The 210109-nt window shown below is 39.7% G+C and overlaps 8 protein-coding genes and 2 long non-coding RNA genes across 17 annotated transcripts; 6 read left to right on the top strand and 4 right to left on the bottom strand.

Annotated features, from left to right (window-relative positions):
• Window positions 1-862: 862 nt before the first annotated feature.
• aspa (aspartoacylase) lies at window positions 863-11445 on the bottom strand. Its single transcript, XM_044139729.1, has 6 exons — window positions 10300-11445; window positions 7066-7261; window positions 4516-4609; window positions 3774-3881; window positions 2323-2432; window positions 863-1923 (listed from the first exon to the last, which is right to left on the bottom strand). The coding sequence occupies exons 1-6, from the start codon at window positions 10557-10559 to the stop codon at window positions 1732-1734; spliced, it is 960 nt and encodes a 319-aa protein (XP_043995664.1). The 5' UTR covers window positions 10560-11445; the 3' UTR covers window positions 863-1731.
• Window positions 11446-11596: 151 nt separating this feature from the next.
• On the bottom strand, window positions 11597-15460 carry LOC122844367 (eukaryotic translation initiation factor 5B-like). Its single transcript, XM_044139727.1, has 5 exons — window positions 15273-15460; window positions 14927-15182; window positions 14713-14840; window positions 13976-14015; window positions 11597-13889 (listed from the first exon to the last, which is right to left on the bottom strand). The coding sequence occupies exons 1-5, from the start codon at window positions 15446-15448 to the stop codon at window positions 11844-11846; spliced, it is 2646 nt and encodes an 881-aa protein (XP_043995662.1). The 5' UTR covers window positions 15449-15460; the 3' UTR covers window positions 11597-11843.
• On the top strand, window positions 15435-20725 carry lg15h11orf54 (linkage group 15 C11orf54 homolog). The gene is made up of 9 exons (XM_044139728.1): window positions 15435-15563; window positions 17393-17504; window positions 17596-17694; window positions 17793-17866; window positions 18170-18271; window positions 18360-18536; window positions 18759-18908; window positions 19908-20024; window positions 20109-20725. Exons 2-9 carry the CDS (start codon window positions 17438-17440, stop codon window positions 20280-20282), a joined length of 960 nt encoding a protein of 319 aa, XP_043995663.1. The 5' UTR covers window positions 15435-15563; window positions 17393-17437; the 3' UTR covers window positions 20283-20725.
• Window positions 20726-22246: 1521 nt separating this feature from the next.
• Window positions 22247-35527, top strand: akap10 (A kinase (PRKA) anchor protein 10). 2 transcript variants are annotated; one of them, XM_044139718.1, is made up of 15 exons: window positions 22247-22535; window positions 24728-24775; window positions 25478-25663; window positions 28458-28928; window positions 29491-29589; window positions 29696-29780; window positions 29891-30014; window positions 30298-30434; window positions 30853-30997; window positions 32231-32416; window positions 32547-32653; window positions 33416-33498; window positions 34087-34139; window positions 34312-34404; window positions 34491-35527. In XM_044139718.1, exons 1-15 carry the CDS (start codon window positions 22514-22516, stop codon window positions 34494-34496), a joined length of 1845 nt encoding a protein of 614 aa, XP_043995653.1. In that variant the 5' UTR covers window positions 22247-22513; the 3' UTR covers window positions 34497-35527. The 2 variants fall into 2 exon arrangements, with proteins under 2 accessions (XP_043995653.1, XP_043995652.1); XM_044139717.1 differs by having other exon boundaries at window positions 22249-22535; window positions 32544-32653.
• Window positions 35528-36023: 496 nt separating this feature from the next.
• On the top strand, window positions 36024-163452 carry LOC122844364 (transmembrane protein 211). Of its 3 annotated transcripts, XM_044139720.1 has the most exons (4): window positions 36024-36363; window positions 37181-37679; window positions 77249-77387; window positions 161237-163403. In XM_044139720.1, the coding sequence occupies exons 2-4, from the start codon at window positions 37320-37322 to the stop codon at window positions 161461-161463; spliced, it is 726 nt and encodes a 241-aa protein (XP_043995655.1). In that variant the 5' UTR covers window positions 36024-36363; window positions 37181-37319; the 3' UTR covers window positions 161464-163403. The 3 variants fall into 3 exon arrangements, with proteins under 3 accessions (XP_043995655.1, XP_043995654.1, XP_043995656.1); XM_044139719.1 differs by lacking the exon at window positions 36024-36363 and having other exon boundaries at window positions 36703-37679; window positions 161237-163452; XM_044139721.1 differs by lacking the exons at window positions 36024-36363; window positions 161237-163403 and adding an exon at window positions 125602-125724 and having other exon boundaries at window positions 36703-37679.
• Window positions 127463-128936, top strand: LOC122844365. The gene is made up of 3 exons (XR_006372874.1): window positions 127463-127730; window positions 128241-128341; window positions 128451-128936. It is a non-coding gene; the product is annotated as an uncharacterized LOC122844365 (long non-coding RNA).
• A 12-nt stretch (window positions 163453-163464) lies between the features above and the next one.
• LOC122844362 (spermatogenesis-associated protein 22) lies at window positions 163465-166765 on the bottom strand. Of its 4 annotated transcripts, none has more exons than XM_044139713.1 (8): window positions 166681-166765; window positions 166290-166370; window positions 165837-165974; window positions 165525-165708; window positions 164798-165173; window positions 164592-164715; window positions 164404-164501; window positions 163465-164215 (listed from the first exon to the last, which is right to left on the bottom strand). In XM_044139713.1, exons 2-8 carry the CDS (start codon window positions 166327-166329, stop codon window positions 164024-164026), a joined length of 1152 nt encoding a protein of 383 aa, XP_043995648.1. In that variant the 5' UTR covers window positions 166330-166370; window positions 166681-166765; the 3' UTR covers window positions 163465-164023. The 4 variants fall into 4 exon arrangements, with proteins under 4 accessions (XP_043995648.1, XP_043995651.1, XP_043995649.1 ...); XM_044139716.1 differs by having other exon boundaries at window positions 163465-164209; XM_044139714.1 differs by having other exon boundaries at window positions 166739-166757.
• A 1339-nt stretch (window positions 166766-168104) lies between these two features.
• Window positions 168105-179007, top strand: stip1 (stress-induced phosphoprotein 1). Its single transcript, XM_044139663.1, has 14 exons — window positions 168105-168254; window positions 171828-172037; window positions 172124-172265; window positions 173080-173221; window positions 173350-173512; window positions 173598-173724; window positions 173927-174029; window positions 174671-174791; window positions 174894-174990; window positions 175633-175757; window positions 175843-175879; window positions 175969-176072; window positions 177104-177276; window positions 177359-179007. Exons 1-14 carry the CDS (start codon window positions 168147-168149, stop codon window positions 177429-177431), a joined length of 1725 nt encoding a protein of 574 aa, XP_043995598.1. The 5' UTR covers window positions 168105-168146; the 3' UTR covers window positions 177432-179007.
• Window positions 179008-179549: 542 nt separating this feature from the next.
• rps6ka4 (ribosomal protein S6 kinase, polypeptide 4) lies at window positions 179550-195895 on the top strand. Of its 2 annotated transcripts, XM_044139655.1 has the most exons (19): window positions 179570-179919; window positions 180499-180560; window positions 182266-182337; window positions 183485-183552; window positions 184096-184246; window positions 184428-184543; window positions 187176-187283; window positions 187369-187449; window positions 187988-188091; window positions 188271-188421; window positions 188608-188769; window positions 188893-189018; window positions 189874-190007; window positions 190134-190227; window positions 191280-191450; window positions 192397-192588; window positions 192679-192838; window positions 192946-193109; window positions 193990-195895. In XM_044139655.1, the coding sequence occupies exons 3-19, from the start codon at window positions 182298-182300 to the stop codon at window positions 194197-194199; spliced, it is 2232 nt and encodes a 743-aa protein (XP_043995590.1). In that variant the 5' UTR covers window positions 179570-179919; window positions 180499-180560; window positions 182266-182297; the 3' UTR covers window positions 194200-195895. The 2 variants fall into 2 exon arrangements, with proteins under 2 accessions (XP_043995589.1, XP_043995590.1); XM_044139654.1 differs by having other exon boundaries at window positions 179550-180560.
• Window positions 194574-197434, bottom strand: LOC122844361. Its single transcript, XR_006372873.1, has 2 exons — window positions 197058-197434; window positions 194574-196909 (listed from the first exon to the last, which is right to left on the bottom strand). It is a non-coding gene; the product is annotated as an uncharacterized LOC122844361 (long non-coding RNA).
• Between the last annotated feature and the right edge of the window lie 12675 nt (window positions 197435-210109).

Here is a 210109-nt window from a genome sequence, read left to right as displayed (position 1 = left end):
AAGTAAAAATAATACACCCGACCCACATAAGGATGACTTACTCGGCCGTCGCAGGTTTGAGTCCCAGCCTTGTGACCTTTGCTGCATGTCTTCCCTCTCTCTCTTTATACCTACTTTAATGTCTTTGCACTTTGAAATAAAGGCCAATAGAGTAAAAAAAAAAAACAAACCTTAAAATAGATAAATAAATCAGTAAAAACTTTGAAAATCAGTCTTTTATTTATTTAGACTTATTTGATTTTTCTAGAATGATGTTCTGGAATAAATGGCAGCACATTGGAGTTGTTACTTTAGTTCTGATTTTTATTTTTATTTTCCAAATCTTGTCGTCATGGTTTTTTGTTTTGGGCTTTGCTTTTCTGGAGAATTATTCACTCTAATTTTGCATGTCGTTCAGCTCGAAGAATTTTTACTTTTTTTTTCTTACTTCCGGATAGCGGCTATAACGTATATCCACGGCAACAATGTGTTTTTACAACCAAGAGCTGATTGGCACCCAAACGACCCAAATTCTCTCTTTCATCGATTATGATGAAAATTTCGTGAAAAACAGTATGTAATATATCTATGTATAAAATCACAGCATAAATTGGCTTCCACTTTCGTAAATAATGACAGTGAGAAATCTGATGGGTTTTCTTTAAATACTTGAAAATGTATTTTCCTCTCCCTCGTGCCTGCACCAGCTTTTGGCTCAAGTTGCACCCGTAAGATAATGTCCATCTACCAATGCTTCAGATTACTCCATCAAACTGCTACAGAGTGCAGCGTCATTGGATTTTAAACTGTGGTTGCATGTCGCCCTCTTGTGGTGGGAGGTGATATCTTCCCACTGCTCTTCAAAGAAAAACAAACGCCTACACGCTGATGTAATACATTTATTGAAAGGATAATTGTCACAGTACTTTACTGTTTAATATAAATGGTGCTCAGAGGAATATTGCTGATTGAAAAACGACCTACACTAAGACGACGGCATTACACAAAGACGCACAAGACATTAAAAACGTCAGACTTCTAGAAAATACTTAAAATCAAACATACATAAATAGACATATCAAAAAATACATGTTAATGTAATTACAAAACACGTCTCACACTATCAATGGAGCGTAAAAGGAAGAGCTCATGTACCATCTCTCAAAATAACCTCTTTTGGATTGACATGTTTTACACAAAGTCTTCTCTAAATTTGCTGTGTTGAGTTTCTCTGGAAACCCCCCAAATAAGGCAACAATAGGGCAGCACCACAGATGCAATACTGGAGTTAAAGGTAGGTAGAATCAAAGGCCACACATAGCTCACCCCGATAGATCTTACATACACGTTTCCAGCAGGAGACAACAGTTCTGGGTCAGAGGTCGAAGGTGTTGATCTTCCATGGCCTTCCTGAGCAGCAGTAGGAAACTCAAAGAGTGTGTTTGGAATGTTTAATGAGCCAACAGTAATGAGGCCTGGCCTTTAAAACACTTATAAAAGTTCAGTTCATTTAATGTAAATAAATGGACAGTATCATAAATACTTAGCTTAATAGGTGAATTTTTGCATAGTTAATTGATTTTTCTTATATTAAAAAGATGAAAATGGAATCAGAATGTTATTTTGCACAGAGCGTTTTGATTTGCAACCTGTGCAAAATCTACTTACATATCTCTGCAGGGTTTTGATGTTTTATTGGGATTTTTTTTTTTGTTGCTGTTTTTTTTTTTTTCTGCCTTTCCGGAGAACACTTCATGCTTTCCTGATGGCACTCGCAGCCAAGGTTTCTCGCCTGGTGGTCACAAACGCCTGTTGTTTCTCGTAGTAGGCTGCCTCATTAATAAAAGTGGGATAAACGGTGCTGGAGCCTTGGTAGTGGATGGACTTCCCGTCAAACGTTTGGAACATTGGGTCGCCAGGGTTCAGCGGCTCCCAGTCACAGTCCTGAAACAACAACAAACAACGGCCGTTGGGGAAGTAATTTGACTTTCACATCAACTAAAAGTTTAATTTCCTCCTTCCAAATAACATATCAGAAATCAATCCCAATGAACTTGAAGGGAGCTATACAGAGAATATCAAAGTATTCACCTGTCGGATGATGACGAATTTGGCCAGTCACTATAAAAGGGGTGAATATCTATGCAGTTACTTATTTTATGTTACACGTTTTTATTCAGTTGTCGTTATTTTTGAAGAAATTTGGGTTTTTTTTTGATAATTTTGTCAAGAAGGGGACATTTTGTTGATTGTGATTAATTTGTAGAAGCAATAAAAATAGTATATTATCCAAGAAAATTAATACTTTTTACAGGCACAGTATATTTGCCTTCACCCTTTTACCTGCAGGTTGGGGTGAACCATGGCAATAATGTTCCCGTTGGCATCCCTGGGGTAGTCCATCCTCTCCAAGACCCGGAAGACTTCCACCGTACATGGAGGAAACTCCATTCCTAGCCGACACACAGGAGACACACTCTGTGTTTAGGACAGAATCTGACATATGAATGGGTCTGACTCTAACTTAAGACACAGCATCTTGAGCTAGGAAGAAAAAACGTAATGTCGACTAAAGTGTTCTTTCTGGTTGATCTTCAGTCAAATCTCAATGTATTTTCTTGGACCAACACAACGTAGCACAGAACTGTAAATTAGAGGAAATCTCTTCTTTTTTCCCCTCATTCTGCACACAAATCTTCATAATATGTCGCTGAATTATTTTGCAGACAGCTATAAACTTTATCGAAATTCTGTCCTTCTTTTGAAGAAAAATAAGTCAAAGGAAAAACCACAAAACACCGGAAGGTCAAGAGTTTGACGATGTGGCAAACTCAAACAAAAAAAGTATCGGTATCAGTACCGGTATTGGGTGTATTAATTTAGTATCAAATCAACACCAAAACATGCAGTATTGCATACCTCAGGTTTGCAGTTGAGAAATACTATCCAGCCAACTTTCAGATGCTGGATTGAACAAGTTCCTTATTCTATAATCAACTCCTGCTTTAAACGTCTCTACAGCGTTTTCTCTGACCCATCTGCTTTATTCCTAGGCTTTCCTGACGATGTTTGTTCTCCAACGAATCTCAGAGGCCTTCACAGAACAGCTGTTAGTAATACATTTCAATCATTGCCAAAGGAACCACGAGTGCCCGGTGTCCTCATGGAGTAAAGTGCCCTTTTCAGCTGTGATGGAAGGATTTCTTAAAACCAAATCGGTCGTTTCATCGAGGCGTTCGGCTTCAATGCTCAGGAACATCGATTCATCACTATGCTGGGGCATTCATTAGCGCCGGTGTGGTCCCGCGACAGAAGGTTACTGCAACATTGGCAGCCGCGCTCTCACGACACGGAAAGCAACTGGCTCCCAACAAGAGGGCCCGTTCCAACAGCAGGACAGTCAGGGGAGACAAACAGGCTGCAACTGGGACTTGGCACAGGCAGCTGGGCTTATGTAAAGGGAAGGAAAGCACAGTGTTCAGTGGCTTCAAGCGGGATGAGAGAGCAGAGCGGCGGATTGACGAGCCAGATCAGAAGAAATGTAGAGATGAGTCAGCTTCATGGACATTTATTTTATTACAAAATGTTTCTTTTTCTAGAACATGGCAGACGATTTATCACTGAGTCATTGAAAGGCAAGTTTTTATTATTATTATTATTTTTAAATAGACCGTATGACAACTTATGTTTACATAAGCTTCTGTTTTAGCCCAACAGTCACAGTTTAGTAAACGCAAAGTCTTACGTCATCATCAGAGTTTCGCAGCAAAACAGAGCGGCTTCAAAAGCTCTACCTTCGTTAAAGAGAGAGATGAAGTCCAGGGCATGTTTGAGGATGACCCTCATAGCTTCAAAGATGTTACTTCTTAAAACCCCTTGAGGCTGAGGACCCACTTCCATTCCTGCAACGAAACAATCCAAAAGGTTGACGTTATGAAGAATCATCAGATGCCTCATACAGGAGCAGGTAGCAGATGGCAGAGACACCTATTTGCATAAAGCAGAGGGAATTTATCTCCCATGAACAGTTATTCACTGCGATAATGACCGTCGGTAATTTGGGGATTTATTGGAATCATTCTTTTTTCAGGTGGAATTATTATACAAACCAATTTAAAGAATTTTTCAAAACAAGAATTGGGCGCACAATGACCCTATAGGTAAAAATCTAACATACAGCCTCAAAAGTATCTGTGTACCTCCCAATAATTAGCTAAATGCTTTTTTTTTTTTTTTTTACCAAGTTGAAAAGAAACTATGTGGTTTAACAAAAAAGACCTGGTGTTATTCTGCCTTAAAGTTTGACAACTTTTCACATCAAAAATCATTAAAAAGCTCTAAATTCTTACAATGTCGACCAAAGATGATGAATATACGTACAAATGAATGTCAGACTGGAAGTACGTAATCTTTACATTGACAAATAAATCACTTCAAAAGTTTCAGTTATTTCACTGCTCTTTGATACTAACCTTGATTCTACATTGTAAACTATTTGAAAGAGCAGAGAAAATCCCTGGAGAGTCAGAGACTCACCAACAGGGTGCTTGGCCACAGAGCGAGAGGTGGAATATTTCAGCAGAGGGTGTTCATTCAGGAGAACAAGACAACTAGCAGGAGCGAAGGCTTTCTGTGAAAACAAAAACCAACAAGAACGTCATATAAAAAGAAAAAGAAGCTTTTATGACAAAGACTTATGCAACACAGTCAAATGCTTTAGGTTTCTGCTCGACAAAGTGGAAAATTACATCAGAACCAATTCCTCTAGGAACAAACATGACACAAACAGTGCTGTGAAACAGTGTTGTGCTCTCATTTTGGGTTTTCATTAGTTAGCTAGCAAGCGTGCCTGTATTTTGACATATCAGCTAGCTAGCTGATAGCTAGTGTCTGTATAGTTAGTGAGCGATACAGACAGCTAGCTAGCAAACAAGCTAGCTAGCTGTATAGCTCACTAACAAATGTATTGATTCTTATTTTTTTAGTTTAATCAAATGTAACTCAAATAAAAACTACAAACTATTTATTTTTAGCCATTCAGGTCTACGTAAACAGCAGAGTTCATGGTTCCCTTAATTACTGCAAGTTGTTCAAATCCTCGAGTAGCAATGCAGCGCCAGACTAGCACATCCAAAAAGTTTTGGAATAAAAAAATATATATTTATTTATGTATTTTTAGGTGGTTTTGGAAACTGACGGGAAAATGATTTCAACGTTGTACACGTCTGGCAGGAATCAAGGTGTGGATAGTAAAACTGAACTGCGAAGATTGTTTTTAATCAGAGATTAGTGTAAGAAAATCTTCTGTAATAACTCTCCCAAGAGCATGCAGAGAAACATTCACATAGATTCTTAGTGACCATGTTGCCCATCTGCTTAAATTATCCTTAGAGGAGTCAAACAACACTACAAGAAAATGTCCGCCGTTCTCAAACCAGCGGCGTGGATTTAACTGAGCACATCAGGCAGGAGGTAAATATAGAAAGGCTTTGCAGCATGGCCATGCATAAGCTGCAAAAAGCCTTTAAGAATGCACATCAAAATAAGTACAAGGATTTTGGGTGTATTTTATGTACTCTGATTTTAGTGGTAACTACTTTGGATTCATGCAACAAAATTTTCTGTGTATATAAACAGCCGATTCAGCCTTTTTAATTATATTTTAGATTTTTCTTGCTTGTCTCAGCAATGTTTCTCCTGCATCAAAAGGAACTGCTGGTTTGTTTGTTTTTTAGGATTTTTCAAAGATAGCAGAATGAATTCTAAATGTTACCCGATTACTGAAAATTTAAGGAATAAAATATTCCTTCCTGTGAAATACTGAGAGTTAGAACACTCAGATTCCTTAGTTTTATAACAAAACTTTGTTGCAATAATTAATGCTTCTAAAATTGCTATTTTGTAGCTCTCTGGTGATATGTCTTCATTCCTTTTTATGTTGTTTAAAAGAGCCCTGCTTTTTTCATTAGAACAACTAAGCTAATAAATAATGTCTCCCCTAGCAACGTCATGGTTAAAAGACTTTATTACATGCAGAACAAGCACCAAGCAGGTCTAATTGTTTTTGTTTTTTTGTTTTTTTTTAAAAACAATCTTTTTTTTCTCAGGCTAGTACAAGCACATACCGGCCAAAGTTGATTAGTTTTACTTGGTTAATCCTTCACGTAGCCTTTCCTCCCCAACACGGTAAAGCTAAGCAGGTCATTTTATTGGTAACGTATTCTAACCGGATCTGATTATAGACCACAAATCTTAGTAAATCACTGACTGGAAATGTAGAGAGAACCAGCAACTCCTTGTCTTCATAGTTCTCTTTTTTTTTTCTTACACAATTTAGTCCAAAATAAAAAACGTTTTCCAAATACACAACTCACAGGAGGAATCATCTCTGTGTTAAAATGTACTCTGTACCCATTAATTTAATTGTATTTTATTAGGATTTAATGCGATAGGCCAACACAAACAATTGAACGGTGAAAGAAACAAGAAAAGCGATTTTCTACATTTTTCACAAATATCCCAAAAAATGTAGAATGCTATTATATTTAGCTCCCTTAACACTTATAATAAAAAAAATTAAAAAAAACACGCTGCTAACAACCGTAACCCTGAAGCTCTGCTGCCATCTCAGATTTTTGCAGCCTCTAATCTACTCCTGTTATCCTTTTTGGACTTAATATGTCCAGCAGCATGATGCCGATACCATAATGATGCTTCACCACACCGTTGTGCTTAATGTTTGGTTTTCTATCGCAGGTGGCTTTTGCATGCAGGTCAGAAACTTTTGATTTTGGTCTCGTGTAACCAGAGTACCTTCCTCCACATATATGTGTCGTCTTCTGCGTGATTTGTTTTGCAAGCTGCAAATTGGGATTACTTTGGCTTTCTTTCAGCAGTTCTTTTATTTCTGACACTTCATGAGGATTCTTCTATCTGAGCTTTATTATATAAAACCCCCCATGTACAGCTTTGTGGCAGTAACAAAAATGTGGAAAAATAATTTTGTAAGAAACTATATGCCTGGTAGGCCTTTCTTCAAACTAACATCCTAAAGGTCGACTTAAAACTGCTGAGAGAGACCATCACCTTTATGTAATTCATCATCTGCAGATTGAAGGCGTCTTTGGAGCTCTCCAGGATCAGAGTGCAGCCCATGTTGGACGTGGTGTTGTGGAGGTCGAAGATCACGTCGTAGGCTTCGGCGCTTCCTTTGGGTCCGAACATCCTGTTGATCTCCTGGGCCCTCTGCACCTCGTAGGGCAGCTCGTCGCCTCCTGTTGCGCTGTACGACACAAACGGTGTCAAGTGTTTAGGGCTTCAAACATGTAGGAACAGCAACAGGTTTGACGGGCAATTTGTTTAAAACAAGATGTCTGCACTGCGCAGCTGTGGCTTGTGTGTACACACAGGGATCTCGCTTGTGAAAAATCAGTTGTGGATCCATCGGGGTGGAAGAGTAAAGGCTCATTTTCATGGTCTTGTGTGTTTGGACCAAAATATCTGTGAGTTTGTTTTCAGGTTAAACTCCCACCGAAAGTGCTTCTCTCTCAACTTCAATCGGCTCGTTCTAATGCATTTCAAAAACAACCACTGGTCTGGAAAACTCTAAACCACAGGAGTTCTTCTATTATTTATTTATTATTTTTTATTTTTTTTTAAGAAAAAGCTCCTCTGCAGTCCGCAGTCTCTCACTCACATCGCATATGGCCGTAGGACGCCGTTTTCTCCAAACATCAGCACGCTGTGGAGAAATGTGGACTCCAGCACATATGGGTTCACAGCTGAGAGACGTGCAGGTGCTGAGTTTGAGGAAAAGTAGAGCTGTCAGAGAAATTTTTTCTAATGAGCTGTTTTTAGAAGAGCTTCAAAGAGCTTCATCTCCTTCAGAGGGGACAAACAGGGTGGCAGCTGCACAGTTTTAAAATTAACCATTGTATCGCTCACATAATTTGAGGATAAATGACCGTTATAGGAAAAGACAGAAAAAAAAAAAACTTAGACAAGACATGATGTGGAAAGATTTGCTCGGATATTTTTGTGAACCTAACCCGTAAAAATGTAATCCTCAAACTGATCAATGTTTTACTTTTTCTAGTATTTATCCAATATTTAAATAGCTAGAAACTCCAGCCAAACTTTAAAACTACATGGAAGTCTATGTATTAATTGTTACTATATCGACAACGTGTTGATTATCTAAGCAAATCCATGTACAAATTCTGCATATTTCGTTTTACTGAGATGCATGTTACATCATATAAATTAGTTGTTTCTAAAGTATGAAAATAATGTCTCCCGCGAGTCTGAGATTTGTTTTTATGACACACAAGACAGATTATAGTCATGTGTGTTTAAGGAGTGAACATTGTAGATCCATGTGTGTGTCCAAAGTTTCACTGGAATGCCTAAGCTTCAAATATGTACCAAAGGTTAGTGGCCAGGGTAAACACAGTGCTGTGAATAAGTCCTTCTCCTGGTTTTGCTCATTGAAATGTGTCAAATCCGACAAATTTTAACGTGAAATAAGGGAAAATATAGACATGAACAACAACAAAGACCAATTTTCAAATTAAGAGTCTGTTAAGGAAACAAAGCCATCCAATCCAATCTAGTACTTTTGCAAAAAAAAAAAAAAATCATAAATTGTCTCCTCTAACAACATGAAGTAGGCCAAAAATATTCAAAACAAAGTGTCAAGTTCAAAAGACATATAAGGATGGATAAAGTCATTTAAATTCATCAATCTGGAAACAGCTGCAAAACTGTACCTAAAATTGTTTATTTCTGAGACTTTTAGCTGAATATTCTGCTGATTTAACTTTTTGGAAGGTGTGTTTCATGTAAAGCTAACCTGTAATGTCAGAAAAAGAACCACACTGACAGTAGTGATGGTAGTTTATGGCCTATAGTTGCTTTGCTTCTTTATACCCTTTGAATGTTACCGTGACTGATCATGTCAAACATGGTAGTGGTAGTATGAGGATCTGGGGTTGCTTTGTTACGCGAGGGCCTTACTTTTCTAAATTGATAAAAATTCACTCCCAGAAAACCATTAAGTAGAACATCTAGTAATTAGTTTCCCAAGCACACTCGGGTTGTACAGCAGGAGAATCATCCATAACACATCAACAAGTCTGCTTCTGAATGGTTACAAAAGGCAAAATCGTGAACATTTTAAAGTGACCTAGTCAAAGTCTGGATATGAACCCCTATTAGAAGCTGTAGTGTGGGCTTAAACAGGCCGTTGATACTGGAAAACCCTCCGTGATGTAAAAGTCAGATATACAAACACTTGGAGGCAGCTGATGAAGGGAGAACCTTTCACCAAGCACCTTGCTATACCACAAAAACAAAAGATTACAAAGTAATTTTTTTTTACTACAATTATCTTATTCCATTTAAAATAAGGATAATTATATTGATCTGGAAAATTACTACATGGTATTTTTCGTTGTTATAAGTGAAAAAAATCTGCCAGTGGAACTACTACATTTGGAACAATGTTCAAGAACTACTGACTTAAATCAAGCTAGTAGCTGCATCTGGCTGAAAAGTTACTTGTAAGTTAGTTTGTGTTATTTTAAGTCTAGTGAGATATTTCCACCGGAAATTAGACCCAAAAAATGTGTTTTTGCAACGTACAACACAGCAGAATAGATGGGATGGCTGCGGCCAGTCGGTGTGACAAACCAGGTGCTTTTTTTTCTTTTTTTGAGTCACTCAACTCTGTTTTTTTTTTTCATCCAAAACTAAGCGGCTCGCTCGTGCACGGAGCCTGCACGAGCGTTTGCGTAATACCCCGTTCTCCTTCTGAAATCAGAACAACAGAAAGTGACAGCTCAAATGGTTCGGTATCATTGCGCAGCTCGGTCACGTTCCGCTCACGTTGCTCCTGCAGGGTGTCTGGAAGTCAACTGCTGCCTGGCCAAGGAGGAGAGAGACGCGGGAGGAGGGGACACGCCGCTCCGCTGTTATTGGCTACTGGACACAAACACCAACCTATGATACCAACATGCTGATGCTGATCCACGTGACGTGACAGAGAAAGGACTATAGGTACAAGACTTGGGTGACCTTTGTAATATACAGTGAAAGTTATGTTACAATGTGCGTCCTAGCCCCGCGCGCGCCTGTTTTGTACATCGTTGTCATTCATACAACACTTCATGTTGCGTAAGTGCGTTCAAATATCTCGTAAAACAGAATAAAACCAAGTCTAAACCGCTACTGGAGTCATTGGTGCATTTTGTGGATCTCTAACACAAAGTTTCAACAGCAGAATCCCGTGCAGACCCATCATCCGACCCAGTGTTTGTTTACCTGAGGTTCTCCTGAGTAAAGGCTCGGTTCAGGTCCGTGTCCACGTATCGAACACACTTCTCCACAGCCTTCGGGTTCGTGATGAAGGGCTTGATCTCCAGTCCCTTTCTTTGGATCTCAGCGCTGTTCTGCGTCCACAGGTTAACAAGTGTCACGCCGGACATTTCGTTCCCGTGAGTCCCTCCGAAGATCGCCACTCTCCTGGCCGCGTCAAACCGCGCCGTGTTGTTGTTGTTGTTGCTGCTGCTGCCATTGGACATGACTAGAAGGTGGGAGCCGCTGCCGAGCGGTGTGTGGATGCCGCTGACGCGCTGGTCTCTCCGTGGTTGGAAAGTTTCCAACCGGAGGCTCGCACAGACTAGCCGTTTTAAATCCTCTGTTGGGGCTGCGTGTTGACGTAAAGGAGCGTGCTCGGCCAGCGACCTCTTCAGTCAGCTGTTACTGTGTGGAGAATCGCGGCCCGGGCCACACCCACTCATGTTGCCATCCCAAACACAATTTTTCTAAGCTAAACACACAGAAAAAGCTAAATGAAAATTATTAGACAAACAGATAGATAAAATTGAAACGGGGAAAGGAAAATGGCACCATGCATAGCAGGATTTACCAGAATAAGGGTTTCTATCCTGGAGATGTTTTGGTGCCTTATACCAAAAAAATAAATAAATACAATTAAAAAATATGTTGCAAATTACAAAACATTAATAGTTAGGGCTGCATATTTGCAAGCACAAATCTTTTTGACTCAATGCTGGTCCCAAAGAAAAGTATAATTTTCACATTTCTTTGTGCTGTTGAAATTAATACAAATTACTACAAACAGTAGCTTAATAAAACCACCACATGTGAAATGAGCCCACCACTTAGATATGAGGTGCAATTTTTTGTAAAATATTAACAGCATATTTTTTTGTGTCCCCCCCCAAAAAAAACTCAGGGAAGTTGGCCGTTTCTAAAGTCTGAACCAGGCACGTTTTAAGTTTCTAATTAGCTCATTTACAACTTTTGTGTCATTACCTTTCAAAATGGGAATCACATTACCATTAGTTACCATTAGTAACTAACAGTTAGTTACTATCCACTGCGAAGCAAATCTTGTATCAAGGCCTGAAAATTCAATAAGACAGGAAGAAGCAAAAACCAAAGAGAACATAAAAAGTGAGCTTATAACTTTAAAGTGCGACAAAGACCTTAAAAATTGGAGATATATCTCGTGACCTGATGAAGTTCGGATTGAAGTGTTTGTCCATAATGACTTATGTTAGAAGGAAAAAAAAAAGGGAGAAGTCTCCAAGCCTGACATTTTTTTCTTTTATTTGAATGTATAGTTTTTGTAAATATTCTTGAAGTTTTTGTACATTATGTCTCAATTTAAAAATTATTCAGAACTGTTCAGGTGTAAAAGTGCTTTGATACAAAATTAAATATAGAAAATAAACTTAATTCAGAACCCAAAAGGTTTTAAATTTCAACACTGTCACCCTAAAACAGTGGATAGTTCATAATAAAAGTAAATAAACCTTATGACATCGTGATCTATCTGCTCAGTTGTTTAAGTCTGAAAGAAAGTCTTTATCTGGATTATGAAGTCTTCTTTTTGCATTACGCTTTCTTTTCCTCTCCACACAGCGAGAGGAAGACGTCTCCAGTTCTGCTGGAAATGTTTTAGATGACGTTGCGTTAAACTTACAACCAGCCCCAGGATTTGTTCTGTCCTCCTCATCCGGATCCTCCTGTCTGCTTTTCTTCTTCTTCTTCTTCTTCTTCACAACCACCGCCTCTTCGGTTTGAGATTGCTCAATGCTCTCCAAACTTTTTGTGAGCCTTTCAGTTCTCTTGCGTTTCTCTTTACTCTTGACCAGCGCTTCAGATGTTTCCTCCAGCTCCCTTTCCTCACTCTCGGGGACAGTTGCTGACCTCTTCTTTTTCTTCTTGCCATCTTTTGATTCTTGCAAATGTTCAGAAACGTCTGCTGATTCCACGGCTAACTCGCCAGCGCTGACCTCAGGCTTTTCAGGACAGCCCTCATGAGCAGATGGAGACTGTTCCTCATCATCAGCAGAAAGGACGGAAGAAGTCCTTTTCTTTTTCTTTTTCTTTTTGCGCACAAGCTCCGAATAGTCACCAGATGCCAACATGTCCTCTGAGTTACTTTCGCTGATATCGCCCTTCTTTTTCTTCTTCTTCTTGGTTTTCGGTTCAATATCTTGCCTGTCTTTTGGAGTTTTCTCTACACTTTCATCTTCTTCCGCAAGTCCAACTTGGTCAGACACATGTTTCTTTTTCTTCTTTTTATAAACAAAGTCTGTATTTTCTGGCACGGTCGAGGCATCGTTTGATAAGTCCACATCTGTCTGATTGTCATCAGGCGACTGGTTCTTTTTCTTTTTGTGCTTTTTTCTTTTAAACCCATTGGACTCTAGCATTTCCTGAAAAACTTCACCATTAGTTGAATGATCTGTTGCCTGTGGTTGTTCTGTTGATGTTTGATTCAGATCTGAAGAGTATTTTTTCTTTTTCTTCCTTTTATAAACAAAGTCTGTATTTTCTGGCACTGTCGGAACATCGTTTGATAAGTCCACATCTGTCTGATTGTCATCAGGCGACTGGTTCTTTTTCTTTTTGTGTTTTTTTCTTTTAAACCCATTGGACTCCAGCATTTCCTGTAAAACTTCACCATTACTTGAATGATCTATTGCCTGTGGTTGTTCTGTTCCTGTTTGATTCAGATCTGAAGAGTATTTTTTATTTTTCTTCCTTTTCTTTGGGACATGTACGTCATTCGTCACAGTCTCTGCAGCTTTGTTGGTCTTTAAAGAGTCTGTATCAACATTTTCAGTTTCACACACCACAACAAAATCCTCCTCCTTCTGTTGGTCTGATTTTTCATCCGCCTCCTGTCCGAGATATTGGTTTTCAAGTTTCTTCTTCTTCTTTTTCTTCTTCTCCATACAAGGAGCTTCCACTGTCTCAGTGATAATCAGGTTTGCAGAGGGAGCAGTCTGATGACCCCCGACTCCCTCTAGAGTCTGATCTTTTCCTTCTTCTACACATTTGTCATCTTCTCTGTCCTTTTTTTCTTTCTTCCTCTTCTTTACCTTGATTGTTCTACACTCTATATCATCATCTCGTACACCGGTTTGTTCATCTGCCCCAGTATGAGGGCCCGTTGCTTCTCTATCGCTCTGCTCTGCACTCAGACCCCGGCATGTGGCGACGCTTTCGTTACCAAGCATCCGTTCATTCTCTTCAGGAATAAGACCACTTGGTCTACTTTCTTTTCCTCGAGATCTGCTCTTCCTTCCCATTTCAGTTTCAGCAGGGAGGTTTCCAGACGTTGACACTCGTTCATCGACCGACTTCGTCTCTTCCGGGATTTCATCTGACTCCTTTGTTTTTGAAGAGGACAGTCCCCTCAACGAGGATATCCGCATTGATCTTCTGCGGGTAATCATTCCCACTCCTCCCTGTGGCTCGCCTGCAGCATTGTCCTGCTCTTCATTGTGTTGCGTTTCTTCACTGGATCTCTTTCTGGGATTGCACCAAGGTTGGGAGTTCTTTGTTTTCGACACCACAAAGAGCTTCTTTTCCTGTGAGTTGACAAAAATTGTATGTTCTCAGGAAGAACTTTAACAAGCTTTCTTTTTTCTTCCTTAGAAGCTAGCAGCACACTCACCACCACTCGGATCTCTTTTTCTGTAGTTTCGTCTTCCTCTCTGAAACAGAAGTGTGGGGCAACATTATCCTCTTTACCACTGCTCTACAGCCAGAATGAAAGTATAGCACCATTGCACAACTGCTTCTAAATTAAGAAACATTATTTAATTTCTAGCATGACTTTCAGACATAATAATGATATTGATAATACTGATCTGGTGATCAACATTCGAGAGAAATTTATGGCTTGGATATAACTTCTACCAAGACGATATACTTTCTTGGTTGACGTACATCCAAATCTGCTCTCTTTATATCCAGGTCATCAGAACATAATAAAAGAGTGTTTCACCAACATTTGAATAGAAAAAAAAAAACTATCCTCAAAACACTGGATGATCTTTGACTTTTTAAAAATATTAAAATAATATTATTTTTTGCCAATTAAGATCTTAAGAGGGGTTAAGGTAATTACCTTTTACCTGAACAGAACTGCACCTGATCTGTTCAGCAAAATTTCATGGGTTAAATATATTTATATGCAAGCCCTTTTTAATGTTTTTAAGGAACTTTGCAAAAACAAGTCTTACGGGATTAACCTCATTCATCTGCCTTTGATTAACAGCAGCACTATTATTCAAAGGTATGTCTAAACTCCTCACTCGTATAGAAGGTAAAGTGTTTTCTATGCCTCTTCAACAAAATTTTGTTGGAGAGTTTTAAGTGTATGTACATGTTTTGGTTAAACAAACTTACTCTGACAAAGGAGATATGGCCTCTCCGTCCTGGTCCACAGTTGGTAAAGACAGCAGCAGATCTTCCCCTGTTTGATAGCTGTCCCAAAGCTGCTCCGTATATCTGAAGTAACCTCCCATGGCGTAATACTGCAATCAAAATGCATGTGCACTTTCTTTTTTTAAGTCTTCAACATAAGGAAAAGGGCATTTAAGTTTTCTTTTTGTGGTCGTACATGAAGTTTTCTGTTCTGATAAGATGGTAACCTCGTCACCCTTCTCTCCTTGAGGAAATGAAAGGTGAACTTCGGTGTTGTGCAGCTTTTCTTCTGCTGCTGCTCTCCGTCTTCTGGATGTTCCTCCTCAGAGGTGGATGCGTCATATTCATCTTCTGGTGAATCTCTGTGGGCCCTGAAGTTTGACCTCCGGTTTGAGCGCCTCCGTCGTTGAGGTGCACATTTCTGAGTGATGAACAAGCTGTCCTCTGAATCACTATAAACACACAAACACTTTCAATAAGGTACATCAGACAATAAGGTACATCAGACTCACTCCGGCAACTCCGGCAATTTTAGTTTTTACCTGTTTGTATCCTGTCCACTGTGCCGCTCCAGAGAAGACATCAAATGATTTGATATCTCCTTCGCGTCATCAGGAGGAGAGTTTACCAACATTATGTCACCTGGCTGAGCTGCCACATCAGTTTCTGGGAAGTTATCTGGGAGAACACAAGAGGAAGAAGGAACTGCTTCTGACATCGTGATAGCAGTAACTTAGAGAGGAATCACGAACACCGCAGATGCAGACGGGAAAACACCCTGAACGAAGCATTTGGTTTGTCTGAAGAAGACAAACAGCGGCACCAAAACAGCGGTGAGTGGAAGACGCGTGTACGGATAAACCCGGGAAGTGTTTAAGCATTAGCATCGTGACGAACTTAGCGTCGCCTGAGCGTCCGGGTCAGGCGTTAACTTCGCCGCCATATTGTGAGTGGCAGTTTTGACTCCTCACACTCGAAAGCTAAAAAAATTATATGGGAAGCGCGAACACGTTGGGAGCAAAGCAGAGGGGAGTAAAGTACCAAAAACACGTGCTCAAGTAAGAGCACTGCTTTGACATATTTTTACTCAAGCAAAAGTAAAAAGTCCAAGACATTACTCTAGTAAGAGTAAAAATGCTATTGATTAAAAAAAAAAAAAAAAATTTAAAGTTGCTCAAGTAATAACTTAATAATGAGTTGTTTTTTAGTATAGAAATCTGGGCAGATTTTGGCATTTTAAAGACTGAAATGAAATCCTTAATACAAATGAATATATGTTGTATACATTGTATTTATTTTACCACCAAATAGCACAGCAGGAGGTTAAGCAGAAAGAAATCTATGTTGCTTTGTATGTTCTGTAGGCATGTGTCTGTATCTGCATTAAATAAAATATTTCTGCTCTTCATTCACTGGAGTTAGTCACATCCAGAAATATTACTCAAGACTATTTTGATATTCTGAGTATCAATACTTTAAAAATAATATATTAAAAGCAAGACTGCATTGTAAAACTGTTCCTAAAAGTACAGTTTATCCAAAAAGTGACTCAAGAACTTTAGTATGTTTGCTTGATTATTTTGTCTTGGCAATTAATCTAAAAATATTTGTAGGACTGAATCAAGCAGATGGAATGGAATGGATATACATTCTGCTGGAATTGAAGGCTTAAGATGTGAATTTACATCTTACATTTACAATATTGTCAATATTCTAAATATGTTTCCTAAAAAATGCACTACCGCTGTATCTTGGTCACCTCTTTACATGGTTACGTTAATAATAATAATAATAATAATAATAATAATAATAATAATAATAATAATAATAATAATAATAATAATAAAAGTAATAGTTGTTGTTTATATTATCTCTTATGGGGAAAAAAACCAACATTTAAGGCTTCACATTCACAATTTCTTTTTGAGACAAATCAACTTTAGTGCATCTAAGTGACTTTGTAGAAAGTACTTTACTAATCCAAGAAGTCTGTTGTAGAGATTTCTACGATCAATATTTCGCCAGTTCGCTACATGTGTAGTTAATATGTTTCCTAAATATTATACATTTCGTATCTTAGTGAATGCTGTGTTAGAACTAATAACTAACAATAATAATAATAATAATAATAATAATAATAATAATAATAATAATAATAATAATAATAATAATAATAATAATAATAATAATAATAATAAAAGTAATAGTTGTTGTTTATATTATCTCTTATGGGAAAAAACAACAACATTTAAGGCTTCACATTCACAATTTCTTTTTGAGACAAATCAACTTTAGTGCATCTAAGTGACTTTGTAGAAAGTACTTTACTAATCCAAGAAGTCTGTTGTAGAGATTTCTACGATCAATATTTCGCCAGTTCGCTACATGTTAACATTTGAAATATTATACATTTCGTTCTTAGTGAATGCTGTTGTTAGAACTAAAACTAACATATATAGCTGCATATACAATGATATATCTGATAAATGCTTGTTGTTATTCAAGACAAATTTTCCAATATTATTTGTTTGAAATAAAACAAACAAACAAACAAAAAATCTTAGTTTTCCCAGTTGTAAACCGGAAATGAGGAGGAATCTTCTCGCCTGTGTTTTCTCTTTGGTTGGACTTTAACCCTAACTGTTCCTGCTTGTCTCCGCAGAGCTAACAGCCCCAGAACTGATTCACTGTCACCGTGGAAGAAGTTATGGCAGACATCAGCAAAACAGAGAAAGTCCAGCTGCACGCCCCGGCCCTCGAAGAGCTGCGAGGAGGTAGGGACCACTAGAGAAAGAGAGACAAAGTTCCCCATGCATGTTTATAAAATTGGGTTTTCAGTTTGACAGCGCTGCTTGCTGGTTACAGTGTTGCAGGCTGGGCTGGAAGCCAATTTTGCAGAAGTTCAAGTGAGCGTTGTGGAATGTCCAGATCTCACCAAGGAGCCTTTCCTTTTTCCTGTCAAAGGTATTTCATAGATCAAAATTCAGGAATAAAAATTCTTGAATAATGCTGTCCTGGAGTATTTGTTACATTTCTTTGCCTTTTCTGTTCATGTCCTGAAGGTCTGTGTGGTAAACCTCGCATTACTGATGTTGGAGGTGTACCATATCTGATCCCTTTGCCTCAAACACATAAGGTTTTTTATTTTATCTTTATTTTTTATGCATAGCTTGCAGATTTTGCATAGAATAGAATAGAATAGAAGTACTTTATTCATCCCAGCAGGGAAATTACTTCGCAGTTGCAGCATAGAGACAAAACACAGTAACAACTAGTTGTAGATAAATAAAATAAAATATAAAATGCTATAAATTGTAAAATTGTAAAGTGCTGTAAAAAATAAAATGCAACTTAAGAGCAGTCCTTGCAGAGATACAAAAAAAAAATGCTGTCCATTTTAATAAAGAGTTTTTCACTCTTTGTCCTTATGTTATGTTAGGAATACAATATGAACGTAATATCCAAGGAGCTGGAGCTACCGGGAGCTTTTATCCTTGGAGCAGGAGCCGCCCCTTCCAGAATTACTGGGATGAACGCTGAGGTAAATTATTATATGCAAGAAATTTACATTTAAAAAAATAAAAAATAAAAAAATCAATAGTTAATAAAACGAACACTGTGTCCTACAGCTCATGCCTCTTGTTCTCACTGAGGCTGAAGGAAGACCAGCTGTCAACGGGAGCTACTTCTCCTCCATCAATCCAGCTGATGGTCAGTGTTTGCAAGAAAAGTACAGTGACAAATTCTCTGACTGCAACTTTGGACTCCTGGGGAATCTATATGCCTGCGAGGGGAAGCCTGGAAAGGTATCAGTGTCAAAGTGGATGTGAATCTTGCAAGAAATGAGTGAAGGCAGATATTTTAAAATCAATGGAAGGTAATGAGTAATTTTGGGGGGACGATTAACCCAACTCTGTTATTAACTGCATGCACTTTTGCCCCATCACAAGTGTGCTCTCAAACATTAACTGAAGGTCAAGGAGCTGATGAAGCTGATCGTTCCCCTCTGCCTGCGTGCGTCTCTCCAGGTCATAGAGGTGCGAGCCAAACGGAGGACAGGAAGTAACAGTCTGGTAACAGCACTGAGGAAGACTCTGGAAGCGCAGTATCCAGAAAAGAGCCTGGCTCTGGGAGGCACCTTCGTCATCCAGAAAGGGAAGGCTAAAATCCACATCATGGTAAATACTGGATTAGGCTGAGATTCTGATAACATTGAGAAAAAAAGTTTAACCTGATCTAATTGTTTTTGATTCAAAGCTGATTGCCAAAATGTTCGTGGCAACACCAATTCTAAAAGAGTTGGTCTAGATGCGCCTGGGAAGTTGTTATTGTTGGTATTACCTGTTGTGCTAAAAATCTGAACTATTCTATTATTTTTATGTGTCCTTCTCTCAGCCAGCTGACCTGTAGTGCGCAGTAACAAAGGGATCCTCTTTATGTCCTTAAGAACCAAGTCTTTTGTTAGTCTACTAGCCTTCCATAGCCATCAAATTATATCTTAATTCAGCAAAAAATATGTAATTATAGGTGTAATTATTATTCTAAACATGGTGTTAACTGACGAGAGGATAGCCAAAAGAGGGTTTATTTATGTTGCTTGTAAACAATTCAGACTCGCTGTAATACAGACCACTACAAGAGATCTTCTCTGCAACAACCATCACAATCTACAAGAGCGCTTTTGAAGAACCTGAGTTAATAACATTTAATTTACCTTTGGGATCAATCAAGTATTTTTGAATTATAAGGAAAACAATGTGATGTCACAATAGTGCAGTGTCACTACACTACCTCTATTTAGGCTCGTCATGTTGATCAAACTTTGTCACAGCCGCTGAGCAGCCGTTCGAGACACGTTCAGTTTTGTTTGAGTCACTACTCTGTTGAATACTGACACTGAGCAAGAGTGAGATATTCACAGCATTTACAAGAAAAAGTGATATATCTAAGAATCCAAAGAAGAGAGAAGAATGCAGTCCATTGAAATGGAAACATCGGACAACGTTGTTGAAAGGGAAGTGGACCCACCTAGAGTCAGGTGCAATAAGAAGAGAAAGGTGCCATTCAACATTTGTTATGCGCAGAATAAACATTGTCTTGCTGATGATGGTTCACTGGTCTCTGAAACCAGGCCTGACGATTCACTGATTTATTTCTGTGCTTTGGATCATCGATAGCCGAGGGAGTTCTCAGCCTGCCCTCTCAACACCGACGACGAAGTCAACCGCTGGCTGAAGCACTTTGAGGTCAGCGCTCCGCTCATCTGCCAGTCTGTGCTCGTATCCAGAGACCCTGTGAGTAAAGCAAGCAGCTCAGTAAAGATGCTGAAGAACAGATTGTGGCGTTTGCAGTCACTTTCTTTTGTCCTGGGTTTCCAGGGCTTGGATTTGCGTGTGGAGCACACCCATGGCTTCAGCCACCACGGAGAAGGTGGTCACTACTATATCGACACCACGCCCGACACCGTGGAGTACCTGGGCTACTTCCTCCCCGCAGAGTTCGTCTATCGCATTGACAGACCCAAAGACACACACACTGTTGGTCGAGATTGAAAAGAACCTTCATAAACAGTGATGACAATGGAGGTTTGGCTGTATAAGTACATCGTACTGATAGTACGCAATTTATATGTCCATCCTAATCATTTCTGATTTTAAATCAAGTCTGCTGTTGACGAACAATTGTCAAAGGAAGTTATTTGTAGTGTACTGACATTGTCTCTGTGAAAAAAGTGCTTCGAGGACCTTGATGCTTCAATCGTAATATGATTTAAAAAGTATGAATGATGTCTCATTCAGATTCACCAACATCTGGGGAAAATTCTTTGATCATGGGATACAAGTATTTCAAATTTTAAAATACTGTCTAAATGAATAATGCAGTAAATTCTAGAAGGTGAATTATCCTGAAAGAAGATGATCTCAGTTTGTATTTTATCATTGCTCAGCTACATTTTCAGTATGTAATGACATAATAAACTCGCATCCCTTTTACAGCTAAGTCTCTGAACTCCTGTCACCCGTCTAACAGAAAAACTTTTCATTTGCCAGTTTGTCATCTCTCCTACTCGGCTAACTTATTGTACAGAATGCGACTGTGACCAGATTGTCCAGAACCAGATAATCTCTCGGCATCGCTACGTAAACAGCTTGTTCCGAACGGCTTGTTTCTCTTACCATCTATTCAGAATGGGAACGTCAAGAGGACATGACATTTGAGTCAGGCTGATGGGTGTTGATCTTTAAAAGACAAGAAATTGTAGGGAGAAAATAAAAATTCAGCACCACGTGACAACAAGGTCCTGAACAATGTGGCAAGAAATCTTCACTTGTATGGAGTGAGTGAGTAAATAGGTATGTGTTAGATGTGTATGTGCAATAGGAAAGACAGAACATGTGTGTGTGTGTAGGTCTTCAGCTAGAGCTGAAGTTACAATGTCAAATCTGTCAATGTGGACAAGCTCTACGAGCGCAGGACACTGAAAAGAAACTGAAGAGTCAAATGTTGTTTCTATATAGTTTTTAAGACAAGAAACCAACTCATTTACTGTGCAGACTAAAATGTCTATTTGCAAAATATTCTCGTCCCAACTGTTCTCAAAATCTGTAAAGAGAAAATAATTCTGTTGCTCTTGGCCCAGATGATATACCTTTCCTTATTTCTAAGCTGTCTGTAGATCTGCAGGTGACTGCAGCTGGGATTTTAAAGAAATCCCGAACTTCATGAATTGACCACAAGGAGCAAGACCTTGTCACCATGATTCCCTACAAAGAATGTTGTAATTTGCCTATTGAGAAATCGAGAAATAGTTCCTCAATTGATGCAAACTGTGCCTCATTAAATGTGACTCAGATGTGCAGAAAATATTTCCTGTTATTTTGGAGCTCACAGTATGTTGCTTTACATGACCGCAGAAAGAAACACCATTCAGTCTAAGCTGTAGGGTTCCACTCAGAACTGCAGTATTATATTTGATTTAGATGAGCTGTTACCTTGTTGACGTTTTCACACTCTGAGTTAGGACATCAATTCCTCTGGAAATTCAAACTGCTCCATTTTAGCCTTTTTGTAAATCTTACATTTGTGATTTCCACTTTTATTTTATTTACTTGTACGTTAAATTTTTTAGTATATGGAAGTGAACACTTGGCATCATTGTAAATAGTCTTCATGGTAAAACATGACGGCGATAGCTGTGGGATGTTTTCCAGCTGGTACAAGGAAGCTTGTCAGAGGTGATGGGAAGATGGGTAGTGTGAAATAAATGTTAAAGGCTAAAAATGACAAACATTGATTATATTAAGCCATATACCTGATAGAATGTCCTAGTCAAAGCCAAGACCTCCTGTAAAATCCAAAAGAACGAGGAAAAAACTCTATTTTTTTAAAGCTGGTGGAGCTAAAATATGTATCTGTTGAAAAAGAAAATCTAAATATACTGCTAAATATATATTGTGTGTTTACATTTGAAACTTCTAACGTTAATACACTGCGGACAAACAGCACCATCTTGCGACCAGAGCGGGCAAGTACTTCATTTCCCACAATGCTGCACCCAGAAGCAGCCCGGAAGTTAGTCGTTTATTGACAATATGGCCACCGAGCTCGGCTTGGATTTGGGGATAATTTTGATTTGACAGCGCAGACCGGAGGAGATTCCGAAATAAAACCGACTTCCGCCTCAGGAGTGTACGGAGCCGATGCGTTTGAATGAAGGGATTCGTGGCACGTCCCTGGGACGGTGATAGTGAGCAGAGGAAGCGTCCAGAGTGCGAAACCCGTCATGTCGTTTTTTAAGAGGAAAGGTGAGGAAGAAGCTCAAACTGCTGATCTGCAGCGTTAGCCACGGCTATCGGGGAAGAGTCCCGCCGAAGACGGAGAAGCCCACACGGCAACACGACAGAGATGTGATTTAAAAACAGCGGGGTTTAAAACGGACAGAGACGCCGGGGTGGTGGTGGTGTTCTCCTGCCGCCGCTAACCTGCTGCAGTGGCGCGGTTAGCTTAGCGCTGGCCTCTTTAAGCTAACCAAACCTGTTGTTGGTCTGGTTGGCACTAAAGCTGCCTCGTGCTGTCTGCTCGAAACTACTCGCGAGCTGCATCGCTGTATGGAGCCTCCTTCTGCATTACTTCTGGCTCGTATAGCTGTCGTTATCTGCACGGTAGTCATATGTGGAAATGGATGTAGCATGCTAACTTTAGTTTCATTCAGTCTCGTTGAGCTGAGTGAGCACAGACTTGTCACCTGTCATAAAGTAATAAGGCGTGACTGCAGATGTTGCACACATTGGAGCACTTTGTAGTAAATCATGTTTTGTTTATAACGAGAGGAGCCTGACATGTCTTCTATGCAATACACTCTTGAACAACACCAGGGTTTAGAAATGGCTGACCACTTTTCAAATTTTAATCTGTCTGACGTTAGTAGTTGCATAATATCAAATATTTCTATAATACAGGTAAACATCTCCCAGATTACCTTCAGTAACTGAATGTATTACAGAGCATCTCTGTTAGATCACTGTGGTTTCAGCTCGTTGTTGCTAACTATGCAGTCTTTCTCAGCACGCCATCAAATTGCAGTGATTTCATGTTTCTTTAGAAAACCAGCCCAGTTAATACATCTTTTTTATCCTAACGAGTGAGACAAGTGGCTTTTATCCCTTCTTATTGGTTGCATCAGAGTTGCTGACGCTGCTTGTTTGCAAAAAAAAAAAGAGGAAGTCTTGAAAAGACAGTGGATGCTCTGAGCAGTGATGGTAATCAGTCCTAACAGGAAGCTAGTGGCTCCGCTTGTTGGGAGGTCCAAGTGGGCATACAGGTTTTTTGTTTTGTTTTTTTAAATAAAAGGAAGTTTTTTGTTTTTTTTAAAAAGTCATTTCAGACATTTTACTTCCGGGGTCTCCAAGTCTCCATGGGCTGGTCTGGTGGATGTTGTCTATGTTCCAATATTTCTTATATATCCTGACTCGGCTACAATCTGCAGCAAACTCATGTCCTGCTCCAGCTGATAACGGGAAGCAATTGCTGAAGCGCTAGACCAAGGGATCTGGAGCTCCAGTCCTCGAGTGTAACTGTTCTGCAACTGTTGGATGCATCTCTGCTCCAACACACCCGAATCAAAAGGCTGAAATTCCTCCTTTTCATGTCAGCAAGTTTTGCAAAGGTGTGGTCATTAACCATTTGTGCATTTGTAGAACGGTGGCACTCAAGGAGTGCCAGACCCATTTTATAGGCTATGGTGGGGTGAACCGATTGATGGGCTCAGATATTTTTAATTTTGGGCGATCGGCCGATACCTACAAAAAGTTTTTTTCTGCTTCAAAAACGTAGCTCCTTAACGTCATAAAATGATCGACTAGGGATTCGGCTGCCTTCTGTTCACTCATCCCCCATGCACACAGACACCAGGTCATTTCACATTTTACATTCAGAAGTCTTGCAGTCTCTCTTTCTCTTTCAGTGTCAATATATAGAAACCCAGATTTGTTTAGATCCACACAAAATAATCTGGATGGAGGGTTTAACAAGTTGGGAGCAAGGGATTGTTTGAAGAATGCCATGCAAATCTAATTAAGAGTCACTGTTAACTAGGGAACGGGAGACTTAAAAACACTGACAGGAATTGATGTTTAGTCAGGGATTCTCACGCTGATCATTCAAAAACACCTGGCCCTATGTAAGTAGTTTTGAGCACAGTTTGCTTGGGTTGATGAATATTTTAGTTCTTTAGAGCTGAAAGGCCTTTAGGGGCCAATGCTGCATAAGTTCCCATGTCGTGCATGATCATTTTTTATTTCTTTTGCAGTATCCAGCATATCAGATTCCCGACCGTGTCATCAAGTAACTAGATATTGTTTTTCTACGTCGCGGCAGCCCCCCCCCGTCTCCCTTCACCGTGGATCTCCGTTCTGTCCAGCTGCTCTCACCTTGTATCATGATCCCGAGTGTTTACACCTTCAGTTACACGTCGCCTGTTTTATCCTTTTCTCTACAGCCAAAAGCAAGGAACCCGAGAGAGTAACGGATGCTAAAGTTAACAAAGGTGAGTTGGTCTTTACCTCCGGCGTTGTAAAGTATCACAGAAGGGGGTTTAAATTGGAAAGTGTGTCGTGAGAAGCTTGTGGAGGTGAACATTAGTCGTTTCAACCCTATTCAGGAGGATAATGGATCAGTTTGCATCCAAAGATATTCATGTTAGAATGGTCCAGAAGTGAGAAAACCTTGTATCCACTTTAGCTCTGTGCTACTCTGTGTTGGTCTGCCACATGAAATTTGCAGAAGTTACATTGAAGCTTGTGTTTGTGAGATAACAACATTCAAGGGGAATGAACGCTTTTACAAAACAACTGAATTGTTTGTTAGCCTTGGGAGGGGTTTTAAAAAAATGAGTTTTTATCTAAGCATGGAAGACAACCTTGGATTTTTACAGATGTGATTTAAGAGAGTTTTTGTTTTTGTAGGCTTAGGTTTGCTTTAGTTATTCTAAACAGAGTTAATGTATCATTAGGATCCAAGCTCTTGCTATCAGTGAAACACAAAGCAGTCAGTCAAACACTGCACAGTTTGTCCTCTCAGGCTTCTTTTTATGGCCTGCGCACACTAAGAGCTCTTTCAAAAACGCCCACAATCAAAGGCTTTGTCCTCCACGTCACACTGACGTCACCTGGTCAGGTCACTTAGAAAACATCGCTGTAATTTTTCAGCTTGTATTTCATTTTTTATTCTTCTTATTTTTTTGACCCAGTTCCAGTCAGCCCCCACTCTCCATCACACGGACTGAAGAACCACAATGCCGTCCTGGACGCCGCCGGGCCGAGCCACGTGGCCATCAGTGCCATATCAGCCAACATGGACTCCTTCGCCCGGGGCCGCACTGCCATCCTCAAGAAGCAGCCGAGCCACATGGAGGCAGCGCACTTCGGAGACCTCGGTACGCAGCAAGCCTCTCTGTGTTTCCGTCACGCTTGAGATGACAGCAGATGGATGAACAAGGAGAGGGAGAGATGTGTGGCAGGCAAAGAAAGCCAAAAAAAAAAAAATAAGAAGAAATGTTTCAGTTTAGCAGAATGACAAAATGGTAAAGTTGTTTTTGTTTACAGAAGGGTTCTACGCTGTCCAGAAAACTCTGGCCTTTTATTGAAGTATATGTAGTGAGTATGGGAACAGGGAGGATGTGCATTGTGGGAAAATATTATATAACGCATTTCTCTGGCCTGTGGTTTTAAAGTTCCGTCCGTCCATCTGTCCGTCCAGAAAATATTTAGGAACGTTGCCTACAATTTAAACAAGGACATATGTCTAGCCAAATAACGGCCACTAAAATCTGAGGAAAATTATCTTAAAGATTGCTTCAGAAATCTTTCCCAAGCGAGAATCCAGTTAATCTCCGTGGAGGCAGGCAGTTCTCAGGCGATGTCCTTTAGCCCGTTTCTCGTCACGACGGCAGCATCTTAAACATCCTGCTGCGTCGCTCAGCTGTCACCATTCCTCTATGTTTCTGCCCGAGGCGCTCGTACGTGGAAGCACGCACACTCATTCTGACAACTGTCAGGTAAACTTTAGCCCTGACGCACAGTGGAGCAACTTCTCCACCTTTTTTTTTTTTTTTTCTTTTTGGAAAGAAAAACAAACTATAATTAGGTGGCTCTATGTCACCTTCTGGGACAGTTGCAGTAAGCAGCTGTGTGCCTGACAGAAGCGGCAGACGGGAACTGCACTAGCTAGTCCAGGTGACTCAAAGGTGGAGGAACCTGTGCTGCAGCCTGGCGCGCTCTGTTGTCACCAGGTTGTGGTTGTAACAAAGGGAAGAAAGGATGTGAGGAAAGGTGGAGGCGACTGCTTTGGTTATTTCATTCTTAGGTTGCAGCCGGTTGTAAAAGTTCAAACTTGACAGACGGGATTCTAAACAACACTGTGTGGTTTTCTTTGCCTCATTGTTGTAATTAAAACAGCGTTTTACCGAATTAGCATGTTAGATGCTATATCATAAAGAGCTTTTTGTTATATAGGGGTATGGATTGGAAGCAAAAGAATATTTAGAAATAAAAAAGTTGAGGAGTTAAAATTTTTTAACAGCTTTCAGAAGCAGCAGACATGAGGGACGATCCTCCAAGAATTTAATTTAAGATTCAAGGCAGCACAGACGGTGGGGGGGAGGGTAGCATTAGTTAATAGGATTTAGTCAAAGTCATTCTGTCTCCTGTTCAGATGAATAGTAAAATTGTGTTTTTTGGGGGGATTTTCTATGTTTGGGGTCCCATGTGACTAGGCCTTCCTAAAATTGATTTTGTGTGATTTCTATCCACTGTATAAGCCATGAACTTGCTGATTCTTGACGGTGTTGAGAGAAGATTTTATTTATTTTATTAATTTTTTTGGTGTGAAATCGCAAAGTCTTAGGCCACCTACTGGCCCACTGGTGAACTCCTCCCTCTGAATATTCAACTTAAAAACTGGTGTGACCTCAGAGGCTGGGATCAATAACGCAGCGTGATGTGGAAATGTAGACGCACCAATCAGAGTTTTGTCGATATCTTGAAGACGATACCAATTTTAGTGGATTCAGACTTCCCTTTAACAATATGACAATATATTAAAAGGAGCATTCAAAATGATTACTTCTACCAATCCCACCTTCGTAGATTATTCAGGACTTATTACAGGAACATAGGAGACACAGGGAGGTTAGCATGGCTCACAGTATCCATGTGGTGGTGAAGGTCAGGACTTTACTTGGGGTCACCAGTCAACTTACTTCAAAAATGAGCAGAATAACAAAAAAGGTCATGGTATTTTTGAATTGAATTGGTAAAGTATATTTTAGGGATGCACTGCTATGAAAATTTGGGCCAATATATCGATATCCGATATTATAATTGCCATTAAGGCAGATGACACGTTTACTGATAATGTGTATATTATTTGTTTATATTTCACTCCCTTTCAACATCTTGGGGGGGAAAAAAAGAACATGCTGAGGACTTCACCACTTCTTCTTTGCTTCAATTAAGCTACCCACAATCCTTTGCTGCATTACTGTCATTGTCACATGACCAACATCCTCCAGAATGTCTGACTGTTGTGTCAGTAAATAATGACACTTCATCACAACAGTCAAACATTCATGAAGACTCCTTCATGTTCATAACAGGTGTTATGTCGGTGTTATGCACAACCCTTCAAATTAAGAGTTACTGAATATTCTTTTGGAAGTATTTTCAATCAGTATTGATCATGTGTCTTTCCCAATATATTTTGTTGTTTTATTTATTATTCCTAATATATTTATACCATAAATCTTAGAAGATAAAAGAAGGGCTCTGCTTCAACTTCCATTGTTTTTATCCTCAGCTTGAATGAAGGCGCCTTGACATGTCATAGACAACAGCATTTTTATTTTTTATTTATTTATTTTTTCCCCACCAGGGGATCCTTTTTGTGGGCTCTAGTTTCCCTTTTTTCATAGTAGGCTGACAGGAAGGGAGGAGGAGAGGGGGAAAGACATGCGGCAAATGTCGTCGGGTCCGGGAATCGAACCCGCGACGGCCGCGTCGAGGACAGAGGGCCTCCAAACGTGGGGCGCGCTAACCTCTACGCCACCGGAGCACGCCCCACAACAGCATTTTTTTAAAGAGTTTTTAAAGACTTTGTTGTTAAACAGCTCACTGATACCGAACAGGAGTTTAAAGCGATGTTCCTAAACTAAGTGAACTTGTTCGTTCCAGGGCATTCCAGCGTGAATTATCAGCCCCAGGAGACGCGCTCTCGGATGTCCAAGACAGTGGACCAGGTCCTCAGAGACAATGTGGCAATGCCCCACTTCCTGCACTGCATGGAGCAGCGGGGCGCCGACCACCTCGTCCGGTTCTGGCTCGAGGCCGAGAGCTTCCGCTCGGCCTGCTGGTCGCGAGTCCGAGCGCAAAACCTCAACTCCGTCAAACACAGCTCGCTGGCCGAGCCGGTCCCCGTCTCTCCAGACGGACCAGAGCTCGATCAGAGCGTGTTCACTGACCTTGCCCTCCACAACAGCCGTGGGAACCCATCGCCGCTGTCCACCCGGAGGGACTCGTTGAGCGGGGAAGGCAAGCCGTCTTGGGCGGAGACCCCCAGCAGACAGCCGCCTTCCAGGGCAGGGACTCCCTCTAAGAGCCACCCCAACAATACTCTGCGAGACTTCTCAGACACACTCATGAAACGTGAGTCCACTTAAAAAAAATAACAGTTTGCACTGGTAGTTGTTCAATTGATTAGCCTGTTTGTGGAAGTGGCTGATTTTTAGGCGATTAATCGATTAATTGGATAAAGAAGTTGGCACATTCTGCAGATTTTCATACAATATTAGAAGTACATTAAAAGATGCAATAAATACTTCTAATCTCTTTTTAAAGAAGAAAATCTTTTTAATAAATTTGAACCGGGTGAAGCAAAAGCTATTCCACTTTTGACTTAATTACCGCTATGATTATGTTGGAAATTTTTTCCAGCAAATTTGTCTCTTTTTTTTTTTTTTTTTTTTGAGTCTGTATAATCCAGTTAACGATCAGTCGATTTCTAAATGAATTGCTGACTATTTCAATAATCAATTAATCATAATCAATTGGATGAATGACAATTATATGCAATTAATTGAATTAATCACAATTAACCACGATTAATCACGATCATACGATTAATCATGTCAGCCCTACCCAGTGAAATAAATGGACGTTTGGGTTTGCAATGTGGCAGATGATGAGCTGCGGGTTTCTGCGTTTGCAGGTATAGAAAAGGATGCTGTTACCATCTTCACCAAATACATTTCTCCAGATGCTGCAAGGCCCATCCCCATCACGGAGCAGATCAGAAACGATATAGTCGGTAAGAAGAATGACAGACGCAGAGCGTCCGTGGCTCTCGATGAAACCTCTGGTTGAAGCCATAAAAGTGTGAAAGAAAAAAATTCCCCTGTTTTTCTTCCACTCAGCTAAGATTTGCGGAGAGGACGGCATGGTGGACCCAAACTGCTTCGTCATTGCGCAGTCGGTTGTCCTCTCCATACTGGAACAACAGTGAGTTCCTCTCTCCTCTTCTCCCACACTTTTCACTGTGAGGTTGGTTTTTTTTTGTGACATCCTCGGTAACGGATGTCTCCGCCTCCCTCGTGGCCTTTGATTTCCAGGCACTTTACCGAATTCCTGCGGAGCCACCATTTCTGTAAATACCAGATTGAAGTTTTGACGAGTGGCTCCGTGTTCCTGGCTGACATCTTGTTCTGTGAGTCAGCGCTCTTCTATTTCTCAGAGGTGAGTAGGCCCAGTTTTCTCACCTTTTTTTCCCCCACAGAGTCTGCGCCTCCCGTTGACTCCATATTTAGCAGCGGTCCTCAAAAGCACAGAGGCTGAGCGACGATAATAAATCTCTCACACACACACACACACACACAGACAGACAAAAACAAGTGGGAAAGACATAAAGAAACAAGGATTTCTGCTCCTGCTGTGTACTAACCTGCTATCAGAGCGATACTGCAGAGATGCCCTGTGTGTTTTGGACTTGTTCATGAGCTCCATGTTCTCTCATTGACAGTACATGGAGAAGGAAGAGGCGATGAATATACTACAGTTCTGGCTGGCTGCGGATAACTTCCAGAACCAGCTGGCTGCTAAAAAAGGCCAGTATGACGGCCAGGAGGCTCAAAACGACGCCATGATCCTCTATGATAAGTACGAACTATTGGTGCTTCTAAAACCCTAAAAAACTTCGAGTGTGTTTTTTCTGAGAGAAAAGCACAATGTCATTTATATATAGATATAAATCTATATAGATTTATATCTATATAGATTTATGTAAAGGACACATTCAAAGTATCAAACCTGCTAAAATACATTATATTTGCAGATGTAAAATTGCATGTCATTTGACATATCTGACATAAATTTATAATAATAATAATAATTGATGTCAAATCCCTCATATATTTCACAGTTGTAGCAATCAATCTGTCCCTATTAAACATGCGCTTATGCTAAGTGTTTTTATTTTTTTATTTGGCTTGAGTAACGGCTTCAAGTTTAGTGTCTTGATCTGAGCACAGTTGTTCATGCTGGTTTCTTTTTTTCTTTTTCTTTTTTTTTTGTCCAGGTATTTCTCACTCCAGGCTACCAATCCTCTGGGCTTCGGCGACTCGGTACGGATGGAGATCGAGTCGAACATCTGCCGGGAGGGAGGCCCGCTCCCCGACTGTTTCACCACTCCTCTCAGACAGGCCTGGACGACCATGGAGAAGGTCAGAGTCTCTGATGTGGACGCGCTCGGGGCGTCAGGAAAAAAAAAAGAAAAAAAGTTAGGCGACCCAAATTTTCTGCTTCTCGCAGCAAAGCGCTGTCAGTAAAGGCAGTGCTAACTTGTACATGACTAATTAACAATTTAGTAAACTTAATTTTTTTTAATTGTACAAGGCAGAAGTGTTTAAAGTGCTTCACTGAGCAAAAACTTAAAGTTAAAAACATCTTAAGAAAAAGGAAACGATGGAATTAGAGATAATCTCAATTATTCATGCAAATATTTTAGAGCTAAATGTCTTATAAAGACCGAGTATTTCATTTCGCTGAAGCCATTTTTCTGATTACGAATTATATCTGACATGAACTTAACTTCAACTTTGACTTTAAGATGCTGGAGGCTTGTAGCTTTAGTTACTGTGAAATTTAAATGAAGCCATAACCGATGATTAAAAATAAAACTTGTGTGGTTCCTGACAGTTTCAGTTTTAAGCTTTTAATTAGAACCTGGTTTGAAATTAGGGGTATAATTTAATAAGCTTTGTCGTCTTCTTTTTTTGTAAACTGGATTGGAGGTTTTATTTTTCTGTTTAATTATTATTATGATCATTTGCTTTGCAAAGCCCAAAGTGCAGATTAAAGAGAATAAATAAAACATTTAAAACATATAAGCTTAAACATAGACGATAAAAAGACGTTTCAGCTGACACTGGGTCAAAAACTATTGAAGACAGGTGTATTTTTTAAGAAACTGGGAGAAAAGACGTTTCTTTGATATTTAAATGCAACAAGTTCCAAAGTTTGGCAGCCACAACAGAAAGATTTTGATCTCGTTTCAGTTTTCGATGAGTTTCTACAACCAATTAATTTGCTGACGTATTCTTCCACTTGAGGTTTTTTTTTTCTTTCTCTCTTTTGTTTTTGTTTTTTGAGGTAATCTTGGCCCTGTTCTGGGTCAAACTCTGCTTGAAAGTTCTCCACAAAGTTGTGCTGGTAACTTGACAGGATGTAAAAGTGGTGTAAATATTTCTTACAATATTTACACCATTTATTTCTGTTTCCTCATTTTAGTATCTAAAATAATCTGTTCATCTGCAGGTTTTGTCTCACGTCACTGACAAATCAGGCAGTTCTAACAGAGACGCCTGATCCTCTCCGCATGAGGGTTGAAATCTTAGAAGACGGTGAGCTACGAAGGCTTGTCACTAATGGTACTCATCCTGTTTTGGAACGTTCAGGTGTATTTGCCCGGCTTCCTGTCCAGCAACATTTACTACAAATACCTGAGCGACCTCATCAACTCGGTGCGGGGCGACGAGTTCGTGAACGTGAACGTGAGCGGTCAAGGTCAAGGTCAAGGTCAGGGCGTGCCGGCAGACGGCGACCGCTCCGGCTCGAACGCCGGCGAGAGCTCCCAGGTCCAGGTGAGCTGAGCACGGCTGACATTTTCAGCCGTCCTCCTGGGTCACAATAATGACGACGAGGTCGCGATCGTTCCGCTGGTCTTTGTCACATCCGTGAAGATGAATCCCTGTTGTACCCTCGTTGCAGCAGGGAGCCAAGAAAGCGGCCATCAAGATTTTGAAGAACTTCGACGAGGCGATCACCGTGGACGTGGCCAGCCTGGATCCGGAGATGCTCTACCAGCGGCCGTACGCTGGGTGAGTTCCCCCATAAAACGAAACTTTCCTACTCCGTCTCTGAAGTGAATAATTAATGGTGTTGAGGATTGTTTTCACTACTGATCCAAAGTCCTGCCACTGATAGTAATGGTTCTGATGTGTTCTTTGTTTGTCAAAACGATACCAAATATGACTTTACAAGATGTTCAACATACCTGATTTTAATTTTTGTAATTTTTTGTGTTGGCGTTTTCATAAAATTGCTACTTTATTCTGGCAATACTTCAACTTTATTCTGCTATTACTTTGACTCTATTCTTGTACAATGATTTAAAAAAAAAATAAATAAAATGATGACTTTTATTTTTGTAATTGGGAAAAAAATGTCGGTCGGGTCTGGGAATTGAACCTGCGACGGCCGCGTCGAGGACTCAAGGCCTCCAAATGTGGGTTGCGCTGTCCACCACGCCACCACAGCACGCCCCAGAGTTCACATGAATTTAAAGTTCAAATAAACAGAAGCTGTGAAACACGTTTGTGAACAAGATGGCCGCCCTGGGCATGCTGACATCACTCTGAACTGTTGAAGCTCACAGCATGCATTGGTGGGAAAAAAAAAAATCCTCCTTAAACCTCCATAAACCAAAAATGAATTAATCGATAAAATCAATCTTATGCACAGCTCTACTGTTAGGTATGGGCTTAACACACACACACACACACACGCACACATGAGTGTGTGCGTTCAGGCCCCCTTTATCCCCTTTGCTCTTCATCGCCTCCTGTCTTCTGCGTTCTCAGAAAGATGACTTTCGGAAAGGTGAACGAGTTGGGTCAGTTCATCAGAGAGGCCGAGCCAGAACCCGACGTGAAGAAATCAAAAGGTAAGACCCTCAAACGTCCTTCCTGCCCCCCTCGTCTTTCGTTCGGTGGAGACCTTCTTCTCTGTAGCGATTATATATGTGTATAAAAACTTTTATCTCCCCGCAGCTCAAAGCCCCATGAACTACTTAAGAGATTTTCTGGAGTCGAAAAAATTAGTTTTCTGGTCTTAAAGTCAAACAAAAGCCTTTAAGTCCAAGAATAGAGATTCTCGAAGTTTGGCATACGTGTGAAATTAAAATATTTTGACTTTGACTTGACTTTGGCCTCGCATTGTTGTGATTTAGATAAAAATAGCAAACCTCGCTGAAGTCCATACCTGATTAACCTTTTGAATATTTGTGGCAGAAATCTGCTGCTGACTTCCGCTCTCTATCCAATGAGATGAAGCTTTGGCATTTTTTCTTCTTTTTTTGCGAAGAAGAAAGAGCAAATGATTCTGTTTCTTGCTGATAGAGGCATTTATACTGTAGAAGCTTAGAAATGATGACAAGACATTAACTATAAATCCAAAACGTCCCGCTTTTGAAATATTCATGTCATAAAAGCAAGTCTCGTAGGTAATAAATGGCTTTCTTTTCCCTGTCAAGGTTCCATGTTTTCTCAAGCAATGAAGAAATGGGTCCAGGGCAACTCAGACGAGGTGAGATAAAAATAAAAAAAAGCTGTTAAAGTATCATCAATGATTCATGTAGCCTTGGTACATTGCTCTTCCACATATTTTGTTTCTATTATTTATTTATCTATTTTTTTTTTTTTTTTTGCTTGTGGCATTTATTTTTACAATTCTTTTTTTTTTTTTGTCCTTTTTGAAGGCCCAGGAGGAAATGGCGTGGAAGATCGCCAAGATGATTGTCAACGACGTCGTTCACCAGTCGAACCACGACAGCCCCGGCAAATCCACCAAGGTACAGAAGCCGCCACAGGATTCTTGTATGTGTGTGTGGGATGGAAACAGATCTTTCGCTAAGTGTTTTCTTCTGTCTGTGTGCAGCTATGACCCCACTGAGGAACCAAAGGACAGTAACGCCCTGCGGACTCCGACTATGTCTATCGGCTGGATTTACGCCGCAGTGAACTGCTTTACCTCCCCTCAAAACAAGAACAAAGAATTTTATCGCCTCCACATTTACCTTATGCTTGTGTGTGTGGGTGTTAGTTCGGGCGAGTGTTACCGCATGGACCGAGACAAAACTTGAAGTACTTCAATCTTCTATCTCCAAAACACTATGAAGGTGCACACGAGGGCGCTCGCATTATTAAGACACTCCTGTAGGAAAACATTCAGCACGTGTCCAGAAGGAAGCAGCAGCATTTTGATACTACGGTTTATTGCTTATCTCGGACCTATGGAGGATTCTACTAGGACTTCATTAAATTCACTCCCACACAGACCCTTTTTTTTAATTTTTTATTTTTTATAAGCATTCCTTGTTTTTTATGTGAGTTTCTCTTTCCTGGGTCTACCGCTTAGAGCCAATCAGCAAGTTTTCGAGTCGTAGTCACAGAAGGAGCGTGGAGTTGTTTACTAATTTAAGCAGTCCCGCCCCGTCCCTTTGCGTACTGTAGAGCATCTCGCGATGTGACTGTCAATCAGGCAGGTGAAGAGCGAATCCAGTGCTTGGACTGAACATCTAGACACCTTTATGGAACGATAGAATAATACTCCAGCTATGTCAGAAGACTCCAAACTCCACGTCCTTAAGGTTCTATACATATATAAATATATAGATATAAATTCTGGTTTATCCCTTATATGAATATTTGTCTTTTTTTTATTGTGATCTTAGTTTTTATAAATATATAAGCATTGCTGACACAAAACTCAGTAATGGATTGACTGCTAAACTGGAAGGTGTGCTCAGTTAATTTTATTTTATTTTTTATTTCTTTTGAGCCTTACCTAGATGTGGAAAGGAACCAGAAAAAAAAAACTCTTGGTACCATGTACCACTGTTTTTGACATGTATGTGTACTTGATCTATAATATATTTAAAATGTGTTTGATTCAAATACAATTATTATAAAACATGTGGTTTTTTTCCCTTCCCCTGTTTCATTCTCTGAATTGGTTAGTCAGATGTGCTCTTTTTAACAGAATGCTTAGGGTAAATTTTTTTTAGCATTTTTAAATTAGGTTTTTAAAAGCAAAAGTAAAACAGTGGTTTATCATGTCTGACCACATGGGGGCAGTGTTGGCTGCACTGTCATGGGGTAAAGCGGGGGAAGATGCATTATTTTACTTCTGTGGCTTTTTAAATATTGGGTCCAGGAAAACCTATGGATTGTAAAGGTAAGTTTATTTATGTAGCATAAGTCATACAAAAGAAAAAGTACAAGTATTAAAATTTTGGAGAAAAAAAGATGCTAAATTACAGATATTAAAGGTGTAAACAACTTAAATTGTTTAAAGAAGTTTCCTTTATCAGCTCAAGAAATTGCAGTACAGAAATGTTAAACCTATGGTAAATAAGAAAAAAAATTCTTATTTATGTTTAGCGTTAAGGTTTTGGTTTATACTTCAGGGTTTCACAGATGTTTCATAATTCATACCAAATTGGTCAATTGTGTATTTTGGTCTCGCGTCATTGAAAGCGGCTCCATCTGGACCGGGGTTTGACTCCAGTATTACAGACTATTCCAAAGTATTTGTATATCTGTTATTTTCCCCATCTTTATTTTCCATATATATTTTTCACTTGTATCTCCTTCAATGATTACTAATTTGCAACCACCTATCAGCTGTACTGCAAGTTGAATCCATCATTTAGCTAACTGCTAAGATGTGGGCTCAACAAATCTATTTCATGATCATTTTCAGTAGAAGCAAAACATCACCAGACCTAGAAACTCAACGGGATGCATCAGTGAGATTGTTTCATTTTTTAAAAAATACAACTTTAATGGATCGTTGAAAATGAGATATGGGTATTCAAGCTAAGAAGCAACTTTAATATTTTACTACATTTTCCCAAAAGTCATGCAGTGTGAACTCTCAGATATGGAACTTTTCAGCTACAACCATGCAGAATTTAAGAAAACACCTATGAGGGAGAAACTTTTACAAATAGCCTATGCTAATGAAGAGGAAGAAAATCACTAACGAGCTGCTTTACGCCTCATTTAATCTCACAAGAGGCTTGTGTATTCTAGTTTGGTTTTCGAAAGGAAAGATTTTATCTTGATTAATTTACAATTAAACAGCAGTACAACAGTGACACGTTTGTGATTTTACGGAAAGACCTAGCCTGTAGCGTTAAAGCTGGATTTCCTGGACCTCGCGCCACCTTAGCGATTAGATTTTACTTTGAAGGTCCGAGGCGGAAGCTTCTCCTTTACCAAACGTCAACTTAGCGTTGTTGAGACTCGACTGAGGCGAGTAGTGCGAGCAAAGTAAGGCGCTGCCGGTCCTGAGGCGGAGGCAGCATCCCGCGGGTAGACGGGGGAAGAGTCCACCTGTGTTTTCAGGTGTTTTCCTGCTTCCCGTCGCTCCTCCACTCCCACTCCTCCGCTTCCAGTTGTTTTTTTTTTTTTTTGGTTGTTGTCTGTGAAAACATTTATAGAGTGTCACATTTCGCATTGTGGTAGCCCGAGCGAGCGGAACACCTGACTTTTCCTGCATCTTCAGCTTCCACCAGCTTTTTTTATTTATTTATTTTTTTTTGGGGGTTTTGTTTTCTACAGACCTGATGTCCTGGGGACCCGCGGAGCTGCAGCCGCTGATGCCCACCACTGACCGTATCCCTGCTTGTTGCTCATGTAGTGCTGGACAGAGGGAGGAGGACAAGTTGAAGTCTCGCTCCTGAAAGGCGGCGAGCTCCAAATGCATTGGCTCCTGGGCCGGGAGAAGAAAGAAGACGAAGCCGGGTTCGGGATCGGTCTGGGTCTGTCCTCGGGTTCTCTGCCCCAAGCCGCCGCCACCATGTTCAGCTGCGTGGGCTGCTTCTGGGTGCTCCTGTCCTCCGCCCTGGTGGCCGTCTGCAGCTTCAGCTTCATATCCCCCGCCTGGATTGTTAAGGAGCAGCTGAGGAGCGGTCACCAGCATCATCAGCACCACGGCGCCAAAGACTCGGTGAGCTTCGGCTTGCTGTGGCACTGCTCCGAGTCTCTGGATCACATGTACCGGTGCTACACCTTCGGGGGACTGGGCAAATTTGCAGAGATCCCCTCCAGCTCCTGGCAGGTAACAAGGCATTGCACAGCCTAACATGTGGTTGGAGGAGAGGTGGGTATGGCGCGGCAGCATGCATCCATGGACAGGTGCGCAGTAGCTGTGTACGCATAGGATTCTGTCCAAACCCAGTTTTACACCTTCTGATCAAGAGAAGTGTGAAAAAAAAACCCCAAACCAAACCATCTTAAAGTACCGATTTTTATTGGTTTATCAATATTTATTGAATCTCCTGGTTAGGATGTGTAAAAAGCCTTAACTCCTTTTTCTACCAAGGCTAAAAGAAAAAATTGCATCAACATAAAATCACGCTGAAAAATGTAGCAGAACAACATGATTTAGATGCCTCATTTTCTTTTAGCCTCTGTTCAAAAATGGGAAAGACAAGAAAACATGCCATTCAACTGAGTGAGAGGCCAATGTTAAATTTCAAAAGTCAGAAAAAGGTTTCGAGAAGATAGCTGCTCACCTAAAATCTGCAATAAGGAGGCTTTCTAGGAGAGGACCTCTGGTTATCTCGCCATCAAATTCAGGGAAGTAAAAGAAAATGTCCGAAGCTCAACTTGAGTGGCTATCACGTTTCCACGACAACCATTAGATGCTATTTGCTACGCAATTGTTTCAGAAACATGCAAGGAGATTAAAAAACAGGGGAAAAAAAGAAAAAGAAAAAAAAAGCACTTTCTGTCCTACCATCACAAACAGAAACATACGGAAGTTGCCTCACTTGACAGAGATGTTAATTGGAATAACTTGGTCAGATTGAAATAGGATTAGAGCGTTTTAGCAGCAGACGTGGTGGATCTGGAATACGTGGAGGTGCTGTGAACTCCTGGTAACCTGTGACGGTGCGTGGCATCATAAACCTTTTGCAAAATAGTAGAAGGCTCTAGTTAAAAACATGATGCTGTCTGCAAGAAAAGTAAGAATTGATTGTTCTTTTTTTACTTTTTAAAAAAATTTTTTAGCACGATGATTCAAAACATATGATGGGATGGCCGAAGATGACTCTTCCTGTTTGCGCCACCCCAGCAAATTATTTGAGTGAAAGTGTCAAGTCAGGTTTGCTTGCATACCATCCTAGCAACAAGGCAGCTCAAAGCGCTTTGAGTAACCAATTATGAAATAAGCAGTAAAGATTACATTTAGTCAAACTTGTCAAGTAAATGTACGTCAAATATATTGATCAATGTTCCAATTACTTCAAATCAAATGGAGGTTTTTAGCCTTGATTTAAAGAAACTCGGCTTTTCAGCGTCTTTGCTGTTTTCTGGAAGTTTGTTCCAGATTAGCAGAGCATAGAAACTGAATGTTGCCAGAAGTGCTGTCCTATAGGTGAATTTTTTTATTTTTTATTTTTTACATGGATGTTTTCCAAACTAAATCATTTTTGATGTGATATTATGCTCTTCCAAAGAAAAAAAAAAAAAGCATATGAATGAATTTAAATCAGTTAATTGAATAAATTCTTTAGGGCTTTTTTTGCACATCTTTATCCAAATTTCCCCATGTGTGCCAGACTAAACCAAGCATCTCATAAAGCTGTGGGCTTCTCCTCCAAAGTGTTTTGTAAAGGAAAAAATTGTGAAATTTAGGATAATATTTTGCCTTTCAGTCAGGCAATGCATTGATCAGGAAGAGGGTCTCCGGCACGGCACGCCTGGAAACAAACATCAAAGCTGGGATGCAGGCAACAAGTTGGCAGGCGGCTCTCTGATTCAGCTGCTCTCCCACCAGCAAGGATTTCAAAATTCCTCTCCCGCAAATTCCGGTAAAGAGTGTCCGAGCGGATTTAAACAGCTGTGCAGCTTTACCGCACGTCAGCTAGCGTCCTCGCAGACAGGACGGCTGGGGGACGAACAGCAGCATCTGATCTTGGTTAGTTGAAACATGTCTGCGTGTGTTAGGTGGAGTGTGAAACCTTTACAGAGCACAAACACTGAGCCCTGACAGTGGGCTTGCATTTCGGAGGCAAGTTTCAGGATAATGTCATTAGTTACTCGAGGCTGTTTTTCCTCCACCTCCCCCCTCAGCTCCCTGTGCTGAGCACACCCACCACTTCTGGAGTTGTAATTTATGTATGAAGGCAAATTAGCATTTGAAAGGGAAATATTAATACGTCCTGTTTGTGCAGTTGTAGTTCAAACATGTCAGGGTACAAATGGACAAATTTAATTCCTCGGTTTTCTCTTAAAGGAAAGTCGGAGTGAGGAGCGAGGTCAGGTGCTCAGCTGGCCGTGACGCTCCCACTGCTTCGGCACTTCGTTTTAACTTTGCTAAGAATGAGACGGGCTTCGGTAAGATTCTCACGGTGCGATAACCTCGAGTGGAAATAACACGGATTACACTGTTAAAACAAAGATTAACCATGACTGTATTTTCAACCGTAGCAAACAATGAATTGCTGAATTGGTCTTCTCTGTAAGTAGAACAGGTATATGCAGTAACAAGTAGGGGAGGGGCAAAGCATCAATATTCTCTACTAAACATAGCCGGAGAACACTGAAAAGGAGTTTTATTAGTGGTGAGACTAATAAATTAATTACACTGTCTATAATTAATTAATTGTATTTTATTCTAAAACTATATTTTGTGAGAATATTCAGTTCAAAACTTCTTTCAGCACAACTTCCACGCAGCTGTGTCCCATCATGTTATCTTTTGAAGCAAAAACTCCCTGTAGGCAGGAAAATGTTGTTTTTTCATCCGTTGATGTTTTTGTGGATGTTGCTTATGCGTCAGATTTACAGGCGTATCGGAAACACTATACAAAGATTCCAGCCTGGGACTTTTGTATGTTTAAAAAAAACAACAAAAAGCTAATTGGATCGAAACATTAACACATTAAAATATGTCCTCAGTTAATCGTAATGAACGTATTCAAGTCCCGTTTCTCATTTTTATTAGCTTGAAACTCTCTTTTTAAAACTTTGATGTCAGAAATCTGCTATTAGAACTTCCAACAAACTCACAGAAATCACATTTCAAAAGTTTACGGTCATTTCTTTGACTTTGCGGTACTAGGATCCCATGTCATTATCACCACACCACCATGCTTTAGAGTTGCTATGGTTTTGACTGTTCGCTGATGACACTTTGATATATATATATATATATATATATATATATATTTATCCAAAAGTAGCATGATTTTGGTTCAACATTGCAACTTTGCCCAATTTTGCAGAATGTTTATGTTTACTATCGAGATCTAATATTGCAAATTGAATCTGTCCTGACATTATAGAAAAGAAGCTTCCAGCTTCAGAAAAGTACATTTGATCTTTTTTTTCCCCTGATTGTACCAAAACCAAGCCTTTAAAATGTGTTAGTTGATTTTTAATCACGCATGCAGGGATGTTTATTCTTAACCTTTCTCCTAACTCATCAAGAATCCATCTACCTGTTACTTCTCAGGGATTTTCATGTTCTGACTCATCCGAACTTCCAACCATGCTTGAATTTAGTTCAGTGTAACACATTTGGCTAAAATCGAGGGTGATTTAATTATTCAGCCAGCGTGAATAATTTCCATTTAATCCAGATTGTGTTATTCCGTGCCCCTCCCTGTTCTGAGCGGGCGTGAGGTTGATGGAGCTGCTTTCCTGCACGGAGCGACTCGCGTCCATTACGGCGCGGGATCCCAATCCCACCGCCATCAATAAAGGTGAAGGGGCCATTAAGTTTTCATCAGAAACACTTTATTACTCCACCGCTCCTCGCTGACGGGTTTGTCCAGGCCTTCTGTTTCCAACTTGTCAACAAACCGTGGTCCGAAGCACACAAAAAAAAGAAGAAAAAAAGGGCAAGACAGCTCGTGCACAGAAACACCAACTACTGGGTTCTGCACGTGTTTGTGCTGACGAAGGCAGACAGCTGTCAGTTTGAGGGCTGTTGTCTTTATGAGGACAGTCTGAAAAGTCAGACCAGGACGGTGGATGGAGGACTGAGGCTCCCTGGGAGGCTGGCCTACTTGTGCTCTGCTGTCTTTCTGTTGTTGTTCCATGTTGTCAAAAGATTTCTGTTTTTTCTTTTTTTCCTCTGGAAAGCTCTGCTGGGTTTCTGTGCCGCTAGCATTCTGGAGTGCAGGGCAGAAGGGCAGAGACGGGCTGGCAGGGGCCTACTGTCTCCCGTGAAACGTGACATGTGTCGCGCTCACATTGTTATTTTCCAGAAAGTTGTGGAGAAGTTTAAAGCAATAAGGTTTTGGAGAGCAGAGCAGCACACAACTGCGCACTCGCCAAGCCACACTTATCCATCTTTGTTCGCTCTACTGCGGCTCTTCAAAGCCAAATGAGACATGTTTTTGATAGTAAAAACAATAATAAAAGTTGATTTTTATAAAATATTTCCATAGATTACCTACAACAGAATGTCACCAATGCTGCAAGGCTTAGAAGTCATTTCATGCCTTATTGTTAACTCCAAAATATGTGGTTTATATTTTTAAGTGAGCTGGAAATCTCTCGTGTAAAACTGGAGAAATTTCTTTTAGCACTTTTAGTTATAGTGCCGAACTCAGAATATCCAAAATCGGCTTTACACAGCATGTAGATCGGAAATTTGTCACAACAAAACCGTGATTGGTGCATCTCTTTTAAACTAAAACAGCTAAAGAAGCTAACCATATTTAGCCTCTTTTAGTTTCCTCTGCGGTGTTCGATCATCGATGTCCTATCAGAGCAAACTGTAAGTATTCCAGTAGATACTATGTAATATGTATATGTGGCCTTGGAGACGTGGGTGTTTGCTTAAAGTGTGTGTGCCGCCAGGGCGGCTGGCAGGTGGGGGCGTGTCACCTGGAGGAGGTGCGGCTGGGTGCGGCGTGGCGGAGAACGAGCGAACCTGCCGGCAGACATTTTCACCTTAACCCGTTAACAGTTTACGCGCCTCAGCTGCTTCACGAAGCAGGATTGGTTTGGCCTCTACAGCTGCCAGCCCACACTCCAATGTGAGTCCAAGGGTCGGCTTGTCGTGGCGACGAGTGGTGGCCTTCCTCCAACAGCACCCACTGGGACGTGTTCCGAGTCCAACCCCGTCTTTTGCCTGCCCGCGAAGAAGAAAAAAACAAAACAAAACGCAGCACGCCAAAGCCGAGCTCCTGGGCTGTGGAGGAAAACGTTATCTTGCTTCCTCTGAAATCCTTCACGAGGCAGAGCCGGCGGCCTGTGTTGTCTTCCCCGCATGGCAGGAAGATGAATTGTAGACGTTACTGGAGATGTTTCGCCGCGCCTAATTGCCAGCTACCTATGAAGAACACTTACTGGTGCATAAACCATGCTAGACGCTCATTTCATCACTCGGTGAGCCAGAACTACTTTTAAGTAGGCAGATAACTCATTTAATGAAATTCACTTCAGAGTCCTTTGTCTGGAAGCAGCACAGTCTTTGTGTTTGGCCTGATTCATTAAATCAATATGTAGAGAGTATTACACTTTAAGAAATGTTTGGAGGGAGCTGCATTCATCTGGTTTTATTACCCAACTTTTATTTACCGTCTTTAATGACTTTGTTTTGGATTAAATGGAGATGCTACATGGTCTGTTATTCGTGTTCCTGCTGGCTGTTTGCATGCAGACAGTTGGATGAGGTTAAAGTGAGTTTCAGAGATGTGCCTATTCTAGTTATCTACTTTAAATGCATCTACAAGATTTTCTACTCATTTTTTAAACTGTATTTATGAATATTTTTGCTGTCTTCAAGATAATGGAAATGTTTCATGGTCCTAAAGTGCTTTGGAAGCGCTATACCAATATGGTATTTAACAGAAGCTAAGGCTAACGTGCTAAATTCATCATGTTGAAACTCACTGGGGCCCAATAAGGCGCCAAGTCATAATTACATCACCGCCAACATAGTCACATTTGTTCAAACTGCATAGTTGTGTGTCAGGAAGTGATTGTTTGGAACAGACCTTTCAGTCATGGTTTCAGTTTTATAGTTGTTGAATATTACTAACTCTGTTGCTAATTTCACCTAATTGACCATAGTAGGGCTTCTGTCTGGGTACAGAATAAGCGCCATTTGCTTCACCGCATTTTTGGTGGAGAATGCGAAGATAAAAATAGGAATTGCTTGGAATTGAAGAATTCCTAACAATCGATAAGCAAACCTTCAACTCTTTATTCCACAGGAAGTTTACTTAACAACCAAATAAATTAACGCTTTAGAATCCATCCAGAAAAGTTAATGAGATGATGAATGGCTAAGAGAGCACTAAACGTTTTCAAAGTTAGCAAAAACGCTAAAGCTATAAATTAAAATTTAGCTCCACTATTAGCACATTAGCAGTTTGATGAAAATGTGCCAACCACTTTTCTACAAAATATTTTCCCAAAAGTGATTCTTTTTTTTCCCATTTTTATCCAATCTCTTTCCCGCTAATTAATTATGACTCCAACCTTAACTAAAATCAGTGTGTATTTGTACAAGCAATTGTAATGTGTCCTATAACAGAGATACACTAATAGTTTTTAAGTTGAAATTTAGTACTTGGAAAGCCTTAGAGAATTGTAGTTGTTGAACAGCAGTGTTATATTTTCACTCTACAGTCAAACAACTGTTACCCTGGCTAAATGTAAGTTATTAATTCAGGGTGTTTGCTCATCCTTACAAAGTCTTAAATTCATGTATCAAATTTATTAGAACCAATGCATGTTGGTCTTAAATACTTTAATAACAATTCTTACATTTTGTCTTGGCAGGATTATTCAGTCATGTTCTATGTTTTATGTTCTATGTAGCTTATTGTTTTTGTGGACAAACTTTTGGGTTATGCAGATTGATTATGTTCTGACTCTAGGCAGTTCAGGCTACCGCTAATTAGCTGGTAATAAACCCATGCTAGCTAGCATGCTAGCTTGTTTGTGTCTCTGATTGTGTAAATCATTGACGCTGCATACATTCTGTGCAAAATATTGTACTCTACCATAGAAAACATGCAATTTTCTCTTGTACATTTCTGTCGGGATACAGATCTTAGATGTCATCTCTCGGAGGACCGTGATCTTAAAGTTTTAAATTTGAGTTGCTGAAATCAGCACGAACTCTAACCGTACCGATTCAAGCGTAAAAAAAGAAGCTACTTCTCTGAAATTGTATCTTTTTCCCCAAAAGTTTGGAAATAAAGAAATATGTGGGTTTTAAATGCAGGCAAATAAATGCATCGGCGGTGGGGTAAAAACATCTGTATTTATCAACGATTCAAAGATGTACAGATCTGGGATTTGGACTAATTACACCCGCCCAAACCCTGAGCTATATGCAGCTCTAAAATGGTCTTGAATTGGTAATGTAAATGATTTCCTGCAGTTGTGGTTTTATGTGTTTGTAACGCTCTACAAATCGCTTTTAAGAAAGTCCTAATCATTCCCTCTACCTCTGCATAAGCTCTCTGAAGGCATTTGAAAACTGCTATAAGTTTCCACATTTACACAACTGCGTACATTTTTCCACCGAAACGTAATCTAAATTCAGAAAAAGCCTGTTTTGTAATTGGATCTTTTGTTATGTTGTTCACACTGTTTTGGCTGAAGCAGACTGCAGGGTCAGAGAGGGGACGCTCCAGCTCGTTTGCTGCCTAATAACAGGATGATGAACAAGGTCTGGCCTTTATCTCTCTGAGCTTCATCGGAGAAAAATGAAGGGCCTGTTCTCTGAGTGTGCCTCCCGTTGGAGGGGGTGGGCTACACGATCTAATGCCGTACATGTCACACACGCAAACACACCACAGGGACGAAGGGCAACCTGGGATGCTTTCAGACAAGCATGTGAACAAGCAGAAAGCTTTGAAATCTCTGCGGACTCCAGTTTGCTCCTCACGCCTGCTGCAGCGAAGCATCTCTCCGCCTCCTTTACCTCATGAGCCTCTTCTGCTGTAATGCTAATGGGAATCCTCTGTGGTGAAACCCATTTGTGTGGAAGTGTGTCGAGCTGTTATGAATGATGTTATGGAGTCTAATGTTCCCCTCCTGGGGGAGGCCGCCGCTGTCCGGCTTGCATGAGAGACACAAAGCTGACCTGTCTGGCTGCTTTCTCCCCCGACAATCTCATTCTGTGCAGATGCTTTCTACCAAAGCATGTTTTTTATTTGTGTTTTTTTACACGCATCTGGTATAGGTGTTCACACCCCTGTACTTTTGTCGCATTGAAACCTCGATCTTTGATGCATTTTATTGCGGCTTCATGCAATAGACTAACAGAAGGCAGTGGATAATGGTGAAGTAAAAGGTTTCCACGTGTAAATATCTGAAAAGTGTGGCACGTACATTTGGACCGTTTTCACGAGAGAAAAATAGATAACCGGAGCAAATCTACTGTGTTGAAATTTGAGCTTTTCTAAAGTTCAGAACACAGAAATGTATTGCTTAATGCTCTCAGTTGTTTTGTTGTGCTTATCAGTTCACTACTGTAAGCAAAACACCTCCTATTATTTTGACGGTCTTGTCAAGAATAAGCAGACACTCGGCTACAATGTTGAGAGTCCAAGATATTTGAGTAGTGAGACAGAAGTTAAAAAGGCAGAGCATTTCGAACATCGTAAACCTGCAGTGAAAATGACTTTACACAGCATTAGCTGTTGGCAACTGGGGTGGAAATACATCCATGTTGTTTCCTTGTGTATGCAGTGAGCAAAAAATATCTTCTAAAAGGACTTTTTGGTTGTTATAATAGCACATAATGTTATGTTCTCCTAACTTGTTGTTTTTGTAGACTTTTGTTATGCATACTGAACATCTGGAAAAATCTCTTCCCTTACATTTGTACTTTCCAACATTTGTTATGATGAGCACCCGTGGCAACAAGGTGTAGTAGCTGATTAGCGTCTCAAAACCTAGCAAAAATGCTACAACCATGACTCCAAATCCCAGAGGCGTTGAAAAGGAGGCTTGGTGGATGTAGATCTCTTCCATCAATCATAATTCTTGTCTTTCTAACCACAGGGCCAGACAGAGATGACATCAGCTACAACACTATGTTCAAAACAAAACTTGGAGTTGGTTTTAATTATAGTTTCATCATAAGCTGTAGTTTCATACAAACTGGAAGGTTTTTTGATAATCTTTTTTTAAATTTTTTTTAATTGTAATTTAATTTTTACCTGCCTGTTGAAGTTTCAAACTAGCTGGCAGATTGAAGAGAAGATGGCTGAAGATAAATAGAGACATTTCTTGGAAGAAAAGCTTTTAGTGGCTACTAAAAATATTAAACATGCAGTCAGAAAAACAACGAGCAAAGCGAGCATCGTTTTACTTCCCATTCATAATTACACGCAAGTTTCGAAGGGTTTTACCAACAAAGTACCAATAAAATACATGGAATTTGGATGTAATGTGGAAAAATTGGAGAAAGGTTTAAGGTGTGCAGCCTTTGTGTGAAATTACTCAAAGTAAAGTGCGAATGCATTCTGCTTTTACTGGGCGGGGAAGATAAAAGGATGATAGACATTGATGTGATGAACAGTGTCTGCTTTGATGCCGTAATTATGGGTTCAGGGAGAGACGGCTGAGTGACGCCAGGGAGCAAAGAGAAACACAAAAAAAGAGACCTGGTGAGTTATTTCCATGGCATTCTTTCCGTTGTCACCCAGCTGATCCCAAAGCAACTCAGTATCCACTTAAACCCCCATCGCCACACACACACACACACACCCACACATACACACACACACAAAGGGAGCCATCATCCGTTTTATTTTCATATTCCATTAATAAGCTGCCGGTCCTTTCAGCCGGTCACTATTGGAGACGCTCCACCTGTAACATTCTGCCGTCCTCCAGCTGAAAGAGGCAGAATGAAGCTGCAGGGGTCAGAGGTCGCGTTTTACAGGCTTCCTGTGGAGCAACCTGTTTGTCCAGTGTCCAGTTCGCCGCACCCGGCTGCTGCTTTATGATGCAAACCCACCTGGAGGCCTGAGGCGGGGGACCACATATAAATTATCGGTGTTGGTGTTTATGGTTGTTCGTTCACCTTGACTTGCGCCAGGTATGAAAATAGTTGTAAAAAAAAAAAAAAAAAAAGGGCGGAGATGTTGGAGCCAGACAGAGAGATGGATGTTTGGTCCACTGACGGCAAGTCTTGCATGAAATATGCTGCTAACTTATTATCATACAGAGCATGTTTATTCCCAGACCGCTGCTGTGTTTGTGTGTGTGAGAGAGAGACAAAATAATGGTAGGTGTAATGTGGGTATAGAAAAAGCATGAATGAGCGGAGCGTTCATATTTGCCTTATGAATGTCATTTTAATGCACTCGTGAGGCGGTCCCTCTGAGCTTTGAGCGAAAATTCATTCTAAACTCCCGCCACGTTTATGGTGATAGAATACAAATAGAACGCAATATGTTTTAGAAACGATAATGGTTGAGAGCTAGGGCGCATAATGATGTGCAGATACATCAAGCTGTTATTTATCTATTCTATCAAACTGAGCAGACATCGTTGTCAGCCGCTGATAAGGGTTGTGTATTTAATCTGTTTCTGATCTGCTTGTGTACTGTTGAAGGCAGTGCCTACGTTTAACAGTTAAGTAGTTGAGAGAATCAAGAGTTTAAATCTTATTTTCTTATTAATTGCGCTATAAAAGAACAACAATGCCGCCAAGTCCCAGTTGTTATGCTTACCAGGAAAAAATATTTTTAAAAAGCTTGAGAATGAACTGAAAAATGTAGGAAAAGCGAGCATTCAGTAGAGGGAAAAAAAACAACACAAAAACGTGTCGTCACTTTTTTAACGACTCCTCCAATCTCAACAGTACTTATGAAACAAAAGTAGCTGAAGATGTTTTTTTTTTAATATTGATTTTATTTTTTGTAAGCTGAGAAATTTTACACTACTAAATTCAAACTGTCTGACACAGATGCTCATTTCAGTTTACCATTCTTCAAGATGGGAATGACGGGAGAACATTCAAGTAAAACCGATGTGTGTTATTTCACAAAATTAGTGCACTCTAGGGCAGTCTAGCTTCATATGTATATATATATATATATATATATATATATATATATATATATATATATATATATATATATATATATATATATATATATATATATATATATTAGCTCTTCTCTGTTAGTTGTAATCTAAATTTGAATTCAAACGGCATACTGTAGCTCATATGGGATTTCATTTTCTATCTCGGTGTCCTTGAACGCAGCAGCTGAGCAGAATATATTCTACACTTGACTCAGAAAACCTTTAGTTCCCTGGAAGTTAATTTTTATCCTGAGAGGCGACTGACTGGATAGAATGACATTCATTTAAAGGGCTTTAGAAACTGTTTGGTTGTAACATTGAGAACGGTGGATTTGCAGATTAAATACCTAAATGGGCCTCAGTTTGTAACAGTAATATCCCTGTAATGTATTTTGCACAAGGAAACACTGGGGCAAAATTAAAGCTGTTCTGTTTTGCCATGTATGCTGCAGCAGTAAAAAAAATTAGTATTGCATCGGGTCTACTTTTGCATAAATTCAGCCCTGTCATGCTTTAATGAGTATGTGTTTAACATTTCACCAGATCTGCTTGATTATTGAAATAATTACTATTGTTTAGGTCAGCTAGGAAGTCATGTTTAAGTGAAACAACTACTAATTGAGTTTGGAATAAACAATGTTCGTTATCTATTGCATTGGAAGAACTGTGATTTCAGCATAACACTTTCTTGTCCAAGCTCTCCTTAAAATAACCGACAAAGTATTTATTGAAATGTAGAATGTTTATACAAGTAAAATCAGCAATGTAGTTCATGTCTAATATTAATGCAATTGTAGCACAAAGAGAGGGAGTAAGGGAGCATGGGTTGAGCTGGGTCAGAGGTCAGCGCCACATATGGGAGGGAAAGTGCAGGTGCAGCTGAGTAGCTGTCCAGATGACGGATAGAACAGGTGGCTGAGGCGGAGACGAGGATGAGGAGTAGAGGGTCAAAACTCGTTGATCTGCATTTTACACCCATCTCTGTGAGGCAGAGAGAAAATCAGTCTGGCAGAGGAGGAGAAGGATTTATGATCTCATCAGCCTTGAAAGATGGACTCACCCTGAAGTGTATGATCGCTTTATGTCTCCCTTATTTGGTATTCTCTAGGTAAAGCACTTTAATGTGCACCTTCAAAGCCACCAGTGGACAGAGATCTGATTATGCTCTAAAAGCAGAGCAGAAATGGCTTTTTTTTTTAATACATCTATTTTTATTTTTTGTAGTAACGACTGAACTCCCAGCTGCTGGGAGCGTTTATCTCTCCTATGAATTATGCTTTTTGCTTTGGTGATTTTTAAGAGCGTCTGATCTGCGGTTCACAGGTGTTGTCTGACGGATCGCAGAAGCGGGAAGACGGGCTGCTGCCTCTTTGCCGGGGTTCGTGCTGAGTCAGTGGCCCGCCGTCCATTTGTTAAACGGCCTGTCGCTTCCACTGCCTCCGCTGTGGATCCCACAGGCGCTTTATGTATTGATTTAACAGGGAGGCTTTCTCCATTTTTTACCATAAATGATGGCTCAGTTGTCTTGATACACACTGTAGACAGCGGTTGTCGCACCTTATCAGTAGTCAAAACAAAAGGCTCGCAGCAAAAATAGATCTAGGAGGGGGAAAAAAAAAAAAAAGAAAGAGTCCAGTGATCTATCCTCATTTTGAAAAGGTGACGTCCAGCAGAGCGGAAAAGTTTTAAAAACGGGAGAAGATTTGAGTTTAACTTGGTCGACGACACTGTCTTGTTCCCCCTCGCTGTGTCGCGATTTAGTTTTACCGCTCCACTTTTTCTATCTGCTCCCTGCAACATCAGACACATGAAGCTCCTGGGATCGAGCCACATTCCCAAACATAACATCAGAGCTGAAGGCAGAGCGAGGTGTGCAGCCTCAGAAACCAGAGTCCCATGTGGGTTTAGACTGGTTTAGTGCTGCGCAAGTGGAAATGTTGCATTCTTTTTGCTTAGTAACATCTCGCTTTTCAAAAAATATGCAAGAAATCAAAGATGAGTTTGTGGTTTGGAAATGACCTGCCTTCTTTTTTTTTAATTTCCAAAGAATTTTGGGGGTGATATTTAGCTTGCTGAGGCCTTTTTTTTTTAACTTAAAAATTGGTGAAAGGGTTCACATCATTTGAACCTTTTCGCACTTTGTCATATTACAACTTAAAACCCTTGAATTGTTTTAGTGTGAAGTAGTGTGTAATGTGAAGTGAAGGATAATGACACAGTTAAATAAACAAAACAAAAAATCTGAAAAGTGTGGCGTGCCTGATAGTCGCATATCATTGTGATTTCAGCGGAAAGTCTTGTTTCTGTAAATAAAAATAATGATTAAATAAAGGTTACATTTTTTATTTTGAAAGAAGTGACTTTGAAATGGGTTGCTATACATTTTATTTAGGGGTGTCTTATTGAAAAGGGTTGAATATTTATAAACATGACATTTCTAAAAACCTTTGAAAGTCCTATAATTTCCCTCTCATTTCTGCACTGCAGTGAAGTCTTTTAGATAAAATTCCAGTAAAACACAGTGAAGTTTGGAATTGTAATGCAAGAAAAATCTACAGAAATGAAGACGGTGTGAATTGTTTTGCAAAAGACTTGGAAGCCTTCAAAAATGAATTCATTTCACATGTGGCCAGATTCTGTAACGTAGTTATGCGACACTACAATCTTATGGGTGTGAATAGCTAACAAAACCGAACTTAACATCTGGCATAATGAACTCCTCAGCACTCGGGAAACTTTTTACGACCTTTCAGAGCTTCATCCGCTCGTTAGGCCTCATCATAATCATTGTTAGCAAAGGTTAATTTGTGCAAAGTTTTATTAATATTCCTTCTGACAATCACCATCCATTAGCTCCTCTGAAGCAGCTGATTAGCCCGCTGAAAATGAAAATAATTGATTTCCACAGGGAAGGAAAAGGCTCTAAGAAATTAGTGAAGTGTTTTCAGGTAGTTGTGTCCTCAGTGTTTCATGCTCAGAAATGGCAGTTATTAAGGTAACGCTGAGCTCTGGGGAATTAAAGAAACCTTTATGGGATTACAAAAAACAAGGCAAAGTCATGTAAAAAAAGAAAAAGGGTTTTCAGACTCCAGGGAGACGAAGCTCTGCAGCGCTGTCACACCTGCAGACATTAAAGCTTCATCTTGGAGTCACAACGACATCGAGCTTAATCAGTTAATCCGAGAATATCCTGTTGAAGTTCGTACTGAGACGTGACATTGTTAAATTCACCAATGGTGAACTGAAGAAAACAACCATAATCTCCAACTCTAAAGCATAAGGATGGATGAGGTTTTTTTTTTCTTCTCAGAAGTAGGGTTGTGGCCCATAGCACTACTATAATGTTGCTTGGAGAGAGAAGATGGGATACAATGAATCAAAACAAATTCTGGAAGCAAATGCAACACCAGAGCTGAATGAGTACATACTGAGGCATGCAAAAACACACAATACAGAGGTCTGCCTCCACTGTGTCTGGATTCAGAGGCACTTAACAAATGAAAGATTAACTTGACCATGCTTTTCACATATTTTCACATACAGTATCTACATGTGTCAAACTCCAGAGCTTTTTATGTGGTTGTCTAGATTCCAGACTAAACACCAAGTGAGCTTAAATATTATGTTATAAATCAAATCAATGCGGTTGTCGTGTGCGAGAAAAGTCCAAACCTTGTTAAAAAGAGAGAACAAAACACAGCTTTATTACATCTGGCCAGATGGAGAACCCAGAGAGATCTGAGATCTGACTAGACAAAGGAATCACTTCTCTATATATACTGTTTAATGCCCTTCGTACACAGACAGGGTGTCATCGCTGATATTCTAAAAAAGCTTATCAGATTAATACACATAGTGAGAAAAATGCAACCTTTAGTTAAAAACCAGTTTCAGGCAGAATATTCTGTGCCTAATAATAATCACTCGGCCGTTGGGTCTGGTCTGTCACTCTGGAGGTATGACAATTATTTACTTATCACACTGGAGCAAAGTTGTGAAGGCTAGAAGAGAAACAATGACTCTGTAAGTCTGAGCAAAATATAATAAACTGATTAAACATTTTAATATTAAATAAACTTCTAATAAAAGTAAGCATACTGTGAATAATTATTTTATTCCACACGGTTTTTATTTGTTTATTGCCAAATTCTACCAGTCAGTCCCTCCAGTTTCTTGAGAAATGCTGTGGAAATTCACGCAAAATCACCAAGTCCCCCCCACTTTTTTTGGGTTGGTAATTGGGAGTTCATTGCAGAATTTTCTCCGAAATTGTCAAAGACTTTCTTACTCGTACTAAACAGCTCCCTCAGCCTTAGTTGATGTCAGATTATAGCCCACGATCTATACAGTGAGTAATAAAAAGTCGCATTTACCGTTACAAATAAGTGCAAATATTTTCAAATTATTACCACAAACACAAAATCCTGGAGGGACTAAAGAGTTGTTCCAGCCATCCATCCATCTTCTTCCGCTTATCCGGGGTCGGGTCGCAGGGGTAGCAGCGTCAGAAGGGAGGCCCAGACTTCCCTCTCCCCAGCCACTTCCACCAGCTCCTCCGGAGGAATCCCAAGGCGTTCCCAGGCCAGCCGAGAGAAAATAGTCCCTCCAGCGTGTCCTGGGTCTTCCCCGGGGTCTCCTCCCGGTGGGACGTTCAATAATGTTATTTAATTTGAAGGATTTATTGATATTTTAACAGTTTGTGAGCAAATTTTATCAACACATTCTGGCACAACCTGTAAGAGCACTCATGATTTTGATTTGGCCCACAATGAATTTGACTTCCCTGATCTACAATAAAACATTTGCTGATATAGATATTTTCTGACACAGAGAGGTAACTTATTTGGGTTTGTGTTTTTCTTGGTGTTGTAAACTAATATTAAAAACATTGTATTTAATGTGGGCCCCGACCTCTGGTTTCTTACTTCTCATTAATAAGATGGTTACATTGTAGGCATCAAAATAATCTATTCTCAACACACTCCAGACAATCTACAACAATTTACTTCCTCAAGGAAGAGGTTTTACCATCAAACAAATAATGAACATAATTTATACATTTTTAAATTTTTTAATAAAAAAAATTGAAGCATAAAACTTGAAATTAAGATTCATAAATGCAAGGCTTTTGAAATGAGACTGCATTTGCAAATTGTGTTGGTTTAGCTGTACATTGAAACCAGTCTCCAAAGGAGGAAACAGCTCCCTAATAAAAAGTTAATTTCTTGTTCTGCAGCAATACGTAGAGAGAGACTGTACTAATGTGCAGCTCCACAGTGGGAACTAAATGAGGAGAAAATGCGGGTAATGCTGCTCCCTGTAGGGTATCGCTCAGAGAACTCACAAAACAAACAGATGCTTAATAAAGACATTTGGATGCACATTCGTTTATACATCAGAAAAAGTCAAGAAGTTTCATCTTAAATTGGTAGTTTTATGTAAAACTGTCTTTTTTTTAGCTTTATATCCTGTTGTAATTGTATTCCCTCATCAGCAACATACCTGGAGTGTTGCTTTGATTCTTTAATGCGTGTTTGAGAGAAGTCCTTTAATCTCCCATGGCAACCAGTCTGTCCACAGAGCTGCAGTTCCCAGTGGACTCCCCACTCAGCTCCTCTAGACTAGCAGCAGCAATTAGCAAACATCGGGTGGACTTGTGCGTCAAATTTCCAAGTCAAATTTTCCTTAAAGTTGTGTTTTATATCTAATGCATTTTTATGATTATCTGAAAGTAACGCACTATGTGCCTGGAAAATGCAGGCTGTCATTCCTTTCCCAGCTCCTTTGAAACTGTTACCATTTGGTGCTTCTTACTGGGATTGCGACACATTATAATAATGGTAATTGGATGGATAGATGGATGTGGATGTATGGACCGATAAACGTTGATCAAAGGGCAGCTGATGGATGGAGAAAATTCAAATGCACTGGTGGATGGATGGACAGATTAAGCAGGAGAAGAGGGGCAAAGAGACAAAAGAGTAGAAGGATGGATGATGCACAAATAGATGGATTTATGGATGGACAGAGAGATTGGTGAATGTTGGACAGTCAAATTGTTACAGGGACAGAGAGATGAATTGATCCACTGACAGATTGATGAGCGGATGATGGACTTGGATGTACGAATGGTCAGATTGATGGTTAGATAGACAGATGAATGGCTGAATTTAGACCAATGTTTTTTGGGTTGTTTTTTAACCCAGCTCCTCAGATTCCTCTGTCCTACATGTTTTAGATCCATCTCTTCTCTAGAGCACCTGATTCAAAGCCTGTTAATCACCAAGTTGTTTAGGTCAGGTGTGTGGCGGAAGGGAAAGGCATAAAATGGGAACATTGTGTTGCTATCTGTGTCTAAGTAAGCGGGGCGCTCTAAGAAGTGCCGTCCCTTTAAAAACCCCCCAAAAAACTCACGTTCTCAAACTGAAATCAAAAGTGAGAGTATCATAATTGAGTGGACAGGTTGGAGCCTAATAAATAGTTCAGTCAAGTTGCAAATCTTTAATATTTGAAGTTGGTTCACCTTCAGACCTAACATGCTTCGCACTTTGATTAATTAGTGTCTCACTCTGTAACTGTCACCAGGCAAAAAGAAGAAGCCGCTTTTTGCTGTGTTGCATCATTCTGTTCCAACACCCCTATAGGGCAGACGCCACACTCCTTAACATGCAGCAGATGCTCTTCCTGCCACGCGGATGATGCATTATATACTGACGCAACCGCGATCCAGACCTGGCAACCGGCTGTTTATTACCCTCTTGATTTGTGTGAAAAAGACGGTTCCTGATTTATTCATCCAGAGATAAAACATTAGCAGTACGATTTGACTCTGAAATAAAACAAGCTAATTTGTTTGCTGTGCCGCCGCCATCGACAACGCTCATTGTTTTCGGGGGGTCAGAGAATTTGCTGTAATCCGAGAGCAACCTGAACCGGGTCGGACCCGCCGATGAAAGCAAGCAGAGTGGTGGACGGAGATATGGTAGCAATTCCAGTTGCTACAGTACAGTGTGTATGAATTATGAATTTGGCACTAGGGAACAGCGGTAGTGCAGATCATGCATAAATGCAAAAGCAAGCCGAGCTTCTGAGAGTTTTTTTTTTTTTTGAGGGTGTTAGAGGTTCGCTGAAGAACGACCTCCTCTTGAGCCGGCACCCTTTCCCTAAGCTACTTTTGTAGCAGACGAAGAAAGCTCATTCCAGTACAGAAATATCTCTCTAGCAGAAGTTAGTCATCTGCAATCTGACATTTTATATTAAGAGAAGCGTTTTCAGGGTGAAGGATTGGTACTGTACAGAACTTTTTCGCAATTTGTCACATTACAGCTACAAATGTCAAAGTAATTCATTGAACTTATGTGAGAAACTGAAACATGGCGGTGTGTATTTGTTAAGATGCTATTGTGTGACAGATGCTTTTGCCCAGTTCAGTTTCGGTCAAGATTTGATGTATCAAGTCATGCACAGGATTCTCGGTTGGGTTTTGGACTTTGAGTCATTCAGAGAACATGCTTTGATCCACTGCAGCTCTGGCTCACTCACTTTTCTGGACCTAATATTTTGTGTATCCAGGCTTTCCCCCAGAAAACGTGCTAAACGTAGCGGTAGCAGTTGGCAGGAAATTTAAAACATCGCTAGGTAACTGTGTTGTAAAGACATTATGAACAAAACCCAAACTCCAACTATAAAGTCTTAAAAATTACAAACGCAAAAGAAAATACATTTGAAATATATTTTTTGCATATCAGTTGTTTTCGTCCTTATGAAATGTCCAATTTTTTAAATTCTTTATTTGTGACTTGTAATAAATAAACAAACCAGGCTTAGCCTGGCGGAGGCACAAGTAAAGCCTGGAGGGCTGCCAGGCTTATAATTTGCTGAGGGAAACCCTTGCATTTTTTATTATTATTATTATTATTATTATTATTATTTTATTTTTAGTTGTGTTTTTGTAAAAGAAAAAAACAAATTGTAAAGCGTTCATTGATTTCGTACTTCATGTTTGTTTATTATGAAATCCCAATAAAATAGATTAAGGTTTGAACTTGCAGCATCATGTTTTGAATGAAACTTTTTATTGTTCTGTGTAATAACTGCAAACAAATTTGAGATAAGGAAATTTTGAAAACTATTGTAAATCTTTGCTCTGAAAGGCGAGCTGGTTTAAACTTTCTCAGTGTCAGCTTTATTTTGTAATCACTTCTATTAAATTATGTTATTGTTCTTGATGTGCACTTTGGTGCAACATGTTTGTTTTAAAATGACATAGAAATAAAGTCGACATTGACAAACTAAATCATTAATAGCAGCTTCTTTTATTAAAAAAAAATCTGAAGCATGCCTGAAATCATTTCCACTATTTCAGACTATGAAATAGTGTTATGTCTGATCCATAACACTGTAATTCAGTGTATGATTCGGCTAAAATTATCCCGACAGTTAATTCGATTACTTCAGCGATGTGGGAAAATTAATGCCGAGATCATGGATCAAAGTAAGCATAAGTTGATTTGCTCTTGTTTTGCAGTTGTAGCGACAAAATTATAGTCACTTTATTTACCTTGACGCTCCATTCACACACTTGTTTAGTTCCTGACTATTAATCTTTTTGGATTCTTTTTTTTTTCCTTTACTGTCATTCCTTTCCCAGTTTGATCTTTCGAAATGTTACTTCAGTTGCTTCTTGGCTGTCTTTAGTTTTTCTGAAAGTTAAGTAATTAAAAATAATTGATTTCCTGACACACTACTACATACAAAAGTAATTCCTCCAGAGGTAATTCACAGTTGAAAAAAGTCAGACTTAAAGTAATTGTTTTTATGTGCACATTGTTTAAATCCTTAGTGGGAATGAAAATAAATTAGCAGGGTTACGAACTGTGACTCTGGTGTCTTAACTCTCAGTTAGAAACTGTGAAGAGACGAGGCTGGGAAGTTTAAATGAGTTTCCTCTGAAGGGTTTCTGAGTTCACAATGAGGAGTGCCAGTATTGATCAGTTGTGTCAGAAAAAAGCCAATTGAAGTTGTTTGGACCTTTAATATATCGCAAGAGTGGAAAGTCTCCCACTGGGAGGACCCAGGACCTGGTTCTATGTGCTATAGGAACCAATTCAAACAGATTCAGAGGTCCAGCTACTTTAAGAATTAAACTGACAGTCAAAGAGTCCAAAACCAAGTTGGAAACAGACATCAGACCAAAACGCGAATATAAGCAAAAGGGTAACAGGAGGATCTGACAAAGGACTGAAATTGAAGGGGAGAATGATTATGAGGCAGTGGTAGTCTAGTATGCAGCAGGAAGTAGAAACATCCCCAGATATTCATACTAATACTTGATCAAATTGTTACTGAACTCAAAACAAAATGTACTGCAGAACAGACTGTTATCTGGGACAGAAACTTGGAGATGAACCAATCAGAGATGCTGTGGTGTTGATTGGTTATGTGAAGCCCTGACCTTCTCATTTTAGCCAATTCACATTATTCTGTAAAACCTATATATATAAAAAAAAGAAAAATAAATCTTTTATAAACTGAAAATTAAACTTAACAAAAATGTTTACAATAAAATAATATAGCTGAAGTATGTTGTCTAATCTGATGTGTCAGAAAATTAAATAGTTAGTTAATTCATTCATTCAGGTTAACTGCACAGGAGCCTTTCAAAGACCAAACTTAAATTTTTTTTAAGAGCAGAGGTGATGTCACACTGTGTGAGAGATATCACCAACAATCCATGTTGCACATCTATTCAGTTACACATAGTACTTCAATATTTTTTTTAAACGAAGACAGAGTTGAGTTTTTAAACTAATAATGCTTTAGCAGTTAGTGTGTTTAATGTATTCTCTGTGGACTAAGTGTAAATCTATCTGTAAGACTTCAATAAGACGATAAAAAAAACATATTTACTGTAAAATACTTAGTTTCTTATCTAAAACAAAAATTTTGGATGGGTGGATGGATTGTTTTTGAGCTATTTGAACAACCCACTCTATTGTTTTTCTTTATAATTGACATTTTTTGTTGCATTTTTTTTCTTTTTTTAGAAAACTCATCAGACAGAACACACGCCACTTCTAATTTCCAGCACACAGCACGAGCGTGTGTGCTTCCACGGTTGTGTCTGAACTTATTTTTACTGCCATGAGTAGGTGGGTTGATAAAGAGCTACGAAACGGGGAAGACGTACACAGATGGAGCCTTACTGCATGTGGGCTGTGGTGTTGTTATGGCAGTGTGAGAAAGTTCAGCGTTTCTTTAAAGGCTCCTAAGGAGCCCTCCTCTCTCCTCCCCTTCTCTCTCAGATCTGCTCTGCGTTTATTATCCTATCCTCTCATCATTTTGCTGCTCTTGTCACCAACAGTTGTCTCTTTTATGTAAAATGATCAACCATAATGTCTGGATGGGGATTGGGGTCTCTACGCAGCCGTTACGCTCCGTTGTTTATTTAGATGTCAAACGCAAGTTTATTTCTGCCAAATGAATTGCGATCGTTCTTTTCCCGCTGATTTGAGTTGCGAAACTTAACAGCCTCGCTCTCTATCTCTTTTTTTTTTTTTTTTTTTTTTTTTTTTGTTCTTATCAGAAGCTTCTCCCAAAATCGAGACAAATTCAATGGCTGGGATCTTTTGTGGCGACTCCGAGGGAGGGAGGGGGAAGGAACACAAAAGTATCAGTTGCACTAGCTCTGTAATTCAATTGCAGCTCTCACAAAGAGGAGGGAAAAAAAGGAGGTGAATTTTGCCCAGGGATCATCTCTCCCCACCACCACCATCATCATCATCATCTGAATCAGAACCTCTGGCCTGGTTCTGAGGATGTCATCATTAAGCTGCATTTCAAGCCAGCTATTTGATCCTCGTTTCTTTATCTGATCTTCCTTTGTGATCTATTTTTTAGAACAGCCCTATAAAATAGTTAGATGGAGTTTCATACTCTTTTAATCTAACCTGAAACAACCCTTCCGCCTCCTCTGGAGGAGCCCATCATCTCACAGTTATCTGAGATTAGAAGGAGATCAGAGGAGTAGAAGGAGAGAGAAGGCCTTGGCTAATGCTGTTTGCTGTTGGACGCGTTGCTCCCCAGGCGGCTGATGACTCTTAGTGCGGATTCACACCAACCCTGTTCAGTCCACTTTAATCGTATTCTAGTTCGTTTGCCTAGAAAGTCTGATTCGTTTGGGGAGTTGTGAATGAACTCAGTTAAACTCTGATCCACCGACACAGCTAGGTTTCGGTTTGGCTGAAGTGAACTCTGGCAAAATTGGATGCAAGAGGATCGGAAGCTACTCCAAAAGCAGGAAACGAACTGTAAAGCAGGGCATTCTGGGTAAATACGACCAAAACAAACGCACAAGTCTAGGCCTAGCGACAGAAATGGCTCATGGTCTTCTACCAAAGACAAAAGAGAAATCCTGTAACCGCTAAAATCTGAAACCACTCCATTTTCGTTTACATTGTCCGTTATGGTGTTGACGCATCGTGGTTGTGATGAACAACTTAGGAATAAAACAGAAGAAAAAAATAAAGAATTACATAAGCTAACCAGAGCAGCCTAGCCCTTTTAGCAAAGGAAGAGAAAGGAAGACGTTATGGGGTCCTCAGAAGTTCTGATGCCCCCAATAATGCCTGATTTTTTTTTTTTTACATTCTTTTTATGTCTGACGGTGTTGACAGAAACTTGGGACAAATTTCAATGGAGTTGGAAAATATATATAAAATCATTTTTAATTCAGTTTATTGATACTTTTATAATGATTTATTTGAATATTTATACTTAAATGTCATAATATATTATCTTAGTATTCCTTTATTTGTTTTAAGCCATTATAATGTATTGAGTTTTGCTCCAGGACAAGGGATTTTAAATACACCCTCCACCTACTACAATGTTTTTATAAAATATATCCAGTAAACACCAGGAAAACGGTCACATGGCCCAGGTTAGTTTAGTCAGATATTTTAAAAATTATATCTTGTGTATATTTCATTCAAATTTTGTGCTTTATCCATAGGACCTGTTTTGTCCCTCTTCTCAAGAATTACTGATGTTATAACTTTGGTTCCCAATCGAACCGAGTCTACCGGACTATCGGGTGTGAAATCATCCCTAATGAAGGTTTCGGAGGCTCACACTGGCACCAGGACGAATGAACGACTGGGAATGAGATATGGCTTCTCTGAGTGTTTGGCTTTTGTTGAGGAGGAGCAGATATGTGAGATGCATGTGTGCATGCTGCTCTGATCTCCTCTCGGAGGGGAAACGGTGGGCAGACTCCACTCAGCACTACCAGATGGACACTTGATCACTCGTCATACAGTTTTGGATGAACCTATTAAGGCAGCCTGCAGCTCTCATCATCATTCCTGTCATCATTACTGAATCACAAACTGACCCTTCATGATGATGTGATGTGTTGGGGCTTCTCCCTGAACTACAGCGATTTTAAAAAAACAAAAACAAAACAAAACTCAATTTTAGTCTCATAAAGGATCTACAGAGTCAATATTTCCAAAATATAACTTTCAGAATAGATATTAGAGGAACTGATGGGAAAGAGCTTTATCCCCACTTAGAGAAAAATGTAGATTTTTTGAAGCGATATTCTGTGAGGTTGTGATCATTGATAGCTCCTTTATCTGCAGTAGAAAGATGTCATGTCATAATGTGTTTGTAGAAAAGATAAGAAATCATCACAGGGGTGAAAGTCCAACATCTGTAGAGGCGTGAATCTCTCGTTAGCTGCTTAATGCAGCTCAGCCTGAATAGGGTTATATTTGTGGAAGACAACACCGTTTACTGTAAGTTTATTTCAATAACTCACACAAGAATAAACAATTAATTCAGTTCCTAAGTGAAACTCATATCTTAGTTTCGGTATGCAAAGTCCTGTTGGGAAATAAAATCTGCATCTCTGCTACACTAACTTTAGACTTGATGAAACAGCGGCGGATAAAATGGTTCCCTAAATCATTGATAAGGCTGCGGTCACACCGCAGCCTGAAGTGACCCAATTTAGATTTTTTATTTTTTGCCTTACTGCGACGTGTATCTGATCTTTTCATGACAGTCTGAACAACACAGGTTGGATGTTTTCCAATGTGATTTTCATGACAGTCTGAACAACACAGGTTGGATGTTTTCCAATGTGATTCAGGTCAGTTGAATGTCCGATACGTACCAAATCTTTTCAAATGTGACCTAACGTCCAGGTTGAGTTCATCCGACCTGAACGTCGCTGATACTCGGTGACGTTTTGCGTCCTGATACTCGCAAGCGGGAAGAAAAACAACAATCCTCTAATGAGGATGAAGTTGCTAGTACGGTGGCTGCAGTCGGGCAACAACTTCAAATGTGTAAACTCTGCTCCACCCTTAGCATTCATGTTTGTTTCTGCAAACACTGAGCACTACGTCTCTTTTATTGCTGTTGGCAAAACACTAAGTGTGACGTTATTGCGCTTTTTCAGGTCATTTTCCCTACACACTAGAGAATATATACAGGTCTCATATATTTGGAGGTATGAACAACCAAGGCAAAATAATTTGATTTGACAAAAAATTGGAATTGGGTCGCTTCAGGCTGCAGTGTGAACGCAGCCTGAATGTTACAGCATCTTGCCTCGTCTACCTTGAATTCTGTGTCGCTTCACCAAGAATTTTGGACCTTCATTTCTAAATTAAAATAAAACATTTAATTTAATCTATAAAGAAGACTTGGGACCACTGAAGAAGAGTTTAATCCCCCTTAGCTCACTTACGATTCTCTAGCAGTGGTATAACACATGAAATGCCACAGTTGCAGTCGATGCTTTAGTTGCTTCTGTGTGGTGGCTCTTGAAGTTCTGAGTCCAGCCTCAGTCCCCCAAACTCTTGAATGGTCTTCGCTTCACAAACCTGTTAGAGCTGTGGTCATCATTGCTGCTTGTGTGCTTTCTTTCTTCTACAGTTTTTCCTTTCAATCAACTTTCCATTAGACACAGCACTCTGTGCATAGCTGCTTTCTTTGGCAATGACCTTTTGTGGCTCCCCCTCCTTGGCAGTAGCAGTGCTGAATATAACATTTCTGTATGATACAATCTTTTTTTTTTTTATCACATGCAATATTCTACTTTTGAACAAAACTGTATTTTTAGTTTTAATGAGCGGTTTTACTTTTTAAAACTGCCTGGCAGATAAAAAAAAAGAAACATCACTACAATTACAAGAGTCATCTCTGTCTTTTTCTCATGCGGAACAACTGTTTGGACCTTTTCTGATAAATAGTGACAACTGCGTTGCTTGCTGCACAACGCCACCTGCTATGAAACAAAAAAAAAACAACTTACACCATTGAAACCTTGTTACGAAAATGATCTCAATGAATAGTTTCTACAAACAATCATTTCAATGAGTCTGCTTCATATTTGCTTCACAGATGTAAGCAAACGTGCTCATCTGCTGCTGGGGTGTATTTTATTTTAAACAGCCACGTTACAGTGGGGCGCATTTGCATAACGCCTCCCTCTTGACACGTTTGATGCATCTAAAACTGACCAATGGGAGCAGACCGAGCTTCATCGGGGCGTCGGACAAATGCCAGAGAAATAAAGTGGAATGTGACAAGAGAGATGCTGTGACGTGGTAAAAACATTTTGTTCCTCAAATATAAAAGTGATTGTAATTTGATACAAGTATCCACATTAATACTCAATCTAAGTGTGATTTAAGCTCACTGTACATTTAGCTGTTCTGCAAAGGTATCAGAGCCGAGTGAAGTTGGTTCAAATTAAACAAAATTGGTGTCAAATACAAAATTTTGATTTGCGCCTCTATCATTTTAAAAATATTTATAAATGTTTCCAGAGGTCACCAAAGGTAAACCAGGCCCCCTCCAACCAACATTTACAAAATCATATGAAACATGGTATCAATCATCTGCGCCATATTTGTGCTGGTTTGTGCAGCACAAATGTTTTTAAGATGGTTTCCAAAACTTATATGGATTAATTTAGCTGTGTTTGTGCTGCTGGTTTGTGCAGCCACAGTTCAGTTGGTTGGCACAAAATGTATTTGATTTTGTAAATGTGGACTGGCTGGTTGACCTTTGATGACTTCTGTTTTTAAAATGATAGCGGCACAAACAAAAGTGTTTGCAGCACTGACGCAGCACAAGCGTTCGACACCAAATCCATTTGGTTTGAGGATTTAGACCATGATGTGAAAAAGTTCAAAACAAGGTTGCAACAATCATCTGTCTAGAATTCTGGCCTTCATGGAAGAGTGGCAGGAAGCAGTAACAGAAAGATATAAATGTCCTTTTTGGAGTTTTGTGGCTGGAGTTTTTCATCCACTCCATATCAGTCTGAAAATTGGACCTCCCTGGTGAACGGTGGTGGTGGCAGCATCATGCTACAGGGAAGCTTTTCCTTAGCATGGACGGCCAAATCAGACAGATTTTGTAACAAGACGTGAAAATCTGGTAAAGAGACACAGTAAAGACCTGCAGTAACTGCAGCAGGTGAATGTGTAAGTATCGACTTAGAGACTTTGAAAACAAATGCATGCCACACTTTTTAGAAGTTTTATTTGTAAGAGAACATGAAGACCACATATTTTGTTCCAGTTCACTACACATTTATGCTCTACTTTGTGTTGGTTTGTTATGAAAATCCCAGTAAAATACTTTGTATGTTTGTAGTGTAACGTTACAGATTATGGAAAGGTTTTACTCAGTCTGGCCTCTGACCAAAAACAGAAAAAAAGATCTCAATAGATGGGGATTTTTTTTTTTTCTCTGAGCATCGCCTAAAATAGAGATTCTCCTTCGAGTCCTAATCTCCTCTTCCTCTCCTCTTCCTCATGAGTCACTGTCTATCCACACTTTACCTGAGGGTTTTTTTTTCATGCAGCCGACCGTCCTCCGGGATCACACCAGCACACATCTGCTTCTCCATCCCGCATCGCAGCCCATCTGAAACTAAAGCTGCGGTTTATGTTTTTCTCCGGCAGTTTGGGGAAGCGGAGCCCTACTGAAGTTTTTTTTTGTTTTGTTTTTTTGGCAAGCTTCAAGTTTACCTCAGGCAGTTTATATTCGCGGGCCGTTGTTCGTGGCATGGGCTGATTTACAGTCGAACTCTGTGGGTCTTTTTATAAAGGTAAATAAAAGAGAAAAAGCAGGGATATGGTGTGTGCTGAGCAGATGTCTCGCATGGATTTTTCTCCAAGTGTTTTTGCCCCATTTTCTGGGCTGTTTGTGTGAAAACATTTCGGCTGCAATTTTTCACCTTTACGCGTGATGGATGAGAATCCTGCAGGACGCGGTGCATCTGTGCATCCTTTCTGCCTCCTTGTTACCCAAGTCGCCTGCATTGTGCCCTGAAGAGGAGGAGAGGACACGAACAAACTCGTAAATAGTTGGTCCTGATTAAAGCTGTTGCGCATTCAGGCTCTCTGGTGGCTTTCAGGACTTGTTGAGAGGGACAGGTCACAGTGCACCTTTGGCTCATTTATAAAGCAAACAACTATTTGGGTTTATGAATCACCCCGGAGCCCAGAGGTGAGGTCCTGCCGGTCTCCAGGTGGTGGAGCAGGTGCTGGTTAGTGACCTGGCAGTGAGGCAGCTGCACCTGAAACCGGGCCAGAGGCACTGCAGCACTGTGAACCGGATCGGATTGATCGCCTGAAACTGTGCAGAGCTCCCGGCCTCTACGATAATAATAATAACTTTCTTCACGGTGCACTTTCAAACAAAGTGGTTAACAATTACAAGGAGATTGAAAAATGCAACAACAATTAAACGGAGCAGTTTAACAACAGATAAAACGCAGTAGAAAAGCAGCAATAGGCATAAAATCAAAGCCACATATGACAAAGTGAAGAGGTAGGACTTTAACTTAGATTTAAAATTCTTCACACAACATTCGGTAAAACATTATTTGACGGGTTGTGAATAAGACTGTCATGACACCGTCATCAACATGACATAACACCTGACATGAACATGAGTGAGTCTTCATGAATATTTATGACTGTTGTCATAAAGTGTCATTCGGTAAATTATGATCTGACATAAATTTGTTATAAAAGTATTACTGATTAAACTTTAGCTTGAATAACATGAAGCTACAGTTTAATCAGTAACACTTTTATGACAAATTTATGTCTGATCATAATTTCTTTATTAATGTCAAGTTGTCATAACGAAGACATTTTGAATAATGCCCACTTTGTATAAAAAGTATCATGAAGGACACTTTATGACACCAGTCATAAATATTCATGAAGACTCACTCATGTTTATGACGGTGTTATGACAGTCTTATTCACAACCCGTCAAATAAAATGTTACCCAACATTCCTGCTTGAGCTCCTTTGGTTGTTCTCCAAAGATGATAATTAATTTATTTCAGACATTCCACCAAGAAAAAAAAAAAAAGCAAAACAAAGGTAATACTTACCATTTTAGATGCCGCACATGCTCAGTTACTCACAAATATAAAAATTATTTGTTGAGTTTATCTGAAAAGGGGTATGAAGAAGTTGAACTTATTTAATCATGCCCCTCTTCCATCCTGCAGAGAGCATGACATAAATGATGATGATAATAATAATAATAATAATAATAATAATAATAATAATAATAATAATCCAAATGTAAAAAATACTTTGATGGGGCAAAAGCTCTCCAACAGGTTTTCCTGTTGGCTTTAAGAATGCTTAGGAGTTCGGAGCCTGAGAAGAAGCGTAATGAGTGCAGAAGATCAGAACGGTATGAAGCAGCAAGACCTTGACGTCTGCTGACAAGGCAACCAGTGAAGGGATGATATTACAGGAGCAATATGTGCATATTGTTTTTCGTTGGTAACCAAGAAAGAACAGCATTGCAGTAACCCATATGTGAGGCCACAAACGTATGAATAAGGCCCTCTGCGTTTTTACACGATAAAACTTGGCGATCTTATGGTAAGAGGAAGTCCTAGTTACCGCTTTTAAATGAGCTTCAGAAGAGAGTACAGGCCCAAGTTCTTTACCTTGTCCTTAAATTTTATTACATAGACGTCAATTTTCAGGGTTAAATTTACTAATATTCTCCAGGCCTTCACAGAACATCTGGGATTGAACTATGCTGAGATAGTTGACACCATTTGGTGAAAGCACTTGGTTTTATTTAGGGGTATTATTGTATAGGGAGGTAAATATAACACGTCTGTCTTTCCACTACAGCTCGTGATAAAATGTGAACAACCTAAAGGGGTGTGAATACTTTTGTGAGGCGCTACGAAGTCGACCAGACTGCAGTTTGAGCCAGAACCGAAGTGACGGGTTGGTGTTATGTTACTCCGGTCTGAGAAAACTTCCCGTTCTGAATTACGATCCAAATCAAACATTCCCCATCGTCACGCTAGGGAACGGTCCAAACAAAGTGAAGTATGAAAGCGTTCAGCTGTTGAATGGCATGTGAAGTATCCGACTCCGAGTCCGGTTTGTTTTCCAACCTGATACCAAAGACTCAGCGCCACATTAAAGCATTGCTTTGCAGCAGGGAGTTTTCTCCGTGGCTCCATGCTAAAAACAACACTGGTAGCGTTATAGCAGTGAGTTCAGAGTGCTGATCAGCAGAAGATTCGCAGAAGCTTTTTGTTTTTATAGAATAAGTAGAGACACTGTTCCAAGCTCTGCAGACTTTGTGTGGGATGGAGGAAGCATTTAGGTGTAAGAGTGACACGAGAGGCTAAAACAGCCACCGTGAGTGAACTTTGTGATTAAAGTTAGATTCAAACCACAGCTTGGCTTTTAAACATAGCAGAAATATGTTTTGTTTCTTTTAATTTTTTTTTTTATGGTCAGAAAAATGGTGCAGAGACTCATAAATCAGCCACCTGGAGCACATGTTTTTGCATTATTTAAGCACTACATTGTTAATTATTAATTTCAGTGTTGTGCTTTGATAAAATTCCTCACATCTCTAGAGCACTGCATCTCGACTTTAAAGCTGCCATGCGCAATTAGAAAATCAAGTGGAGTCTGATGCAAAGTTTTGCAAAGTTCCAGCAGGATGCTGCTTCAAGCGGCTCTTTCAGCTCAGAGGGGAGTGGAAATCGCAAAGTTCATGCATGCAATCAGTGAACTTATTCGTGTAAGAACGCGCAAACAGCTTGTCTAACTTTTAATAAGTAGAAATGTAATTTTGAATATTTATTTGTTGCACATATGCTGGGAAAAGATAATTAGGGTTTGGGCTTGTTTATATTTTCTGTGTTTCTTACTTTCTATTCTTTGATTAGATCAGCTTTGTTTCTGTTTCACCTTAGTCCAGTCCTTCAGTTACTTTAGTTTTATTATACTCCTTATGTGTTGTTATTTGTTAATGCCAGATTTATTCTCCTAGTTACCCAGTTTGTCCCCTGTACCATTTTCTTTCTCTCCCCTCTCACTTTCAACCCGTTTCTAACCAGCCATCTGTTATCTCTTATTTAAATAAGAGTCATTCTCAGTCACTCCTTGCTGGTTCCTCCTGCTTAAACCCATTGCTTCCCCGTTCACTCTGCTGGCTCTTTGTTTCCTGGTTCCCTGTGATTTTTGTGAGGTTTTTGTTTATCCTCTTTATTTAACTTTCTCTCCCATTGCCTCTCTGCACATGTGTCCACTTCAACACACCATGGCAATTAGAAAACTAAAACTTTAACACCTAATTTACCTGATTTCTTTGTCACAACTATAGTGAACAGAATTCAAAATATGTATGATATATTTCTAACCTGACAGAGTTATTTATGTTAGGAACATATATATATATTTACATATATTTTTAGCTGTGTTTATCATCACTGATGTTACCTTGGTTTGCGTCACTAACTCCAGACTTTGGTTTGCAGTCAGCCCCACCTCGACGTTGGCTGGCAATATTTTGAAATCCAGAAAGCTCATTTACAGACAGAAATTCAAAGCTCGTTGCAGAAAAGTGCCAAGCCTTCCAGTCAACTACTGAAGTCTCACTCTGTTTAAAAGCTTTAATGAACAGCAAACATTCCTCATTAGAGAGTAGTCCGGTTTTTAATAGCTTTTCACATATTTAGGGCTGCTTCGGGCTTTACGTTTAAACACCTCACTCATACTGAAAGTTGTTAGCTTTGAGTCTTCTTCCTTCACACTGAGAGTAGTCGTTAACAAAACCTGTAAACACTAAGGCTTTGTGCGAAGAAAGCCTTAGTGCTTTTCAACTGGATTTGATAATAAAAGGAGTCACTATCCTGGGATGTTTCGAGAAGTGTGAACCTTCTTTGACCTCTGATTTAAAGTTTTGGTTTTGTTTGGCTTGGGAAGCCAACAAACTCAAACTATAATTCCACAATCAGGAATTATAGGGCCTTACAAAAACTTGTCCTAAACAAAATACAATGACATCAAATTTTATGAAATCCTGCCATTGCGTACACAAAAGTTCTTGAGGACTTTGTTTTTATTTTATATCCATAACTCATCAAAGCCACTTAAGAGAGTTGTTCACTTACCTAAAAATGATCATATTCTTGAGGTTTTTTGCTGGCCGCCCACCAAAAATAATAAATTTTCTGGTCAACAGCCAACATTTCAGTGCCTCCGTATTTAAATCTGACGAATATCAACCTCACTCTTTGAGCGGCCATTATGCTGCCTCACCTCCAAGTGCTTTCTGTGACGGAAAACCACAATTTTCTTTGTTACTTTGGTGATAAATGTTACAGGCTGAAGAACTCGGGTTTGTTGACCTCTTGACCTTCCTACCCTTCTTGGTTGAATGAACACACTGAATGATAAGCTGAGAAACGCAGTAATCCTTTAATCCTCAGCGTATCAATTATGTTTCCGAAATTGTAACGACTGTTTAAGCTCTCCGCTAGCTAGCTCGCGTAAAGCAGGAAGATAACAGGCTAAATTTGAACTACTAAAAACGATGTTCAACAAGAGCAAAAATGCTTCTAGGTCGACATTTTCTATCAGACTCACACAAGTAGACATGCACAAAAGAAATCCTTTCAGCGCGTACATGTGTTTGCATGCTAACATTAGCAGTGGCTCGTTGAGCAAGTGTGGCAATGTCCTACTAAGTGCTCCTGAATGTCAATTCCTATCTGCAGCCTGTCCCTGAGGCATAAATGGACACTCCATCCACTTGTCAGGTGATAAATCTGCTCTCCGCTCCTCTCATTTGTCTCCTCTCCATCTCGCATTCAGCCGGTACGCACACACACGGCTCCGTCAGCCATTCAAAGGGCCTTCACACACGTAGACGCACTTCTCCAAATGAGGCTCCGTCTCCCAGTCACCTCCCCGCGAAGATCAATGAGGATGATGATGCATAATTCAGGTCATTAATTTAGAGACCTGAGCGGTCTCGCTTTCATGTATTAGCGCTTTGAGTGAAAGGGTTGGATAAAGTTACATAACATCGGAATAAAGTGGAGAAAAGTGCGGATAAAATTGGCAGTCTGATGAAATCTTGACTGATTTCCTTAGCGTGCTTGCGTGTGTGTGTGTGTTATGGCTGGAGAAGAAATGTTCTGGGAAGTAGCTGTGTTTCTAATGGGCTCCTGCGGGCAGAGTGTGTGAAGGCGGGTTACTTTTAAGATCTCGCGCTTCTGAATGCTGATGAGTGATGTGGGTTGCCGAGGCGCAGAGGGAGAGACAGCAGCCGGGTGCAGATGTCATACCTGAACATGTTTGCCACAGGTCCGTCCCACCCTTCTGCTCGCTCTCTTTCACACACACACACACACACACACACACACACGAAAACAGCCGTCCGGCAATATGGCAAACTCATCACGTCTGCTTATCAGCGCATCTGCAGGGCTCTCGTTTCACCTCTTGTCCTCCATAAAAAGCGAGTCGTTCAATTGTAAAGTGGAGGAGTTATAGTGAAGGGCTGGCGCTGAGCATTAAAGCTCTCCTCTCTCCGCCTGGCACTTTGGAAAAAGCAGAAACCATTTTCCACAGCCGAGTGCCGGAGCATTTAGTCTTTCAGGCCAGGCTTAGAGGGGAAAGTGTGTTTAATGAGACATGCCTTGCTATCTCCATCTTGTAACTCCCAATTGAGGAGACAATGAAATTTCATTGGCCTGTACAATGTAATCCCTGACTTCCTTAGTGTAATTGGAAATCAAACAATCCCTTTCAGAGTGTCCCTTTTGTTGCTCAAAGCAGCTGAATGGACGTTTTATACACAAGATCTGAAGCATTCAGATCCTGTTGGATCTGTAGTTACTGTTATCGTGCCTGGAAAGAAAAAAAGAAAAAAAAGAAATCAGTTTTAAGGGGTTTATTGCACTGAAAAAGTCATTAAAAATGTACACTGTAAAAATCTTGTAGACCTAACTGTGAGGTATTTCTGACTGAACTTCCAGAAGCATTTTAACAAGCCACTCTGATGGATTTAATTGTACAGACTTGATATTGGTCGTATTAAATTGGGAATACTACACCATGTTTACACACCTGAACTGATCTACAGTAGAGTTCAGCAAGTTAGTCTATTTTTATTATTTATTTCCATACATGCAAATGCGTCAGGAACGCCCATCATATTCAGAATCCAAACATAAAGAAATATTATCCCTCTGTAGAAAGTGAATTTACTCTATGAATATAAGAGTAAAAATCCATTTAACTGTGCAGGCCACTCTGTAATATTAATCTTGTTGGTCTGTAACCAAGAAGCTTGTCACTACAGAGAGAGATATTGATATTGGGGACTCTTATTCTGAGGTAATAAAGGAAGAAGTTATTGACTCACCCCAGTTTGTTGAATAATAAAGACTGTTGCCACAGTTATGAAATCATTAAAGAATCCTCCAAAACTTTTCAGTCATTTACGTGACAGCGGTTTGGATACCCATGTTAATGATTGGTAATCGAGCTTCACCATATGGAGAATCACAGTCATCATCACAATATTGCAAAGCACTGCTTAGTAATAGTTGGCAGAATCGAATGTATTGACTCATTCATGCCAGTAATGTATTTGGCCTACTGGATGGGCTTTACACTGACCTTGATTTATATTTGTGGCCAGGATGCTAAAGCTAATAGAAAAATTGTGATAAAAGGAAAGAAAGAGAATCTGGAAAATGTGACTAGACTAATCAGTGTTGTCACCACGTTTTTGCACAAGTATTACAGTTATCTTTTCCTGAAATCATTAAATCTTAATTTGTAAGAACAATAAGCATACAGTGCACAAACGGCTAATAGCTAGCTGCTAACAGCTTTAATTAAATCTCTAATGTTTTAGCTCTGGACTGCATTTGACTGTCTAGTTAAAGATCTGAAATCTGAAGTGGATTGTGTTCTTGGGAAACTGAGAAACGTGGATGTAAGTTTTCCCATAAATGTTGTGAAAACCTCGTCTCATGAACCCAATGTTGCGTCTCTCATGAGCTGGATGTATCGTCACACCCCTGCTATTCATTTTTTTTTTTAGTACCGCCTGTGGAATAATGGCTCACAGAGGACTACTAAAATGTTCAAATAAAAAGTTCCAACATCCAGTCCATTCTCGTCATCATTTATAAAAAGCTTTTATGCACGTCTCTTAAACACAACAGGAATTCAGTCACTTTGAATCAAGTGGGAACATTTTGAGTTTTCTGCTCGGATGATTCTGGAAATCACTTCGTTTTGAGACTTTGGTCCATCAATCTAATGTTTGTGTCGTTAACTTGTGAAGCTGTTTTGGTCGGCCCAATGGGATAAACAGGAACTTGGTATTAAAATGGGTTTGATAACAAATAGTAAATTTATTGGGTAAACATGTAAAGTGGTGGCCTCTGAAACAGTCTTTCAGATTCAACATTTTAAAGTTATTTTTGTTATCGGAGACCTAGCAGACTCCTCAGCTGGAATTAATGACACCAAATTAAAAACACCGCTCTCTGTTTTGATGTCCTTTACATGTTGTACAGTACTGACTAGCTCAGGTACAATAATGGTAATAAAAAAACAATAGCATGTATTTGACTGAATCTCTCTCTAAAGACGTTTGAAGAGCTTGAAATAACTGCTTCTATGATGCAGCTTTCAATCATATTACAATCTATAAATTTGCTTTACTTCTCTTCCATTATCATATTAGGTGACGTGAATAAGCGCTTTCTCATTTTGTTTACCGTCTCCTCGTTCGCTTAATGATAAACTCGCCACTGAACAGCTGAGCATGCAGCAGTTATCTTCTTAGACTGTTAATCACAACCTTGCAATGAAATAAACCTTCACCAATCCAGTGGATGATAAGTAATTTGGCTATATTTATATTTTTATATTATTACAAGGTCCTAAATGACAGGTACTGTAAGTTACTCTCAGAGGACTGATTTTCAATGTAGGTTTTCAGACTAAGACATGATGGATTTCCCCCCGTTTCTCCACTCTTCTCTTTTGCTCTGGCCGTTGCAGTGGCTCAGCCAGTTATTCACATGTAATTACAATCTATTTAGAAAAAGACCAGTGCTGTTAGGAGCCCATTTTCTACTAAATTAACTTGGGCTCAGAACAACAAGTGCATCGGAGTGGGGGAGGAAGGGAGCTCCTAAATGCTGCTGTCTGGGTCTGATAAAGTTGAAGTCGTTATGATTATCTGGATTTTTTCCCCCGCCTTATCCGCCCAATCACACTCAGTCACAGTTTTGGAAATTGATGGATTGGGGCCTTATTAATTAAAATTCTTGCAGTTTGTTTTTTTTCTTTGTGTGTGTGTGTGTGTGTGTTGTTGTTTTTGTTAAAGTAGCTGTTCGTTGTGCTCTGATGGTCTTTATTAGTCTTGGGTTGTTTTTTAAATGGCACGGAAAATGTCAAGTGTATAAATCTGTTACTGGGAGTAGATAATTAAGTGGGTGAAAAATGGAGAAGATAAACAAACAACATATTTATATTCCTCTAAAAATGTTCAGAACTGTTTAAAATGCTGTGTTTCTGTGCTAAAAGTTGCACTCGAACTCAATTCAGCCAACTACATCACATTTTCCCATAAGTTGCACCGTATATAATGAAGGATGACTGTCTTCCTCTCTCAACCTTTGCTCTGCTCTATGAGACATGATGTGCCTCTAATGTGTTACTGCGAATTGCGAACAGCAGGGTGGGAGGTAGCTGTACTCTTTGAGCCCACGAGGCATGCAAAGATCAAGCAGTGGAGAGAAAGGAGACATTCCTCTGCATACATGAATATCATTTTAGCAAAACTGAACAAAACCTCAGAGATTTACGGCTAATCTCCATCTTTAGGTGGCTCTACTTTGTCTTCCTGTTGTCAAACGTACAAACAAGCTAAAAATAGCTGGATGGTGTTTAGAATACCGTCTTAAAGTAGTTATGTTTAGTATTTACTTCTTAAATAACTTCACTTCCTGTTTTTGAAGAGCGAGACGTTAGCGCTGATTGCTAATGGAGGTTTGTTTCCAGTTCTCTGTCACTGTCAGTATTGCTTCTGGCAGCATATAAACAGACAGTATTTCTGACTTTTCTACACTGCAGTCTCACAAAACCATGAATGTGAATAGCTGCAAACCCTACATTAAATTTATATGAAGCCACTGGGTGAAGAAGGCTCAAAGTTAGCGAGTTTTAGTGTGCTGTTAAAGTCAAGAGGAAGCACAGAGATGAAAAATGACGATGTTTATTTAGAAGGAACTGTACTTACAGCATCACGTTTGTTGTTCATTAGCGCTGAGTGTGAGAGATGTGAACAACATTAAGGCTTTTTACAGCAAAATTGATGTTTTATCCTTTTTAGCGTTCAGCCGCTGTCTGATGTGGATATATGAAAATGTTGAGAGATATTTAGACATCTTAGTTGTCAGATAACGATCCGCATTTTCTTGGAATAGACATGGAAAAATCTATTTTGATCATGCTAGGAATGCTACCAGCTAATCCACGATGCTAAACTCCATCATCATTTTGTCTTTGGTTTAAAATATTAGTAAAACTGAGTTTTGCACAGACTGCTTATGTGGTTTGATGTTTCCTCTGGTCCCTGTTCAAATAAATAATTATTTTTAATGGGGTTTTTTATATTATGATGTTGATCTTCAAGGGGAAATAGAATTGGATAGAAAAGTTTTTTACTAAACATATTTTAAAATGTGGAATTTGGAAATCTCCCAAAAATGTTTAAGATTTACATCTTTACAAATTTGTTTACACCATTTAAAAAAAAAAAAATGTTTTAATAATATAATTTGTCTTTACAGCAAGAACATGACTCTTATTTTTCTTTTATGAGGAATAAATTACCTACATTAAGGTCTGTTCACTTTTATTACTGAGAATTATGACAATATTTTTTAAGATGTAGCGGCTGTAAAACAGTGGAGCGCAAATGTTTTGCCATTAAGCCAAAATTCTCAAGTTGAAATAATTTTCAGACGTTGCAGAATATACTCTTTTCTAAAAATGCTATTTTTAAAAATTATTTTATTCAAACAAACAAAATAGCTAGTTCTATAAATTATTTAAGATGTAAAGCATCAAAAGGATCAGACATCTTTCTATAGATGATTGCTCACTTTCATTTTATTGATTGTGGTTGATTTGCAAAAGCAATAAAAAGGGATAAACATCCAAAATGTTGAATACTTTTTATAGGTACTGTCTTTGTTCTCGAACTTTACTGTCAGAACTCAATTGGTAGTAGAGCATTTCAGTTTGTGAAATCGACTTTCAGGAAATCCTAGCCTGCGTTTGATGGTGACAACCTCGTATTATGTATCCGAGTCTGAACTGATGCTTGACAGGTACTTTCTGCTCTGCATAAAGCTTCTAAAAGCCCAATATGTTACAAAGTTCCCTTTAAAATCACATGTTGTTTGGATGTTCTCACAAAACCTTTCAAACTTGTTCAGCGTCATCTGTGTGAAGGGTCTCTCTGTTCAGCTAATTTTCCAAATGGGCTGAGCAGAGAAGTTCGTCTCATATCTGCGTGTGTTTTATCCGTGTTCTCAGGAAGCTCAAAGAAAACCTGACGCTCTGCTGATGGAGGGACAAGAAGTAATCACCGGGCTTTGTAATGAAGGCATAAAATAGAAATTAAATTAAACCTTTATTGGTTCTCGAAATGATATGCAATAAAACGACTTGCTGAGTATCTCTCTTTCCGCTTGCTGTCCTCTCTTACTTAATTGTTCCGGTCAAGGTGCCCCGGGGCAAGGCACTCCGCTCCTCGCTGTCAGTGAGCTCCTGTGCAGCGCGGGTGTGCGCTCTGTTTACGTGTTTGGGATGATGAACGCACCTATTTATCAACCTGTAACAAATGAAGGTCAAAAACGTAATCATCATCGTTGCTGCCAGCATCCCACCAGTTCTTTATTTTCATATTTCCGTCTTTCTCCCAGCCACCCAGAGCAAGCTAATTAAATCTGCAAGCCGAGGAAATCGCTCAGCTTCCCTCCCGTCCCTCCGTTCACGTCAGTCAGATCACAGACACACGTAATGACTCGTGTTTTAGGCCTGTTATTCCCCTGTGCATGTTAGACATTTCCCTCCAATCGCCCCCACCGGTGTTGCTTTGCTAATCACCTGTTTTCATACAATGTTATGATTTTTTATTTTATTTTTTTTATTTTGTATTTTTTTTCCCCACCAGGGGGTCTTTTGTGGGCTCTAGTGTCCCTTATTTGAAAGTAGGCTGACAGGAAGGGGTTAGACATACGTGCAAAAGTCACAAACTGTATTGTGTTTTACGAGGATTTGATGTGGTAAATTAACACGAAGTAGTGCGTGATTGTAAAATGTATGGAATAGGACATAAAATGGAGGTGTGATGTTTCAATGTTCGTTTATCTAATTAGACTCATTAAAATCCAGCTCCCTTTGTTAATACAACTAAATAAATGAGCTATCCTAAAGCAGCTAAGAGACCAGGGGTTCACAGCTGCTGGTGAGAGAATCTGTCTGTGTTTACCCTGAATGCACCAACTGTGAAACACGGTGGTGGCAGCATCATACTGTTGTACTCTGGACGAACAGGGAAGCTGGTCAGGGTTGCTAGGGAGGAGGATGAAGCCTGTTGGAGGATGTAAACAACTTGAGACTGAGGTCAAAGGTCGCTGGACTCTTTTGTCGATCTTTTGTTGGACGATAGTATCGAGAAACTCGATACTATCGTCCAAGTATCGACTTTCAGTATGTTAATGTTTGCAGTTGCGATGTGAATAAAGGTGTGTGAATACTTTGATGTACTGCCAAAAAATAAAATCTTACCAAATATTTATTTCTAGAGCAAATATCTTTGTACACTTTAAAAAACACAAAACTAACTTGAAGCTAACCTTTCAGCAATATATGCAATAATAATTCCTTAATATTGGTGAAAAAGTGCTAGTTATTAATCCTCCAGTGGAACTTGTGCATTTTTACTGAAATTAAGGAATTGCTAACTTAAAATAAACCCACCTACTTTGCTGAAAACTTACTTGTAAGTTTGTTTTGTCTTATTTCAGGTGTACTAGAAACTAGATAAAAGTACTTGTAAAGACTTTGTGTTTTTGCAGTGTGAGGCCCTGTAAGTATATTCCAGTGGGGAAATAGGGAAACATGTGGTGGGATTTCCTCTCTCTCTGACATGAAGTCGTCTCGTTGTGTCCCTCAGACCAGCGCGGTGCTGTGTGCAGGAGGCTGCGCCCTGCTGGCGGTCAGCTCCCTGCTGGCCATCATCACCATCTTCCTGCCCGGCGGAGGCTGCGAGCGGAGGATCTGCACCCTGGCCGGATACATGCAGATGGCATCAGGTAAGCAAAGACACGCACATATGTCCACCCTCTGCTGAAATACACAACTTGGTTCTGGTCCCCAGATGATGATGACAAATGTTTCAACTCCATGTTTGTTTTAAAATGAATGTTGTTGTTTCCCCCCCCCCCCCCAGCATCCCTTGTTAGATGTGCGCCGTGACAATCGCCGATAGTGCTGCCTATTACCAGAGTGATTAAATAAAAATATATATGTATAAAAAGAGCTGACTTTTGTTTCTAGTCAGTCAAAAAAACAAATAAAAAAACAAAAGAATGGAGTTGAGGACATCTGCTGCTAGGCAACCAGAGTCTGCATGACTTGGGCGAGCCAGACAGAGGAGGGAGCGGGGAGATTTAGAGGCTGCTGCATGAAGACAATTACCCCTCCTTAACACAGGTCATTTGTTCAATGCTACATGTGACTTTTCGGGCTGACATTTTCACTCCTAACAGCGCAGTGGGCCCGTGAATGTAGCACGGTCTCTTCAGGTGTTGAGCGATAAGAAAAACGACACAAAAAGTGTTTGTGCGTAGGGTTTGGTGAAGTTTTCATCGTTTTTCTCCTTCTAAGTGCCGAGTCACCTCTCATCTATCTCCTCTGTGTTAATTAGAAGCACCAATAATTGTTTCTTTTCTTTTTGTTTTTTGTTTTTTTTATTCCGCCCCCACTCCTGTTTACATAACCTCTGTCCTTGTGAGTATCGAGCAGGTAATTGGAATCTCAGCATGAGGCATTTTCCTCGCCATGATTAGCGTCTGAATTCATTGGCGAGGTTAAATCCTTATTGACAGGAGTGGAGCTCTTGCAGCCTCCGGTTAATGGTTTGACGACGGGCTCTTTGCTCACAGGCAGACGCCACAATCAGATCAATGCTGCTTTGGAAAAATGGGAACATATCGGTGGCAAAGCGAGGAAACTGAGTCTTTTTCTCTCTGCGTGTGTGTGCGCGGGTGTGTGTGTGTGTGTGTAGTCCCAATATGACGTGGTGCGAGGATCCGGGCTTTTGTTCCATTTCCAGGTCGACTCTTGTCTAGATAGGCGGAGGGTTAAAAGGGAGCCGGCAAAACCCTCTTGAGGAGGGCAGATCAGAAGAGTGTTTGTTTTCCCAGCTCTGCGGCTGCAGGCGTGTGTGTGTGTGTGTGTGTGTGTGTGTGTTGAGAGAGTGCTACCAAGGTGAGCTGATAAACTGTAACAAGGAGATTAAAAACAATGGTTTTCTTTGTGGTGTGTGTATCATCAGCGGGACTTCTGCTGGGGTGTGTGTGTTTTTCTGGCAGATTGGGAGAAACGAACTGCTTGTCAGCTTTTCTTCTAAGTCTCGCAGTGACGCCTTTTTTTTTTGATCCTCGTGTTCATTACAGCAGATCTTTGACAGGCAGAGGAGATATCTGTCTGCTTATGACTGAGTGTGCATTGTGCTTCTCACCTGTGGGGGAGGGAAGTTGATGAGTAATTAAATAATATGCGCTGTTTGTTTGTCTTTGAAGGAGTGTTTGCTATGTTGCTGGAGTTCAGTCAGAGTCAGGGGGTCGGGGAAGGATTCCTCCTCATCCCACCTGTGGTAGTACACAGTAGCTATTTTCACTTCTGTTTCTACTTCAAAACTTTAGTATTTGTGTTTTTTTTTTTTTGTTTTTTTTGTTTTTTTTTTTACTTTTTGAGGGTCGGACCTGGTTGAGCTCTGTAGTAGTGCTGATACACTCGCTTGTGTAAATTTTTTGCTTTTACTAAAAATGTCAAAAATTCCGTTTTCCCTTGCTGTGTCAGTTCCATCTTCTCTACTAAAACGATGTACGACTCAAAACATCACAGAATTCAATGATTTTTGGGCTGATTGATCTAAAAACATGATATTTTTGTTAATATTGCAATTATATTTGTTGCAAAAAATAAAAAATAAAAATCCTCCTTCATCTTATCATCTGTGATTCAAGCTGTCTCTGAGACATTAAGCATCCCGGGTGAAGCTATTACATTACACTGGATTCAGTGTGAGCTCACAATACTTGGTATATAGTGACTGCATTTAAGCCTGTCACAGTAAGCAATAAATCAATTAATCGCATGATAAATTAAAACGAGCTCGATAACTTCCATTTGCATGATTGTTTTTCTCGTGTCTCTCATAAGGCTCATGCGTCTCAGCCAGTCCTTTTTCTGAAGGAAAATTTTGCTTACAGACTTCAAGTGTCCATTTTGTTTTTTTGGATTTTGGATATTTAAAGTGTCTTTCAGTCACAGTGTTTAATGCTCTTTAGAAATGAAAGTGTATTGAACTTTGGGAGGCCGTACTTGCATTATTATACCATATAAAGCGTCGGTTTGTTAAAATGGTTTTAAAACAGCAATATTATTTTTTATCGCAATCATTTCCGAAAGAATATATCGTCCAACTGATTTAGCCTTTGCTGTATATTCACAAAGCATTGTGCAGGTTGAGTGACTATTTGGTCAGCTGACATACTTTGATAATATCTTGATGTTTATTATAATACACCATCATCATCAGAGTGCAGAGCTCTCAATTCTTGTCGTTATGGAGATTTCTAGCTTTGTCACCTGGATTTCAAACTATGGCTCAGTCATCTTAATGATTTTGTAACAATTTAGTGGTTTTAAGAACCTCAAAAGCCCTTCAGTTTTAAAGTTGTGCGTAGTGGGCTGCATAAATGCCCCCATATAGATAAATACCCACATGCAGTGCTGCATGCGAAACACATTTCTTTCAGAGTAAAACAGCCCAGCTCCCTTATTTCTGAGAGCTCAGGTCTCTTGGGTGGAGTCCAAAATTAGACATAAACTCCATCCAGCGGTTGAGCTGCTGCACCACCTAATGAATGCTGCCACCATCAATGTTTCATGCGCCGAGCCAAAGTAGGCCCACGTTTGTGTGTGTTATGGCAAGAAGCTCTTTCTCCCCCATCATGCATATTTTACTGATCTCTGCTTTTTGACGGTCAGGGCCCTTCACATTGGCTGGAGGCTGCGTTTTTTTGGAATTTTCTTTGTTTTGCTTTTCTCCTAAAACTCGTTGAGCAGATTTTATTTACAATGCAGTGAAGAAGTCCGGGGCACAGAAACTTTGTTTAAAATTGTCTCGGTAACACCCACTGAGCCAGTGAGATGCAGAAGTAGCTGAGCACAGCTTTTCTGGTCCATCATGCTGCTGCACTCGGGCAGATTCTGGGAGAACAGTTATCTGTTCAGGGCTGAATACATGACACACTCGGCTGAGTGTACAAGCACTGAGTGCTCACACAAGCCTGATCTCAGCTGTTTTCCTGCAGGGTTATAGCCGTATTACCATAACGGGAACATTTAGATTATGATTTTGCATTGAGCATTGTAAAGGTTCTATCTCAATGCCTTGGGTTTCCTCCTCTTTATTGATCTGACTACAGGTGAGTACATAGTTACCCGGCTCCAAAAATATACTGTTGTTGAAATATTTCTTTGGGAGATTCATGAGCTGAGCACTTGAAAAGAATTTCCCTCAGGCTTGTTTCTTTTATTCTGTAAAAAAAAAAAAAAAACATGAAGCACAGTTTCCTTTTTCCCCTCCATATTCATGCAGTCGAGAATGTGTTGTGTAGCTCCATTAAAGTAGGAACAGCAGCGGCTTGTGGTTCATTATTGCTCAGAGAGATGAAAGGAAAGAAATGGCACTCGAGACTTAAATGAGAAACCGCGACTAAAATCACAGCGCTCTAACTAGCGACACTCGCTGGCGTTTAATTCCTGAGAAAACGGTTAACACTTCTGGTCAGGAGGAAATATGTGTGTTGTTGCAGCAGTCAGCGCAGTAACACGTTTTACGTCGTTCCATGTAGGTCAGCAAGTAACATGAAGAAAAAGAGCTTTCATTTTTAATTGTTGGTGTTTCTTTTTTATTTTACTGTTATGTGACAGCATGTGGCTACATAAAGCTGCTGCACTCTTTCTTATCTTGCCATGTATTTTTGTGGATCTAACATGATTGTAAACATGATACAAGTTTATTTAGTCAAACATAAAGTCTTTTCACATCTATTAAGCATCTGATCTTTATAAAGCCTGTTTTGCATAGTGTATGTGTATTTGGATTAGTGGTGTAAACATTACTCTTGCTGCCATGTTTCAACTCCATGAGTGTAAAACCTTAAATGTTTAGTGTCTTATACATAGGCTGAGTGAGTGGTCAAATAGTTATGAGCTGAATTATTTAGATAAAAAGGTTGGACAGGGGCGTGCTGTGGCGGCGTAGGGGATAGCGCGACCCACATTTGGAGACCTTCAGTCCTCGACGTGGCCGTCGCGGGTTCGATTTCCGGACCCGACGACATTTGCCGCATGTCTTCCCCCCTCTCACTCCCCCTTTCCTGTCAGCCTACTGTCATATAAGGGATGCTAGAGCCCACAAAAGACCCCCTGGAGGGAAAAAAAAAAAGAAAAGGTTGGACAGCCCTCCCATTGTAGCCACTTTAAGCATTTGCCATGCAGAAGTGAGTGAATCAGAGAATATTTAGTCATGTCCCAAAACATCAATGGCAGCCTGGCTTAGGTGTGAAGCATTGTACCTGCTGGAAAGTTATTCATATAATGTTGTTTCTGTTTGCTATTGAAATGCAAGTCAGATATTTTATCTTTATTTTTCGCTTTGTAAGAAATGAAATCGTCAAGGAAATGAACAATTCACGTGAATATTGTGTAAGTAATGATTTTCAGAGCCATAACATTGTTCTAGAAGTTAGATATTTTTTCCAGAAATTTGTTTTCTTACTCACCTTTACGACTGGGCTGATTTATAATTTGTGAATAAAAAATGCTCTTCTTGGTTTTCTCCCCCTCTTTTAATTTCCATCATTCTCCAGCAGTCTCAGGACGTATTTCCATCATGTGACACTCGGTGGTGAAAATCACTACTCCGCTGTTAAGTACAGATATTACAGGGCTTTACTGGGTTTGACACGCTGGCTGAAATTGCCTTCCAGTCATTGAATTCTGCAGTCGCAGCAGAGTGAATGAAAGAGGACCCTGGAAAGAGAGGTCGTCATGTGGACCAACATCTGGCTGAGCGAGATTTCTTATTTTTATCTTCGTCATCGTCGAGGACCCCTGCGTTTTTACCTCCTGGGGAAAGGAAAGGCGAGATGGTTTGTGTTCTCTGTTCTGCCTGTACAAACTCCCACATTAAGTTTCATTGTGCTGATGCTGAGGAAGCCCTGCCTGCTGTGTCAGCGCTCCCTTGAGCAAAGCTGCTATGCAGATGTCCTACGAAGCATGGCGATGCAAATAGGAAGTTGCTTTGATCAAAGCACTTGCTGAGTTACACGGGGGCTGCTGTCGCCGCCGGAGCCCATATGGTACCTGTACAGCATGTCAGTCATCTCTCTGATACAGCTGAATACATTTTCTATATCAGGCTGGATTAGTGAGGCAGACTCTATTAACAGAATCTGCTCCTCTGACAATTAATTTGCACTTAGAGAGTTTCTCTTTCATCTCTTTGTTGGAGAAAAAGATGATTGGATTGTCCCTTGTGTCACAGTTAGTATTCTGAAAGTTCCTGAAATAAAGGAGAACTTTTATTAATAGTAGAAACTTACTTATTGGAAACTTAATTTTATTTCAGAGCTATTTCTTATTTTGAAGTGTTGATTTTATTTTCCACCCTATTTTATTTTGAAGTGCTGATTTTATTTTCCACCCTATTTTATTTTGAAGTGCTGATTTTATTTTCCACCCTATTTTATTTTGAAATGTTGATTTTATTTTTCCACCCTTTTTAATTTTGAAGTGTTTATTTTATTTTCCACCCTATTTTATTTTGAAGTGTTGATTTTATTTTCCACCCTATTTTATTTTGAAGTGTTGATTTTATTTTCCACCCTATTTTATTTTGAAGTGTTGATTTTATTTTCCACCCTATTTTATTTTGAAGTGCTGATTTTATTTTCCACCCTATTTTATTTTGAAGTGTTGATTTTATTGTCCACCCTATTTTATTTTGAAGTGTTGATTTTATTTTCCACCCTATTTTATTTTGAAGTGTTGATTTTATTGTCCACCCTATTTTATTTTGAAGTGCTGATTTTATTGTCCACCCTATTTTATTTTGAAGTGCTGATTTTATTGTCCACCCTATTTTATTTTGAAGTGCTGATTTTATTGTCCACCCTATTTTATTTTGAAGTGTTGATTTTATTTTTCTGTTTTCACATTGAAAAGTTTCATGACTAAGTGCTGATTTTATTTTCCACCTATTTTATTTTGAAGTGCTGATTTTTATTTTCCACTATTTTATTTTGAAATGTTGATTTTATTTTTCCACCCTTTTTAATTTTGAAGTGTTTATTTTATTTTCCACCCTATTTTATTTTGAAGTGTTGATTTTATTTTCCACCCTATTTTATTTTGAAGTGTTGATTTTATTTTCCACCCTATTTTATTTTGAAGTGTTGATTTTATTTTATTCTGTTTTAATTTTGAAGTGTTGATTTGTATTTTCCATATTCTATCATAACCTGTTGAAGTGCTGATTTTATTTTCCACCTTTAATTTATTTGTTAATGTTGCTTTTTATTTTTCCACCCTTTTTAATTTTGAAGTGTTTATTTTAAGAGAAGATTAACTTAGAAAGAAGTGTTGATTTTATTTTCACCTGAGCATTTTATGATTTGACGTGTTGATTTTATTTTCCACCCTATTTTATTTTGAAGTGTTGATTTTATTTTCCACCCTTTTTAATTTTGAAGTGTTGATTTTATTTTCCACCCTTTTTAATTTTGAAGTGTTGATTTCTGTTCTGCCCTATTTTAGCCTGTTCCTTTTATTGTCCATCTATTATGCTGTTTGAAGTGTTGATTTTAAATTGACCCAATTCTCTGATTTTGAAGTGTTGATTTTATTGTCCAAACTTTTTATTTTTCAAGTGCTGATTTTATTGTCTTCAATCAGAACCTCTGAACTCTTGTTGTTTGTTTTGTTTTTTATTTTGAAGTGCTGATTTTATTGTCCACCTATTTTATTTTGAAGTGTTGATTTTATTTTCCAACTCTCAAATATACTTTATTTTGAAGTGCTGTGAATATTTTCCACTCTATTTTATTTTGAATGTTGATTTTATTTTCCAGTCAATTTTGAAGTGTTGATTTTATTTTCCACCCTATTTTATTTTGAAGTGCTGATTTTATTTTCCACTTTTTATGTGAAGTGTTGATTTTATTGTCCACCTATTTTATTTTTGAAATGCTGATTTTAGCCACCCTATTTTATTTTGTAAGTGCTGATTTTATTTTCCAATATTTTATTTTGAAGTGCTGATTGTTTTTTCCTTACTGCTATTTTATTTTGATTGGCTGATTTTATTTTCCACACACACACACACACACATGCATTTTATTTTACACACTATTTTATTTTGTTGTGCTTATTTTATTTTCCACCCTATTTTATTTTGAAATGTTGATTTTATTTTTCCACCCTTTTTAATTTTGAAGTGTTTATTTTATTTTCCACCCTATTTTATTTTGAAGTGTTGATTTTATTTTTGAAAAAGCATTTATTTTGAAAAATTGTTGATTTTATTTTCTCTTTTTTTTTTTTGAAGTGTTGATTTTATTTTCCACCCTTTTTAATTTTGAAGTGTTGATTTTGCTTATGAATCAAAGCTGATTTTATTTTGAAGTGCTGATTTTATTTTCCATTGGTCTGATTTTATTTTGAAATTTTGATTATATTTTTCCACCCATTTTAATTTTGAAGTGTTTATTTTATTTTTCCAAAACCACATTAAGTGTTGATTTTATTTTCCACCCAGGGTTTTATTTTGAAGTGTTGATTTTATTTTCCAGTTCATATTTTATTTTGAAGTGTTGATTTTATTTTCCACCCTTTTTAATTTTGAAGAGGTTTTAATTATCTTTAATGTCCTCTTTTTAATTTTGAAGTGTTGATTTTATTTTCCACCCAATTATCATTTTATTTTGAAGTGTTGATTTTATTGTACACATATGTTTATTTTGAAGTGTTGATTTTATCTAGACCCTGAGGTCTTACTCCATTCTTCTTTCTAAAGTGTTGATTTTATTGTCCATCATTTTATTTTGAAGTGCTGATTTTATTGTACATTTTGAATTTTGAAGATGAATATATTGTCCACAGTATTTTAGTATTCAAAGTGCTGATTTTATTGTCCACATTTTATTTTGAAGTGTTGATTTTATTTTCCTCCCTATTTTATTTTGAAGTGTTGATTTTATTTTCCACCCTATTTTATTTTGAAGTGTTGATTTTATTTTCCTAATGGACATTTTTATATTTGGTGTTGAGCTATTTTATACGTTTTTTTTAGAGTGCTGATTTTATTTTCCATTCCTCTTTATTTTGAAATGTTGATTTTATTTTTCCAAAGAATTCATTAGATGGGGTTTATTTTATTTTCCACCTGATATTTATTTTGAAGTGTTGATTTTAGGTTTTCACTATTTTATTTTGACTTGATGTTTTATAGTTGCAATTTTATTTTTGAAGTGTTGATTTTATTGTCCAAGCTATTTTATTTTGAAGTGCTGATTTTATTGTCCAATTTTTTATTTTGAAGTGCTGATTTTATTGTCCACAGTCCTATTTTATTTTGAATTTGATTTTATTGTCCATAAATTTTATTTTGAAGTGTTGATGGTCATGTCCACCCTATTTTATTTTGCAGTTGAGCCAGTCACTTTCCGTTTTTGGCTGAAGGACTGAATGAATGCTTAGTTCACCCAACCCTGCTTTAAAGTTTTCTACTACTTTGATTTTACCTGTCTTTTCTGTGTTTCCATTGAAAAGTTTTTCTCTCAAAGCGTCTAATACAAACCTCAGAGTCCTTCATGGAGCAGCTGGATTTATACTGAGAGTAAATTAAACACCACTTTGCTTTTATTAGGCAACTTCTGAAAGCTAAGTGGTAGCACCTTGAACCAAGTAAAAGAGGCTGGAAACAAATGCACATCCCATTTGTTAGACCTTTATTTAAAGCTAAGCACTGTTTAATGTTGGTCCATTACAAACCCAAATAAAATTCACTGAAGTTTGTGGCTGTAAAGTGACAAAATCAAGTGTCAAGGCTTTCACCTAAAACTCTCTTTTTCCCGTTACGCCCTTCTGAACTATCTCACAATGGCAAGATACAAATGATATGCTAACAGTAGAAAATATGTAAAAAGAACCAGAAAGATAAGAAAGGGAGTCTTTCTCCCTCCTGTGGTTTATCCCTGACGGACCTCTTCGGTCCTCTCGCCTCGATCAGATACAGGAGAACCGTTGCAGGGTCCAAAAATCATGAGTGTCTGTTTCTTATTCCTCTGCCGTCTCCCTTTCCTTCCCGCTCCTCCGTCATTCTGCCACATAAGTTCCAGCAAATACACACAATCACACAGCGACACACACACACACACACGCACACAGGCAAACACACTCAAAGAGCTGGTGGCTATGCATATTACATGAGTCCTCCACCTCTTGAAGGGCTTTCTGCTTTTTTTTTATTTTTCATTTTGCAACTCGCAGCCAAAATGATGAGGTGGAAGCCAGATTCTGCACTTCAGGCAGCTTCCCTTGTTTCACCACAGGAACTAAAGATGTTACAACATAGTATATCCAGTGTTGTATAAAGATGGTAAAGAACTAAAATCTGACAAATGATAAGCAAAGGATTCACGACAAAACGTTAGCTTTCATGAGTTCTGTTGCACGTTGCTAAGCTTTTTTTTTTATAGCTAAATGGAGTGAAATAACGTAGGATAATTTTTAGCTATGCAGACGATGTTATAATGTTATATCTGTTTGTTGTGATGAGTTAAAAGCAGCTTTAGTTGCTGCCATAACATATCTGATGGTTAGCATTGCTGTTTAAAAGTTCACTTATCAATTTTTCCTCAACTGTTGTTGTATCAGACCCACTTTGATTTAATTTAATTCAGTTTCTTTATTTAGATTCATGCCTTCTGAAGGTACTTCACTAAACAGAGTGTGTGAATACACAGAAATATACAGTCAATTCAGTCTATTCAAATCAAATCAGAAATTCAAATCAAATTAAAATTACATACATTCCAATTCAATCATAGTTATTTGGGGCAAAAAGGTGCACAGAAATGACAGCTAGGTTCGATACCTTGGTTTTAAACATTAGATGGGTTTTGGTATGTTATAGTCACCAAAATAAACAACTCTGTGTTTTTTGTTGGTTTGTTTTTCAACCTTTTGAACAAGAAAAGTTTAAATACTTTGACAGTAATCAGATGTTTTAAACATATTCTAAAGTTTAAAAATGTATCCAGTACAGATCTAACTGGAGATTTGTTTACAAGTTGTACCTGAACGCACCATATAAGCATTCAGGTAGAGAGTCACATAATAGTTTTATCTTCTGACTGGCAGTTTGGCCAACATAAGGCCAGAGTAATGCTGCTCCAGTGGGTGGATGTGTGTGTAGACGTGTTTCAGGAATTCCCATCAGTCCGTGTTTGATGAGAACAATGAGCCAGGATGACTCATTGTTGTGTCTGACGCTGTTGGTCCTGCACACGTTTCTTTTCTGCTCTGCCGTTTTATCCCCTTCCCTCTCATGCAGTGATTGATCTTCTCCTCGGTGTGCAGCGATGAGTGAGAACTTGTGCCACTTTGTTGTGTGTGTTGTTTTTTTTCGTTTGTGCCATCTGTGTCGTTAACAGTTTGTTTTTTGTAGTCGGTATACAGAAAGTTGAGAATCCCTGTACCTGTCACACCCACTCTATGATTGATTAGCCGGTTGGGCTCTGTTGCCTTTACGTTCCACGTGTTTATGACACTCATTTGCATGAGATAAATAAATCCTTTTGCTAAGTGAATTGGGAAAGTTGTGGCTCATTGTGTCATAAAAACACTATTGTGAACTCATCTGCATAGCTGATACATACATAGTTATTAAAAGTTGGTTTTAAACAAAATGTCTAATGCCTGACTGTGAATTACTTGTCAAATAGGAGTAATTCTGCTCCCGACCAGAAAGTAAAAATAGAATGTGTCAAGGAGTAGCGTTGGGCAACAGTGGAAATACTTTCTTAACCATTTAAACTGGCTCCCAGTTAGTTTTAACAGCTGAAGAAAATATTTTTTAGGTTCCGTCCTACCAAAATATAATGAAAACGTCTGTTGTTCCAGTTCACACACATTTATTATGTACAAGATTAATGCAGATTACTGATCTACTGTACATTAATCTTTTTTTTTCCCACTATTAAATGACTGTTTGTTGTTTATACACTTACACTGTTATTTGGTTAGATATCCATTGCAGGGTCAGAGTAGTTTTGTAACTACTCTGACATTTATTTATTTTTTTTTAGCTGTAGCAAAGTTCCTTTAGTTGGTTTCCTTCCTTCATGTTTTAAACAAACCAAGTTACTACTGGTCCATCCGTCCATCCATCCATTTTCTGTCCCTAATGGGGTCGGGAGGGTTGCTGGTCTTTAGAGGACTAATGTCTCAGCCAGATCTAGAGAAACTCATCCATGCGTTTATCTTCAGCCACATTTATTATTGTAACGGCGTCTTCACAGGCCTGTCCAACAAATCAATCAAACAGCTGCAGCTGATCCAGAATGCTGCTGCTCGTGTTCTCACTAAAACCAGGAAGATAGAGCACATAACACCAGTTTTAAAGTCTCTCCACTGGCTCCCTGTTGCTCGAAGAATAGACTTTAAAATACTGTTGTTAGTTTATAAATCACTGAATGGTTTAGCACCACAATACATTAAAGATTTGCTGTTGTATCAACTTTCCAGAACTCTCAGGTCTTCTGGTTCTGGTCTGCTCTGCACCCCCAGAACCAGAACCAAATGAGGAGAAGCGGCATTTAGCATCTATGCACCAAAAATCTGGAACAAACTTCCAGAAAACTGTAAAACAGCTGAAACACTGACTTCCTTTAAATCTCAACTAAAAACCCACTTGTTTAGAGTCGTATTTGAAACGTAATTAATTGCAAATTTATTGACGGAATCTGACTATGTTCTGTTTTTGTTATTGATTCTATGTTGCATTGTGATTTTGTGTTTGATTTGATGTAAAGCACTTTGAGATGCCTTGCTGCTGAAATGTGCTATACAAATAAAGTTTGATTGATTGATTGATTGATATCTCCAGCTACGTTCCGGGCGAGAGGCGGGTTCACCCTGGACAGGTCGGCAGTCTGTCGCAGTGCTACTGGTCCAGTAGCTTAATATTTCCGATCTCTTTTCCGATACTAGTTCTGATGCGTTTTTCCTGCTGGAACTTTCACCTGTGTTCAAGTTGCTACCAGCTGTTGATTTAAAGTTGATGAATTTACAGGGAGCCTTCCTTTTTCATTGTTTTGTCCACTTTCTGGATTGCACGATTGCACTATCGGTGAAATAGTTGCTTCTCATAATGTTACCAACAACTTGTTCGACAGTTCATGCGCTATTCTTAGTTTGGTTGAAAAACTTCACCTCCACTCCTCCAAACACACTTCATTGTGGTGAAGAACTTTGGGCTTTGTCTTGTGTTGTAAGAAAACGTATTTCCAGAAAGCATTTGGCCTAATCAAAGGGTTTTTACGGCAGAATTTGTAAAACAGACTGTCACAATAACAAATTTTGCTGGACGACTAATTGTCGTAAAAGTTATTGCAATATACGATAAAATAGTTTTTCTTGACCATTTTCAAGTCATATACTGATAATGCTAATGGAATAAGAAAGCAAGTAGATCCTCACAGAGTTCAATAAACCTGAAATTCTAATGAACGTTTAACATTGGAACTTGGAGACATTTTCAATATCCAAAATAAATAAACTAAACAACCAGTAAAATTGACCTTGAAGTTTCTGTAAACAAACCTGCCCTTCACAAAATAGCCTGGTTGAGACCAAAGAACCAGACTGAAGCTTTTCGTCATCCAGTCTTCAGAGAGAGAGAGAGAAACAATCATGAGAAGGAAAAATTATTGACCTAATCTGAATTTATCATGCGATTAATTGATTTATTGCTTATTGCGACAGGACTACAGAATGGAAAATGCTACATTTTTACAGATTTACCAGCAACATAACTATTTCTCTTTTTAATGTGTGTTACATTTTTATACTTGCATCAGGTTTACTGACAATATCCCAGGTGAACCTTTGTATGTGAGTGTTCGATTAATTTAGTCCAAATCAGTTGATGACTTTCCCCGGTGATTTGGTTTCTTTATACACAGAGAAAACTCCAAGCGAACCAATACTACAAACTACGTGAGGACTCTGCCTGGTCAGGTGTGTCCAAGGAGGAAATGCCAGATGTAAAAACCGGAAGCAGGCGCTCTGTTCAGAAATATGCTGTTTGCAAAAGGCTAATTATCCGAGAAGCACAGAGATAAAGTTCGAGAAGGTGTCTTGTACATTGGATTTGGGCGTTACGCTTTACGGAAAAGATGCACCGGCATTGTTTATTAGCTTGTTTACCCTGAAGGCATCCCACAATGCAATGCAAACCTGGCTGCGGGAAGGTGTTTAGCTCATATGGTGTGAATGTAGCTGTGTCACATTCACACCATAAATGATCCACACTAGAGTTCATTTGGAACAGGACCAGCTCCTCCAAACGGTACGGTTGCTTTTTTCTCCTAGACGTATAAATGATTTATAACGGTTTATATTTATTATAATGGTTTTAAATTCCACGAGTAAAGAAAGTGCATGGGTTCATTATTACAAACTGACCACTATTCACTTCTGCATAGCTCATATCTTCACAAGCAGAAATGGCCTCAAGTAAAATAATATTTCCTTTTTTTGGGGGGGGCGTGGTGAAAATTTCAGGATTTACTCCTTCACTGAACGTACAAACAAATACAGAACAAAACAGAAAAGTTGTGTTTTGAGTTGAACTTCTGCTCATCCAGCAAGGCTGCTCAGATGAAAATAACAAAGAAGTGCAGTGATCCAGAACAGGACTGGGCTTTTTCAGGAGACCAGAGTGAAAGTAGAGAGAGCAGCAAAGGGAATATTGTCTCACATGTACATCAGTGGCAGCAGGACATCTGGGAGCTGAATGTACATCAGGGGAAGTGCAGCAGCAAAGGAGGTCAATGTTTGTTTTTATGTCTTTGACTGTGTCTCTGACAGGACGATGCTCAACCACAGCCGCATTGCAAAAGTATTCACTTTTTTAAAACTTTTCCACATTTTGCCACACTGCAGCAGCACAATTGACAGCATCTTTGGGGGATTTTGTGCGATACACCAACATGGTACGGTGAACAATAGTGAAGTGGTAGGAAAGGGATTCATGCTCTTCTTCTTATTTTTCATACCAGTGAAGAGTACAAGCAGAGATTTTGCTGAATAAACAGTGTCACGAAGACAAAGGAGCACAGCAGACAGATCAGGGAGAAAGTTGTAGAGAAGTTTAATGTAGGGTTATGAAACAATATTGTGAGCTTCGAACGTTTCACAGAGCTCTTTTCAATCCATTATCCAAAACTGGAGTATGACACAACTGCAAAACTACCACAACACTGATGTCTACCTGAACCAACAAGTGAGCTAACCATGGTGTCTCTGGATGAGCTGAGGTGGAAGAATTTATTGACAGGATAACTATTGATTGCAAGAAAGAAAGAAAACCATAAGAATCCCTCTTCATGTTTGCTGCAAAGCATGCAGAGAACACAGTGAACCTTTGGAGTTTTGAAATGTCCTTTGTTTTACATGTATGCTAGACCATAATCCAACTGAGAATATGTGGCAAGAGTCAAGTTAATTTGCATACCACATTTCGGCGACAAGGCAGTTTAAAGTTCTCCATGTGCTAAAAACAAAACTTAGCAACCATTTATGCTGAGAACTGCAGATGAGAAACAACATTTGGTTAAATTCCACCATCAAAGTCAAGTTTTACTAGTCAGCTGCAACTCTAAACAAATGCGGTTTTAGCCTTCCTTTCAAAGGAATCAGTGTTTCAGCAGTTTTGGAGTTTTCTGGAAGTTTGTTACAGATTAGTGGAGCATAAAAACTGAATGCTGATTCTCCGTGTTTGGCTGTGGGAATGTAGAGCGGGTCAAAACCAGGATACCGGATCTAAAAAACTGATACAACAATAACAACAACAACAACGTGTCTCTAATGTACTAAGTTGTTGAGTGGCTTATAAAGTAACAAAAGTATTTTTAAAACCTATTAAGCTAAGGGGAACCAGTCAGATTGACCTTGAAGAGGATAGGGGGGAAAAATGTTGAGTCTCTAGATTTTTTGAAGCTGATAGAAACACTATCAGACTGCTTTGAACTGCTTTGTGCTGTTGAGATATTATGTTCAGACACAGCTTCTGTACATCTGTGCTAATCTTTAGCTCAAACCAGTTGCTCCTTGGGTGTTGAGCCGGGAAAGAGACTGTAATGTTGCACCTGTGATTTATGTTTTTTGGAGCACACAGCTGCTTGCGCCGCCTTCTGATGCTTGCCATGTGAAAGCAAGTTACACCTGCTTGTCCGCGCAGCCTGGAGTCTACATTAAATTACACCAGTGCGGTCCTGGAGTCACATTCGAACAAACCACTTTGTCTCTGCCAAGAAGACGATGCCGACAGGTGCATCCCTTGAAACGCACACACCGAAAGCGGTGATGGAAAAGTCTGCCGTGTATGTCTGTCGTAAATCCCCCCGAGCCCGACGTACAGTACACTCAGCTTCAGGCTTCCTTAAGTCGGCCACACGTTTTTCTTTTCTTTCTTTGCCTGCAAGCACATGTGCTCATACAGACATGCACTCATCCCTGTCTGACTCTTTGGGGGGAAGACAATATGATTGGAGCTTCGTGCTCAGAGGTTATTTGAAAGCTGCTGCAATATATGAAGGCAGCTCTCATAAAGCCACCAGAAAGAACACAGCTCACTTATGAATGAGGTTTTTTTTTGTTGTTGTTTTTTTACTACACAGTGGTAAAACATTTTGCACTCATGCATTCCCTTTTCCATCCACACTTTTTATTGATTTTGTTTCTTAACGGAATATTAAAATAATCATTAGCATTAGGAGCAGAGGTGGGGTCATGCTGCTATATGAGAGAGATGTTTCTATAAAACAGGCTTTAAATAATATCTTAAAACAAATATAGAGTGCTAATGTATTTAACACTATATTTCAGTTCTGATTTTGGTTTCATGCAATAATGATAAGAACATCATCAGAAAACGCTCCTGTTTTTCTATTTGTTTTTTTTTCTTTTTTTTTCTTTGCAATATGCTTTTATTTTGTAATGTCCACCAAATTTTGACCAGTATCCAGTAGCTCAGCACGAAACACCGCGCTATGGACCGCGTTGCTTCATTCCTGGAATCAGTCAAAACTGCAAAGGTGATAAATGACAAAAGGAGAAAATGACCAGCAAATGCAAGAAACTCCTTGTTTATAGAGACAGATGCTTAAAACACATGCTACTTATTATTAGTTCTGTAACTGAGCAGCTCTGGTGCATATTATGATTGTCTTTGCTTTTCGCCTTTAATAGCACCACATTGGCTTAATAACCCCCCCGCCCCCACCCCCGCTCCAACTATAACCATAACTTGATCATACATCTTGTGTATACAACCAGATACAGTCATACTCAGCAGATCAGTTCAAGGACACTTTACTTTTTCCTTTTCAAAATTCAGCAAACATTACAAGTAAGATCAAAAGAAATATCCTCTGGATCTACTGATTATACAACAAACACAATTGCAGATAAGAACAAAAAATGACTTCTTGCACTTCAGGAAAAAGATCCAATTGTTGAGATATTATGCATTTAAGAGGAAAAAAGATTCAAAAAATAACAAATACATCAATAATAAAATAAAATAATATATTGCACTAACAAGAAAAATAAACATGAATAAAATTCTCTGTATTATTGCAATGTTTGTTGCATGCTCATGTGTGTCTGTCTTTATCAACTGGCAAAAAGTGTTATTTAAATGCACCAAACACATGCCTCCGTCTGTCAGCCGAGGTAACGGCTTTTCGTCCTTTTCGTTTTTGGTGGCGACATGGTCTCTGAGACTCATAATAAATGTCAAACTCAGAAGGAGACGCGTTCACTTTCAGCACCATGGACCAAGCTTCCGTTCCGCGTGTGGCCAGCTGGCCGCCGCCTGTTGCAGCCAATCAAAGAACGTAGACCCACGTTCTTTGAGCCAATAGCGGCATGGGTCGTCATAGTTCATGACAGCGAATTTTAAAATGAATGCCACCACTGCGTAGTATATTGAAATATTAAACTAATCAATGTAGATTTTCGTTTATTTATTTTGTTTTTGTTAAAAAATACATATGTTTTTTTTTTTTTTATTAATATGGCAAAAATTGGTCGGGACTATTTTATATCCCTTGAATATTGGTCGGGACATGTCACGACCGTCCATACCCAAACCTACGCCCATGCCCCTACACAGCACGCCCAAAAGATTGGATTTTGAATGTGTATTCAGGGAGATTAGTGAAGAGTTTTGGCAGCATTAATTAGTAGCATTAGTAGTAAACAAAGTGAGAAACCAGAACTAGAACACTTTTTTTTTTAAGTTATCAGTTGTATATTCTTTTGGCTCGTTACAGACGGACCCCACGCACTGGCACCAAATTTTGGACTGTTATACATTCACTCAGCCTCCCACATATGTTTTATTGATTTCTATTAATTACTTTTTACAACGAAATGCATGTGATGTGTTTTTATGACTCTTGATGCAGGGGAAGATGTTTAAAAAGGAAAATAACAAAAAGCAGATAAGGCCTTTTAGTCGAGAACAATCTTTTGTCGTCTTATTTTGCAAAAGATTAAAATAACTTGTGTTTGTCTTTTTGTTGCTCCCTTCCTGAACTTTCAGTTGACCTCACATGAAGAAGACGTATTACAGCTTTTGATATATGGGTTTGCTCCATAATAGATTACACTTACACACACGCCAGCTCTGCACTTCCACCCGTTTCTCCGTCTAATTGATATGTCCTGTGTGCGTTGAGTACACTCACACTGATTGGTCCGCTGATGGGATGGATGCTCCGCAGTTTATGCCCTAATCTGTTACAGAGAAGACATCCTCGCTGGCGACACAGGTGAACGGAGAAATAAAAGAGAGAGATGTGCTTCTCCTCCTCACTCCCCCCGTCCCAACACATCCCTCACCTGGCTCGCCTCCTTGTGATTACAGTTAAAGGAGGGCACCTCACCAGAGCAGGCGGGCGGCGGGGGAAGACGGATGGGCCGAGCAAGCGGGCCGGGACAGAGCAGATTAAAGCCCGGTCTCATTCGCCAGCCTCCCTCCTTCATCTCACTTCTTTCAGCATGTGACTGCGGGGTCAGAATGAGGCTGCCGCCGGCGCCGCCGCGCAGGGAGTCTTGCATGAATAAGATGTGATTGTCTTCACAGCTGGATTCTGCGTCCAGAACCTTTTATCGGGCGAGGGTTACCGTTTCACTGTCTGCACTGGTCACAGGGAAAGGGGGGTGTCCATAACATCCTTAAAAAGTCCTAAATTCATTAATCTAAAATTAAGTCCTTAAAGTATCTTAAATAATTTTTTTTTAAAGTAAGTTGGCCTTTGATATGTTAATTACCGTATTTTTCGGACTATAAACCGCTACTTTTTCCCCAGATTTTTCACATTGAGGTTTGTAGTCCAGTGCGGCTCTTCTGTGGATTTTTCTTCAACCACCAGGGGGCTCTTTAGCGGGAAGTGAATCACTGGAAGTCAAAATTGGAAATCAAAGAAGAAAGTGCTGATTTTCATTTAGAACAAGCACATGCAAGCAGAAGGCACGACGGAGAAATGTTTTCAAACTCATATGATGCAGCTTTCAAGTTGAAGGCTATCTATCTGATAGTCGCTGCACGTAAGCTCGGCGTGAACGAATCCATGGTCCGGCGTTGGAGACGCAGGGATGCGTCCTTAATAGCAGATTTATTAAACCGAGAGCGGCGGAAATACCAGCAGCGTATAGCCCGGTGTTGCTTATAAATGTACGTTTCCAGTTGAAAAAAATAAAACAAAATTAACGTTGTAGGTGCGGCTTATAGTGAAGTGTGCTCTATAGTCTGGAAAATACGGTACATGTTTGCAGGACGATTTAATCATGTACATTGTATGTTTTTATTTTTTTCTTGCGGGTCTCACTCAGATGTCTTCACTGCGTTCTCCAGCTGATTTAGGCTACCGCCAACTAGCTGCTAATTTAGCCTTGCATTCTAGGTAGCTAGCCATTTTTCATCTATCATGGATAAGTGTAAATTTATCGCCAGCTGGATGAACGATGTTCCTACATTTCCGAGGAGATACAAGTATTAAATTCAATGTATAATGATCTTAAAAAGCTCTTCGATATGAGTAGGTGAAACCTGTAGGAACTCTGATAAAACAAGTTTAGCATCAGGATGCCGACTGAGTTGATGTGTTGCCTTCTCTAGAGATAAAAGTGCTTTTTAACCTCAATGCCAAAAATGAAAATGGTTGAAAAAGAGCCTTTGAAACCTTTTTGACCATTTGTTTAGTCAAAAAAGCCATTTTTAAAATCCTAACTGATTGATAAAATCAGTAAAACGGGTGACTCATCCACAGGAATGAATACTTTTCATACTCACTGCTCCACATGGCCCTGAAACCCTGATGGATTCTCTGTATAAGGGACATTTGTTTGCATTTTAATGATGTAAATAGATATTTGACACTATATGAACAGTTCTGAAATTCCTAATAAATGTAAACATGCAGATCTAGTTTTTCTTTTCAACATGCATTGATGTTGTTTCAGCTCTAGAAAACTGTAATAACTCATTAACACACCAAACTTACCATGACGATTAATAAATGCTCTTTATTAATCATCTGAATGTTCTTTCCGACGTTGAGTGAGTTTAATTGTTTTACAGCGTAATACTAAACTATTAACAGTAAATCTTTTAAGCTTCCTGTAAATAGCTGTTTGCCCTAATAGCTGTGCTCATATTGCGACCAACGTATTCATGATTTACGTCTCGATTCATCGGCGTTTGCGTTTTAGTGCTGACTCCAGCAAACACTGTCACTGCAAGCAGAACATACTGCCACAAGCACAGTAATAAGCCTTAATTTGTTTTCAAACACGTTTTCTTTTTAAGAGGGCGAGTGTGTAATAAGAATGATAATGGTTCTTGTTTCTTTTTTGCAATGAGGTGTTTGCTGGAAGCTCGGAAAGTGTGTTAATCACAGTTCTCGTTGTGGAGACCGGCCAGCCTAAGCTCATAATCCGCTCAGCTATTTTCACTATTATCCCTTCTCACTGACAGGCAGATACAAACAACCGCAGCAGGGGCTAATGCTACATCAGCGGGGCACAATCGCCCGTCCAAGGATGAGATGCTCACCATCTGCTGTGTTTACACTTTCAGACTTTCAGTCGGTACTCCTCTGACAGCCTTTGATGCTTTAATGATTTCTCTTGTCTCCCGGCTCTCTTGGTTTGTCCCACCGCTGTTTACTCAGGAGTTCACTGCGTTTCTTTCATCGTCGCTGGATTCCTCGCCGGCTCTCAATTTCTGACCAAAGTATCTCAGAAAGACACGGAGTATGGGAAGAAAAGCAGTTTTGAGAAATTAGGGATGCTCAACAGTGATTGATTTGGATTTTTATTTTTGTTTTTAGAAATCTTTTGTTGAAAGACTTGAAATGAACTATACCCTTGCAAAAACATATAATAATAATTATAGTGAATCTGTTGAAATTTGATGTGGTAGACTATCAGAGAATAGCACGTAGCTGCTAAGCTGTGTGTTGTATTTTTTTGTGGTACTATTGTGATAACAATACCAACTTACTGTATTGTTAGCATCATATCTGTGACTGCTTGACTTCTCATTTATAACTCTACAAATTTTACTCTTGAGACACATTCCCATTCGTAATGCAACTCTTTGACACCAGTCACGTAAAGAGATGTGATTTTTATCACCAAACTGCTCACAGTAACTATAAATTTATTGACATGTAATTATACTGTCATTGAATATACAGTGGGGAACGAACAGCCTCGACAGTATGGACAGTTTGGGGGGATTTAAGCGTCATTATTTGGAATTTAAAGCAACAATGATGAATCAGCATTCTTATCATGATAAATGATAAACTATACGGTAAATTCCCACCCCTAGTTAACGGATATTTACGTACATTTGTAATCCATTATATTGGTGAAGAACAACAACTTTCAAGTCTTTCGACCCGATCCCCAATTGGATTTAGGCCGCAACTTTGACTGGGCCATTTTAATACATGAATATCTTTTAATCGAAACCATTTTATTGTAACTGGGACTAAGTTTAGAAAAGTTTTCCTACTATAAAGTTGGTCTCCATCCTAGTTTCAATATTTTGTTGTCTTCACCATCAAGTCTGACCCGGTTTCCTGCCGAGATAAAGGGATGTTCTCACTGCATGATGCTGCCGCCGCTGTGTTTTACTGTTGCTATCTCCACATAGCTGCATCCAGCACTGAAACTTCCCATTTGGTCTCATCTGACTGGTGCACCTTTTCCACATGTTTGCTCTGCCTCCTATAGCTTATGGCAAACTGTCATCGTCTCACAGTTTTCTTCTTTGCAAGCCTCTTTAGAAGACAAACTGACAGAAGTGGGTACTTCGGTATTGCTTTCAAAATGTGCTTTATCTTTAGACGACCTCAGCAGTTGTGATCCGGTATTCTATAAAAAACATTTGTGGAAAAGTATGAGTTGTGGAGATGGACCCCAAATTGCTGCCATTTCTTTATGTCACAGAAGCTATTTACTCCTGTGAGCAAAGCTTCTCAGCCATGTGTGGGACACAAAGCATCTTGTGTGTGTGCAGAAAAATGAGAAAGAAAGACAAAAAAAGAACCAAATGAAACCAGACAGTATGAGAGAAAAGAAGGTGAGTGTAACATTTCTGAGCTGTAACCAGACACTCGGATTACGTTCAGCATGAGAGTCGGGAGCAGGGTGTCACTGCTCCCCCGAGCCTCACTCTGTCACCACATAGTCACACGCACACACCCACACACACACGTCTGTGCTGGACTGAACCCTGCAGAGAGATTTTCTACTCACAGGGTTTTTTTTCTCTTGTAATTTTCATGTCACAATTCCAGGATTTGAGATTAAGATTTTTTTTTTTTGCCAATTTTAAAAAATGGATGGACAGATAATGAGATTGGGTTGAAGTCTCAACCTACAAACATTTTCCCCTTGTGTTTGTTTTTCTCTTTATTCTGAAAATGTACACTCAGACTTTTCTACACTTTTCTATACTTTAAGTTACCCTGACCTTAAGGAAACATCCAATCTGTTTTTGGCGAACAATCAATTCCTTTTCCTCCTTGACGTTAGCTTTCCTTTCAGCTATCATCAAACATTTATGCTGAATATGGTGATAGTCTGAAAAACAAGAAGCGCTTTGGCCGCAGCAGTGCCATTTGTTGTCCCCAGAGAAAGCGATGGTGACATCACTAAAATGTCCAACTAGCAAACAGAGCCTGAACGCTACACGACTGCACCAGACCCGCACTTTATAAAATGGAAACTTCGCTGAAGTTTATTAAGTATCGTGCATGAGAGATGGTTTCCTTACTTCCTGGTTATATGCATTGTGAACAACCTAAACACACACTGAAAATTGAAAGAATTTTTTTTGTCAATACAAATGCTTTATTTGTTATAATATTTCTAATGACATACTGCTAACATAGTTTATTTCCTAGCTCTGGATGGTAAAAGCTTCTGTAGTTTATGCTATAAGTCCAAATTCTTTTCATGATAAGAAATTATTCACGTTAAAGACATGGGGCGTGCTGGGCTGGCGTGGGGGATAGCGCAACCCACATTTGGAGGCCTTCAGTCCTCGATGCGGCCGTCGCGGGTTCGATTCCCAGACCTGGCAACATTTGCCACATGTCTTGCCCCTTCTCTCCTTCCCCCTTTTCCTGTCAGCCTACTGTCATATAAGGGACACTAGAGCCCACAAAAGACCTCCTGATGGGGGAAAATAAATAAAAAAGACATTATCCATCTCTAATGCAGTATAAACATGTTATCCAGAGTCAATTGTTTGCCAATAAATCTCTGTTAGACATTATGAAGGTGGTTGTCTTTAATCGTTGTTTAATCAGATGAAAAATAAAACTCCCCTCTGGTCACAGATCATATTTCACTCAGTACTTGGCCGAAGAAAACCCAAATTCTGTTGCTTTTAATTCAACAGTTTTTGAAGTGAAGAAAATTCAAATGTTATACTGTTTCCTACATCATGTTTCATACTATATTGAGCAAGATAACATGGCTCTGTGGATATGCAATAAGCATGTTTGCTTTTTATAATCCATGAACGTTCAGCATTTAAATTAACTAGCATACCGGCTACCACCATTTTATAGTTTTTTCAAAAGAAATCAGAGTCGGCAGGTCAAACCTTCACAGAAACTACCGGAGGAAAACAAAATTAAGTTGCAGTAAAAATTGCTTCTTTTTTTTTAATCTGCTCTTCATGTTTTAGTAAAATATTCCATGTTTTATGATTTTCGTGATTTTTAAATTTCCAAAGAGGAAGGAAAAAAAAAATTTAAATAGAATAATCAAGAACGCCCCGCGAGCTTTTCAAGATAAAAGAAGAAGCTTTGGTGATTCCTGGAGGGAGAAAGAAATGAAGACTCATATCGGGAGTTATTTTATTAATAAAGCACATGAATAATACAAGGATGAAAGAGAGAATGCAAAATAAAATAGATTGAAATCTAGGGCACCGATGTGATAGACTTAAAATGTGGCACCAGAATATCTAAGAAGAAACTTGAGTGGAATTGGACAAATTTACAGGTTTGATATAGAAATTATAAATATATATATCCTGAGGTGTCAGGGTTTTTATTTTAACACGGGAGCAAAGAGCTTTAACGGGAAACCAAAGTAACGCAGAGAGGTTCTAATATCTCCATCATCTCTGCTTTGTCTTTTCTAGTCGGGCGGTTTAACGCAGTCTGAGCACGCAGAGGCCACAGGAAGTGGACGACCCCCATGAGGGGTCACCGCGACAATCGGCTCTTTTTATGACCGCAAAGAGAAAGCAGCGTCCGTCTAACCCTGAGAGAAATATTGTCTGAAATGAGGAAAAAAAGAAGTGTGACTGCTGCTGAGTGCGATGCTGCACTTTGAGGGGGTTTTTTTGTTCTGGAGCAGAATTACAGCCTGTCAGGCTCTGAGTGGAGAAAGGCCTTCAAGCAGGAGAGAGGGGGGAGCGACTGACGGGCTCTTTGTCAGAGGACCTGATTGTTGTGTGTGCCCTGACTTTTTTTTTTTTTTACAACACCCCCACTCTGTGGACTCTCTGCTAGGAAAATAACAAAAAAAAAAAATAGAAAGAGAGAGAAGAGACCACACGCTTTCCTTGACAGCAGCAGCGCGCATGAAATTATCACAACAATGCTTTACCCCGTTCCTCCGAGAGAGGAAATTACATCCATCTGCGACTCTTTTCCTCTCGTCCTCTTTTCCTTCAACTTCACTTTGTTTCCGTCTCCCTGCGTCTCTTTTCTTTTGCGACTTCTCCTCCGTCACCGCTTCAACTGCAAAGACTCTTCCCTTTGCTCGCATTGTTCTTGACTGCAAATATTTTACCAGTACGTACGCGCAGTGTGAGGAGTGCCATTAATCTCCTTTTTCCCGTGAGGATTGTGTTGTTTGTGTGAGTAATGAGCTCTGGATGTCCATGCTGTGTCTCAGTTGTCCCTAATTGGCGCAGCATGACTCTATTAGAGGGATCCACAGTAATTAACGTCTTCTGTAGTTTAGGAATCTAACCTTGACGCGTCACAGGCTTGACATCTTTTGAGAAGCTTTGCTTTACTCTGTAATTTTTCATTTCCGTCTCCAAGTCGTTTCTCCTCCCTTTTTTTCCATAATGGATGATTGTAGTTGCGTCAGGGTTGATTCAACTCCAAGATTTTCACTGTTTTTTTGTTTGTTTTGTTTTAAGTTGGAATTGACAAAAGTAACGTCTGACTTGGGAGAGTAAAAAAAAAAAAAGAGACATTTGGATTTTTTTTTTTTTTTCAAAAAAAGAAAGAAAAGTAGCATGTTTAGAGCCTGTAAGTTGAATTATTTATTACTGTCGCTGCCTATGATCAGAAGAATCATGAGACCATTTGGAGCGTTCGTTTCTTATTTTTTTCTCACCTTGAACATGTTCCTGTTCCATCGCTGGGCCAGAATGGAGCCACGCCGCCATGCGCGCATCATCACCAACTCACCTGACATGCAAAGCTCCATCAACAAGACTAATTCTGACATTCGAACTGAAGATTGCATTCGGATGTGTTTTATATCAGATCCGAATGCAGCAAAAGAAACTACCTCTGAATACAGAGTGTCAACTTTTCAGGCAGTAGTCTGGGCCAAAACACGTTGTAGTCGCCGGCTTCGTCCAGTTTTTACTGCTGTGGCCAGAAGAGCCAGATGACGAGACTTTTGAACAGGCGCGATAAAGTATCCAGGCCCCAGCAGGATGTTCTCACTGGGAGCTTTCGTTGGCAATTTATCGTTTTGTTCGTCCAGAATCAAATGAAATCGATAGTTTCCATCTTTTGCTAGACATCGAGGAAACTTGGTGTGACAGAAGAGCATCCTTCTCCTTTCCGTGATGTAATAATTTTTGCTTTGCTGGAGAGAGTGAAACTCACACAGACATTTGTTTGTATCTTCCTACATGTATTTAGTTTCATATTTTGGCTTCAGCAAATAGACTCATCAGGTGTCAGAAGGCTCTAGTTCAGGGGTGGGCACTCCTGGTCCTGGAGGGCCGGCGTCCTGCACCTCTTAGAGTCTCCCTGGTCCAACACGCCTGAATCCAACAGCTGAAACACCTCCTAAGTGCAGTCAGGTTCTCCAGAGTTCTGCTAATGACCTCATTATTTGACTCAGGTGTGTTGAAGTAGAGACACATCTAAAAGTTGCAGGACACCGGCCCTCCAGGACCAGGAGTGCCCACCTCTGTCGAGTGTCCTGCATTTAGTTCTCTCCCTGGTTTAACGCACCTGGATCAAATGACGGCTCGTTAGGAGGCCTAAGAAGAACGCTGGACGTGTTGAAAAGGTTGATGGTGCCACCGGAGAGAAACAATGCAACGGCGGATGCCTATCCAGGACTGACTTTGGGCACCCCTGATCTAGTGTCTGCAGCTGCTCTGCTGAATTACCAAATCCTCTGGCTGACTCAGAATCAGAGGTAAAGTTGTCCATTTTTTTTCTAGACTTTTCCTTTTTTTTCCCCAGAAACAGAAGAGCATCCTTCTCCTTTCCGTGATGTAATAATTTTTGCTTTGCTGGAGAGAGTGAAACTCACACAGACATTTGTTTGTATCTTCCTACATGTATTTAGTTTCATATTTTGGCTTCAGCAAATAGACTCATCAGGTGTCAGAAGGCTCTAGTTCAGGGGTGGGCACTCCTGGTCCTGGAGGGCCGGCGTCCTGCACCTCTTAGAGTCTCCCTGGTCCAACACGCCTGAATCCAACAGCTGAATCTCCTCCTAAGTGCAGTCAGGTTCTCCAGAGTCCTGCTAATGACCTCATTATTTGACTCAGGTGTGTGGAAGTAGAGATGGATCTAAAAGTTGCAGGACACCGGCCCTCCAGGACCAGGAGTGCCCACCCCTGTTCTGGGCTCTCGAGGGCCGGTGTCCTGCATGTTTTAGTTCTCTCCCTGGTTTAACGCACCTGGATCAAATGACGGCTCGTTAGGAGGCCTAAGAAGAACACTGACGTGTTGAAAAGGTTGATGGTGCCACCGGGGAGAGAACTAAACAATGCAGGATGCCGGCCCTCGAGAGCCTAGAACAGGACTGACTTTGGGCACCCCGATCTAGTGTCTGCAGCTGCTCTCTGCTGAATTACCAAATCCTCTGGCTGACTCGAACCACAGGTAAAGTTGTCCTTTTTTTTTTCTTCTTTTCCTTTTCTTTTTTCCCCAGTTCCTTCGTTCTCATAAAACACTCTCGGTCTGGCTGCGGACGGACACGGCGTACATCTCGCACCCCTGCTCCCCCTGGAGCAGAGACCTTACTCTTGTCCCAAATCAAATGTTTTGTCACTTTTCTAGCCTGGATAAAATGACAGAAAAAGAAAAATCACCCTGAAGAATAAATAACTTTATGATATTGAGAAAATTGTGGGTGTGGGGGAAGAATAGACCAGAACTTGACTGAGATCTCATGCAAAATTAGACCAGAAATGACAAAAGAGCAAACACAAATTATTATGCATTTCAGTCTTAACAAGTGATCAAATTTGTTTTGATTGTTGACCGCGCTCCTTCTGCTGCTCTCTGTGGTTCTGTTTGGACTCTTTCTCAGATCAGAGCTAGGCTGCAGCTCATGTCTCACTAAAATACCAACAAGAAAAATAAAGTGCTTCTATTCTTGAGAAGTGCTTTTTTTTTGTCTCCTAACTTTAGAGAGACAAATATGTAGACAATTAGATAAACCATGTGAGGCTGACAGAACTGCGCTGCCATTCTCAAGATTTCAACAGAAAGACAGAAAGACGTGGATTCAGAGCTCAACAACAAGACTGACCATCAATTAATCACAGCTAATTTTGACTTTTTGCTGCTTGCAAGTAACTTTGTTCAACGTAGCAAGGCTGCAGTGTGTGATCATAAAACGTATTTGTAGATTATAACATAATTGCACAGTTTGAAGATCTCAGGAAAATCAACTGCATGATTTTTGTTCCTCTGACAGATGTCTTATCTAAAGGTATAGTGCGAACATTTTACAAGATCTAGGTCGATGCGGTGCACTGTAGTGATATTACACGTCACCTGAAATACACACAGCTTTAGCGTTTGCTTTGAATGATTTAGTCAACTCGACACAGGCAGCCAACAGGTTTCAGTGCTTTGTTGAAGTGCAAGGATGCTTAGGGCTAACTATACGTAGATAAAACTTAAAGTATGGTTGGTAAATGTCAATATAAACTTAGCATTTAGTTTGAACATCATAGCCAGATCACATGACACACACAGACAAGAGGGCTGCCGCAGCCAAGGTCATCTCTCTTTTCTTTAACATCTTTGCAAAAGAGGAAGAAATATTGAGATTTGTTAAAGAGAGAGAGAGAGTGCATTTTCAAGCTGTGGGGACAACAGCTGAAGTTAAATTTACACTCAGTCTAACTTTGATATTTCCTGTTTTTTAATCTTTTGAGATTATTTTGGCTTCTTGCTGCCCTACAACCCTGATATATATATATATATATATATATATATATATATATATATATAGCCTCTCTTCTGATGGGACGGAGCGTTTTTAATCGGGTAACGATGTCTAACATCACCGGCAAAATCTGTTTCGATATTTCCTTCAAATGTATCCCAAACACGCATTAATACATAGAGTTCAAACGGCTGTTTCTGTTTGCATATCTGTGTTTGTTTACGTCTCTTCCTCCTCCGATAATCCCGATCGCAGACTTACTGTCACAGTCACGGCAGATGTATCTGAAATCTGAACCTCCCTGCTGCCCACACAGGCCTGGGCAGGGAGATACGGAGGGATCGGCACTAACCAAATGGAGGGGAACAAAGACTTTCAGACAAGTGGCTGCAGGATGGAGAGAGGAAGAAAAAGACAAGTGCGCGTTAGATTTTCCTCCGCTGCTGGATAGTTTTATTGTTATTTCTTCGTCCAGGTGAAGAGACCTGGATGGACCAGGGATAATCCCTCTGAACTCACAGATAATCAAAGCTCTCTGCTGGTCCGCACTCTGACGTATTTGACCAAAAAGCTTCATTTCACTTTGATTTAGAGCTTCGCCTCATTTTTATTGGCACGTTCCTGTTCAGTCAGTGAGTTCTTCGGAGAGTATGAGGAATCCTTCATCAGCGCTTCCACAAGACAGTGCATTTGTGTAAATATAATGGTTCCATAAAGTATTCAAACCCCTGAAAACTAAATCACTTTAGTCACGTTACAACTGCAAACTTTTGTAGACATTTTTTTCTTAAAGTAGATGGAAGATAACAAGTATTTTTCCAAATGTTTTACAAAAACAAAAATATGGAAAGTGTGGCAATTTTTATTTTTTTTTATTCGTCCCCACCCTTGAATTAATATTTTGCAGAACCAACCATCTCTATCTGCAAGCATTTTGGGCCATTTCTCTGCCTGATTTGCACATCAGACATTTTTGCCCGTTCTTTTGTATTAGATGGCTTCAAAAAGACTTGAATTTTGGTGTCAATTGCCACAGATTTCTAACTTTAATTTAGGTTTGGACTTTGAATGGGCCGTTCTAATACATGTATATTGTTGGATGTAAGTTGTTCTGGCTGCAGGTTTAGAGTTGTTGTGCTAGAAGAATTGGTGCCATCCGTTTTTGGCCTTTCGAAAAGCTGGTTTTATGAATATGAGTGCACGCCGCACTTTTCAGATTTGTATGTGAAAATATGCAATATAATTTTACTCCCTCCCCATATTTGTGAAGAACTTTGTGTAGGTATGTCACATCCATATGAAGAAACTTGCGTTCATAATTGTAACGTGAAAATATTCATCGTGATGTTTGTCTGATCTTTCTCTATTTTTGAATAGCTTGTTAAGAAAAGTCTTTCTGAACATGTGAAGGTTTTGTTGTGTTACTACAGTGAGCCTGAACTGGACTACGCTGCTCACAGCGTGTGTTAACTCAAACACACCAAAGTCATTTTATGCCACTAACGTCTTTATTTACTCTCAATCTGATCTTCAGCTCTTCATCTATTAGTTTGGGTAGTTCAGTTCACATCATCCTGTGAGAGCGGGACATTTCTAACTTCCACCAGAAACATCTAAAGGAGTAAAAGCTTTTCTATGAGTTAGAGATTAAGTTTTAAGAACAGCGTCTTTGCATCGGGGTCTTATTGAACGTTTAATCCCAAACATACCTGGCAAGAGATAAATTGATCAAAGACTTTACCCGAACCACAGACTGACATTTTGAGGATTATCAAGAGAAAGTGGTGATAAATGACTGTCACTGTTGTTGTGTATTTTTCTTTGCCCACGCGACATGACAAATTAACACATTAGGCAGCAGCCAGACTCCCGAATTTGATTTCCTTACCTTAATTAGACTGTTTTGAATAGGAAATTCAAAAACATAAAAACCGAGTTCAGAAAAGACATTTCACCTCTTTTGCAAACTCAACAGCTCTATCAGCAATTTCTTTAAATGATTCTAACTGAATTAACTTTGTATTATATTTATAATTTTTTTAACTGATCAAAGTGTCAAAGAACCTGTTATTAGAAATCAACCTCCTGTTTGGTTGGATTAAAAAACCAAAATGACACCAAGTCCTCATTCTCTCTGTTTTAACAAATGTTACAGTTGGTTATTCATAAAAAAACTACAATAAAAGCACAAATGTTTAAATTTGATCATGACTTTGTTTAAGCATTTTGATCAAATGACACACGTGTGATAAATAAGTTCATAATCTAAATAAATACACAGCAAAAAGGAAACTATTCCCACATGAACTTTTGTTAACCTCAGCAGATACCAGACACACTCTTTCGCCCACATCCGTGTTTCGCCTTGGAGACGTGCATACAAAAAACATTCACCTGATCGAACAGCGATGACTGCTCCCCCCCCGTCATGCATAGTCAAAGCTCGTTACGCTCGCCGCTTGTCAGTGGGAGGGCCGTAAACGAGCCGGAGAGCCGTCCTCTGTTCGCGTTCGTGTGATAGAAATTCCCATTGTTTCATCATCGCTCGACAGCAGAGGGTCTATAAAGCGATGATGGACACACAAATATCCTCCATTTGGCCCCAAGAGTTGGCCGCACACAATCCATCAACTAAAAGCTCGAAATGCACAAACACACTCAGAGGCACAGAAATATCATGCTTCTTGTGGCCATTTAGTGATCACTTCTGTAATGATGGCCCTGCTTCCCCCCACCAACTCAGCGTGGCGTAGCCTAGTCTTCAAAAACATCCTATTTACTCCATGCCATTTACAGATCAATCCATCAAACCCACACACACACACACACGCACACGCCCACACACACACACACACTAGTTTTATGTGAACAAGACACGGCCAAAGAGATGTATGGGCATAATGAAAAGAAATAGCACCTTCTTAATTATAATATTTTAGATATTTAGGGCTATTAAATGTTGCATGAACCAGTTTTAGATTATTTATCTGTCATACAGATGACTTGAGAAACGAATTTATGACACTATTATGTACAGAGGAGTTCACGGTCGGGTCAGTCCCGGCCAAAAGCGTTTTTTTTTTTTGACTGTCTGTAAAACACACCAAATGATCACTCCTCCAGCGCTCTGCTTGACAGTCGATGCGATGTATTTTTCATCAGATACCTCCACACTGTCCACAGTGTTTCTCAGGAAACGAGGATGTTTGTTCAAATACAGAATGTACAAACTTATAACTGAGCAGCCATGTTGTTTTTAGAAGGAAGATGTTTTGTTCTGGTCAGGAGGTTTTCTTTATTTTGATTAAATAAAGTTGGCAGCATCCATGAACTAATTACCTTCTTCATCCCAGTGTAGAGCAGGATATGCTTTATTTGGATGGTAAATGGACCACATTTATTTACAGTTCACAGCAGCTCTATGTAAGTAACTCTTTACCCATTTGCTCACACATTGATTTGCCAACTGGTATGCCACTTAAGGCAAGGTAAGGTAATTTTATTTATGCAGCACATTCTCAGTTACAAGGCATTTCAAAGTGATTTACATGAGTTAGAAGGAAATACAAGCAAAACAACAAACCAAAGGAAAGACAAAATGGTAAAAGTATAAAACTCTGTGTTGGTTCCCCACATTTAATAAGAATAAGTAGTCCATAATTTATAAACTCAGAGGGGTTTCTCTGGATGCCTGTTCTGATAAAACTACACGTTGGTTCCAGTTGTTCTGGGTTGAGTTCTGGATTTGTGCAATTTAACGTTAGATGTTGGTTCTCCTTGTTTGATTCTTCTTCTCAACATGAAGAAGAATCATGTACCAACTTAGTAGATGGCACACTCTAAGTTTGTTCTAGATCTGTAAACCAACAGGCGTTTCTCTCTTTCCTGCTCCGATATTAAACGTATAAAGCTAAATGTTGGTCTAAAGCAGTGGTCCCCAACCACCGGGCTGCGGACCAATTGGTACCACTTTGTATTTCTTTTAATGTGCAAGTCGTTGACCTTCTTAATTACATATATAGACAAGTAAACCATTCTGTGAAAAAGAACACAAAGTCCCAAGAACTACTTCCTCCTGTCAAAATAAGAGTCTCAATCATAGATCCATGTTGTGAACCTTATCTGTGGTTGATGACAGTGACCTAAACTTACCAGTCAAAGTCACATTGGACGTGAACATTGCTTAATATTGTAGGTGTACAGCAAAAAACATTACGATTCCACTCCTGTAGTCCTGCCACCCAACTTCATAAACTATCTAGTCTTGAATCGGCATTCCCGGTGGCTGCAATCTGTCATTCCCCTCACATTGTCTGTCTCCCATCCTATTCTTCTGCTTTTTTCTCCTTCTCTGCTGCTGTCTCCAGACTAACTGGTGGTGTAGACTGAACAAATGTGGGAGGTTGTGTGAAAGGAGGAGGATTACCCTCGTGATAACTAAAGGACTCCACTGTGGCCGGAGTTTCAACCTCACAGAGACAAAAAAAAAAAAAAAAGGAAAGACGGGGAAAGTCGAATCGAAGCTTCTCTTCTGGCTCCTGGAGATGTTTTTACGTTCAAGTTGTTAAGGTCAACATCGCACTCCGGTGTGGGTGAGAGAGTATCTGTGCGTGATTGGTGGCGATTGTAGTGAAGAGGAAGGAGTGTGTGTTTGTGTTAGTTTTTTTTTTTTTTTTGTGTTAACACAAAGGCTTTCTCCGAGTTCCCGGCCTAATCTCTGTAAGCCTTTATGAAAACATACTTCTGCTTCTGATCAAGAGGCGACAGTCGCAGCTTGCAGGAAGCTACAAAAAGCAATCTTCTAAACATCGATGCGCCACACACCAAATAACATCCTCGACTCCTGGAAGCAGAGGGAAAGGGCTTGAAAGCAGATGTGTACCTTAGCGCGCGTGTGTGTTTGTGTGTGTGTGTTTGGGGGTGTACTGACAAAAGGGATAGGGAACATCTGGATGCTTGTGATAGCTCTGCTCACATGCGTTACGGGCCAAATTAATCAAACCTGTTGGGTTGGCGGCGACCGTCGAGCGTTGATGTGCGTGTGTACATGGCGTCTATTAGGAGTCGATCCGCGTCGTGGACAACATAACACCGGCGTATAGTCATTCAGGGGCGAGAGAGAGAGAGCAGCGAAGTGAAACTATAAATCAGTGAGCTGACATCTGCAGGTTGACTGGCCTTTATATTAGAGCTGAGGCTGGTTAGCAGAAAGAGAAAAAAACGCCATCATGTTGTAACCTCAAACATTTTTTTTTCCTTGAAAGATATGTTAAAAAAAATGCCAACTACTTTGTTCTGCTGTTATTTTGACTTGTAGGGGGATCTGCTGTAGGCCAACGCTGCAGTTGTTCACGGTTTTAGTCAGTGACTCAAAGGGGCAAGTTGGCTGTTGATTTTTAAGCACAATAGCAACTTACAGTTACACAAAGCGTCAATTTAGTCACTTTTGTTCTAGATCAACATATATTCAAAAATCTATAGGAGAATGAAATTAAATTATTCCCTTTATAGAAGTTTACCAGGTGAGTAACTCCAGATTTTTCTGTAATGTTGCAACAGCAAAACCCTCTCAAAAACGCGTAAGTGCTACAGTTTGCGGATCTGCACAGGGAATGTTGAACTTTGACTGTCATGAACCTCAAGTTAGAGTTACGAGTGAAAACCATAATTCTCATTGTTTTCACATGCGAATTATTCCCAGCCTAATCATTTCTTTCAGTTATATTGCTTGAGACATGCATATTTAAACCCACACCTTCTGCAAATGTTTCCAAGTGAAGCAGTCTGCTAAAGTGCTAGCCTAACGTTAGCATGTTTACCCTCTCTTTTATTATGCCTCACTAATAATTTATTTATTGAGATACTTCAGTGGTGTTCCTGTTAATCGTGTGCTGACATAACAGTCGGAAAACATTGTCTTCCTGCTTCTTAAATGCCGTGTTTTGCTTTGAACGTTATAAAATGTAAGGATCGGTGTTTCAGCTGCTCTCTAAGCAGATCTCTCCCACTGTGGTTATATTTGTGAAAATGTGAAAAGCACTTTAATGGTTAGACCCAGACTCACAAAATTAATAAAATAATGTGTACAGTTTTGCACACACACAAAAAAAGATAAATAATACAAACTTAACACAAAGCAGTGTGGGGGTTTGGTTAGCATTGCCACTGTGGCTGTTAAAACCCAAAGAAAAAATCTTTTGTGTGTGTAACTATGAAGCCCTGGGGATCCTGGTGTAAATCTCTGATGTAGAGAAACTATAAAAGTGATTAAGCCAGAGGTGTTTTCTCGCCTCTCCCTCTTCTCTTTTGGCCGTAATGGATTTGAGAATGCTGAATGAGTCGGCCACCATCGCTTGTTTCCCAACTTGGCTTTTAGGGTCGATAAGAATTAGCATTCTCCTTTTGAAGAAACTGATTTGCCGTCCACTGTTCCAGATTCAGGTTCCACTCATAACTAGTGAGAAAAAAACCCCCAAACAAAGTTCGTCACAGTTTTTACTTTCATTTTTTTGTGGTAATGAATCTGGCTCCAGATAAGTTATCTAACATCTTTTGTGTATGGTTGATTGATGCGGAGGATGTCAGATGCTTTCCCCCCCTCCACTGGGAAACACTCCAGTACAGGGAGAACATGACTTTTTCTGCTGTTCTGTCCAATGTTAATGTTATTTCTCTACATCAGCTGCAATTTTCTCCCGAGCCTGCCAGTTATCGACAGATGAATACATCAAAGTAACTGTTAAGGTGTGCAAAGGCAAGGGGCTAATGCTATGGTCAACGTAGCATCAGGGGGGAAAAGGACTCAAATCTAAGGCAGATATGAGGGGTGTTTACTTGTACACCTTAATCCTTAAAAAATAATGTCTTCTTGTTGAGTTTGACAGAAGGTAAAGTCGTTTTATTTAGACTTTTTTTTTTTTATTGTCGCAAAGAAAACCACCATTTCTTTTCCTTATTCCAGAACAGTGGACTGTCTCTTATGAAAATCGAGACGAGTCGCACCGATCTGCCCCAGAAGATCGATAAGTGTTTCTCATGTCGACAGCTCCCATCAGACAAATGGTGCGTTTATTGTCATTATTTATCTGTCCGCGTTGCAGCCGCCACTCCCTCACATTCTCTCACTCTCCGTGTCTGTCGATTACCGTAGGCAGAAGTGACGTCTGTGAAATTAAATTAAGTGCCATCCCTCCCCTCCATCCACCTACTTCCCCCCCTCTGACATGGAGCGGTTTTAATGATCACGAAGCTGGGAAGCATTCCAAATGGCAAACAATTTAATTGAGAAAAATGAAACGGACAGCGGATACGTTCATTTGTCTAAATAGAGGTGCTCTGGGTTGCGGAGGGGTAGCCGTGTCTTCATTTTTTTTTTTTTTTTACCCCCACCTCTCCTTTAAACTAAGTTACTCGAAAGAGAATGTGAGAAAATTTCATTATGTGAGGTCTGAGATGAATCAACATGAAGAATTTCTTGGCTCACCTTAATTGTGTTTTGCTGAGCGGAAACTCAGACATTTGTACTTGTCAAATCGTGCGGTGTGAGGCGGTGAGGCAGACACTGAGGACCCAGGTTAGTGTGCGAAAATGATGATTTTAATGAAGATTCCAGGCATACAAAGTCCAAAATCCAGGCAGCACAGCTGAGGGGAAGACAAAAGGATCAACACTGGTAGCACTGGTAAACGACTGGACAGCGCAGAGAGACTGGATACGACACAGAAACACAGGTGACATTAAATACACAGGAGGTAATCAGGGAACGAGACACACCTGGGAACAATCAAGGGGAAGACAGGACAACACGGAGACTCCGAAGACACAGAAACTTAAAATAAACACACAGAAAAACTCAAATCATGACAGTACTGCTGGGTGTTTGTATTGGAGTCAACAAGGTTTGGTGGAATTCAACAGAAAATATTCCAGAAAACTGCATTTCAGTTAGATAATATGATTTTTAATATGTGGCAAAAATGACTGTATGGTTGGGCATAATCCAGTCTAAACAGTTTCCTGAAACCAGTCAGAACCAGTTAAAAATACCCTGAGACTTGGTCTGATATTTTCTTAAAATCTATGAATATATGGTATATATTCAGAAGTGCAGTGAAACATCAACATTTCATCAGTACCATACGGTCTACAGGGAGATAACAGATGCTGACAGCGACTGTTTTTCCTGACAGGTGTATATATTTTAAACTAATCACGGTTTCTGCTGGACAGCCTCATTACTTCACTCCAACACTGAGACGACTGGCTCAGATAACGTCATAAACCCAGCATAACTTGTTTCTACAGATGTTTCATTTAGAAAGAAAAATCTTTAGATTTCACAAGCTAATTTGTTGGCTACCGCCTTAGCAGCAGCTCATGCAGCCTCTACTCCAAGTCATCTGTTTTCTTCTGCACATCATACAAGATTATCCTCAACACTGTTAAAACCTAAACAAACGATATGCTTCCTGAAGTCACAAAGTAAATGGTTTTCTAGGAGCAGCATTGGACTTAGCTTTTGTCTAGCTAAATACATCTGTAGTGCAGTCTCAGATTCTTCCAAATGCTTCTTCTTTTTCTGTTTTCTCTTAGCAGTTCTTCATTTTAATCACGATAAAGTTAGGAAAATTGAGATAGAGATGAATAAAATATCCTGAAATAGCCTTTTAAACTTTGTTACTACACTGTTGATCACAAATGGAACATCATATTTGTATCTTCTATCTTATCGCCATCACTGGTCGCTATGGAGAACTGCAGGCTGAAATTTGCTGAAGTTTCTCTTCAGGGTGTTTTTCTAATGTGACTCAGTTGCTTTTTTGATAGTTTTTTATATTTCACAATATTGGGGTTTTAAACGTCATTAATTAAAATTTATCACTGTCATCATAAATCTGAATTCTTATCAAGATGCATATGGTGAAAATAAACATACCGTCCTGGTGATACCAGCTTGTTTGATTATTTATTTATTTATTTTTTTACGTTCTTCGTGAGAGTTGACTCAACTGAGTCCTGAACTGGTAACGAACGTCTCATTAGGGAACATGATCAGCTGAATCATGTTTTGGAGACGAGCCTGTAGCCTGGCCTGAGCAGCCTGGACGCTGCTCTTCATCTCTGTCTCATACTCAGGATCTCTCTGGTCGCTGCTGCAGGCAGGGGTTAATGCGACTGGCCCCTCCTCACCCCCATCCTCTGTTGGCTCCAGTCCTCCATCTCCACACCCCAAGCCAAGCCCAACACATCACTCCCAGTTCACCCAGTGTAATCTGTGATTATGTGTCATGCAGGAGGCCATCCATTCCAGATTAATTTATTCATCTTCCACTGCTGGGAGACTGATGGTGCAATATATCCGAGGGAACGAGTGCAGCGGAGGTGAAAGATCATCCGTTTCAAATCCTTCGCTCTGTCTGAAGGGGTGAATATGGGCTCGTTTCACCTCTCCTCGCCTTTTTTCTTCGTGGCCACTGCCTACCAGGTTGTCTGTGTAATACAACTAATCTGCTAATTAAAGACAAAGTCAAAGGATATCAGGATCACTGGTTTATATCTTCTCCTGAGATTTAATTGTGCCTTGCTGACTTGATGGTTAATGTGTCTCCAGCAGGAAATGAGAGTGTGTCAAAAAGTCTTAATCTGAGTGAGTCTGCAGCTCGCCCGCCTCCGCCGCCTTTTTCTCGGCATTAAAGACATGCCCTGAGGTTTAGAAAATATGGCCCTTTGATCAGCTCAGTGAGAACATAAGCAGCCCCTTCACGTTTTAGCGTGAACGTTTCCAGATTTGAAGGAGGAAAGGTAAGCATATCCAAATGTGAACCGGATCGGACCAAAAATGTCAGGCAGAAATCAGCACAGCATGTAAAGCTCCTGCATCAGCGTGTTATAACAACAGGGCTAAACGACGAGCCGCCGTATTTGAATGCCGCTTCGTTGCCCGACCCAGCATGATTGTCCACTGGATTTGAAATTGAATTAGTTTGGTTTCTGGGAGGGACGAGTTCGAATCCCAATGTTTTTTTTTTATTTTTATTGGAGCTTAATGTAATAAACCATGTGACAGAATGCTCTATGCATCTTTCACATGAGAACATTGAACGCTTTTCGATTGACGTCTCAGTGGTGAGAAACTAGCTGAAAGTCAACAAAGCAGCTGGTCATTATTAGAAAACTGATGAAACTGCTTTCTCAGTCATTTTGCTGATTAGCCGTCAAGAGGAAGGAGATTGGTGATGTCAGGTTTAAACCATCCCACCGTAGCCGAGTGTCGATTGTTGTTGTTCTGCTGGAAGCTGAACCTGCAGCCTTCAGCTCTCACCAGTCTCTGATGAAGAAAAGCATGTACACAGCATGAAGCTGCTACCACTACATGTCACGGTGGGGATGATGTGTAACGTTTGTTTTCCATCTAATTACCACTTTTTGAACAAAGGCTTAATATTACTTCTTTTTTTTTTTTTTTTACCACCTAACTGGAGAATCTTTAAAATGTGTTTTGGATTGTTGCGAACTCTAGACCAGACTTCTTAACCAACTTGCACTGTCAGAATATGGAGGGATGACTGGCTTACCTCCACTTTTTTTATGTTGTTTGGAGAATGCTGAATTTCCAAGGCAAGGCTCTCTGCCTCGTTCTGTTGTGTCTATATCCAGTGTGCTATAAAGGCGAAGCAGATCTCCAACACAGCGATGGCTCATTATAGAGTTCTCCGAAAGCTGCAGAAGTGTTTGACATGAAACTCACTGTGCAGCTGAAGTGTGTGTGTGTGTGTGTGTGTGTGTGTGTGTGTGTGTGTGTGTGTCTTTTACAGTAAAAACCTTGCAGGGAACATGTCTGTTTCAGGCACGTAGGAACCGCTCGCTCTCCATTCTGACGCTCGAAATGAAGGTGTCAAGTCTGCAAGACGAGCAGCGGTGAGGCAGAGAGGTGGTGGGAGGCAGGGAAGACTTTTCTGGTTGCCCTCTGGCTTCCTGTTTGATGGAGATCCCAAGATAGAGCTGGGATTGGTGGGTGGAGGGAGGTCTGGCCCCGTAGCTGAGGTTTATGTAGGAAGAGGAGGTATTTACTGTGAATGTGTTAACAACTTTATAACTTAATTTTTATGAAAGTGGCTGCTGGAAAATGATTTTTTTTTTCTTGTTTGTTTGTTTTGAGGGGTTTGGATAACGAGGTTTTTTTTTCTCACATGCTGACTTTTGCAGTAGGTGTATGTATATCAAGGGCCAAACAAAATAATGGTCACGAGCTAAAAAAAAATAATGTTTTGTTATATTCATGTTTAAATAAATGTAGTCACTAAGTAAAACTCATACAGTAAAAAAAAAAAAAATTATTAATATGTAAATGGGTCACAACTCAAATTTAAAATTAAAATCTGATTTAAATTGAATGTCAAATTATATATATTTAAATATATATTTAATGTTTTTTTATATAATTATTTAATATGTCCTATGTTACATTTAACAAATAACTTTATCTGTCTCTGTGGCTCACCAAATAGACCGTAGCGTCTCATTGGTTAATCAACACTTTGAATGTTAGCTCCGCCCACCCACTTTGTTGGTAAGGCTTAAAACAAATAAATGCTTGAATAATGTACTACTTAAATACTTAAAATTGCGTTAAAAAGTTGTAAATTTGACTTGCTGAACCCTTCAGATGAACGCGATAACTTCAAGTGTCTACTACAAAAAAAAATGTACTCAAGGATAAAGCGGACTTGTGGGGGTTCATAATCCTCTTCCGGATATGTTGCCTGATATCTCTTGAAGGAAGCAGAGTGTTTGATACATGCATTATTCCTCAAGGACAAAAACTTCTTGTTTTATGTATTATGTGAGGCAGATGCCTGAGAGATACCATCCATTTTCTAACACCTTTGTCCCTAGTGGGGTCAGTAGGTGCTGGTGCCAATCTCCTGCTATTGGTCCAGGCGAGAGGCGGGGTTCACCCTGGACAGGTCGCCTGTCTGTCGCAGGGCAACATAGAGACATACAGGACACACAACCATTCACACACACACTCACACCTAGGGAGAATTTAGAGAGACCAATTAACCTGACAGTCATGTTTTTGGACTGTGGGAGGAAGCCGGAGAACCCACCATGCACAGGGAGAACATGCAAACTCCATGCAGAAAGACCCCGGGCCGGGAATCGAACCCAGGACCTTCTTGCTGCAAGGCAACAGCTCTACCAACTGCTCCACTGTGCTGCCTGAGAGATACATTAATTGAATATGAGAAGCTCATTGAAAGTCAAATCAAACTATCAGTCCCTCCTGAACCCTCTCTCCCTCATCAGTCCCTCTCCAGGCTGCTGCCGCCTCCTCTCCTGCTCTGTCCTCTCCAGATGTGCCACATTAATTCCACATCTGCTGTCCCCCATTAACGTTCACCATCACAGCTTGCGCCGCCTCGTCTCCAGCTTTTCCCTGCCACCCCGTCCCGGCTCCGCTTCCTGGTGAAGACTGTAACAGCGGTGGTGTGAGGAGAAGAGTTCGGCAGATTTACTCATTCAGGCGTCATCGGAGGTAGCTCTTATGCTTATCGGGGACTCCTGCAGACATATGGGGAGGGGGAGGAGGAAGAGGGAGAGAGTCATCGTCATCGGGCGCCCGGCCGCCACCGCCATTTAAAACCTCCCCGGCTGAGAAGATTTTAATAATCCCCCCTCCACAGCGGGCTGCTTTTCCGACACATTGGCCAGAGCGGTGGAGGCTGATGGACCGTATCTGTCCTTCTCTCCAGGCTCACCCTTCACCCTGACGGCCCCCTCCCCTCACTTGTCATTTAAAACATACCGGGGACATTATGTTGCTAATGGCTATCCCTGCAGCATATCTCCAAATTGCAGAGGCACACATATTAAATAAAGAAATCAAAACGAACAACAACATCCAATGCTCATATTTTTTTAAAACTCTTATTTGTTTGCACGTTAATTATTAATTTGTTTACTTAACAGCTCTGGCTCCATTCTAATTACAGCCTGATGGTTAATGTATAAGCTGTTTTCTTATGGGCTCATTAAAGCCTTGGTAATTATTAAGGCATTAGAATGATTTGTGTTGGACTTTATCCATTTATGAGCCGATTGGTTGGATTGGTTTCTGTCTCTCCGGTTTCTGCTTGTTTCAAACAGAAGAAAGTACCTGAGCATAGTGTGTACTAGTGTGATGTACCACTCCTCTTCTGGTCTCTTTCCATTGAGGTTAATCAAAGAAGAGCCCTGATTATCATACACCTTCAGTGTGCACTTTGGCCACTCTGTTTCTTTATAAAGTCGACTATTTTTATTTGTTATTTATTCAGGAATTCTGAGCATAAAAAGCTTTTCGCAGTAGGTATGGGTCAGGGTGAGATGTTCACCATGTGATAACCTCGAGTTAAAAAGCCGCAGTTTCACAGTATTAACACAATTTTAAAGCAGAAATGCACAAGATAATCTGTTCGCTTATGTTCGAAGCAGAAAAACAGCATGATGTCCTACCACAACAATAAAACATGCTGATTCATAAACCTGATGTTATCAGCAGCTGTTCACATGATAAATCATGAAAAACCGCGGTAGCGACAGATGTAGACACTTATGTCATATATCTTCATATTTCAGCCACTGGCCCCCAGCCGTCTGCATCATGTTCACTTTGTTGGGATTTTTGACGGGGTTCAGCTTTCAGAGAGGGGAAAGTTACACTTCAATATCATTTTCCACTTGTAAACGAGCACTCTACTTCATTACAGTAAGAGTTGAAAATGATGATTCACAGAGGTACGTGGTTGGAAAGAGGAACAATATTTGCATAGCTGGAGCACTCACTCTGTGTTGTAAATAGCTAAAATATCATCATGGTTTAGATATTTAACTGATATTTTCACTTCCTCCGTTTAGTTTAGAAACAGCGATTGATGGTCTCCTGCTGTATCGAGCTTTAGCATTAGCTTTAGCTAAAGCTGACAGGGATCCACGATTAGCTGGAACAATGGGCTGTACATGAGAAACATTTATTACAGATGGAAAAACAATGCAGCAAAAATATAAATTTCAATAAGATGTTGTCACAGAGATGTCGCCATGTTGTTTACGCTGCAATGCGTTCTGGGTAGAAGACACATGCTACAGCCGGAACAGTAATTGTTGCGCACTAACATTCAGCCTTTTCAATTTGAGGCGAAGTGCATTGAAATGGAAGGCAAAGCAGAAATGACGAGTGGCTAGGATGACATGTAGGACCAAACGGACCAGAAGGAGAGGAGAAAGCTGTTTTTTTTTTTTTTTTTGTAGTTATTGCTCTGAGATGTTATGCTGCAAAGAGGTCCAGTTTATAACTCAGTTTACGATTAGCATCGTGACATTGTTTTACAAAGACCTAAAGATGCTTCATTGGGCGTGCCGCGGTGGCGTAGGGGATAGCGTGACCCGTGTTTGGAAGCCTTGAGTCCATGACGCGGACATCGCAGGTTTGACTCCCTGACCTGGCAACCTTTGCCGCATGTCTTCCCCTCTCTCCTTCCCCCTTTCCTGTCAGCCTACTTTCGTATAAGAGACACTAGAGCCCACAAAAAGACCCCCTGGAGTGGAGAAAAAGGATATAAAATTAAAAAATGATGCTTCATTGTCACTTTAAACATCTGTTCATTGTCCTCCAATTTGTTTTCATTCCACGCTATAGATCCTGCTAATAGCCCTGTCACAATAAACAATAAATCAATTAATCACATGATAAATTTAAGCAAACTCAATAATTTCCATTTGAATGATTTATTTTTCTCTTTCTTTCTCGCTTTCCACCAAAAACAAAAGTCTTCAGTTTGTTGCTTTGGTTTCAATTAGCCCGTTTTTGAAGGACGGTTTTGTTAACAGAGCCTTTATTATAAATTTTATATGTTATTTCTGTTGTTTTATTTATTTATTTTGGATGTTTAAAATGCCTTCCAGTGTTAAACGTTCATTAGACTTTAAAGTTCATTGACCGCAGAGAATGAGTTCTTGCGTTATTGTTATGCCATTACCATTATATTACTGGGAAACAGTCTCAAACAACAATATTATCGTTTATCACAATAACTTCTGAGGACAATTTATCGTCCAGCAAAATTTGTTATTGTGACAGGCCTACCTGCTAAGCTTGTGCTAACACTGTTAGCTTCAGCCAACAATGTTAGCTCTAGCTAATATAACGAACAGCAGATCACAAGTCCACTATGGTTTTTGTTTTGTGGCTTAGTCCGCCTCCATAATCTTGACGTCTTGTGTGTTTGAACGGGTTCAAGTCCTCTACTACAACATACCCGCGTCATCGGACCAGCATGAATTGCACAGGTGAAAAAGTGACAGCTTCCATATGGGGAAAAATACGTCACAGATGTACGATTTTTGAAGACTTTATGAGCTTTAACGTATCACAACCAACAACTTTTAGGTTAACAGGAACATGACAACATATTTAGGTCAACATGTTCAACTGGTCGTGGAAGGCTCCCTTTTAAAAGTCCACCTTTTTAGAGGCCTGCGCATCTGTGATCCAATTTGTCGGAGTGCATGTCAGTTCTGGTGGTGGTCCGCTTTGAACAATGAAACAGACTGAGAGGAAAATCAAATTAATTAGAGAAAAGTCGTTTTACCGTTCAAACTCTAGCTTTTGTAAAGTTTTTCGCATTTATATAATAAAAACTGAAGAAGCAAAAAAATAATAATTGTAACTTCATGCATAATAATTGCATAATAAAAATATTGTGGCAGCAACTTTGAAATTTGCTGAATTGCACGTTTCTTTTCCAAGGACAGGTCCAGTTACTGCTAATGGCTGCCAGTTATATCTCTCCTCTTCCTTGCTCAGGATCTTTGCTCCTGAAGGGTGGCTGCAAAGCTCATACGCTGCAGACGCGGCATGTGTGTGCTCTCCTGCATCCAGACAACGCTCAGGCGTAAATCAGAGTTAGAGTCTTGGACGTGGCGCATACAGAACCAGAGGGACCCATTGTATGTGAAGCTGTAGTCCAGCCCTGACTGCCTCAGATAACAGAATTACTGCAAATTGAACTGCTGTTTTTTTTGGGGGGGGTTTTATATTTCGTGCTGCTACTTTTTATTCTATGAATCACTCCCATCGAACCCGCCACCTGTGCCACCTCCTCTACAGCTTTCTTTTGAGCTACGGCGCTCCCTCTCGAGACACACGGAAAACACAGACGCATCTTGGAACGGCTGATAAAGAGAAAAGACAAAGCGGCTGAGAGAGGAATCTGAAACTGGTGTGTATGACGGGGGATACGGATAAAATCATGACAAAGGGAAGGAATCAAGGCGGGAAATGCACTCAGGGGGGCACTCTGCACTTTCAACAACTTCCTTAATTGGGAAATATAATATTGAGCGCGAATAGAGGTGGATCAAATGTGGGAGATAATAGCTTTATCTACAGCCACCACAGAATTATGGATTCAACTGCTGGAGACCTTTTCAGCCTACCTGGAGTGAGAAAACAAGTTCAGAAGAGAAGAGGAAAGGCCCCAGGCCATGGTTTGCACAATGGAATTAAACAGAATTGTATGGAACATTCCTGCATTATTAAAGCCCCCCCATTAAGGGCAGAAAAGGAAGAATGTCGATTAGCATAGAAGTGGATTCAGGCCCCGGAGGGACAGACGGAACCGATGGCAGAGATTCATCAAACCAAACGCTGATTTCAGGCGTTTATTGTTAAATGATGGGTTTCATAAATTAGTGAGTGCATGTGTAGTTAAACAAGTTTCCAGCTAAGGACCTTTGTCACCCTGCATTGTCCCTTACTTCCAGTAAGTCAGACAGAAATTGGAAAAACTGAGCGTTCATCCTTTGGCTCCCCTCGTGAGTAATGTAAAAACGAGCTAAAAGGTGCAAATTAAGATTTATGTTCATCCGTAACCAACTGCTCAGAGAGATTTAAATTTTGTTTTAAATGTTTTGCAAAGTGTCTTTTACAATGAACAGCTAAACCAGTAGAATTATTGGTAGAGTCCTTATAAAGCATGCAGAATTTGCATTGTGCCATCCTGACTTTGCTTCCTGTACTCCGTGGTTGGGAGGTGAGTTGGGAGGGAGGGCTATGCTTTTAAAACTCAACGTGGGATTGTGAGGAAGTTGTACCAATGGAAAAATTCTGCTGCTTAGGAACTGTTGAACACCCAAATAACTGATTTAGAGAGTTTATCACCAAAAAATAAGTTGATTTGAGGATGAGTTTAAAGACTCTCCAAACTGGTTAGGTGTTGTGCAGCTAAAGACGGAATGTTTCCCAGATTTTGCTATATTTTATTTGTCAGACGCTTTCAGGTTTGTTCTCAGGACTCTCGGCATGAGTTGGAAATATGCCTTTTGAGTTCCTTTGACACAAAGTGGATTTCTTTTCTTTGAAAGCAACAGTGACCATAACCTTGAATGTTTCTATCGTGTGCACACGGTTTTTACAGCGGACCCTTGGAAAGGTGCTATTAAATACGATTGCCCTCTCGCAACCAGCTATTTGAATTTCTCTTTTGCCTCAAAGGGAAATGTGATTTCAGTGCAAGTTGTGAAATTACACAGGAGCTTGTGGGATTTTTTTTTTTTATCCTTTTTTTTAATTATTATTATTTTTTTTTAGAACAGCCAAACACGAAGCGCTGTTTTTCTCAGATTTCTTTAAGGCAAGCTGACCAGCATGGCATACGTCCCAAAGGGGCTCCTTCTGCGGCTTTATGTGTTTCTATTTTCATCCTTTACCCTCTTCTACCTTCTTGTTTTCTTGCTCTGCTACATTCCAACCAATTTCAGCTTCTTCTTTTTTTTTTTTCTCCCATCGTAGTTACACGTGTTGTGGTCTTTCTTATTTCCTTTTCTGTCCCAGAAGCATGTTAATATTCACTTCCACACCATCAACTACTCAGAGCTGTGTCCCGGGGGACGCTGGGCAGAAGGGCCTGAGCAGCTTTTAAAGAGCCAACTGATTTGGGATTGGCGACCGGTTCCCAGCTATACCCAAGGCTGAGCGCGCAGACACTTGAACGTACACGGAAAATTCATGTGCACACGCTCGACACGCGTGCACCGGCTGAGAAGAAGGGAATTGATTGTGGTGGCAGCCTCCTGCTCTCCAACAAACCTGTCTCATTTACGGAGGGAGGCCTCTGGCTGCCTGCCCTCCCAGGGGCGTCTTCAATATCTCTTATGGATGGGTGTGGAGCCCTCCACCGTGTGCCAGTCAATTTTAATTATATAGACCTGCCTCCATCCCGCGCTGAAGGAATGCCGGCTTTGTGCGTTCCACTGACATACTGATGAGAATCGAGTCAGTAATTTTTCTCGGAAAACGAAGGCCGATCAGAATAGTTGCTGCAAAAATGTTTGGGACGTTAAAACTTGTGACTTCATCTCCTTTTCAGTTGATGCACAAAACACTTTTTTTTATTTTTTATTTTTTTATTTTATGCAAAGTTTTTGGAAAGCGTTCTATATATGTTAATATCTATCCCTTCTCTAAGGTGCAAACAGAAACCTGGTGTAAAAAGGAAAGCAGAAAAATAAAATAAAAAACACATCCAAACTATTTGGACTATTCCCATCTTCTCCTTACACAAACAAACGTGAACATGCAGTTCATAAATTGATTTTCAACCAGTTTCTGTACCAAAGAGTTAAGAATGTGTAAACATGTTTTCACTGGGGCTCTTTAAAGGGGCAGTAATATAGAAAATTAACTTTACTTGCTTTATATCATATTATAATTTTATTCCCTCATCAAAGACATACCTGGAGTGTTGCCTTGATTCTTTCATGCATGTTTGAGAAATCCTTGCTCAGCTGTTTTCAAGCTTCCCAGTTTCCGCCTCCTTCCCCGACACCTCCCCCAATCAGCTCCTTCAGACTAGCCAGCAGCAATTAGCAAACACCTGGTGGAACTGCACAACTGCCAAGCTCATTATACGAGCTGCTTCTCACGGCAACGCTGTTAAAAACGTTGTTAAAGGACTAATAGAGGAGCCATGTTGTGATGACTTTCTGTTGGCGGAGTGTTGGGAAGAGCAGGACTTTCTTAAAGAGACAGAGGCCTGATTTCAATTCCTCAAATTAGGAAGTCAAATTTCTTTTAAGCCATATTTGATATATGCAGCACTTTTATAACAACTGAAGGTAACATAGTTACTTGATTATGCTTGAAGATGTACATATGTTTCATTTTAAATTAACATTTGTGATCACTAAAACTATATACAAAATAGGTTGTAGGCTATTTACTGATTTACTGCAAAGAAATTCAGGTAACGCAAAATAAAATAATTCCTCCAGGTGCCCTAGGAAATCCGTACAAAAAGACATTTTTACGAACACAAACTTTGCCTTTTCTCTTTTGGATCGCCTTTTTTAGGTTGGTAAGTGGCAGAAACTTTGAAACTTTCTCATCCTGCTTCGTCTAGTCTTTCCTTTCCCCGTGTCCTCCCAGAGAACGGCACATCTCTCCTCTGCCATATGGGCTTAAATCCGATAATACTGCAAGCTTAAAGAGGTGCGTTTGCCCGCAGCCTCGGCTCCTCGTTCGCACAAAAATTACACGCATTAGCAGCTGTGGGACAAAGCGAGGCTTTAGAGTGTGTGTGGGGCTGGGGTTGGAGAAAGTGGTGCTGCTTTGCATAGTAATAGTCTGATGGTGTGTGTGGATGAAGTCATGGGTCTGGCTGGCCATCAAATACGGCGCTGAATGAGCTGGAGGCCGGACCCGCCCGCTCCACGGCTAATTGTGTTACCGAGAGAAAGCCCGGGCCGCTTCGTTCTCAGCCTTTGAGTTCTCAGCCTTTCATGGCGAGGTTAGAGTGGTTCCCGGTCTGTGAATGGACCCGTCCAGAAGCGGAGAATGGCTGAAAGACAAAAGAACGAGAGGCGGAATGCGATTATTGGATTGGACTTCTCTTTTTTCTCCCCAAGGAGTAAACTGTGTTGGCAATCAACGGCGGAAAGACGATGCGTTTGTGGAATGGACACAGTCCCAGATGAATGGAGGGGACATTCGCAGAAAGAAACAGGTGGAACAGTGTTGAGGACGGCTCAGCGGTGACACACTCAGAACTTTTCTTTAATTACTCTGCATCAATTCACACTCACTGCCATGCCCTTATGAACGGATTTGGCCACTTGGGACCACCTGTTGTCAAACATTGGGCGATTCTACAGACCAGTTGGACTCCTACTACTGTACGCACCCATTCTTTGTGATATAAGTCTGTGTTTTTTTGAAACTATGAAAATACGCAGAAGAAACAAATTTATACAGCTTTGCAAAAGAACACAAATATTTTCAAATTTTTATCACCACAACCTTTAATTTTGTTCGCTTTATAGGATAGAAAATCTCACAGTAGAGCAAAGTTGTGACTCGAAATGCTTCCCCTTTTGCTCCATCCATTTTCTGTCCAGCTTCCCCACAGCATTATGCTGCCACTACCATGTTCTCCAGCGTGTTGATGGAATAGAAGCTCAATGAAAAGAGTAGAGCTGAGTAGGATAGGACTGGCACTTATTGTTTGTATGTAACTTTTATTTGAGCTGACCAATTAAAAATGTCTTTTTCAAGAGAGAACGGGAGCTGCAGCACACCAACAACTGAAAAACAAAATTGCAGTTATCAAATCAAAGTCAGCTTTATTAGCAGGAAATGATTGTGTTCGCAAGGAGAAATATACAAAATGAGAAAAACTGTGCAATATTTGAAGATGCTTTTGATTAATGTTCTTCTTGATCTGCTTGTTCATGTTCCTTCATAATAAAACCAGCGTATTGATGCTATTATTTAGTAATTTGGTGACTTTTGAAGGAAATCGGAAACGACACATCATTCAAGTTTTTAATTTGTAAAAGCATCAAATATTTTCTTTTCAAATTGCAATCGTGCATTATGTTGTGTTGGTCTATCACATAAAATCCTAATAAAATATATTAAAGCATTGTATCCACGTGTGTCTGAGTTTCCCAGTGAACAAGAATACTCTTCACGCCCTCACCTCGAGTAGAGCGACATTCAACCGCAGTCGTCCTTGAACCTTGCTATTTATTTGTTTTTCATAACCTTAAAGAGCACACTCTCCTCCTCCAAGCCTCACTTTATCATCTCCATCCATCTCTGCTGGCTGACAGCCACGGCCTGCAAAAAGACGTAATCGGATTTCTGTGGCATTAAACAGCAAATAGCTTCTGTCAGTGGACAACTTGCTGGTAACCAGGTTTGGACGGGAACGCGGCATTTGTCAAGTGTCACGGCTGAGGCACAAACACCTGATGGGAAGAGCGGGTCGGGAAGTACGGCACGCTGGCCGTGTCCGCTCTGAGGAGTCAACACTGGAGGAAGCTGAGCTGCCTCATTAGCAACCACAAGATTCAGTGTAGTCTGTTGGGATTTTATGTGACCCACCAACACAAAATAATTTTAGAATTTTGAAGGGGACATTTTTTAATAGCATTATTTACTTAAGGGCCCATGTCACAATGTTTCTCCTTGTGACATGGGCTCTATCCAGCTGCTGTTGTCATGTCCTTTCCTCTGAGGAAATTAGTTAAATCTACTAATATAGGCCTCAGATGAGTGCTTTAAGATTATTATTTTTGGCTGTTTTTGAGACTCTTATTTTGAAGTAATAAAGCAAAATGTTGCATGTACTTAAAATGTAAGGACTCTTAATGAAGTCATTAGTGTTGTACGATTACAGACTAGACGTTGTGTCTTATATTTCTAAGATTCCCACCCAGGATACACCGGATACACCAGACTTCATACCGGACTTCATACCGGACTTCATACCGGACTTCATACCGGACTTCATACCGGACTTCATACCGGACTTCATACCGGACTTCATACCGGACTTCATACCGGACTTCATACCGGACTTCATACTGCCCTGTTGTTGTGCTGACAGAGTTAGCTAACAAAAAATGTTGTTGTGCTTGTTGACGTCAGTTTCAGAAATATTGAGGAAGTCTTAACCAGTTTTAAATTTGTAATCTGGCGACATTTTGACCAGCAGGTTGAACAAAATGGTGATGGACAAGATATGAGTAAGGTAACCGAGTAGCTGTTAGCTGCTAACAATGCTAAAGTTAGCATCTGCCTTGTAGCGTCTTATTGACGCTAAACTAAAGAGGCTATTTTACTGTTTTTACTGAGGGCTGTTTTATTATGTCGTTAGCTCTAAAGACTGTCTAAAACTCAGTTTTTAATAAATGAAATTTACATATTAATTTTGACTTTTAGTTTGAAAACACAAACAGTGAGCAGATTCTATGCTTTTCTAATAACAAGATCCCTTTAAGATTAGATAGTCTAATACATAAACTTGTCAAGCTTCTGGAATATTTTACACTGATTCCCGATTAATTATCACATATTACATCTGCAAAAACTTTGCTCCATTTGTAAACTAAACTACAAAAAATGGCGTATAAAATTTTTTTTTCCTTCAAAAATATTGCAAAAATCTCTTCATCAACATTCTCAAGTCAGATGAACAAAATTCTTACGCACCTTGAAGTTATCTAATTAGTAGATCCTCCTGTGTGTAATTTAATCCTAGTATAATTGCAGCTGTTGTGCGAAGGCCTCTGAGATTTTAAAGAGCGTTAATGAGAAAACAGCATCAGTCACAACAAGGAGAAAACTTTTCCAAAGCATCACGTAAGTTACAGACGTTTCACAAGCGGAAATAACAATTTCAAATGACTTACAGACTTGGAGTGGTGCTTTTGAAACAGGAAATGTTGCTATTTACTCGTTTCTGTTGCAGTCGTTTCATCGTCGACTGACTGACAGCGTGTCAGCGGCGTGTTATTCCCTGTAAGCCCTGGCATCTGCTGTACGGAGGGACAGGAGGACGTGGGTCCTCGTGTAGATCTCCATCATCAGCCTTCGCCTCTCCTGCCTGCCAGGTGGCGCCTGTTCAGCTGGCGATATTCATTTCAGATCTCTGCATTGTTTGTTCGGAGAAATGAGAAATATGTATCAGGCTCTGGAGATGTCTCATTCATCATTAGCTCCATCTGTGCGAGCGCATCTCCTCCGCAGACGGGTAGATACGTCTGTGGCTGACTCCCTCATCAGAAAGGGTCGCTCTGGATGGGACAGATATTTGTTCTCCTGTAATTGCACTCTGTCTCACTGGTGATACACGCATCAGATAATAAAGGGCGTAAATCTCCTTAAATGAGGGCCTTGCCTTTTTCATGTCTTGTGCAAACTTATTTGTTGCCATTAAAGAGGACAGATTATTTTATTTGTATTTGCCTGTGTTTCTATGGAGCAGAGATTGGTAATCATTTGAGATGTGTGTGTGTGTGGGGGTGAGGGGTACATACGGCGCCTCATCAATCAAGCAGTGTTCGTTAAAGGTTACGTCGCTACGTCTGAAAGAATGTACTCAGCCTTGGCGCGGGGAAATAAAAAAGTAATTATCCTTTATCATCAGCTAGAGGAGACTTGACATAATTAGTTTTTCTTTTGTTTGAATTTGATTTGGGCTTCCTGTCCTTGGGGATTAAATACTACCGCTGACCTCTCCTCCTCACCAGGGATCAGGCCCCAGAGTCAGCCACTGCTTAGTCCTCCTGCTCCTCTATTGATCAGCCATAATCATCCATGTTCCGCCTTCGTTCATGCTATTTATCTCCAAATTCAGCTGGTTGTCATAATGGGTCTACGTGTGTTAAGTTGACGCATAATGGCTCCGTAGTCGTGGTAATGTGTTTAAGGGCCAGCAGGGGAAAAGAATCTCCCCCTCCGGCATCACTAAAGTATCACACTGTACATTAATAAAGCCGTGTTATTATTCGCAAAGCCCCGTTGCCAATAGTTTCACAATAATTGAATAGCAGGAATCCATTTGGGCATCTGATGCGTGCTGCTCCTGAGAGAACGAGTCCTGAAACTCACTGAAAGTCTTCTATTACAATGGAAATGTGTGGTTTTTTCGGGGGTTTTTATACATATGGACTCCATTCAGGACATTCACTTTGTTTACATTTTCAAAGGGGATGAAGAATTGATCACATATTCCTCCAGTACAGTAATGTTCATTTGATAAACTCTGCCATGAGAGAATTAGGAAGTTTTTTTTGTTTGTGCTACTTCTTGCAGATCATGTAAATATATAAAAAGTATTGTCGTAGGTGTGTTGGTTAGTGCAGTTATGTCTTCCTTCTTCATTAAAAAAAATATGCAAAATAAATTTTTTTTGTAGCAATCTTTATGCAAATATACAGATGATGTGACGTCTTGACATCTAAAAAAATGCTCTCTTCTGAAATGATTCAAATCTGGAAAAGCTTCAAGTAAAAAAAGAAAAGTAGATCTTCCTTTAAATGGGACAGTATCATTTAGGACCAACTGCACTCGATTCATTTGTGGCCAGCTCTATAAAAGCAGACGCTTTTGGCTTTTGTTTCTCCTCTGGATCATGCAGACCATGCAGTGAAGGTTAAATGTTTCTTTTGTACTTATTTGAAAGTTCATGACAGTACAATAAAAAAAAAAGATTGAACAAAGATTGCGTGGGGGAATAGTTCAGCCCAAAAAGTAACACCTGTAACAGTATTTCGTGGACAGAGGGGAGCAAAGTAGAGAAGTCTGACTATAGCCCAGACTTCTATGTTTGATAGGAACCACATTCAGCACGGTGGTGGCGGTGTGGTGCTTTGGCCTTGTTGTGCACCCAGATTTCGAAATGTGGGTCTATCTGTTCAGCAGCTAACCCAAAAAAGCAAAGAGGAGTTCAAAACGTCTCACCCAAGACATAAAAAGTGATGAAGTTTGAAGTCACTGCTGCTCAGTGGGGTTTGAAATGTGCACTTATTTCCTGAAATCTAAAGTTTTCATATTGGTTTTTGTCTTAGTCTAAGGCAATATCTGAAATCTTTTCTGTTTTGTTTTGTTTTGTTTTTGGGCAACTGATACTATAATTTATGAATGACCTTCAAAAGGGCACATTAAAAAACATTAGTCATATGTCAGAAAATCATTCTTTACAATTAGACCGTTCACTCACATTTGATTTTACGACATCTGGACTTTTCATTTCTTTCTCTTAGGAGCTCTAGTAAATATTATATTGCTTCTCAGCCCTCAGAGCAAGCTGCAGACATTTTGAATTAGCAGAGAACAAAGACGAGGTGGCTCTCCATCCCACCATCACGACGCTCCTAATTACCTGCCAACTCGCCGAGTCTTGCGGACTTCATGCTGGGCAGCGAAGAAGAAAGAGACAAAGACTGAAGAGAGGAAGAACTGTGCAAAAGGGGGCAGACAGGAAAACTGTGACGGAGGTAGGGAGGGTGGTTATAAGAGAAAGAGAGAGTGAAAGCCAAGCAAAAATCCATATACATGATTTATACCAATGCGACTGTGCGCGGTAGGCAGGAGTTATCTTTTATTTATGAGGGCATCAGCGGCAAAGCGCCCAGATGTTAAGCTGTGCGGGGATCTCATCTAGCCAGAGTCGCTCTATGGCAATAAAGCTTGAAGGTGGGCTGTTTGAAGCTGGGGAGGGCCGGAGGACGAAAAAACAAAACTACTTTTCTTCTTGTTTGGTATAACACTCAAGGTTGGATAGTTGTTGCTTTACAACTTTCTAAATTTGCGACACTTTGTTAAATTGGATCTAAAACTGGGAGAGAAAAAAAGAGCAAAGGTCAATCAAGTCGTTCGTGAACGTGGCTCTTCATTTCTACGTCGTTCGTCTGAGGAAGTCGGGGCACTTGTTGTTTTTGCCTTTGTCCGCAGCTCATCAAACAGCCGCTGATGATTCATTATGGAAATGAAGCCCTCGTCGGCAGCCTCCGCAAATCAGATGCGAGCTCTCCCCACTCCGAGCGCCACCGTGATCGTTATCATCATCACCGTCGTCGTCATCAATCCAGCCTCTCTCGCCGACGCCGCCTGGATATGAAAATGGCTGCTAATAGCACTAATAAAGGCGGGGTGCTAATGTTGTGCAGCCCACAGGGGCAGCGGATCGCGCTCGCTCGGATGCAGGCCCTGTCATAACACGGCAATATTTGTGACAAATGCCCAACAGCCCCTGGGCTCCGAGCGCAGGCGGATTGGTGATCTGTAGCATGGAGGTAAAGGTTACAGTGTGAGCAGGTCACCAGTAGCCTCCAGCTACTCGGAGCAGCCAGGCGGATTAGCTCAACGTTGGCCTCCATCCACGTTCGGCTACTCTGGTTGGCTGGTTGACCGTATTTCAAGCGTCAGATCAGTAAACATGTTTATTTAGCAAAGCGCTGTGCAGATTTTCTGTTCATCAAACACATGTTCATGTCAGAGGAGGAAAATCTGACCGAATACGGAACATATTCTAGATGGTTACCATGATGGGTACGTTTTATGTCATCAAAACGTTTTGATGAGGCTTTAGATGTGCTGGGTTCCGAGTTCGTGATGTGTGCTTGGATATTTTCGGATATTTTTTACATTTTAGTTTCAAAGCCTGAAAAATGGCTTAGTGATCCGTTTCTCTTGTTCCAGGCTTGATGTATTGCTCTTTCAGATCTTTTCGCCCACTTCCTGTTGTCACACTGCTTCCATTAAAGTGAATTCTTGATTGTACGCTCTTGCAGTCCACTCTGCATCCCCAGATGCAGAGCCACGTGCTCAGAAGCAGCATTCAGCTTCTATGCACCAAAAAACTTCCAGAAAACTGTAAAACTGCTGAAACACTGAGTTCCTTTAAAATCAAGGCTAAAAACCCACCTGTTTAGAGTTGCCTTTGACTTTTAACAATTGGAACATTGATTAATATATTTTATTATTAATATATTTGGAACCTCAAAACATTGTCCTGAGCCGTATGCAACGAAATTTCGTTATGTATACACACTGTGCATACAAAATGACAATAAAGTCTGTCTAAGTCTTATGTATATCTGCCTGATGATTTTGATTTTACAAAATGTAAATGTTTGTAATTAGTTTGTGTATCATGTTTTTATGTGGCAAAGCACTTTGAAGTGCCTTTTTACTGAAATGTGCTATACAAATAAACTTGACTTGCAGCAGTCAGGTGTTGGTTTTGCCAGTGAAATTTCCCTCAGCTATCCAAAACAATTAATTTATCATTTAAAAAGGGAGAGCGGTTACTTTTTTCCACAAATAATCGTGCCTTATGGATAAGCTCTTTTTCTTGGAATAAGTGAAATCATCTTCATTTTGAATGTTGTATCTCCCTTAAATCAAACTTCAGTTTTCTCAAATTAACAAGCAGTTTAAGGATTAAAATGACATTTCAGGATTTCTGAAGGGAGGTTCTGATAAATCTCAAAAGCAGTTTATCTCCTACCTACAGTAGATAGCTGTCTCTGTGTCTTTATTCAGTACAAATCCAAATTAAATGGGAAAACATCCTGAAGATAAGATTGTTAGCTTCTAAACCATCAGTATTGGTTTATTTAACCAATGACTGTTCAAAAGGGAAATGGAGGTCGTAGGTTGCGCACTACAAACAATCTTCCTCAGTGAAACACAACAGAACTTGTCAAACATTTTCAGTCAGAGTGGTTGTTTGGTGGGAAAGACATGTGGTGTAAAATGCAGACATGTGTTTAAGAGAACACTTTATTTATCCTTACTTTGCCTTAGTTTTCTATGAGATGTTTCGAATGGAGATGTTTGTACCATTCGTAGTACATGTTTCTTTCAGGAACATCACTGGTGTTCCTCTCTTCCCTTTCAGCATCTTCTCCAACAGCCACCCATCCGAGCGTGATGGTTTATGGCACATTAATAATTTTGCTCAATGAAAAGTTAGGATTGGAGTTCTTTGAGGAGTCTGAGCCGCTGTCAGACCCGCCGCTAGCTTCAGCCTTACTGAAGAGGAAGATCCCAAGAGAGTTATCTACTGTCGACAAGATATTACCTGATTTGAACCTCTAAGATAACCCCAAAAAAATTGAGAAGTCTTTTCTTAATAAAAATCAAAGTATGACCTGCAAAAGTACCTTAAAGAGAACTGTGGACACTGATTTTTTTGAGTGGTTTTTCAGAAAAATTAAGTCAGAAACTGTGTGATGGTGCTCCCCCCCACCACCTCTGCTCCATTATCTCAATTGCAGCACTCGGTTGCAGTAAATGGACAGTATTAACACGGCGTTTCTTGGCTACGGCAGCAGGTGATTATGTTATAAAATGCTTTCAGCTCAGTGCTCAGCTGCGGCATCTTAATAGCTGCGTCCTTATTAGCAATTACTGGAAATGAAAAAGGAACTGGCCAGAATGCTCCATCCGGCCAGTTTGAGATTTCAAGTGTTGTCGCCTACCTTCGAAAGCAAGTCCCAGTAATTCCCAGCTTCCTGTTCGGGTATCCAGGGGCATCTGGTGGGGCATGCTTACTGACAACAACAACAGAAAAAAAACATCTAGCTCTTGTATCACCTCTGCTCTGTGTCCCATTAAACAAAGATGATAAATCCGCAACACCTGGGATGTGGATATATGACATGTTTTTGTTTATCTTCTGCCGTGGGACTTTATTTAATATCAGGAACTGCGATACTGAGCTGTAGAGCTCAAATTACAGGATTGTACAAATCTCGCCTGCAAGTGACAGGAGTATTTCAGCAGCATAGTCGCCATAAGATATTAGTTTGTCCAGCCCATCCAACAAACGGATTTTGCTGGCAAAAAAAAAAAATGCTATATTGTGTAGCTGACAGTCACAAAAAGGTGTGACTGTCACCTTTTTGCACTAATGGTAAAACTTACTAAATTAATCTAGAGTTAATCCCTTGTTTAGGAGGCCTGTTAGCTTCATTGCACATCAACCTTTATAGTTTTATAACAATGTGTCACCTAGGACAAGGTTTAGCATAATGATGATAAAACTAACTTGAGGACACCTTGTGGGTCAGAATATGTCCTTTTAATTGCAGCATATCTGCAGTCAATTACCATTCATGTGTCGTAATCGATGCTTGATTCTGCATGATCCCATCTCCAGTTTGAAAAAGCTAAAATGACAACCTGTCTGACCCCAGAATACACATGCTACTGCCACAGCTTATCTGGTGTAGCTGAAAGTGAATCTTCACAAACATCAAGAGTGGGAACACATTTTTGCTGCGACTCACGTTCTGTGATGTTCATGCAGTATTTAGGATGTGTCCATGTCATGGTTTGTTTGGCTAAAGGATGTTAGAGTGTTGTTTTTTCTAGCGTGTTATAAAAATGCGGCCACATAAAAGATTTAAACACGTTGCGCGGCTTCTTCGGTGCCACTGCGACAGAGTCAAGAACTACTTCTTATGATGATTCTTCCAAATAAGAAAGCAGGATCAAACTAGAAAGTTGAATTTTGGGAGTCTCTAGCAATAACTTATGCTAAAATTAGCCAGACAAGTGACATATGAAAGCAAATGGATGGATGTCTGTTGGTGGAAATGCGTGGTTTCTTTCTACTGTCGCAGCGTGCTTGAACAGGGTAGGAACAGCTACAGACTCAACAACTTAATGCAATTAAACAAACAGATCACTTTCTACTAGTGGGAATCAGTGAAATTAACTGCACAGTGGATCTTCACATGTGAGGACTTTTATGTAGAATATAACTACAAATTATCGGTGTAAAATTGACTTTTTTTGCAGATTTCATTTAACATGCAGCTCTAGAAAAAAATTAAGAGCTCACTGCAATGAACCCCTTTGAAAACCTCCTGATTATCCCACCAAATGTCGATTTCTGAACTCTTCCTGAGTTAAAACGTTAGTATTGTTGTTTCTAAATGAACATGAACTTGTTTTCTTTGCATTGTTTGAGGTCTGAAAGCACTGCGTCTTTTTCTTTATTTTGACTCTTTCAAATTTTCTGCAAATAAATGCATTTTATTTATTTTTTTTGCTTGGAATTTCAGAGACACGTTGTCAGTAGTTCATAGAATAAAAGAACAATGCTCATTTTACTCAAACATTTACCTATAAATGGTAAAATCAGAGAAACTGATCATTTTTAGTGGTTTCTTAATTGTACTTCAAAAACTGGAATACTGAAGTGCAATGCTAGTTGACACGTTATTGACAGCCAATTGCAAACCAGTTAGTCCAGAAGTGATAGGCATTTTTCTTGACGGCGACTTACGCACCTTCAAACTACAGTAATGTTCTCCCCCCCCCAAGACCGGAGTAAAGGGAAACCATGAATACTGGCTTTTGCAGTAGTGCTATGACAGTTTACACAGTGTATAATGATGCATATTGAGGCGTATTTGGTGATCGAACAATTGAAATTGTCAGTTATAAATGTTTTTAGAGGAGGTCTCTAGTATTCACTGATATCAGCATTTGCAGGCGATTGTGGTCGCTAACCCCTACTAATACCGGACGTCCACTTATTATAATTTGGATTGGATGTGACTGTATGCGACTACATCTGAATCCAACTATATGATCAGACCTTATAGAATAATCTAGATTGGTAACTGGTAGTGTTTCTTTCCAGGGATGGCTAGACTGTGCCATGGCTGCCAACTGACTCAGACTCTGTTGGTTGTTTTCGTGGACTGGAAGGATCTCAAGGTGAAGTTATGGAGACAAGCACGTCTCACTTGGGAACCACTTTGTTTTGTGTAGATGATGGGGTTCTGTTGGCATTTAAGAGCCACAACCTTGAGTGCACTGGAGTGGTTTACAGCTCAGTGGGAAGCAGAGGAGGGTCAGCTCCTCTAAGGCTCCAGAAAGACCGGAAAAGGGTGGAGTGCTCCCTCTGGGCTGCGGATCAGTCTCTGCCTGAAATAGTGGTGTATGCCAGCGTGTTATTTTACAAGTGGTGTTGGGCTGGAGCAAGAGAAAGACTGGGGTCTCATATACGGCAGTGCTGGTGGTGTTTGGTCTTTCATTATGAAGAAAGAGCTCATCCAAAAAAATTACTCATTTGACTTACTGCATGTTCTGCCTACATCCCAATCCTTACCTTTGGTCATGAAATAAGTATCAAAGAACAAGAATATAAGAAGTTGAAGAAAATATCTTCCTTGTAGTGACTGGACTCGCCATTAAGGCCCCAACATGCTTCAGTATTAATATTTCTCTAGTAGTCCACTTCCACTATCTGGATTTTTTATCCGTAGGAGACATGAATGGATTTTGAGAAACGTTTAACTGATGCGTTGAGAAATTATGCACATATGCACGATTCTTCATTACATAACTACTATATTAATAAGACTGGCAAAATAGTTTGTATCTCCTGGATGGAAATTGTAACGTTGTTGTTCACGGAGAAAAGTCTTTCCATAGCCGCTTTGTAAAGGCAAAACAGAGGATTCACGAACGGTGGGGGAATCCAGGATGGTTGGGACGTGACGTATACTGAAAGAGGAAAGGGATGCAAGAATATGAACGATCCGTAACCACTTTGGATGAAATATGTCGGTGAAGTTCTGTCTTCAGGCATGGGAAATCCTCCCTTAGAAAGGTGTGCCCCTCTAACGGGACAACGTGGCAGATCCTAATCCTGGTAGAGGGACTTTATATTTATTTTGTCTCAGGAAGACCTTAGGATCTCCCTGTGTAAGGTTTTGGCTGACACTGTGGAGAGGCGGATGTGGATGGATGCATAATGGATTCTATGCAAGTTGACATTAATTTCACTAATTTGAACAGAAAAATATGAAATTGACTTTACCAAAACAGTTCAACGTATAAAAAAAGTGACCTTCTTTAGATGTGTATCTGCTCTTTGTTAATTTCCACTGAAATTGGAAATGCTGCCTTTGTTGCATCCCCAGACAACTCATCAGATTGTGAGGCAGCTTCTCCCTGTAGGACCCTGATTAACATAATGTTCCTGGGTTTAGCCCCCCCATCCTAAAGGCCAATGGGGTCTCCATTTCACCACTTCAATAATGGAGTTCCTCTGAGACTCTGTAGGCGTCGATGTTTAGGCTTCTTTGTGTTGAGCCATTAGAATATTGTCAGGAACTTTGACATATGGGCTCATTTGTTTTGGAGCGCTGGTGTGTGTGTGGGTGTGTGTGTGTGCGTGCGTGTGTGTGTGTGTTTGTGCCCCAACAAATGTAACGCAGGTATAACTTATCAACAGTTAATGGGGGTTTCAGTAGGAGCTCGTGTTGTTGACAGTTTACTGTAGCCGCCTACCTTAGGGGGGAAATACTAAAGAGTGGTGCACTAATGGTCGTCACGGTGACACAAATCTAAGAAAAAGCTGCATACACAAATAATACCCACTCGCAAGAAAATCCCAAAAGATCTATACATATGCTTCTTAATCTAAGCAAAACAGAGGCAAATTCTGACACGAGACGGAGAAATACCTCTGTCCTGACAGTCAGACTACCGACACTGATTACCAAAGTACACCCAGGGATGCTGCTTAACCACTAGAGTAACAAGGGTGAGGAAACTTCTCACCGTAGCAGGAGGTCTTAATTTAATTTGCCAGTGTTTGCTTCAAGATAAGACAAGGTCATTTGCATTGCCTGTTTTAAAGCCGCTGCCGCTCAGCCCAGCAGATGAGAGGAGGTGTACACACATACACGCGGCTGAGCAAATCACCAAAGCTTTGGCTTAAATTGTTTTGTTCTTGTGACTGCTAGAGGTTCTCTGTGTCTACATCTTTGTCTGCCTCATTATGCAGATACACAAGGTTACAGTGGCTGCCTGCTGGGTGTCGGCATGCATTAGCTGCACTACTCCGCTATCTCTCCTCAAGCTCTCTCCACGTGAGCATGTGTTTGGCGGACAGGACTATTAAAAGTCAAGGTGTGCCTTCAACCGAGCTGTCCGTCAATGTGATTGGTTGGCCCCTTGCGATCGATGGGCCCTGGCCTACGGGCCAGCCACCTAAATCCATACAGACAGCTGGAAAAGATGAGATGGCATTGGGAATGCCGGCTGCGAGAGGACTGTCAGCCACACACATGCAAAAACACACCCCACACCAACCTCTGCTCCTTGTTTAAATGCCCCCGCTGTTTAAGACCCCATCGATCAGTTAGTGAGCTTGTGGCGTTTTGACTTAAAGTGTGCATGGATAATGGGCCTGGCAGGCAGCGTGCGAGATGGCGGGACGGCAGCCCAAAGGAGCAGACAGAGGAAGGGAGCGGGGTCATCAATATGGGAGCGTGTCGTCACGCTGTGACACTGCCAACAGACTGCAGCTGGATTGAGGAGCATCTGGAACAATCCGCCCATCATCGTTCATTGGACTCGTGGTTTTGCTCGTTCCGGAGCGGCCATGGCAGATGATGCGTGTCAGTACAACTTGGCATGTCGTGTGTGTGTGGACAGGTGATGTGAGTAATCGAGGCACACATACAAAATTTGGTTTTGGCTTTCACAGGAGAGGCTGGTTGTATTTACTTAGCAAGAAAGTGCAACAGAGGACTCATGGTTGATGGACTGAACATGAAGATTATATGGTAATCTGGGGCCTGAAGAGGTTCTCCACAAGGACCATGAAATCACTACATCCCCCCAAAAACACTTGTGACAAGAATTCAGGCCTCATCAATGCTGATTGATTAACATGAGTCTGTTAATCAACACTTTATTTGTGAAACTATTCCGCTCCAAATGGAGTCTCTCTAAATTCTCCATAGGTGTGAGTGTGTGTGTGAATGGTTGTGTGTCCCTTCTGTCTCTGTGTTGCCCTGCGACAGACTGGCGACCTGTCCAGGGTGAACCCCGCCTCTCACCCTGAACGTTAGCTGCAGATTGGCACCAGCACCGCCCAACCCCATTAGGGACGAAGGGTGAACAGAAAATGAATGGATGAAAAAAAAAATTTCATCACTATGGAGGATTTTTGCTTCACTGTCCTTAGTGTTTCATTTCACTAAGAAACAAAACATTTATTATTTAAAAGTGTTTTATTTCAGCAGCACTAGAGCATCTCAGTCTGATTTAAATCCAGACTTTGGCTAGGACATTTCAGACATCATCATTCTGTTTGTGAATGATGACGTTTCTGTCCTTTTTCACTTGAAACTCTCCTACAAATGTCACTTCAGCCCATTCTATTTCTTATTGAATTATGAGCACATATCTTAACTGAGGCACATGAGTCTTGCAGTACAAACAATAGTCAGTCTTTAATCACACCAGCTGAACATGTAACAAATGCTGCCATTTTGCTCCTCAGTTCAACTGAGTCTACCAGACTATCGGGTGTGAAAATCCAGACGTGAGTCGGTGGGTAAAGTGTGACTGAGCTCAAACAGAAGGACCAAGCCAGACAACGTTTGCTCAGTCAGTCACATCCCCTCTACAGATGGTTTTCTTGGTGATGTATTGTTTGCACATTTATCACCCTCTGCTGTCCCGTTCCCCGAGTGCCTGTCTGCATATTCAGTCCGCTGTCGCTGTTCAATCAATGCCGGCTCTGACGGGGTCTTCTCTCCGATCCATCAGTCCTCCAACACCTTTGTCTGTCCCTGGAAAATCAGAGCCTCATTACGGCCCAGACACACGCGATCTAGTTTTCAAACTCGATAAACTAATCAGACGCTCACTACAAGCCAAATGGACATCAATGCACCACAAACGCAAAATGTCAGAGCTAATGAATGTAAATGCATTCAGCGTAAATGTGCACACACTCAAAGTTGGGAGTGTGGCGGCGTACAGTTGAGCGCCGAAGTGCGCATCAACCAGACAGTCTTTTTCGCTGAAAGGTGACACATCAGAAAGCAAACGTCTAACCTTCCGGTGAATCTGACAAGAAGGAATAAAACGAAGCCCTTCTTTTTGGTAGACGGTATAATTTTGCCTCGGTATATTAGTGTTGTCTTTTCTCATTATACACATTCTCGTCTGCACATACACAGTCTCATCGCATCGCCTCTCATTAGCCAAGACGGGCACCAAATTGAGCTGCTTAATTCTCCCAAAATAGAGAGAGAAGAAGATTGCTAATGGCAGGGAACATTATCCACATTAACACTGAGCGCATACACACACCTACACACCCACACACACACACACACACACACACGCACACGCACACACGTTTAAGTGGGATTGCATGTCTGTGCGTACAGCTAAAGCTCTTCTTTTTTTTTTTTTGGCTTACAGAAAGTTGATGAGCAAAATGTGGACAACATATGGCTGCTCTCTTGTAAACAACAGCCAGTCTCTTTCTAATTAACCCCCTAAATGAGAAGAACAGGAGGTCACATTTTGTGTGGGTGTGCTTGGTGGGCGTTATGAAAGAAAAACCTTAACGCCCTCTGGTAGCTAAGGCCTGACCTGTGGATCTGATAGGCTGACCGCGCTTCCTGTGCTGAGGATCCTTTGAACTACAGTCGTATCGTTTGAGTAATGGTCGCATAGCCGCTTTTCAGCAAACACTAGTGGGTAATTAGGCATTTCATAGCTGAAGCTGTAGAGTTGTTCTCATTACATGCTACTCAGTAGCGTGCTGTAGCATCTGACTGAAGACAGGATGAGGGTCTACTTTGGTTTTCAGTGTCTGATGGTGGACTTTCTCCCATTTTGTCACATTATAATTAAAAGTCTTTGGATTTTGTTGGATTTTATGTGACAGAAATGGTCACAGGTCAGATTTTTTTATGCACAGAAATGGTAGCATGGAAGGACAATGAGTCAAATACGTCATGAAACCTGTTTTTTTCCTCCAGTGTTTGGATCTGGACTTTGGCTAGGCCACCCTAACACATCAGCGTATGTCTAAAGCTGTTGTCCGGCTGGAAAGTGAACTTCCCTCCCAGTCTCGAGTCTTTCTAGTCTCTAGCAAGTCTTCTTCCTGGATTGTCTTGTGTTTAACTTCATCCATCTACCTATCAAATCAGACCAATTTGTTTGTCTCATCTGAAGGAAGCCATCTCTAGAGCTGCCAGTACCATGTTCCAGAATGTGGTTGGTACATTCAGGGTCTTTCAACCAGCGTAGAAGAAAACCTTCTTTTAAATATTTTCTCTGTCCCTTGGCATTAGGCAAACTACGGACAGCCCTTATTATGCCTTCCTTTCAAAAGTGACTTTTTATTCGGATTACTCTTTCATAAAGAACAGATTAGTGTTTGTGACTAATAGCTTTCCACTCAAAAGAGAGTCCCTTTACAGCTCCACAGCTTCTCTGATGAAGTTCTGAAATGTGGAGTTCAATGTCAAGTTCAAGGTGTACGAATAATTTGCAACGATTTGAATGTTTCTAAAAGGGCTAATGAGAAACATTAGCCTGTTGTGGGTATAATAACAGCCATGGTTAGTTGGCTGTCAAAGCATTTCATGACAGAGGCGCCTATCGATACTTCTGTCATCCTGAGTCCTCATTTGGTCATTAAAGCGCTGTCTGTCAAGCAAACTCAAAATTAGGCTATTTCATTTAAGCTCATAGTAAGTGTGTGTGTGTGTTGGCGTGTACTTGTATATATTGCATACGGAGGACCACTTCTAACCCTGAAACTGTTGTTTTAAGATATGAATTGAGTTTAAGTTAGGTTTAGGGTTAAGATACAGGAATTAATGACAAATGAATGGAAGTCAATGCAAAGTCCTTGTAAAGATAGGAAGATGTACTATGTGTGTGTGTTGGTGTGTGTGTCTGTGTCAGAGAGATTGGACAGGCTGTGAGGTTCGGTCCTGTTGCTAAGTGATAAAACCATTAACAGTTCAGCTCCTGACGATGTTACCCAGCCTGTCCTGCATAATGAAGAAATAATAATTACTCAGGGAACACGAGGGACCACAGAACACTGTTTGTGTCAGCTGTGTGTGTATGTGTGTGTGTGTGTACCTGGAAGGTGGAGAGGTTGGTGCAGTGGGTGTGGTGTTGCGTGAGCTAACCTGCAATAATAAAAGCCCAGCATAAGTTGCTGTTTTGTCCTGGGGTCACGGCTCAGGCAGAAAGGGGTTTTCTGCTAGATGTTTTTGGTCTGAGGTAGCGTTCGAACACGAGGAAGTAATAAGTGCTGGTTTGAGATCGTAATAAAAAGGACACTACCGTGTTATTGAAGCATGACTCGTCAGTTGTGGACTTGGCTTTGTTTCCTGCCTTTTCATCTCCCTGAAGACAACAGGAATATTTCATAATGGCTGGAAAGCAGAAAGCTTAAATGATAAGCTCAGAGTTTGGCATGAAGATACGGGATGCTGAAATGATAAAATGTGGAACGTCGCTTTAATGGGCACAAAGTGAGGACGCAGCTTAAAAGCAGGCCGAGTCATCATAAAAGTAATGATAATAACAAAAAGCAGGGTCACTAGAACTGGCTGTGGAATGTGCTTTTTGTCAATAAATTCCTTTACATTGATGGAAATGTAAAATATATTGCAAGGCATATAAAATAAAACATCCAAACATTGACTTGATTTTCTTGTAGCTTTGTTTCTGTTATTTTAAAGCAGAGTAGGAAAATCATGGAGTTGACATTTTAAACAGTGTTTAGCATCTAATGATAGCATTCAGTGCTAACATTAGATGCTAACATTATTAAAGCTGCGTTTTCTTTGTGCATAAATTAGAGAAAGCTCATACTTACCTAAACTCTGAGATGTCCAAGTCCCCCATGCTTCATGATAACAGCTTTTAGAGCGGTCTCCGGTCCGCTTGGCAAATCTGCATATGCATCCGAACTCCACGACGGTTGACTTTATCCAAAACAAGACCTAGGTTCTTAGGCGGACCAGAGTTCTCTTTTTTGGTCCACATCAGAGTTCGATTACATGTTCACACTCGCAAACGAGCTAGAGTTTGATGAAAGCAGACTAAAGAGGACTGGTGACTCTTCCTGGAAAGAAAAACCTGATATGTTAACAACAACAAGAAAAGAGTAATCCAAAGTCAGACTTGGAGAATATCTGCAGTCGTGTTGAGAGTTTGAAAATCTCTTTTCACACCCAGGCTTGATGTACTTGCACTTAGCAAACTCTCTTCCAGGCTGCTGCTCGCGCCGTTTACGTGTCTGACCTCCCTGTGCGATGAGTTACTGCGCTCCTCTAGATAAATTGTTCAGCAGTCTGGCCTGAACAAACTGCAAACTGACGTGTTTCCAAGTTGCTTGTGAGCTGGCGTTCAGTTTCATCCAGACGTTTGTTCTTCTCTGATGGAAACATTCGGTATCCAGCAATCAAATAAAAAGGATGTGAAAAACAACAATGTTGCTTCGTTGGGCGTATCCGTTAGCATGTCTGCAGTGCCCTGCCTCACCTACTTCAGTCCAGCCGTCGAATTGGTTTCAAGGTTTCAAACAATCAGTGAGTGTGATTAAACCTCAGAGTCTAGCCTGGACGATCAAAGGTCGCCCATTGACCCCTGACCCTGACCTCCTCCATGTGCATGTGAATGATAGAAAGAGAGATGAAGCTTTAAATAAAAGAGATTGAGGGTGACTGCTGTTACCAGGACACTGTTCCTAAGAAGGGTCAAATGTCACAGCCACTCATGTGCCCCTGCCGGTGTGTGTGAGGCTCTAGAAAAAAACACACTCGTCTGTAACCAGGGAAATGCTCTCACCACATTAGCACCCATCTCCCTTTGCGTCTCGAGTGGTCTTCTTGATTACCTCTCCGTTCATCCTCGTTACCTAACCCTTCATTTACAGTTCTGAAAGCATGTGATCGATTGGAGGCGAGACACCAGCCATTTGTCTGCATCGAGAGGCTCAGGATGGATTTTACTTTTCTTTTTTTTTGGATTAGCTCCTCAGATTAAAGTAAGGATCGTGGATGATTAAAGAACAGTAAGTTTCCTTTTACTCTTGCAAACAAATTTTTAGAAGTAAATACAGACGAGGTGGTGCTGAGGTTCCAGTTAAACCATTGGCAGATAGTTGGGGGGCTGGCATGTTCCCACCGTAGTGTCTCTGTTTGTCTGAAGTAAGGAGGAAAGGGGCACCTTATAGATACAGACATGCAAAAGCAAGGAATTGGATTAAAGGGGCAGTGACTTTTTGAGCTTTATATCATGTTATGTTTTTCTCTCAACATTTCAGCGTTGAGAGAAAGTGATGTGCAAAACCGGTAAAAAAATATACCCTAAAAGACCTGCAGCTATATTTTCCAAAAATAATTGTTGTTCAAAGTATTGACTCAGGGGGCTGATTAGACATTTTAGATTTACATTTATTCTTCCACTTTACACTGCAATTATGCGCAACGTGCTGTACATTAATACAACTATAAAACCCACTTAAGTTCATAGCTGTAAAGTGACAAAAGGTATAGAAAGTTCAAGTTACCACATAGATATAAAATGATCCAGGTTTGTTTTGTGAAAAATACTGAGCCATGCAGGTTAAGCGTTTGATCGGATGAGGTTAATATCAACTCTTTCATGGCGCTCGCAGTAAACAAACAAGTTTCTCCATCTCCACCGGGTTCATCTCTGAGTTTGGCAATAAAGCTTTCGTAGAACCAGCATCAGTGTGCTCTTCAGATGTAAGGCCATGCATGTCTGAAGGGAGGCTAAGTATAGTGTTGAAGTAGTTCTCTTTCAAAAGCTCTTACCTGGAAAACTAGTTATTTGAAACGTCAAAGGCCGGCGGAGGCCGAAGCAAAAAAGAAAGAAAGAAAAAAAACAACCTCAATATGAAACAAGGTGAGTGGAGATCAGCTTGGTGCAGAAGTGCAGCATACATTTATTCCCCTTTTCAAATTAAGCAATTCGGCCAACGCTGCTGAGAGCAAAGAGATGATTACATGAAGTTTTACCTTTTAATCACTTATGGCTTGTAGTCCACGTCCCAAAAAAAACACAAAAAATTAAATCTACAAGTAATTCTTATTGGGTAAATCTTGTGAAATAAGACAAATCTCATTTTGAATTTGTTCAAATGTGAAAAGTTCGATTCTATTCGAAGTCCTGCTCTGCTCAGAAGGATACCTTCACTCACCACCAGCATTTATACAGTATATGTGGATAAACCTCCTCTGTTATTTGAATGAACGTAACAATCTTACGTGCTTTTTATGGCTGTCAACAAGCTTCTGGCATAACTCTGGCTGAATATTTTAAATATTTGTTGGCTGTTTTCACGTGTAAACGTAGCATTTACATTTATCCAATTTGATTAGATTTAATTCCATTCCAGCATCAATGATAAGTGGATGTTTAGATTTTTTTATTTTATTTTTTTACCTTTTTGGAGTTTTTTCTAAAGTTTTTTTTTCTTATTTCTTTTATGTTATCTTTAACCTATCAGAAAGTAAAAAGAAAACGTAGGAAAAAGTAAAGTCAGATTGTCGGGGGCAACATGTACATAAGCCTGTTCAAATCTCTTGTAGGGAATGAATACGTTTTTGTTGTCACGTCTTCGGATTTCTATTGAAAATCCCTGATAGGTGAAGCTGAGCAGTGTGACAAAACCCTGAAACACATGCTAAGTCTGCTCAACTGGAAACTCACAACAGAGACGTTCTATGTCTGATAAGACGCGTTCAACCAAGGATGAGTTTGATGGGAGTGTGCCGACAAGCGTACACATGCTCTTAGACAAAGAAAGCTGCAACCCAGGGGCAGTTTAAGAAGCTCTCTGCTGGAACGTGAGTGTATGAAAGCGTCCAATCTTCAGCTCAGCTGCTCCCGTTTGACACTTCGGTCGTGTACAGTAGGGAATCCTACTGTACACACACCCACACACACACACACCTGTGCGCTCCACATTCTCCCTGTTGGTGTGCGGTGGAGACAACTGAACATAATAGCTCCTGGTTCTCTTTAATGCAAGTGGGTCAGAGAGTGATTGTGGGACAGAGGTTCATTACAGCAGCCCAGCAGGTCCTCATGTCCTCTGTTAGGATTCATTATGTTCCAGCAATGCATCACATGCGCCTGCACTCCACACGAACCGCCCTGTTTACTATTAGGCTCAATGCCAAAACGTGCACTTTCTCCTTTATTTGGTCACACGGCAACCACTAGATGAATTTTACTGGGGTTTTACCAACACAAAGAACCTCATAAATGGTGTAAGAAACTCGTAAGACTTCCTGTTTCAAGCCTTTCTTAGCCTTTATGCACAATTTTATGAAAACAAATACTCAGCCCTCTTTGAGCACACCGTCCCAAGAGAAAGCAGATCAGTAGAGAAACTAGAGAGAAGAGAGCTAAATAAATCAAAGCAAAATGACAAAGAAAAAACCGGTTAGAAGCTGCAAAATGGTTTAGAACCGAGAACGGCCCAGTCAAAGCCCAGGCTTAAAGTCTATTGAGAATTGTAGGTAAGATTTGGAAACTGATTTGCAGATGCTCTCCTCCCAGTTTGACTCAGCAGAAAGGTATTTTCCGAACAATATAGAAGAATATTTTTTTTTGTAATATAACAGAAGTCCAGGATGTATGAGGAAGTTCTGTAAGACGCTGCGGTAATCCCGCATTCTGGCGTGACGGCACGAGACAAGAAGCCCTCTGTGCTGCAAATCCTCACCTTTCTTGTTTGAGAAGAAAAGAAATCCAGCCCCGGTTTTATTCGTGAACAAGAAGATGGTTGTTTGTGAAAGTAGTTAGCGCTTCCCTACAAAAATAAGGTACAAATTTGACATTTTCCTAAAGGTGAACGCCGTTGTTCTGTTTTGTTTTTTTTTTCCCCCACCAGGGGTCTTTTGTGGGCTCTAGTGTCCCTTATTTAAAAGTAGGCTGACAGGAAGGGGGAAGACATGCAGCAAACGTCGGCCGGGTCCGGGAATCGAACCCGCAACCACCTCGCCGAGGACTGAAGGCCTCCAAATGTGGGTCGCGCTATCCCCTACGCCACCTCAGCACGCCCGTTCTGGGGTGTTTTTAGAAGAATTTTCAAACAGCAGTGGACGATGTCCAGAAAATTTCACTCAGCAGGTCCGCGCACACTACTGAGTCTAGAGCCAATAATGGATTGTGCTTTTTACTGTGCAGCTGCAATTCGTTCCCGCAGCCGGCTTACCACCTGCGAGAGAGACAAAGCAGAAATGAAAGGTTGAATTTATTGCTGCTCTTAGATGATTCTACTGAATGAAAAGCTCTGCGAAGCAGCGTTTAATCCTCTTCGAAATCAAATTTTGTTCAAGTTGAATGTATATAAAATTTTTGGACTTTTTAAAATCTCTGCGCACCCTCTCCCACCGTTCTGCGCGCACACAGGCAAACCCAAAAGTCCAATTTTTATCCACACACGTTCTCTCAGTGATTAATAGCAGATATTTTCTGCTTACTGCGCTGCGCCTGTGCAGGTGCAGAGCTCACGCTTTCCTTTTGTCTACAGCATCCTTGTGCACATCACATTCATACAGCTCCAACTTCTTTATTTCATCACTTTAGAAAAGCCACGCTGCCAAGGCAACACTTAAAAAAAAAAAAAAAGTGAGTGTGGATGCAAAATTCATTTTAAACAACAGTGAAGGTGAATGCATGCGGAGGAGCTTTTCCACATTTTCCTCCTGGAGTTACAGGGCCGTCTGTGTTCGGAGTGATTTCTGCAAAGCCAATTTAAATCACGTTCTTTAATTTGAAAAATGTGGAGCTGTCGCACGGGAATTAAGAGGTTTGTTTAGTTTTTTTTAAAACCGCCCCGTCAAACAGATTTCTAGTTTCTGCACTTGGGGTGTTTGGTACTGGGTTGTGATTTTTACATCCATATGTTGTGAAATGACTGGATTATGTTTATTCAGTGAAACCGCCTACGTCTTCTTTTTATCCATGCGCTAACAAAAGTGTGTCTCTGCCACACTGTGTATAACAACAGCAGTCTGAGACAGCATGCACTTTGAATAGGCCATTTTTTAGGTAAACAAATCATAGCAACCAAAAGTATCTGACTGCTGGAGAGACAATAATGATGGACTCTATTCAGTGCCGAAATGATCAAATAAACCATTTTTACCATAAATCCAGCCAATTTAAATTTTTCATAGTAGTTTCGTTTTGCTTTTTTAAAGATTTTGCTTGAAGTAATTGTATCACTTTGTATTTGTTTGATGTCTCTTTAATGTTAATTGTTTTTATCTAAAGTTACAAGTTGGTGTTTTTCACCTTTTTGTTATAGTTTTTGCAACTCTTTGTTCTGCCATTGTAGTTTTGCTACATGTTGTGTTACACTTGTTTTGTATTTGCTCTTTGGTCGTTCTTATAAATCGTTTTGTTGCTGTTTTGCATCCTGACATGTGGTGCTCATTTTCCCTGTAGCCCAGTTTTTACTTATGTAATTTTTATCTTTTTGGTCGATAACCATTGTGTTCTACTTAAGTAGCCATTTCATTCTGACCATTCCTCTATTCATACTTCCCAACAATTGAAAGTAATCCTCCATAGTCTTCTAAATACAAATGAATTGCATGAATTTAAGCTCCTCAGGGCTCATCTGTTTGTTTTTGGAGGATTTGTTTAGTCACCTTGCAATCATTTTCTCTCCTTATGGATTTTTGTGGTATTATTTTTCTATTTGTTGTAACTTTAGCTACTTTTGTTAGGCTCTGTGTCATTTCACCTCGTCGTCAACTCGCACCTCCATTTCATCCCAATGCGTTATCGTTTTTCTCTCTCATCCCTTCAATTTGTACCTCTACCCAGAGCATTCTGCATGCTCGTTTACCTAAGCCACTGTTGATCAAAATGATTATCTGAAAACTTTGTATTGCACAACATATTTCTTATGACCAGTGGTCAAACCGAAATAAGTCATAGCTCCTGCTAGTAGATATTATTTATTGTAGCTACAGAATAATATTTCAGTTCTGCTTTTTGTATTTGGAAAGGTTGTTAAATTAGCCACAATGTCAAGAAAGCAGTTTCCATTTTTGTTAGATTTATTTGTTTCTTCATGATGTCATATGTTGCTCCTGACCAGAATGTTAAATATCACTTTGACGGATCCCTTTTGCTGCCATTTTATGTTACCTTTTTGCTTAGATGGCTGTGATCTGACAGCTTTGTGCCGCTTGGGTCTTCAGTATGCGGGGATTTACTTTCATCTGTTGTTGTTTCGTGCTGCTTTTATGAGTCTTGGTTGTTTTGTGTTTCAAATGATCCTCTTTATGGTCTGCTGTGGGTCAAGCAAAGTCCAACTCAATTGAATTAAATCATGAAATCGCATTCAGTGTGGCATGTCCTGCTTTACCTTTCGTTGTGCCATCATGGTGCAGAGATGTGATTTGGTTTTGCACCGCTCTGCTGGATTTACGACCCGTCCGCCAGAGTCACCGAGCTGCTCTGCATTTTACTGCTGACATTTGCTTCCGGGCCTGAGGCAGCTGCTGAACCCAGGAGATGGTTAAGGGCTCGGACTCGGGGGCAAGAGTTGTCAGCGCGATGATGGGGGGTTAATGTCAGACACATGGCTGTACACCACACACACACCCACACACACATCCACAGCCATCTACCCACAGGTTTCACCAGTTAAACCTTGATTATTTTCTATGCTTTTTCAGTCATGCATCTTCACTTCAGATTTGATCGATGTCTTCAATCCTGCCACGGCTTTCTGTTTCTGTAATATTAATATTTATTTTCCAGTTCGTAAACACCTGAGGTACTTTGTCTGCTGTCCTAATTTAATTTGCGAGGTGGAGATTAGGTTGGGTTAGGCTGTAAGCCGACAGCCTCGGGCGCTCGGAGGGTTGCATCCTCGCAGAAAGGAAAGTGGAGGACAAGCACATTTTCTGAAGTGTAAATTAATTTGCTATACAACCAAATAGATCGGGACATGAAAGTGGAAGTAATTAGGATGATAGATTGGATCCAGCATGTTAGGTTCATGTATGATTGCTCCGGTACGCTGAGGATCCACGTTGACCGACTTAAATAAGAGTTGAGATGGCTGAGCATGCACAGGGAGCGGCGATGCACTCTTAAGGGTCTTTGTTTAGAGGCTGCAAAAACTCATACTCTGCTCTACATTAGTGGGTTTTAGGGATGTAAACAATTAATCAACTTGTGCTTAGTTGTAGATTAATGGTTTGTTAGATTAAAATTAGTTCCAATCAATTAAATAACGTCCGCTTATTTAATTGCGGACGTTATTCCGTTATCGATAACGGAATAACATTCATATTAGTGTTGTAGTTTGACCACCATCCAGCAGAGGGCACCACTGGTCGTCCTCAGGAGTCAGATACAGAAACAAGAATCGCAGAAGTATATTACAAAAAGAAGAATAAAGTCATATTACTACAAGGATAAAGTCACAAAATAGCAAGAAAATTCACAATGTTATGACTTTATTGTATTATTTAAATGTTATCATTTTAATTATTATGACTTTAGTTTCATTTTTTGGTGTTTTCTTAGTATGGCAATAATATTCATTTACGTTATGGAAATATGTTTATGCCTCTTAACTGTTAGTCGACTGATATGACCAATAACCTGCAATCTTAGTGGATTTTATTCTTTTATTTCCTCCCATAGCAGAAATATTGTAGCAATATCATATAATAGAAATATCATATGATAAAGACTGATAAGATCAATAACTTGCAACCATTTTGGATTCTTATTCATTTATGTCTTCTTACAGCAGAAATTAAATGTCGCATTTGACTTTTGTATTTAAAATGATGTCTTTATTAAATTACAAGCTGCTCAGGGTGTACGTCTCTTATGCGTTTACTATTCTGCATCTCCTCTTCTGTCTGCAGCTTTGTTTTGTGGCCGCAGAGTCATTTAACCTCACTCCATCACGGGAGATGCTCGCCTCCAATGCGAAAAGCTTGCCGGAGCTAAAAGCCATCAAGATTTTAGGACACTAAATAGAACATTTCCATCCCTAAACATATTGTTGTCGGACGGCAGGCCTCCGAATGAGCGGGCCCTGAATGACTCGATGATAAAGAGGCCCATTACTGAGCTCTGATTGACCAGTACACAGCCAGGCCGGTTCGCTCCAAAGATAGCAAGAGCTATTTTATTGGCCCACTAATCTCTCCCAACTCTCTATATTTTATTTCCTCACCGGCATCGTCTCTCTGCGCCGCTCTCTCCCTCCTTATCTCTTTTTGTGAATCTCTCAAGGTCAACAGGTCCTTGCCTCCGCAGACAGTTTTCAACAATTTCCACTGAAATTGCTTTAATCTCCTCTTTAACGAGTCATTCTCAAGTGGACGCTAATAAGTAAAACCCTCGGGGCTTCTAACATGCCGCCCTGACGTGCGAAACGAACCGACTGTTTTTATTTCTAAATGCAAGATGGACTGAGTAAATAGATTTTAATTTGCTTAAAGGACTAAAATGCTTTATATAAGATTGGTCTGTTGTCGTTTTTAGACAATTTATTTATTATTTTTAAAATTTTTACGAATGTCTCCAATTAGAGTTCATCTAGAGCTCATTGACGTCTAAGAAGGAGAAATGGAGGCATTTAAACTCACCATTTTAAACAATTAGATAATAACAAGTTAATCAGGTGAAACACCACATTGTGAATCAATATGAGGCCTTCAAACTGCAGAACACTGTTTCTACTGTGAAGATCGGTGGTGGCAGTATCATGGTGAAGGGTTATTTCATTGCTAGACGCACCAGTGCTTGAAGCCACACTCTGTGATTGTCGGCCATCTTTGCCCAAATCTTCTGTTGTAAAAGAAAATCTCTGTTTATGAGCTTCAGTCAGTGTCATGTGGTCATAATGTAAATTATGTCTGTTTACTGATTGACTTGTATGATTATTGGAAGTGTCTGGTGTTACGGAGCTGCAGCAGCAAGTCGTGTCGTCTGGCATCTCCCATCAAATGTGATTCTTGAAATCGTATACCGTGTGCCGGATTTAAACAAAAATTATGGAATAATAATGAAATTGTACCGTTTCCAAAGTCTGCAGCTTCAGCTGACAAGTAAAATACAAAGTCTAAATAGTTTTAAAGGCTCCAGCTGGACAATGGACCCAAACATGAGTAAAAACTAACATTTAGTAAGGTCATGCCACAAAGCAAAGCCCTGATTTAAACCCTTTCCAAATTGTGGGTATTCGCCCACGAATGGCTGAACTCCATGAATACTTCAGACCCCTTGAAAAACATGTCAGTGCCTTTTTTAATAGTTCAAAATCCAAATATATCAAGACAGCAGAAGCGAATATCTACCATCTTCTTTTTCTTTGCTCTGTGGAGAACAGCCGGTCAGTGCCAAGGAAAATGAATGGAGCTCCTGGATTGGCTACTAATGGCGCATCAAGTAACATTACTCCTAGAAATGTCAGCTCCCCAAGCTACGTTTTCTTTCAAGTATTTTAGATATGCTTCATGAAAAATCTGCAAAAAGATGATGATTTAGTCCTTGGAATGGATAACTCGAGCAACCAATGAACTTCTAGGTTTTTCAAGGCTTCTAGACTTTCCAAGACCCAAGAAAACGACCTCTTATTCTGTTGTTTTTGATAAGGGACATTTATCTGAATATGATTGGGGCTCGTCTAGTTGAGTCTGAATGTATAATTCTGACCACATGTGGATTAGAGAAAAAATGTGCAACAATTTTTTTTACTTTGAATTATTAAAGTCACTTGTTAAAATCAGAATCTTAATAATTTCATCCTGGAAAAACAAAACTGTCTAAAAATGGAATTAAATAGCAAAATTATTGCAAGATGATCATTGTAAGTGTGTTAACCTGTACTTTGCTTGAAGGATACAAATGAGTGAATTTGGTATATTTTATTACAAAAGTACCCAATGCCTTCATTTACAAACTGTCTTTCCTTCCTGGACCTCAACATATGCTATGCCGTCGTGCCTTACTTGCTGCTTGACGCGAGAGCACCTTAAGCCAAATGTTTCCAGATATGTAGGTTGTTTCTGGAACGTCATTAGCATAATTTCCCAGAGGCACATCGAGCTCAATTATCAACATGCCTGTGTGCAGACTGGAGCACGGCTCATCGCATTGGGATGGAGTCCCCGCCATTTGTGTCCATGCTCCGCCAGCTCCCAGCTGACGGCCCAAAGAGATTCATCGCCACCAAAGTTGGGCACTCCCGAAAACTTTCATCCTCCTCACCGCAATTCCTCACTGCGAGTTCATCGAAGGGGTCAAGATAAACCCGCCGCACGTTCAGCTATGTAGACTGCGGTGGGCCATCTGTCGTTGTCTGTGTGTGGCGCCGTGTGTTGCTTCGGCTCATTTTCCTTGCGAAGATGATCGTTTTTATCATCTTCGCAGAGAAGACTCACATTTGTTGCTTATCCTTAATGCCCTGTCACCACCTCTGCTTCCTTCTCCATGCTATCTAACTGGAAGTTGGCTGGAAAGTCAAAGGCTGGCACGATGCATTGTAGAGCTCCGTTTCCATTTTCCTGTAGGTTGAGAGGAAAATGGAAACACTCCTTTCCATTTTTCAGGGCGGCCAGGGAAAAGATAGTCTCCCAGAGGACCGTCGTTGTAATTTGCTGTCCTTTGTTTTGCTTTTATTGTGGGAACAGTGAGACATCTCCAGCGAATATACTCGGTAACTAATTAAGGCCTTTTGGGACTATAGTTGAAACCAGATATTTACATAAAGTGTATAAGAAGACATGTGACCTATTTCTGTCTGACATTGAATCAGACAAAACCCTTTCTTTATTCGGGACAGTTAAGTTCATTTCTAAATATTAAATACCAGAATACAGAAAGAGAAATGTCGGATTACTTTATGAATTGACATAGTTAGCTAAAAGTACAACGATTCCAAGCAATTTGGTAAAGATGATGTTGTAGCTTAGTATGCGTCTTCCACATCTGTGGATATATTTTAAGGCAACATCTCCAACGCACCAATGGAAATCAGGAATTTCCTATACAAAACTAAAAGATTTTGAAACTGGTGAGATAGTGCCTTTATCCACAAGAGAAAGCTGCATATTTCTCTATAAGAGGACATCGTTATAGAATGGTGTGACAATTTTGAAGGTGTGTGTATCTGGGTCACAGTCTGAGTTTATTACCCCCAGGCTGTTGTCGTAAATCACCTCTAAACTTGCATCACCATGCTTGGACCAATCTGGGATATTATTATCTACATTTGGGGCCGCAAAGTCCACCTGTTCTGTCCCTGGTAAGTGCTGACTCATGTCAAAAGAGAAGTGACGAGAGAATGAAGAAGAGCAAGATGGAGACTGTACATGAGCAGCGGTTCTGAGCTGTAGCTTCAGACCTGCATGTGTAATTAGGCTGCATTTCTCTACCGCCTTACGCTTCCTGCCAAACACACACGAGAAAAATGCTTTGTCTGGAAAAATCAATACTTATTAGCATCATTTAGTTGTTTTTGTGTATCTGAAGAGGGAGTACAGTGAATAATAATGTGGTTTTTCTTCTCTCTGCCGGTTTGTGTCGATGTCTCTGCAATGTGAGATAATGTGACATCAAATACTTTTCCGGTTTAGGTAAGGCCACAGTCAAACGTTTGTTCTCTTTCATGTGTCTTTGAAGTGAACAGCACCTGAAGATGTTTCTGTTTGAGCGGCCGCCAGATAAGAAGATTGTTTTTGCTGCTCTCTATATAGATACAAGAGATTCTGTACATGATTCACCGAGTGTTTTTGTTGTTTGATAATCATCATCTGAGCGGAGCTGGACTCCATCTGACCATTTCAGGATCAAACCTATCTGTGCCTTGCAAAAACATTAATATCACATTGTATTTTGCCATTTTTTTGGTGAAAATACCAAAACAAAGTGGTACGTATTAAGTGGAAGGACAATGTCAATGCCTTTATATATATATATATATATATATATATATATATATATATATATATATATATATATATATATATATATATATATATATATATATATATATATATATATATATATATATATATATATATATATATATAAAAGTTTGCTGAAAAGTGTGGCATGATTTTGTGTTTAGTCCTGCTTCAGATAAAACCTGACAATCTTTTCTGTCCTTGGTGAAAAGAGTGCATTGCACCATGTTTTATGCTGTTGATTGTGTTTTCAGGATAATATAGTGTTTGTTTTCTGTCACAGTGTATAGCAAAACACTCAGTTTTGGTCCAGCCTCACTGGACAACCTTTCTTCCAAGTAACTGCTTAAAACTGCTGTAGGTTGTTTATAAAAAAACAGGACTAACAGTTGACAGAAAAGAGTCACAACGGGTGGATGTAGATTTCAGACCAGATTTAAAAAGTCCAACCCACATCTAATCTCTGCTTGCATGTTACTAGCTGTGCAAAATTTTATTTTGGGATATCAGAGTTTATATAAAAATAGTGAAAACAGGAGCACTTCCATTCATTTTATCATTATCTGCTACTTTGTGTTGGTGTATGACATAATACAATATGAAACATTTTCACCTGTTTTGAAAGCCCTCTGCTCTCTGTGTGCTTTTTTTCCTCCAAAAGGAGAAAACTAACAGACAAAAACAGCTGTCTGATTTAAAAATATCCTGCTTTCGCTGTAGGAAAGTCACCAAACATATTCTGAGCACAATTCAACCGTCCCTATCGCTAAAGGGGCCGGTAACGATGGCAGCAGAGGAGCCACAGACTTTGATCCAAAGCAGAATCTGAGTCGCTGAATGGATCTTTGATGCTCGCACAATAGATTCCTATTCACCAAATAAAACTGAAGATGACTGAAGGTATGAGATTGCGCTATATTGGATTTCAGATATTTTTGACAGTAGCAGATCACAGATTTTTACGGCCGAACTCGCGAAAATGCAGCATGTGAGTACCCCTGTGATCGTTTTAGTTTTTGTAATAAACTGAACCAGTGATTTCTGTGCGAGAGGTCTGGGATGAAAGTGACTTGCTGTCACGCTTGGATGCCAGGTTATCACACACCTTCCTGCTCCACAATCCCATTCAATCTCTTTCTTTCATTTTCACTACTGCGAACCTATTTTACCATGTCGGCGAGCTGCTTTCCATTTCTTGCTACACCACTGAGAACAAGATTCAAGGTTAATTCGGCTCATTAAGCTGGTAAAAGTGACTCTTTGTAAAGTAGTTCTGTGTTTCTTGTTCTGTTTTACTTGATTTTGCTTTCCTTTTGTGCTGTCTTTGTATGGGAAACGCCCATAAAACCATATTTACCCAAGGAGGAGAAGCAATAAAAAATTCCTCTCCAGCCTTTGAGGTACATGTGAAAAAAAGGCAAGAAACTATTAAATCCATGGCTCTTAAATGTAGCAGGGGGAAGTTGAGCCACACATATTTTAAATTTTTTGTATTACTCTAGCTTTATTTGTCAACTCTTTTTTTATGTTAAATGGGTGGAGCTAGCTGAGTTAGCATTTTGAAACGGGGTCTAAAGTTAGCGTGCTATATCCATTCCAAAACCAGTTTGGGAATCATTGACCAACTGGAACGTCCAAACCATTATCAAGTGTAGCAGATAATGTTAGTTCAGCTGAAGACCCTCAGAATGATGCTACCACCAACATGCTGGACGGTTGGTAGAATCTCTTTGGATTTAAAATCCTTAAGCCTTCCTTTTTATCCCCAAACAGCTCAATCTTTCTCTTGTTTGACCATGAGACTTTTCTCCAGTAGGTCTTTGCAATCGCACTCTGTCACTGGGAGTGAAGCAGATCTTCACTGACACTGGGCATGCAAGGATAGTCCCCAAAATTTAAATCCTGTTGAAGTCGAGACTATTTAAAAAAAGAAACTATTACACTTTTTTGTCAATTCTAAAGCCAGTTTTGATGCCTGCTTGAGATCATGATGTGCCAACATTTCAAACATCTAGCTGAAGTGAAGGTAAAGAATTTGGAAATTGTCCAATTATATAACCTTTTTCATAAACTTTATCTAATGCGACCAGTAGTACTGGTGGTAAAAGTGGCCTAGCCCATGATACAGCCACCACAGTGCTTAGCAGTTTCTAAGGCATTCTTTTCTTCTGAAAATACTTCCTATTGTTATGGCCAAAAGCTAAATTTTACGCATGTGTTGTTCTTTAAAAGTGTGCACATTTCTCTTTTATCTGATGTTGAGAGTCCACCCTGATTTAAAAAAAAATGGTTTAAATTCATATAAACCCCCAAATTTATGTGTGCTTCTGATTGGAACTGTCTCTAGCTATCAATAGAGGAAATGCATCTTAAAAAAATCATGTCTTACCTGAAACCTTCATGGTTCCCCATTTAACTTTGAAACTTCTACATTTCACAGTCCCACATTTGGGTTTAAATGAGCAACTTTTCTCGTCTGTTTGATGATAAGTTGTTGAGTTTTTCTGAGCCTCGTAACGACGTGAATTTTCCTTTCCCCTGCTAAAGTTAGTCATCTACTTCCTGTGACTAACATAAGCCCAGTCAGTCCTTTGTGGTGTCAGCCAACGATGCCAGCAGACTCTGAGGTTTGTTATTCATTTTGCCATGTTAAATAGAAGCCCTGGTGGGACGAGCAATGAGCCTGTTCAGGCTTCAGACCCCCTGCGTGGCGTCTTCGTGTCAAGTCAGCCTCTTCAAGCGCGCTGGCCGTTCTTCTTAAGATTAGGCCACTGGGCCATGTAAGATCTTTTAGAAATTAGGCTTGTACGCCCAGCGGTGGCAGCTACGCAGATGCTTCAGTTTCCCTGGCCTTAATTGAAGGACTGTCACAAAATACATGTCACACTGTTCTGCATTATCCATTCGCTTTAGGATAAATTCAGGCTGTCAACCAGTTTGCTTCATTTAATATCAGTCAAAGCAATTTTAGGGAGTTCATTGCTGATTAACTTAATTTGTTTGATTTGTAGTGGTTTTAAGCCATACTTTCTTGTTAAAGGCTTGCAGAGATACTTTCAACCTTCAGAATTTTTTTTTTTTTTTTATCTGATCAAGACAATGACTTGAACTCCGTCCAGGTCTGCTTGATAAGATCTGATCATGACTCTGCTTGGCTGCTGCCTCTTTGAGACAGCCATTGTGATTTCAATCCTCTGTTGATTTTTCTTACACTCCTGATTTTTTTGTTACACAATACAGATAAAACATGGAGAGGTGTGGAGACAGCAGTGAGATACTGGTTTTGATTGATACACCGAGCTAAAAGGAAAAATTCTAAAACAAGGAACCATGGACCGCACACTGTGCTACTTCTTGTACTTCCTTTGTTTTCAAAAGAAATGTTGTTTATTATTTTTCATGACTACTAGCAATATAATGACAATATACTTATGTGCATGTTGTACTTTCAGATTCTGCAGAAACATTTTTACTAAATGTTAGACAGTTAAGCATAAGGTTTATTGAGAAACAATGAGTCAAAAATTCGAGAAAATGTGTTTCATGTGCGAGTCGGCCATATTGGATTTTGAGAAACCCCAAACCTTCTTCAGATTCCAATTTGTAGGGTTTTGTTTGCATAATTACACCTCGTCATTCAACCAACCAGGTAGTGACAATGGATTTTTTTATTTTTTGTTACATTTTTATGACTTGACGCTACAAATGAAAAAGTCCTAATTGTTGTACTAATGTTTTAAAATGTACACGAGTGCAGTGGTGCTTGAAAAACAATATCTACCGAGCTGCTACCCTTTAAAAAATACAACTAAAAGAAACTCTGTTTTTGAGACATATTGCAACAGACTGAAAGCTCACCCAACAGATAACTTTTCTTAATCAATTTATACCACTTTTGTGCTTCCCCGCATTTTTCTCCAGCTATGGTTCTCAAAGCTTCTGGAGTGTACCTTGAACATCACCTCTAGCTGTTTACTGTCCTCAGCAACCATTGATTCAGTCTTCATACATCTATGCTCTTACAGCTATTGCATGAATACAGTCTCCCAGAGCTTAAACCTGCTACCTTTGAACGAAATAACTGACAAAATCATTATAGAGTGATGAAAGAAATCTTTGTGGAATTTCTTTTTAAGTTCATCACTATCATAAGTTCACGGTTTTTCAGTAACATTAGCTCTTCAGTTCTGAAAGCACTTAGAAATGTAATGGAAACCCAGCCAGTTCTCAGGATAACTAAGAGCATCCATGACAGTCTTTAGCGCAGTCAATAAATGTTTGGCAGCTTGGAGCAGGAGACTTGGCACGGTTTGTAAAACGTGAGCTGCTCTCAGGCTCTGCGGGTGCAGATGATAATGTCTGAGGAAGCGGATAACGGTACTGGTCAAAAACGCTTCATTTCTACAACAGCTGTGTTAATTTCTTCACTAACTTACAAAAAGAAACCCCAAAAACCACAATACAATGAAATAACAGCTTTTTAAACATTTAAACTTTTTAAACGTTTAAAAAGTGTAGGTAGATATTTATTTTTTATCTAAGTAACAGGGCTGCGCAGTTGGTAGAGCTGTTGCCTTGCAGTAAGAAGGTCCGGGGTTCGATTCCCGGCCCGGAGTCTTTCTGCATGGAGTTTGCATGTTCTCCCTGTGCATGGTGGGTTCTCTCCGGGTTCTCCGGTTTCCTCCCACAGTCCAAAAACATGACTGTCAGGTTAATTGGGCTCTCTAAATTCTCCCTAGGTGTGAGTGTGTGTGTGAATGGTTGTGTGTCCTCTTTGTCTCTGTGTTGCCCTGCGACAGACTGGCGACCTGTTCAGGGTGAACCCCGCCTCTCGCCCGGAACTTTAGCTGGAGATAGACACCAGCAACCCTCCTGACCCCATTAGGGACAAAGGGTGAACAGAAAATGGATGGATGGATCTAAGTAACAGTGAAAATTTTGTTTTGGGTGTTAAAACACCCAAAGATCTGTCTGCTAATTAAGCAAGCCATCTACTGCCACCAAGTGGGCAGTAGTGGTATAACAGTCAGTCATATTGCATACAGTCATTTGGGAATAAAGGTTCTTGGACAGTAACAAAGTTAAAACAGAAATGCAGGTAATCATTTCTTATAATGTAAGACCCTACATGAGCTATCACAAGTAAGTTAACTGAATATCTTAATAAGTTATATTTGTTAAACATACTGTTAAGACCAAATTATCTAATAGAGAATCTGTCCAAGGAGCTACAGATTTGTGTGATGGCATGGAGGTTTTCCAACCACAAAAGGTGAATGTTATTAATGGAAACTTTCAATAAAGCTCCTCAGCAGTTGATAAAGATTTTTTTCAACTGATTTCTCAGAAGAAAATAAATAATTTTCTTAAAGTTTGATACTACTTTTACATTGTTTCATTTCTTATTAGAAACAGACTTCTTGGTTAATCTCACATTTCTTGTCAATCTACTAAGAATATGAATCATGTTGGGCTTCAAATTTTGGTTGAAAGTGGCTTATTTGTTAAAAAGAAGCAATAAATTTAAGGAAATGTATAAGTGTAACACTTAACCAAAACTAATTCAAGACTAAATATGCAAAATCCAGATGTATTTAGGAATGTAAACTGCTGTGGTGGCGCAGGGGGTTAGCACGCCCCACGTTCGGAGGCCTTAGTCCTCAACACGGACGTTGCGGGTTCGACTCCCGGTCCCAACGACCTTTGCCGTATGTCTTCCCCCCTCTCCTCGCCCTCCTTCCTGTCTGCCTACTGCCGCAAAAATACGAGCCACTAGCGCCGCAAAAAGGAAAAAAAAAGAAATGTAAACTACTTATAACACATGGATTTCTGCAAAGTACAGAGAAGTAGACCCAAAATGTTTCATCTTTGAAACGCATTTTGTGTGAAGCCCTTCCTCTCTTCTGTAGAACATTCTAACATTCCCTTTTCCCCTCTGTTCTCTTCGCAGTGTTCATCATGGCCACTGGTCTGCTGGTGTACCCTTTTGGCCTTAACTCCTCACTGGTCCGATCTTTTTGCGGCGACGCTGACATCTACTACGCCGGCGAGTGCCAGATCGGCTGGGGCTACATGCTGGCTATCGTTGGAGTCATGCTCACCGTCTTCTTGCCCTTTTTTGCCAAATATGCACCGAAGGAGCAGCTGTCCCCCACCCCATTGCCCACTCTGTTATAGTTCCGTCTTGTTTTTCCTCTTTTACTCTTGACCACTTTATATGTCCCTGGACATGATGTCCTGAGGAGACGCCTAGCAAAGTTCCTGGGAGAAGCTCTGCCCAGAGACAGCTGAAGCTGAAAACACACACATACATAGAAGAAAAAGAAAGCTGTCTTCCTGCTTCTGTAATGTTATGAACTCGAACTGGAGTCATTTAAAATTCTTTTTAAACAGTGAACTTTCTGTTTTGTTTTTGTTGAATGAAAGCATATAATATTCCGAATGGAAGCATGATGCTCTGTGGTTTCAGCCACATTAATGTTTCAGTGCAAGTTCTTTTTTACTAAGAAAACTTGACAAAGAGGCAATAAGGACAGCTCAAGGATTTAAAGGAAATTGTACAGACAGCGGCATCTGAATCTTAAAGGGGTTGTCTCTAAAATTAATTGATCGTAAATAAACGCTTGGGAACTCTGAAGTTCAACTCTTTAAAATAAGAACTTTGATATTTGGAAGGTTTTTTCTTTTGCCCTCTTCTCTTGGGGCTTGAATTAACCAGTGGGAGTCAAAACAACGTACAGCTTTCAAAGACTGAGTTGAGTTCCTCACGCAAAGAAAAGGATCACAGACGCAGCGTCAAAACAACTGAATGGACAATTTAAAGATCAGCTTCCCGTCCTAAAAGGAGGAAAATCATAACAGGTAGTTGTTTCCGAGGGGTGTTGTTATAAGATAAAGGAAAAAGACAAAAAAAAATTATAATAAAAAAAAATTTTGAACACGATGCGTGTTTTTGTCACCATCTTCCCCAGATTTGTTTGTGTGATGTGCTTGTTTTCTCTGCCTATGACACCCGATACTAAACTTTAATTCAGGAAAGAAAATGTTGCAAAATGCCAGGAGATGTAGGGATTGTGTCTAAAACTGCATGAAAAGATGGGCTTTGTTAATGGTAGAACAGCTGATCTAGATTTTCAATGTGATCTGACCAACTTGTGCCTTTTGACATAACAAAGACAAGTTTCATACAGTTATCAGGTATTGATCTCTCTCTGCTGAAAACTGAGGATTCTGTTGTGTCATGTGATGTGTTTTTTCTCTTCTATTTTTCCTCTCGGTGGTAAGGTGTTTTTATGTACTTCATGTGATCATAGTTTGGAGAAATGCTGAAAAGAGAAAAGATGTATTTGAGTCCTTGAGGATAATAGCCGCGAAGAAAGTGACACCCTCGTTTTAAATTATCCCCTGAACTGCTTCTGCAAATTATTGAACAGGTGAATCACTCAAACTGCTTCACGGAGCGGCTACAACGCTCAGATAATATTAATTCTCTGAATACTTTTTTTTTTTTTTTTTTTTGTTACGAATTCAGTGAAAAGACTAGAGGAGGATTTTACATTTTCAAGCCGGCACACGCTCAAAATGATGTGTGAAATATGATCCAGTTTCCGCTTTTGAAGTTCTGGTGCAAAATATCCCCAATTAACTGTTCCTGTTCACTGCCAATTTCTTCCAACCCAACCTCCATTTTCAGCGAGTGTTTAAGAAGATTCATATGTAATTACTGATCAGAGTCTTACTAACAGACTAAACTTAAAATAACTCCCAATTTGGGCTTCAATACTGACATAAATTGAAAGATTAATGTGACTTTGTTGCCATATTTTAGAGCTAATGGGAACTAGAAATGTAAGTAGTGTACTGGACCTCATACTGTGCTTGACTGGGGTAACATTGAACTCGTTCCCTTATTTGTTGGACAATTATGTGTAAAGTCCCAGCACTGGTGAAAAAAAAAAAAGTGTTTTGTAGAGAAAATATGTTGATTTTTTTTTTTTTTTCATTGTGGAATTTGACTGTAAATAAACTAACTGTTGTTGATATCACTTTATTGCTAACTGCCCCATTTCTCAATTTCAGATAACTGATTGGTTTTAACTGAATTAATTTGTGTGTTGTTTTTGTGGCATTTCTTTGTAATAAAAAAAATTTCATAACTTCTAAAAACAGATGCTTTACTTCCCGTTACATTTGTTCACAGAAAACTATAGAACCAGGAAAGGAGAACATGTAAATGTTAACACAATACAAGTATGGAAGCTGCAACCTTGAAGGGAAAATGACAAAAACAATAACAATATTTTTGTTAAAGCTACCTTTCTTTTTCAACAAACCAAGCATATAGAAATATTCTTATAAATCTCAAATGTTGACCGATGACGACAGCCGCTGCACTGCTAAAACACACAATCTTAATTAATCTTACTCTTACGTATTTTTCGTCTAAAAACTACTAAACTTTTCAGTAAGATAAAGGAGCTTGTTTTAAGTTAATAATACCTTAATGCTGATAAAATGGTACTCGTCCCACTGGAAGAAAAAAAAAACCTTAGGAGTGAAAAAAATCTGCCAGTCAAACTAATACTCTTATTTTAATCCATATTAAAGAATAATTGCCTTAAAACAGGCTCCTATGTCATGCTGAAAAGTTACTTGTAAGCTAGTTTTATCTTATTTCAAGTGTAGTAAGATATCTGCACAAGAAGCTGGACAAACAGTATTTTGTACCATTTTGTGCTCAAACTTCGCTGAGTATCTTGACCAGCGCTCTCATTTCTGCATCCGACACTTTGACAGCTTCCAGAGCGTTCCTCTGCTCTGACGGCTGACCGGCTCGAACGGACACGCATATCAGGACGTCTCTGCTGCGGTCATAGTTGCCGACGCAGCGATGGACTTGACCTCGAATGAGGCGCGGCAGCAGCTGCTCCTGACGAACATCAAATGGAGGAAAAAACAAAATAAAAAACAGTAAGTTTATTTCATTGTGCTGTTTATTATGTCTGAAGGTTTTTGAGTTTGATGTGATGGGAGAACATGCTACTCAATGTATATTTGAACAGACACAATCTACTGTGACTCAGAGATGCACTTGTTTACATTTGATTTCAAACTCACATTTTCATAGAAGACACACTGCAGCACATCCTTCCCGTCTCTCAGTAGAAAGCTCTTGGCTCCGTAGCGCCCCAGAGTGACTGCAGAGTCCAGAGTGCCTGTGGGGTAAAGTCACAACTTGTCTATTTAAAGTTGTTTAGAAATATCACAAATGAGCAGTAAGCAGAAGGAATCTCATATTCCCTAACCAAATATCTCAAATAAGTAAGGAATTTTATCTTTAAACTGGCTCCAGTGTCTCATTCCATTAATAACTGTGGTCAGGATCCTCAAGGAGTTTTCCATAGGCTTCTTCGCTGGAATACTTTCCTTCTGAAAACAGCAAAACAATCAAAATAGCGCACTGTAAATGATTATTTTATGAAAATTACATGCAGAACATGTAAGGTTCTACCTCATTTTTGGTTGGTTTAGATGTTGGAGGTTGATTCGAGCTCTTTTTTGCAATAAAGTTTGATTTTTGGTGCTCAAAGCTGTTAGTAAACTTCCAGGACTTGTTAGGTTGCTGTGCAGCTTGGGCAAGCAGCATGCTGGGTGGAGGAGCTTCAACAGGAGGAGGAAGAGGTCTGGACTCATGGGAAAACTGACGTGCAGGGAAGATTTGTTTGTTGGACGACTGCTGAGCCGTCTGAGAGAACCCTGCATGCTGCACTGGCTTGCTTTGGGTGTTCTTGTTGCCATAGGGATGTTGAATTTGGCTATGTCTGGGACTAACACCGGAGCTCAAAACCCATTGTCCTGCTGGATTGCTGGGCTGGCCCGTCATGGAGCTGAAGCAACACAATAATGATATTTTAGTAATTTAATTAAAGGTAAAAAAAAAAAAAAGAAGAAGCATGTTTCCTTATTTTGAATAAAAGGGATTGCCTTTATCTGCTTGCCATCAGTTATTGAACTGAACATTCTGTGAACTATCCCACTTTTATTCAAACACTTGAACTGTTCACAACCACATGGGTTTTTGGGATTCTTTTCCTATGAAAGCAATGCAGCTAAAAAAAATTCTGAATATAGCATTAGCATAAAGCAGACTATTTTATTTATTATTTTACTTTGATTGTTGCTGTGTCATAAAAGATTTCACAAGAGATTATGATGGTCAGTGAGTCACTGAAAAGCACCTCTTGGTCCCGGCTTTGTATGGATGTGGTATGGGTGCATAGGTTCTCATTGCAGACGGTCCAGGAGCAGGCCTGTTGCCATACTGCTGGGGTTTAGCAGACTCTGGGACACCTTTTCTGTTCCACTGATGGCTTTGAGGAGCACTAGGAGAAGAGTCTGAGGCCTGGTAACATTCATACGTAGCTGAAAAGACACACAATACATCCCAGAAGATTAAAAAACGTCTCGAAGATAGTCGGGTATTAACATTTTCTGTGAATGTGCCGCCACCTAGTGACAGAAGTGTGACTAGAGGGTTTAAGAGTGATTACCTGAGGGACCTACACTAGCAGCTGAACTGGTACTGGCCATGTATTCACTTGGGGAAAAGAACTCATTTTCACCAGGAACAGATTTCAGAGGAATTCTGTTTCTCTTCCTCTGGTTAAAGAGTGACACAGGCAGGTAGCCTAACAGAGAAACCAAAGAAAACACTTTTTAATTTTTTTTTTTACCTAGTTTTTCCAAGACAATTGGATGGGGGTGGAGGGAGTTGCACTATTTTTTTTTCCAGAATAAGAAAGCAAACATAGAATACATGCAAGTAAAATTTGTTAAATGACATCTCTTCATATTTGGCACAAACTTAATTTTTTATTTTTTTTAATTACTACTACTTAAAAAAATTTAAATAAATAACTAAATAAAAAGACGTCACATACAAACTATACTGGAACAATAACAACTATTTTTTTTTCTTTTTAATTAAATATTTTTTTACAAACCTGCTGCTGGTCGGTCCAGCTGCTGTTCCTGTCTCCTCATGTTTGGTCACACAATCCCGCAGTTCTTTCCGCTAGCGGATGCTGACCATATTAGCAGAACAAAAATGAATATACAGAAAAACTAATTTAAAGATAGCTCTAGTGTGTGTTGGACATTACTGTTACAAATACAATGGGAAAAGTACCCAGTTACCAAGTTTTTAAGCAGTTTTTAAGCTTTCTACAAGTTCATCAAAGATTTACTGTAACATTATTACCATGAGCTATACGTTATGCTAGCAAATTGCATTGCCAAGATTGTTTAGCTTAGAAACAGGTGTGAAATATAGTTTATTTTTATTATCCTTTATCTTTTTAAGAAATTAGTGTACATATAACTTGTTCTCCTTACCTAAAGTCTGCAAGGTAACCGGGGAAATAATGACGCAGCTTACTTTTCAGTTCAGTACCTTGGAAAGAGGAAAGCTCCACTGGTTCACGCGCCACCAATAATGATGCGTTCACGATCCGCAAGTAAGTTCGGGGCTTCTCAACACATCTAATTAGGATCCTGGAAATTTCAGAAGCATATTTTTGCACATTGTTACCTTTCATATCTATTACAAGTGGCCTCCACCAGGGAAACTATTGGTTTAAATTACATTGTAAAATGTTTTGATGCTATGGTATTTATTCATTGTAAATTATGTTTTTTTTTGTTTTTTTATGAGATCCTTTCAAACAAACTAGTTTTACTTTTCCCTATTTCGATGGACAAAATGTACTTTTAAGTCGAAGCTTTCCATAAATGTTTACACAAGTGATATGGGTTACAGAGACCTTAAGTTTAAATTAGTTTAGATATTTGAGAGATTAATACAATACATAGTTTTTGAGAATTCTGAATGCCACAAGCAAGTGTGGGCCCACAGATTTGAAAAGGTTATGTATTCAAAACGGCAATAAAGTTTTATTATGTTCCATGATCTGAAATTTGTTTCCTGAGATACAATCGAAAGTTCAAGTGACAAGAGTTTTCTCCACTGTTTGGAGCATAGGGAAATGTATCACCATCCAAAACGACTTTTAAGTTACTAGAATAACTTAAACATTTCATTTCACTTATAAAATATTATTTCAGGGGTGTCAAACTCCAGTCCTCAAGAGCCGCTGTCCTGCAACTTTTAGATGTGCCTTTGCTGCACCACACCTGAATAGAATAATTAGGTCATTAGCAAGGCTCTGGAGAACTTACCTACGCAAGGAGGAGGTAATTAATCCATTTCATTCCAGCGTTTTGTACCTGTGGCACATCTAAAAACTGCAGGACATCGGCCCTTGAGGACTGGAGTTTGACACGTGGTTTAGGATAAAGACAAGTATTTCTGAATTGAATTAGAATGAATCAGCTCATTTTGTTATTTTTTTTCCTTTAAAACATTTTGTTTAGAAACATGCCATATTTTTTTAAGGTTGTTAGACGTGACAACCTTATCGGTGGCGATGGCTTTAGCCACATAAAACAACAACTTATTTTTACCTTCATTTAAAAAGGACAATCTTTCTCCAATTGTAATAAAACGCCAAGGTTATTATTTTATTAATGTGTACAAATTTATTTAATCACATTATAAAACGATTATTTGATACAGAAAATCACAAGTTTATTTTTAGAATGTAAGTTTCTACGAAGGTTTGTTGATCTCCAATATTATGAATCTTATGACATGTAATAATATTACACAACATGGAGAATCTGAAAAATATATATATATATATCTTGAGCAGGACAACTTTAAGTATAATATCCCCCCTTTTTTCTGGAAGTTTCAGACAGTAGAGTATATATTGGTGCTGTGGCTCTGCCCCACGCACTGAATGCAGATTTTCAGCATCCCAAACTGGCAACTTGCACACATTGTTCAGGGGGAGGCGCTGGTCCAAAGTAGTTTCTGGAAAGAATCGCATGCGTGCACCATGGAGAAAGTAAGTGTCCCTTAACTTATCTCCTTGTCTGTTGTTAGCTTCGGTGTTTAAACCAAATCTTTTAGCGTATTTTGTTTAAGTTGAATTCGCAATATTTACCAGCAAAATATTGTAGATTAGCGACGTCAACGCTTTAGCGTTGAGAGATTTCAGTGTTTCTTAGCCTGTTAGCTTAGCGTCATTCACTGCAGCCATTTGGATTAGAGAGTGGGCTTTTCTAAGCCGTTAGAAAATATGAAATATGTTGGAAACTGTTAACAGTGAAATTACGTCATGTATTTACAATTGGTAAATACAAACAGAAGGCTGATCAGTTAATCAAGAACTGATCAGCCTTCTGTTTGCAGCTAACCTCGTAGAGATAAATCAGTCTTGGCTAAACGTTACGCTAGCTCGTTATATTAGTTCGCAGTATAGCAGGTTGTCCCAGTAAAACTGCTTCTGGTTTCAGGGCTATTACTTTATCGTTTCAAAGTAGTGCTTCAATAACTTCAATATCTTTGACGGTAAAACGTCTCAGTGAAACTAAGAGTTAGCTAACCTTTGCGCGACAGCTAATGGAGCTCACACCGCGAGGACTTAAGTTCATTGAAGGATATGGATTTTATTGGACTTGTTTCATTCATTTGTTTATTGAGGATGAGTGGCACTGTCTGTTTTAAACTTTTCTCTTGCGGCACGTGCTGCAGTGTTTTTGGGACTTGCTTCAGCACGAGCTGACAGACCGGAGGATCATTCTAGCACACGGTGCTGCTGTCATGGCTACAGCCGCACGCCGACAGAGACTGTCGTAACCTCTCGAACTTTCCAGTTTTCAATCGAAAGGTTTTCAGATGATCGTTCATGTTTTGAATGATCTCCATAGTTAGTAAAGTTCTGAGTTGCTCTGTAATTACTATTCGATGTACGTAAAGGTACATATTGTACACATAGCTTGAGACAGTCGCACTGCACGGAAAGAAGTGTGCGCATACTCTCAAGAATATGAAGTTTTATATCAACAGGTTATAGTAAATAAAATTTAACCTAGCCTAGAAGCCACAAGGCTATATTTAATTTGCTGTGTGTGCTCCTTGTTGCTCTCAATATTATACTTGGTAATACTGGCTTACAATATTACTCATTACATTTGAAAGGAACATTAAAATACTGCTCAAATATTGCCAAGGACAAGTATGGATAAAGCATTTTAAATGTGAAATTCTGCCATACGTTTTCCTCTTTATTTCAGAGTTAAAGATAAACATTTGATCTGAACTTCTTTAAATGTAACAGTTATTACTACTTGAAATATTTGTGTTATACTTTAGGCCATAACATGCATTTTCCTTGTATTCCATTTTAAACTAAGTAGTTTGGGAAATTAAGGTAAAATATTGTAGGTTTTTTTTTATTTTTTTTTATGGATACTTTGCATTGACTATAAATGGCATACACAAGGTGAAGTACAGTTGAGCTTTATAAACATTTTATAAAATACCTTTTCTTTTTATTCTCACAGTAATTCTTAGTAATTTTTTTTATTATTTGTTTTAGATCAGTTAGGGCAACATTCTATATACCATTCCACAGACTTCTCAGTAATTTGCTGTAGGTTTTGTCCCTTTCTGTTTTAACATCTGACATTTGTAGGGTGCCTTGCTTGCACAAATATTTTCAACTCGGCCCACAAATTTTCTGAGGCTGAGATCACAGCTTTGTCCTCTTGTGTTTCACAATATGTTGCAAATTTGATGTGATCATAATATTATGTGTGCAAGAACTGCTTGGATTGCGGTATTTGAAATTCTAATTATAAGTTCCAGGGATTCAAGCTTTATATGTCAGCCATATATTTAATGGTGCATGTATTAGAAGGGCATTATGATGTTCTAGTAAAGACATTAAGATACGATAGCCCAAGTTTTTTTGGGCCTGAACGACAGATCTAGTCAGTTGTAATTTTTTATTTTTTTTTTTCTTCAAAATTTGGTTAGAGACAAAGCTGTAAGACACAAACACTTTTAAATGTCCCAATATTTACAAATAATGATCAATCTTCTTGATACAATCTACCCGTGAAGTGCACCTGTTCCTCCTGCATCACAACATGATGCTACTGCTCATAGCTTTCCCTGTTTCCTGTCCAAACATTTCAACGTTATTATCATCGGACAGCAGAGCATGTTTCCACACACTAAGGCATTTGTCCTTTTAGTGCATTTGCAAACTGTAATCTCTTAATGTTGCTCTTGTAATAATAGCTTCTTTGTGGCTAAGTGGCCTTTCAGCCCTCTGGACTTGTTTCTTCTCTTGCTAGCTTTGGCTAACGTCTTCACACAGTCATTTGCTTTTGTTCTGAGATCGATTCACACATTTCACACCAAAAGACCTTTGGGACGTTGAACTCATCTCCTTCCAGTGTTAGGGTTGGACATTCCCTTGTACTTGCATATAAATGAATAGATTAACATGGCACCTTGAGGTCTATTGAAATTGTGACCCAGACATGCTTTTACTGACAGCCCTGCTGATTTCTTTTGATTTGTGGAATTATTATTATTATTATTATTATTATTGTAATAGTACAATAGTGTACAAACATAGTGGATGAAAACTTCTGAATTCGAAGAAAATAAAAGTTGTCTTTTTAGTGCAATTGTTCTTTCAGCTGTAGGTACTTGAAAAACACATGGCTGATTATTATTATAATTTTTTTAAATACCTTTACTGATCTATTGTTCAGAGTATTGCCATGGTTATGCTGCTAACATTGAAGAAATATTCAAGGTGATGGCCAGTACAGTTACAGTTGTCTGCTTATGATTTGGAATGGTTTTATGAGGTATATTAGCAGCTTTTTGAAATAAAAAAGTAGTAAGTTCTTTACGTTAGAGTTTTATGGATGGATTCATTTGAAGATATTTCCAAAAACCAACCTCAGTTCTGTCCTTTTTCAAGTTTTTTTTTTTTTTAGTGCTTAGAACAATTAAATCATCAACACAAAGCTCAGAAAACTATTATTCAGACAATATTTGTGGGGGATAAAAAGACAAATAGCCACACCATCCTGAGTAGTGACATTTATGAATTATTTTGAAGATTTAGATGCTGGGATCCATTTAGTGAGTTTTAAGGTAATATGGATCAAAATCAGTCTTCAGAGGGTCTGGAGCTGGACTGCTCTGGTCGAAGTAGTCTGGATCATTACTACTTTATCACTTTCTCATGTTCTTCAGTGTTATTACTGTTAAGACGGGATAAGTTGTTGGTTAAACATCAAAACGAATCCATCAAATCTGCAATGTATGCCAGTACTTTTTAAAGATGTCTACATGCAGTTCTTAAGCTATTTATCACATTTATATTCCCTCCAAATTACATTAAAGTCTTGTTGCAATCTCCATTATTATTATTGTTATTCTACTCCTGTAGAATGTGTATTAAGCACAATGAATACGTTCCTGTATCAGCAGCTCAGCACAAACAGCTGTTCTTTTTTTCAGATCTGTCAGTAGCAGCTGTCAAAAGTTGCATTTGGCTTCTACTGGGCTTTCTGTATGTGCTAACATTTAGCTAACGTGTGAATTCAAGGTGTCAGCATTGAAAGACCAGGGCAACAAGGCGCTGAGTGCGGGAAACATTGACGAAGCTGTCCGTTGCTACACCGAGGCCTTGGCTCTGGATCCATCAAACCATGTGCTGTTCAGCAACCGCTCTGCTGCCTACGCCAAAAAGGGCAACTATGAGAACGCTCTCAAGGACGCCGTTCAGACCATCAAAATCAAGCCCGACTGGGGCAAGGTGAGAGTTCTCGTGTCTTGCTACAATTTGAGGAATTGGAAGGGGGAAAAAAATATAGATTTCAAATCTTCCAACTTTTTCTGCAGGGATACTCCCGCAAAGCTGCCGCTCTGGAGTTTCTTGGCCGGCTAGAGGAGGCCAGAGTGACGTACCAGGAGGGGCTCCGCAAAGAGCCCAACAACCAGCAGCTGAAGGAGGGTTTGCAAAATATCGAAGCTCGGCTTGCAGGTACAAAAGCATGACTGCTTAGTTCGGTTATACAAAAAGATTCACTGATGTAAACACTACAGTCAATTTAATTTGGCATGTACCGATCAGGATTTCTTTGATTTTTGATTCCCTTTTTTTTTTCTTTTTTTTTTTTCTAAAGACTACCACATAAGAGGGAAAAAAAATGCTGCAGATTGTTTCACGCTCTTGAAAAACACAAAATCTTAGAGTATTTTTGGTCTGGTGCAAATATATTGGTGCATATAATGTAAGATAAAACTGTACTTACAAGTAACTTTTCAGAAAGTTGTTTTACGTCACTTATTCCTTAATATTGATTTTTAAAAAGTACACTGGCACGCTATTTTACTTATAACAAGACTAAGTGAAATAATCTGCCAGTGGAACTTGTACTTTTCCATTAATATCAAGGAATAATTCACTCAAAACAAGTGCCAATACCTTGCTGAAAAGTTAGCTGTAAATCTGTTTTGTCTTATTTCAAGTGTTCTAAAATATTTGCACCAGAAACGAGACCAAAAACACTTAATAAGATTTAGCAGCTTTGAAGCAAGATGGAAATGAGGGAATTATTCCCTTCAGTATCAAAGAACATGCTTCAAGCACATCAGATTTCTATTCTACTTTAAAAAGTGCAATAACGATTGATACATTTGCATAACGTGTTTTTTATTTTATTTTAAAAAGTCATTCACAAAGTGGTCGTTATAGATGTTGATGTAGTGGATCCAGCTAATGAGCTTAACTCTTTACCATCTGTGGGGGATTCCTTATTTGTTGTCTCTCATAAAGTAATCTTGTCCTTCACCAGAGAAATCAATGATGAATCCCTTTGCCATGCCCAACCTGTATCAGAAGCTTGAGAACGATCCTCGGACCCGTGAGCTTCTAACAGATCCCAGCTACAGAGAACTGCTGGAGCAGCTCAAGAACAAACCGTCGGAGCTTGGCGCGTACGTAGCTTAAGACAAAAAGCCTTGCCGATCTTAGGAAATGTTCACTCTTTGTCTAAAAGTCCAGCACTTTGTAAATTTAGGAACTCGAATAAATATTTTTTTCCATCATCTCATATCTCTTTCAGGAAGCTGCAGGATCCAAGAGTAATGACGACTCTCTCTGTTCTCCTGGGGTTGAACCTGTCAGAGATGGAGGAGGAAGAGGAACCCGCCCCCTCTCCTCCCAAACCCAAAGAGACCCCAGCACCTCCTCCCAAAGAGGAAGATCTCCCAGAAAACAAAAAGATGGTAAATGAGCTAAAAGTGAATCCCTCTTCCATCTTTCCATCTGATGATTCTCGGTTGTGATGTTTCTCATTCTTCTGCTTTCCAGGCTTTGAAGGAAAAGGATCTGGGGAATGCTGCATACAAGAATAAAGACTTTGAAAATGCACTGAAACATTATGATCAGGCACTTCAGCATGACCCGACCAACATGACATATATGTCTAATCAAGCAGGTTTGTACGCTCAAGACATATTGGTTCTTAATGTACTCACATTTGAACAAACTATTTAAAAATATCTGTTTCCAGATGCAAAAAAAGTAAAAAAAAAAAAAAAAGTCATTTTAATGCAAGCTTACAGTAATTTAAAATTAATTCAGCTGTCTACCTTTGCCTTTTTTTCCCTTAAAGTTTGTCTCAAACATTTTCTTCCCAGCTGTCTATTTTGAGATGGGAAACTTTGAAAAGTGTAGAGAGCTGTGTGAGAAGGCCATTGATGTCGGCCGAGAAAACAGAGAAGATTACAGACAAATCGCAAAGTAAGTTCTTCGTTTATTTATTCTACAAGGTAAAGAGCATCTTGGTGCATCGATGGTCCAAACATGAAAAAAAAATAAAAATAACTGCACCAAAGTCTTAATAGAAATGCTTTAGGGTGTCTAAAGGTTTGAATGCATTTTGTGAAAAAATAATATAGGGGCCTCATGTTGACTCGCCCTAATGAGTTCATTATCTGAAAACACCTGCAAAGGTTTCCTGAGCTTCTAAATGGTCAATAAAGATACTTGACTGGACAACTAGCTAGCAAGAGTCAAGTAACTCTTGCTAGCTGGACTGGAGACATCTGTCCAGTCAAATGCACAAAAGATAACTACTGTTCACAGTGCTGGATAGTGGTAGAAAGTTGAGTAGAAGGATGAAGTTTGGTAGGAACCATGCATCATAATTACCTGACTAGGGTGTGGCACTGAATTTCCTTTATTAACACTGAATTTTGAGTTTCCATTATCTGTAAACTATAACGGTGAAATATTTCACTCTGTTGTAATGAAGCCAAGTGGGATGGATTTCACTCTCTGAAACCAGTGACCAAATATTAAACCTTTTCACAATATTCTTTTCACTTGTAGTTTTCTGAGATGTCTGATCCATCAGTTCACATCCTTCCTTCTGTTTGCAGGGCCCTGGCTCGAATCGGCAACTCGTACTTTAAACAAGAGAAATACAAAGAAGCTATCCAATACTTTAACAAGAGTTTGACTGAGCACCGGACTCCTGATGTGTTGAAGAAATGCCAACAGGTGCAGTAGCTTGTGGGAAGCTTTAAAAATCTAAATTAACCATATGAGAAGTGGTCAATTTCTAGTAAGCACTGCCTTAAAATTTCACTTCACTTAATGCAGGCAGAGAAGATTTTAAAGGAGCAAGAAAAACTAGCCTATATCAATCCAGAACTGGCGCTTGAAGAGAAGAACAAGGGCAATGATGCCTTCCAGAAAGGTTTGTAAAATGGTCTACACCAGGATGTCTGAGCACGCTTAAGGTCTTAAATTCATATATCTAAAATGAAGGCCTTGAAATGTCTTATGTTAATTTCAAAATAATGTAATAATGTAAGTTGGCATTAAATATGTTGTGGTGGCAGAATTATTCAGTCTCATACATTATATGTAGTTTTTTTTTTCTTCTTCTCATTAGACTTTTGTGTCACAGAAAAGCTTTTGAGGCTGCAAGGGAATATTAGCAAACACAGTTAGCAAGACTATACTGCCAGCTAGCAAGGATATATTGGCAGTTATATTCACAGGAACCATTGGTTCTGGTTCTTGCTGACAAAATGGAGGATTGAGAAAATTACTTAACTCTTCCTATTTAGCTAGTTTTTCTCTCTAGCTCGCTGGATGACATCTTCACCATTATATCAGTTCTGTGGGCAACCCATTTGATTCATTCCATGCTATAAAGCTTGGCACTATGTGGGCTCTTTTGCACATTTCTGCTATGATACAAGTTTTAAATGTAATTTATAATGGTCTTAATTTTGAGTTTGTGAAATCTGCAGAACCCCGTTTGTATAGGTTTTCTTGATTACGGAGCCACAATGCTGTCTAAGGTTGATGCTGTTTGTTTCCTTCCTATCAGGAGACTACCCCTTAGCCATGAAACATTACACTGAGGCCATTAAGAGAAACCCCAATGATGCCAAACTGTACAGTAACAGAGCTGCCTGCTACACAAAGCTTCTGGAGTTCCAGCTTGCCCTGAAGGTACACCATTACGCTAAACGCACATCTGAACACAATTTGGTTTATTCCATTCTGAGCTTACATTTGATTTTTATTTCCCCATCAGGATTGTGAAGAATGCATCAAACTTGAGCCCAATTTCAGTAAGTATTTTGAGTGACGGGCTAAAAATAATGTCTGCGTAAAGCGTAAGCAGGGATTTTTCTAACTACTAAAATGAATTTGCTCATAGTTAAAGGCTACACACGTAAAGGAGCTGCACTGGAGGCCATGAAAGACTTTTCCAAAGCTATGGATGCGTACCAGAAGGCATTAGAGCTGGATTCATCCTCAAAGGTATTTTCCATGCACCATAAAAGCTGTAAGTGATTCAAGTGGTTTCTTAGAAACACCAAGTGTGTGAACAACCGTTAAAGTGAAGTTTTGGAGTATTCAGGTGTTTTTAAACATCCAATGTTCGATGCTAGAGAATAATTGTATCTAACATTGCCGATACCTTTCTGAAGGATTATTGAAGCAATTGGAAGTCAAAATATTCCTCCTCAAGCTCCACACTGCTTCCCAGATTATATTGTCCGTATTATTTCTCCTCCCAGTAGGATAGCTCTGTTATCTTAAGACCGATGCGATGCGTTGTAGCTGTTACTCAGCTTTATACCACAAAACACAATTATTTATAAAAACTCCCACCAAAGTGATATTTGAGAGAACTCCATATTTGTGTTGCATGTGTCTATAGGAAAACAGAGAATTGGGGTTTTTCACATTACTGCCTTTAACAAATAATATGCCAAAATATCCACATACTTACTTTGACACAATTCCCAATCTTATGTTTTCTTACCTATATATTGCAATACACTGTCCAAAATAAGTTCTGTATAACTGTCCACACAAATAAACCTCCTGGTGCCATATTTAATTCCTAACAGGAAGTCATGGTTGTTTTTGAAGGATTCCGATTGGCTGATGGGTTTAAGCTTTGCACTCCACTGCTCCTTATGGGTTTAAAACAGTCAGGCAGGTTTATGCAGGATTATGTGGATGACAACTTTCCTAAAACCAATTCTGTGGTTTCAGAAAAAGTTACAAAATTTTTTTAAATTATGTGACAGATTGTTTTTATAAAGACCCTAGATGCATGTGGACAAGGCCTTAACCTCTTCTGCTCAGCATGTCTGTTTTATAAAGCAAATAAATTAATCAACAAATGTTCGAACTTGATCAGACTGAATACCAATATAACACAATATTCACTACAGGATTTATTGAAATTTGTGCCATTTGCTGTATAAAATAAGTTAATGTCTGTTCATAATAAGTCAGGGAGAATCGCTTTAGCAGTCCCCTGCTTTGTTGACGTGCAGGAAGCCACAGAAGGCCTGCAGCGCTGCATGGTCAGTCAAACCATGAGGAACGACAGCCCAGAGGAGGTGAAGAAAAGAGCCATGGCCGACCCGGAGGTCCAGCAGATCATGTCCGACCCAGCCATGCGCATGATCCTCGAACAGATGCAGAAGGATCCGCAGGCACTCAGCGAGTACGTCCGCAGGCTGACGGCGCACCACCCGCACATCTCCAGAAATACTTGATCTGATTATTGTTTCCTCTGTTTCTCGCAGCCACTTAAAGAATCCGGTCATCGCTCAGAAGATACAGAAACTCATCGATGTTGGACTGATAGCCATCCGCTGATGTGGAACCAGTATCCATGTATGTAAAGAAGTTCTAAGACACCAGTGGAACCAAACGCAGATTCTTCTAAAAGTGATACGTCTGATCTTTCTTGCCTTTTAAATTCAAGATTATAGTTCCCTCGGCCTGACGGGGACATTTGTCTGTATTATTATTATTATTTTTTTTTCTTTTCCTTTTTTATTCGTGTTCACGACTTTGACATTGTGTTGGGAAGCGGAGAAAAAAAAAACATCTAGTAATATACTCTGGAAAACTTCAGCACTCCAGACATCAACTTAAAAAAAAATAAATAATTCACATGTAAAGATGCTGTGAAACATCAATAAACATCACAATGCAGTACGACATTATGCTCGGTGTTTGAAGGGGAAATCTACGCCAGAAGCTGTTTTCACTGTGTTCATGCTGGTTCATGCTAGAAATGTAAGTTTGAAACATTTCTTATTGATTTGACATGCAAGTTCATGAAAAGAGAGTGGTGTAATCCTGGTTTATTGGCTTTATTTTCCTCTGTTTCCTCTTTTTGTCATGCTTCGACAGATATTATGAAACTCTGAATCCACCCTGTTCCTCATTCAAAGTGTAAATCTGCTTAAAACGCATTGAAATGTCAGCTACTGCAGTTTGGCAAGTAACCTTGGACTTTAAAATTTGTAACTCTTCCTGTCTGGCAATTTTTTATTTTTATTTTTTTCCGGCTTCACTGACTTATATCTGAGCATATTGGGAACATTTTAGGAATGGATTTTCCTGCAGGATCATATCTTAATATCATTAGTTAGCCTCGTATTATTTGAGCTTTTAAATGTGACCAATGGAAGAAAACGTTTAACGTAGTTGCTGCAGTTTAATTGATAAGACAGTATTTCTAATCCCAACAAGAAATGAAGGGATTCTCTACATTTCTTCATCTAAACATCTTTCTCATCTTTTCAGAGTTATGCTAAACCCCAAACAAAGGGCTTCAGAGAGCTTACTAATGTATCATTACATTTTTTTATTTTTTTAAATTTTTTTACGTTGACTAAACGGTTCATCACAAAGACTCACCTGCTGAAAACATCTATTGATTAATTCTGTATTGTAGCCTCTGGTGCGGTTTAATAGAGTTTTGGCACAACCTGCTGGTAGTTTAAGAGAGAATTACACCAGGAAAAGTAGTTCCTGACGTTTGCCCAATCTGTTCTTAATGCTTCGCTTCGCAGATGTTAGCGACCGGCTTCTTCATGGTGCAGTCGGCTTGACTTCGACCACTGAAGAATAAATACATGTTTATATTACAATGGATGAGTTTGCCACGTGTGGCTTTGGATACCTCAACGTCTCAAGTTTCGCTGTGTATTTGTGCCACAGATTCAGAGTGGGATTCATATGTTTTGTCTTTGCATTGTCACTCTAGGGGCATTTCTCTGTAGTTTTCTGTTATCGTGGACTGCAGATATCAGGGTTTGTTTATTCTCCCCCGTTTGGTCCTTATTTTGTAATAAACACATGCAACAATTGTATTAGTCCCAGGAAAGTCATGTACTATTGGAAATTAGCTGTAAACTAAAATACAGATTATCTGAATGTATGTTAACTGGCAGTTGTGGCTTTTTTTCTTTCCTTTTTTTAAAATCTCGCATGAAAAACATCAGTATAGTATAAAGTATGTCTCACAATACATAGAAATGTACAATTAGGGGTTTCCATCTACATTTTGTGTGCATATCTATGTACATAACCTGATGAGCAATTATGGTAGAAGCCAGATATTTTTTTTGATAAGCTACTAATAAAACATGCCATTGTTACTGTCATATATTAATCTACTTCCCCCATTTTATATAAATACATTTTCAAATAGAAAATGAATTGGAAATTATCAGTTCAAGTACAACAAAACTGTATTTTGCAACGTCTTCATTCACCCGCCGTGAAGAATATTTGTAGTTAGAGATACAAACACTGGGTTGTTTCTTTAAGGTGATCTTCCAAACTCATGTTTTCGATTATATTGACTCGCATAAATGGTCTTTATTGAGGTAATTACAGTTTCTATACGATAATAAGTGAGTTAATACATTCGTTGACTTCTCTAGTAAAACGGCTCCGCCCACCACTAGTCGTCACGTGACTGGCCGTCGCCCAGGTTGTCTCGAAAGCATCCTGGTGTTAGCAGTTTACTAGCTGTAGCAAGGAAAATAAAGTAAGACGTACTTTTTCTGACAATGGATAAATTATGTATGTAATTGGTGCGAACGGAAAGAAGACGGGGAGAAACTGCGGTGTTTTCCGACACGGACTGACTGCACTTACCTGAACAGGCCAGTTGAAAAGGCTAGCAAACACTTAGCTTAGCTAATCGTTCAAACTTTGACGGACAGCTAGCTACGAAAGCTGTTTTCCATCTGTACAGCTTCTACCGCAGCTGAGTGGGAACCCGTCCTTCTTGTTGGAGCTATAATGCTAACGAAAATGTTGGGAACGGGGACTCCCTAGCCAGGTAGTTGATTTAAAACTAAGGTTTAGGTTATTACAAAGTAACTATTAGCTACCTTTTGAATAATAACTGCTGTTGCACAGCTAATGGTAACTGCAGTGCGTTAAATTAAAAAGTAGCACAAACATATTCAGTGACAGAAATTGAAAGCACCGCTGTTGTTTCCTCTAAATGTTGGTGAAGATTAGACAGCTGTAACAAAGCTTGAAGAACCGCAGAAGCAACACGTCCTTGATTTTATCTATTTATTTATTTCCCTCCCCCCCCCCGCCGATTTCGGCCAATCACATGAGTAAAAAACAATGCTAAACACCAGGATGTCAAACGCATGGGGATTAACCTCAACCCAGCTGCATTGCCTCCAAAACACAGTTGTCCTGTCATTTCGATAATCCCTGCGTTCCTCGCAATGCATCAACAATAGAGCTTTATTTATTTATCTTTTTGTTTTGTTTTTTGTTTTGTTTTTTTTTTTACTTACCGAACCTGTAGCGCAGTCAGTTAGCATCTGGGTTAATTTAATCAGTTCACACAGGTTGTTTTCCCCGTTAAAATTATGTCTGGGGACACATCTGACAGCAGTGATGACTCCGATGGGAAATCTAATGAGAAGGCCTGTACTGTCAAGCATCAAATTACCAATGGTAAGTCAGATTCACGTACATGTTTTTGTTCGCACATTTTTTCTTAAAATAAAGAAACCCCGGTGAACGAAGTATCGCTTAAGCTAAAATCAACAGTGGTAAAGAGACTATTATGAAGCAGGGGGGAGCGATATGGACTTATTGTGATGACGATAAAAACTGTTGGTAATTTATTTTTAAAGCCCACAAGCACAAACGGTTCTCTTGGAAAAACATTCGCATTTGTGATATGCTTCTTCAGGACACCTGTCGCATAAAGAAGTGATTTGTATCACTAAATTGCACTAAGTAACTTCTCTTAAACAAAGAAAAACTGTACAAAATTGTACCTTGGAATGAAATGATTATTAGAAGGCACCAGATTATGGTAAGCATCTATATTTTGCTTCCCTTAAAGCACAGTAAGTACATTTAAATGCCTTCATAATGTACAGTGATTGTTACATTAGTTACAGCAATTTTCGGTCTATTTTATTAGGACTTTATTTGACATATCAAATAAAAAAAGCACAACATTATTGTGAAGTGGAATGAAAATGATAAATGTGTTTCCAAATGTTATTGTTAATAAAAATGAGAAAAGATTAGCGTTTTTTTATTTTCCTCCTCTTAATAAAAGTGTTAAATCAACCACTGGATGAAGAGCATCTGTGAACGTAGGCTTTTAAGTCTTTCTACCAATTCTCAGGTGAATTCAGACCTGGACTTTGTATGGGTTTTCTTAGGTGGCATTTGAAAGTTATTGATTGTGCTGGATTTTATTCAGGGTTTATGCAATACCTCTGAATACAAATGTAGGCCACACTTTTCAGATTATTTTTTTGAAATCATATGTCCCGTTTCTTCCACTTCACAGTTATGCACTTTGTTGTATTGGTCTATCACATAACCTCAATGAAATGGAATATTCTACTCAAAAGGCACTGTATGTAAATTAAATGAGCCCTAGAAAAAAAGCTCTTATTTTCAAGGGTTTTTTTTTTATGTGTGTGTGTGTGTGTGTTGTCTTGTTGGTGCTATTTGGTGTGTACGCCTCATCAGATCATGCATAAATCACAGAGGGGTGGGCATTTATTTAATCGTTTATCGTGGAAAAATTTCTTTTCATAAAATTTTTTTTTGATCAATTATCTCAATAAATTTTAATTATTGATATTAAAGACAATAATTAAACTCACTGAAATGTGTTTTTTTTATTATTTTTTTTATTGATTTATTTTTTACTATTTTCATCACCGTTTACTCCACGAGAGAATGAATAAATATCAATACATTTAAAAATGCATTTAGTGGCAGTTCAGGGATAAAATGAGTGGGAACAGTTTTCAAGAACAGGGATCGTGGCGCTATTAGCACCACAAGCACCACTTAAATAAGAAGTAATAAGTTGTATTTTTAGCAACAATTTTATGGTCATCTCGGTAGAACCACAAAATATCATTCTAAAATTATAAGTCTCCATTGCCCACTCCTAATATCACAGTATTAAACTGGCAGTAGTCTGATCTAATCATAAAATAATCAGTCAACATGTTGTTTTTTTATTAGCTATCCTAAGTATTGAATTGCAATGCTAATGTTTCAAGAACAAAGTGATGCATAAATTGTTTTACACTCTCAGATTTGCTAAAAACTGCTTGTATTCACCTTATATAATATATTTTAAAGACTTTATTTTATTTTATTTTTTGGTTTTTCCTTCTAGCTAACCTCACAGGTCACACTGAAAGGGTTGGCATGGAGAACTTTGAGCTTCTCAAGGTTTTGGGCACCGGAGGTAAGCTTCTGAAGCGACGTCTTCGCTCAAATCAGACCTAAATAGGGATGTTTGTTAAACACTAGATCAGACACAGTGCAGAAGTCTCATTTTGACCAACAAGGACACTTGTGGTAAGCTAAAGGTTGTTCTGCAGCCACGGGATCTCTTACAGTCCCTGAGCATACGGGGAGTTTTTCAGATATAATCAGACTATATCTGTCCAAACTGGATCATGCAACAAGATACTGATTACAAGCTATAAGTAAAAATAACTCCTTCCCCAGAAAAGAATCAAATACTTATCCATTTTAACCTTTTTTTTTGATTAAATAACTAATGTTTTCTCCATCCACATACTTTTTGTTTTGACAGGTAAAGTTGCCAAATTCTAAAAAAAAAGACATGAATGGGATGTTTTCTCAAAGATGCCACAATCTAATCTTACTGTGAAGTTGTGCTAGAAATTTTTTATTCAACTTTACAGACTGTAAAGACAACATGGAGAACAAGAATAATTCAACATTATCTGGGAGACACAGCTCTTAACATATTTCTCTTTTTAAGAAGTACATCGTTAAGATGGCAGTAAAAATAGTTTAATGTTAAATTGTCAGACCAAATTTAGCTAGCTAGATCTCATTTCTGACTTCCGATGCTTTGTCTGTAAAAAGAAAAGACAAAAGCAAAAAAAAAACAAAAAAACACCTTAATAATTATGTTGTACTTAAAGGATTTTGCATATGTTTAGTTTAAGATTTAAAATTTTGAGACCAGCCATGTCTGATCATATCTGCCTCTGGAGCATTTTGTTCCCACTTTGGAAACTGTCCATTTAAAGCTGTTGTTGTTTTTTCCTCAAATTAATGAGCCTATGTGATACAAAACAACTATTACCTGCGAGGAGGAGATCTGTCCTTGTTTTTATTCCGTAAATCTTCTGTCATGTTTCATTAAAACTAAAAGATCTTAGCAGGAATCAGATCCCCAATCAGTGGAATCAAAGTGCAAAATAAAATCTACAGGAAATAAACTATAAACTGTCAAATTTGAGCATTTTTGTCATCTATGTATCTCCAGAAATGATAAAACAATTAAGATTCACAATTTTTATTTATTTTTTTTACAAGTTGAAATTTAAATATCTGCGAATCTTGTGTTTTTCTAGCTTATGGAAAGGTGTTTTTAGTTCGGAAGAACACGGGCCACGACGAGGGCCAGCTGTATGCAATGAAGGTAAAATTCCTCATTTGATGTAAAAGGTTTGTGCTTATCTTGTTTTCTTTTAACACGTTACAAAAATATTTAATTATACCCGCATTTTCGAATGTTACAATTACCGTATTTTCTGGACTAGAACACGTATAAAAAAATGCGACATGAAGAAGAAAAAAACCTGCGTATGTCGATCTGGATTGTAAGTTGCAGGATCAGCTGGAAAAGAGTCGATGGAATTTTGTTGGAATTTTATGTGAAGAACCAACAAAAATTAGTGCGTAAAAGTGAAGTTAAGCATGAAATATTTTTGCATATTAAAAAAAAAATGGCGTCAGGCTGTGAGGAAGCTTTTCTTCTGGAACAAGAAAACAGGTCAGATCTGATAAGCGGATGAAATTAGAGAAAACCTGTTAGAGGTTTCGAAGACCTGAGACGGAGGGAGAGGTTCAACTTCCAGTAGAGCAACAAAAACCATAATCACGCAGCAAGAGCTACAATAGAAGACTTTATCAAACCGTATTCATGTTTTCATGCATGTTGTGCTTCTGTTACTTGTCTCAGGTTTTAAAGAAAGCAGCGATCGTTCAGAAAGCGAAGACGACAGAACACACTCGCACCGAGCGACAGGTGCTGGAGCACATTCGCCAGTCTCCCTTCCTGGTCACCCTTCACTACGCCTTTCAAACTCAGAGCAAGCTGCACCTCATCCTGGGTGAGCCGATCGAAGATCAGCTGTCAAACACGCTGAACAGATTCGTCTTTCTGTCCGACTCTCTGCGTTTTTATTTTTTTTGGTCTATATTTGTATTTAGATGTTTTTTGCAGTGTGTTTATTTCTTTGCACCACATCCTTTTCAAGCCCCCTCTTTATTTGTTCTTGTGTGCGACTACAGACTATGTGAGTGGTGGCGAAATGTTTACTCACCTGTACCAGCGGGATCACTTTTCCGAGGAAGCGGTGCGGATTTATATCGGGGAAATAATTCTCGCTCTGGAGCATCTGCACAAGGTGAGTGTGGGTGACTTTAACGCCTGAATGGAGCCAGTCTTTATTTCCCCCCACCACATTCAAAAGTTGGTTAAGTGCATACATTCACTCTCCATTCCTCATTGGTTTTTATATCTTTCCCTTTATCGTTAACTTTGATTTACATACGCTTTTGTTGAACTCACAACACAAGTGAACTGACTGGACTTTGCTTGACTTGCAGCTTTTTTCTTTCTGCAGCTGTTGGCTTTATTCTTCAAGGAGAGAAGTTTCCTTTGGTGTTCATTGTGTGAAACACACTCCGACTCGAGGAAGTGATTACCTAATAGTGTTACGCAACTCCTGTAGCTGGTAGTTGTGCTCATATCCCAGGGAGGCAGCTGCAGTGTTGAATTTCATCACCATCTTGCATGTTCTTTTGATAACTGATTGTTAAATGTTGGTGGGAAGCCAGAAGTCAGATTTCTTTTTAAAAGCATTCCTCAGCTTGTCGCTGCTGGTTTTTGTGGCATAGCATTGGTGACTTCTATTTTTATTTTATTTTTTTAAAGTGCAGCCTTCAAGGAGGTAAAGTCAATCTTTAGGATTTGATGAAACTGTAAAGCTGCAAGAGAAACAAATTAGATCCGCCTCTCATTCTTCTCCCCACTGCCGGGGTTGACACACAAGGGAAGAACTAATTCATGCTAATCAAAAAAAAAAAATAAAAAATGATTCCAATAGCAAAATAAAGCAATTTACCATCCCACAAGCACATTCTACAACACCTGAACGTTATAAGCAGAAGAAAATAGTCACAGCAAGCTAAGAATAATTGACTAATCTGTGTAGCTTCCAGTATTTCTACTCTGCTAATGGAATCTCTGTGTCAATTTGCCTGTGACATAACAGTAGACACAAAGCACAAGCCAGTATTAAAATCCATTGTTTTCATAGCCTTGAGTAGTAATACCAAAGGTGCTACGGTATTTTCTCTAAAATTGAAAGCAACAGTCAGCACCACGATGGCTCCATCTATCATCCGTACCCGGGTTGAGGGCGGATGCTCCATCAGTCTTTGGCCGAGTGGACGCTCTGAAAAGGTCACCAGTCCGTCACATAACAATTTAGAGAGACCGATTAGCTGAACGGTCGTGTTTCTGAGGCGTGGGAGGAGGCCAGCGTGAACCCAGAGAGGCACAAGTGGAACAAGCAGAAAGAGCCTCTGCAAAGGTGCAAACCTGGGAGCTTCTTGCTGCTAGGCAACAGCACCAACTACTGCGCCACATATTTAGGTTTTGATGAACTTAGGCAAAGTATGTACTTAAAAAGTAACTTCTTTTAAGAAAGAAAAATCCCATTTGGGACAAGACCGCTAAACGCTCGTGGACTGTGGAAAATGACACTGTGAGATTTAAAACTACATTGGTTGCGGGTGCTGTGGTGGTGCAGGGGGAAAGCACGACCTATTGAGGCCTTAGTCCTCATGGCGGTGGTCGCAGGTTCGATTCCCAGTCTTGCGACATTTACCGCATGTCTTCCCCCTCTCTGATTACCCTGTTTCCTGTCCAGCTACTTTCAAATAAAGGCCACTAGAGCCAACAAAACCTTAAAAAAAAAAAATAATAATAATAATTTAAAAAAAAACTACATTGGTTGCTTAACATGAGTTGTGGGGGGTTGATCTCTTCCAAAAACATATCTATGTCAGTTTGCTTGTTTATTTTTGTTTGTTTTATTGGCAATATGACAAAGCATTGTTCATGGAATGTAAAAATAGTATCAAGCAGTATTTGCCACATTCTCTGATGCCCGAATAGCAACCCTCCACTTACATTCAGCTAATAAACAACTACGGAGGGTAATCATTCTCATCCTCATTTGTAGCCATAAAGATGAGAGTTTACAATGATTCTGTAAATGCCACAGCTTTGACTGCTCCTCTGAGACTCCATGCCATTTGTTTACATTAGCACGCATCAATAAATCCAGAAGGTAATTAATTAAAATTCAGCCTGAACATTAAACAGAAACATTTTCCTGCAACGTCCCGTCACAGAAGCAAAATTACAACCAATCTAAATCCTTTCCAGTGGCTGCTGTTGTATCATTCTTTGTGGCTAGCTGGTCTTTTTGAGGAACATCAGCTGCATGTTCAGCTATTCCAGTATCCATTTTCTATTTTCCTTCCTTCCTTTTGTTCAGCAAATGTCAAAATTGTGTTGTACAGTCAAAATAAGCAGAGGCCCTTTCACAAGAACGATGTGTGAAATCCAAAAATCTGTTTTTCACAACCATTCGCACAGTCGACTTTCTCTTTCTCATAATTGTGAGGAAAACAATTATGAGAAATCTTGAGGGCAACAGGTGAGGGAGGGACACAGGGGTGAATATTATCAAAATCTTTATCGCAAATATAAAAAATGTTAAAATAAGAACGAATCATTTCTGAAAACTCGCAGAAATTGTAGAGATTGTTGCTTTTGCCTTTTTCTCCCCTCAGTAAATAAAACCGATTCTTACTTTGAGTTTAGAAAACAGGCTGTTTATGGACTAGCGATGCAGTTTTCTCACCTCAACTTACTAAACAATATTTTTTGTGCTTGTTATTTTTACTCACTTAATATAAATGTATCTCAGTGCCTTTTTTTTTCCCCCTGTGGTTTTTGTGCAGCTTGGGATCGTGTACCGAGACATCAAGCTGGAAAACATCCTTCTAGACAGCGACGGCCATGTGGTGTTGACCGACTTTGGGCTCAGCAAAGAGTTTCTGGAAGAAGACGTGCGTAACCCAAACCTGCGGTGGCAGCTTACTGTCCTCTTCCTGTACGAAGTAAATCCCTTTTTTTGGCTTCGTCTCGTTGCAGAAAGGAAGGACTTACTCCTTCTGTGGCACCATCGAATACATGGCTCCAGAAATCATCCGGGGGAAGACGGGCCATGGCAAGGTGACATCTTGACTGAGCATCATCCAAGAGTAGTGACTGTATATTTTTCCAGGTGTTGGATGTTGTGGTGAAGCTGTAAATCAATTAATTGCGTGATAGAGACTTAGTACGAAGTAGTTAGTTTGCACTACCTGCCACTTTTACCTATTATTCTGTCTAAGCTGATTGGTTGTTATTTTTTGGTTGCAGAGACTTCATAATCCATTTTAGTTATTGTCGTTTTAGTTGTTTTCTTTGCTTATTTTGGATATTTAACATGTTTTCCAGTTCCAGTGCTAAATGGAGAGTGTACTTGCATCAGTATGTTTTTACTGTTGTTAGTGGAAAGTGATCTCAAAATGTCAATATTGTCATTTGCCACAATAATTTCTGGGAGAATTCATCGTCCACTAAAACGTGTTATTGGGACAGGTAGGATCACATTTTCCAGGTGTTGGTTTTGAAGAAGCATTCCTTCTGCAGCAGTCCCAGTTCGGTTCCAGTCTGGGCCTTCCCATGCTCGTCTTTAAGCTTGCTTTCTCCCTCTGCTGTCCTGAAGTCTGTAGATTGGTGGAGCCTGGGGATCCTGATGTTCGAGCTGCTGACGGGAGCTTCTCCTTTCACCTTGGAGGGAGAAAGGAACTCCCAGAGTGAGGTGTCGAAGTAAGTACAGCGCCTAAATGAACGCTCACGGATTAAATCATCTTGTTCCATTCTGACATCACCTGAATTGTTTCTGAAGCAAAAAGTTTGGAAAATGGTGTTGTTTCTTGTTTCAGAGGACAACAGAGTAGGATCTGGGAAGAAGTCATTTTAAAACCTGTTTACCTTTTTCCTGTCAGACGTATCCTGCGCTGCGATCCACCATTCCCCTCCATGATTGGACTGGTTGCCAAGGACCTGCTGAGGAAGTTATTGGTGAAGGATCCACATAAGAGACTTGGCTCTGGGCCCAGAGGAGCCGAGGATATCAAAGCTCATCCCTTCTTCAAGGTCCTTCCTTCCTACTTACCCTTCTTTCTTACAGTCCTTCATTTTTCTTCCTATCCATCCAGTTTGTGTCATAAGCCTTATTTCTGTATTACTGCTGTGAATTCATTGGGAACTTTTGTAAACGTTAAGAAATTATCTAGAAGGCCTGAGAATTTTTTCATGAAACATGTCATTGCTCCCTCACAGGGACTGAACTGGTCTGACTTAGCACAGAAGAAGGTACCAAGTCCATTCAAACCGGAGCTGAAAAGTGAACTGGATGTGGGCAACTTTGCCGAAGAGTTCACCGGAATGGACCCCGTCTACTCCCCGGCGAGTACGCCCCCCAGCACAGACCGCCTTTTCCAGGTCAGTCCTCATCTTCAGCTGCTCTCTGGAAAACATGAAGTCTGAAAAGTTAGATAACACACTATCGGACGCATTCGTGTCTCATGTTGTCTCCGACTCCTAACTCTTCTTCTCTGTTGTTAGGGCTACTCATTTATTGCTCCTTCCATTTTGTTCAACAAGAACGCTGTGATGGGAGACTTTGTCGAATGTCAGATTGGAGCAGAGCGCCCGGCGTCTGCTTCTGTCCAGCAAAGTGCAATGTTAAAGGTACGGGTGGAGGCTCTGCTGGGTCAACGTTTGGAAATAGTCAAAGCAGAAGCAGGTGTTGCCTACTGCAAAAGAGAAAGATATTTTATCAAGAAATCAGTCACAGTGGAAAATATTTATTCTAATTTAACTTTTTACCGCATAAGTCAGTTTGGGAGGTTGATTCTTACTTTCATGTATAAAAATAATAAAATATCGAGGTTATAGAAATTAAGAAAGTGTTATAGATGAACTAAAGTTACAAGGCTTCTCAGTAGTTATGTTTGATGTAATGCAAATAATAAAGATTTATTTGTTATTGAGAAGGGTATTAATAATTTTCAACATGTATGTTTTTAAATAGACTTTAATAATACATAAATTTGAAGTTGACGCTGCTTTTTCACTGTTTTATCTAATTTCCTTTCAGAAACAAACTTATTGTCTGAATGACAGCTGCAGTATATAAAAAGGACTTTCTACATAAGTCATAAAACTGTCACTACTTCCCGACAGTATAATATGAAACAGATAATCTGCAAAAAAATTTAATTGGGCCTCCGTTGTCCTACAGCCACCTGTGGAAATGCACCACTCTCAGTTAGAAACAACCAATCAGAGCCAGGAGGAGGGTCTTAGAGCTGTCAATCATGCACTGTACACGCACAAATTATCTCTCATATTATTCAGTCAGGAAAGAGTGACAGTCTTGACAAATATGTGAAAAATATATTGTTTACAAAAGCTGCAAACTGCAGCTTTTAAGCTATTATCTGTAAATAATGAATAATCTTGGGCTTAAATGTGACGACAAACCTTCTTGCATTGTGATCACTGGACACCAAAAGCTTGTCCTCTTCAATAATGTTTGTCCAGGAATCCCAGTTCTTCCAGCACTATGAACTAGATCTCCATGGCCCTCCACTGGGCGAGGGGAGTTTCTCAGTGTGCAGGAAATGCAGACACAAGCAGAACGGCCACGAGTACGCCGTTAAGATCGTCAGCCGCAGGTGAGAGGACAGGCCTGGCCCTTGGTATGCCGCCATTTGAGATGTGATCAGCTGTCCTTCACAGATCGGTTTTCATGTAAGCATTGTAAGCATTTTTCATACTCGTCTTGTTTTCCTATTTGTCAGAATGGAAGCGAATACTCAGAGGGAGATTGCTGCGCTGAGGCAGTGTGAAGCTCATCCCAACATCGTCAAGCTGCATGACGTCTTCACTGATCAGGTACAGGAACCGCCATGTCGACAGCTAATGAACAGACAAAACATCAAACAGGACAGGGATAAAAAAAAATAAAATACTTTATTTGTAAAAACCACTGCCAGGTGAGAAAATAAAACAATACGCCTTTTTAAATTCAGGGTTCCTACAAAGTCTGGAATTTAATAATCTTACAGATTTAGATAGGGATAGAAAAAAACTAGAGTATAAAAACAGTTTCCAGACCACGTTCTTAATCTCTGTAAGTCTTTTTATCCAAGAAAATTAGATCTTACTAAAAATTTACGCCTCTGTTTTAAGGAAAGTACACGTGATTATTTCAGCAGGAGTCAACAGAACTTCTTTGGTGCAAGAGAAACCAAAAATATAATGGAACAAAAGTGCTTTGTTAGTTTTCTTAGTTTGAAGATTTTCTTTTTGTCAAAGACCTTGGAAGCGGCATTCGCTCCCTTTTAAACTGCAGCGTCTTTGTTTCCCCACAAGAGGGCGCGAATGTTTTCGATGATGATTCTATCCGCCAACATCTTTCTTACTGTTTCTGTTTTTACTGGATTGATTTTAAAGCCTCCTCTTTACCTTTTCCTTCGTCGCACGTCGCACTGCCTTATCTATCTTAAAGAGACAGCAACATGAAAATGTATTTGCCTCTTAGATTTGATCACTTTTCTTTTTAGCATCTCTTAATTTCAGGCACCTTCTACATTTTCCAACCCTGGATGCTGCATATTTTTACTGCGCAACATTTCAATTAGATTTCATACCCTTCTTTGGCTTCCTAAGATGTTTTAAATCCTAACTAGGAATTATAAATAAGTTGTCCCAATAATTAATATCTTTTTCAGCAAGAAAGTGGCAGATTCACCTTCCCAGAACTGTTGTTTTTTACTTTGATTTTATTTTTGAAAGAATTGGGGACAGAAACAAGCCCAACCTCCATTAAATATTATTTGTACAGTTTGGGCTAATATTGTGTGATAATCAGCTGTATCGTACAACAAAATGACTTATCTGTATTTTGTTTTCTTGTTTCTGCGGCACATCTTCTGCTCGGTCAGTATCACACGTATTTAGTGATGGAGTTCCTGAGAGGCGGGGAGTTACTGGAGAGGATCAAGAAGAAGAAGCTGTTTGGGGAGGCGCAGGCCAGTCAGCTGCTGCAGAGCCTGGTCTCTGCTGTCAGCTTTATGCACGACGCTGGAGTGGTGCACAGAGACCTTAAACCTGAGGTGTGTTTTTTCAGATTTTATTTGTTTAGTTTATTTATTTCAATCATTTCAGCACAGGGTGTCTGCGCAACCTTAAAGAGTCTTATATTAATGGAAAAAAAAAATACCTTGGCCTTCAATATGTTGATCACAGGTCTTAAATTTTCTCTTGGTTGGACTATTTAACGCCCATGTTGTTTTTATTTTTTTCTTGCGGGCCTTTTCTGTCAGGCTAAGGCTTGAGTCACGCTCAGAGATCTTGATTGCATTCTGTGACTCGGATCTGCTGAGGCTACCGCTTACTAGCTGCTAATATACCTGGGTAGCTAGCTAGCTGGTAAAATTATTGCCAGGTGATTTGTCTCCACCACAGGCTCACTTATGTTGCCAACCGTACGAAGCTACGTTCAATCTGTGGTAAAGGTTGGCAGTACGGGGGTGAATACTGTAGAGAACCATGTCTGAGCTGCACAGAGTGACTGTAGAGAACTACAAACATGTCACCGTTTTGATCCCCTGGTGTGGCTATCGCTCCCCAGAAAACAGTCAGCACTGCTGCTACTGGCACTGATATAAGGGCAACATTTTGGTGCGATACAAACTCTGAAGTCGGAGGTTTAGTGGATTTTAAGCAAGGTGATGAAACATCTGAACAGTTCTATTTCGACCAAGTTGTTAGTATAAAGGGAATGACGTCCAAGAAGGAGAAGGTCTTCTCACACAGATGCAGCTATAATGAAAGTTGATCTCACTAGAATTACAATTTTTTTCCCTCAATAGTTTTACATTATTGTGTCTTTATAAACATATAAAATATGCTGTTGCCTTTTGTACATTTCTGTCTTGATGCAGGTCTTAATTTTCATTGAAAATAGTCTGAAAAAAGTCTTCCTGCAGGAACCCTGTAGCAGAATGCTCCCACCCAGCAGCGCGCTACGCGGGTTGACCTTTCTTGTTGACCTTTCAGAACGTGCTGTTTACCGACGAGGACGAGGACTCTCTGCTGAAAGTCATCGACTTCGGCTTCGCCCGCCTGTGTCCTGCGGGCAGCGCCCCTCTGAAGACGCCCTGCTTCACGCTGCAGTACGCCGCTCCGGAGCTTTTTGAGAGCGCGGGATACGACAAGTCCTGCGACCTCTGGAGTCTAGGGGTCATCTTGGTAATTGAGCCGGCGCTCCCCGGTTATGCGACATGTGTCGCGGCTAAGTAACAGCAGCAGCGCTAATGAGTCTCTGTGTGCGTCCCGCAGTACACCATGCTGTCGGGCCAGGTGCCGTTTCAGAGCGAGCAGCGTGGGATGACCTCATCGTACGCCGTCGACATCATGCAGAAAATAAAGGAGGGGGATTTCTCGTTGGACGGGGAGGCGTGGAAGGGTGTATCAGAAGACGCCAAAGAGCTTGTTAAAGGTTAGTGCTGCTAGTGACTCATTTCTAATCGTGCTGGAATTGCTTGTCCAGTAATTAGAGGGCATAAATGGGATGTTATTGTATCTTTAATCTGTTTTTATCTTCAGGACTTTTGACTGTGGATCCAGAGAGACGCCTGAAACTCTCCGATCTGAAGGAGAACAGCTGGCTGCAAGGCGGAGCGTCCATGTCCACCACTCCTCTGTGCACTCCTGATGTGTTGGAGTCCAGCGGGCCAACAGTCCGTACCTATGTGAATGCTACATACAAGGTAGCTTCTTTTTATGTTGGGCTGAAATTGATTATTTCCTAATCGATTAATCATTAACTGGAGCATACAGATAAAAAAACCCGAAAACATTCCAATTGCTGAAAGAACAACGTGACGATGAAAAAACGTTTTTTCTGTAAATATTTTCTACCCAGAACTTATAATGTGTTAGTTTATGAAGTGTTAGCTTCATCTGGTTCAAATGCTGTAAAAATAAATTAATAAAATCTTCCACTTTAAATCTAATTATTAATCAGTTTCTCAAAAAGATAATCATCAGATCAGCTCCACGCTGTGTTGATAAGTCAAGCAGAAAGGGCTGAACTTTTCACATGTTGATATAAGTGTTCGTTTTCTTTTTGCTCCAGATGAGTACACACTGTAGGAATGCTGCATTTGCATTTTAAGCAATAAAATGTTTATTTAAAAAAGCAAATAAATTATTTGCATTATTTCATGTATTTTTCATACTATATAAAGAAAAAAATCAGCAGAACGTACCGTTTTTTTATTATCTCATTAATTGTCAGAATAATAAATTACTAAAATAATGTTGGACTTTAAATGAAGCAAATATGATGCCTTAAAAAGTATTTCTACTTAAACATTGTAATTCTAAACCTTTAAGTGTATTGTGATGATTTTATATGTTAGACCAGGATTCTGCAACTTTTACAGTCCAAAGAGTCATTTATATATGAGACAACTTTTTGAGAAATATCTACATTAAGAAAGTTTTAAAAATCCATATTTTTATGTCTATACTTAGGTTCTAAATTCTAATAAAAACTAACAGAAGACATTTGCAAAAAGAAAATGGATACATTGTTGGCAAGAAAAATATAATTATGAATACTTTTTTTTTTTTGCGCCACAACAGGCTTTTAACCGTTGCAAGAGAGAAGGCTTTTTCCTGAAAAGCGTTGACAACGCCCCCCTGGCAAAACGACGCAAGCTCAAGATGACGAGCACGGGCGTGGAGACCCGCTGGAGCTCCTCCTCTTCCTCGTCCTCCTCCTCCACCTCCTCCTCGGCATCCAAAGAGCAGAACAAGCAGACTGTGACCCCAAAGCACATCAAGCCCAAATGACGGGGCGGGAGCGACCCTGAAAAAAAAACAAAAAAAAAAAACAAGAGGAGAATCCTAATACTGAGGACATGGTGTCTGCCGGTGGGGTCAGTGTGAAACAAACAAACAAACAAACAAAAAAAAATCTAAAACATATACAAACCCACACTGATGGATAGAAACACGACAGTTTTAATGGAAAATAATCTCGATTCCTCCTGCTGCACTCTACTCAAACCAAACGTGTATTTTGTTGAAAAGAGAAGATGTGCCCTGGAGGATTTGAATTCCTGTTCAGTATTTTTCTTCTCGGCACAGTCAGTTTATCCTCACTGCGGCGACAAAGCAGCGCCTGGTCAGAGGAGGACGAAAGGGGAAAAAAAACGAGCCATTAATGAGGAGAAGCCATAATTCCAGCGACTGTGAATAAGAAGGCGCAGCCGTTTGCACGCTGCAAGCGAACCAGCCTTTCAATTTATCTGTAATCAATCAGACGCTCCTTCACAAGTTCTCCACCACACGATCACAAACGAAGTGAACTTTATCGGTTAAGTTTGAGGGCAAATTTGAGCCGTTTGCACTATCAGCAGAGAATGTCGATGATCAAATTATTGCAGGGCTTTCGCCCAGAGGGATTTATTTTGCGATGTTTATGTGTCGTTTGGATATTAGGCACTGTGCAGGGCGAGTGTCGGGACGTAGCTGGAGTCAGTTTTCACGCGAAAGGTGCTGCACTTCCTTTACACTACCAGCTTTGGGCAGAGCTCTTGTCTCAAATTATTCAACTCTTTGATCCACAGAGTTGATTTTTTTTAATTTTTTAAGTGTTCAGGAGTAGCAGCTGTAAAAACACAAACAAGCTCGTCGAATTGAATCTCGTGTCTGTTTCAGCCTAGCATGGGTTTTCTATATTTTCGTTACCGACTGATAAAAGATGGTATCTTGGAGCGCACACAATGCCTTCGTCTTTCTGCTTTTCCCAGCACCATAGTGATGCTGACACCTGTCATTTAATGACTTTTTCTCATCTTTTTTCTTTCTGAGGTGGTTTTAAAACGTCACACAGCTTCAGAACTCCAAACACGACTTTTCGGTGAAGGTAATGTACATACCCTTCTTGATTTTTAAACGGAAATTGATCATGTAATGAGTTATGGTTTGGCAGCAGTCTAAAAGGTATATCTCTGTTTTTATTGGACTTCTTAAATGTTGTCAGTTGAGCGATTAAACACATTTCAGCTTTAACAGTGATTTTTGCTTATATTTATTATATCCTTGATTATTTTTTTAATGCTGTAGTTGTGGTTTTATCATGATTTTAACTCTTGTTGAATTCCAGCCCTGCGCACGCGTGTGTGTGTGAGAGAGAGTGTGTTTTTATGTATTGTTCTGAGGGATGTTTGCGGATCGGTTTTGCTGATATTTCTGTGCCAGATGAAACATTATTGCATCTTTGCTGTCGTTGGTTCCCCACTGATGTTGTTTTTGATTTTAACTGGTTGTTTGTTGATGTTTTTATTCAAGACTTGCTTTTATTGGTGTTGATATTCCTTTGCTGTTGTAGGTGATGTTTCTTTTCACGCTCTTCTTTTCGGTTTTAGCATTACTATCTTACTGTTAGTGTCCTAACTGGGAATTTATCTTTTGCACCAAGATTTGTATTTTGTTTATGTTTTTTTTTTTTGGTTGGTGCAAAAATAAATATTACTTTGAAATATCTGGTTATGATTTTTTTTTGTCTGTTGGATGTTTCAGTAGTATTTATTTGAACTTAAGTGATCAAACTAGAGAAAATATGACGGTAAGATATTTATATTTATACATTTTCATGGAGGGAAAGGGGTTTTCTGACTTTCTTTTCAGTTAACAAAAGAAAAAAGATTTGACTATATAGATTTTTGTTTGTGAATTAAAATGTCTTAATGCATTATTTTGTAAATCACTGGTTGTGTGGCTTCTTCAATGCAACCTAACATGTACAGACCCATTCAATAAATTCAAATCTTATTGAAAAGTAAATTTATTTCTGGAACTTTGTGACTAAATGAAACACAATATAGTTTAGATACACGGATGGATGAATGAAAGCCTTTAAATCTGTTCATCATGATTTTCCTGTCTACTGATAATCAAAACATGACATTTAAAATTAGGATATTATATCAGACCATTCAAAAAAATTTCATTTTTTGTACAAACATATTGCTAAGGGGTGTCAATTTTCTAATGAGCCTCATTGGAACTACACGACAAAAACACAAAAATATCACTTCATCAGAATAGAGCTTTGGAACGTGACGTCACTGCTGTAGACGTACTCTGCGGCCAAGGGCTATAACCGCCATCTTGAGGGGCCATGAACACAACCGGCAAAACGACTTTCTCGCAGATTTTTTGAATGCAAGTTTCTTAAAATAATTTAGCAATGGTGCGAATTTGCTGCGTTATTGGATGTAATGTCCCATCACACGACCGAAACGGTAAAAAGATGGAAAACGGACTTTTCTTTTCACTGTTTTCTGCCTGTAAACAACGCGAGGATGGTAAGCTAACGGAGCTAAACTATCGGATCTGACGAAAAGAAAACGAATGTGAGACGTCCTAATATTACGTTCTTCAACACCCCATGCAGTGGCTGGTAAGGCACCGACTTAATCATAATCATACTTACAAATATGTACCCCCTGCATGTTATTGTTTGCATTAGGAAATTTCATGCATCCGGACAACCCTGGAGGGTAAAAAGACAATTATTTTACATGTCATGCATAGCCGCGCTGCCGCTGTAGAATAATTCCGTTAACTCAATCAAACTTGGACATGTAGATATTATTAATTTAGTGCTGTGCTCCATAGCAAAGGGAAAAACCTTAAAATACATTTGAAAACCACTTCTTTCTCGCGCTCTGTATCAGTGCAGCTACACGGAGAGTCGTTGCCATAGCAACTGTCAACAACGCCACAACACACCCTGCAAAACTAAACAAAAGAAAACCGCTCAGATATTTCCCACACAAAGAGCAGAACATTCAGTCTGTTGCAGTGGTAACAGTAGTTTTAGGCTTAATGTCTATTTTGTGATTAGTATTAAGTGTTTGCTGTGGTACAAGGAGAAAACTATAAATATATCGCTGCACTTGACTTTACTGTATTTCTAGCTCGCTGTTACTGTCTCTTACTCTGCAGTTGTGCATAAATTACTAATTACTTCAGTCATTAAAAAGCCTGTTCGATTAAAATACATTTAATCTTAGCTCCTTATATAAAAAATCGTACTCTCCACAATATTCAAATGTAATAATTTATCTGTTTTTGAGTAAAAAAAAAAAAAAAGTAGGGTGTTTGAGGCTCTACTTAAAAAAATGTAAACAAAGAAGAAAGACACAATAAAAACATTCATTCTACGTAAAAAGATATAAATGTGTCTTTCAAAATTATGCCAATGCGACTTTGGACACTCCTGATGTAGGCAGGGGCGTCCAAAAAGATTCCCTTTAGTCTCAGCTCTTTCCTTCCCTCACACTCGGTATCTCTCGTCCTGCTGCTGATCCTCCGGTGCAGCTGAGAAGCTTAACGGTGATGATCCAGGAATTACTTCTGAATGTTATATTCATCACTGTATTACTGTCCATTTTACACTATGTTCCCTTTTTAAACTGCCGCTAAGCCAAAGATGATTTCTCAAGCTGTCGCTACATAACAAGAATCCTGCTTTTTGAGCTCCACTCTTATCCACCTGTAATGAGTCCATTGCACCATTAGGGGGCTGCTGTGAGCTTCTGTGTTTACTGCTTCGTCCCCTGCTGCCTGTTTCTCATCACATTTGCCATGTTGCATGGTGTTTTGCTCAATACTCATCTTGTATAATGCAATGCATGATGTTCTCCGGCTGCAGTCTGCTGCTGGGCTGTATTGCTCCATCCGGACAAGCGGCTATTTAAAACATCTACCAAAAAATGGAGGCTGGGAGCACAGGTGCACTCATTGTACCGCTGCTGGCAGACTGGGCAGTAAAAGACCCAGCATCCCGCTAATGATGCAAGATGCTCACTGCACCAAACAAGCGTCTTATTTACAGTTTGAAATGTCAACTTGTGTCTCTTTATGCCAAAACTGGGAGGAAGAAAGAAAAGGTTTCCAACTCAGGTCGGCATGGATGCAAAGAGAGACAGAGTGGTTTTCATGGATGATTTTCTTAAGAACTCACTTAAAGAGGCTCTATTAAGTAAAATCCACTATTTTGAGCTTTACATCATGTTGTAAAGTTATCCCCTAATCAAAAACAAACCTGGAGTGTTTCCTTGATTCTTTCACTCATGTTAAATTCTGCAAACTCCTGTGGCAACCATTCAGCTGTGTGAAATGCCGAGGTGGACCAAGCGCTGCCGTCGAGGTGCAGTTCCTCCTCAAAGCTGCAGTGATTCCCCCAGTCAGCTCCTTCAGACTAGCCAGCAGCAATTAGCAAACACCTGGTGGAGCTGTGCATCCGCTGAGCTGGTAAAGATGTTGTTAAAGTGTGAATAGAGGAGTGATGCTGTGATGACTTCCCAAAGGCGGAGTGTTGGAAAGAGCAGGACTTTCTTAAAGAGACAGGAGTCTAATTCCAAAGAGTTAAGTTACAAAGCCAGATTTCTTTAAAGTCAAATTTCATTTCTGCAGCATATCTTCAGCAACTGAAGGTAACATAAAATGACTTGAAAACACATAATACTTGAAGAAGAACCAATCTGACAACATGAAGTTGGCAAAAAGTTCTCAAACAGCAAAAGATCCAAGAGCTAATGAGGAAAAAAATGGTTATAGGACTTTCTGGAGTCTCAAAAATCATTTTTTTAGACTGATCAGTGGGCCAGAATTCCTTCGGAGTGATTTAAAAATACTCGTTTATAAGCATGCAAGATGCTGCTACCATCAGATATTAGTTTTGGTAGCAAAAGGTTTGAATAACCTTTTTGCCTCCAACGATGAAAATCACTACTTGTATTAATTCAGCATATTTTTGGCTAATATTTACATTTGTTTGTTTGATTATCGAATCTTGTAAAAGACGGCAGTCTCATTTCCCATTCAGAATAAACTTCTTAGTTTAATGGAAATAATTTAAAATCTAAACCTGCCAGAGGTATGAATTAGTTTTTAGCTTGCCTGTATATTCCACAATATCTCTTTGAGGATACTTGAAACATTTCTCTTGGGAGTAAGTCAAGCATTTTTGAATTGAATGGAAAGTGAAGTTATGATGATGTAAACCCCCCGCCCTCCCCCCAAAGTTCCTCTGATAGGCAGATTTGTGCTAATTGACATTTTTACAACAAACAGAGCCTGACTGTTTTATATCCTAATTGGATTGCACTGAATGGAATGGTATATAATTGGATTCCAATCTGAACGTAGTGAAATGATGTGTAGCTGGATTTTGATGGCATTAACTGTGGGGGAATCGACGTGTTTGTAACTTACAGTGCCTATAAAAAGTATTCACTGCGCCCCTCCAGAACATCCACCTCATTGTCTCCAAACCATTTCTGCCGTATCTTCAGCTGGATGCTCCGGATTGTTTTCGTGCCGGAAAATAAATGATCCCTGAAGCCGCGGTTCTCTTCTAGATTGAAGTAAATTGTCCTCCAGGATTTCTCTGTGCTTTGCTGCATTCATTTTTACCTGCTGTCGTTACGAGCCTTTACAGGCATGCTGCAGAAAATGATGCTGCCACCACCACGCTTCTCAGCAGGGATAGTGTGTTTGTGGCGTCGTGGCGTCTTATCTGGTAGCCAAAAAGCTCCGCCATATAAATAACGTCAGCTAGGTTAGTTAGCTAGTTAGTTTCACTAACTTTTTTACACAGTGCAAATAAACACAATTGTGGGGGGAAAAAAAGAGCAAAACTGGAGGATTTAAAGGGAAGAATAGAAAGATAATTTATTAGTCCAATTGTTGAGATTTTATTTTTCTCTCTCTCTCGCTCCAGATTCCATGGAGTGGAATCGCAGGATGATCATGGGCCTCCTGAAGGGAATTCTACATCACCGGCAGTGAACCATGTGGAAACATAAAAGCAAGGAGAAACCAATAAAGCTGATTGGCATGGTTTGCAGGCCACTCATTGATCGCTGGCTGTGGATGGATCCCCCCGCCCCGCCGAGCCTCGGGGCTAATCAGGTTCCCTGCTTCACATACACTCTGCAGGACAGGCCTCTGCTACTGACACCACACACCTGCAAACAGCTGGACACACCTTCAGGAAACGGCTTCCTCCTGAACCTACATGTTCACGACACACAAGTCCACAAACACGGAATAAATCCTGTTAGTCGTGTGAACTAAAGCGGCTGCAAATGAACGAATGTGGCATAATATAAAATGATTAATTAAATATTTACCGGTTCATTAATTTACGCAATAAGGGATTTGCCTATTAGGCAGGTTTCATGAACTCTGACGCTGTCCATGGTGCTGGACGCATCATAAACCGCTCGCCGCCGCCACCAGGGGTCAGCAGGGCGCCTGCTACTACCGACTGCAGCGGAGAGACGCACAATGAGCAATTGAGAGGAAATGGAAAACATGAATATAATGTGTCACCAAGCCATTAATTAAATCAGTCCCTGGGTGGATGATTTGCATGGAATAAATGTAATTTATTGAGCGCGAGAAAGACGGATCAGGGTGGAACGCTCGCTCGGAATCATCAATTACAATCTGCACCGCTTGGAAGTGACCCAAGAGCAGAGAGCACTTCCTTCAGTAGGAGTTCACACAAGAGGTCGTGTTGCACTTACCAGTAGCAACACCTTGATTCTGAAGTTCAGGGCTTTTCTTTGTAGATCACAAATACAGATATATTTCCGTAGTCCTTCATTAATTAGTTGACCGATTCCACAGTGTGTGTGTAGTAAGTGTGCTGGCTGCGCAGAGAGGGCGGATAATTGCTCCCCGAGAACTTTTGGAGTGGGGGAAGAAGAGAGCTCATACATTTTGATGTAGGAAGTAAGTCTAAAGGAGGGTTTTCGCCCGTTTGACGCATTGAAAAAGCAGGTGTGCCCACTCGTAATCAAACGTCTCCAAGACGAATTTAGAAAAACCATCAGAACCACATCAGGCCACTGAGCTGGAAACGGATTCTTCTGTTTGTACCAAGTGTTAAAGAGTCAAATGTTAGGCCATCTGTGTGACAGCTGAAGCTTAAAAATAATCAAGAAGCATCTGGAGCAGCAGATTTCTGCACACTGTGCGTTTTAGTCCTGGCATGCCCATGTTTTAAAAATTAAAGGTAATTATGGTAAGAAAGGCAGTTTGTGCAGTTTTTTTTTCTAGGTGTTGTCTTGTCAGATGTTTGCAAAAACCTTCCCAAAGAATGACGTTAATACTGAAAGTGATGTTTTATTTGTTCATAGGTTGCAAACTGATGACATTTTTCTGCAATTTTTACGTCACAATCTATAAAAATTGTATTTCTCATCAAAGAAAATTTATTAAATCTAAAAAAAACAAAACAATAAATTGTTCTTTAGTGTAGAAACCTAAACGAAAGTCGTATAATAAATCTAAATAGGCTATTTTATTTCCGAGACTCGTGATGCTTTTGTGACTGTAAACAACTCTTGATTAGCTAGATCGAAGACAAAATTACTTGTAAAGGTCGCTGACCCTCCCCGACCCAAGCTGACCGTTGCTGAACTGAAAATGTCAAAAATGCGGTCGAAATATTTTGCGACAAAACGTGGAACAGTTGGAGGAACGAATATTATTAATGCTTTCGCATAACTTTGAGTGAGTCTTCCTCTCTGTTCTCAGGATGATCGCCATTATCTGGGAGAAGCTTTGTGACAGAATGAACTCAAAACATTACTGCACCTCATAAAAGGAAGACGAAAAAGGTTCCAAGCCCCTTCAACTGGTTGAAACTGTAATTCAGTGTCTCCGGTCTTAGGACATGTCTACTGCCCTAAAAAAGGACATGAAATGCACCAATTTTAAACCTTTTTACTTTGTTTTCGGTCTTATTTTCCTAAAATCTAACGTGGCTCCGAAAGAGGAATTTTCAGAAGGAAGCACTTTAGTCAGATGAATACCTTTCTGTCAGTCTTTCAGAAGAAAACCGTGACTTTACTATATGTGATCGTCTGTATTTATTATTTTTTTTTATGCATCGCTTCCTCTTTCTTCTCCTCACGCTGCCGTGGCATTTGGAGAGCGATTTTAATTTTGCAGCAGCGTGCGCGTAGATCAAGGCCCCGCTTTCTCTTAGTCATATATCTTGTTCTGAGAAATATCAGAGGGGAGACGACTTCTACACCACATGCTGGATTTCAGTGCTAAATCGAGTGGGAGAGAATGAGGGCTGGTGAACATTATTCAAGCAGTGAACATGTCAACATGGTGCTATTTGGATGGGAACAATACGGCGCTGTTTACGTCTCTCTTTTTCGTCTTGGAGGCTGTTCAGTGATTTATCTGGTAAACACAAAAAAAGTATTTATCTCAGAAAGCTTTCCAACATTCACTTTTGACCTTTTCTCATCTCTCATTCGCCGCCTTTGGCTTCCCACGCGCGCCTGCCCTTCGCCGGGGTTCTTTTCCGCAGCGGTGATATGACTCTGACTGTCAGAGACTCGGATCCAAGTCTGTTGAGAAACAATGTCAACGTCACGACGGCGGCGGCGCTGCGGAGAAAGAAGAACCACACCAGGGGGGGTTCAACAGAAGGGATTACAAACCTGGAAAGATGACTGAGCAGCTTTGAAACATGCTGAACGCTCCCAGCTGATGGCGTGCTGTAATGAAAGGTGCCGCCACAAAGAGGAGGAGGGAGGAGAACAAAACCCAAACGGGGGAGGAATCATCCGGGGGCGCACTGGTGTGATTCCTTAAGCTTTTGTGCAATGGAAATTATGAGCCGTATCTATCTCTCTCTGCCGTTGTTAACTGCACCTCCTTGGCATTTTGATCTGCGGGGCTGCGAGCAGTTTATTAAAAATGGAAGTCGCTCCAAATGAGCCTGTAATGCTCAACCCTTTTCAGGAAATCTTAATGGATCCCAGCCTATCTCTGACAAGGTTAAATGCTGGAGGAGACGGCCGGCCGACGTTAACAGACCAGATTATTGGGAGAGATTAATGCTAACCGGCGCAGATTCAGCTGGAGCATCAGGGAACATTCTTTCACTGACTTGTGTTTACACACAGCAGGCCTGATCTGTTGGCTGCAGACTACCGCCTGCAATGTTTTATCTCTTGCTATAACTTAATTACAAGACACAAATCAAGGATTTAAAGGCAAAGTTAAGTGTTTGGTTTTAGGGACAAATGAATTATTATTTTGGAGGGTAGGGTTAGGGTGTCACCCTTTTTTTCTGGTTTTAATAATCAGAGTCGTTTTGTACTACTAATCCAAACCGGATTTAGATCTGAACATATTGGTCTGAGATAAATTGATATATTATTAATTAAGTAGGCCTCATCGGGATCTTCAGCTGTGTATTGCGTAAACCTCCAAATACATAGAAATATAAGCAGCCGCTAACTCACAAAACTCACAATAATAAATGATAAATGACAACAAACAATCAGCACGACTCCCAAAACTAAAACCCACATGAATTTTGAACTGCTACATTTCTAACTTCCTGTAAAAACGATCTGTACTACACTACTCATACTGGTGTCTTCATAAACAGGACCAGCAAGAAGTTCTTGTTTATGAAGGGGTTTGGTTTAAGCTTTCAAATAAGTATTTTTGTCTTCCTCCATAAAAGTATGACAAAAACCCACCGAGAGAAACCGGCGCTTCATTCCTAGCAGGCAGCCAACCACATCTGGAGTTCACAACTTTGAAACAAAGTTGCTACTTTTCTCACTTTCTGTCACAACAAGCGGCACAATGTAGGCTAGCATTAGCTTACAGGCTAATGCTAGCCTGTAAGCTTTATTGTGCTATTTCAACAAATTAAACAGCATTTTTGGCACAATTTGTAGCTCTGACTGCGAACAAAATTATATATTATCACATATATATATATATATATATATATATATATATATATATATATATATATATATTTTTTTTTTTTAAAAACACTTTATCACAATTATAGTGAACAGAACACATTTTACGACTTGGCCTTCTTGTCTTAATTTTACGTGTTAATCCGTATTAATCCAGGCATTTTAGGACACCGGAGCAGCAACATCAAGGCTTTTAGCACTGACTTGTTCAGTACTCCATTCTTTAGCAGCTCTGTCGTTGTGATGCGTACAGCATGTGATGTTACATTGTCTTGTTTAAAAATGCATGCTGTCTCTTCCCTGGGAGAGACACTAAGATGAGAACATTGTATCTTACTAGAATCAAAAAGAGAGAATCTATGTATTTTTCTGAATTAATGCTGCCAGTGCCGTCCAGTACTGTCCAGTACCGATATCAGCTTAACTTTTCAATCACATTTCCACTTTGTGATGCTGAATGTCAGATGAGTAAGGACATATGGATGACCCAGTTTCTGATTGATTTAAATTAAATACGTTCTTGTGCTACATGTAGAATCAGAACCGCTAGGTGTGCACATACAAGGGATTTCATTTTGGTTTCACAACCCACAGTGTGCAGACATTACCTAAAAAATATAAAAACTTTAGATATGCACACTCATTGTGATAAAACACTTCTGCTTATTTATTTATTCTCCACAGCAGAGAAGCTGACTACTCAGGCTACAAGGCGTTCATTGTGTTGATCAGAGTGACAAAAAATAAAAAACTAAAACAAAATAGGGAAAATAATTCCTCAACTGTACTCTAAATTGTTTAGGTCACACAAAATTCCAATAAAAAAAACCCAAACTGGGTGGTTTTAATGGGAGAATTTTGGAACATTCTCAAACAATTTGAATACTTTTGCTAGGTACTGTGATCAGGAGGAAAACTCTTCTCTGCTCTCAGGCACGTTCGCAATAATTCAGAGACGCATGCCGTGCTTTTGCCCTGCGCTGCGGCCCAGCGGACATCGCTGACGCTTCGCCTCGTGGAAATGTTCAAAACAACACAACTAAATGAGCGGAAAACTAAACAAACTCCACCCACCGCGGGATTTAAACGAGGACGTCGTGATCACATGTTTACATACGCTTCGGTCTAAAACGCAAACGGGCCCACCGGGATGATCGGCCCCTCCACAGGAAGCATGTGTCCTTCAGATGACACCACTCAAGAGAGCGAGTCTCACCTCGTTAAGTCTGAAGACGTCAAAGCGGAGAAATTTAGCGCTGCTGGAGTTTCACAACGTGAGATTGTCTGAATAATACATAATCCGCGTTTGTTTGGCGAGAAGCGCTGTTAAAAGTCTGGGGTAAGCTGTTCATATGCATCATTAATATCGCACTCACACATCCCCATGTATAATAAAAAAATATAATCTGAGTGTTTTCACAGATGCCATGGAAACTGTGCTTAAGTTGACATCCTGGTGCGTGAGCACATCTTGAGAGTATTTTTAGAGCTTCTTGTAGCTGGAATGAGACCTCGGCTCCATGGCCTTGTGCAGTTTGCATGCTGAGGGTCAAAGCCTTGCAGACGCTATCAGACGCTTTTACAATTATGCTCAGTGGCTTTTTGAAAAACCTCTTTCACTCGAGTTTTCAGAGAAAATTGTAGTAAGACTTTAGCTTTGTGTGTAGATTACCTGAACGCAGACGTGATGGCGGCAGAATCGTGGATCTTAGAAGTAAAAAAACAAACAAACAAAAAAACGTTCAAACAGAATCTGAAGACAAAAGAAAAAACATCAGGTTTGGAAACCAGCATGGCAGCAGATCAGAGGAATCTGCCAAGGAGTGACAGTAGTTGAAAGGCTTATAACTGCAGGGGATGTGATTAGTGGCAGCAGAACCAAGAAACCAAACTCAAAGCCATAGCAAACCAGATGTTTATGAATAATGATATGAAATGTAAATATATTTATACTTCTTGAACTTTTTCAAGCTTTTTTATGCAACAACCACAAATTTTATTGTGTTTTATAGGGATGTTATGGGCAATACATCATTTTGAAATAGAATAACAATTAATTCATCTTCACTTGAGTCAAAACTTGTATACAAAGAGCCTCAAAAGAGGCAAATCGACAAAGGCTCTCAATTGAATTTATCTTTGGACTTTGACTGGGCCATTCAATACATGTTTACGCCTTGATTGAAATCAACCAATTAGACTTCCAGCTGTATGATTATGCTGTCATGCTGCAGGGTGAACCTTTGGTCCAATCTCAACAATATCAATTCAAAAATATTCTATTGATCCCAAATGGAAATGAAATAAATAAATTAAAACACATTAAATCAAATCTTCTGCAGACTAACAGGTTTTCTTCCAAGATTTTCCTCCATTTGTCTTTCCATTAATCTGGGCATCTTCACTGTCCTTGAAAATAGCAATTCCCACATCATTATGCTGCTGCCACTGCCGGGACGGTGCGTTCAGGGTGTCGGGTTTCTGCCACACAGCGTTTTGCATGTAGGTCAAAAAAAGATCAACTCACGACAAGCTAGAAAATAGGACCCCGCTTATGACTTTTCCCTCAGCAATGGCTCGCTTAATTTCCCAATCACGCAGCACTTTCTGCTGCTTTTTCAAGTCAAATCCCCAGCGGGTTTGTAGATGTGATGTGACAAAAATGTAATAAATATATATATATATGAATACTTTTGCATTTCAAATTAAAACCCAGCAGCTCAGTGGGCTTCCGTCAGCCCCATCAGGGTATCAGACTGCGAGTGGCCAGTCTGCCTTTTAGGACACACAGCTCTCAAAAGGACAACCTGTCATGCGTTATTATGTCTATCTGTGATCTGGGTCAGGCCCTTGTAATGCATGAGCGCTTTTATGGGCAGACACAAGACCGACGCGCACACACAGGATGACCGCTCCAGATGAAACACAAACGAGTCTATTGTGGAGAGCGCTCTGCCCTGCTCTTATTAACAGCCTCCAAATTGCTCTTTGCTGATGCCTGCGCGTGCGTGCAGGAACTCTCTCCGAGCGCCTGCGGCCATCACTCAAGCCTCCCAGCTGCAGCCGCTGCGGCGCGTTCACGGGACAACATATTAGCTGGAAGTGGCACATGCAGCCGAAGGAGACATGAAATGCGTCCTTGCCCTTGTGCACAAACAGCAAAGCATAATAATTACCAGCCTGCTGGCCCCTCCCCCACTGGTTGACGGGGGGAAGAGTCGGTGGAGAGTGAGGGTAATAATGACGCACAATGAAGGTGGAAATCTGTGTTTTTGCTCCCTCGTTATTAATTAACTACCTCCTCTTGTGTTGTGATGTTTTTCTCTCTTTTTTGCCTGATCACAGTCTTCACAATTTCCCAAATTAATTCTGATATGATATGTTGAATATTCAGGTGCTTTGCTTCATTTGGCAAAGACTCACGGGTTTATTGCTGCTGCACCTCAGCAGAAAATCCTGAGCAACTTGTCCCCTTGACTGCGATGAATATGAACTCTGCAGTTTATTTTATTTGAGATAATCCCACTCAGCGACCAGAAAGTGTTTAAATCCTCTCTCTTTTTTGGACACAAAATGTTTTAGTAATCCGCCGCTGAAAATACTCCGCAAGAAATGCACAAGTTAATCCTGTCTGAGTGATTCCTGATAAAGAAGTAAAACACAACAGCTGTTTGAGGGAAATAGAAAAACTGCAGACAACTATGTTCAACGAATGGCAGTAAGATCGGTTTCTTGCTAACTGAGCCTTTAAACTGATGGACAAGCAAAATGCAGTTTGTAGTTTTAAAGTAGTTTTTAATTTTTGTATTTTTTTTTTTTATTTGAAAAGTGTGGAGTACATTTGGTTTTTCGGCCTAGGGAGTAAATTCTGTGTCTAAAAACTAATAAAGCAATTGGCATATTTTGAAGATTTTTCATTCAACAGCATGGTTGATATATTATAAACACATCAAATAATTCAATAAAAATATTACTGCCTAAAACGCAATAACATAGCAATCCTTTAGTGTACGCTAGATCATTGTATGTGCAGTAAGAAAACCAAACCAGTCTGCTATTCTGCTGATTTTTTTCAGTTAATAATTGCATAGCAAAAGGGGATTAATAAAACTTCCACCTGAGGAGTTTTGGGTAGAATATATTTACAGACAAAGAATGCTTTATATCTTAAATGTAGAATGTATTTATTTTTGTACAGTTTTGGTTCAACTACTGCATGCTCTGACTGTGTTGTTCTTTCATAAAACGGCCATCTTTAGAGTCGGTTTACTCCAGTTAGCGATTGATTACTGAATTAGTTGAGTTTGATTTCAAGAATGTATTAATCACAATTAATTTGATTAATTGTTTCAGCCTTACTGCTTTTACGCTTTGGTGGCAAAAATAATCCCCCCAAAAAAGTGATTAGAAATCCTTTTGGAAGCCAGCGTTCTCTACTGCCAAACTTCAGCAGGTAGTTGTATTTTAAATATCCAGTTAACCTAGCATTTATTGCAAATGCTCAGGTATAAACAGGAAGTGCTCTCCCTGAACACTTCCTGACCCTCTTAGAGTTCCAGCAGACGCCACTGCACCGGGCCGGACGGATGGGGGAAGGTGTGACGGAAAATCAACAGCAGGTCCGGTCCACACCGCTGCTTCTCTGTTTGGCACAGAGTCTTTTTTCTTTTTTTTTTTTTTTTTGTGCGGCACCAGGGAGCTGGACTGCTGCTCTGACCTCCCGGCGAACTCTGATGCCTCCTCTGGTCGCTCGCTCCACATAAACCATTTCATGTAGCTTAGTAGAAATAAAAGGCTGCAGTGCACTTGTGACTCCCTGCCCACATGCAGGGGGAGATCGGCGGATCGATAGACGGCCCTCGGTGTTCTTCGTGCTGGGAGAGACGGACACTGTCAGGAGCACCGCCGTCGCTTTTAGAGACGTCCAAATATTTCCGTCTCCCACAGCCCAAACACAAACACCTGCATTGATTGGAAGGCCTTAGTTTGATTTCACCTTCAGATTGTCTGCTGAACCCGGGAGGCTTTTTCCACACAGAGATGTAGCAGCTCAACATTTTCCTTTGTAGCAGATTTCTGAAGCGGACTAATTTCTCTCCGGCTAACTTGTTAACCGTTTTCTCCCTCTGGAACCCGATTGACGACGACATCCCTTCGAGGCTGGGGCCCGATCTGCTGATCCGGTTTTTCAGTCAGAGTTTCTCTCTTTTAGTCGTAATACAAAGCGGAACAGCTCCCTTTTCTCTCTGCGGCTTATTATTGGAACCAAAAGAGCAAGCAGCAAAAAAAAGCTGAGCAAAGAAAAACCGCTCTGACTCTTTGGACAGAAATAAAAAAATTAAAACAAAGTCTTTGAAAATGAAATGTTTTAACATTTCTATGAAAACCAGATGCCAAATAAGATTTCCTTTAACCTTTCAGTTGCATTTTAGCTATCCTTTACATCCTGTCTCTGTGTTGGTAATCTAGAAGGAAACAAGCAGCTCAGAAATGTGATTATTTATCCTCCAGTTTTACGGAAAAACACTTCTGACATTGTTCTCCACCTTTCGAGATTTAACCCAGACGAAGCGTCACAATCTCCTTACTACTTCAGATAAAGCGAGTTAAAAAAAAAATGAGACAAGAAAAAAATAATTTTAAAATACTTTCCATATACTGTGAGACTCATAAAAAAAGAGTAATAGATCCAAGGCAGAAGTACTTAGAGGTGAGATCTCCTAAAAACTTATAATAGGATGGCTTGATGTCTGATTTAACTAAACGAAACAAAAACAGCTAAACTAAGCTAAAAAAAAACAACAACTACAAAGAAAACCCCCACACGGTGGTGGGTGCGTCATGCTCTGGGTTTTTTTTAATCAAGGGCAGCAGTATAAATCTCATCAGTTCTGACCCAAAACATTCACGTTTCTCCTGGAAACCTG

Source organism: Gambusia affinis, linkage group LG15 (assembly GCF_019740435.1).
Source record: "Gambusia affinis linkage group LG15, SWU_Gaff_1.0, whole genome shotgun sequence".
In the NCBI taxonomy this organism is placed as follows: domain Eukaryota; kingdom Metazoa; phylum Chordata; class Actinopteri; order Cyprinodontiformes; family Poeciliidae; genus Gambusia; species Gambusia affinis.
This window is presented reverse-complemented; position numbering and strand designations above follow the sequence as displayed.

What these genes read in the sequence shown, in the direction of transcription:
- rps6ka4 (XM_044139654.1), top strand. Translation starts at nt 180,473, where the DNA reads ATGTCTGGGGACACATCTGACAGCAGTGATGACTCCGATGGGAAATCT. An exon ending in GCCAGCTGTATGCAATGAAG is followed by an intron (nt 183,553 to 184,095) that starts GTAAAATTCCTC and finishes TACTTGTCTCAG; the next exon opens with GTTTTAAAGAAAGCAGCGAT. An exon ending in AAGAGTTTCTGGAAGAAGAC is followed by an intron (nt 187,284 to 187,368) that starts GTGCGTAACCCA and finishes GTCTCGTTGCAG; the next exon opens with AAAGGAAGGACTTACTCCTT.
- LOC122844367 (XM_044139727.1), bottom strand. Translation starts at nt 15,448, where the DNA reads ATGTCAGAAGCAGTTCCTTCTTCCTCTTGTGTTCTCCCAGATAACTTC. An exon ending in AGTGGACAGGATACAAACAG is followed by an intron (nt 15,183 to 15,272) that starts GTAAAAACTAAA and finishes GTGTGTTTATAG; the next exon opens with TGATTCAGAGGACAGCTTGT. An exon ending in AAAAAGAGATCCGAGTGGTG is followed by an intron (nt 13,890 to 13,975) that starts GTGAGTGTGCTG and finishes GTCAACTCACAG; the next exon opens with GAAAAGAAGCTCTTTGTGGT.
- stip1 (XM_044139663.1), top strand. Translation starts at nt 168,147, where the DNA reads ATGCAGATTTTCAGCATCCCAAACTGGCAACTTGCACACATTGTTCAG. An exon ending in ATATATGTCTAATCAAGCAG is followed by an intron (nt 173,725 to 173,926) that starts GTTTGTACGCTC and finishes TTTTCTTCCCAG; the next exon opens with CTGTCTATTTTGAGATGGGA. An exon ending in AGTTCCAGCTTGCCCTGAAG is followed by an intron (nt 175,758 to 175,842) that starts GTACACCATTAC and finishes TTTCCCCATCAG; the next exon opens with GATTGTGAAGAATGCATCAA.
- lg15h11orf54 (XM_044139728.1), top strand. Translation starts at nt 17,438, where the DNA reads ATGGCAGACATCAGCAAAACAGAGAAAGTCCAGCTGCACGCCCCGGCC. An exon ending in GCGAGGGGAAGCCTGGAAAG is followed by an intron (nt 18,537 to 18,758) that starts GTATCAGTGTCA and finishes GCGTCTCTCCAG; the next exon opens with GTCATAGAGGTGCGAGCCAA. An exon ending in AGGCTAAAATCCACATCATG is followed by an intron (nt 18,909 to 19,907) that starts GTAAATACTGGA and finishes GATCATCGATAG; the next exon opens with CCGAGGGAGTTCTCAGCCTG.
- LOC122844362 (XM_044139713.1), bottom strand. Translation starts at nt 166,329, where the DNA reads ATGAGGAGACAGGAACAGCAGCTGGACCGACCAGCAGCAG. An exon ending in CTAAACCAACCAAAAATGAG is followed by an intron (nt 164,716 to 164,797) that starts GTAGAACCTTAC and finishes TGCTGTTTTCAG; the next exon opens with AAGGAAAGTATTCCAGCGAA. An exon ending in AGTGTGTCTTCTATGAAAAT is followed by an intron (nt 164,216 to 164,403) that starts GTGAGTTTGAAA and finishes GATGTTCGTCAG; the next exon opens with GAGCAGCTGCTGCCGCGCCT.
- akap10 (XM_044139717.1), top strand. Translation starts at nt 22,514, where the DNA reads ATGTCGTTTTTTAAGAGGAAAG. An exon ending in AGCGCACTTCGGAGACCTCG is followed by an intron (nt 25,664 to 28,457) that starts GTACGCAGCAAG and finishes TGTTCGTTCCAG; the next exon opens with GGCATTCCAGCGTGAATTAT. An exon ending in TCCAGGGCAACTCAGACGAG is followed by an intron (nt 34,140 to 34,311) that starts GTGAGATAAAAA and finishes TCCTTTTTGAAG; the next exon opens with GCCCAGGAGGAAATGGCGTG.
- LOC122844364 (XM_044139719.1), top strand. Translation starts at nt 37,320, where the DNA reads ATGCATTGGCTCCTGGGCCGGGAGAAGAAAGAAGACGAAGCCGGGTTC. An exon ending in TCCCCTCCAGCTCCTGGCAG is followed by an intron (nt 37,680 to 77,248) that starts GTAACAAGGCAT and finishes TGTGTCCCTCAG; the next exon opens with ACCAGCGCGGTGCTGTGTGC. An exon ending in ATACATGCAGATGGCATCAG is followed by an intron (nt 77,388 to 161,236) that starts GTAAGCAAAGAC and finishes TTCTCTTCGCAG; the next exon opens with TGTTCATCATGGCCACTGGT.
- aspa (XM_044139729.1), bottom strand. Translation starts at nt 10,559, where the DNA reads ATGTCCAATGGCAGCAGCAGCAACAACAACAACAACACGGCGCGGTTT. An exon ending in AGATGATGAATTACATAAAG is followed by an intron (nt 4,610 to 7,065) that starts GTGATGGTCTCT and finishes TTGTTTTCACAG; the next exon opens with AAAGCCTTCGCTCCTGCTAG. An exon ending in TGGTTCACCCCAACCTGCAG is followed by an intron (nt 1,924 to 2,322) that starts GTAAAAGGGTGA and finishes TTGTTGTTTCAG; the next exon opens with GACTGTGACTGGGAGCCGCT.